Below are 242,428 nucleotides of genomic sequence, written 5' to 3'. Positions count from 1 at the left end.
TAAAACACTCTGGAGCGTGCTATTATTGGAAAATAGTCAAGAGTTACTGTTACACACTCCAGAGTGGATTATTGTTCAATACCATGTGTTTATGCAAGTTTTTTTTCCTTTTATTCCATAGTAATTTGCAGACAATTTAAAAGTTTCATTTATTAAAGAATGACATCATACTTTTTTTGTTTGTAGTTGCATTTAAAATTGTGTACCATTCACAAAATCAAGTTAGTTCCTGTTAGCACTTACATTATAACAGATATAATCAGGAAACAACCATTTCCTTACTTTCTCTTGAAGTTAATAAGACAAAAGATGCAGCCTGTTACTGACAAACTGCAAAACACAACATCTTTTGCAGCTTTACCTCTGACTGCTGACACTGGACACTCCTTCCATATATTCCAGAATCATACAGTTTTTTTCTGTTATATAGCAACACATTTTTAAAAAATGCTTGTATTATTAGTGAAATTAAGCTGGGTTTTCTTCTCATTCCTCTATATAATGTGTATAAATTGAAACAGAATGTCATTTCTTCAGGACTGTGATGCAGCGTATAACGATATAGCAGCACAGCACACAGGAAAACATAGTGTAAATACACAACTGTCTGAGACAAGTGCAAAAATATATATTACATACACAGGATAATAAATATAGTGCATGCTAACTAGACAGGACAGTATTTATTGGAAGAACCAGTGCAAACTATTTTCTTTAAAATGTGGCTCTACCCTGTCATGCAATTAGACACTGTCATAAAATAATAAGTTAAATTGCTTCAATTAATATTATTTAGTATTAATATTATTTAATTTTTAAAATATTTTTTACAGACAGCAGTACTGAGCGACTATTATAGAAACTTTATCAACATCTTATGACCAAACAAATTTGAGGATTGAACAATGCTGTAGTATAAAACATTTTTTTTAAAATCTTTATAAATAAATAAAATAAATAAATAAAGTAAATAAATTCTTTTTCTTTTAAATCTTTAAATACTGACTCACACCTAATGTGAACATGAAGTCTAACTAAGCATCAATTATGTTGCATCAGATGATAAGCATTCAACCACTTTCCCATTCATTTTCACATCTTTAAAATATATTATTTAATATATGCGTATTTAAAATAAGAGTGACAGTTATGAGTGTAAATAAGATAGTTACTATACCATGCCTTCATGTGTTCACCACCGTTAATGTGTGATTGTGGGAATGAGTGAAGAAGTATCAAAAAGTCCAGCTTACACCAGATTTTCTTCTCATTTTCACTGTCATCTTCAAAGGGCCTTTGGGAAAACCCCATCAGCCATGTAGCTATAGAAATTCAAAAGATGTATGACGTCACCAGGTAGTGTAATTTATGCAAAAAAAAAAAAAATAATAAGTTGCATCCCTATCCTCACCGTATATTTCTGGACTTATATTTTATGATGGAAAATAGAAAATGAGAGCAAAAATTGAAATAAAAAAATTAGAGCTGAAGCTTGTATTGTAATGTGCAATTCAAGTGCAGTGAGATGTGTCTGTAAACAGCTTGTGTGAAACTCTCAACTCTAAACCTCAGGAAAGTGATAACCACAGTTCTCAATAAAATGAGGGAGGGAAAAAGTGAGGCAACCACAAAACTGTTAATAATGTAAACACCTTTTTCTCTGCTGTAGACTACTGATTTGGTGAATTGAAATATACTGTTATGACAAAATGAATCCCTGCACTTTTCATGCCTGACTTTTTATTTTCCTGTTTTTATATGCTCAAAGCTCTGTTTCCTAAAAAATGCTTTCTCAAAAAAATATATATATATCTGGCTTATCATATTCTCTTATCAGCTTTATATTTTCTTACATATTATAAATATAATTATACATTTTTTCCCCTGGTGTGTGCAAGCTTAAGATCTTGGGTAATTCCCAGGGAAAAATTTGTTCTTTTTTTTTCACTCATACAAATACCTTTAAAGATGTTATGGCTAATAATTACTCATAGCGAGTTTTCAAAGGAAGTAAATATCATCTTGCTTTTATCAGTATTTGACTAATCATGCATCTAGTGGTTACTGACATCCTTATATGTTCTTTGCTTGAACAAACTTTGCAAATTGATAACATGAAAATTATTCACATTCTGGTTAAAGCATTTTTTAAGGTTTGTCTTATTGTTAACTTATTAATACTTTTCACTGTAATAATGAATTTCTGTTCTTTGCATATATGAATGTAGAATGATTTGTTAAGAATAAAATCAGCCTAGAATCACTTCATTAACCAAACTAATAACAGAAACAATCAATGATTAACTATCCTATGAAAAGCAGTTCATTTCCATTTGCATATTTAGATCTTTATCAATGAAGGAGAACAATTCATGTTTGAGTGCCTATTTTATAGAGCCAAATACTCTTATACTATAAATCATAATAAAGAGATTTAATCTCAAAAGCTCATTAACTGTTTTTTTCACCAGTGAAACATTATCATGCATTATTATTGTATTTTAAGAGAGAGAGAGAGAGAGAGGGAGAAGGACAGAGTACACATTAGGTATGCTCTTGTCCTGTAGTGGTTTACTACAGGACAACACTGTGCACAGAGTGTAAGCAGGGACTCTGGCAAAAATAGCTATGAGAGCATAACTAAAAGGGAGAGCCAGAAGGTAACACAGGTATGGGGGCACCCTGGGACATAAAATGGCCAGAACTCTCTATGTCCATAAACCTTCCAGATCTGCACCTTTAGCTAAGAGAAAAGCTACCAACAAAAGGCTTGACTAAGCGAATTGACTTAAACGTGTGACTGACTGAATGTATCTGAGTCCCAAACACTAATTGGAAGGCTGGTCCATAACTCTGGTGCTTTGTAAGAAAAAGCTCTGCCCCTGCTGTAGCTTTCATTATTCTAGGTGCTAATCTTTTGATCGAAGCAAGCCTGGCAGATCATAAAAGAACAAACATTCATTCAGGTACTGTGTTGCAAGACCATTCATATATATCAGCTTTATAGGTCACTGGACGTATTTTATAATCAGTGCGAAATTTTACTGGGAGCAAGTGCAGTGTGGATAAGATAGGGGTGAAGTGATCAAATCATCTGGGTCTAGTAAGGACTCTGGATTAATTTCTGGACTATATGGAGCTTGTTCAAGCACCTACTGGAACATCCAGATAGCAGTGTGTTACAGTAGTCTAACCTACAGGTAACAGAAGATTAATTAGTTTTCTGCATAGTAGTAACAGTATGTAGTAACAGTATGTTTCTTATCTTTGCAATTTTCTGACATGAAAAAGTGCTGTCCAATAGCATTATCTATATGAGCTTCAAATGAGGGACTGGAGTTGATAATCACACCAAGTTCTCCCACTGTTGCTGGTGTAACTGAAAGGCCATCCATGGTTACTACATAATCAGAAAGCTTAATTCTAGCTGCCTGTGGTCTCCACCGTCAGAATTAGGTAGAAGGAAGTTACACAGCTTCCAGTGTCTAATGTTCTTTACACATTCTACAACTTTATTAAGCTGGTGCCTGTCATCTGACTTTGCTGAAACATATAGCCTTGTGTCATCAGCATAGCAGTGGAAGCTAATACCATGTTTAGGAATGATTGCACCCAGAGGTAGCATATATAAAGAAAAGAGCAGTGGGCCTAGAACAGAGCCGTGTGGAACACCAAAAATTTAGTATGCATAGAGGAGTCATGATTTGCATCTACTAACTGATAGCAATCAGTCAAATAAGACGTGAGCCAGGAGAGAGACATACCCTTAACTCCAAAACATTTTCTAGTCTATCTAAAAGAATAATATGATCTATGGTATCAAAAGCTGCACTAAACACAAACTAATACAGAGTAAAAACCTCAAATGTAATAACAAGAAATTGAAATATAAAATAAAAAATAAAGAAAATGAATCAGTTAAGGTTTTAAAAATGAGTGCAATGCAAATATGCAGCAGAAATAATTTGCTATGAGCTTAAAGGTAGGCACAAAATTTTTTTTTAACATGGATTTAAAAATAGCTAAATATTGGACATCCCTAAGATCTTCTGGGAGCTGGTTCCAATATTGTCTAGCATAAAAGTAAACTGCTGCTTCATCACTGCTTTAAAAAAGACCTAACAAACATCTGTTCAGAAAAATGTTCTTTCAGCAAATGAAGAAATAAACATTTATCCAAAAATAAGATGCCTCCTTGTAGTAGTTGCAAAAAGCCCTTATAACACATAGAGTTGGTTATGTGGTCTATTGACCCCAATTCTGTAACGGAAAAACAGCATCAGTTCTCACTTTGAAGTCAAGCTAGTCTACATACTACAAAGCATTAGCTTCAGATAAACATATTTTGAGGTTGTTTTGATAAAGCAGACATTTAAAATCACAAATCACCTGCTGTAACTCATATCTAAACTCTTTAATGGTTTAACACACACATGTGATTGGGTGCAAGATCAGGCCTACAGTCTTAAAGAAAGGTTCATCCAAAGCCCTTGGATAGCTGGCTAAAAAGGTTCTACTTGAATCCCTCTCTGATAGGGAAATCCTCTGTTGTAGGGGTCTGCATCAAACCTTTAAGGATTCTTCTAGAGGGACAAGCCGAGATGTTTGAGAAGAGGTTCATACAAATCATGAGTCACTGAATTTGAATAATCAAAACAGCAGAATCGATAATTCATATGACTATAAGACATTTTCCATTTAACTAATTCACAATTTTCCATTTAACTAATCAGATCATCAAATAAGCATGTGTTAGCAAGTGTTAGTTATGTTTTAGTTATGCTGTCATATAGTCTTGTAGTCCCTGCTTACGCACAACGTACATCCTCTTATGGTACAAGAGAATACCTTGTAGCTTATAATATGTTCTCACTCTTTACCCCACCCACCCTCTCTCTCTCTCTCTCTCTCTCTCTCTCTCTCTCTGATACCTGACCCTAACTCCTTCTGCCCTCCGGACCTGCCTGACCCATCCTGCTCTACTTCTGCTTGGAGCTTCCCTCACCTGAGAATCACGCACTGCTGCTGAGGATGGCCCTGCATGGATAGCCTAAATATTTGCTGCTGATAGTACCACAGGGATACCCTAAAGATTGCTGTGGATGGTCTCACTCGTATAGCCTAATGGTTACACTTCTGAAAACAGTTAAAGTCTCATTCCTTATTCCATGGATAACATCACTTGGGCACTATAGATTTAAAGCTAAAAGCTCTAATAAATTTTTAAAAAAAAAGATGCTTGTATGGATGTTTCTTTCAAAACACTCAATAGTACTGTTTGACATTATAGCACATAGTTGTGGAAGAATAATGACTCATAATCACAGTATCTGGTACCGCTCAGAAGAGGATATGTGTCCTTTTGAGTCTGGTTCCTCTTAAGGTTTCTTCCTCATCTCATCTCAAGGGTTTTTTTTTTTGCTACTGTTTCTTCTGGCTTGCTCAATCAGGATCTAAATCTACATCTGGATTTCTGATAGATTGCTTTCTGACAAAGCCCACTGGTAAAAGTGCTATATAAATAAAATTGAATTGAAATTTAAATCAATCAGCAATTGACAGTTCTTATAAGAATTTAGGATGCTGATTCATTCTGGATATTTTGACAATCATCTGTAAAGAACAATTAAAACACTCTACATGTGACTTAAAATAATGTTCTCTCTAATAAAAGTAATATTTTGGCATTTTAATTACAACCTGTGGATGAGTTATAGAAAATAATTCACCTAGAATGTACAATAAGAACTTTGGAAAAATCACCAAAGTTCGTCAGCAGACTGTTTTTTATTTGAAAAGTGGTCTATTATTTAATATGTACATTACTTTCTTTAAGGACAAAAAACGTTCTCTGTAACATAATTAATTGACATACAAATGCAGAAGATTTGTTTTTCCATGACACTTTAGATATGAAAAAATAAATAAATAAATAAATGTTTGTGTGTGTGTGTGTGTGTGTGTGTGTGTGTGTATGCTCGATCAAGACAATGATCCAAAAACATTTACATACACTGAGGAAGGGAGTTGCAAACTTTTGAAGTGATATTTTAATTTGGGTGACTTCAGATATATGAACAACTAATTGAATTTACATATTATCTAAGCCTTCTTGTCATTAATACAGTAAATACCCCAATACATGATACGTTTCTTTGGTCATTTGGGACAGCATGTTTGGTAATTTGGGACACATTGTATTTGGTCATTTGGGACAAATACTGTATTTGGTCATTTGGGACACATACGGTATTTGGTCATTTGGGACACATATTGTATTTGGTCATTTGGGACAGCATGTTTGGTCATTTGGGACAAATACTCTATTTGGTCATTTGGGACAGCATGTTTGGTCATTTGGGACACATACTGTATTTGGTCATTTGGGACACATACTGTATTTGGTCATTTGGGACAGCATGTTTGGTCATTTGGGACAAATACTGTATTTGGTCATTTGGGACAGCATGTTTGGTCATTTGGGACAAATACTGTATTTGGTCATTTGGGACACATACTGTATTTGGTCATTTGGGACAAATACTCTGTTTGGTCATTTGGGACACATACTATATTTGGTCATTTGGGACAGCATGTTTGGTCATTTGGGACACATACTGTATTTGGTCATTTGGAATACATACTGTATTTGGTAATTTGGGACAGCATGTTTGGTCATTTGGGACAAATACTGTATTTGGTCATTTGGGACACATACTGTATTTGGTAGTTTGGGACACATACTATATTTGGTCATTTGGGACAAATACTGTATTTGGTAGTTTGGGACACATACTATATTTGGTCATTTGGGACAGCATGTTTGGTCATTTGGGACAAATACTGTATTTGGTCATTTGGGACACATACTGTATTTGGTCATTTGAGACACATACTGCGTTTGGTAATTTGGGACAAATATGGTATTTGGTCATTTGGGACAGCATGTTTGGTTATTTGGGACACACACTGTATTTGGTCATTTGAGACACACACTGTATTTGGTCATTTGAGACACGTACTGTATTTGGTCATTTGGGACACATACTGTATTTGGTTATTTAACGTTGGGGTAATTTGTGTATTTTCATTGGTTAAAAACAGAAAATAAATGTGCGTGTCAATGTACCTGACGCCCCAGTATACCTGTTAACATTTTAACATACTACCTGACAATTTTTGTTACTTGTGGTAATGAAGTCATATTTTTTTTCTCGAAATATGAATACTTTGTTTCTCGAATATTGCAAAGAGAGAGAGAGAGAGAGAGAGAGAGAGAGCTAGAAGCTCGCGCCGCTGTTGCTATGGTTACAGCACGGCGACGCGTTGTATACTTTCAGCGCAGCTCAGGGAGACACCGGAAGTGTCCACGGCTTAAATTCAGTCTCTGACTGCTGGAAAAAACCAACATGACCTAAAACCAATCAAACCTAAAACATAAACTCAGAGAGTGAAGTGAGCAGTGAATCTAGCTGAGTGAGCTAACTAACTAGTCGAAAAGAGAATTAACGGAATACCTTGATATCTTTATACAGAGGTTCTAAAGTTTGTGTAAGTTAATCCTGCTGGTGTAAATGTGTGTATGACTGTATAGGCGGATGTATATATGAATGTATATCTGTATGCATGCTTGTATATATTTATACATGTATATATGTATGTATGCATGTACATGTGTACATACGGTATGTGTGTATGTCTGTGTGCATGTATGTGTTAAATAAGGGTTGAAATATGACAACGAGAGTGCTCCAGGCTTTTGACACCTTGGACAATCACTCCAAGAGTGTGCTGGATAGACTTGCAAAGGTAATATAACTCTGGCAGTAATCCACTGTAGTTTATTATAGTTTTATTACGATCCTTGTGCTATGATAGTTTCCATGGTTTGCAAACATTGTTTTTCTTTTGTGCCAAAAAGCATTTTTTTGCAGTATTTATAGCATTATATGTGTATGAACAAGTTAAAATAGTGTAAATACATTAAAAATCTCATCCTTCCTTTCAGAAAAATCACCAGCTGACACAAATGTCAACACAGTGCTTTGCCTATGGTAGGCCTGATACAGGACTGGGTCTTCGAGGTGAATTTAGTGCCAGGAAAAAGCCCAAAGCAAACAAGGAAATTGTCAGTGATGAACATGATCGTCTTTATAAACGACTAAGGTAAGGTTTAACACAGATGACCTGGATACTGAACCACTGAGGGGTAGCACACATCAGAACTCAATCCTGATTATGGTGATCAGACTTTGGACTGGTCTAACATACGATTCCCATTAACATTACTGTCACCATACTAGGAAAAAAACCTTAGCATTCTACCAATCTGAACTGAACAGGAAGTGCCAGGAATCACTTTTTTCAGGCTGGTGTATCCCCTTTAGGAAGTCTTTAGCTGTGGCAGCCAGCCTGAAAGGCAGTTCCCGCAGCAAATCAGTCGAAGCTGGCAGTAGCAGAGTTATCATACATCCTGAAAAACATACAACTAATGTTAAGTCATCAACAGGACACTCCATGTGCGGAGGTAAGATGTGCCCTTAGCTAAGGAATGGATGACTGAAAAGAGTTAAAATTATGGAACTACTGATCAAAGCGGAGTCGAAGTGCAAAGTTTTTTTTTTAATTTCTTAAAAAATATGACACAGAGACTAGTTTATACTCTATATTAGATGTTGTATGTTTTTAAACAGAATGCGGGGCCATTATTTGGATTGACAGTTTAGTACTTTAGAACTTTATTTCTATATTAATAATATTTTTTTTTTACCTTGTAAACACCTTTAGGAAACAATAACAAAGTAAGAGAGCATTAATGTCACATAATATCTATGAATATGTATGAATATTAATAATATTCTGTAAAATAAACAGCATTTGGATTAAAAAAAGTCTGGTCTTTGAGCCCAAAATATTTTATATCCAGCATATTTTATGCCAAATATATTGTCCCATAAGTTGGTGTTACGTCTGTTGTAGTTATGTTTTTGTTTCAGTTAAATATTCATTAAAATGAAGTAGTCAGTGAAATGATACATCTAATTAAGCTCAACAAATGTGGTTTTGCAGTGCACTTTTGACTCTACTTGTTTGCCCCATGTATGTTGCTCTTTTTTAAAGGCACAGAAGAGGTAGGAATAAGTTTCTTGATCATGCCGAAGAAGCCACAGACTCCTCAGTCCTGCAGTCGATCTCCACGCAGAATGACGTGGTCGAAAGAGGTGCTGAGAAACTAAATAATTCAGTCTCTTCTCATGCATTCTTAATTCTGCTCTTTACAGTACTATTTATGCAGAATAACAAATCCTATAGAAAGGTTTCTTTTTTTATTCTCATCAAAGCACATACTCACGGGTCATTTTACTAGGTTAACCAGCCCCACAGATAAACCAGCCCTACTAGAGGACCACTACTGACCAGATATTACATATACAGAGTAGAGGAGAGCTGACAAAAGTTTTCATAGCAGCAAATGGGCTGCAGTCAGTAATTATATACCTATAATCATATAAATGACGCTTTGCTCATACTGCTTTGCAATAGAGTATAGTATTTACTGTATTGTTTGTTGAATCATTCATAGTTTATCGTATACTTCATTGTCTTTTATAGCTTGTATATAATGGAATGAAAATGTCATTTCTTCAGGACAATGGTGCAACACATAGTGCAGTATCATAGTACAAAGGACTAAATAAAGTGCAAATACAAGCCAGTGTGAGATGATACAATAAATACTCAGGACAATAAATACACAACAGTGCACAAGTACTAGACAGGACAACAGAACAATATTGCATAGAAGCAACCAGGGCAAACTATTGCCTGTAATTTATGACTCTACCCTATCATGCATCTGGGTAGAAAAAAGATGGAGAATGTATAGCAGCATGATCAGTAAGTGTCTTTTGACATTAAAAAATGTCTTGTATCTCATATTATCATCTTGTCTGTCACTGTATTATGTGCAGTGTAGCACTTTGATTCTAGAGGAATTATATTTTGTTCCTAACATTACATCTGTCTGTGATGAGTGGAACAACAACAAGGCTGACTTGACTTGATCTGACTTTATGTCAGGTGTGGCGTGTAATTAATGCACATGAAATGGATTACATACTGTTATCTTTTTTCCACAAGTTGCCTTTGGAGCAGAAAATAAAAGTAGACAGATTAAGTAGACATTGCCAAATCTAAATGCAAGTTACAGAAAAGGACAGATGACAGCACAGTAAGTTTAGTGCATTTGGTTTGAATGAAAGGGTTACAACCTTTCTGTTGACTGTGGTTGGTATTCAGAGGAAACATGGCATGAACCCAGAAATGACAAAGAACCCAGAACATAGAAATCATGCATGCAACTGCCTGTTTGCCATTAAGTGTCTGTGTAATAGTTTGTCAAACACTATTTGTATTATGCCATTAATGAAACATTGTGATATAATGCCTTGCTCAAACCTAATATTTTATTTGTTGAGCAATTTTTAGATATTAGATGATAGTCTCACATCTAATATCATGATCAGGCATCACTGTGTATACCTTATAACGTGTGTGTGTGGTAAAGTGTGTATACCTTATAACGTGTGTGTGTACCTTTGGAACAGTGTAATCTGCTCACTTTTTTCTTGTCTGTTGAAAGACATTGCGTGTTATGTTCATGTTAGATAGTTACAGAAAATATTCTTCAAATATTTAGAAATATATTTAATATGTATAAACTTTGATGGGAGGACCAGCAATATGCATTAGCTAAATGTATCATTCGCTTTCAGGTTGAGAAGGTTCCCTCTTTGCATGAACTAACCAAGGTGAACAGGAGCAAGGCCTTAGTAGGCATCAGTCTCGGAGACACAGACACTTGTCACTGGTGCTCCACCTCAGTTCATAGTGGTATGACTGAAATATGAAATATGGTCTAAGCAATTCACTTTATCTAACTGACCTCCTAACATGGTTTATGTGTATGTTTTCCAGAAGTGGATGCATTTAAATCACCAGTGCCTGATGGATCGATAAATACTCAGCAACTTCAAGAGAGCACTGATAATATTAGTACTGGCACCAGTGTACCTCACAACAAGTAATTTTATCCCTTTAAGAAATGTTCAAAAAAGAATCAATATTGATTGAATATCAGAGCTCAGTCCTCTCTCTGTTTTTTTTTTTTAAAAATAGGACTGAAAAGGAAGTCTGCGCTGAGCCTGTTCCTCTTAGTTTTGATGATTTACTTAAGAGGAAAGATGTGAAAGTGCTCGCTCCTCGCCTTCATAAAGGCTTCCTGGTAAGCACCTTCTGTATGAAGTTCTTTACTAAATCCTGCTCAAACAATAAAGCACATTTTTTTTAATAGTCACGTGGAATAAATTGTGAAAAGGAAAAATGAAAATGTACTATTTTATGTAAAATGTATCTATTTTGCAAATTATCCACAAAGAAATATTCCAAGAGGTTAACACTGAAGTGTGGCATATCCTACGACCAGATAACAAACCAAAACCAAGTGAAAATAGTACAGTAAGAACCAAAAGCAAGAAGTCAGAGTTTTGTCATAAACCTTCTGTCTCCAGACCTGATCTGTGATGTGGCAGAGTAGAGAGGATAAATATTACAGCTGAGAGGACCTACAAATATAAAGGCAGTTATAAAGGCAAAAAGAGTGGGCACTCACCAGCCTATTTAATATGAGCCACTTTAATTTGAGTATTTCATAAACTGCTGATCTTCAGAGATTTTCACTTAAAATAATCTCTAGCTTTTACACAGAATGGTGCAAAAAAAAAAAAAACATCCAGTGACTTCTGCAGGCAGAAATGCCCTGTTGATGAGAGAGATCAGAGGAGAATGACCAGACTGGTTCGAGCTGACAGGAAATCTACAGTAACTCAAATAACCACTCTTTACAACAGTGGTGAGCAGAAAAGCATCTCAGAAAGCACAACACGTCAGAACCTTCAGGTAGATGGGATACAGCCGCAAAACACCACATCAGGTTCCACTCCTGTCAGCCAAGAACAAGAATCTTAGTTTGAGCTCAATCCTACATTCCTGTGTCAGTAAGAGAGGAAGGATACATAGCTAACTGTGTACAAGGGCTTCATTTATAAAAACATGCATGAAAAAATAGTCCTAGGGGTTAGTGATTAGTGATTAGTCCTGGCGCTTTATTGATAAAAATGACCCAAAATAGTGAGTCATAAGCCACTCATAACTGTGGGTGAAAAAGTCTTATCAGTCTTGGAAAATGCTCTCTGAGTAAAGCACCGTTGGCAAAGTCTGCCCACATATACAGTAAAATCAATACTTTAATTGTGATTGTTAGACCAGTGAGCTGAAAGTCACATACCACATTTTGGAAAGATAAGATAAAGGTGCTTTCACACTTGGTGGTTCTTCTCAACCACCAGCGGAAAAAAAAAATGTACATTTTCAGAAAGGCACCAAGTGATATCAAGTCATTTTCTTTTAATCTCCTGACCAATCAGCTTGCAAACTGTGGTGCAAGCAAGAAAAACAAGCATGGCAGTGAAAAGATTAGTTACTGAGGAGATTTACGACATGTCAGTATTTCAGCGTTGCTATAACAGTGGATCTATTTTTTGGGAAATTATATGAGGTCACACTTTAACTGCGGCTTGATTACGCTTGACGTTCTGCCTCCAAAGCTATTATTACTGATAAGCCTATCATAGATAGCAAACTGGGCTAGTTAGCTGCTATCTGTAATTCTAGCTAGGACTTGTATGAGTGTTGTTATGATGTATGTGTACGAGTGTTGGCGTGAATGTGCGTATTAGCATATCAGTGTATCAGTATAAACTGGTTTGCACACATACATATCTGTAAAAACATTTTCAGGTTAGTTTCCTGTTTCAATCCAGATCTATGCATGAAGGAATGAATTGTATGAACATTTTTTAAATGAGGTTCCTGATTTCTGTCAACTGTAGCATGTGTTGTAAGGTTTTCTTCCGTTACACCACATAATTATGCCATGAAATTGTTTCAAAAGGTTGATATCTAGCAACAGAATTCTTTAGGTTAAGTATTTCATGCTGAATATCTTTGTTTTTTAAATGTCCCAGGCTCAACAGAAAGCCAGTGAAACGTACCCTGTGGTGTACTGCACTCAGCAGCGTCAGTATGAGCCTTTCAGCAGCCCAGGCTTCCACTCTCTGGCTCCTGCACCACAGATCAGAAAGAGGAACCTGCGCTCAGCTATCATTCTCTACACAGAGTCTGTGCAGGCAAAGTACATGATTCACAGTATGAGGGAAAGACAGACAGGTGAAGACCTTCGCAGTCACAGACCATACACCCAGCCCGAGCTCAAGGTGAAGAGGACAGGAGGTAATTGTGTCAACGTGCGTGTGCTCACCGCTGATGGGAAGGTGATCAGATCTCCAGATCTCACCCAACTTCCTCTCCATTATCATGATGAAACCTCTTCAGTATGTGCGTCTACATCCACCAACAAAATCTCGCTCATACCTAAACAGAATGTTTTATCTCCTTGTGTTGGCACTGTGACTAATGAAATGAACCCCAATCAAACCTGTGACTCTGGAAAAATCTCTCCAGCCTGCTGTAAACCATTGCCTGCTTCCCCGAGGAGAGGGTTAAGCAGCAGTGCTCACAATTCAACTTCACAATCTTGGTGGAGCAGCTCAAAAAACAAAGCAGATTTTCTGTCAATCTCCAGACCACTAAAGTGCAGTCAAAATGGCATGGACGTCATAGTCAGAGAGAAACAGCTTCATAATGGAGACTGGCACAAGGAAGCAAAAGAGCCATACAAAAACGCTATGGCCGAAGTTACGGATTATGATAGGTTTAGTGTGCAGGACATGAGCTTCTCCAGACGGAGCAGTGCAAACACGATGCCATCACCCCAAGAGACTGTGCTCATCGATGTGATCTCTACCTGCTCGACTACTGACAGCGAGAAAACTCACAAGCGCAATGCTTCCTCATGCCAACCAGAGACAATAAACATTCCAACTGCTGACTATCTGGATTAAAGCATCTTTCATAACTTTCCTGCATTTAAGACCTCTACTTTGCATTTAAATAATCGATTGTGTCATACTGCAAAAATAAACAAGAAATGCCATATTTCAGGTTACACCACAGCGCTGGTGAATTCTTGACTCACATTAAGTTTCTATAACAGCACAGCTCAGGAAGTAGTAAGGCAAATCACAGGTTTATATTAAAGCATACAAACAGCGACAAAGACCTCTTAAAAATCAAAGACTAATAATAAACTGATTAAAAACCATGTTGTTATTTAATAAAGAAAAAAACATGTAATCATTGATAGGTTGAAGTTTTCTGTGAGGAGATGTTTATTTAACATTTCTGGAAGGAGTCTCCAGTGTCAGTGCTTTGTAACAGTCTTTAGCTGTGTAAGGTTTCTGCAACAGGAAAATCTCCAGGAGAAAGGACGTTGCATTTTGTAGTAACAAGCTGCCTTTAAAAAATAAATAAATAAATAAATAAATAAATAAATAAATAAATCTAATTAACTTCAAGACAAAGTGAGGGAACGAGTGCTTACAGCTAAGGAAAGTGATTACAAGAACTAACTTTTTTCAGACATTCCACAACATTGTAACTATAAAGGGATAAAAAACATACAACATAATTATAAAAGGATAAAAACATACAATGTCACTATAAAGGGATAAAAAAAACATACAACACAACTATAAAGGGATAAAAACATACAATGTAACTATAAAGCGATGAAAAAGTATGAGGTGGTTAATAAATAAATAAGTAAAAATGATCATTGTTGGCAAATCGTGTGGTCTAAGAGGAATAAACCCTTCAGTTGGTGCTGTTATTGGAAATTAATCACCACCCTGTGTCTGATTATTTCCGTATAACAGCACGCCCCTAAGTGTTTTATTCCTAACTTATTTAAAGAAATACCCTAGATATCCTTTAATTCCCAGCATAGAAAATAACAAGTGATATTTTATGCATAAACATACAACCTGCATTCAGTAACTGTGTCCCAGCACCTATATCGCAGTTAAATCTAATAAACTGTGAAAAATAAATAACTGCTATTTTTGCCTCATACTCTATCCGCTAGGTGGCGACAGAGTGCACCATCTATTTCGGTATCATGTGGCCGAATCTCAAATGTCTCCCTAACTTTCTGTCTAAGTGCACTACTTATGGTACAATACAATCCTTCCTGCACCCTACGTAGTGCACTGCTTGTGAGGGCCGTTTTTAGACGCAGCCTATTGCTTGGTCGTCACGTGACATGCAGGGTTAGGGCGGGGGAGAACATGGCGGAAGTTGAGAGACGTCAGCGCGGAGAGAAAGAGGAGCAGCGCGCGGAGTAACGGGATGTGAAGAGGGAGAGAGGGAGAGAGAGAGAGAGAGACTCCGGGATGGCGGACGAAACCCTGACGCTGTTAATCAAGCTGCTCGCCGCGGCTTTTTACGGCGTCAGTTCTTTCCTCATAGTTGTGATCAACAAAAGCGTGCTGACTAACTACAGGTAAGAAGACGGAAATTTAGCTCGGGTGCGAGTGGGAGAGGGAGAGGGAGTGGGAGGAACTTTTAGGTTGCATCCAAATTCTCATAATAGTGCACTTAATGTTATGGCAATATAATCCACCATCTGTAGCAGCGCCACCGGATTTGGACGTGGCCCGAGTTGTAACTTTGATTTAATTGGCGACAGAGTGTCAGAGGTGCAGCTTGGCATCGTGGCACTCTCCTTTTAAAAAAAAAAAAAAAAAAAAAAAAAAAAAAAAAAAAAAAAAACTTTATGAAATGAAGTGTGACACGTTTCTGGAGCCAACACACAAATACAGCACATCTCTAATGTACAAAAGCTCATTCATGCTCCTGCTGAGATTGAGCAAAAATCACACTGCAGTGTTATTTATTACAAATCCATGGATCAGAGGTTCCTGATCCTGCCCCTGCATGCCCCCTGTATGCCCCCTGCATGCCCCCTGTATGCCCCTTCCTGGCCCTGCATGCCCCTGCATGTCCTGCTGCATGCCCCTTCCTGGCCCTGCATGCCCTGCCCTGCATGCCCCCTGTATGCCCCTTCCTAGCCCTGCATGCCCCCTGCATAGTGCCTTCACACCCACTTCAGCTCAGGAAGTGCTGTTAATGAGCTGATTAGTTAAATCAGGTGTTTTGGGAAGAACAGAGAAAACACTACAATGTGCAGGACAGGGGTTCTCCAGAGCCAGGGTTGGGAAGCTGTGATATAAGTGTTGAAGCACTTAATAAAGCACGATCCTCCAGGGGAATCGTTTAACCCAGAGGAAAACTTCTTCACTTAAAGACTTCTTTCTCTTTGACATCTTAGGCAACATGATACAAACTGTACATCTCTCCAAATATACAGTACTGCGAAGTCTTGGGTACTGTATTTATTTTTTTTTTTGTACAAATTTTGTTAGAGATGTTTTAGATTTGATGACTTCTGCATTAGAGTCAGTCCAAAAAGATTGTAGATTTCCAAGTATTACTTTTCCAACAAAAATTTAATACAGAAAAATGTTTGTATATCAGTAAAGAAAGCAGCATATTACATAAGAGACCACTTTTCAGACAGAATATCAGAATGAAAGCTGCTGGGTTTTGCTGCAAAAATAAGTAAAACTGCACACACTGTACCTGAGATGACTGTTTTTTTTTCTTAAGCAAAGTGTCGTTGCACCAGGTATTGACTTTATTCAGTTTATTACTGTTTACTGCACTTTATTTTTTTTATGTAGAAACATTTCATTTCATTATTTCTGAAGGCATCTTTGCTCTACAGCATGTGACTAAGACCACTGCACATTACTGTGTATTAGCATGCGTGTAGTAAACTTGATAGTATGTTTGAATGAACTTGGCAGAACAGTGTGTGACTTTGTTTGAGAAGCTCATGAGGAGACGTATGTGAGATTTCTGGGGCGCTTTGTTTCAGGAGTGAAAGCTGAGCTACAGGAGACTTGAACAGAAGACTCCTTTTTATTTCCATCTGATCACATTGCTTTCTGGAAACTCTACAGATAATAAGATCATCTCTTTTTAGGTTTTTCACCTGATAGTAATTTAAATATAGAAGAATAGACATCACAGTAAATCTTCACCTGTTGATAGGTGATATATAAGTGTAAGCAAATGTACATTTATTTATGCAAATGAGGCCTTGTCTAGTTAAATATACATACTTTTGCTTTATACATAATAAAAATCAAAAATCTTGAAGAATGTCACTTTGTGAAGATACTTTCAATGTTATTTATTTATTTATTTTTCAATTTTTCGGTAAAAAATGTAACACAAATCCAACAATAATCATAATTTTGAGAAATTTGTCTGTAATGTCCTTTTAATTAGGAAAAGGAATGAATGTAGAATTTCATGAATACAGGTCATCCTGAAATGAAAGTTTTTGAGAAGAACTGTTTTAAAAATACAATTTGGTTTATTTGGTTTACACTTTATTTAGAGTGGTTTATAAAGATTTTAAAGGAAATTGATATGTATATCAGTAGTGATACAAACTGACATATATCATGAAACTAGGTTTTCAGGCATATAGAACATGATGTCATTGTGCTGAGTAGGCGGGGCTTAAGCCTTCAAAGTTGCTAAGTTTCAAATAATACAATGGTCCTGAGTGTACAAAAACAGTGAATCAAACATTTCGTTACTACAGTTTAAGAAAAGACATGTTATAGATGCAATATATCCAAAAATATGAAAAATCTTTACATAACCAAAATTGTCATTTCTACCTGCAGTGCCTTTTCTTAAAATAGTACTGTCATTTACAGGTTTCCTTCATCCATATGTCTCGGCATCGGGCAGGTAAGACACGTTTCCTCTGTAGCTCTTTTCCCCGTTGTTGCTGCTGTAGTGAAACGTCCTCAGCGTTGCTTTGTTAATGACAGATGTTGGCCACAGTCTTGGTGCTGTGGGCTGGAAAGGCTCTGCGGGTGATTACTTTCCCTGGCTGGGAGCTTAACATCCTCAGTAAGGTGAGCACACATCTCACACACACACACACACACACACACACACACAAGGTGCTTGTTCACACCGTCTAAACACTCAGGGATAACATAAGGGATAATGGTCAGGCTTCAGTTTTCACTTCTAAAACTGAAAGAACACAAGTTTTCTTTTCTCCTTCACCATGTTACAGTGAAGTTCAGTGTCATGTGTTATTGGGCTCAAAAGCACGATGGTGCTGATGCTGGTATTTGCATGAAATTTAACTAAAGGACTAGTTAGAGCGGTTGTGAAGCCTAAATCCGACTGCACCAAGGCAGGCAGTTAAGAGCATTGTGGGTAATGTAGGAAACTGCTAACCAAAGTGAAAACAGACCGAAAGAAGACCAGACTGAAAGAAGTTTAAATAAAAAAAAAAAAATAATTTAAGAATTTCATTACAAATAAAATAAATAAATAAATGCTTAATATTGTTCACGGGGACTTTTACCCAGTTCATTAAAGAGATTTATTAGATATCTGAGATATTGATATTGAGAGCAGTCACTTCATTTGATGGCAAGTCAGTCATGTTAATCTTTTCTTGGTGTAAGAAAGGCTGCATTCAGAGTGGTGTAGTAGAGATTATATGAAAAGCAAAGAATGAATAATAAATAATAAAATATCAATAAAAGATAGTCCAAAAATAAATATGCGTATTATAAGACACAAAATATCAGTTTTTGTCAAACATATCGTCTAAAACATTGTCAGTATTTATCACATTGCTGTTATTAGGTGAAAGAGAGAGAGAGTGGCTGTGAGGAAATGTGGCATGCTGAGCAAAAACAAAAAAAGAAAAATAGAAAACCTCTAAATAGTGAGATAGTGTTCTTAGCCAAAAATAGATTGTGGTTTTGTTTAGTTTCCCTTAGCAATGCCATGACCTTCTGTGTGTTTGATTGCTGTCATGCATGATAAATTTATGAACATGCCAGGAGTGACAGCCGAGGTGACAGTGTAACGTGTTTATAACAGTAGCAGATTACACAGACAAGGGGCTTCCAGTGTAGCGTGTCCCCTACGCCAACAAACTGAGGTTATTTTAATAAGATTTTGGGGAAGTGTAGATGGAGAGAGTTGTGACATTTTTGTGAAATCACAGCCTGACACAAAAGAGATGAAAACCACTGAAGTACAAAACTTTTTGGGGATTAAAAAACAAATGGGTAGATGCTAATAGTCGGAAATGCGATTTATTCTGTATTTTGAAGTAGGGCTGCACGATATTGAAGAAAAATGTGGTGTGTGATAACTTGTTAAATAACATGATATGCAGTATGATAAGGCTATAAGTGTGTAAAATCAGTTTAAATTATATCTATATATATTTATATTAGGGCTGTCGATTTAATGCATTAATTTAGTGCAATTAATTATGGAAAAAATAACACGTTAAAATGTTGCTTAGTGACGAGCATGATGCAAGGTGATGACCAAACTCTGCTTGGCCCTCTGAAGGGAAATTTTTAATTTCGAATTGCGTCCTCCGATACAACATACAAACCACCTTCAAGAAGTATGTTAGTTTCGAAAATAAATCAGCTGTATGACACTGAAAAAAGATGTCAAACAAAAGAGGACATATTAGCTCAAGCTAAATATCTTGCCCTGCCTGGAGATCACTGGGCCTCGGTGGGTAATCACAACTATCTAAGTGTTACTACACGCTTCATAGACCTTGACTGGTAACTTCAGTCCTTCGCATTAACGGTACTGAAGACAGTCACAGACAGTGGCTGAGGAGTGGGACATTCAAGATAAGGTGACCACCATCGGAACAGACGGCGCTCGAAACATGGTTGCTGCAGCTAGAAAACTTCCATTTGATCACATGCTTTGTGTCGCTCACTCATTGCAGAGGACCATCACTGTTTGCCTCGCTGACAGTGGGTTTGTTGATGCATTGACAAAGTGTCGCAAAATTGTAGGACATTTTAAGCACAGTTCGGCGAATACAGAGGAACTACATCAGCAGCAAACAGCACTCGGACAATAGAGAGAGTAGCTCATACAGGATGTTTAAACGAGGTGAAACTCGTCGCTCGCAATGATCAGCCGTCTCTTACGGAACCAAGAGGCTGTTAAGGCTACTTTAGTTCAACAGAAACACAAATTAGTCATGCTGACCGCAGCTGAGTGGGACAAACTGCCCAAGCTGCAGATCCTTCTTGAACCGTGCAGGTAAGCCCGCCACACACCCACGCCCTCAATTACATTAGTGTCACGTGTCCTATTTTTATTGCATGTTTCATTGTTCGTTTGCTGATTCAATTTTATTTGCACAGTGTAACACAATATACTTTTGCTTTCAAAGTAGCTTCATGGAAAATCATGCCGTAATGTCTTAAAGCTCTTATTGAGCAAGGCAGAGGCATAAAAACTCCATAAAATGTTTAAAAATTCTACAAAATGTAAAGCATTCTGAATCTCTCTTTATAAACTGATGCTAAATAAATAAGCTTGCCTTGCCTAAATTACATACTGGTGTCAGTTTAATGCAAGAGAGAACTTTTATTTATGTGCCTGAACTCCTTGGGGGTGAGGCTTGGGTGCACTCAGCCATCTTTGCCATATAATGAAGGTCTCTGATGAGGTATGTGGTAAGGTTCAAGACTGCCTTCAAGAAAGACCTTACTGAAAGGCAAGCTGACATGAACAATGAATGGCTGAGGCTGGCTTCAGCTCTTGACCCACGTTTTAAGGACTTGAAGTGCCTACCAAGAGGAGAGAGAGAAGAAGTGTGGTCCAGCCTTGAGAAGATGCTAGAAGAAGCAGGACCCAGCACAGATACTTCACAACCCTGTGAAGAACATGAGCCAGCAAAGAAGAGGAGAATCCTCCTGCTGAGTTCAGACTCAGAATCAGAGGAGGAAAATGGGCTTAGCAACACTCTACATCACTATAAAGCTGAGGCCAGTATTGCGATGGATGAGTGTCCTCTGCAGAGGTGGTCAACTCATGCAGGGGCCCATGTTAAACTGTCTTCCTTAGCTCGCAAATATCTGGCCACTCCTGCAACCTCTGTACCATGCGACAGACTCCTCTCACTGGCAGGCAACATTGTCCGAAAGAAGAGGGCAGCTTTACACTCACAAAATGTAAACAAGTTAGTTTGTCTTAGCAACTGCTTGAACGAGAAGTAAGAAGAATTGAGGTCATTTTAGCTGTGTTTCTCTTATGACCATTGTAGCCTAAGGGACAGGCTTATGTTCAGTAATAATAAAAAAACCTATGGCCACATTGTAACTTAAAAGTTTCTGTGTAATAAATTCTATGTTGAACCAAACACAATAATGACTTTAAATGATCTTTTGGGGGGTAATTTCTCAGGCAGAATTGATGTGTGATTAATTGTGATTAATTCGATTAATTAATCGGTGCACATGTAATTAATTCGATTAAAAATTTTAATCGATTGACAGCCCTAATTTATATATTTAAATACTGAAAATGACATAATCGACATATATGTTTCATGTCCTTTTGAGGAAAAGGAAGCATTCTAGGAAGCTATCTGTGTCATGCCAAATCTTTGACTTTTCGTATCTTTTGGCAGTATTAAAATCATTCGGTTATCGCAAGCCCTTGCGATATGCATATTGCGATATTTACATTTGCAATATTTCGATAATTTCAATATATTGTGCAGCTATATTTTGAAGTCAGTGGTGGGATAGTCATCTGATCATACGCTGTGAATAATCATGACTGGAACTGGAACAACCCCACTGGCATGGCATGTATTATTTCAGACATTTACAGACTAAGAACCTCTCTGTTAATATTGTACTCCTGGGCGATTCTTGATATTAATGAACCAAACTGATTTTTTTTTTCTGTTTCAGACCTTTCCTCTACCTCTTCTATATGTTGGCAATCAAGTAACCGGACTGTTTGGAACAAAAAGACTGAAGTATGATTTTTACACCACAAACACACCCTAAAGCTGTGTTCACATTATGATTTTTAATAAGAGTGTGAACACACAAATCCAGTCTTTTAAAATCATATTAGAGCCACATCCCCATGTGGTGTTAGATAAGATCCTCAATATCTCCTCAAAGCTTGTTCAGCTGCTTTGTTTATCATTTCCCAGTCCAAAAAATTGCAGTATTATGACGTTGTTGTTGTTCATGACACACGTGAATCATGCATGTTGACTGGTGCACATGGGGGTCGTTTCAGGGCAGAGGCCTGTTCACACTTACAAACCCAAGGGTGAGCTGTTAAGGCAAAAAGCAGGCAAAAAAAAAAAAATCTGAATTAACAGTAAGGCTTTGTAATGTAAATGTTACTGTGAGAATCTAGACTCTGTTACCTATTGTGTTGTGTATTGTAGCATCCTGGATTTAATTACTGATTACATTTTACTTCTCCGTCTCCAGTTTGCCAATGTTTACAGTGTTGAGGAGGTTCTCCATTCTCTTCACAATGCTTGCTGAGGGCTTTTTGTTAAAGTGAGTGAATAAGCACCATGATAATAAACAGTGAATAACTGTAGCAGTACTGTTTCAGCAAAGATGTCATGTATGTGTTCTCCCTGTGACGACGATGATCATGATCATGTTTTTTTTTGTTTTGTTTTTTTAGGAAGACATTCTCATGGCCCGTTCAACTCACTGTATTCACAATGATCTTTGGGGCTTTTGTGGCTGCAAGGTAAATCTTTCAGCTGAGCTGAAATAATTACATTATGCATTACTATTGGGAAAATATAAAAATAATTACAGTGTGATAAATGAACAGCCCATTACTGTCTTTGGTGGAGGCGGTTTTACAGGCGGCAGAGCATGGGAGAGATGGCTTTGGCTACTTTGGCTAATGCACATATAAAGGCACAGAAAAGCATGTCATATTGTAACCTCATCAAGATATCATTAGGCAATATCAGTCTATTGGCAGCCTTAAAAAAAACTTAGAGTTTTGTCTTTGTGGTAGCCAAATTTCACACCGAAAATGTGGAACTAACCATTAAATAAAAACCGTTAATTGAGTTAAAATAATTCTAAGAAAATATGAAACATTTCTTAGCAAAAATATATTAAAATAGAATAGAAAAATAACAGTGAGGGTTGGGATATTTTTGATGTATTTAAGCTTTTCTTATCACTCTATACTGCCATTCCAGTATATTGTCATTTCCTAATTAATGTTATAAATATAAAGTTAATCATAAAAATATGATATAAAGATATTGAGGTTATATTGTTGTGTTATTAGCTAGTTAGTGTGCCACAAAACGTACATGAACTATACTGGTTAGTTTTCGGTACTGTCAGTTGCAAAATCTGGAAAACAAGATGTAAAATGTTCATTAATCAGTGTAACATACCTGCTGATGTTGTTTTCAGACAAATTGTAAATCACTTAAAGACTCAAAACTGAAGATAGTATATAAAAAAGAAAAAAAAACAGTTCCCATGGACATACTTAATTTATTTATTTTTTATGATTTTTTCTATTAATAATGGCTGTAAATATTTCTGAAGTTTAATTAATGTTACATAATACTTCAGTAAATGTGTCTGTAAATACTGAACCTGTATTTTGATGCTTATGATAATGTATTATAGTGCTGACATGGTAACTTATGGTAACTTATGTACCGTTGACAATCTTTGTATTTGTGTACGAATGTGAACTTCTGTATTGATGCCTGTGTGTGCTACTGACAATTGTAATATATTTTGAAATATTCTCAGATGCTTTCAGGGTTTTTAGTACTGTGCGTCACTGCCGTTTTAATGTTCTGAGTATACTTAACTGTGGCTCTGAGCTTTAATTAATGCCGCTGTGTGTCCCACTTCTGTTTTGTCCAGTGCCGACTTGTCCTTTGACCTGCAGGGCTATGTATTCATCTTAATGAATGACGTCTTAACTGCTGCTAATGGAGCCTTTGTAAAACAGAAGCTGGACTCTAAGGTAAGATGGGGTCAATGCCCTGGAGAAACGGTGTTCACTACTTGAACACAGGCTGCTACAGAAAAGCTCAAGTTTACTTAGATTTTTGTTTCATGCTTAATATAAGGGAGATTTTGCGAGAACTTTATTTTAAATAGGATTATTTGCTTGAACAAATTACATACTTAAAATTGCTACTATGTTCTAATCTGGACTGTTTCTGTCATGTAGAACATTTTCACATTCTATCTGTTTTCTATTTTATGTTAAAAATTCTGAATAAACAATAGTTCAGGGTTACATTTAGTGCTACCTAATGGTAGCTAGCTACACATTTATTATTTCTTATAATAAGCTACACACTGTGTAACACAGTCATCAATTATATACAGTACACTGTACTTATCATCTTGAATAGTACATGAGTATGTGATTTTGGACAACTCATACGTACCACAGCACTGGTGAATTCTTGAATCTGATTGGTCGGCAGGTGTTAATTTTCCCTAACAGCAGCTCTGACAGTATTCTCTAACAGCACCCCGCCAAGTGCTTTATTCTTTACTTTTAACTTCTAAGTTAACAGCCTTAGAGTGAAGTATGGTATGTTACTGAGTCTAATGATATTACAGTATTACAGCAATATCTACAAGCTTCTGTTGTCATGAGAAACATCAGAGGTGTGATGGCAGTGGACTTTAAGACCACTCGTGTCCTGAGTTTACTAATGAGGTGCTTTTGGTCATCTTGACAGTTTGAGTACTCGGAAGAGAAAGTTAAGTACTTGAAATCCTGATATTTGAGGTTTGGGGAGCTGGTGTGTAGATTGTTGGTTTTTCCCAGACAACTTTTGCTTTTTAGTATTTGGCGGATAAATGTCTAGTTTGGCTCTATTCTTTGTTTTCATTCATTTAAACATAAAGCTTTATAAAGTTGTGTACTGTACTAGTAGTAGAGTTAAAAGCACAGTGAAACTGTAACATCGCCTTTTACATGCTCAGTCAAATGGACTAAATTTTAAATTTTAATTCTAATAAACTTGTCTTTCTAATAAACATCATTTAATCATATACAGTGGAAGATTTACACATGATCAGAAAGCATAACAATGAAGATCAGGGCTTTCATTGATCAAAGCGTGTGTTCTAAAATTGTGCGTAATAACCTCCAGTATGCATATTGGCCTTTACTACACACGTACACACAGCTGTACTTAATGGATGTTGATAAACGTCACACATTCTAAATAGCTCTGCTTGTGCAGGCCACAATCATTTGCATAAAAAACCCTTGCGTGAACCCTTGCATGAAAATCCCTCATTATTGTAGTCTTTTCAGAAATTTAATGTATTTCAGCATCAGCCATTTGGCTTATAGTTGTTCGGGAAATGCCAGACCAGTCTCCAGTTTCTCAATACAAAGTATCCGTGGCTAAAAACCCTAGAATAGAGATCAGCTAACGCGATCCTCTTTGCACAAAGCTGCGTGTGCCAAATCTTTAAGCAAGGCATAATCACAGTCAATCATTAGATGTGCCAAATGATTTTACTGTACAGTTCATCTGGGTTACCTGCATTGAAATCAGTAATTAAGCTGTCATGATATGATTGACAGTAAATGGGATGGCAGCTTGTCATAATCGATTTGCCCATGATTATACTTTTATACCAATAGAGGTTATTGCATATGCATGGACAGGAGTGTGCATAAATATATGCACATCCTCATGCGAAAGAACTTGATAAATCATATTCTATGCTGTAGAAACTTTCACGATTAATTCACCAAACTATACACATGGTTCATAAATGAGGGGTGGTCTTCTATATGAAGCCTGTACCTTCATATCGAGTATGAAGTTGCAACTACTCCAATACCAATACTCAGTGTCAGGATATGTGTTGTCGGAGCAGCTAAAAATGACATCAAAAATGTATTTTATTCATAGATCCAAAAGGTTACTGCTTCACTCCAACCTTTTATCTGGAGTGTAGTGTTTTGGATTGAATTGCTACCCAGTGAGATTAATTTTCAACTTTTAATGTTGTAAAGTATGACGTTTTTATACAGTTAGATACTAACGTTAGAGATTTCGAGATAAGATGCAGCTTAGATAATAAGAAAGAGACATGATCAGAAGGGTTTGTGTTTTATTGTGGATAGAAAATTGATCTGTAAGTCAGATGTCCTGCACTGTGTATTTTTAGTTTGGGAGTGTCAGAAAAAGAGACTGAGATGTGAGGAATGCATTCATGACATCTGCACGCTGGAATGTACCATAAATAACTCCGTCTGTTTCCCTGTCTCAGGAGCTGGGAAAGTATGGTCTACTCTATTACAACGCTTTATTTATGATCCTGCCTACACTCCTTTTGGCACACGTAACTGGAGACATGGACAAGGTAAGCAGGCTGTAATATAGAGCGAACATTGAGACATGTGGGACAGTTGGTATAAATCGTTTAAAGGTCAAATTATAGAATAATTTCTCTGGAAGGACTTAGAACCTGAAATGACTGTTTGATGGACATCCATCAACAATCCCTCATCACCAGAGCTATCTGGCAGCTTCAGTCAGACCATCTGCTCCCCTGCTTAGAGGTCACATATTCAGAGTTTTCTTTCTCAGAGCCGCTTTAGTTTTACATTTACTGATAGTCAGAAGTTCCCTTCAGGATTGTTTTGTTTGCCATGAAGGGCAAAAACTACATTGCAGAGAGATTTTATTCCGTTTAACTTTTCACCTTGAGTGCATATTTCACGACTGGCTGCTCCATTTCAGGACTCAAATCATGATAAATACCCCATGAATGGCTCATTTTATGCAGCGCTGTGTGTTCACAGCAAGGCCTCAGTTTATTCAGCACACTTTCCCCTCAGAGGAGCACGAGCTGCTCATACACAAAGCCACCATTATACCCACTCGGATAAACAGAGCGAATATAGTGGCTCATGGAGATGTGCATGAAATTAATGCAAGGTATTTTGCAATATATATTAAAATCATGGTAAGGCTTTACATTAAGATTTCCTTAACATTATTTAGTTGATGTTAATAAACCACCAACTTCCGCATTAATAAACTGCAGGTAATTTTAACAAAGGAATAAAATATATTGACACAGATATTTATACAAAACATATATTAAAATGTTAATTAAATACACTCTCTTTGACTAATGTTTATTCAGTCCATGACCAAACATAAATCCATGTAAATTAGCAAAACTTAAATTACAGCTTGTTTGTAAAAACATAATGAGCTCATAGATGTTAACTTACTGAATATTGGAACATACTTTTAAGCCTCGCACTGCAAAAAATGACATCAAGTGAAAATATCTTGACTATAGTCATATTTATCTAGTATTTCCTAATACAGTTTACAATAAACTAAATATAAGATTATTAAACCTATTCCTAGACATTTGTTACCAACTTCAAGCTTGAAATAGTCTTGTTCTATTGGCAGATAATTTTGCTAATTTTAATCACTTATTTCTAGAAAGAAGCAAAAATATCTGGCAACAGACTAAGAAAATATAAAGCTTGACATTAGTAAAAAATGTCTAGAAATAAGTTTAATAATCTTTCTTATATTTGGTTTATAGTAATCAGATAATTGGAAATACTGGATTAATTTGACTATATTCAAGATATTTTCACTTGCTAAGATGTCGTTTTTTTCTGAATTTGATCATTTAACAACTACAAACGTGTTCATTAAGGTCTTGTTTATGTCAGTCATCGTGTGCTTAATTTTACTCATGGAGGATGCGAAAATCCAGTGATTAGTGCAGGTGTTGATTATTTGACTTATTTGATACATTATTACATTGTTAATATTACTTATGGTGTATTAATGCTGATGTTCATAGTTTGTTCATATTAACTAATGTGTTAAATAATGTCAGATAAGGGAAGCTTAATGCAAAGCTCTTCTTCTTCTTCTTAATAATAATAATAATAATAATAATAAAGCCTTGTAAAGCTTCTGTAAGCATTGCAGTAAATAAATATTTTTTTTGTAATTTATTGACCTCTTTGTAGCATATTGCATTGAATTTTATTCACATTACAGCAGGAAGAGCCAGTTTTATCCACACCCGACCCGCAGGTTTTATTCCATCCAAGCAGGGACACGCAGTACAATAGTAGTATCAGGTTTGCTTCTGAAGCAGCAGCGGCCATTTGAGGATGAGATTCTTTATCTGCATTACATCAGTGTTTTTTTTCCTCTACCGTGTTGTTGAGAAAGTTTTGCTTTTACAGTTTTTGGTGGTGCCCAAACACAGAAGTGCAAATTAATTCCAAGAACTCTTTCAATTCTTGGCTTTAGATAATGTCTTTATTAATAGCTGCTTTTCTCTTATTCACTGTCCTCTAATCTCTTGTCATAATGTGTTGAAGTTTACTGAAGAAGGCTTGTGTGTACATCAACTATTGGTTTTTATATCTAGTGCAAGGGGTTAAAAAAATCTTAATTTGTCTAAAACTATTTTCCCCACAAATTCAAGGCTTTAAGTATTAAATTGTCTCTTCTTTGAATTTTAATACAGCCTGATATTTTTAGTCTGTTAATCAGGTGTCAATTTTTTTGTATGTTATTGAATCTGGTTTTAAAATATTTGCCATCACATCACACAGTACTCACTCGCAACCCAACGGAGGTGTGCATTAAACTGAAGCTAATGTTCTCTGCTGCTGAGCTAACATACACAGTAATGCTGACATGGGAAATATAAATTCAACCCAAAGCAGCAGAAGAACAGAAAATACTCTCCCTGATTAAAGCCTTTCTGCCATTTTTTTTCTTCAGTAATTCTTCTCTGTAGAGTTTACAGAGTACTCTGTACTGTTGTAGTTTTACATTTTCCCTGCTGTAAAATACACATAACTAGACAATTTCCCTTACATATGAGCTGTTATTACATGTTTTGATATTTAAAAGGTGTTAAATTTACCCTTAGGAAAGCAGTGGACACCCTGAAAGTGACCATTTTTCTCTCTCTCTTCTCTCCAGGCCCTGGAATACGAGGGCTGGTCAGATGCGCTCTTTGTGGGACAGTTCGTCATGTCTTGCATAATGGGGTAAATTAATATAAACAAATAATGATTGCTAAAACATGCAGTTTTATAAACATGATGTGTAATGCTTCTGTGATTGTGGTTTGTAGGTTTATCTTGATGTACTCCACCGTGCTCTGCACTCAGTACAACTCAGCATTAACGACTACCATAGTTGGCTGCCTGAAAGTAAGCGTGTTTTATTTATTTGGGTGACATGATAGATTCTGTGTCTTGTCATTCATTGCTTTTTTTGTGTGTGTTTACAGAATATATTAGTGACTTATATTGGAATGGTGTTTGGAGGGGATTATATTTTCTCCTGGACTAACTTCATAGGTCTGAATATCAGGTATGTTATTAAACTTTATCAACAGTTTCTGTCGTCCTGATAGAAAAGATTTCAACTGTGCCAGTGTGCTAATTGTGTGTATGTGTGTATCCTTGTTTCCTCAGTATTGCTGGTAGTCTGGTGTACTCGTACATAACGTTCACGGAGGAACAGAGCAGCAAACAGGGCGAGAGCATCAACAAGCTGGAGGTGAAGGGGAAAGTGGCTGTATGAGCAGCGCTTCAGCTCAAAGCATCGAGGAAACCGTATCATTTAGTGTTTTAACTTCGGGTGACCCAGAATGTGAAGAGCAACCACGTCAGGGCCGATGTACAAACATCACCTATGAACTGAACATGAAAAGACACGTCAAGCTGCCAAGTGTGTTATGATGTCATTGCAAAAGAAAGACGACTTTGGAGGTGTTGATTATTTATCCTCCAGCTTGAGCTCTCAGAGTTTAATTTTTTTTAACATATGTTTATGGGAGATCTAGACTGTATTTTGAAACGATCCTGGCATGTTTCTTTTTTTTTTGGGTACTCTCAACTTGAATTTCTATATTTTCTTATCAAACTAAACAATATGAATTGTCATTTATATGGCAATATTATGCCATTTTTGTTTTTGTTTCCATGAATGTGCCATATTCTTGCTATTTTATGTTAGCATTTTATGTTAGTAGAGGCTTATTATGTTACGTTTTATGTTGTTGTTTTTCTCAGTATTAGAAATGTCTGTGTAGACATTCCACCTGCTAGGATCATGTAGTAACTTGTTTTTGTGCTCTGCTGTGCTGTTTTTCTTCTAAAGTGAACAATCCGATACTTGCACTTTAAACAGGTCACAGGTACTTTTTTTGTAATGAACAATGAGGAAACGTTTACTGTAGGTTAGTGAAAACTTAACAAAGATTTTCCATTGTTTTTAAAACTGCATTTAGGTGATGAGAGGAAAAAGAGAAGATGTATGTCCTACGTACATCAGCGTTAATATCATTGGTACTTTTTGACCGAGTCAAAATGTGAAGACAAGTTCAGTCAGTGCTATCTAGATGTTATACATCTGGAATCCTCTGTAATTTGGCTGTATCCAGTCCATATATTTTTGCCTGCATGCAAGACACATAGACATTAAAACATTTATCACACAGTTGAATTTTTTTTCTCAGATTTCAAGCTTAAGGAAGTTATAGCTATAGATGTCTTTGTTCATTTTGTGTTCCTTTTTGGTTATTTTTAAAGATCCTCACAGTGCACTGAAAGCATTGAGACATGGACACAGCTTGTATTTACCCTTTGTATTTATCCATTAGACATTATTTGTATGTTTTCTTTTTTACTGCTTTTTTTATTTTGTTCATATCAACAAGAGCTCAGTGATTGTAGCAGTGCAGAACTGAGCTTGCATGTATGTTATTAAAATACCTCAGTTTTCCACTGGTTGGATTTAGTCTTTCTTCTCCAGACAGATGAATTCTTTTGCTGTTTGATTAATTATGGAGTAACAAATGTGACAAAAATATAATACTTTAGTCATATGGAGTATTCTGCCTAGTGTGTACTTCAGGAACTGGTGCTGGTGTACTGTATATGTTAATTTGTTCATTTGTTTTGCCATTTCATGTAAAGACAGTAAGGACATGTCCAATATGAAATGCATCATCTCCTACTGCTGATGTATTTTTTTCTCCAGATCCACTTTTTACAGTGTTGCCTGATAATTTGTGGTCCAATAATTTCAGGTCCAGTGTTACCTGTTAGTTTGAGATCTGATCATTTCATGTATGATGCAAACTGTTGAGTAATTTGGTCCAATCTAACAGTTTTCGTCCTAATCATCTACGTCCCATGGTATTTGTTCATTACAGGCCTAATAATTTTACATTCAGGGGATGCAGTTGGATTTGTGGGATTATTTTCTATTTTTTCCATCATTTTGTTAAAAGATTCATGATTTAATCATTTAAGATCAATTCAGTTAATGTGATTTCTGTAACTGTTCACTCATGATTTACACTTGGGTCATTATGTTCTGTCCTTGCTCATGTTTTTCTCCTCTGTTAGCTTTGGGCATTATCTACAGTCAGGTCCATAAGTATATGGACAGTGAAACAAAATTTCTGTAATTGTGCCTCTGTACACTACCACAATGGATTTGAAATGAAGCAATCCAGATGTGATTGAAGTGTAGACTTTCAGCTTTAATTCAAGGGGTTTAACAAAAATACTGCATTAACCATTTATGAATTACAGCCAGTCTGTACATAGTCCCTCCATTTTTTCAAAAGCAATTAGACAATTGACAGATAAGCAGTTTCATGGCCAGGTGTGGCCTGTTTCCTCATTATTTCATGACAAATTAAAGAGATAAAAGGTCTGGAGTTGATTCCAAGAATTGAATTTGCATTTGGTAGCTGTTCATGGGAACTCTCAATATACAGTCCACAGATGTGTCGATGCAAGTGAAGGAGATCATCATTAGGCTGAAAAAACAAAAAATGAAAGGCTAAAATGGATGATGGCAGAATTCTTTCCAGAAAAACACCTTCACAACATCTAGCCAGGTTAAGAATACTCTGAAGGAGGTATGCGTATCATTGTCAAGGTCTACAATCAAGAGAGACAACTACATTAATGTAACACAGATGGTTTACCTCAAGATGCAAACCACTGGTAACAATCAAAAACAGAAAAGCCAAATTATACTTTGCTAGAAAACATCTAAAAAGCTTGTACCAGAATGAAGAGAAGAGCATGGAGAAGGAAAGGAAGGGTTCACAATCTAAAGGAACATGTGGAGGCAGTGTTATGGCATGAGCATGTATGGCTGCCAGTGGAACTGGGTCACTGGTATTCATTGATGATGTGACTGCCGATAAAAGTAGCAGGATGAATTCTGAAGTGTATAGAGCTATACTTCTTACTCAGTCAAATGCTGCAAAACTGCACTTCACAATACAGATGGATAATTACCCAAAGCATACTGTGAAAGCAACCCAAGAGCTTCTTAAGGCAAAGAAATGGAATGTTCTTGAATAGCTGAGTCACCTGACCTCAACCAAATTGAGCATACTTTTCACTTACTGAAGAAAAGACTGAAGGCAGAAAGACCCACAAACAGCAGTAACTAAAGGTGGCTGCAGTAAAGGCCTGGCAAAGCATCCCAGGAGAGGAAACTCAGCATTTGGTGATGTCTATGGGTTCCAGACTTCAGGCAGTCATTGACTGCAAAGGATTTGCCTCCAAGTATTAAAAACAATCCTTATATTTATGACCGTTAGTTTGTCCAATTACTTCTGTGTCTGTGAAAATGGAGGGACTCTCTAAAAGATAACTGTAAATCCTAAAAGGTTAATGCAATATTTTTGTTAAACCCCTTGAATTAAATCTGAAAGTCTACACTTCAATCACATCTTGATTCAAATCAATTGTTGTGGTTTACAGAGGCAAAATTAGAAAAATTGTGTCACTGTCCAAATACTTATGGACCCGAATGCAAATGGTCTTCTTGCACGAACATATCAGTATAAATGCTGTGTCCAATTTTTATTTAGACTATAGAACGCCCAGGTTGTCTTCGTGCATGCAATAAATCATCTCTTTTGGCTCTTGGTCTCCTGGTTCTTCAGTCATCTTACTTCTGATGAACTGCAGTATTATGATGGTCATCCAGAAAGATTTATAATGATCCTGAGTGTGGATCTGAGTGGAGTGAATGAGGGTGTCATATCCAGGGTGTATTCCTTCTTCCTACCCAGTGCTCTCAGGATTGGTGCCAGATCCACTGTGACCAGGATAAAGTGCTTCCTGAAGATGGAGGAACAAATGACTAATTTTATTGTTCGTGTTAGCTATTAATTTGAACATCAATAAATTAATCCAACGTCACCTGTTAATTTCTAACCTATGTCCAATGTTACTTGTAAATTTCAGGTCTAGTGTTAACCATCTTTATTATTATCTTTATTATTACTATTATTATTATTATTATTATTATTATTACTACTACTACTACTAATAATAATAATAATTATTATTATTAAAGTTTACAGGTAATTATTGTACTAAATGTCAATCTGGGTTTGGTCTCTGTAAATCACAGCCTAGTTTCTGAAGAACGTGTGTTACAATATAATACATGACAAGACGTTTACCGCAGGTTTAAACAACAGAAGATACAAAGCACCATTTCTTTTGTTATGAATGAGTGTTGGTTTTGTTCAGAAGCATTTATTAGTCTTTTTTTATTATTATTATTTTATTTTGTTGACGCGGACTTTTATATTGAATAATTAGTCTATCCCGCGCGCTGCTGCTGCTTTCACAGGTTCACACAATAATCAATAATGGCGGAGGTAAGAAAGAAATCACGCTTATAAATAAACACTTACAAAGCAAATAGACCTACAAAACTGCCGGTTCTCAGTGATTCACAACAGCAAGGGCTTTCTGAGTTGTTTGTTTATCTCTGAGTTAATATACTTCCACTTCTAATGCAAGCGTACTCAGTTGGTTAGCTTTCCTAGCAAACTTTTCCCCCTAGTTAGCCAGGTAGCGCTTATAAAACACTATCACTACTACTGTACTAAATAGTACGCTGAAGTAGTGCTAACAGTGAACGCTAACGGGTGCGCGTGCACGAGTATAGAATACTATCTGTTAGATTAGTATGCAGCGTTAGGTTTAAAAAAACCCGCTAATACTGAATAAGAGAGCTAGGGTTACCTGGCTAACTGTAGATAGCGGGCAAATGAGCAGGTTGTGTCGAACCTGTTGCAGTGGATATGTAATTTAATTCACTCTCATTTTAATGTAATTTATTTAGCTGTAAATAATAGTTTTAAAGCTAAAAACCATGAGCGTTAGGATGTTCTCTGCATGCTTGGATGTGGCTAGCGTTAGCCGCTAGCTTCGGTTACTGTAACCGTAGCCATGCAAAATATTACACAGAAAATTAAACACCGGTTAAGAAAATGAATCAGTGTTATCTAGCTGGTTATGTCTGAAAGCAAATTAGAATTTGTGTTAGTGGATTATTTCTGATTGTGATTCCGCTTCAGGTCACTAGTCAGTGTTGATGCATGAAATACATGGCGTCTGTTTACAGTCACAGCTAGTTTATTCTCAGGATTGAATCCCAAACGTTTTCATGTTGCACATGGAGTTATTTCATTTCTCCCTATGTAGTGCACTAAGAGCCATTTGGGATTAGACCGCATTCTAATCTAGTCTAATCTAATCTAAGCAATCTTCTCCGCTATCTGAAAGCTAAACGTGCCTTATTCATAATAACGACATCAGACCATTTCCCTGGTTTGGATATATTATAATTTACAGACACACAGTCGTTATACTGATATAAAACCTTCTCTAGAGAGCAGGTTGAACGTTGGACTTTAATTATGCTCGTGTTTAAAATATAAAACGTCCACCTTCAGCTGCCGAAACCCGGGATCGAACCAGGGACCTTTAGATCTTCAGTCTAACGCTCTCCCAACTGAGCTATTTCGGCGCTATAGAGCAGTGTGTTGATAAACAACATGCTCAGTCATTCATTAGTCCTGCAGCTGAGGTAAATATTCTCTTTCACTGCATTATATTCAGCGTGCCATGTTTCTGATCAGCGTTGGGGTTGAAGGTCTGAAAGATTCATGCTTTAATTGGGCAATTTCAGACGTGATTTGCATTTTTGCGTTCATTAGAATAATTATAACATTGTTTTGCAAGCCACATAAGCAGGTCGGAGGGTTTTTATTTTTATAATTTTTTTTTGTAGCACCTACACTGTGTGTGTTGGAAGCACACAATTGTGTAGGATGTATTTAGGTGCTGTGCAATTACTGTTAAAGGTGCAGTAGTTGATTTTTTTTTAATTCCTTTCTTGTAAAAATAACCTAGTAGATATGTAGAACATGAAAAACAAGCAATGGATTAAGCTGTGGCCTTAGTAAAAGTGAGAACTGTCGCTGAGAACTGTAGATCCTGTTGGCGAAGCTTCATGACTATTGGTGGAAATCATTCCAATGTCAAACTCACCTAACTGATAGAAACCTATAATTTTCGGTAAAAAAAAAAAAAGACTAATCTTACCTAACACACCTATAAGGGGCCTAAACCTGCTCCACCGTGACAGTGTCCTTGTGCACAAACCGAGGTTCATGTATAAGAACTCGAGTGTCCTGCACTGAGCCCTGACCTCAAGCCCACTGATGAACTTTGGGATGAACTGGAACACTGACTGAACCCCAGACCTCCTCACCCAACATCAGCGCGTGACCTCACTAATGCTCTTGTGGCTGAATGAGCACAAATCCCCACAGACACGTTCCAAACTCTAGTGGAAAGCCTTCCCAGAAGAGTGGAGGTTATTTTTACGGGGGACTTGGGGTTTAAGTAAATCTGGAATGGGATGTTCAACAAATGGGTGTGATGGTCACGTGTACACATACTTTTACCATATAGTGTAGCATAGTGTATTACGTATGGATAATGTTTATGATGTAAAAATGTTTATGATTTAAAATGTATTGAATTACCAGATGAAATGCGTCTGTCACCACCCCGAAGTTGAGTATTTTCCCAATAACACCTTGAATTGTTTTATTCCTCTTACACCACTGCCCCTTTATTTATGATATAATACCCTTGATTTATGACATTTATGCTTTTATGTTACATCATTCTAAATTACATTTGACAGCAAAGAAAAAAAACTTTATTTCCTTCTTCAAATTTTTTTTTGTGTGTAAAGGCACTGATCTAGATGCTTTTTAAAAATACTGTCTCCTTCCACTCAAGAAAAATCTAGCAACCTCTGAACAGGTAATTAGCGTAATCTGAATTGCACATGCAGAAAATTGACTTGAGCATGCGCTTAACCCATCATTGAGGATGTGTAACTTTCCCCATGTTAATATCAAGTAGCTAACTAATAAAGTAGTACTAATAAAGTGAGTATTAACAAAGTGAGTGATTGGCACCACCTAGTGCACGGGAATGTATCTCAATGTTGTTTAAATGGGGCCTCACATTTAATAATGCAGATTACTGAAAGACACATTATCTGTGCTTTATCAGCAATTTGTTTAGAGGTTATAGCTAAAGTGCTGCTTCTTTTTCTGTGAAAGGAAAAATAACGTTTTTGGGTTTATGCTTTTCCAGCTCTCCATAAGTGGAGCAAATACCAAAGGTAACGATCAACAATCCATATTATTTACAATAATCAGCCAAATAATTTTATACTACTTCATTAAGATTTTAAAGTCACAGTCATGTAGTCCTACTAAAGTCCATGTTTTACCTTGATGACTAAATTCACTTCTGTTTTGAATGATCTAATAATAAACACTTTAATTCATTACTAATTAGGCTAAATAATTAGTAACAGATAGATATTTTATATGGTATGTCATCCAAAACCAGAAAGCGTCCTGTTGAACCTGGCTGTGTTTCAGGCGTGGAGGATGAGGATAGGGATTTCGAGCCCACTGCAGACATGCTGGTCCATGACTTTGACGATGAGCAGACGATGGAGGAAGAGGAGATGCTGCAAGGAGAGACCAACTTCAGCGCTGAGATAGATGACCTCACTCGAGTGAGTTACAGCTTTTAATAGATGTGACTCTGAATCTGATTGTAATGTAGACTCTTTGTGTTTGACTGGTTCTGCAGTTTTGAGCGGGAAATATGACCATGAACCTTGAAGGGTGGATCTTCTGTAATGCTTAAAGAAAGTTACAGTGATTAGACCAGGATTAAGGGGTTATTTATGCTTTTTTTTTTTTTTTAAATTAACTTTAACTGGATGGCTATTGCTCTTAGAATGGCTGTAGTCATTTCACACTTCTGAGCCACTCATATATTTCAATAGATATTTCAACAACCTGTTTTTTTTTTTTTTTTTTTGCTGTTTCTGGGACTGTGACGAGTCATTCTGCTGCTTAAATATATTTTAACGCTTCTCTATTATAAATCAACACAACTTAAAGCCCTAAATCAGAAATGAGATTTAGAGTAAAATAAAACAAGTGTGTGTCTACTCAGTAAATATAAATCACATGTTTATTACTTCAGCATTACTTCAGTAATGTTAAAGTTTAACATTTGTTAGTGTAAACTAATGCAGCAAATAATGTTAGTCAAGGGAACCTTAATGTAAAGTGTTCCCCATATGTAATAATCCTACAAGTTTTTTATATGAAATCATTCTCATCTGAGTATTTGCCTTCCTCCTGTATGTACATCGTTTGTTTCAGGAAGGAGAGATGCCCCTTCATGAGCTCTTAAAAATGTATGGGTACGGTGCAGCAGACTCGGCAGATTCGGAGGATGAAGGACCTGAAGAACAGGATGTTTCAGAGAACGATCAGAGCAGAAGTGCCCATGGGAACACAAACAAGGTTAATAAAAATAAATAAAAAATGGAAAAACAGAACCTAATGAAGCATTTTGACGTCATGTACCAATGTGAAGGTTGTCACTAGTTTTCCTCTTCTGTGTGCTTGCTTATGTAAGGAGGACAGAGAGGACGAGGACCAGAGATCGTCCAGCGAGGAGTCTCCTGACCACAGCAGGACACACGGCACCGCTCAGCTCCTCTGCTCTGAACCATGCAGCTACTCTGATGGTATGTTTAGTTCAGTTCATTTGATTTCCTGAAGTAAATACACATCAGGCTTCTATCTAACGCTATACTGTTTAAATGGCCATTTTTGACTCATAGCTGATGCTGACGAATCTGAGGATGAAGATTATATTCCATCTGAAGAGTGGAAGAAGGTAAACTTCCTAAACTTATAACTGAATATTAAGTATAATCACGCAGATTAATTACGATTTTTTTTTTTGGATAAACAGGAAGTGAAGGTTGGGCCAATGTACCAGGCTGAGACACCGACTGAGCTGTGCAAATATAAAGACAATGAAAAAGGTAAGGGACAAATACTAAATTGAACAGTTAGAATCATGAGAGACTGTTTAGAGTAACTGCATGATTTTCATCTTAGCAAGTAAAACCTGCTGAATATGGACAGTAATATTCATCTCAAGAAGGAAAGGAACCTCGAGTCCAGTGTCTTAGACTGTTCAACCATTCTGACATTCATTTTGAGATTATTTAGAAATTACTATGTGGCTATATAACGTGTATCTAAACATTTTTACCTCGTTTTTATTAATCTTATCAAGTGAAAATACAAGACAGCCATTTTATTATAATCTATTACGTAAGAACAGAGCAGCGTGTTTCATAGCGTTTTATTACTCTTATACCACAGCAGTTTGCCAACAATTACATTTTTTAAAATTAATTAAACAATGTCATGTCATACTTTTTATCACTTTATAGATAAGTTGTTGTGGAATGTCCACAAAACAAGTTAGTTCCTGTCATGTACATTATATATAAGACTGACAATGTAACTTGGCACTACTGATAAATCAGAAACCACAAAGCCTTCCACCCTGAAGACATTTCCTTGTTGGAAAACATTACAGCTTTATCTCATATCTTTATCTCATAAACATATCACTGCCTGTTACAAAGTGCTGACACTGGAGACTCCTTGCAGTAATGTTAAATACATGTTTTCTCTCAGAAAGCATCACAATATCAACAGCTACGCAAAAATCCATCCACCATACAAGTGCCTGTGAATGAGCTGTTCCTATAGAAACGTTAGCATATCTAATTTAAAATTTAATTTTAAATTTAACGTTTCATTTAAAATTTGATTATATTCAGGATACTTTTACTTGCTAAGACATTATTTTTTGCAGTGTACTTTTCGATCACAGAACTTTCCTATCGCTTTGTGCACTTTTTGCAATCCTAGTATACGAGAACGAGGATCAGCTTCTGTGGAATCCAGAGTTGCTGCCAGAAAACGAGGTGGTTGATTTTTTAGCTGAAGCTTCCAAGCGAGTCGGAGAGCAGACTGGAGCGGACGCTGTCCCTGAGATGCCTCTAATCAAAGACAACGAGGAGGTGACTCAATGTCAGATGTTCTACTCATATGAGGAAGCTGTCCATCCCAATGCTCTGCTGCTGAAACCATTGATTACTGTCTGTATTACAGGCTCTCTATGAGTTGATAAAATGCAATTTTAATAAAGAAGAAGCTTTAAAAAGACTGAAGCTTAACCCCAAGCCTGTTAAAGGTAAGTGTCTAATGTTCTTACTTTCATGTCTGTGGAACTGAAGTAGTTATGGTTTAAGACATTAAGCAGGACAGCTATATTAGAGTGTCACTGTTTCCACTGTGTTTGTTATTGTGTATTAAGTGACTGGGAGCAGTGATGTACTCAGGAAGCATTATACACAGGAGTTTATTAATGACTCTCTTTCACTTCAGATCAGCTGCCAGTGTGGACTGAGGAGGAAAGACATGAATTTGTGCAAGGGGATGAAGTTTATGGAACTGATTTTAACTCTGTGCAAGCTGATAAGGTGAATTTGTAAAGCTTTCTATAGTTGGGATACAATAGTGTAAATTCAGAGTGGAATGTTGACACAGTGGATGGTGCTGACGCTTCACAGCTCCAGAGGCCCCAGTTTTTTTATTGTTACTGCTCAATATAGTAAATATTTTGATACATACATATATAGTTAAATAAAGTAACTATTAAATATTTTAAATGCAATATTTTCTGTTTATAAAAATGCTTGTGATAACTAGGTACCTAAGACCTCTGCACAGTACTGTATTTTGACAGAAAATTTTGGTTTAGATTATAAGAACAGTTAACTTTGTTAGGTAATTAGTTTTGCAGTAAAACAGTTTATTAAATGCAGTTACAATTTCAATTAATAAAAAAACTTATGTACATGTCTGAACCTGACAGTGAGTTCGAGACAATTATAGTTGTGCCTCTTGTTTCAGATACTATATTAAACCAGTCCAGAAGAGTACTAGATCTGTTAGCTGAATTTTATATATTAAAGATTGAGCTGTTATTATTTCTGTGTACAATAGATAAAACTCTGGAGGAGAAAACCTGATCTTCATCCTGGTGTCACGTAAGTCACCCTTCTGTAATGTACATAAAATACATTTCCTTTTCAATGCAATAATTTTATTTTATATATTTATAGTATATATTTCACCCACAAACAAAATTACTATAGTACTTGTTAAACTGGCAACTTTATTAAGATAAAGCAAAATAGAACTCTTTTAGCTGCAGTAAAAATATAAATACAATATTTTACAAATATTTATTCATTTCCTTTTGGCTAGTAAACTAATTTATTTATTAATGAAATTTTATGCTAATGAAATGGGTCCTTTGGCTTTTGCTAAGCTTCTCTGAGCTATAATTATTTTTGGTATTCTTGGTGCCTTTAGCATAGAAAATTGTCCAATCTTCGTATAAGTCCCACAAATACAAGTGTGCCAGTTTTTATATGCTAATTTAGAACAAACAGTATTTTATTTATTTCCATCTTTTGCACATATAAGCACATTTGATTTGCATAAATACAAAAATGGACTCAGCTAAAGAGTGTGATGATGAGTGTGGCTATCAGTCACTGTTTAATAAAATTGCTTTTCACCGCTAATGTCCAGACTGTACAATTGGCATTGTGTTGTGTGACATTTGTGTGACGTGTGTGTGTGTGTGACGTGTGTGTGTTCAGGGACTCCACAGAGCAGATGTTGGCTGAGAAGGAGAGCACGGAGGGCAGCCGAGCAGCCACTGCTCCTACAGGAGCTTCCAACTGCAGCAGCCGCCAGTTAGATAGTGAAGCCAGCAGCACAACACACAATGGTTAGGCTGCTGATCTTTTCTTATACCACAGTGCTATTAAATTCTTGATTCTGATTGGTCAGAAGGTGTTGATTAACTTTCTATAGCAGCAGCTCTGACAGTAGTGCTGGCTGCAAGGCAAATCACAGGTTTTTGTATATTAATGCACTCATTCTGATGCATTATTGTTTCTATAGTAACAAATTACACTGGAACTGGTAAGGCAGACGCTCCACATAATCTAATTTAACAAAGTTATTGTAGAAATTGTAGAATCACTGAAAAAGTATAATCACTGATATGGTAAAGTCTTCTGTAAGGAGACATGTATTTAACATTTATGGAAGGAGTCTCCAGTGTCAGCACTTTGTAATATTCAGCAAAATTTCTACCACGGCAGTGTTTTCAGGGCAGAGGACTTTGTTCTTTCCTGTTTCTCTGTAACAAGCAGCTTTTTCGTCTTATTAACCTCTGACAGGCTGGTGAGGGTAGTATAGGAACAACAAGTAAAAAGTATGACATCTTGTTCTTTAAATATTAATAACAAATTGCTGTGGTATAAGAGGAATGAAACACTTCTGGTTATGCTGTTATATGAAAATAATCATCTTCAGAGTGGCAATAGTAACTCTGCTTCATGTTGCTCCACATCACACCACCTTGTCATTGATTATTTTATAATAGCGTGACCCATTTTATTTGTTATATACTACACAAATAATGCAAAATAACTCGCCTAGGACACTACTTTCACATGTGGGATATTTAAACTGTTTGAATTCAGTCACAGTCAACAATTTGCACAGTAAAAAATCAAGTCAAATTCATACAGAAACAGCGCTGCAGAAACTATATGTAGCAATAGTCTTGAGCGGCAAGGTGCTTTCTTTCCTATTTGTCTCTTTTGCCAAGTGAAATTTATACTTTTGATTTGTTTTCTATTTGATTCGGTTTCAAACTGCACAGATTTAACCTGTGAGAAACACTCCATAATTGAAATGCTAGGTTTCACTTGAAAGCAGACTGAGAACATCTCTCTCTCTCTTTCATATGTTCACACAGTGGGTGAAAATGCACCAGGTTTCCATTTAAACAGACTTAATACTGCATCTGTGCCCCATTCAGAGGATTAAACAGAGCTGCTTAACATGAACATCTTTGACTAATCAGAGTTTTTTTTTGTGTCCGTACTACAGGTGCAGCTTCCCGTCCTGTCGATCCCACATCCTCATGTTGCTCGGATCGTACCACATCAGACACACAGGTTCATTCCAGCCCTGATCCCAACATCAGCAGCTCAAACACAGACACAGTTAGACGACAGAGAGAGGATGAGGAGGATTCAGAGAGACCGGTGAAGAAGCCGAAGACTGAGGTGGAGCTTCTCACGGCTGCAGCAGTTTAACGTCTTCAGAGGCAGAAGTTGCAGACACATTTAGCTGCATTTCAGGGATTTATTTGAAGAAATCAATGCTCTTGGATGCTATTCCGACCTAATTCATACCCCAAAGCAACATACTTTAAGCAGCCCAAAGTTTCATGTAAGCTGTCTTTGTAATGATTGTGTAGCTCTGTGTAGGATCAGGATACCAGATAACAGAGGAACACAATTTTAAGTAAAATTCATTTCATATTTATAAATCAAATCTAGACAAATAGGAAAATTCCTATCGGTGATAGTGGCCAGTGATCTCAAACAGCTTTAACAGAGATATTTAATATCTAATTCCTTTTATTGTTCTTGCATAATACAGTATTTTTAAGTTCTTTAAGTTACAGTCTGTAAACAAACGAAAACCCCTTTACCCAAAATCTGACACTTCTACTACAAGCTATTTGACGCTGTACCTTTTTCCACATGAAGAGCTAGTTAAAGAGTGAGAGTTAATTGGGGAACTTCCTTTTTCATATTATTCCAAAAAAAGTTCTTTGTAAGAAAATTTGTGCTTATTTTTGTATTTGATAGCTATTTATATTTTGTATACGGTTCTGGTTGAGCACATGCTTCATGGGGAAATGTAAGACTGAATATTTATTTCTAATGTACTCTATGTATCTGTGTAAAACTATTACACTATTGTTTCAGCCTTACACTGTCTTCTAAAGTTTATACACCGATTCCATGATGTCTGAAGGATCTTATTTGATAGATTGTTCTGTTTTTACAATATGTTGTTAGTGGTATAAAATATTTGACCATAGTGCTACTAAAAATGCCCACTAAATTGTTTTCTTTTTTTTTTTACTTTTCCACATTTGTCACATTTCATGCTTGGACATTTTTTAAAAAATAAAGTTCTTAATTATTTCTCTGTAAGCAGAAGTATTTTGTCTCCTAGATTTAATCGAGTAAACAGTGTGCATCAGCTGAATATTTTAAATCCTGACCCTGTGAACACATAACACATTTTCTAATGGATTTGCTCTACATTCACTGTGTTACAGCAGAAAGGTATGTATTGTTTTACATAGGCAGCTATAGGAAAAACACATTTTGTGTCTGGGTCATTAGGTTTTCATTGGAAGTAGGTTCAACAATCAGACAAAGGAGATTTTTTAAAAATCATGTTCTACATATATTCATGTTTTACAAGTTATTTGTATAAGGAAGAAATAAAAGAAAAATGAATATTGCACCTTTAACATGCTTCAGAGTGCATTTCAGTGCTGTAGCTACAGCATGAAAGAAAATATGGCTGTATGCACATACAGATCCTGCTTCATTGCATTACTGAAATGATTTAAAGTGTTTATCCTCAGGACAAATTTACCTGGAAAACAAGCTTCTTTTGTGTCTCACAGCTGTGTTACTTAGCCTCCAGATTTAATAATAATAAAAATATAATAATAATAATAATAAGGAGAAGAAGAAGGAAGAATGAACCTGATATCTGCAGTCTTTGGGTAAAATGTTGAGTAACCACCAGGTGTCAGTGTTACACTCCAAAAAGCAAAACTCCAGAAAAAGATGGCGGCCCTACAGTTTCAACAACAGTAATTTAAAGTATGTTTCATGTGTAACTGATGGCTCAGTCAAAACCTGATTAAATGTGAACACAGACACGTACCTCAAGGGCGGCTCATATCAGTGAGCTAGAGGGAGCTAAGCCCCCGTCTTTCAAAGACTAAAAAAATAAATATAAGGTTTCATTTTCAGTATCCGCATCACCTTATTCACGGTTAACACCAATTTAATGAGTATTTTGTTTTTTGCATAACCAAGTGCAACAGCACCACCAGCGGTCGTAAGAAAAACACACTGAACCACATGAAGCGAGGCTGTGGGCTAACAGTAAACAGCTCAGCACTGTAGGTTCACACAGCCAATCAGAGACAGTCATGTCAGGTGATTACACAGAGTGACACAGCGTTTTACTCTCCACTGGGCTAATATGTTTCAGCCAGCTTCAGTGATGTTTCCATTACACGCCATGAGTAGGAGTGTTACAGACTCAGTCGCTGGTGTAATGAAGTGAACACTACAATGTGTTTGGAGAAACTGAAAATAGATAAACTGAGCACATGTTGCTTAATCATAGTACAAATTAGACAAAAAGACCGACAACAGAACCACGAGTTTAGTGTCTTTTAGTTTACAGATTTTCTGTTTATCATGTTAGCTATTCAGAAGAAATGCAGCATGATCCCAGTAGAGCATTATGAGCTGCAAACATGCTCAAAAATGTATAAATCACTAATGTAGCTTCCCATCTGCCTTTATGTGTGTATGTGTAATAATTTTCCCCATTTTTTTTAACATTTACAAACATCCAGTGACTAACAGATTATTATTATTATTATTATTATTATTATTATTATTATTATTACTGAGACTTCAGGATATAATGTATTGGTCAACCCTAATAGCTGAATTGTCGAGCTATTGATAGCTTAGGCCTTCCATCTAATATCACCACCAGCTACTGATGTACATACACAAATGCATTACATTACACTTTAAAACACTCCTTTCTGAATTGTTAACACTGCCTCAAGCTTGAATCCATCATTATGAATTAATTCTTATTCAAATAACTGCTGATTCCTGTAGTGAGTTAATAGCACGAGGTACTGCGCAGGTACTGTCATTTCCATTAAGTTTTCTGTTCTGTTATTATACGCCATTTAACAAACAGCTTTTTGTGAAGTTCCTAGGTAGCTTTAGTTATTAGTTTAAATAAAACTGTGTTAAACTATAGGTTCGTTTGTAATACCTGTTTGACTTGCACAGTTATATCACCTGTGTATTGCTTTGCTTTAATCAGTCTGTACAAGATTTCACAGAGGTTTTTTTGTGATTGTTGAGGCCAAAAATGCTCAATTTTGCTGCATTTTTTTTTTTTTTACTTGCGATGCAACTTGCAGAGTTTTTTGTGCTTTTTTGCAGAAAACTACTTCAATTGGCAAAATTGCAATTGCACAAAATTGTTTTGCACTGTCTTTTGCAGTGATGTTTGTTGGAAAGTGAGACCTTTCAGTTGTACTCATGTTTGACACACGTGAATCGAAGAGGACTTTGGCTGAATAACACGTTTTTAATGATGTCACATGATGTATCTTGGCCCAAATCTGTGGAAAATCTGCAGTAATTTTGAAAAATTGAAAGCTTCTCCGAATACTGCAGAGTTTGCTTGATTTTGCGTTAATTTCTGCGATTGCCAAGTTGCAAAATCCTGGAGGGACTGTTTAATATTTGACATTAGCTGTGTGCTAATGTTACCTGGTTAAATTTTCCTCAGTAGCTAGTCACCAGACTGCAAACATCACATTAAGTAAGCAAATCTAATGCGTGAACATAATACAGTCTTGTGCTGTATTATGCAGCTAGCAACCCTGTGCAATCATTGTGGGGAAAAAAAGCTGGCACATGTGAATGCCATTGCATAATTTTCATTCTGATGAAAAATTTGTTTCCAATCAGCACCCCATTTAAACTTGTAAGAGTAATCAAAGAAATTCTGTTCCAGATCAGCTTTTCTCAGTCCTTGCCCCAAAGTACCTTCATCTCATATTTCATATTTGAAATATTCAACTCATCGGCTAACTAACAAGTGGTGTTGACAACTTTTTTCCAGAGGAAATTAAATAATGAATGCATAAAAAGTCACTAGAATTCGTTGTAGACTAATTTGCATCTTCACTGAATCATCACGCTCATGTGCATATCAAAAATTATACGAAGAAATTTTTCTAAAGACGCATTTACAAAATAGAGTCAAATTCCCTACTTATATATTCACAAAATACTATAATATCTATCAAGAACATAGACAAAAAAGTAGCAGTGGTAGTAAGTAGTTGGGAAAAAGACATGAAGGAAATGGTTAAGGATGGAAAAACTCGCCTTATTTGCTTTTACTGTAACACCCTGGTGGTTAGTTGAGTGAACATGCTCCCTCAACTCATAACCAGCCGCTGTGATGTGAGCTGGAGAGCCGTGTTGAGTGCTCAAAAACTAAATCCCTAGATTTATTTCTAAAAAAGTTGCTAAATCTAGCAACAACGTTACTAAATTAGCAACACTGCTAACAAGCCTATACTAAGTTGAGCTAGATGAGTTAGAAAAACAAAATGTGCAGTTACTCCAGGACCAAGACTGAGAAACACTGCTCTAGATTACAGAAACCTAAATCCTGGTGGGAAAAAAGTGTTGATAACATTCTGTTTTAGCAGGTCATGTTCAGGACTGAAGTTAGCAAACTTAGACAAAGACTAGATGTAAAAATCTGTTGCAATGTTCTAAGTTAAAAGCCTTTCAGAAACCAGTACAGAAGTGTCAGCACCTCTGAAAAGCAAACACACACTGAGTAATGAAGGTCTTACTTCATTATCTATATGGCATGACACGTTGTAATGTAGAGGAGGGATGAATAATAGAAAATGGCTTATGCTTGTGTAGATTATCAGGCAACAAGGTAAACAGATTTATATTATGACTTGAATAATTGGAGTAACTGACTTCTTAACGCCAAGCAGTGAAAGGTTGTGTGTAAACAGAGTGCTCCCCAGCGCTTTAAAAATTTCTAACAGCATTTAACTCTTAAAAGCGTTACACCACCTACATCTCACCAATGCTCTCTCACTGTAACAACTGTGGATGTGTCCTCGGGGGGATCTAAATGTCACCCATCAGGCTGAAACGAACGAATTACAACAGGGAACATGGGTAACCTTAAAATATTCCATCCTGCTCAAAGGCCATGGACAAAAGGAAAGTGCTATTGCAATATGACAATGCACAAATGCATGCATGAATGCACTGGTGAATGACACTCTGTCCTGGTGGGATGGATGTGTGATGACATTAAGTCCCCTGGGAGCACTAAAGGGCATGTGGTTACTGTGCAGAAAGGGGGTTGAGGGCAATTTATGTCCTAAAACTACTTAAACCTACAGTAAAGTAACAGATGGCCAGATCCTTATTTGACAATGTTCCTTAAATATATCCCCAATGTTTAACATAAGCATGAAACTGACATTTTAATCATAACATAACAAAAATTATCTCACCTATATACCCATGTACAGTGGGTTTAGAATGTATTCGGACCTTCACAATTTATTGTATTATCCAGTACTTTCAGGGACCATAAATGTCCTTCAGTGACACAGTCAAAGCTCAGACTTGAACCCCATAGAATATCTGTAGAGAGACATGAGGATAGCAGTTCACAAACACTCCACATTGTAAAGACTTACCCAAGAAGACTTTACCCTGACTGATTTTACCCTAGTGCTTGATGTCTATATTGTGGTAAACAAAAACCTTTATTTAAGGAACATGGCATAACTCTTTGTGCTGGATTATTATTTGATTTCATTATAAATAACATCTCTAAAATGTCATAATCTCTTGAGCATAAATATGACATATGCTAAATGATGTATAGATATATACTTTCAGACTTACCTCCTAAACTCCCAGGAATCATCAGCATTCTCTTACATTCTCATGACTACAAACTTGTCCTATTACTTATTTTTATTGCCCTATTACTAATTACTGAATAATTTATAGTAGTTACTGAATAGCATGCTTTAAAATAATAAGCCTGGACACTTCAGCTACAGTGCATTCAGAAAATATTCAGACCCCTTCATTGTTTTTTTTTTTTTTCACATTTTGTTATATAGCAGCCTTACGCTAAAATGCCTTAAATTATTTTTTTCCACATCAGTCTACACTCCATACCCCATAATGACAAAGCAAAAAGAGATTTGTGATAACTGCAAATTTATTAAAAAGAAATAAACTGAAATATCACATTGACATAAGTGTTCAGACCCTTTGCTATGACACTTGATATTTAGCTCAGGTACATCCCATTTCTCTGGATCATCTTTGAGATGTTTCGACAGTTTGATTGGAGTCCACCCGTGGCAAATTCAATTGATTGGACATTTGATTGGGATTTGGAAAGGCACACACCTGTCTATAAAAGGTCTAACAGCTGAAAATGCATATCAGAGCAAAAACCAAGCCATGAGGTCAAAGGAACTGCCTGCAGAGCTCAGAAACAGGATTGTTTCAAGGCACAGATCAGGGGAAGGCTACAAAAAAAAATTCTGCTGCATTGAAGGCTCCCAAGAGCACAGTGTCCTCCATAATTCTTAAACGGAAGAAGTTTGGAACATTCAGGGCTCTTCCTAGAGCTGGCCCCCTGGCCAAACTGAGCAATCTGGTTGAGCTCCAGAGATCATGTGTGGAGATGGGAGAAACTTGCAGAAGGCAGAGTGGTCAGACAGAAGCAAAAATGCACCTAAAGGATTCTCAGACTGTGAGAAACGAGATTCTCTGGCCTGATGAAACAAAGATTGAACTGTCTGTCATGTATGGAGGAAACTAGGCACTGCTCATAACCTGCATAACACCATCCCAAAGGTGAAGCATGGTGGTTGTAGCATCATACTGTGGGGGTGTTTTTCAGTAGCAGGGACTGGGGCACTGGTCAGGGTAGAAGGAAGGCTAAACACAACAAAATACAGAGATGTACTTAAAGAAAACCTGTTCCAGAGTGCTCAGGACCTCAGACTGGGCCAAAGGTTCACCTTCCAACAGGACAATGACCCTAAACACACAGCCAAGACAATGCAAGAGTGGTTTAGGGACAACTCTGTGAATGTCCTTGAGTGGTCCAGCCAGATCCTGGACTTGAGCCCAGATCTCTCTCTCTGGAGAGATCTGAGAATGGCTGAAAATGGTCCCTATCCAATCTAACAGAGCTTGAGAGGATCTGCAGACAAGAATGGCAGAAAATCCCCAAATCCAGCTTGTCACATCATACCCAAAAAGACTTGAGGCTGTAATCACTGCCAAAGGTGCTTCAACCAAGTACTGAGTTAGGGGTCTGAATACTTAGGTCAGTGTGATATTTCAGTTTTTTCTTTTTAATAAATTTGCAAAGTTATCACAAATCTGGTTTTTGCATTGTCATTATGTGGTATGGAGTGTAGATTTATGGGGGAAAAATAATTTAAAGCATTTTAGCATAAGGCTGCAACATAACAAATTGTGAAAAAATGAAGGATTCCGAATATTTTCTGAATGCACTGTAGTTCAGAAAGTCAGAGTATATTATGTCTTACTTAGGCAATATGCCTATTAAGTTCCACTCTCACTACAATGTCCTGCTAATGAATCTCTTTTGAAAACTTTGCTTGAAGCTCTGAATGGTTTAAAGCTCTTAATGGTTTAGTGCTGTTGTACTGTGCTGATCTCCTAAAGCAGTATAGCCCATCACAAGCACTGTGCTCAGCTGAGGCAGGGTTACTTTTTCGAGGTTCATCATTACTTGCAGCTCAGACAATGAAAGATACTTTTCTTACATCACCCCTGGACTTGAACAGTGTTCCAGAGAATGTAAGGAACATTATGATTTTTAAAAAAAAAAATTTTAAACTAGTTGAATATATACATATTTAACCTAGTCTAATTCCAGTTATTGGGACCTTTTAAAACTAAATATTCTAGTTATGCTACACAGTTATTATTAAATATTTAGAGTTGATTATTGTAGAATTAATTACTGTGCTTTATTTAAAAAATTGTTTAAGCTAACAAATGTAAAGCACATTGAGATTTTGATCTAAAATGAAACCATGTAATGCAAATAATTATTAGCCTTTATTGTCAGGCCTCTCATCATTCTTTTTTCACCATATTACTATTCTTCTAGTACTATTCTATTACTATATTACTACTTTTGTGCTGCTCTGTGATGTATACAGTCATCCATGTACCTCCATATCACTACTTGGCACTACATTGTACATTGCATACACAGGATGCGGGGAAATGTATTAAACAAATTTGCACGTAATTTGAATTATGCAAATTGTGTTTTATACATTACCCCACATCCTGTGTGCAACTGACAACTTGATGTTGTCTTGTATGCTGGTTTTGTATGCACATTATGTTAGCTGTAGGAGCATAACTCTTAGAGCACAAGAATTTTGTTGCTTTTGTGTGCTCTGTATTCTGAAAGCATATGGCAATAAAGATGATTTGATGTGACTATTTTGTAGTAGTAGTAGTAGTAGTATTTTTAGCATTATTGGTATTAGTATTATGCTAAATGGCACTGCTGAAATTGCATTGTGTCAGTAGAGTGGTATTATTAGTTTCCATTTTGAACAATGCCAGGCTATATAAAATGACATGAGCACATGACCCTGTCTCATCATGCTCACTGTAATGAGAAAGAGAGGTGAGAGGCTTGACAACAAAGGAGACTCGCCTCCTCATAAATGCCATGGCAACCCTATGAATATCATACACGCTGAACGTCTCAGCTGCTGACGGAGCGGGAGAGAGAGGGAGAGGGAGGGAGAGGGAGAGAGAGAGAGAGAGAGAGAGAGAGACCACTAGGGTTTTACTGCTCATTCAGCATACACACACAGAACAGAGACATTAAGCAAATTAGAGTGGTGTGCAGCAGGAGATTTTCCTGTCAATGCCAGACAAAGAGCCACCATCATCACGAGAGATCCAGACACAACACACCGGGGGGCTCACAGCCAGTCACACGATTACACACATGCTCAACCAATAAACTGTCTTCCCAACCGATAATTTGGTTTCTACACAAATGGGCTATTGTAATTTCCTCAAAACGTTAGACTCAATCAGAATTATTCAGGAGATCAGACAAGCTGAACTACTGACCCCGATCAGATCTGACCAGCCTAATGCTCAATGACAAAAAGACACAGACAAAATTTGATTTTTTTAAAACAATTTAATATATCAATATATAGAGATATTTATCAACAGCTCGTTTTTCATAGAAACGTGAGTGAGACCATTTTGGCATACAGTACAGATATCCCATGTAAGTACAGTGTTGCTAGGTTAACCCCAAATACCCTACACCCCACAAAACCCTACACACAGGAGGAAGGAATAAAAAGAGGAAATAACATTAATGAAAAATATACACAAACAAGGCACCAATAAATTAAACTCATAATCCTCTCTTTCAACACATAATCTATTATATAGAATTAAATACACAATCAATGCCTACTTCTGCAATGATTTACTGTTAAGAGACTAATTAAATTATAATAAACAGCAAATAAAAAGAAAAAAAAAACACTTTGGCTGATTAATTTTTAGTTACAATCAAGTAGTAAAGAAATCCAGTGCTTTCACTGTACAGATAAATTCAGATATGGTCTACACTCTTTCATCTGCTTCCAGGAAACTAATATAGACATCTTTTTACAGAAATGTTTAAAACATTATCAAAAGTTCTGCCGTATGAAAAGATATTTACAAATCTTGATTCGAGCCCAGTGGACAGCCCACCCACCCCCTTGTCCCTTCCCCTATGTAATCATTTACACAGTGCAGAAGGCTTCTCAAAAAGTTTGTGCAACAAACAGTGTAGAAAATGTTTTTAGGAACACGTTAAAGAAACGGTTCCCTGAGAGAAAATATCTGCTTCCTGATACTGTACATCAAGATTGGAAAAAAAAAAAAAAAAAAAAAAAAGAGATGAGTCTGGACATTTGTTCAAGTAGTACATGATCTCACAAGGAAAATCAAAATGGAGTTCATTATATTCACAGATCACAAAAGACCAAGGGTGAGAGGGAGCCAGCGTACAGGCAAGTCAGCAGTACTGCTTTGTAGGAGGGATCAGTAGGGGGCGCTCTGCTCTCAGAGTGCACAGCCGTGAGGAAGGAGTGCCGTACGTTTCCACGTCAGCTTCCGGCTCGTTCTTCCACTTCCACTTCCACTCATGTGTTTTCCACATGAGGGAAAAGATAGCCCTTTCAAAAACAGCCGTTCGAGGATGAGTGAAAAGTGAGGACGGGTTAAAAACTGATGTTAGTGGTGAGAGATGTGATGAGATGATATGAAGAGAGAGGAAGGAGCAGCACGGTGCAACCCTGCACTGCACTGCAGGAAGGCAGGGATTACCTTTAGATATGCATAGAGTAAGAATACAGAAAGCACGGATGTCTACTGAGAGGTTGGGGATTAGTCAACATCTAAATGCTTGGTGTAGTTCTTAATACAGCCAAACAATAAATAAGTATTCGTCTACCACATGCCACATACTTACTGAACTCAAATCCAAGTATCCCTTTAAACGAAGACGAGTGACCTCTAATGCAGCACCTGATAAACCCAATGATGTAGTAATGCAGTAAAGGCTACGTACAAAATGTGCAGAGCTCTCATCTCTAAATATTAAAAACCACCACAAATCACTAGGTATACATAGAAAAAACACCAGCATGTCCAGACCTAATCTGGAGAAAGACAAGTAATAAAATTACCCTGTATTGCTTGTGTAAGATTCGTAAAAATCTTAGAAGTACATCGTTCTAATCATTAGACATATTGTCAAAAAATGTATTGGAAGTATGATTCAGGAAGAGTGAGGAGAAGTCCATAAAGCCTACATGTTAAAAAAAAAAAAAAAATCACCACCACTTCATTGCTTTCAGTGTTAAAACCTCTGCAGTGCAAACAAAAACTTGACATGAAGCACAGCTCTGGGCGAGTTCTGTGTGAGTTCTGTGCGAGTACAGAACCACGTCTCGTTCTGTATCATGTACATAAGATTGACCAGTGGAGCATTTTTCACTACTGCAACAGTTCTTATGTAAAAATAGTGTGAAATTCTAGTCTCACATGTGGACACGGGGTCTCACATTTAAGGAAACATACAGCACAAAACACATCTTGATGTAGCCACAAAATGTCTGAAATTAATGTTTAATTTACTGAATAAGCTGTACAAGCTCTACATTACACTAAGCCACTTGTTTCTCACACTTTGCTTCCATGTCATGAAATAAAATGCATTATCAAATCTAAATGCCTACCAGCACTTCTGATTCAACACCAGCAGCAAAATATTACCTCTCAGCAGTTACACCACAATTACCTCTCAGCAGTTACGCCACAATTAAAAGCGTTTTTTTTTTTCTTCAGAATATCATAGTCAAATTGTGTCAGATTTTCCACGGTTCTTACTTGCTGATTAGCCGTTGTGGTCCCTCTTACAAAAAAAAGGTCCTTGAGGTCTCTATCCAAGTTGAATTATGCAAGAAATGTTTAGCTACTGCAGTGATAAATAAAATAAAGATGGGATTCCACACTAAGACTATAAAAGACATTTTATAGAGCCGTACTAACTAACTAGCCTACTAGCTAGGTTCGGCTACTCCAACTACAATCCTGCTAGTTACTCCAGTTACAATCCTACTAGTTACTCCAGTTACAATCCTACTAGCCAGCTAGCTTATCTAATAAAAAACAGCCTGTTTTTGCTAGTCAGGTTATTTAAAAGCAGCTTAGATTTAGAAAATGTCTACTCTTTTTTTTAATGTTTAACAAAAAATGCCAACTTATTTCAAAAGAAAGGAAGTAAGATAGTTGATTGATGCCATGTGATATTCATGTAAGCAGTAGTTTTCAGCTAATGGAACAGTATCATGAGAGGGTGTCTGTCATGGTCACGGTTATGGTTATGCCATTTCCATTTTTCACAATCCTACTAGAGCAGGATTTGGGATTAATCACAGTACAAAGTGGGGGGTATTGTCAGGAAAAAGATCTTCTTCAGTTCATCTCCTCTGAGATTTTTGATGGATTGCTGGTCTATGTTTTAGGTTTATACCTCATACTAGTGTGTGACATCCCAAGTCACTCCCATGTATGTGAATTTCAACAACTGGCATCAGTCACTTGGGCAGTTAGCAAAAATTCCTCTTGTAATGAAACCTGGATCATCTCCTGACCTCATGCTGTTTTTTTTTCTCATGCGCTTCTTGTCTTAAATCTCTGACGTCAAAAACTGTTATACAAAAATAAATCTGAATTGAATATAGAGCTATTTCTGTATGTACAACTCGTGATCCTGGGTCATGCAGGGACGAGTGTTACAGAAATAAACGAGCGCTCATTAATCTAGTAATCTGGACTCATTAATCTGGACCCGGATATGTGCAGGAAGCCCACGTGCTCAGATCAACTCAACATTTTCTACTGCCATGTCCACCAACGATCTCATGAATATTTGATAGTGCACTGTGATCTACAATTAATCTCTCAGACATTAACAGTCAACGTGGTTAACTGTGCCATCTTCAGTAGGTTATATACAACAGATACTGGAGGAATCAGCTCTCTCAAATCTGATTTCAGCAGGAAAGATCTCAAAATCAGACATTCAAGGTTTTTTTTTGTTTCAAAATTAAAAAAAAAAAAAAAAGAAATTAGACGTTCAAAAAAGATCTGGTCTAAAACCAGATCATAAAAAAAAAGATATTACAAATTGTTATAACAATAAATAAACAATAAATATTACAAAAATCTCATATTTCTCCTCAATAAAATCAGCAGGATTTTCCAGGTGTTGCAATATAAAGAATATTTTATACATACATACATACATACATACACACACACATATATATATGTATGTATGTATATAAACAGAATAAAGCCTGTATGGTCTGGAGCCTACATGTACTTCCAGGTCGACTCTGTTCACACTGAAATGTCTTTCAGTGGCCATGAATTCAGTGGTAGAAATAATTAAGAAATAATTAAAATATGCCAATATATTATTCAAAATAATTTTATTGAATTTATTGTGTGCCAGGAATTACAAAAATAAAACAAAAAGCTCTTTGCTTGTTTTCCCATTTTCATTTTGGAACAAGAAAGGAATTCACGGTCGTATGTGGTTTTAAATCTGATTACTGGGCATGTAACTCAGATTTCATTTGTTTTTATATGTCAGTGATCTAAGACAAGCACAGCATGAATGAAATCCAGCATGAAGTCAGGTCAGGACATGACCTTATCTAACATGGCATACCTCCATCCTGTTCAGTTTTATTTTTTTTCCCCTCTCAGCTGCTCTGTATATGTTCATATATTGTATATGTTTACTCACTGGACATTATGTAAAACCTAATACACCACAAATTCTCAGTTCATAGCTGGCTAACTAGCTAACTTTCCCCTGAGCTTCACTACTCAGGGAAAGCAAGCTGACATCGTGACTATAACAAGCGACGCAGAATGAAGAAACAAAACCTACATTGTCTGAAGAAAAAACCGATATATTTCTGCTATGAATCACACAAAGAGCACAAAAAAAGTCAACGAACAACAGGTAAAAATCATACACTCTCAGAAAAAACTTTTCCTTGTCACTGGGTTGGTATCTTTAAGGGTACTTTTAATATGTTAGCCTGTCTTTTAGCTAGAAAGGTGTATATAGTATACCTTTAATGCTTTACAGTTTTTTAATGTGTTTTTCTAAAAACTAATTATGCTCCATTTATGTGCCTTAAAAGACTAAATCCATGTTTCCAAGCATAAGACACATACTAAAGGTACAAAAGATTTCTCACTGAGCAAGGACGTGGAAGTGGTGGTGCTGAGAGTCATTTTCATAAAGTGCTGCAACTGTTAATAATAATAATAATAATAATAATAATAATAATATAGATAAAGAAACAAAAAAAAAATGCTTAAAAACCTTTATAATTGAGTGTTTAGCGTAGTTTTTGGGTTTGTATGGCGTAAATAGAATTAAGCAATATCACACGAGCAAGAGTGCAGTTATACTGAATATCAGCACGGCTGTGATTTGGCTGTAGGCACAAGTGCGCAGGCTGAGTGCCGCAGCTAATCACAGTTCTGCAATATTGCTTTTATACAACAGTTTTATAAACAAGTAATTAATATTGAGTAAGTGACATTTCAGACACAACATGGCCAAATGTTCTGTTTAGTTCTACTCCGCTCGCGGAAATAGACCCCAAAGAAGCCACACTCACTTTTTAGCACATCGGCTAGCTGGCTAACTAGCTCACAATTATTTGTACATTCTCATTAAAGGTTCTTCCCTTAAAATTGGCATCCCTTCTCTACTTTTCATCTTCAACTGATCAGCTTTCATATTTTAAGACAAAAATTATATTTATGAAAAATGCATCGTTTGCCGTGTCCACTGATGATGGCGCTAACACTACTGTAGTAACCGTTTCGAACTAGGAAGTGGAATTTTATGTAGTGAACACAGACGAGCGGAGTGATACACACAGTGAAATGTCCCAGTGCGGTTATAGGAAACATAAGCACTTTTGGAACACCACTTGACCAATCAAATTAATAGACTGGAACTAACTGTTGTCTAATCCTTTTCACACCAAAGTGATTTTTCCAATGATTTTTAAATTTATTAATGCACCACACATTGCACTTTTTAATTGTTTATAGTTACATTCAATGTTATGGAAAGTCCAAAAAGAGTACTTTGCACTTTCTAGTTTCTCTGTAACATGACAAGCTGCATTTTTGGTCTCATTAACTTAAAGATAGAGAGAGAAAGAGAGGGAATGACCGTATATACCTGCTATAATGTAAGAGATAACAAGAAGTAACTCCTATGCTTCGAAACTTACTGACTTTTACAAAATTTTACATTTACTGACTTTTCCATAAATGTTAAATAAACGTCTCCAAACAGAAAACTTCACCATATCAACGATTATATGCTTTTCTTTGTTATGGTTTTAATCCATTTATCATTAGGCTTAGATTATGTAATCAAGTCACACAAGTCCCTGTGAATGAGCTGTTACAGGAACAGTAATATATTAGAACAAGCACATTTATATAAACCTATCATTTACGATAGAGTTGTAAATATTCACACCTGTGCTGTTATAGAAGATTAATCAACTTCTGATTCAAGAATTTAACCAAGCTGTGGTATAATATATTGTATTATAAGCAACACATATGATTGACTATTGGGTGTGATGTCATAGCACTTGCCACATGTATGTTGCTTGAATTCCAACACCCCCAAGTAAAACACATTCCCACGCCCCTGCAATTGAGGCAACCATCCCAGCAACAAGGAACGCTAAATGATCTGAGAGTGTACACCAAAGTGGAGAGCAGCATAAACCTCAGGAGCAGGAACAGGAAAGTGTACATTTGTCAGTGTACGTTGATGACGATGCGACCGGTAAGAACGCAGGAGAGACAGGCTTTTGGACATGGAAGCCCTGTTGTTGGTGTTCTAAAGACACATATACAATTTCAACCTCAAATCCTAAAATCCTCAGATCCCTAAAACTCTCCGTTACCTAGGGAAGACATCTCAATACAGCTGATGTGGTGCTAGAAGACTGCTGCAAGGAATGACATGACCATTTATGTCTTATTTACTGTTTTTTTAATACAGCATAATTCCTTTCTTATTTCATCTAAGTCCTGCCTGCAGACATCAAATAATATACTGTAGTGTTGCATCAGAAATTTACAGTGTGTAAGGATCAATTATTTCCACAAAAAATCTTCATCTTAAAATGGTCCAGTGCTAACAAAGCAGATCAGTCACTGTCTCTCTCTCTCACACACACACACCACACCCACACCAACCCACAGACGCACACACACAAACACACACACACAGACCCACAGACACACACACACTCCTGCCCCTGCAGCCCACACACTTTGCAAGTTTACACCAGTAATATAATGACTCAGCATCTACTTAATGAAGCAGCGTTCTATAAAGTTAGTCATTATTAAAGGGGAACGATTACTAGGGTTCCTGCTGGAGATGCAGTAATAAAGAGTAGAGCTAAAAGACATACAGGTTAGTGTTAGTATCTCATCAATGAGAGGAACTACACAGCTTCTAAAGCAAAATTCCTGTGTGTCACATAGCACTTGCACCACAGACAGCGAGTGTGTGTGTGTGTGTGTGTATGTGTGTGTCCTGCTCTCTCTGTGCCTCGCTGTGCAGTGCTGCAGTCTCCCCACCAGACCAAGGGCCCCAAACAAGTGGATGGATGGACACAGGGATGGAGAGAGGGAGGGGAGGAGAAAACAACCTCAGGGTAATCCGTCATCTTCCACACTGAGCGCCACGCGCTGCACAGAGCACATAAAAAAACAAACAGAAAACACATTTACATACACCGCTGGAGGGAAGGAGGGAGGAAGGAAGAAAGGAAGGAAGGAAGAAAGAAATAATAAGAAATGAACTAACTAAATAATTACACTAACTAACAAATCAATTAATAAATAAAATATAGCAAGAAAGAAAGACAGAAAGAAATTAACTAATTAAATAGATAATTACACAAACAAATGAGTAAACAAATAAATGAACCAATTAATTAGATGATTACACAAACATACAAACAAACAAATAAATAATGGAAGATGGAATTACAGAAAGAAAGAAAGAAAGAAAGAAGAAAGAAATGACCTAAAAGAAGAAGAAAAAAACAAATAAACAAGTAAGATGGTCAGAAAGTTGATGAAAGTTAAAGAAAGACAGAGAGAGAGAGAGAGAGAGAGAGAAAGAGAGAGAGAAAGAGAGCGAGCCTCAGACTGCTCTGTACAGAGCATTAGCAGATGATCAGCCTGACATTTCATGTCTATTTGCTCTGTTCTTCAAGTGTGAAATTCTGAATGCAGGTATGAGAGAGTTACAAATCCACACACAGTGATGTACGCAAAGACACTAAAGAACGTTACATGTGACTCCTCAAAAAGATTGTCCCATCATATAAAGTGCTAATTACTCATCCCTAACTCAGCTGTAGTGAATAAATAATACAACTCAAGGGCACTGCGTGGTCACTACTTCCTACCTATTAAACATCAAACAAGACACATCATGTGCGTTTCCAGGGCAGGAACCTTCTCAGGAACCCTCAAACATTTTCGAAAAAGCAGAAACTTTGGCTGCATTGCCACTGAACAAACCAGAGCTGATATTAGTATATCCTGTACTGAACATCTCTGATTAGTTAAACACAGAAAGACTAAACACCTTTCTAGCCATTTTTAAAAATCTGTCTTTAGCTGGATTTGGATTTTCACTTCATTATTTTATTCGCTGAGATTTTTTAAAAAACCAGGCGATTATTTGTGATAATCTTAAGAAAATAGCAAGGCAAAAGTCTGGTGTGACAAATATTTCATTATTTATAAAACCAAAATGAGACAACAGATCTGTTTTGTTTTCTATTAGCTCATGTTTTTTTGTGGTTTCACATGAATAAACTTGACACAATACAAACTGAATCACTACTGGAGACCGATTTCTTTTTCGCACCTCCTGTTTGTTCTCTCCATTTAAATGAATCGGCACATTTGGTTGGACCACTGCTTAAGGCTTACTGTATAACAAAGTGCCGCAGCATGACCGGTAAAGTGGAACATTGAAAACCGCCTGTTTTTAAACAAGTGCCAAATGAAAAATGCAGCTGGATTGAATTTTGTGCATTTTTTTAAAGGCAAAACTGACTCAAATGTTTAAAGGGAAGTGAAAAAAATATTTGTACAACTAATCAAAACCATAAAAAGACAAAACACATTTTCAAAGTCCTTTTCTCATTCAGCAGAGTATCAGAAGTTCCTCAGAAGGTTCCAGAACCTCAGTGGAAACATGCCTATAAACCAACTGAAACTGAATGTGATGCCTCTATGGATGAATATGGAAACTTCAATTCACTTCTAACAAATATTATATGGAATAAAACGTATGTGGTGAAGTGGGAATAGGAAATATCATGACTGATATGTGGTGGATAAAGGATGGGTTCAGCTTGTGTGAAACGTGAGAGTGTGTACTTTTAGTACTGCAGCATCGTCTCCTCTAACATCAGAGCATACCTCGCTTGGCCCTAATCTCATTTAACCCACAGTGAAGCGCTTTTCTGGCTTCACTTTGTGCTGGCCAGCATGGGCGCCCCCGAGTACCAGTGAGCGGCCGGGTCAGGGATGCCGCCCGCTAAAGGGAGAGCTAAGAACGGCTGCCTGACGCTTCCACTCACGGCTGGGTAGATGTGGCCGATCTGTTCGCTGTGGCCAATGTGGATCTCATCGTCGTCTTCCTCGGTGGTCTTGCGGTACACTGGGTTGTCGAAGTTCATGCTCTTGGTGTTGCGCCGCCTCCAGTTGCGCCAGACCAGGTAGCCTCCGGTGCACGCCAGGGTGAGGACCACTGTGGCAAGGATAGGAACTGCATGCGTTTAACACACAGCCGACACACGGCGAGGTCGTTAACACAGCTAGAGGACATGGGCCAGCGCTTCATGACACACAAACACAGTCCAGAGCAACAGCAGCTCGGCACATCTGGCTCAAACTTTTGGGCTTAAAATGCTGATATGGGTGAAAATATTTAGATAATTAGAATGATTAAAACCATTAAATTAGCAGTGGAGTTATTGAAACTACAGATAGATCTAATAATTAATAATGGAAATATAATATTAATACCTAACTACAAAGAGTATTGGCACCCATGGCTTTGGTTGTTTTGATTGCTGCAAGGCCAACAAAGTCATCAATTCTCTGAGATACAGACAAGTGACAAGGCCACAGCATGAAGTGTAAAAAAAAAAAGGTTTAGGTCAGTTTTTGAATAGAATGTTATTAATGGAATAGGTGGTTACATAACAAGCACTCGTTTAGTCAACTCTTTGTGACCATCAGGAGTTAAGGCTGAATTAACACTGTGTGTTAATTGTGTAACACCGCCATTGCCACTGGTTTTCGTAATAGTGTTTGAATTGTACAAACCTCTCATACAGTCTTCAAACCTACTGAAATGTCTTCTAGATTAGTGAATACTTTTAAATGTAATGTCAGAGTTTTTGATTGACACACAGCTCGTTAGTGTGTTTACCATCACTGCGCATGAAATCGATAAATATTATCGTTGTTATATTGAACTATTAACATCAGTAATAGTATACATATAATTAAAAATAATAACTATTATTAGGATGTCAGCATTTGGATACAATTATGAGCCTATACAGCAAATACCCAAAGAGTTTGAAACAAAAACAGTGTATCAGAGCCAGTGGTGCCAGACAGACATGCACATTCACTAGGGCTTTGTGGAGCAGCAAGGGAATGCAGCCATATCTATAATGACTAATAAATACATTCATAACATGTTATGACACATTCATAAGACATTATACACATTGTTATAATTATTATTGAAAATGCATTACACTTTATTGCTATGTTTATTATGCATTATTAATGCACTTTATTATTAATGTCTTTTAAAACAATGCCTACAGCCCACAATATTGTATACTCACAAGCCCAAAACCATAAGGTATAATATATAGTTCGAGGACTAAATAATTTTTATAGCCTAATATTTTAAACAGTTATGAACAGAATATTTCCTGATGTCATGCATTACTTAATATGACTTAATATCTAAGATCATGATGCACTATGCAAACTGGGACTGAATTTCTTTGGCATTAGTATTCATCATGCCTTATGGACAATTCATAAGGCATAATAAATATTGCTAAGGTGTAATCCATTTTCATTAATAATTATAATCCTGTGTATGATTTTATATGAATGCATTATAATAGATTGTACATGTTTTCACAGTTCATTATAAATATCTTATAGAAATATCTTAAGTTAACCATTTATAATGCACCATTTAGAGTATACGCATGCCTTATAGTCATATACTGATTTATTATAAATGGAAAATCACCAGATCATGCGAATCACACAGAAAAGCAAGAGATCCTGCAGGCGTGAAGGAGAATCTCATGCAGAAGGAAGCGTAGTGCTCGAGTAAACGTGAAGGCTTACCTATAGGGATGACCACACCCAGAACTGCCACAGTGATGTTGTTCGCTAGGAGGAAGTGTCCACCCGCAGCTGCAGGCAGAGACAGAGAGAGTGTGTGTATGTGTGTGTCAGGGTGCGGCATGACAAGTGTTATTTTACTATCCCCTCATTCAGCATACGTTTATGTAAAAGGCACATGATTTCACATTGTCATGGCAAGTAGAGCAAATGAGTGGTAAGTGCAGGTCATGTGATCAACATGTACACTCTGTAATTATATATATATAGCTTTGCCTACTATATAGGTGTACAGTAACGTACACATTTTTTCAGCCATCCTCTAACCCCACCACCACAAGACCATTGCTGAGCAGATATTACTTAGGAGGTGGATCATGTGCTCATGGATCATGAAACATAATCCTTGCCATGAGCCAGCCATTTGCTTTTTTTATTTTGTGTATTATCATGCACATAATAAGACCATTCTTTTTTTTTCCTCACTTCCATTCTTTTCTCCTGAGCATAAGGCACTGAAATAAACCCAATCTCAATCTCACAATTAGCGCATTTAGCTAAAGTGCAATTAGTGTCAGGTAATAAAGCCTGAGCCCAGAGATTAGGAGAACCATAGGGGATGGCACAGGAATACAGATAGGGTCTGGTCTTTCTGGTATGTGCTCGGCAAATCAAAATGACGAGTAAAAGATACAGCGACATTAAAGGCATGGAAGAGATTACTTGAAGAATATTCAGGATGGCACACTCGAGCTAGTCTTCACTGCAACGAGAGCTGATTGCAGAGAGCTACACTAGTTACTGAGCACATGCAATTTGCAACATAATAAACCGTGTTACGGACAATCTGCAAATAAATAATTAGATTATTTTGGAAGCCACACAAAGTGGAGTTACTGTTGTTACTTGAAGTTGATTATTTTCCAATAATATAATGCTGCAGAGTGTTTTATACTTTCTATACCACAGCAATTTGCTAGCACAAAATTTTTCTCAATTAAATAACAGCTCGTAGTACAGTTTATAGTTATGTTTAATACTGTGGAGAGTCCGGGAAACTAGTTAGCTCCTGTTATCATTATTATTATTATTATTATTATTATTATTATTATTGCAGCTATAAACAATAGGATCATCCCCAGGCTATCTTTTTTCCTGTACAGATAAATATATATACAGTTTTACAGAGTTTTAATTAAATACTGATATGAATGTCCTGCAAACACAAAATATAAAACCAATTTCACAGCAGTAATATTAAGTCATAAATCTGAGATACTGAGACAATTTCAAGACATTTTTATAAAATGATGATTTCATCTTATGCAAATTCCTCCAATTTAATAAATGCCCTTTTATGGTATTTATAAAGCAATTATTCTTTCTAAAGTGGCTTTCAAACACACCAAGCTGCATATAAGCAATCATTAAAGCAAACATGCAAAACAGACATATTGTGTTATTTTACTCATATGAAAGTTGTTACCGTTAGTAAATCAGCACCTCAGACTTGATATAACAGAACATTTTTAACAGTTGTTGTTGATGATAAGAACCAGGAATAAGAGTGAGAACTGCTAGTGCACAGCTTATTTGAACAAAGCCACGTCTTACTCTCTTTGCTGTGCTCTATCAGGATGCTCCCTGTCCTAACAGATTCTTTCTCTTCTGGTTTTTCTCTGAACGACATTAGGGGAAAGCTGCATTACAGCACCTCTCATGACTGCTCAGAGTCATTAGGAAACGGGGCAAAAAGGCAAGAGATCAAGTTGGCAGCCGTTTCTAAAGCATTCGTCATTTAGCTCAGAGGTGCAATTCAGTTTCTCTGTAAAGGAGCATTCAGCAGCTTGGCTATTTTACATTTAGACAGTGATAAAATATCCAGGTGTGCCATATTTCTGGTTTGACTGGTAGGCTGGCTTTCTCAGGCTTTAGCTGAGAGACTGAGAGGGTAAAAATAGACCTGGAACAGTAATGTGCTGAGTGGAGCTGTAAAAATGTGTAACTAGTACACAGCTTTCATCAGACTTTAGGGGATATCACCATGATAAACACTAAAACAACACTAAAAAATGCATTGTGGGCAAGATCTGCACACACTACAGGTTCTTCAATTCGTGGGTAGTAACTAGGTAGTAACTTTTAGCTAGGTTAAATTGATTATTGCAATTTATATCACAAGGTTTTGTGTAATCTTCTATAACAGCTCTCTGTAACAACAGGGATTTTGAATGGCAGGGAAAAAACAAAATGTCTAATCATTAAAACCTTCTGTAAGTAGACATTTTGGAATGAGTCTCCAGTGTCAGGGCTTTGTAACAGGCAAGGTAAAGCTTTCACTTTAGGTTTTTGACCATGGGAAAGTTAAGGATGGAGGACTTTGCTTTTTCTTGGTAAAACGACAAGCTGTATTTTTTTTCTTTTGTCTTAATAACAAGTGAAAATGAGGGAATGATTGTTTATAGCAGCTATAATGTAAGTGACAACAGGAGCAAACTTGTCCCATGGAAACATAATTTAAGAGTATAAACAGTGTTAGGACTCCAGGGGTCGTGATCCTTTTTGTAATGTGAAGGAATAACTGGCTGCTCTGCCCTCCCGCAGTGTGTGTTTGTGTGTGTTCTCTGAATTACATGCTGACATGATGATTGGCTTGATGATTGGCTACTAGCAGGGGTAGCTGACTATATAAGGAAGTCTGTGACAGGAAATTTGTCAATTTTTCCCATTTACAGTAGCTAAGGATTAAGGTCTGATACTGCATTTTCTTTTCTTTTGGTCTGTAATAGTTTCCCTACAATTTAAGTTAGATTGCTTTTGTTTATTATTTCCTTTCCTCCCCTCTAAAATGTTACTGTTATGTAAATAAACTCTACTATTGTGGGGAAAGCTGTTGTTTGTCGAGTTCTGGAAACTGGGAGAGCACTGCTATTTCCTTTTGTTATGTTATGGCCTGAACCTTAGACCAAGCCGTAACAACAAATATGATGTGTCATTCTTTAATTAGTAAAAAAAAAAAAATAAAATTGTAGGGGAAATTGCTCTGGTATAAGAGAAATACAACACTTCAGTAAGTGCTGTTATAGGAAAATAATCAACTTCAGGGTGGTAACAGTAGTTTGTAGTTTTGCTCAACCACTGTATCTGAAACTGAAACTGTATTTGAAAATCTTTACTACTGTCTCATTTTATCAGTATACCAATCACAGCTAATGTGAATTCATATTTACTATGATATACCATGAGACCTTTTATTTTAACACTGTATAAATCCACTGTTGACAGATTCTCCAAGGCACTGCATAAGACATGCCACTCCTGCATCTTAATCCCAATGAGTGAGGCATTTCTTGTTGTTATGGGTGCTGGCGTTATTGTAGCTGGACAGGCCCACTTACTGCAGCGTGCAGAGGGATGAGAGGGAAGAGGAGAGAACAGGGCCTGGGGCAGTGTTCATCAGTCAAGCCTGGCTGCTTCTCTCCTCCACTGCCTGCTCTAATTCAGCAGAGAGTGAGCACTGCTACCCAGGGCTAGGACCACAGCCTAATCCATCACTCTCAAGTGGCCTAGTGCTGCACAGCAAGCAAATTCTCCTATACACATTAACTTCTGCTGTGGGGAAGGCAGCATGGTCATGAGCTTGATCTCATTTCCATATCCAAAGTACAACAGAAGTCAGGGGTTTGTCAAACTTGAGGCAAGATCTTCATGGAAAATGAGGGCAGATGAAGTCGTCTGAGCAGACTGAGAGGCGGACCAAATAAAGGCAGACAAACAGGCACACATGTACCAACGTATTTGATCTTACAAGCACCATCTGTCATGTATTGCTGATGCTCTGTTTAAAAGGTTTTATGTCATGCTGTTGCACTGAGAAAAAAAATACTCAAGTGCATTGGTGGGGTTGGCTCTAGTTTCCTCCCACCTGCCAAAACCATGCTGGTAGGTGGATTGGCGACTCTAAATTGCCACTAGGTGTGAATAAGTGCTCCAGGGACTGTTCCTGGGATAGGCTCCAGATCTTCATCACCCCAAATAAGAAACTCTTCAACTGGGAAATTTATGGCCATGTGCTTATCTTGAGGCATGCACAGTGGTTTCTCATGGTTGAGCTCGTTCGATACTCCGCCCATGTCACTCTGGTCCAGTGTTATCTTCCAAACATTGTTGAATGACAATATCTCTATTACAAAGTAATGTCAATAAGCTGCAACCCTGCATGGATCCTGACGAGGAATGTACTGCTATTACAGCATGAAAAACAGCAGCCATTGCTGGAATTTTAAATCACGATATATAAAACAACTATACTAATTCTAATTCTAATAATAACAACAATTATGGGAGTTATTAAATATGAAAGTGGCGATAATTTTAAAATGAGTGTTTGGAAAAGAATTGTTTTAAAATATATCTAAACAGCATCCCTATATATATCAGTGAAATTTAATGCCAAACTGTTATTTCGAAATTAGATTTTTTTAAACGATAAATGCTGCAGTAACATTATATAAGTACACCCAGAATACAGTATATCATTGGAACCACAATTCAGTATTCGGTTAATCTTTAAAAAAAAAAACAAAAAAACAAACAAACAAAAAAAAAACCCACCAAACCAAACCAATATTCCCACAGATTTAAACACACACCTCGTCTACACCACACCTCATTTTTGCTTATTTTCATGCAGGATGCCAATAATTCTGTAGCTCTACTTGTTGCTGTGTTAACGTATACAGTTATAAAAGTACTGACATATGATATAGCTGTAATACTGAGCCCTGCACCTCATGCACACACACACTGAAGTCACTCACCACGGTGTGAGAGGTTGCTGTCCCCGCTGTTTGGTCTGTCTTTTTGAGAGACGGTGGTAGATCTGGGTGTTTGGCTGCTGTCTGTTGCATTCTGGGTGGAGATAGGATGTTGCCGGTGTGGGGTGGTGCTGCTCTGAGTGCTGCTTTTCATGGAAGATGGTGATGGAGTTGAATACACGGTGGTGGAAGGTGGTGTGGTTAACAGAGATAAAGCTGTGGTGCTGTGTGTTGTAGAAGGAGCGGTCGTGCTTGAAGCAGTTGTTGCAGTTGGAGTTGATGACGTCGTACTGGTGGTAGTTGTCGATGTTGGAGTGGTCGATGGTGGTGAGGAAGGTGTAGAAGCCTCTGCTGTTGTAGTCATAGAGGGTGTAGTTGTTGTAGTCTTGGGCTTTGGTACTGGATTGGGAGAGAGAGAATGAAGGGAGAGAAAGGAGCCATAGTGCATTAACATTTTCAAAAGTGCCATAATTAATGGTAATGTTTCTGCAATGTTCTGAAAATGTTTTTGCTCTCACAACATTGCATTAACAATCCTACAATGTCAAATATGGTGGGCTTTATTGATGCTTTGGAGCTATTCTGTGGCTGGTGTTTGAGGCTAGCTACCAATTTTAGGTTTTAGGTTAGCAGATAATTTGTGAACACAAAAGCATGAAGTGTCATTCAGTAATAAATTAAAACTTGCAGTTGTCAGCAAACTGCTGTGGTATAAGAGGAATATAGCACTTCAGGACATACGGTCAGTGGAAAACAATTCACTTCTTTGTGGTAACAGTAAGCCCATTTCACGTCAGGCCAAATCACACCACCCCATCATTGATTATGCATTACTCATTACACAGCATAACATGTTATAACATAATTCATTTCATGCATCAAGGTTCCATCATTCGGTGTGGTTTATTGAGCAGCCATGACTTGTGGTCTTACCTGTGACACAGCGGCGCATGTCTGGGCCGAGCTCAGCGTCATCAGGACAGGCGCACGTGTATTTGGGTGAGTGCTCTGTGATCTGTGGAGCTCTCAGACACAGGTACTCACAGCCTCCGTTGGGCAAACTCCCCATATTACAGCTGTCTGGAGCTGAGAGAGAAAAGCGCACAGCGTGAACTGAAGTGCATTAGCAGAGGGAACTCTGCTGAGGAGTGTGTGCGTTAACATGTGCATGTTTAAACATCATCATTACAGGGCAGGGGTCTGTGTTAAACTCAAGGGCTACCATTAACATAACACTGTGATTAAAGTCTGGCACTGGCACTAGTGCAGCAATACAGTTCAGCCAATAATGTCCTTGGCAATCTGTCAGAGAGAGGAATGACCTTGTTTAAAAACGTCAACAACAATTGCACTTTCGTCTGGGAACATGGATACAGTCGAGTTTGATTGCTTTCAAAGTGGTTATATAGCATCAGAGAGAGAGAGAGAGAGAGAGAGAGAGGGAGAGGGAGTGAGAGAGAGCAGAATCCTCACAAAGTGCAATAAAGGTGGTTTCATATTATACACACATCAGTGTTCTTTTTACATGTAATCCATTGGGAACTGTTGGGAACTGGCTGCAAGGAGAATGGAATGTGGCAGGACAAAAAAATTAGCCTTCTTAATGGTTGACACCTTGAATCAAAAATATTTCTTTGGTAGTATCCCAACTAAAATAACAACTTGGCTATATTTTAAAAACTTGATTGGTAGCATTTTCTACCCAGTAATCCACGTTGCACATAATGTTTTGATGAGTTTCTAATAAAAAAAATAAAACAAAACAAAAGCTCCATGTTTCCAACCTGTTCTGCCTAAGAATAATCAACCCAGGGTCAGTGCATGATTCAGAGAGATTTAAAAAATATCATGTGCACTAATCTGCCAGATACAACAGTGTTATCACCAAAGCAGGGTCTTTATATTTAACAAAGAGTGGAATTCAATGCCAACCTTGTCAACGGGGATGCCTCCACTGCCAACAATCTAGTCCTTGTTCTTACTAATTTTTATGCCTGAAATACCCTTAAAACATACCCTTCAAACAGGAAGAAAGCTATTGAAGAAAGACATTTGACCTTGCTGTGACCTTCATCCTGTTTGGATCGATTCTAAAATCTAATCATCTGCTGGTTATAATGACAATTCCATATAAATCCTACAAACATTCAACCACTCATTCTTGAGATATCACATTAATGAGAATCTCAGATAGATGTATGGACAGATGGATGCATGGACAAGCCAAAAACATAATGCCTCCACCATCTAGTGGCATAAAAACTAAAACTACAATAAGTTAATAAATCACAAACTACAATTCATTAAAAATATAACAAAATAAAAATGAGAAATGTTGCCTTTAAATGCAGCCAAAATAATTTCCATTTTCCATTTGAATTTATCAAATTTATACAAAAAAAAAAAAAAACATACTACATAGTGTAGATACAAAAACAGCTCCACAACTTTCAAACTGTTCCCGTGACTAACACTAAAACATAAACTACTTAGAGATGGCACCAATCCGATACCCAGGCTTGGTTTCGAGCTGATATCAGATAAAAATGTTGGATCGGATATCTGAGAAAAAAAGAATGACTTTGAGCCTACCTTGAATCAAATGGAAAAACTTGAAATTGGAATTGTAAAAAATGGAAACTGGATTTGTAAAAACTGGAAATTTTACATATAAACAGACTTTTTATTTTTTATTAAAAGCAAACTTTTTTAAAACAGATTTTTATTATATTTATACTTTATTATATTTATTATAGTCTCACTGTAAGTGATTTTGTGTGAAAGTTACAGTTTTGTGTAAGTAATTTTTTAAGGGCTTCAGTTAAAAAACTAAATTTAAAGCTTAGTAGTGCACTGCAATGGACTGGCATTCCATCCAGGCTGCATTCCCGCTTCACTCCCGGTCTTCCCGAAATGGCTGGGATCCACTACAACCCTGACCAGGATAAAGAGCTTACTAAAGTTCAATAAATTAACAACAAAAAAAATCCTAAAATAAAAACTAATAGGAATCAACAAAATCACACCAAAATGAAAAACCAAACCAAAATAAAAGATGAAAATAATATTAATAAAAAGTCAAAAGTATAGTTAGTGTAACTTAAAAGTGTGAAATAAAGAGAATAATGATGAAAGGACCAGGGAGACAGTGGAAACCTAAAAGGACTGAAATTCAGTGTACTTCACAGCAACTCCCCCATTGCTCCCAAGAGAAGAAAAGGAATTTAAGGATGATCTTATTTCCGAGCCAAGCTCCCTCAGCTCTGAGCACTGTGTGCTTTCTTATTGAGTAATATTTCACTAAAGCTACTGTCACACAGCGCCTCATGAGGGTTCCCTTCTGTGAATATTACACCCTGTTCTCCAGGAAATACGCTGAGCCAAATCACATCTCCATTCGTTCACACTTCTTCACTTAGCTTAAGTGCGTTTTCCAGCTTTTGTTAGCACCTCCAGTACTTTTAAAACAGTTATTTATCTTTTAACACTACCATTCATTTATCAAAGTGAGAAGGCTGCAAATGTTTTTCTCTTTCTGTCTCACTCTATCCTGTAAATCTGTAACCCTAAAATGGGTTTCTTTCAAAATGTTTAAAGGTAGCATAAATGAAGAACACAGGACAGGGAAACTAAATGAGTCAGTTCTGAATGTTAATGATCATTGTTTATTGGTTTGGTTGCTGAGTTTTGCGTCTGACCTTTGGGCTGCCGGAGCTCATGGAACACCACCACGTCCAGCGGGCTGTTCAGGTGCTGCGCCAGCATGGATATATCGTGGCCTGTTAGCTGGTTCACACTGTAGATAGCCTCATCCTCCAGATCTGTCCAATATACTCGGTCCTGCAGAAAAAAATACTTAGTGCTGGACAAGCAGGAAAAACCAACAGCTGAATTTTAGACCATTCAAATAATCTTACAATTCATGTTTTTTGGCCCAAGAAACTACTAGAAACAGAATGTCTACTCCTCATTACCAATGCCAGGATTTATGAATCACTTTTCTGCCTTCTACATAGTATTGATGGATTGTTTTGACCTTCATTATGACCACTTGTTGTAGTGCTCCTGGCTGCAGCTTAGTAGGTCACATGACCATAACATGTCTGTAGGCTATACCTGTGCCAGGAACTCAGTGAAGTTCCTAAAAGCCATGGAAACATCACTACTATCACTCCAGTCACTTGCTACAACTACAACAGTAGATACCGAGTTATTCACACTTGTCTAAATTTCTTTCTGTACTTCTAGTTCACTGTGCAAAATAATAGACTGTGCTGGATCAAGTTCTATTTTATAATCATCTGAATAATAAGGGTGGAAGCTGTGTTGTTAAATTTGCAGTGATTAATCTGATATAATTAAGGCAAGGACTATTCAAGCAGCAGTGTATTTGCAATATATTGAACTCCTATTAGATGTTTAGTTGAATGCTCAATGGGTCACTTAAAAAAAAAAATCAACTTAAGTACCTACATAAGCCAACTCTGAATATAGAGAACTTTCATTGCATAAACACTGACATAACTTTTGAATTTAAGTGGCTGACTCTGAATACAGATCTTTGTTACTATCAGCTCATTACTCATTAGGAATTTCCTAAGAAAAAACATCATGCTGCTCTTCAGGAAAGTGGTGATGAAATTGAGACTGTTTATCAGCTCCCAGAGTGTTACTCTGCATTTTCAGTATATCAGTGTCACTATAATGTATATTAGTCATTATAAGCATCACTTTGATCCTCAAGGGCTCAACAGTGGCAGCTTGGTAGTGCTGGGGCTTGAATCCTCGACCTTCTGATCAGTAACCCAGAGCTTAAACCGCTGAGCCACCACTGCCCCTAAAGTGTTGCGTGGAGAATACGGGCAACACTTTAGACCTTGAGCAAGGACCTTAACCCTCTCTGCTCCAGGGGTGCCGTATCATGGCTGACCCTGTACTCTGACCCCAGCTTCCTAACAAGCTGGGATATGTGAAGAAAAGAATTTCCCTGTGCTATAATATCTATGTGACAATTAAAGACTTCTTCTTCTTCAAAAGTACATTACAAAAGATACAAATGGGCATAATGAGAGAATGAGGAATGAGAGATGGTGAAAATATGAGATAGAAAGACAATGAAAGACTTATCAGATCTTTTGGATAATGCAGGTTTTTCATCAGCCTAATTAAAGCTAACACCGCTATCTCTGGCATCTACAAGGGCCTGCCAACACACACACTTTGAGAAACAACACCTCCTCTGCTATCCTTCTATCTCTCTGTCTCACCTTCACTTCTAAGAAACCATTTCAGCCTTTCCAGCAATACCACAAAGCCATGGACACAGATGGGTTGGTTGCTATGACTACCAGATGCTCACACCATTTTGGTTTAACAGATTTGAAAGTAGGTGAGTACAGATAAAAACGAATACCTCACACGCAGGCTGCTAGTTTTAAGCATCGTGTTTGGAAAGGTCAGCCCTGTGGCTCCCTGCAGAGCTTCAGCAGATCCTCACTTAGTGCTGGATGAGAAGAACTCAGGCAGTGCTCTTTTGAAATGCCGTCCTGCTCTGCCACTGAGAGGAAAATTACACTCTCATGCTCCTCATGACTGGTGGAGTACCCTTTTCTAGTAAAGCAAGTTTGCAATTAAAAACTTGCAGTGTCATTGCAGGAATTAGGTCTTTCAGATCTTTCCCTTGTATAAAGTTTATACCTTAAAATCAGTTCCATAGGTCCTTTATTAATTATAAGTTCTTTACCATGTTCGAGATGTCCTTATCTATAATCACACTAGCAGAACATTACACTGCATTAAACTTTGGTAAAATGTGACATGGGAATTTGCAGCATTGACCAATAGCACAACTGATTTGGCTGTACTGACCTCTAAAGCACAGGTTCTTCATTTTGCAAAACAGAGAAAGCTATACTTTTAGCAGTGTTCAGCCATAACTTTAACATAACTCACAATACAATTATAAATTATTCAAAAAAAGGTGGCACAGTATGTCATCAATCTGGTAGCTAATATCATTCCAGTGAGGAACTGCCTTTTATTTTTCTGTTTTTTACTAGTAATAGCTGTCGAGCTAGCTAACTTACTAGCAACTCATTTGGATTTGTTGACTGTGAGTAGCATTTATGCCACATACTCACGGGGTCTCTAGTTCAATCCTGAACTTGGGTTACTGTATGTGTGGAGTTGCATATGTTCTTCCTTTGTCCGTGTCCTCCGGGTTCTCCGGTTTTCCCTCCCACCTCCCAAAAATATGCTAGTAGGTGGAATGGCTACTCCTAGGTGTGTAAGAGTGTGTCAGTGTGTGTGCATGCTACACGCCATCAAGGGTGTATCCATGTCTTGCGCAACGTTTCTGGAATAGGCTTCAGTACCACCCTGACTCTATTAATGTTCCTTAATGCTCATTAACAGGCTAATCATCTTGTTAACCTCACTACAAGCCAACATCGTTTTTAAAGCAAACTTTTGTAACCTGTTGCCTTTTCAGATGTCAGAAGCAATTTGGGAATTGGGAGGAAATAAAAACTTTACCCACAGAGTTCGGTGTTTGAGGAACAATTGAGGGAATTTGTTCAGCTCTTCGTAGTAGGAACGATTCTGGTCTTTAGCCACTTTTCATTCATCATTTTGAGTTCATGTTATTGCTCATGCTAATTAAATGAACGTTTGAGAACTAAAAGAGCTTTTGTGTATCATCCAAAACAGCACGCTAAATTATTAAAAACAGTGAAGTACCCTACTGTATTGAATAATAGTATGTGGTTTTGGAAGTAGGCACCATGTCATGTGCCAATCACAGTGAGTTATTCAAATGAATTTCTCGCCTCATGTTGCTAAAGCTCATAATTAAAAACTACCAAAAATATTTTACCTCTGTTGCTACAAAATACAAAACATTCCATATGTGGAATGCCACAGCTTGCACCGGCACTCACCAGCTTGGGTAATAAAACTAATCATCAACTGAAGCCCTCCTGTAGGAGTGGTGTACAATATGAGCGTCTGGCATACACAAGCATTCTCTCAGCAGAAAACAACAGAAATATGACAAAGAAAAAGAATTACAAAAAGCAACCAAAAAAAACCCAAAAACAAACAAACAACCCCCACCCCCAAAAAAAAAACAGAAAAATGAAAGAAAGAAAGATAAATATATAATAGAAAAATAAAGAAATAATTAAAACCATTTCATGGTGTTCAAACAAACAAATAAAAAGGAATTGCAACAAACCCAGAAAAAAAACAGAAAATGGAAAAAAGATAAATAGTAATAAATGAATGAATGAATGAATGAATGAATAAATAAATAAATATACAAAAACTGGCCAAAAAAGAAATATGTATATAATAGAAAATATAAAGCGATCAAACTGAAAAAGACACAAACACGACAAAGTAGCAGAGAAACGCAATAAAAAAAATCAAATAAATAAATAAATAAATAAATAAATAAAACCTAAATATGTGGAAAAAGCAAAGCAGTGCATTTTTGTGGAATCAGTGAAGGCTTTCTCCTCCTTGGTTTCATCTGCATACAGCTACAGAAGGAATCAGAAGCAAGAAACCATGATGGAACTGCTGGAGAACTTCCACAGGGAAGTGGAGAAGTTTAGCAGTAGTTTAGAAGCAGCCTGGAGAGTTGTGCAGCAGCCTGGCACCTCATTTCTCAAATACACAGGACAAAAGTTAAAGAAAGAGAGAGAAAGCCATTGTTTCCTCTTTGTGGGGTTTGGCTCCTGGGTGTGTTGAGTTAGCTCATTGACTGGCCTGTAGGAGGCAGAAGCTGATGTATGGTTTGGAGCTGCTGCCTTCCTCACGGCTCTTCTAGAGTTGCCTGCTTGTGAAGGATTTTTAATTCGGTTTGTGTTTTTAGCTACTGCCAGCAAACTTGGGCCATTTATCTACTCTCCCAGTGAGCAACACTTCTAACCACAGCAGGGGTGTGTGTGTGTGTGTGTGTGTGTGTGTGTCTATGCGGGTGTTTTGTATTTGATCTTCATTTACTGAAGCTACAATAAGAAGTAAGAAATGGTAACAAAACTAGCAAACCTTCCCTCTGGAAAGGTACAGATTAAATCCCTTATATCATATACACTATTCCTTCAATGCTTCAACCCTAAGGGTACATTTTCACACTTTTCTTCTGTTCCACTTACAGTCTGTCTCACATATCTGCCATGGTTATATCTCAGAGATACAGTAACTGTGCTGTGTGTGCCTCAGTAGTGAGTGTGTCAGCCTCAATAATCTCCATGCCTGTAAAACACGTGCAGCTCAGCTTCATCCGAAAGAGCTACAGGTCCACATCCCTGTTACCAACTGTACTGAAAACAGAACATTCCGCAGCTTATAACATTTCAACTGAAAGACTGGCACACAAAAAGATATATTCCATCTATCTCTTAATATGTCTGCATAGCTTTCAGTGGCACTCACCAGCTTGTGTGATAAAACTGATCATCAACTAAAGACACCTGTAGGAGTGGTGTGTAATATGAGCGTCTGGCATACACAAGCATTCTCTCATCAGAAAACAACAGAAATATTACAACAAAAAAGAATGATAAAAAAGAATGACAAAAAAACAGAAAAAAGAAATAAATAATATAAAAATAAAGAAATAATTAAAACCATTTCATAAAACAAACAAATAAAATGGAATTAAAACAACCCAGAAAAAAACAGAAAATGGAAAAAAGAAAGTAATAAATGAATGATACAATCAAAAGTAATAAAAGAATGACAAAATAAAAGAATGACAAAAAGAGAAAGAAAGAAAAATAAATTATGAAAGATAAATAAATTAATTAAACAAATTCATAAAACAAACAAATAAAAAGGAATTACAAAAAACAGAAAATGGAAAAAAGAAAAAAACAATAAATAAATAGATAAAGAATGAAAGAAAGAAAGAAACACTGAATAAAAAGAAATATATATATATATATATATATATATATATATATATATATATATATATATATAATAAAAAATGTAAAGAAAACTAAAAAACTGAAAAAGACACAAACAGGACCAAAAAAGTAATAAATAAATAAAACAGAAAAATCAGAAAATGAAAGAAAGAACTAAAATGGTAAACAGAAAAGAAAGAAACACGTAATAGTAAGAATAGCAAGGAAAGAAAACAAAACAGAAAAAAGACACAAATAGAACGAAAATAAAGAAAGAGAAAGAAAGAAATGTGAATTACAAAATCAGAAAGAAAGAAAGAAAGAAAGAAAGAAAGAAACGGTACATACTGATCCGGTGTGTATAATGATTTTGCTATGAAAGTACACGGCTTACCTCGAACAGCGTGAGGGCGAACGGATGGCCCAGGTGCTCTGTAGACGAGAGCAGAATCCTGCGATTATCTCCGTTCAGGTCCACGCTGGAGATGAGGTGGAGTTTGGAGTCTACCCAGTACAGACGTCTGCTGGACAAATCTGCTGACAAAATTCAGCCGGTGTTACGGATACATTCAATTCAGATCCTGATAAAGGCAGAAATTCATTCTAATACCAAAGTGTTGAAATGCTCCGGGTGATATATTACGATCATTAAGTTATGGCAGACCAAATGGCAAGTGAAAAAACTACACACACATGCACATGCAATGAAACAAGACAAAAGAACTTCTATCTAATTTTCCTTAATAAATTTTTTTCTACATACACTGCACCACTTAAAGCCACACACTGCAATATATTTCACTGTCTCTTGCTTTTTTGGACTCTGCAATTACAGCAGAATTTTAAAGTATTACTGAATTCTACAACAGAATCCCTGATATGTTCTCCATGTCAGATTATACCATGAAGATCCTCTAAAGATAGACTTGCAATTAAAAAAAATGACCTACAATTAAAAAAATTTTCTGCTTACATCTTAAATCACTGTGATGAGGGATCATGCAGAAAATGGAGTTGCATAAACACATACGTTCTTCAAAGTCAGCCTGAGGTAATAAGGACATATTATTCTGTCCATTAGCATATTTTATTTCACCATTGCCACTACGGTATTTGCAGCTGTCCTGTGAGTCTCACGTCATCCTGTTTCGTCTTCCTATTGGTGGCTTTTAGACGAGCGTCATGGCAGCACTCAACCTCTGATTGAGCTGTTGAAAGTTTTTGGTCACAGTGGCACTAAATCAGCTGTGGTTTAGTGAGCTGCTCACATTATACATTGTAAACTAATTTCAACTCATGACCAAAGAATTCTTTTACGATGCAGAATTTCAGGCATAAGCAAAATTGGCCTGTAAACTGTATACCAGCCATTAAGTAGTCTGAAAACTGCTGAAAATATTGATAGATATTGTTTATGTAATTGCATTTGGTTTAGCCTAAACTGGTGGGAAAAAGTGACAAGAAAAGTGCCGGGCTGAGAAGCTTCAATCCTGCTCTCAATTGTTAACATCCCTTTCTTCGTCACTCTTGCATCTCAGGCTTTGTGTCAGTTATTGTTTTTCTCCTCACTCTTTGCATTCATGTCTCTCTCTCTTTCTTAAAAATAGACATTGCAGCAAAGCATAATATGTTAAGAAAGGGATTAACAAAAACAAAAACAATCCCTTTTTAATGTTTCATGTCTTGTTTTACTTCTCATCTTCCTTTTATCACTGTGTCTCCAGGTATTTGTCAGAATTTCAATTCACTTACATTAACTGCATGTCTGAGAAATAAAAATGAAGACAAAGTTCAGCTTGTTCATGCACCAGCACCTTTTTACCTAAAGTAATCCCATTAGGCCATTCAATCTGCTCGGAGACCAGCACTTGGCGGTCCACACCATTCAGCCCAGCCTTCTCAATTTTCGCCTGCATGCCCCAGTCTGACCAGTACATGAACCTGATGAGAAAAGTCAAAAAATACAAGGAAGAAAGTATAATCATCATGTTTTTACCTCTCAAAGTTGGTATTGGCCAATTATATTTATTGGCAGTTACGTTCAGCAAAAAGTCAATTGTTGCTGATTATCCTGTAAATTATATATGCTGGAACTGTAAAAATAAATGTTCTGTGAACAGGTCTATAAAACACCTCACGAATTTAATGCACGATATAGCTTCAGCTCATGCAGCTTGTAGAATCTGACCTACCCCCTTATGAGACTATGGTTTTTATAAGTCATTCACTTACCTTTGTAAAGAACGCTCTCAAGATTACTACTCAACATTTTATCATATCAGGCATCTGATGTTTCCATAAGAAGTTTTATTTTTTTCAAAAGTAATAACAAATCTGCTTAAATCTAGAAAAGGGTCAGGTTAAATATATTTCATACCACAACACTGATGAATGCTCAATTCTGATGAATGCTGGTAAAAAGTTTCAATAAATATTCCATAAGAGCAGCTGTGTCAAAAATTCTGGCTGCACGTAAAAATCACAGGCTTATATTAATGCACTCATTCTAATATGTTACCGTTTCTATAGTAACAATTACACAAGGACTAGTATCAGGACACTCCACATAAACAGATTTTAAAAATGTGTTATTATTTAACAAAGAAAATGTAGAATTGCTCACAAGGTGAAGCTTTCTATTAGAAGAAATTTATTTATGGAAGGAGTCTCCAGTGTCAGCACTTTGTAACAATCAGTTATGCAATAACCAGCTGCATATTAACATCAGGAAAAACTCTTTATAGATGCTGAAATGTAAATGATAATCTTTTTCTCCATCACTATCTTTTCATCAGTGATATTTCATCATCCGATCATAACTAATTTATCCACTGTGCACTTGCAAGTACCCTTTTGAACACCAAATAGAGAAATGTGACACACTGTGGTCAAAATGCTGACTGAATGTGCACTATTTGGGACAAGGCATAGCCCATTTTTTGCAACATACAACTTGTCAACCCACTCTACCATGTCCATCAATGAGAAACAGAAAAAGGACCACTGCTGACTAGGTATTATTTGGGTGATAGCTTGTTCTCAGCACTGACACTGTGGTATAAGTCAGGCACAGCAGGGTTGCTGAGGTTTTAAAACATCCTCACTGCTGCTGAGGATGGTCCCATATGGACAGCCTAAAGATACACTTAGAAACTATGAAGATGGCTTTGGTCTTCAATTAATACGAACAGTTTTGATATGATGGCTTAGGACTACAATTGCCATGAATAGTTCTGCATTCAAGTGATCAGTGAACAGCTTCAAAATAGACTTCATGTGAAAACTATAATGAATTTCCCAGTTACACATTTCCAATTGCACTTTTTGACTACACAGCACACAGTTATAGAAAGGAATTATTTATAATCACACTATCTGATGTCATCCAGATGAGGATTGGTTCCCTTTTGAGTCTGGTTCCTCTCAAGGTTTCTTCCTCATTTCGTCTCAAGGAGTTTATCCTTGCCACCTTCACTTCTGGCTTGCTCATTAGGGATCAATTTATAAATTTAAAATTTATATCAGGAATTTATATATTTCTATAAAGCTGCTTTGTGACAATGTCCACTGTTAAAAGCGCTATACAAATAAAAATTGAACTGAATTGAATTGGATCTTAGTTCCATGTCTGGATTGAAAGAGTCCCTCAAGAAAGAAAGAAAAAAAAATCAAGAGGTCAGAAACTAGAACTGCTGAAAGGCTAGAGCACTATAAATATAGTTATATTCTCTGTAAAAGTACAAGGAGGGCCAACAAGGTAGGCACTTTGTCCACAGGCAGCAATCAGTTCTCATGTAGACATGCTCTCTAGGGCTCATTAGCATCCATTTGCTGTACTTCAATAATTTGGTCGAAAGAGGCTCGGGGGGATGGATAGAGACATCATAATGGAGAAAGGGAGTGATTGAGAGTTCTAAAGCCTGGGTGAACATTAGCTATGCTATGCATTGTAAGGCTGGCATGGTTTGGATCCAGAGCATACTATGATGAAACATTTCAATTCAATTCAATTTTATTTAGTGCTTTTAACAATGGGCACTGTCACAAAACAGCTTTACAGAAATCCAGATATAAATTTTAAATTGATCCCACGTGAGCAAACCAGAGGTGATGGTGGCAAGGAAAAACTCCCTGAGATCACATGAGGAAGAAACCTTGAGAGGAACCAGACTCAAAAGGGAACTCATCCTCATCTGAGAGACACCGGATAGTGCGATTATAAATAATTTCTTTTCTATAACTGTTTACTACAGAGACAAGTGTGTTGAAAGGAATTTGAGTATGAACATTTCTATCATGGTGTGTGTGGTCTCTTCCAGGATGACCATGCCCCAAATCCACAGGACACAAGGGCTCACTAAATGATTTGATGAGGATGAAAATGATGTTAATCATATGCTATGGCCATTACAGTCACCAGATCTCAAACCTAGGAGAGACTGTGGAATGATATCACTATCATCAAAACACCAACTGAGGGAATATCTTTTGGAAGAATGGTGTTCATCACTCCAGTATAGTTCCAGAGATCTGCAGAATCTATGCTGAGGCACAGTGAAGCTCTTCTGGTGGCTTGTGGGGACCCAAAACCTTACTAAGTTGCCTTATATTGTTTTTTGCTTTAATATGTCACCCATTTGTATACGAGTGGTGAAAAAGAGAAATTCAGTAAAATTTTTTTGACACATTTACCGACCTATACTGCACTAATAACGTTTTCATCAGTGAATAGGATTTATGTACGGAAAAAGTTTCACTCTGCTCTCACCCTTGTCTGGGATCAAGAGCAATCGCCCTTGGTTCACTCAGCTCACTGTCAACCAACACTTTTCTCTTTCTGCCATCAGCAGTGGCAACGGAGATGGTTTTGTGTCCGGAGTCAGTCCAGTAGATGTTATTATGGACCCAATCCACAGCTATGCCTTCTGGAGAATGTAGTGCTGAATCGATGAGCGTGACCTGCTCAGATGAGTTACTGGCTTTGTTGATATACGCGCTGGAAAATAACACACACACACACACACACGCACGCACACACGTTAGTCTATATATACAACCTACAGGTCTAGATGACACCAGTACAAGTTGCATAGTACTGCTGCCAAACTGCATCATGAATGAGTATTTGATAAAACACTCTTGCCAGCTGTTATTTTTATTCATATACAGGGATTAAAACAATACAGCATCTGCATACTTTTGAAATAACGATGATGGGACAATAATTTTACCTACCATCCAAATCTGTTCATTTGACATCTATGGGATAACTTTTGACAGCACTGTAAAGGAATGATGAGCTACATGCATGCTTATGATCATTAGAAAGCAACTCACTGTTACTCCACGAGTGGGGTGGGACTTTACAACCTGGTAATGTTCCATCTGTGGTGAACACGTATTTCACAGATGCTGCTCTACATTGGGTGCCAGTTCTCAAATGACCCTGTCTCTCCTTATCGGGTACTAAGGCTGCAAGCCTCTCTTTTTAAACAAGCCATATCTTGAATCACAAGCTAAGAGCACTATTATTTGGAGAAAGTGTTCTGTCCCCATTTCCACCTTTTGGTGACACACAAAAATAAACACAAGGAAAATAAAGTGTCTGTTAGTGGAGAAGAGTATACTTTAATGGGGGCATTTCAAACAGATTATCCTGTGGTATGGGGTGTATATAAGCCAGTCTTAACCTTTCAAATCTATTAATCATCCAATCCAGGCCACTGTGATTTGAAATTTGAAAAAAAAAAAAAAAAGTTAAAAGTTAAACATGCTTAACATTCATGACTCTACATCTGGTCATGTGGGGAGGACACCAACTGCCTCATGTGAAAGTACTCTCTTGATCACGCACAAAAGCCAAGCTAAACTGTCCATGTTTTTCTTTTTTTATTTGAAGTTACATTTGTTCATGGGAAATTCAGCAAGCTCACAGGTTCTGGGATCATTGGTTAGGACTTCATGATTCATGACCATAATTGCATTGTCTTAAAAGACAAATCTTGTAGTCTGGAGGGGTCTTTAGGGGATATCTGGGATCTCTTACTCTCTTACATTTTCAGCACAGGGTTAATATTATATTAATCTTGTAGTGTGACCCAGGCGTAAACTTGATGTGCAGCAACATAAGCTAAATTCATATATATATCTATGCACAGTATGGATACTGATATACATCAAATGGCCAAAAGTTTGTGGACAAAGTGAGGTCAATGAAGACATGGTTTTCCCTGGCCTGCACAGAGCCCTGACCTCAACCCCACTGAAAACCTTTGGGATCAATTGAAATAACGACTTCACCCCAGGCCTCCTCACCAGACATAAGTGCCTGACCTCTCTAATGCTCTTGTGCCTGAATGGACAAATCCCCACAGTCACGCTCCAAAATCTAGTGGAAAGCTTTCCCAGAAGAATGGAGGTTATCATAACAGCAAAGGGAGGGGGGACTAAATCTGGAATGGGATGTGCAAAAAGCACATTTGGGTGTGATGTTCTGGTGTCCGCGAACTTTTGGCCATATGGTGTATGTGCGTAAATTACGTCTGAGTTTGTTCAAGGATTTGACAAAGATGAATTGGATGGAGAGGAGCAGCAGATTGTCTCCCTAATTGCTTGTGCTACTGTTTGCTTGAGACTTCTTGACTGAAATGTCACATCTCATCGACCCAAAATGATGCTAATCAGGATTAATTAGAGTAACCGCAACCTCACCATGGCCTATAAATCATCAGCATGCAAGGCTGACCATTCAGTACCCACTCCTAAAATAGCATTAAAACTTTCAACAAGTACCAGAACAAGTAACAGAGCATGCCAAGATTTTAACAAATATGCTTTTAGGAAATGTTTATTTTCCAGTCAGCAAATGTAACCAAAGCAAAGTCACAAAATGACATATGAGGCAGTATTTGCATTTAGCTGGCAAATAGCTTGTTTATATTGCTGGCCTTATTAACTATCACACATCACACTGTTTGCTAAGTATCTCTATTAACTTACTCTGTGCTGTTGCTCAGTAAGCACCACTTACCACTCATTCTCACTGCTGGGTAGAGTTCTACCTCAGAGAGTAATCCACAGCCCCAGAGAGCATGTGGCTAAGTGCTGCTAGGGTGGTTGAGTGATTGCCCTTGCCATACCACCCCACTAGATTGGGGTCTTCCTCAGCACTATCTGCACAGAGTATTCCACATCTTCCTTTGTCTGACCACCTAGTGGGTTGAGGCCACATACTGCTAGAATGGCTGAGTGGTTTTCCCTTACCATATGCTGTTCAGTGTTTAGTCTGGACCTCTTCATGGATGCCAAGTAAACACATTGCCAACTGTGGTTCTCTCTGGTGGAGCTGGACAGCATGCTTGAACAGGATGCACTGGCCCACAATTGGTCTCACCATCTTCTATACACCTTCCTTCCTCTACCACTGATTGCAGAGAATTCAGCAACTAGGCAACAGAGACCTGTTCATAGCCCAAAATGGCTGGCAAGACCCTGGTTTCCACTGCTGCTTTTGCTAGCTCAGAACCTTAAGGTCCTAAATTGACCTCTGACCTGTCCAAACTCCAGCTCCACTGAAGCGTCTTCCTTACGTGCCTACGCAGAGTAAGAAAACCGCATGCTCTGGGGATAAGTTTGCAGTACATATTTTGGTTGAATCCAGGATTTCAGCCCAAGGTTATATCTCCCAATTTTGTAAATTTATCAAGTGTCCTTGCACTATAAAGTACATTCCTTGTTGCGCCAGGTACTATTTAGACAATGGCATTCAATCCTTAGACCAACTCTTCATCTCTCATGGAGGTAGGACATTAGGGGCTCTTGTCTAAACTGAGACTGGCGCACTGGTTGGTGGATGTCATTACAGCGGCTTACAGGCAGTCTGGCCACACAGACCCTCCTGTTACAGGACATTCCTGGTAAAGAAGTAATATCCGTGAAACTAAATACTAAATGTCTGGTGGCTGTAAATGAATTTTTCTGAGTATGCGAACTTTTGCACTCAACTATATATTCAGTTTAATTACATTTTTTAATTTCTTAAAATTCATTTTAAACAGAAGCAATACTCATAATAGTTCAACAGCCTCCCTGTTCTCAGATTCCAATCAGCCACCCATATTGGCCAAATGCTAGTTATAGCTTTGGCCATTTCTGATGACAGTCTGTTACTTAACCTCAGACTCTTTCAGGAGAATGGCTCCTAACAGTGTAATTCTTATGCAAAGCTGTCAGCTATGTGACCTAATAATACATGTTCCACTCTTCTATTCATTTCAGATGAAAACGGCAAAATGTTACTTATATGCATAAATACACACACACTGAACTATTCCAGAGCTGATGAATATTATTCAGCAGAACTCCACTAATTAGGATGCCCAGCTGAGTGGGAGGAGAGACGTAGAGATGAGGGAGGCAGGAGAAGCCTGAGAGAATGTGAGAGACTGGCACCTTACCACACACTCCAAATTCTAGCCAATTACCATATACCAGGTCATACATATATAATGTGAAGAGACTTCAGCCTCAGCAATCAGCAGCCAAATGCCCTGCTTTAGGCTTATCATGGTGATTAAGCTTAATTGCAAGCAATTACAGCACTGTTAACATCAGACAACCGTCAAGCTGTTCATCAGCAGACAGCCAGCGGTGAGCATATGTGAAAATGAACATGTATAAGAGATGCCTTAATTTTCCAAAGGACTACTACTTTCTCTAAACTTGTTCCTTGCAGTCCTTGCAATTTTTACACAGATCTGTGATCCATTATCATATTCTGTTCATGGTGTACCTGAAAATCTTGCGATGGAAAAGGTCACACCAGTACATCTTGTTTGTGGTGACGTCCACGTCCAATGCCACAGCGTTTTTTAGGGTGGGCGCCACCTGCGTGTAGTCCCTTCTCACCAGGTCAATCCGCCGGATCTCATGCCGGTTGGTGAAAATCAGGTATGGACTTTGTCCTGTGTGGAAGACCACAGAGCACACTGGATGTGAGAATGGAGATGGAGAATGTGAAAATGAAGCTTGTTAGGTTTCAGAGTTATTTCAACAGTAACTGAGATCCTTTAACTTGAATACAAATTGCTCTAACATGAATACAATCTCCATATAAGTCTCTGAGCTTTTGCATACACGCATACCCAGATCTTTTAGTACAGCTTTACTGGTGGTACCTGTACCCTTTTCTATTAACAAGGTGACCATTTCCATTTGACCATTTGCTGTTCCATGAGAGTTTTATTGCAAATAAGTCAGGTCTGACCCAGCAAAATCAGTTCTAGGACCATAGGCACACAGTGAACTTGCATTACATTTCTAGGTCATTAAATTGCATTAAATTGACAAAATGCTTGTTTGTGTGTGTGTGCATGTGTGTGTGTGTGTGTGTGTGTGTGTGTGTGTATGGCACACAGCTGTAGTGTCTTGAGGCAATTAGCCTGCAGTGTGTGTCAGTACATGTGTGTCCACCTCCGGAAAAGCTAAATCAGTGTAGCTTGGTGACTCAGTCCTGCCACCAGACAGCAACAGTAATTCCACTAAATTCACATTAACTATACCCTGAACTCACACTCTCTGAACTCAGTTTCAGAAAGGGACACACACATTTTGTGCATTCTCCTTTCCTGGTTCTGTATCAACCATTAACTTTGTCCCTAATGATCATTCTAAATCTGCATTATTAGACGGTCTTTCATTACTTCCAAGGACATGTTCCTCATTTCTTGTGCTCTCTGTGTGTTATGACAAATCCCAAACTCCGCCCATGCTTTATAACTGTCACTAAGAAGGTCAAGCTTCTGACAAAAGAAGGCTGGTTACACTGAGTTAGCAGAAAAGATTTCAAACCGATGCTGACATTTGAAACCTCAGGAGGAAACATAAACAATGTTACATGCTAAATCACCTCAGCAAATAAGGATTGTGGCAAAATGAAAAAGAAAAACAGAACATATGTGAATTCTCTCAGCTTCAGCTGAACTAGCTAACATAACTTTTAACTGATATAGTTACTGTATAGCTAATTTAGGAAAAGTATTATTAAAGGTTAGTCTTAGCCAAACAATTCTTAATACTGGTTTTATGCTAACAGTGACAAAGATAAGCTAGCTAGCTCACATTTAGCATGCCAGCTAATTTTAGGGTGTTTTGAACAAAAACTACTCCTGTAAAATACTGCAGTCTCAACACAACAAAGGTAGGTGGCATGCCAAACCTTAGCTATCTAACCCTTTTAAGTGATAGAGGTACTGTATAGCTCACACAAGAAAATCATCACTGCTGTTGGTTTGGATGGTTTGGTACAGATGGATCTGCAAAGACAAGCTGGCTAGCTAACATTTAGCATGCTAGCTATTTTTGAGGTGTTGACTAATTTGTAGTGATTTTGTGCATTTTGTGCTCGTGAAATGTAAAAGGCTGTAACACATAATTGAACAATAACTCTTCCCTTTTTCATTTTTTCTTTTCTTTTTTTTTGTGTGCCTGGCTTACACAACATCTTATCAAACTTGAAGAAATAACAGTAACTAATAGCCAGAGATCCTTTACATACAGTATGAAATGTCTGTAGTTAGAGCATTGTTAATGCCTGTAATTAGCCACAAAAGTTTTAGTGGTATAGAACCCCAACCAAACCTGGATATTCGAAGATTGGAAAAATATTGCCTAAACTTTTTCCAATCTTAAACTGTTTTGGTGAATGTGTGCCCACTGTAGATTCAGATTCCTGTTCTCGGTGGACAGGAGTGGAACCTGATGTGGTCTTCTGCTGTTGTAGCCCATCCACCTCAAGGTTCAGAGTACTGTGTGTTCTGAGATGCTTTTCTACTCACCATGGCTGTAAAGAATGGCTATTTAGTTGCTGTCAGCTCAAAGCAGTCTGGCCATTCTCCTCTGCCTACAGAACTGCTGCTCACTGGATATTTTTTTTTTTTGCACCATTATGTATAAACTCTAGAGACGGTTGTGTGTGAAAATCCCAGGAGAGCTGCAGTTTCTGAAACACTCCAACCAGCTCATCTGATACCAACAATCATGCCACATTTTTCCCCATTCTGATGTTTGATATGAACATTAACTGAAGCTCTTGACCTGTATTTGCATGACTATGCACTGTGCTGATTGGATAATTGCATGAATGAGTAGGTGTACAGGTGTTGCTATTAAAGTGGCCAGTGAGTGTAGGTCTAAAATGCTGGTGTGTCTGATAATGTGTTAAAAGCTGGATCTAGGTAAAAGCGGATAGCAATGGTTGCTAGGCAGAAGCAGTGATTGGACAGGAAAGAAAATAAGGAGGTTTGGGAAGCATGTGACAATTGCCAAAGGTAGAACAAGTGAGGAAGAATGAAAGAGGAAGAGGAAGTAAGAGGCTGTGTGACAGAAAATGACAGCGAGCAATATAAATCCTGATAGAAACAGACAGATGGTGAGAGATTTACAGCAGGTGCAGCATGATGGTGAAAGAACGTGTAGAGCATTCAGGTCTGACAGTGATGGAAAAAGATGAGCAAGGCTGATAGATGGGATCTTATAATCACTCCTCATTCTTTCTTCTTCCCTTCCTCACTCCCTAGCAAACTGTTAATATCTCAGCCTGTGATCTCACTAAAGCCAAGCTGCATTGGCTGGCTCTCAGAGTCTCCAGCGAGTGGCCCTCAAGCCACAACTCAGATTGTGAGACCCTGCTGTAATAGAGGGGACTTGTGGGAGAAGAAACATTTCATTCTACTTCTTCTAAGTCCCTCATGGGCCACTGCACTGCAAGCAAATATTTTCATTTTCAGCCCGAGTTCAGGATTCAATCATTTCCCCCATCTGCTGGATTTGCTGTCATCAATATGAACAGCCTCATCTAAGATGTACGACGTGGCAAGGAGAGACTGAAAGAGATAGAGGAGAGAAAGGGGGAGAGGGGGTTGAGGCAAATCCCTCAAACTTGTGCTGAGACGAGATGAGGATGATAAAACTGTAACATCATTGATGCAGCATCTTCACTATTAAATGGACTGCATTAGATCAGTAAGCGGTCTCCATCATTCACTTAATGTGCTCTTAATGTGATTTATCACTCAGTGTTTGCTCATCTCTATGTCTCAGTGCTAGAGTGATCTCATTCCTCTGTTTTCTGACTCCATCATGTCAATAGCTGGAGCTTGGACTAACAGAGCATGTGAAAGGGGCGGACCAGGGGGCGGAGCATTCGTAATTAAATCACAACACAGCACATAATTTAATTTTTTATCACTCCATGATGATGCCCAAAATTTTTCTTCCCTCACTCCTTTCATTTTCTATCTCTTCATTATCAAAGGAAAGTAATGATACTCTTGATGAAACCCTGAAAGGTCAGAGCAGAAATGATGAACATGTTGTGAGGAATTGTACTGGAATGGATCAAGCACTTGGAAGTGGAGAGGTGGAGATCAGCATGTTCATGATGAGACAACCACTGAGCAAAGTTTAACCTCTCTCAAGTCTGCTCACACACTCTGAGTGCTAATCTTTCAGTCTCATTCTGAGGACTATGATATATTTGTTGGAGAGCAAAGAAGAATTTGTGAATTCCATGAAGCTCTTTATCTGTCCCTTCTGACAGATAGAGGAAATGACTCAATTTCCTGAAGATCATTAGTTAAACATTGGCTGCTGGTGGGAAAGGTGGCATGGTGGTGCAGTGTGTAGTATTTTCAGATCCTGAGCTGTCTTTAGTGTCTTTCACATATTCTCCCAATGTTTATGTAGGTTTCCTTCAGATTGTCTGGTTTCCTCCAACCTCCCAAAAACATACGGATTGTGTGGATTGCCTACACTAAATTGCCCCTAAGTGTGATTGAGTGTATGAATGTGTGTTCGTGATGGACTGTTGTCTCATCCAGGGTGAATCCTCCGGCCTTGCGCCCACTGCTCTTTCTGGATCCACTGCCACCCTGAACAGCATGCATGAATGCTAGTGGTAATAAAGTGTGCTGGAAATAGTTTGTAGGTTCCTCTGAAGGCAGCATGTGAAAGACATGTTCTGTGGACATCTTTATTTAGACTGGATGAGAAGAGGTCAATTATGGAAAAACTGACAATAACATGATGTGTGTGAGGGAGAGAATGAGACAGAGAGAGAGAGAGAGAGAGAGAGAGAGATAGAGAGAGAGAGAGAAAAAGAATACAATGCCATGACTACAGGCTGTATCCTTCCAGTGGCCATGAATTTCCTCATCTGCTCATTAAAACCAATTTACAAGTTTAAGTTCAGGCTTGCAGCACGCACTAACAGCACACTTCCTTTCTTTAATGAGGATGTAGAAGGCCAGCGTGGCCACATGTACAGAGCTTCATGCGTCCCAGTGGACAGCGACACCACAGAGACTCCTCCCATCAATACAGCTTATTAAAGATATGAGCACCAGCTCGACTGGCTTTCTGCTACAGGAGAGAAAACAGCTACCAGAAGAGACACTCAAGCACCTTATTACGATACAAGGCTTCATTTGCAACGCTGCCTCTTACCATGACACTTTCATTAACTGCAATGTAACTCATTAATGTCACTAATATTGAGCTGCAATTTGTTAAACTTGTAGCTTTAAAGCTTTAAAAACATGAATAATTGTAAAGACTCTTGGCTTCTGTGAAGATCAAGAGAGAGCACAAAGCACAGAGATAAATGATGATCATTATGGAGCTCCCTGAAGAACACACATCTAGATTGAGGACCATCAGAAGATGCCACTGTAATCTTGTAAACATGTTCTACTCACTCAAGACCTTATTTTAAAGTAACCCTGTGCTCATTATTTTTAAAGTGTTTTTAATGGATAACTTACATTTGAACTTTAGCAATGAACTTTGTTTTTTGGCTCTAGGCTACTGATCAGAAGACTCTTAGGTCCTTGAGTCTTCTGACAGACTTCCACATACACTCTCAGAAAAAAAAAATTAAACCTTTCCTTGTCTCTGGGGTGGTAGCCTCAAGTGGAAATGTGAATAGCATGGAAATGGAAATGTGAATAGCATACTTTTAAAATTATTTAAGGTACATAATTAGACCTTAGGGTCTAGTCTTGTACTGCTTTATCCTGGTCAGTGTCATGGTGGATCCAGAGTCTATCCATGAGGAGGAAATACACCCTGAATAGGACACTGGTATAAAGCACATACCCATTCACACCAAGGGCCAATTTAGTGTACCTACCAGTGTGTTCTTGTGGGGTGGGAGGAAACCGGAGAACCTGTAGTAAATCCACGCAGACACGTGGAGAAAATGACAGTAACCCAAGTTCAGGATCAAACATTTACATTTATGGCATTTTGGCAGACACCCTTATCCAGAGCGACTTACATTTACAACTGGGAAGTTGAGGGTTAAGGGCCTTGTTCAAGGGCCCAGCAGTGGTGCTGCTGGGGTTTGAACTCATGCGCTTTTGATCAGTAGTCCAACATCTTGACCACTGAGCTACCACAGCCAGCAAACAAGGCTGACGTGGTAACAGTGGCAGAAGGATAAAGATTACGTATTCAGACTGCAGATTCATGTGGAGAATCTCATTCCAATTCAATTTATATGCAATGAAAAGGGAAAATATAATTCCACATATATATTTTTAAGCTTGATATCCAAGGCTCTTCCGATCTTTTTAAAATGATAACCAACTGTAAACAAGCTTATGCAGTGATTGCATACTGTTTCTTATAATGAACTGCTCTCTGCTCTCTGCTCTCGCTCTTGATGTCAAGAGTCATATTGGCATCCAAAGGTCATATTTGCAGTTGCTGTTGTGTCTGTAAAATGGGTTTTGGAAACCAGGCTGGGATGCCTTGTGCATCAAAGCATGAGTCTCTTATCTTTACTTCGCCTCTGCAGAGAATGCTTCTGAAAAGGGCATGGATGAGAGACCTAATTCATTTCACATTATTAAAGAGATATCTATAATGAGAAGAGCATTGAACTTATTTTATAGAGTTCCCATGCAGAGCTTAGGAATAGAGGTAGTGTGGGTGGATGGATGAATGGTTGGATGGATGGCTGGACTAAAAAACTATTTTTGCTAAGTGCTGGTAGTAACTATGAGAGCTGATTTAGAGAGTTTTTAACAACAATATATCTGTAAAATGTGGTGAGTGACAGGATGCAAGTGTGTGATTGCTTTGGTGTTGCTTTTCTTTGGAGAATTCCAAGAATAATAGTCATAATCGGCAGGAGAATCTAACCACAGTAGATGTCGGCTTTCAAGTGGTTTCATGGATTGCTGGCTAATGTGGTCTTATACTTAGTTGTTTGTACAAATTGGAATGTCAGGATGTTTTTTTTCCAAACATGTATCTCATGAGTCATCAGGTTATCCTTCTGCTCCTGAACTCTCCACAATTGTCTTGTTAACATCAGGTCTTCCATAGGGCTTTACACATACTGTAAAATTACTGCCTACTCAAAATCTCAACTGTTGCATCTAAGCATTTAAGACCTGCCTGTCTCCTGTGATTTGCAAACATTACATCAATTTAGGGATAGCTCGCCACCGTTCATACATTCATAGTGTCTCTTGCCAAAACTTTGAGTCAACATTGCCATCAACGGTCACATTTCCTCTATCTGGTCATCATTCACTCGAAGCAGCAAAGTCCTCCACTGACTAAAATACACGTCTTTAAACACCACTCCTGACCTAGTTTCACAATGATTCTTGGATTCAGTCTCAGCCAAAATAGCTCTTTTTCACACACGATCTGTAGCAAATAAACTTTATGCGATTTCTTCATTTTGGATTTTCTTGTTGTGACTGAGACTTTGAACACTTCTGCTAACACTCTTGTTAAATTCTCTCTCAGTGACTAAGTTTTTAGTGCTCTCAGGACCACAGGCTGAGGTGGAGCTTTAACAATAATTTTTAAAGTACTGTTTTAAATGCAGACTGTTGACTGTAAGAGAGTACTCAAGGTTGAAGTGGAGATGTCTAGCCCTGTGCTAGTGTACAGATCATCTGAATCCACTCCAGAATTCTCACAATTTCTGCCTGGTGTACCTACCTCTGATAAAGCTTTGATCCATGGTGATTTCAACTTTCAAATATGCTCTCCATCCAAGCCTCTGTTTTTTTTTTTTGTGACTTATTTGTTTAGTTTGTCTTAGTTTTTTACTTATCTTACACATGATATTGGACACCTGATCTTAGTTTATCATGTGATTTAACTGTGTAAAAATGAGATATCTGAGATATCTGCTTGTCTGACATCTTGCTAAATGTCATTATCTGTCTAAATCATTAATAAGGAATTATTTACTTGTATATACCACATTTCCAATTCTCTATTATTACTTTGATTCAGGCCTGGATGTCATGGACATCATGTTTTATTGAGCAGATACTGACACTTGGATGAGAATATTACTAACATCTGGATAAAATGCATCTCAGACCTTCTGATGTGGTTTGAATCTGATTTAAATCTATTTTAAATATATGCAGGGCTGGCTTAATTCCACTGACCTGCTAAAACAAGGTTCCTTATTGGGACAGCTCTAATGGTTTGCCAATATATACCTGATACACAAGATTACAAAAATTGTGCTTTGAGAATAGCCAAAACAGGAAAGCAGCATTATTAAAAAAAAAACAAAAACAAAAACAAACAAACAAACAAACAAACAAACAAAAAAAACCCAAAAACCCCCAAAAAACAAAAAAACAAAACAAAACAAAACAAAAATAACACCCTTGCAAGAGGTAGAATGATAAATGAAATGTCTTCCAAAGACAGGAAATATTCTCTATGCTGTTTAGCCTGAGGCTGAGTGTTTTCTAGCTCACTGTGGCACAATATGCATAATGACAGAGTCCCTCCAGCTGTCATCCCCCACTGAGAGAGACAAAGTGGAAGCTCTGGAATTTTCTGCCATCTTGACAGCTCAGTGAAAAAGCAAGATTATCTTCATCAAGGCAATATTACCCTCACAATCACTATGCAGACCACATTGTATTTACACAGTTTTAAATGAAATAAGCTGCTCGGTTAATAATAACCTCTCCCTATATTACATTTGCTTCCGTAAGAAAGCACTGAGGCTTGGCTGTGTGATTGCACGTGCCATGTCTTGACTATGCTAACTTATTTCTTCCTGGGGGTAATAAAGTCTCATTTGCCGGTGAGTGCAGTAATCAATGAGATCACACTGTTTAAAGCTAAGTGGAGCCAATTACTGTATCCACTTCCTCATTATTAGTGATGCTTGCAGTTACTTCATGGGATATAAGAATGATGACTTGCTCGTTATGGATTTTTACCCCCTCTCCTACTTGAGCTATATAATGAACAGGTAGCTCCTAGAGCATTCATTAGACTTGGCATTTGTATATTAAAGACTAAATTAGAAAATAGCAGAAACTCATGTAGCCCTGGGGTAATAGAGCATTTAGTCACCTATTGTAATATATTTCCAAATAATTAAAAATATAGCTCATAAGTGCATTTTCCTCCACTGCATTTTATATATGTGTTTTCAATTGTAGTATAAATTAAATGTATAGTTTAAATATATTTTTAATATATTGTTAATTGTATTGTAATATACTGTATGTATCCTCCATTTTTGATATTTATTTCCTCAAAGAGTTCCCCTCAGAGGGCCAAACGTTTTGGGCTGTAGATTTGTTTCCCATTCAAGAATGTATGTGTGATTACCACATAAATGTCTGTGTAGAACATGTTTTTGTAAAATACTTTAATTAATTCTGTGGTCAAGGTTGTCTGTCGATTAAGCTCTAAATCTTTAAACTTTATCCTTTCAAAGATGGAAGTACTTCTTTCTAAAAGATGAATTTGTGGTAATACATAGCTCAAAGTATCCATCAAAGTAATACAGGTTTCTCCAATTGCTCGAGTTTCTTGCTCTACCATTTCCTTTCTTTTCTCTGAAAGCCCAAATTCTTTTTATTGCATTGTGGGAAATGTAGGAAACCGTTGTTGATTAAAGATGTTTAAACCAAAAACTTAGAATTTCACTAGTAAATAAATCTCGGATGCCACTGAAGATCACATATTAATTATAAACATTGATATGTAAGTTGTTCCGGGTGGATTTTTATATAGTTATATAGTTAAATATATCAAATCTGAAGTTGGTTTGAATGCCTTACCAACAGCCTTGCACGTGTTGGAAACTGGATCCATTTCGTAACCCTCATAGCATTCACACTTGTAGTCACCTTTGTAGTTGATGCAAATTTGACTGCAGGTGTCTGGGTTCTCACATTCGTCTATGTCTGGAGGAGAAACAAATCAGATAAATATGAAGTACAGAAGAAGCAAAGAGTGACTGTATTGTCATCTTGTGACAGTTTCTATATTCACTTGCATCGGCTGCAAGAGGCTAGCAATTCAAGCCACATACCTGTGGTTGTAACATAAATGTATGGCCTGGGAAAACCCTTTACATGGTAAAATTTTGACATTGAAGTTTCTGAAAACTACACACTTTCCTGAAGTGAAATATGTGTTTTATTCGTATCTCAATCATCACGAGTTCTAGCATTTTAAAGGCTGGTTAACAACAAATGTGAAAATTACATTTAAAAATATAATTCCAACTGAGGCTCTGGAGCATCGAGGACATTTCGACATTGATTAAGCTTTTTGCTATTGTATGTAACTATGTAATAACTTGATCAAAACGTGACAGTCACTGTGTGAGGAAATCACACTTAGCTAGCAAGGTTTTAGACATCTCTAGGCTCACTGACTGTTTCTACCACTACACTCCTTATCCAACAACATTTTTTCAGAAAGATAGTCTAGGCATGATTCAAAAGTAAGTTGACAAAAACTGCCACATTGGTTTGGTAATAATAAGTATATTAATGTTTTATTAAGCATGTTATAGACAGAAAAAAAAAAAATAAATTGGCCAAAACCCTAAGAATATTTTTTGGGCTGTTTGCCATAATTTAGACAGAATAACATCTGACAGGTATTACCAGGGCCTCAGACATATGCAATATGATTGAGAGACCACATTAAGATTTAATACACTCTGTACATGCCCTGAAAAACAACAGTATCTCATCACTGGTTCAATAAAGTTATATTATTTTGTGTTAGAAATGTGCTAAACACTAAAACAACATCAGTGAAATTAAGAGGAATCTTTACCTCCACAAGTCCTCTGATCCAGCAGTGTGTAACCTGAGGGACAATCGCACTCGTAGCCTATCCGCCGGTCCCTGCATATGTGAGAGCAGCCGCCATTGTTATTGGCACATTCATTGAGGCCTATGATGAAAAAAAGACAGCAGTGGGAGTAAAAAGGTCAGTAAATCCAGCAGGGATTAGACGCTGTTTGAAACGTGCCCCTGGCATCCTGACAAGAACTGACGAGAACTGGTGATTCATTTCCCTTTTTCTCAGCGGAGTCTGAGGCTGATGGGAGAATGATGAGCTGAGTAAAATCTCCCCTGCTTGCCCTTGCATGGCTGTGGAAAGGCAAGAGACTTATCCTAAATGCCGAAAAATGGCGACAGGATAATGTGGCTGATTGTAGTAAAAGTAGTGGGTAATGGTATGCAGAATACATGTGAGCAATCTTAGGCACTCATCAGGAAGCTTTTTTATACTCATGCTACATTCACAGCGGGGAGGAAGAGATATGCTGTAAGCATAACACAAAAATTATTCAATTTCTAATTGCTTTGAAACCACAATACATTCCACTTCCTGCAGTGGAAATGCTAAGCACGCACATTATCATAAATTGCTCAAGAAGCTTTCACAATCAGCAGAGATGTACACAGTAATTAGCCTACCTCATGTCAGCATACGGATGACTGAGTGCAGAGTAGTGAAATAAATTAAGACACATGGTTGTGAGTATGTACTATGGGTGTAACACAATTACACTATCTGAATCTGTTTAGTGCTCTAAACATCCGTATCTTTAAATCAATGTGGGAGTGGCCTAAACCTGAATTAAAAAAAAAAGTAAATACAATTGGAGACCCTTACCACCATGACCCTGGTCCACTGGAAAAATCTCAGAGATAGAAATGCCAACACTGTCAGTATTGTCTGAAAAATCTGACTCAACCTCAGCTACATCACTTGAGTCCATAATTGGTCTCACTCACCTATTTTTGCTTGTATCTAACCATGATATTTTCTAACGTTTTGTAAGGAATTTAGCTGGTTCTATTTCCCAAAATATAAACTAGTAGCCTCTTTTAAACTACCACAACTCTGACTAGCACTTATTCAGGATGCATGACATTTTTATTGCGTCCCAGTCCTGATGAACACCTCTCATCTCAACATGTCCACTGAACAGTCCACTGCCTTATCTGTATCTGTTTAAACCTCATCATCAGTTCATTCTGAGTAATGTATCACATTTGGTTACATGTAATTTTCATGGTACATATGGAGAACTTTTTTTTTTTTTTTTTTTTTTACATATACTTGTGGTCAGTAGGTTAGCAGAACTAAATTAAAAACATCATTGCCTCCTAAAGCCTATAACTACACTTATGAGAGGCAAACATTCTTCCAAATCTATGGAGGGACAGAAGGAGGAAGAAAATGGAGACATTAGTGCTGTCCAAAATTGTGACTGTGATACCAATGATACAGGATACTGAGGTATGAAGGATTAAAAAAATAGCATAATTAACAATTAGCAAGCATATTAAACAAACAATAAAACACAGTTTATATAAAAATTAGAAGGACAAACAGTTTGAGATTTTTAACCCTCCATTACTATTACTATTTGTAATGTGGGAACATTTTTCCAGACCATTTTAATCATCTCATCAAGATACCTTCTATCTCCACCTATTAAGATTTGCAATATCATATTGCTGGTTGCTTTCAGGCTAGGAAATGATCTCCACCTCAAGCTAGAACAAATCTCCTCACTTCTTCCCCTTTTTTTCTTAAAAGATAACATACTACATATGCATATTCAGTTTCTTAGTAACTGCTTCTTGAATTGAAATGGTCTTAGTGAGATTGGTTTTAGTGAGATTGACAACTTACAACTTGTTCATTTAATCAGTCACTTATTCAAAACCATGCAAATTCTTAAAATCTGTCCCAAAACCTGAATTAAACTAAAGTCATGACTACAATTGCGTACACCATAACATTTACAAAGTAACGTCATACAAATGTGTTTTTAACGAAGCAGTATTTAAAAAAAAAACAAAACATGCAGTTCTCTAAAGCCTTGGCTTGAAAAACATGATTAAACATTAAATCTAACATATGCATAATGTCCAACTCTGAATCGGTGGAAAAAAAAGGTTAAAAGTAACTCATTCTGAGGGAAAGATGTGGACCTGATTGTGCTGCTCAAAGTCCTTAAATGTAAAGAGCAATTAAAACACAATGACAAGGCAATTTAATTACATTGAGGAATGATAATGAACCTTATGTTTGCTGCCAGGTTTTATGTTACTGAATACATTTATTGGTCCTTGTATTTAAAAATGTAGTTTTATAACTAAGTATGCATCGACACTGATACCCGTAATGTGTGTCAGTCTGATACATGCTCATTTACTCTTACTCATAAAAATGCTCTGACACCAACATCAGCTATGTGATGTAAGCCTAGTGTACAGTGTCACACTAATGAACAGACAACACAAAACGACAGCGATCTGTACATCTATCATAATTCATGATCAAAGCAAAGCAGACTGCTACTGTGGAGGAGGAACTACACTATCTTCCTACAATACAAGTAACCTAAACATCTTATGGTGTTTAAACATTATGTTTAATAGAGAGCATGAGGATGGCAGACGTGGGCAGGCAGACAAGTATCAGAGAGTGTGGTCATTGAAGATGAGCTGAAGGTGCTATGAAGTGCATGTACACAAACATATTCACAAGCTTGGAACAGTGGTAGCTCAGTGGTTAAGGCATTGGCCTACTGATCAGAAGGTTGTGAGTTCAAATCCCAGCACTCCCGAGCTACTACAGGTGAGCCCATAAGCAAGGCCCTTGACCCTGACAGCAGTAGAAATGAGATAACTCTAAAACTAGAGTGAAACTAGTCCTTTCATGTCTGTATGTTGCTCTGAATAAAGATGTCTGCCAAATGCCACGGTGTACACATGAGTCATAGTGCAATTAACGGCACCTTGCATTCATCTTTAATGACCATGCTTGCTAGTACTGCTCTCTAGATACCGTTTAAATACCATAACAAGTTAAAAATAAGTTCATTGCTAGCATCACATGGCAGTAACAAACATAAACAGAGCAAAATAAATTTTGCCCTGATGGCCCTGATTATTTAATTCTAAGTAGGTTAATCATTTTGATATCGGTACAGATGAGCACCAAAAAAATTGTACATGTTCTGGAAGAAAAAAAAAAAAAAAAAATGTATCGCTGCATCCCAAATTGTAACATCCAGAAATGTGGTACATTTATGTCTAGAATTTTTCATTACGAGTATCTTGTGCATTAAGGATGACGGAAGCTATATATAAAGCTAAGAGCAGTGTGAGATGTCACACATGATGATTAAAGGGACATGTTCATGAATATGCTGAAGGTGACGTGTTTTGTTCATACGCTCTGGACAAGCTGGAGTTGCCTAGCGTGCACTTGAAGCTAGCGGGGCGTGGCAGTGAAGCAGGTGCTCCATCTAATCTCATTTGCAGGGTGGAGAGAGCAGAGCGGCCGCCTCAGGGAAATTAACACCAGCTTCAACAGCAGCCGCTCCCCTTTATATGTTTTGCATTAAAGATTCATACCGAAGATAAGCCACCAGAGAGAACGAGTGAGCGAGCGAGAGAGAGAGAGAGAAAGCACTGTGTGCGCAGGAACATTTACAAACACAAGCTGGCATTTTGGAAATGTCATATATCCTCAATTAACATCCTGCTGCAGTCGGGTAGAGAACACACAGAGGATATTGTATTATAGGGGAAACGTTATCATGGTGCAGTCACAGGGGCAGGTGTGGGCTCACATCTGATATATATGAAGTCAGTTCTCTGTTAATATGGCTGCTTTGATAGATGAAGGCTAGTGTGTAAAATGTGCAGTGATGGAGAGCAGAGTGGATAAATCAATCATGGAGCATCTTTCTACTTGAACTTCGAACTGAACAAGTCAATAGGAATGAGGAAAAAAATCAATTCTTAAATGTATCATGATTCTTTAATGACTCTGTATTGATGCACTGAACATCATATTCAAACTTTTTATTTTAAATGTCAACAGTACTAAACATTTCTATCGTAAAAAGTAACACAATAAGCTGAGCCTGAATAATTATTTTAAAAGTTGAATCCAAATTTTAATTGCTTAAAAGCTTTAGTATTAAAATGTATTCAAATTACCTGTGGAGTGATCTCATTTATATAAACAGAGGGAACATTAGCAGTAGCGCTTTGTATTGTGTAAAAGCAATGAATCTATGAGGAAGCGATATCATGCCTTTATATCAAACATTATGTTTTTATATATTTACCCACAACAGTGTTTTCCTGCAACTTATATTTAGTAAAGTTTTACATTTCCTCTGCTACAAGAAAAATCCACTATCTTCAACACAGGCCAAATCCCAGATGCCACAAAGGACACACCTTTATTCAGAGGACTTTTGGTATTTTAAGGGACACAGGGATCGTTTAGTTTAACTGTAATATAAATTCCATGGACCCCCTTAGTGCAGATTTATTTTATGGACATAATCCAACTTCAAATATTAGGCTCATTATTTAAAATGTGTACAATAATATTTTTATAATTATTGGAGATCTTTATTCCTGAACCTTCCACAGACAGAACCCACAAGTTGATATTATTTATAGGCATATTGTTTTTGAGTTATGGAGGTTTGATTAAACTCATTTAATTCAAGCTACCATCAAACAGTCTAATAACACTATAAGAACTCAATTGTAAATGTAAAAATTTTGTGTTGTGATTTTAAGAACCATTGTTTTTAGACAAAATGCATGTTTAAATATGTATTTCTGTACAATGTGTTTTTTTTACTTTAGAATATGTAAAAATGAATATGAAAATCAGTATTTGAACATCGACCTTTACTTTGACAGCCCTAAGGGAAATAGATTAGAATAGAATATTTCATGATGGATGAAAAGAAAAGGGGGGAAAAACTTTGCATTACGTTACCCTACTTGAAAATCTAATCAAAGTCAACAGTCAACAATCACTAATGAAAATATGTGCATTAATATGTGTATGTGGTGATACATACCACACTGCTTCATAGGCTCGTCTGACCAGTCCTTACAGTCCTTGACGTTGTCACACACCCTGTTGCTGTCAATACACTCTCCGTTATTACACATGAACTTCAGCGGCCCGTCACATTTAGTAGCTATAAGAAAACACAACAAACTCCTCTAAGATTTCTTTTTCTCTCAAATACAAACATTGACATACCTGACCAGTCACTCTGATAGATTTAATATCTGTTGTCATGAACACACACTAACTAACACACACTTTTTATACTTTTGTTTACAGGCAGGAGTGGGCAAGGTAGATCATATTTATAGCATGATGTGTACTAGTCAAAATGTGTATACTGTATATAAAGATATACCTTTTTAAGGAAATGAGATCATTTTCTTCAATTTGGGCATTTCTCAGTTGATCAATGATATTTGATTCTAACTGCAAATTAGTTTTTTTTATGCAATCACAATTCAGGAGGATTTATTTGAACATGATTTCTGTGGGTCTAAGCACAAAATCAGAAATCAGAGCTCAGAACATATAGCACTGCATAAACATGACCTCTCTGCAGTAACTGGTTAAGCAATCATGCTATTTAATGCTTAGCCTCACTTCTACACATCAGAACACTTTCAGGTAGGTCAGTGATGTGTTTTCTAGACTGCATCTGAGCTCTGAAAAAGATTTCGTACTTGTTTCAAATAAGTGTGAAGTTGCTCTCGGGAAAAAACAGAGTATGAAAAAAGAGGAAAAGTGGAAAAATGAGACATACTCTTGTTGATACAGCCTGCTTCATCACTGAAGTCTGGACAATCGTGCACACGGTTACACTGCTTAGTGCCGTGAATGCAGGAGCCATCGCCACACTGAAACTGATCCGGCCTGCAGGTAAGCAGAGCTGAGAGCCCACACACACACACACACACACACACACACACACACACACACACACACACACACACAAGTTAATAACTTAGGGTGTTACTCATAATTACAGCATAGCAGTTGGTTTTGTCTTTTCTACTGCAGTAAGGTCAAATACGAAGTGCACTTCAATTCCAAAGCAATCCCTCACTCGCACCTGCACTAAACCCCCCAAAGCCTCACGCTACCACCAGTCGCTCTCTGTCTAAATGCCTTTGGCGAACAGGGATATACACAAATAGGTGCGTGCTGTGATTTTTGCTGTTTGAGTGAGATGTTGTTTTTCTCATTCGTCTTTTTTAAAGCGTATTTAATTATTCATGCCGTGCGTCTCAGTAGTGCGGAAGTGGCAGGAGATAAACTGGTGATCAATTTCAGCAAAACAGAGAAAATTATTCCATGCTGGATGTTGCTCATTTCAACAGAGAAGGACACACACATGCACACACTCACACACATACACACACATGCTTGTCTTACTATACTTGTGAGGACCTTCCATTGACATAATTATTAATACAGCTAATTAATGTTCTACCTAAACCTCAATCTAACCCTAACCTCAGAAACAATAAGGAGACTGTTTGGCTCTTTAATTTATGTTTTTTAAATAAAAGCTGGAGTTTATGCAAAAAAGCCATTCAAGTTCTTCCACTCCTTCCACAACCTTAGCACACCATGTCTCCATGGATCTCACTTTGTGCACGGGGGCATTGTCATGCTGGAACAGGTTTGGGCCTCTTTGTTCCACTGAAGAGAAATTGTAATGCTACAGCATACAAACACATTCTATACAACTGTGTGCTTCCAAATTTGTGGGAACAGTTTGGGGAAGAACCTCATATGGGTGTGACGGTCAACATACTTTATATTAGTGTACAAACATTCACAATATATAAATGGATTTTATAGAAATATTCCAACAGACACCAGATATTAAAGGAAAAATCCAGCATTTTTCAACTTAGTCTCTATTCACTATATCTGTACTGTGCATTTGTCAAGACATTTTGACATTTTTTTCTGTGACAAAAAAACAAAAACAAACAAACAAAAAAAACCCAGAAAACCTAACTACTCAAAATCATTCATAATTGAAGCCTGGGACAGTATCTAAAAGTTAAAAAATTACAACTAGTGCACCTAACACAAATTCAAAACTACAATCACTACATGCTACCTGAGGCTTTTGTGATGTTCATGTATGACCAGGAGAAAACTGAGACACTCTGGGTTTGTTTTGAGCTACGCTGATTATGGTGGTAACATAAACACAAATTGTTCCCTGTGAAAAAGTAGTTCCCTTCTCTGAAAAGATGAATTATACAGAATTTAGAGATGTGATTAAAAGTGTTACATAAACATTAGACTTCAATGCATAACACTTTAAGGATATTAAAGTAAACCTTACTGCCAGACTGTTTACAAACTCATTTGAATTTTTTCTGTCTATTTTCACTCTAATTAGCTGAATGTGTAGACAAGCTTTAGGTTCATCATTCTTTCTGGAAAAACATATGCAGGTGTCTTAAATTGGAAATGAAAAGCATGAAGTATTGCACAAGAAGAGACTCTCCAATTCAAGAGGCCTCCTTTGTACCCCAATACACACAGGGTTACCACACACACACACACACACACACACACACACACACACAGTTACTTAGCAACAAGCAAGGCACTAGTGAATGGCACCACACTGATTTCCTCTTTACACCAAATGACTCGGGTTTACATGGCTCAGACACTAAGATGCATGTCAAAGGGGCCTAGTCTGGAACGCAGAAACACACACACACACACACACACACACACACACACATGTACGTACCCACACACAAGTATTTAATATTGTGTGATCTGTTACTTTTAGCTAAACTCCTACAGCGTTTTTAAACACCTATAACACAGTGCTACTGAATCCTCAATTCTGATTGGTCAGATGGTGTTTATTAATTTTCTATAACAGCAGCTCTCACAGTAGTTCCAGCTGCAAGACAAAATCAGGTTTATATTAATGTGCTTGTTCTAATAAGGTAACATTTCTCTAGTAACATAATAACATTGTTATTGACGTGTTACAATCCCTATATTTATACATAACTTCACTATTTACATTCGTCTTTGAAACAAATTTCAACCGTTTGCATTTATCAGAATGTCTTTAAAACAATGAAAACTGTATAAAAAAAATCTAGTTTGTAAAATTGTTTTTACTTCAATAAGTAGAGAGAAATATCTATGCAAACAGATGAATTTAGCATCACGGAGTGATTTACTGCAGACTGGAGTTCATTTCGGGGACAACATTTGGGTGAGCAAATTAATACAAATGCAGGGACTCCATTTATTCTGTCAAACTATTTAATACCGTAGTATTCACCTCGTTACTGAACACAGAGGGTTTACATGATACGGGATCTTCTGGTTTCCTTCCCAACTCGTTTCCTTCCCTCATTGTTTCCATCCCTACTCGTTTCCTTCCCTACTCATTTCCTTCCCTACTCATTTCCTTCCCTCATTGTTTCCATCCCTACTCGTTTCCATCCCTACTCGTTTCCATCCCTACTCGTTTCCATCCCTACTCGTTTCCTTCCCTCCTTATCTTTCTCCATTTTTCTTTCCCTCCTTCCCACATTGTTTCCTTCTTCCCTCTCTCCTTGTTTCCTTCCCTCTTTCCCATGGTTTGTTTCTCTTCTCATTTCCTTCCACCCTTCCCTCTCTCTGTGTTTTCTTCCCTCCTTCCCTCTCTCCTTCTTTCCTTCCTTCCTTGATTCCTTTTACCCTTCCTTCCAGTCTTCCCTCTCTTCTAGTTTCCTTCCCTATTTGTTTCCTTTCATCTTTTTTCTTTGTTTCATCCCTTCTTTACTTTCGCCTTGTTTGCAGTGCTAGTTCTTCTACGTTGGCTTTGTGTGTCGCAGCCCTGATGCTGATTGCATCTGTACTTACGACAGTTTGTCTCATCGGACTTGTCCTTGCAGTCTGGGTCCCCGTCACATTTCCAGTTGAGATGCACGCACTCTCCGCTGCCACACTGGAACTCTCCAGCCAGGCAGCTTGGCTTCTGCGGCTCGTTCCTGCTGGTACAGCGCTCCACCGACTCGTCTGATTTATCTCTGCAGTCAGGGTCGCCGTCGCAGCTCCACAGAGCTGGGATACACTCAGAGTTGTTACAGCGGAACTCCTGAGGGCTGCATGTGCTGGCTGTGCTTGAAGTGCACTTCTCTTCATCGCTGTTATCTCCACAGTCATCATCACCATCACAGATGAAGCTGGGGGCCACACACATGCCGTTCCGGCACTGGAACTCTTTCGGCGGACAAACCTTCGCATCTGAGAAGGAGGAGAAATCATAATGCGCTGTTAGAGCTGAGTGAACACATGATACAAAACATATGGGCTAACTGTTGATGTCTACAGAGATACAAAGAGGAAAAATGACAGAAAAACATACAATGTATAGCCTAACCAACACATCAATAGACTAACTGACCATATAATGAATTAATAGAGATTTGACCAAATGAAAACTTTTTGGTTTTGGGAAAATGATTATCTTCTCTATGGTGATAGTCATTAAATAGACCTGTCATGAGTACATGTTCATGTTTAAGAGGGTTACTAAATAACTCTGAGCTGTAAAGCTGTTTGGTTTTACACTTCATCTTGTACAGCTTTGATAAAAGGATTTATCGCTAGACTCAAGCATGTGTGTACACGCTGTGGGAAATTTGCAAATCTTAAAGGGGGGGATGTATGTATCTAAGTGAAGAGGCTATATTAATATGCAAATCATGTTAAAGTGTGTGTATCTATGTGTGTACACTGACAATAAAGTCAAGCTTTGATAAAAAGGCTTAATCGGGATCATTTGCAAAGGGTATCTCTCTAAACTCATTCACCCTTATGAAAATGGCATTATCAAGCTGCCATGCTAGTCTCATGCTAGTCTCAGTAGGATTTGTAGTGTCAATTTTCCTTTATAGATCCTTTCACAGATTCACTCCAACACTTCAAACCATTAAGATTAACAATAAAATTAGCGTATTTAGGTGATTTCATTTTCATCAAGTCAATTAGCAAACAAGGGTCCTTAAGTGCTTAACATGGAAGATATGAACATCCAAAATAACAAAAATAGATATTTTCAGTGCTCAAGCGGTATGAAAATATCACAGATAAGGATACTGATTATAATATTTTTAAGATTTTTAATACTCATAACAGGTAATATTGGTTAATAAGTCATATTTTGATATATTTTTAAACAATTTTTAAGTTTATAAATTAAGCAAATTTTAGTTTTTACTGATAGAATCACTCACAACACTTGTAATTAAATGTATGATTAAAATCAACTTACTAGCATAAATTTTAAAAAAAAGTTTAGCAAAAATTAATCAAAGGCTTGGTTTTTCAGATGTGTAACAGAGCTGAATGAATGAATTGTTTGTTTGTTTGTTTGTGTTTGTGTGTTTGTCTGGAGTGTGCTTATATGGGTGAGCTGGTAATTGAGTCCAGGTGTGTGTGTGTTCATTAGTCTGGTGATGTGCTCTGGCTGATGGGTATTGTAGTTCAGTACCGTTACCGGCGCTACAATGACAACTGCACATTTACTGTACAGCCTGAGTAGCGTGGAGGACTAAACTTTGAAAAAATTTGTAATAAAAATATTTTAAGAAGCTGGAATGATTCTGCTTTCCTAATTCTTTACAATTTCAAGTTATAGACTTGTAAAAAACATCAACCTCTTTGTTGGAAGCAGAAAATTCTGGACACTCCAGCTCAATAATCTGTGACTTCACGTTACCAAAAAAAAAATAAAAAAAATAAATAAATAAAAAGGACCACAAACAATGTCCGCTAAAGTAGTTAGGAGTGTAACGACAGGATTTACTACATCAATTAAATATTTCCTTCATATTCTAGTAATGAGTGCAAAATATATAGTATTCCTAAGGAATAAAACAAGCAGGCATGCTATTATAGGAAAATAACTAATGGATGGATACTATGAAGTGAAGTTACTGATATCAACCCAAAGTTGATTATTTTCATATTATACCACAGCCTGATTGAATGCTCAAATCTGATTGGTCATAAGGTGTGCATTATCGGTTGCAAGTGCTCTCAGTCTCAGTTATGTTTTCCATTTTCTCTATAAAATGACAGGCTGCACTTTGTGCGTGTGTGTGTGTGTGTGTGTGTGTGTGTGTGTGTGAGTGAGAGAGAGAGAGAGAGAGAGAGAGAGAGACTGTTCATCACAGCTATACTGTAGGTGGGAACAGGATGTAACTTGTCTCTTGGACCTTCCACAATATTAAATCTAATTCTAAACCGGCTTGTGCCTCGTGCCACATCATTATTGCTGCATCCTCGTGCCGTGCTGCATTATTTTTGTACGACAGCAAGGCCTGTTGTGTTATACCTTACTTACATTACATAACAGAGTGTTTTTCCTCTCATACAACAGCATTTGAACAATAATTTTACATTTTTTAATTATGTAAAAAAAATTATGTTAAAAATTATGTTTAAAATAACCATTTATAGTTAGATTTAATGTTTGCGGACATCCACAAGACAAATTATTTCCTGTTATCACTTACCTTATAGCAGATATAATTCCTCACCAACTGTCTCTCTTTTTTTTCTTTCATGAAGATAGTAAGACAAAAAACAGCAGCTTGTCATTTTACTGTAAAAGTACCAACTCCTCTGTCCTGAAGACTTTCCAGTGGTTTCCAGTTTATTATTAAACTTACTTCATGTGTATTACTTTATACTGTATGTCCACCATACAAATCCCTGTGTATGAGCTCTTACTATGGAAACGATAATGTCTTAAAACAAGTGTAGTAATATATACCTGTGATTTAAATTACAACCAGTCCTACAATCAGGGCTGAGGTTAGAGAAAACTAAGCAACACCTTTTGACCAATCAGAGCATTCAACAGTGGTGTAGTTACTAAAAACATTGGTATCATTATCAATATTATTATTGGTATTTTTATTTAAACTGTATTTTGTCTCTGAATTATAGAGGATTCCAGAATTGACATGAAGGAAAAAGAATGAAAAAACACCCACAAGGATTTGTGTGAAAATTTCAAAGCACGTCACCCCTAATCTCAAACTGCTCTACAGTGTGTCAGGCCTATGAATGCAATTTTTATAGAGTACAAAATTATACACACACACACACACACACACACACATATATATATATATATATATATACATATATGTATTTTATATATATATTATATACATATATATAATTTTGTTCAGGCCTCACTCCTGAGTCATACATCACCTACAGTGCCCTTTCTTTGCCAAGGTGTAAAGATCGACTTACAAACCAAGCTGGGATAAAGGCTCATAATCTTTCCTGCAAATTCGACACGAGGCTGTCAGTGGGTGAATAAGATGCTGAACTGATGTATGCTACACCATTCCTCTGCCTGCAAGGGCACATCAAACATGGAGTGTTTTTAATGGGATTGTCAGAGCGTGTGGACGCAGATTGTTTACGCTGACCAATATTTATTTCCCGAAGGCCTGCAGAGCATGAGCAGACCACAGAGATGAAATAACCATTGAGAGAAATTCGCCAGACCTTCAGGTCCATTGGAGAACGTCAGTATGCAGTCTATATGATGCTATATGATTTATTATTTATTATTTATTTCTGTTATTATTGTACTGCTGTAGACTGCCTAAGCCTCACAAAAAGCATTTCAATGTGCATTGTCACTGACACTTGTATATATGACAAATAAACTTGAAACTTGAACTATCTGCTAAAAAGGTCAGGGCCAATGTAGAGAATCAGAAGAGTAGAAAGTAACAAAAAGGAGGGGAATTAAACCTTATTGACTTATTCAGGCAGATGCTGTTTAATCCAAAGCAGCAGACAGGTAACAGATAAAGCCTTAGATTAGCAAGATCATAGTAACCTTGGACCACACACACACACACACACACACACACACACACACGATCGAGAGCTCAACCATATGTGAGGTATGTGCTGTGAATAGCACATCCTGTGAATCCTGCTTTCTCAGCCTTGTAGCTTTTAAAGCGTAATACTGAATAAGACGCTGTGCTTTAGCAGAAGTTGCTGGCATGGAGAGATATCTGGTAATATTTTTATCTGCTGTTCAGTAAATTATTTATTAAATATACAACCAAATATTCCATTAAGAGAATGGAACAAAATAGGAATAGGAAAGAAAACAAATATATAACATATGTAAGAATACATTTTTGTTGCCAAGACACCTTTCAATAAATAAGGTGTCTCACTATTCAAAAATTTCTAATCTGAGCTTTACAGTACCCAAAAATAAAAACATTTAGATATTTAAATGGTTTACTCATCTTGCATGGCTAATGCATGCGTGCATCTGTGGTGCAGCATGAGCAACAGTTCAAAGAGATGCTGTTGGTTGGCTTCATGTGTCTTGGGGGAAGCACATGCTAGCCTTCACCCTCCCTAATTGGTAGCTGTTGTTTGATATGGGAGAGCAGGTGACCAAATTGGGGTGAAAAGCATGAACCAGAAGATGTCAAACTATGGCTTGGTAACATACGAAAAATAGAACAAAAAACTGACACACAGAAGATATACAGTATGTAAACCTTCCCCAAACTGTTGCCACAAAGTTAGAAGCACACAATTGTATAGAATGTCTTTGTATGTTGTAGAATTACAATTTCCCTTCACTGGAACTAAGGAGCGCAAACATGTTTCAGCATGACAATGCCCCTGTGCACAAAGCAAGCCCCGTGAAGATATGGTTTACCAAGGGTGGAGTGGAAGAACTCGAGTGGCCTGCACAGAGCCCTGTCCTCTTAACCTTTCAGATGGACTGGAACACATTTACATTTATGGCATTTGGCAGACGCCCTTATCCAGAATGACTTACTCAAGTGCTTTGAAGAGTATAAATACATATTGGTCACTAGGTCATGTACTAAGAATACCATCAGTCTAAAAACTCTGCGGGGGAGGTAATATAGCAAGGAAAGCACAACATATTTTTATTTTTACATTAAAGTGCTAATTTAAGGTAGGTCTTTAGACATTGTTTGAAGACTGCCGTTGACTCAGCTGTTTGGATATCTAAGGGGAGTTCATTCCACCACCTAGGTGCCAGAACAGAGAAGAGTCTTGATGCATGCCTTCCTTGTACCCTGACCACAGGTGCACCAACTGACCAACTGCACCTCAGGCCTCCTCGCATGACATCAGTGCCTGACCTCCCAAATCCCCACAGCTACATTCCAAAATCTAGTGAAAAGCCCTCACAGAACAGCAAAGAGAGGACTAAATCTGGAATGGGATGCTCAAAAAGCACATATGGGTGTGATAGTCAAGGGTCCACAAACTTTTGGGCATATAGTGTACGAAGGCAAACTAATGAACCAAACCAAACACAGAATAAATGAACACAATCAGCAACAGACCAGTGGCAGGACATGGGTGGAGAAAGGACTAAAACAGACCAGTGGCATGACATGGGTGGAGAAAGGACTAAAACAGACCAGAGGCAGGATATGTAGAACTAAGAACAAAACACTTTACACGTACACAGTGCTTGCCGTGCTGGAAACCGTGGCAAGCAGCTAGTTTAGAGGCAGTTAACTAGCCGGATAGCTGGTTGGGATGGGAGGAGGATATAGGGAAGTTTGCATAATTATTTATATTCAAAATAATGGAATTTATATTCAAAGTAAGGGTGTAGAATAGAAATGTTCCTATGCCACTAGCTTCTTGAGCATTCATAATAATAATAATAATAATAATACCTTTATTTCCGTGTGTATCATATCACCACCACAACACAAAACAGAGTTTCAGGGTACAGTGGGTAATGCTACACTGCACAGCTCCCCTGTGGTACACAAGCAGCAAGTTAATAGAGCGTTTAAGAACACACAGGCATTACGCTTACATCATTATAGTTACGAGCTATAGAGATGTACTTCTCTCCAGGGGATCTGGTGTGAGGTGAGGACACAGAGACTGTAGCTATGATGTAGAGAACAAACATCACATTGTAAGTGAAGCAGCTTAACACCGCTAAGCTTTTTGAGTGGGCAGTGTCTGAGCCTAGCACAGAGACACAGGCTTCACTGGCACAAAGCCAAAGAAGGAGGCAGAGGAAGGTTATCTGGGTTACAGCACTCACTGCAGTGCCCAAAAAACAGGCTCATGTTCACATCACTGCCTATAAACATTGTATAGAAATGAGTGAATTGGATATGTGGATTTTGTCTCAAATGATTTTAAAAACTCCAGAGCAATGCTGTCTCAGTTACTGAAAGACAGGAAGTTCAAACCCCATTGAGGAATGCCTTTAACAAGGCAATCTAATGCTGTGCTTTCTGTTGAAATGTTATAACATTCAGTATCTCACTTGTCGAAAGGTATCGATCAGGAGAGGGCTATAAAGAATTTCCAAAACATTAGATATACCATGGAACACTGTGAAGGAAAAAGTGGAGAAAATGGGGTACCACAGTGACATCACCAAGAACAGGACGTTCATCCAGAAGAACAAGACAAAACCTTACCAGGGAGGCTGCCAAGAGACCTACATTAAAGCAGCTGCAGGAATATCTGACAAGTACTAATTACTCTCTGAATGTAACAACAATCTCTCATATTCTTTACATGTCTGGGCTATGGCGTGGGGTGGCTTGACAGAAGCCCTTTCTCACAAAAAAAACATCTAAGCCAAACTAAATCACCCAAACCATGTGGCAAAATGTGTTAGGATCTGATGAGACCAGTTCCAAAAGGCATAATAATTCCCTAATTCCAAAAGGAATGTTTGGTGCAAAAAAAAAAAAAAACACCAAAAGAACATGTTTCTGTACGCACTGTGAAACATGGTGGTGGCAGCATCACGCTTTATTGCTGCTTTGGCAATAAGAACTGGGGCTTTTTATCAAGGTGGGGCTTTTTTTTTAAGTGGAGGAAATCATTAATAGCTACAAATACCAGTTGATTTTAGTGCAAAACCTTCAGGCGTCCGCTAGTGAGGTGAAGATGAAAAGGAATTTCACATTTCAGCATGACAATGACCCAAAGCATATAATCAAATCAACAAAGAAATGGCTTAACCAGAAGAAGATCAATGTTTTCGAATGGCCGAGTCAGAGCCCAGACCTGAATCCAATTAAAAATCTGTGGGGAGACCTGAAGTGGGCTGTGCACAGGAGATGCCCTCGCAATTTGATGGATCTAGAATGTTTTTGAAAGAAAGTGTGCCACGCTGTGCCAAGTCAATATTAATACTGCCAAATCAATATTGCCGAGTCAAGATGTGCCAAACTGATAGACACTTACCCAGAAGACTGAGCGGTGTAATAAAATCAAAAGCTGCTTCAACAAAGTATTCGTTTAGGGGTGTGCACACTTATGCAACTAGGTTACTGTAATTTTTTTATTTTTCCAATTTTTCCCTAAAATGTTTCTGATTGTTTTTCACATTATTTTTATATGTTGTAATTTCACATCGAGGGTTCATTTTTTACATCACAAAAACCTGCCATTTTAACAAGGATGTGTAGAATTTTTATATCCATTGTACCACAGTGATTTGCCAAGAATTCCAAGGTTCAATTTATTAATGAACAAAACATTGCATATTTTAACAGTTTATATATTAATGTTGTGGAACTTCCAAGATACAGGTTAGCTCCTGTTATCACTTACGTTATTACAACAATAAACATCATTCCCTCACCAGCCTCTCCTTCTCTCTCTGTCTCTCTGTCTCTCTCTCTCTCTCTCTCTCTCTCTCACAAAACACGGCTTGTCATTTTACCGAGAACCCAGAAAACATAAACTCCTCTGTCTTGAAGACTTTCCCATGCTGGGAATCTTTGCAAAGCACTGTGACTGTCACAGAGAAGCTGACAGAAATGCTTTCCATAAATGTTAAATGTCTCTTAATAAACACAACATCAACATTTTCACAATGTGTTACTTCTTTAAAAATGCCACACAAGTCCCTGTGTATGTTCATTCATTCATTCATTCATTCATTCATTCATTTAATGCCATGTCAGCATCAGTGGCTATTTTCAGGGCAAGATCAAGGTAGGTAAAAGAGGACATTCCGTAAATTCTTACAGTATTAGTCCCTGTGTATGAGCTGTTACTATAGAAACAACAATGTATTAGAAAGAGTGCATTAATATTAACCTATCATTCATATTACAGCCGGAACTATTGTCCGAGCAGTGCTGTTATGCAAAAATAATGTTCACCTTCTGACCGATCGGATTCAAGAATTCAACCACACTGTGGTTTGAAGAAGGTTAAGCCTGGCCTAAAGTGATGGTCACTCCCCATTTTCCCTAATCAACAGTGTAAGTATTGTTAACATTAATAAATTAATTGCCCAATTGGAAACTAAAGGCAATAAAATTATTTGATTAGTAGTTTTTTGCTCTCTTGGCCAAGCTTTTGCTTCTAGACGTGTGGTAACTAGGCTGTTCACTTCAGATTTATAAAGAACTGGCTCTCAGACACTAAAGATCGAATCACCTGTTTCATTCCTTATTACAAGTTACTTATTTTTTAAAAAAAGATTTGATAACATTAAGATTACTTTAATGAACATATTCAACATAGAGGATGTAATGAGCTGTATCCTCAAAGATTATGGAAAGTCTGTCTTTAAAAGTACAGCAGAAACTATCCATCGAACCTTGAAGTCCTTTATGTTCTTTGGGAGAATGATCATTTAAAAAAATCTTTTATACACAAAAAAATCCACACAATTTGCATCAATATCTTCAAATTTAAGGAAGGAAATGTAATGATCTTTATTGCGTCTGCAGCATACTGTCTCTCACCTGGAGAATAGCTGGAGACAGTCTGATTTATGGTACTTTATTGCCAATGTGTATGACTCAGTGTGTGTAATGTGCAATGTTTCTTGCTACGCTACAGAAAATGACTGGCTAGAAATTACAAAAGGGCAAACATTCCAACTAAGTAACAATTATGTTGCATTTTAAGATTGTCCCTAAATTGCACATGATATTTTTCATGCTGCGTACATTCGACTAACACAAGACTGACCTGTGTAATGAGTGTGGGACTTACATGTGCTCTATTTAGGAAAATAATTTGCTCAGAGATATAAAGTCACTACCAACACACCACTACCTCTGGAGCTGTTTGAACTTGGTTCATCTATGAATAATTTCACATTCAGTCTAGACAAGCTAATTAAAGGTCTCTTGAAAGCTGTAAGAAAATGTTTTCTGGATAACAGGGGAGCAGGCAGACCTCTGACAATTACACACACAATGGTAAAGCCCATTGTTAATTTTCTTTCAAAAGCCTGGGCGATTTGCAGGAAAATGAGATCAACATATTGGATGGAGTTGGAGGCTTTTTTCTGGGTCAGCGTGTCTCTGGTATATCTTTACAGTTACATTTCTACACACACAAAAAAAAAAGTTTTGTGCTAGAATCCAATGAACACTTTAGCTTTTTGTAAAAATATTCCTAAATAAATAATAAATTTAAAATATATAAATTTAAAAGAAAAAAAGATTTCTTCATCTCAGAAATCAGCTGCCTCATGTATCAGTCCAACAGTCATTTTGTATGTCAAGAATATTGCTATATTTTGCTCAAAATCAAAACAATATTTTCTATCATTTTGGTTAATATTTTTGACATGAATGGTGAAAATATTTGTTTTATAAACACAGTAGAAGCGTTATTTTTAAATTCCATGTATATTGTTTTACGCTTCTTTGACATTCTATTTACTTTAAGTGATATTTTGAAAGTCAAAATTCATATGACATGCAATTTTAAGTAGTAAAAACATCTAAAGAATCTGGATGTTTTATAAAATAACGCAGGAAAGGGTTAAGTGCCTCCACTCAGACAGAATGGCTCTGAGCTTAATAAATTGGTAAGTACCTGTGCTTTAGTAATTCCTTCCAAACCTTCTAATAATTTGTCCAAATCCCCTTTTTTGTACAAAGCTGAATTTTTTAATTCATCATTTCAGTTTTGTCATGAAATCAAACTCAACACTGTGTCCAGGTAAGATGTCACCACAAAGCCACCACTTTCACAATTTGTAACTATATTTGGAACAAGATCGGTGACTCAGCAAAAAGTGTGCCGTTTATCATGCCGGTCTTAAGAAATTCTTCTAAAATGAACTGGATACTCTTGTTTAAGAGTAATAACTTTCCATTTACACTTCCATCTAAGCCATTTGACAGAAGCTTTTCTAGAAAATCATTTGGTGAAGTGTTTCTTTGTCTAATTGGATGAACATGTCCTTATGCATTTGCAGATAACCTAAAGCACCATCAACGGTGAAGCATGAAGTGAATAATAAAATAACTAAATAATACATTAGAGTTTTTTCCCCCTTTTTTATGCATAAGGCTTATTGAATAGATGGGCTTTCAGTCTTCATTTGAAAACATCTAAGGAATCAGCTCTTTGAATAGCCGTTCATGTGTCCATCTGTGGCATAAGCTTTAGGGTTTTAATTTCGCCGTGGGCAATGTGGGCAAGCCAGTGGCCTCAATTTAAGGAGACTGAAGACAGATTGTGGTATTCTGGATCAGCTGAAAGGACCTAAAGGCACATACTTTGTATTTTAAGAGGCAAAGTATATTTGTCCCATCTAATCCCTTTCTGAGCTTTTACTCTGTATAACTTAAATGTGTCTCTTAAAGTAGAGTGATATGTTTTTTTTTTTTTAAACCCAGAATCTATTTCCTTCTGATAGGGTGATAAATGTCCTCTGATGTTCTCTGAGGGAATATTTATAGAAAATGGCTTTTTTTTTGCCTGATGTTCTAGTTATTTTAAATACATGACTACATTACACAGCTTTTTCTACTGAAATAATCCAAATGAGTCAGTGATACATTCTTAATTTTACATATGATTTAAATGGTAACCTGGTAATTTTGTAACTCTTTGTAGTAATGATGATCATCAGTCAGAAAGGAATCTGTGAGCAAGTTTTTTAACCAATATTAATGAAGAAGAAAAACTTGCTAACAAACTAAAACCCTGTTAATCCCACGAGGAAGCTAAGCGACCCTACGCAAACAGGATCTGTGGAAGAAATGCGACTGACGTCTGGGCTGTTCAGGGGCTGAATGCCACCTCTGTACAACAAATTCATTTATAGCATGGCAGTTGGGAAAGAGTCGTCCCCAGCCAGCTTGGCGGATGTTTACAGAAGGACAAGGCCATTTTTGCAGCCCTTTAAAGAGCAGCTAGGAGTTTACAGAGAGCTGCAGCACTGCCTGTGGGGGACTTAGCAAATAGCAGCATAGATCAAAGGGAAATATCAGGCCAATGTGAGGAAATAGAGAAAGTTCAGCAAGTCATACACATGTGCGTGCAAGCGCGCGCACACACACACACACACACGGAGAGAAAGAGTTAGGTAAGAGGTCTTAATCCCAACAATAAGGCAGTTCATGCAAGTTGCAGCCTAACTATATCAGAACTAGAGGTGTAAACACTTATTACTAAACACACAAGTAGGTGAGGAACATACCATTTTTACATTTTGTTCATGCTTTGCTGGTGGAGGTTTTAAAAAAAGCCAAAAATACAGAATACTCTATGCTTCAATTATTTCTTTTTCCGGCTTAAGCATTTCCGTGGTGCACAAGTGAGCATGGTGATCACTAAATATAAATCAGCACTGAATATATGATAACTAAATAACAACACAGACATGTGGTTTTAAAACAGTAATCCAGTCAGGGACCCCCTGGATATACATCACTGACCCCTTTGTGCACCACGGCCCAATAGTATTCGCACAAATTTTATTTGTGTGTCTGAAATAAAGCCGGTTTCCCCTGAAATCCCTGAAGCTCGCAGCAAAGCAATCTTCATACACTATATAGCCAAAAGAATATGGACACCTGACCATCACACTCATATGTGGTTCGCCAAACTGTATAAAGGCACAACAGTATAAAATAACTTTGTATGCTTAGCTTCACGTTTTCCCGGTTCCAGCATGACAATGCCCCGTGCACAAAGCGAGCTCCATGAAGACAGGGTGTGTTAAGGTTGGAGTGGAAGAGCGTGAGTGTCCTGCACAGAGCCCTGACCTCAACCGCACTGAACACTTTTGTGATGAACTGGAATGCAGGCTGAGATCCAGGCCTCCTCACCCAACATCAGTACCTGATCCCCACAGCCACTCTTCAAAATCTAGTGGAAAGCCTTCCCAGAGCAGTGGAGGCTGTTATAACACGAAAGGCAGAGCAACTTTTGAATAGGATATTCAACAAGCACATATGATGGTCAGGTATCCACAGACTTTTAGCCATCTAGTGTATTTTCTTAGTATTGCTCATGATCATTATCAGGATGGTCAACAAACACACAGGGGTCCCTAATTTTTTTCAAATTTTATGGTGAAAACCACACTACCATTACCAAAGATATTTATTATTGGGTTTGGGACTGGTCACTTGAATTAAATGGGTTTAATCCAAAACTCAGTAGGTCAAAAGCAAGAGGGGCTACAAATAACGTCAGTTTGAATCTTGGGGTCTGTTAGTAGATCTTTCAGGAATAAAATAAAAAGCACTAGGACTTTAATAAATAGCCAGAATATTTTTTGTGCACATTTAAATAAATAAACAAGCCTGATATTTGAATAGATTATGGTCATAAAATAAAATTGTACTGAGGGGGTCAGTGTAATTTATTTTACAGTTAAAGGAGTAACTGACTGCAAAAACTTTGCCTTATCCACATGTACACACACACAAGCATAGGATTTGATTAAAAACTGTGTTTACCCAGAAGGTGTGTACATTATATAATGGTACATTAGACAGTAGACGGAGAGAAAATGGAAATGTGTGTGTGAAGGTAATGTACAGAGATCTTCACATTAGAAATTCATTCCAATTAGAAATGTGTTCAGCCTGATTGAGGCACATTCTGCAGAGATGACCAATCAAGGCAATAATTTCCATTTTACACGGTTGTTTGAAAACAGCTTCATAGCTCAGGATAATCAGATTCTGCATGGGTTATAATCCTGTCTATCCTAATATCACCAAATTAATTGACAAGAGAGCTAAAGCGTACCTAACAACGGACCTTAGCCTTGCTGCTAAACTGTGGGAGGATAGAAGAAGATAGAAGAAGATAAAGAGCATGTAACATGTAACGAGCATGGTGCTCTCGCAACACTCGCATGTGCTAACAGATGGGAGTGCAGCAGTCTCAGAGACTGAATCTATCACACCCACCCACTCACTTACAAGCAGAAGATACAAATAAGCTACATTTTGCCATCACACACACACACACAGTGAGTAGGATAGATCCTTCTAATGCATAATATGGGTGTACATATTCCAATTAACTGTTTTTAAAAAAAAAACAGTAGTTGCAGTTTTGGCGAGTGTGCGTGTAGCAGATATATTCTCAGCATTTTTATGACTAAAAGTGGCACAAATGTAGAATGAAAATGATTTCGTAATATGATTAGATTTCATGTCAATATGTTAGTAATAAAATAAAAATGTCTCCATAATAAATTGAGTGAATTTGTTATTTAAATTTGTTATACATTTTGGAAATAATTATATACAATTAATATTCCTTCAGCATATATCATTGACCAAACACAAAAAATAATTACATTAAATATGATGATGATGAGGATGATGATGATGTTATTGTTGATTCTGTGGTACTTAGTTAGTAATAGGCTGATGTAGCTTATTTATTTATCATTTATCTAAGAATTAAAATGGTTTGGGTTATATGTGAGTTCATACAGGTATGTTGGAGCTGTATAATTACTATAATGATGTATAATAACTAATAATATCCTTAAAATATTTATGCCACAGCATGATTAAGCAGGGGATTTTGTGCTTTCCAGTTTATGGGGAAAAAGGTCAAGCTGCATGTTTTCTCTTGTTAGCTTCAAGAGAGAGAAAAAGAGTGTGATGGGTTGATTGTCCTTCCTACTCTAGTATGAAATCTTGGTAGAACTTGCCTCCTTACTTACTTCTGAGCCTCGTATTAAGATACTAAGTGAAAATGCGTTTATCTCTTTATATTGCCCATTTTTTCTCGGATGACTCTGAAATTCTGACCCACACTTTTATAATTTCTCATCTTACTGTAAATTCTTTTTCATTTGCATTCAGCCTAAAAGCTTACAACAGCTTCAGTATACACACAACTCAGCCACCGGATATTTCACAGACTAAAATATCAGCTACATCTCTCTGATTCTCTATCACATATAGTGTCTCCTTGTTTTTAGTGCGCAATACAAATTCCTCTCCTGACCTTTACCTGGCCCTGCTCCCTCGTACCTCCTCCATCCTTACACCCCTGTACAGACTCTAAGGTGCTGATCCTGGACTCCTAGGCAGGCCATTTGTGTTTCACACCTACACTTTGGAAAGCATGACCTCAGTCCAGGACAGTTCTTCTTCTATATCCTCTTTTTAAAACTGAAAACTCTCCTTTTCTCTTAACACCGTAACTTCGTTGCACCTTTGTCTAAAAAGATTTACAAAATGTTCTGCGTGCAGCAAGCGGCCCCTTGTTTTGAGACTGAATTTTTAACACAGGATATGCTAGCTGCTTTTTAATAATGCAAGCATACAGGAAAGGTAAAGTGATATCTGAAAATCAATTATTCATGTCTAGCTTCTGGGGTAGTGTTTAATGATAGCCATGCCAGTTTGACTCAGATAAGGAGTTACGAGATGTCACAAAGTGCTAATAATACATATCACACCACAGCCATTCAACTGTTTTTGATGTTTGTTAGTGCAGGTTGCCAGACTTATGCCATGACCCTGATTACATGGTCCATTGGTAACATAATAACATAATGAAGCTTATTTTGTCCAGAAATGCAGATGGGATCAGTGTACAACATTGTGCTGAAAATGTTTCAACCACTACATATTTCAACCACTGAAATAAGATTCCTGTGGTCATTTTTATGTGGGTTTAGTTTGTGTACAGATTTACATTTCTGTAATTCAGTATTCAGTATATCCCATAATGATGCTTATCGGACAGGCTAGAAACAAGAGAACAAACGTAGACATGTGTTCTCCTTAATACTTGTTAACGTTTTTAATGTTACCTTCCATCTGGAACATTACTCCCAACATCACCTCCAATGCCAATGTTTTTTGTGTGATAGGTGTAAATTGAAAAATGTTTGATGTACGGTGTGATGTATTGTTAATAATGACTGGAGCATTATTCAGCCAGTTCTGCTATTATAGGTATTTACAACCTTCATCTTAAATTATACATCACTGGGCAGTCATACAAGCTATTACAGCTGTACAATAATGATAATGGAACTCTCTAGAACAGACGTCAAGGATCAGGAAATCAATTATCATGTGGGTGCTTTGTAACTGCTATGAGGTGAGTGCTGTTATTATTTAATACAAATGTATAGGGAGGAGAGGTGGGTTCAATTCCTTAAATGATTCCATTGGAGGCTGGGTACATTTGTGAGATCTCTCTCTCTCTCTCTCTCTCTCTCTCTCTCTCACACACACACACACACACACACACAGTTTGTTTCTATTACAGCTGGCCCAGATTAGTTAAATACACGAGTATTTGTTATTCATGTTGGTATACATAGGCAATGAAAAATTGGTTTCTTCACCCTATGTAGTGCACTATGTTTGAACTGCAAGCCATTTGGGATTCAGCCAAATGCAAATAACATCTAGTATGACTGTTATGTCAGCTAAATCATGCACAGCTTTCCAGTATAATGACAACTACTGATACTGATCAAAGACGACACAAGTGTGTCAGATTGTATCCCTGAATGCTAGAATATTTAATGCAAAAATATGGTGTACAAAATGCCAGGGTGTATAGGGTGAGTGATGGGCGCTGGGGGCTGGGGGGATTGTAGGTATAAAAACCGGTACATTTTCAATAGTTCTTTTACAAATCACTGACATATGGTAGAAACTGTAGTGGTATGAGGTTTTACAGAAACCTGGTTACTGTAAAACCTCGTATATACACACACTCCAGTTTTTACCACAACACACATGTCCATGCTGGCCCATTAAATATTCCTGGCTTTTTCTCTGCAGAAAAAGTGCCTCTTTACCCTGAAAAGTGTGTTTCAGTGGCATCACTAATAAATATAGCAAACTGATGTTAACATTATACTTGTTTAATGTCAGCTAAGTCAACCATATTAAGATACATTTTATTTCACATTAATAAACTCAGAACATTCTCCTTTTTCCTTGACAGAAATCAAGGCCACCATGTCAGTACATCTTTCAAGTAGGAAAATCAAGAGTGGAAGACAGCTTACTTATTGTATGTGAGATGAAGGTAAGGGGGCGGGGTTTCCATAATGTCAGTTAATAATGAAGAGTTCAAAACACCTGCACAACTGTCAATCATTCTAGATTCAAGTGTCCATAACCTCATCTACTTCACCTTCAAAAGACTGCATATTTCTGAGTGATAATACATAGCAGTGTACTCTGATGTTAAAATGCAGAGCTCTTACATGTAATGCGTAAAGGTTGGCAGGTCTGCTTATGTATTGTTCCGTCTGATCCAGTAACATGATCTTATTATTTGTTCAGACTCATGTTATAGACTTTCTGTTTGTGCCATTAAAAAAAGTTGCAAAAATCACTTGCGTTATTTCAAATGCATGGAAATGCACTTCAGTTCATTTGCACTATCACTGATATTATATTAATATTACTGGATATATAAAGTATACCTAAAATTATGAGCAATTACTAAACGCAAATATCATTGTTTTTAAGAGTGGTTTTGAGAACATTTATTCATGTATTCGTTTGGAAACACCAACACGTATTCAAAGGTGATAAAATATGTTTCGGTCCAGCACTATTTTCTATAAATCAGCACATTTTGATTTATAGAAAACAGATTGGGAAGTAAAGAGTAAATGACTAAGACTGACAAACCCTATTTGCCCTGTTTCCCTAGTTCTCTAGGTTCTCTCTTGCTCAAACCATTAAAAAGTGGAGATGCACTAAAGATAGCCTGGTATTTCATCTCACCAGCAGTATCAAAGGCAGACGTTCAAAAGCCCAGAAAGATCTGGAAGAATTGGTGGTGATGTTCCAATCAGACTCATGTGTGGGAGTACAACATGGCTCCACGGCCTCCTTATTTGTCACTGTGCTTTATAAAAAACAGTGGTTTCTCCAGTTGGAACCAAAACACCACTCATGTTATAAATACAGTCTCAGAACATTTTGTACATATCCTATAAATATCTCCTCTCTATAATTTGCCATCATGACTCCACTTTCCCATCTCCTCACCAGCAGCACAGTGTTCCTCATCCGCTCCATTTTCACAATCTGTCTCTCCGTCACAGCGCCAGGACAGAGACACACATTTGTTTGTGTTGCCACCACAGTCAAACTTCTCAGGTGGACATGTCTGCCGACCTGAAAGAAAAAAAAAGAACCACAAGTAGTGAGCACTGGAAATAAACTGACATTCCAAAGTCCAGGCTAATAAACTTTCTGTTTACTGTACTGTTCTTGTTAACACATCCTTACCTCAGGTCAAAAATGTGTACTGCATGATCCTATACTGTAGGTCTGATTCACTCGTAGAGGTTTCATCATAAGATTAAAAAAAAAAAATCAGACATTATGGATTATACAACAGAACTACAACTCAGAAGTTCAGAAGACACCTGTCTCTTCTCAGAATTTCTCCTCATTTTCTCTTCATGAGATTTTCTTGCCAAAAGCGCATTTTCCAGTCAGCGGCCTCCAGCGGTACTCCACACATATCCGGAGCTTTCTTTAAGCATTAATGGTTGAGTTTGTTTCATGTAGATTTAATATACAGTGCCATCCCTAATTATTGACACTCTTCATAAAAAATGATTCTATAAAATACAGATTACACATAATAATTCTAAATTTCTACTAAAGTCAATGAGAACCTATTTATGCTTGCTCACTCAAAAATTAATGTGCCAAAATTATTTACATCCCTCAGGAATATTTTAAATAAATTGCCATTCTTAAAAATAAATAAAATTGGGAATTGTATTATAATTAATTTGCTATTAGTGCATAGGAACTTGGACTTTTTGGAAGTGTTCTCTTTAACCATGACTTTTTTCCCAGGAGTACGTAAAAGAAATGGTCGTTGATGTGCACAAATCATGTAACAGACATAAAACTACATAAGCAGTTACAATACCATTAAACACAATTTGTCCCATAACAAACATTTCATGTCTGAAACTGTTCGAAATTTGCCAGGAATTAGACCCATGAGCACACTGTTCCCCCACACCGAGGAGGATGGTAAGAGAGGGAAAAAAGAGACCTATTTGATAATCCTAGTGGTTGCCAAGTTTCAAAATCAACTGTAAAAATCCACTTTTACATCAAGCTGTTTGGAAGAATAGCAAGAAAGAAACTCTTCCTGAGAGCATCTCACAAAACGCAGCATCGCACACTCACCAAGTGTCATGAACTACAACTGGCATCATGTTTTATGATCAGATGAGACTTTATGGTCATGCACATCACCATCAGCATCAGCATGTTTGATAACAAAAGGAAAAGGAAAGTCCCATTGTAAAGTATGGAAGTGGATCAATGATGCTTTGGGATTGTTTTGTAGCTAGTGGTTCAGATGCTCTTGTGAAAATTGCAATTTTAGACGTGCATCTCTGTGCTTCTTTTTTAGCAGAGCAGTTTTGCGTGAGATGTAGGAACAGAGATGATTGCAGTACAGTTCATTGCTTGTTGTTCTCTGTGTAACTGTTGTTCCTGCTGCTTTCAGGTCATCCTGCAACTCTTTAAGACACTATTGCTTTCTCTCATACCTTCCTTATCATTAGTCTGAGAGTGAAATCTTGCATGGTGCACCTGACCGGGTACGATTAGTTGTGGTTCTATGAACTTTCCATCTGCATATTATAGAAACAGTTGTACTGACAGGGATGTTAAAAGTCTTTACAATGGCTCTGTAGCTTTTTACATTCGAGTGTTATTTAATAATGCTTTCCCTGAGAACTTCTCCTTCACCTTCATCACAACTGTTACTTGTTGCGTGAAATCTTCCCAACCAATGGGAACGTCTTTTTTCCCCTATCAATTTTGTTTTTTAAACATATATTTGTTGTTCATATTTATAAGTACAAAGTCAAAAGACAGTATGTGTGTAAATGTGAAGTGGATATATGCACAGGAAATATATTACATAACCAAAACAATAGTGCCTGAATACTTTTTGCTCCTCACTGCGTTAGTATGTGCATTAACTCTCCTTATCCCATGAATTTTGCCTGTTCCTACATGTATGAAATTAAACATAGTGCATGTCTGTGATTTTTTTTACCCCCAGTCCCAATGCATACTTCTACTTTACTGCTTTATGTGGATAAAAAAAAAAATACTCCTCAGCGTAGAAGGAAGAGATACATATGTAACTGCGAACATCTTTACAGATCATTTCCCAGGAAACACATTATGCTGCATACAAGAATAAAGGCTTATGGACAGGACTAATGAGCTAGTGTCAGCTACATCCTCTTTTTTCTTTTTCTATCACACAGTGAAGCTCATTCTCTCTTCAATTTGTCCTCAGGGAAAGAAATAAGTTATGAAAGCAGGAGGTTCTGTTAGATTACCATATTTATCCAATAACACAAATCACTGTCATACTGATGGAACATTGTTCATGGGGTTTGGTGAAATGAAATCCAAGAGATGTGCATGGATAAGCTCAAAGAAATCCCCCAGACATAAAAAAAAAAAAAAAAAAGTGTTTATAGAAAATGAATATGAACTATAACCTGTGGTAGCTAGTATTGATATGTTTAAAACCAAAAAGTCACAAGCCCTAAAATGCCTGCAGACCAGCAAGGCCAATAAAATGTAAAATATTAAAGGTACACTTGCCCTGATTACTACTAGTTAAAAATATGACAATTGAAATTAATATCAGGCCACATGACAAACTGCAAATTTGCTAAACAACTCATTTTTGACTTACGATGGTTCTAAAAGTGTATAAAATGACATATATGTGTAACAGATTAGGCAAATTTAACACTTTCTCAGGTAACATTACAGTGCTGTTAATAATACATACACATTTCTTCAGTCAGCAAACTGAGATTTCTGTATGCAATATCTAAGCCAAATATGGCAATTTAGAGTTGTTGTGAAATAATAGTTGCTGTTGTAAGGTTGTTGTGTTGTGGTTATCATGCAGATAACAGGCTAGTGTTTTGCATAATTATAACACATCATTTGTAGCTGCAGGCTGCCATCTGTTTCATTTTGTTGCATTGAAAATTTGTCAAAACCTAACTGTTTTATTCAGATAATTGATAATAAAGCATATTTTTACTAAATGCAGTGAAACTAATAGGAGATGTACAGTATGTAGTCTATAACTACTGATAAGTTTGAGGAAGCAATGTGTCCTGGTGTGAAAGAAGTAAAGTTTGTGTAGTTCTTGTGAAGGTCAGTGCTGCTCTGAGTAGCAGCCAAAAAGCTTAGAGTGGATTTCTCTTTACCAGAATCCTGACAGTTACACATACAATCTAGCAAGACAGAGTCTGATGTATTGATCGACAGCTTCCGCGAGAACTATTCTGATTGAAAGATAGAGCCTACAAAGCAGATTCAGGGTCAACAAGACTTTGAGTGTGATTCTTATCAGTTCTGAAGGTTATTATGTCACCTGGAATAACTCAGGCTTATACTCTTTCTTGTGCATACTCAGAAGCTAGTATTGAAATTTTTTAAATTGAAAAGTCACAAACCCTAAAATGCCTGCAGATGAGCAAGGCCAATAAAATGTAAAATATTAAAGGTATACTTGCCCTGATTACTGCTAGTTAAAAATATGACAATTGAAATTAAAGTAGATTTGTCTAATTTCTTTAAAACTGCATTCAAATGTTACTCCAGTGGTTAATGAGCCTATAATTTTATACTGATATAGACAGAGCAAAGCTTAATGGTAGTGAAAGTGAAAACTGTACCAGAGTAACAAGAAAACAATATCATAATTTTTTATCTACTTACTATCAGTAAAGAAAATCTTTACACTCTTTGTAACAACCTGACAACTTTACCAGAGGCCAACTGTGAAATAGCTTCATATTCATTCACTATATATGCTTACTACATGGAGTGTATGATTCATTTTATACTATTACCATTGTAGAACATAAAAGTGTAGTAAATGTCTGCATTAAGTGACTTACATTGGGTGAATTCAAATAAATACAAAAAGTACTCATCATTCATTCATTTCCAATTATCCTCGTCAGGACTGTGGTGGTTCTGGAGCCTATCCCAGGAATACTGGGTGCGAGGCAGGAATATATCCTGGATGGGACACCAGTCCATCACAGGGCACCATGCACACATTCATTCACACCTAGAGGCAATTTATCATAGCCACTCCACCTACTAGCGAGTTTTCGGGAGATGGGAGGAAACCAGAGAACCCAGAGGAAACCCAAGGGAGAAAATGAAAAACTCCACACAGAAAGGAACTCCAGAGAACTGGGGACACTGGAGCTGTGAGGACGCAACAATACCTGCTCTGCCACCATGCCACCCCATACAATTCATTTTTATTTATTTACTGACTTCTTACTTTACTCAATTTTTTACTCTACCATGGATCCATGCAACATTCCGACATCTCTAACACACAAGTAAAGCAAATCTGACATAGCTCCATATTCTCCCTATATGCCTATTACATAGCACTTTTGATTAGTTTTATAGTAGAATATATGTGGTCAGCAAAAGTTTAGGAATTGTACATTAATTGACTTGTATTGGATGAGGTGGCGACGGAGCGAGGTGGTTACAGCTCAAGGGTTCAAAGTTTAATCCTGAGCTCAGGTTACTCTCTGTGTGTGTTCTCCCCATGTCCATGTGGGTTTCCTCTGGGTTTCCTCCCACCTACCAAAAACATGCCAGTAGGTGGACTGGCTAAGACAAATTGAGTGTGTGAATGTATGTGTGCATGGTGCCCTTTGACGGACTGGAATCCCATTCAGGATGTATTCCCGCTTCACACCCAGTGTCCCTGGGATAGGGTCCGGGTCCACCGTGACCCTTACTAGAATAAAGCAGTTACAGAAGAGTGCAACAACAAGTACGAATGAGATCTTAAATTATTTGAAGGTGGATGTTTTATCTCAAATAATTCAAATAATATTCAAATAGTGTAATTAATTCCAACAATACTAACATCACTTTTTGAGCCTTTTTATCATTTAAATTTTAACTTGACTTTAACTTGACCCAAAAAAACAGCACTTCAGGTATCTAGGGTTCTGTAAAGGATGAATATTTGATATGCCTTGACAGCAGCTTAGAAGCAACAGACAACAGAACTGGAAGCAAACAAACAAAGAGGCCAATAAAGTGGCCGGTTCTGTACACAAGTGTCCATTGATGTATACTTTGGGAAATCTCCATCATCAACTGTTGTCTGGCTCTATTGATCCAGACACTTGTTCTAGTGAACTAAGGGTCAGAGTTTGTTTTCTGATTTCAACACAATAGTGTAGGATTGTCTGTAATGGCCCTGATGTCTATACAGAAACATAATTTCTGTGTCCCTCTACTGAGAGAGCAGAGCTGCTTCTGGCATTCTGGCCACGTTTCTCCAGCAGGACTGGGCTGTGCTAAGATGGGGAAAATAGACACCCTTGCAGTATGCTAATGCACTGCTGATGAACTACCTTGCTAATGCTGTTCTCCTGACAGAGAAAGAGAAAGAAAGAGAGAGAGAGAGAGAGAGAGAGAGAGAGAGACATAGCATTTAGCATATGCTTTACTTAGCTACAGCTAGCAGTGAACTGTGATTGATTGAAGTTGTACAGCTTTGCTAGTAATGAGTAATGCTATGATAATCAAACTGAGCGCCAGCTTGGATAAACAATGAGGCAGAGGAATAAGAAGCATTAAGTCACTGTCATGTATGTGAGAAATGAAACATGTAGACGATCTATGATCATAAGGAACGATATAAATTGGAGGCTATGCTGATACCTATGATTGACCATTTAATTGTTTTTTTAGTTAAAGATGGATAATTGTTCAAGAATAACACACACACATACACACACAAATCATATAAAATTTGGATGGCATTACTTTAACTGGAAATAATGGGTACAAATGATGAAAAACTACACAGTACACAAAGGCTGTTAAAATGCACTGAAATTTAAATGATACTATAATTACTTAAACGATTTATTATCTGAATGCATTAGAATGTTAATGGGACTATAATTGCTACTGCAGCAGACAGAAAAAAACAAGTCCTACGCCCACCTAACACCAAGAAAGTGGCTTAAAACTGTTATTTAATGTAATAGGATTTTATTTTCAATAAAAGTTAATATGCAACCAAGCAACCCATTCATGTCATCGCTGCTTCAATAAACTAATTTAAAAAAACTTGTCTACAACAGAAATTCTACAATATGGCTAAAAAGTGTTTTTTTTTTTAACCTTGATTTTTTACTTTACATTTTTCTTATATATGTGAGTTGTGTGATAAGCACAAGGTAATAATAATGCATGTATTTATAATATTGAACATTGGGGAGGTCACAATACTAAAATTCTGACCAATACCAGGTGTAGTATCATAATTCTCCATACTTAAACAATACCCAAAATAAATAAATCAGAATGTACTGTACATGCTTTTTATAAATACAAAGTTCTTAAGATACATAAACAAGTAAGTAATTAAACAATTAGTCGAACAATATGTTATATATAATAATGTCATATTTTAAAGTCACAGTTATTTGTGTTCAGATACTTTCCCTGTGCTCATGTATTCAGGTAGTTTATTTGTGTTTAGGTAGTTTATTTGTGTGCAGGTCATTTGTGTAGTTAAAGTGTTTATCAATGTTCACTTAAGTTTATTTGTGCTCAGGTAAGTTATCTGTGTGCATGGAGTTTGGGTATTCAAGTAGTTTTACAATGTTCAAATAAGTTTATTTATACGTTTATTTATCTGTGTACAGGGTAGTGTGTGTGTTCAAGTAGTTTATCTATGCTTTGGTAGTTTAATAGTGCTCGGAGAGTTTATGTGTATCCCTGTAGTTTATCTTTGTTTGTGTAGCTGATCATTGTCCAGGTAGTTTATGCATATTCCAGCAATTTGTCTGTATTCAACTAGTTTATTTGGGTTCACACAGTTTGTCTTTGTATTTGGATAGGAGATCTGTGTTCACAGAGTTTAACTGTGTGCGAGTAGTTTCTGTTCCAGCCATTTATTTATGTTCATGTAGCTTATCTGTATTCAGGTAGTTTATTTGTGTTTGTTGAGATCGCTCACTGCTGCAGGGGGTGTTCTCACATGGACGGCCTGAAGATCTTTGGGATTGCTGGGTATGGTGCCACTTGGGGGCTGTGGAGATGGCTTGGGGATCTCATATGGGGAGTTGTACTGTGATGGCTTGGGACGGTGATTGCTGTGGTGGCTTTGGGGCTGCAGTTGCCGCGAGCAGTTTTGCACTCAAGTCTCTATCAGTGGACAGTGACAGGTTCACCAAACTAGACTTCATGTGAAAACTGCAGTGAATTTACTGGTTGCACAATTGCACTATTTGTCCACGTAGTATACAGTTATAGAAGGGATTTATTTATAATCGCACTATCCATTTACACCCAGATGAGGATAGGTTCCCTTTTGAGTCTGGTTCCTCTCAAGGTTTTTCTTCATATCGTCTCAGGGAGTTTTTCCTTACCACCGTCACCTCTGGCTTGCTCATTAGGGAAATATTCACATATTTACAATTTATTTTGATTTACTTTTATTTGAATGTATTTAATTCTGTAAAGCCTCTTTGTGACAATGTCCATTGCTAAAAGCGCTATACAAATAGAAATGAATTGAATTGAATTGAATTTGTGTAGTTTATCTGTGTGCAGGTTTGTCTGTTCAGGTAGTTTATCTGTCTTCAGGTTGTTCATGTGTGCTCAGGCAGTTTATTTGTGTTCACATACTTTATTTGTGTGCACATAGTTTTTTTTTGTTCAAGTAGTTTATCTGTGTTCATGTAGCTTATCTGTAGTAGTTCCTGTGTATTCAGGTAGTTTATCCGTGTTCACATATGTTATCTGTGTGCAGGAAGTTTGTGTGTTCAAGTATTTTATCTGTGTTTAAGTCAATTTATTTGTGTTCAGGTAGTTTATTTGCCTTAATCTAACTGACAAAAATGCTGAAGTTACATTCTGTTTGTTGAGATATAAATATATGGTTGAGGAACCTGAAGAAATAAAATATCACAGTCACCTCAAATAACTGTGACTGGCCTAAGCTTAGAGGCACTGTGTTCCAAATGAAACCTACAAAGGTACTCAAAGCACGGTTCATGTTGTTTGAGAGGAATTTAAGGCAACATGGCAATAGAGATAAAGGGAGAGAGAAGTAATAAATAAAGCATATTGTTGTTAGAGAAATCACAGCATGCAGTGGTGTATTAGATGCTTCTGTTTTATTCATTAATATGAGATTCATTGGGTGATTTAATCCACTCATTTTGCATAAGAGCTACTGCAAACACAGCTAGTTTAAAATAAGAGTGTATGAAAGTCAAACACTGTGGATTTATAATATAAAAACATCCCCCCCAATATTACAACAAAAATAAAAATAAAAAAAAAAAAAAAAAGGAAATATGGAAATAAGCAGCAACAGAGTTAATTATCCAGCAGACATTTTATTGTCGGGATTGAGACCCTCACTGAGCTGTTCAGTATCAGATCCTCAGAGCTCACTGTGGGGGGCAGAACGAGAACAAAGAGGCGCGTGGCTGTGTGTTAATGCAGAGGTGAAGTACAGTTAGCGAGTCACGTGACACACATGAGGGGCTGCTAGTGGCTAATATGCTGACGCAACACAAATCCCACACCAGCACTCACATGCTTGATTTACAGCCTCATTAGACTTAGAGAGAGAGAGAGAGAGAGGGAGGGAGAGGTCAGAATATGGTCATAATGAGGGTAGTATGATTTCAAGGCAGAGACTGGGAGGAAGCTGAGCTAATAGCCTACTAATATAAATACTTTACACACTGATCACACGTAAATAATCAGGCTAATAAGCAACTTGTAGCTTGGGGAGGAGAATCCTGTAATAAGTCCACAGACTCATTCCACAACACAATCAGTTTGATGCAGAATTTAAAAACATAAATTCCACAAAAATAACATGGTATCCACAACTAAAAAGGAGAGGTGCAATTTTTTGTGTTTCACTAATTAAAAATTGGTTCACAAATACGTTTGGAATGCACAAACACACTCGCCTCTTATTTATCTGTGGAATAGGCTGTGCTTGTTCGTGCATAATAATAATAATAATAATAATAATAATAATAATAATAATAAGTTTAATTTATGTAGCACCTTTCTCATACCCAAGGTCGCTGTACAACACGAAAACACATAGAATACACAGTGCAATGAGAGAAGGAGCTGGGGAGGAAAAAAACACATCAATTGGAATGAGAAGAAGATGAAAGTGTTGAGAAAAAAGTAAGGTTTTAAGTTGGTCCTTGAAGGTGGAAAGTGAAGAACAGCGTTGAAGAAACTGAAGTCAAGAGTTCCACAGGTTGGATTGCTTCGTGTGTGTTGATGCAGCACATAGCATGAAGTTGAGCCATCTTCTGAAACATTTCTCACACAAACTCGTGCAAATCAATGCACTAATGTGTGTTTTTTTCCACTGGATGTGCGTCAGGTTGCGAGACAACTTTTTGCTAACTTCCACGCTACTCCGACCAAATCAGAGCAGAAATATGCTCAATTACTCAGCTTAAGCTCTAAGAGGTTGGGTTGCCAGGTCCCTTGTTTTTTTAAGCAAATTGGTGAAGGATGTTGTTGTTGTTGTTGTTGTTGTTGTTATTATTATTATTATTATTATTATTATTAGGATCATTACATCTCCAAACTATTTAAAATATTCTTACATTTATTTTTACTACACAATATATATTTATATTAAAGTAGGTATAAAAGCATTTAAGACATTTTTATTTTTACAGAATGATTCAAAAAGTTTCATTCAACTATTGCTTTGAATTTGTGTGTTTATCATTTTCGCCACAAGCTGTTTTTTTTCTCAAAAGAGAATTATGGTTAAGAACGGAGAAAGAATGAGTCATTATGAAATGTTTTCATTTTATATGCTATTCACTAAAACCAACTGAAATCTGACTGTGAAGATTCTGTGCAGTAAAGGACAGAGTTTAAGTCGAAATTGCTGTTATGAGCACATATTGAACGATACCAGTTTTTTTTGTCTAGAAAGAAAAATGCCTGCACTTCAGACCATTAATCTAACAGACATTATTTGCAAGTCTAACAGATTCACTTTGATTATGTATTATTGTCTCTCACATTATGTTCATAAGCACAAAACTCTAAATGTCTCTAGTGTATGTCACATAGAGTCATGATTCCTCAAGGCTAACTTTCTCTGTACACATCATTAAAATGCTACAATAAATGCTGTGAGACACTGCTGCTTTCTGTATTGTGAAATTCTGAGTCACTCGACACTCACACTCTATTCCGGTTCGTGCCAAAGGCCATTTTGTAAGAAAATGAGTCTTGTATTTTGATGTCAGTATGGCAGTTGAAGTGATGTCTCAAATGAATCAAAATCTCATTTGAAAGTGTGCGGGCTAAAGAGTCGCTTGTTTATCATACAGAAATGTAGTACATGAGAGCACATCCTCATGTATCTTATGACTGGATATTGCTCTTAGGGAAATAAATATGAGATGCATCATGATCCACAAAAAGCACTGAGTCACACTGATCAGAGTTGGAATGCTCTTCCTTAACAGATTTATACTGTATATGGCCTCTCTTCTTTCTAAGCCCAACTTAAAACACATCTCTACACCTACAAGACTTCTTCCTCTTAACAAATTATGCCATCTTCATTATCTCCATCTCAAAATATAGTCCTTCTCTATTTTATGGTCTGTTGTTTAGTAGCTCTAACTGTTGACAAACTAATCACTACTAACAAAAATTAAGAAAACGGCACACACAACTTACGTTTGGTCTCTTCACGATCAAGGTTAAGGTCAGCTCTGTGTGTGTGTTGACTCTACCTCTCACTGAAACATAAAGGCCTATAAATGTGCTTCATTGTGAACCACACACAGGTGTGATCATTCACTTATTACTCATTTATTCTCTGCAGTGACTCCTCCAACTTACAGTCAGTGCTGTAAAAAAATGAAGAGATCTGTCATAAAACAAGCTAATTACTGTTAATTAAAAGTCTCAAATAATAACTGCCTTTGCCTGATAAACACAATGCACCCACTCAGATCTGGTAGCTGTGTACTGAAATGAATAGGATAAGCTATGCTGAACCTGAACCATACCATTCAATTATTATAACAATGTTATTGTAAAGTTAATGTAAAGGATACATAAAAATAAATCAAGTCCTAGATATAAATGCTGCAAAAATGCTCTCTTGTAAATTGCACCAGATGTCATTAAAAAAATGTGTTGCCATTTGTTTCATGCAAGTAACAATCAGGTTGAAGGTGAAGGAGCTTCCTAAGCTTATCAGGGAAAACATTAAACAACACTCTACAGAGCCATAGGAAAGACCTTAAACATCCCTGTAATTAAAATTATTTTGTTAATATGCAGGTGGAAAGTTCACGGAACAACAACTAATCATACCCGGTAAGATGCACCATGCAAGATTTCATAAAAAACTCTCAGACTAATGATAAGGAAGGTAAGAGAGAAAGCAGCAGTCACTTGAAAAGAGTGACCTTTCAGGTTGTCTGCTATGAACAAATCAACTGCACTGCAATCATCTCTGTTCCTACTTTTCCTGCAAAGAAGCAGAGATACACATCTAAAAGCATTTAGACAAATTAGATCTCTTTTAGAACAATATACTTGGGTCAGGTGAAAAAATTAAAACTCTTTGGCAATAATTCAGTTCATCATGTTTGGAGAAAGATGGGCTGTGTGTATGATCCCACCACAGTGAACCACAGTGAAGTATGGAGGTGAGAGCATCATGATACAGAGATGCTTCTCTGTAAATGGTACTGTGGCATTACACGTTATTAAAGAAAACATGAATGGAGCGATACACTGGGACATATTAGAGTAGAATTTCATCTCATCAGCCAAGAAACCTAGGAAATCTGGGAAGAAGATGGAAGACAACTCGTGAAGGACTTGTATGGCCTAGCCAATCTCCTGACATACTGCAAATCCCACTGAAAATCTATGGAAGATTTGAAAATTGCGAGTCCATCAGAGAGACCCTTGTAACTTGTGGGAATTGAAGATGATTTGCTAAGAGGAATGAGCCACATTTGAACTACAATGCTGTAAATATGTATTCAGTTGTTACTGTAGATGTCTCGAAGCTCTAATTGACAACAACAGCTTTGCAGCAAAGTGCTAATGTTAGTAATGTGTGGTTTCTGAATACTTTTTCCCCCTATCAATTACATTTTGGAACATTGTTTATGTTTATGAATATATACTGTTTTGTTCATATTTATAAGTACAAGTACAAAGACATTGTGTGTGTAAATTTGCAGTGGTTATATGCACTGGAAGTATATTACATAATAAAAGCCTCGGAATACTTATTTCCCCTTACTGTATACGTAAGCAGTGAATTGCACACACACATAATCTTATTGGCAGATAAAAGCATATGATTGACTGCATTATGTATATCTGGCTTCAATTCATTTCATCACTAGAAGTAAGCACATGCTTTGTAGCCTGTAATCTGCTGCAATCCTCTTCACTGTGATATTTTAATAAGAGCCGTCATCTGTTTGAAATCCTCAGAGGGTGACGACACAGAGCAAAGACTTGTGTAATGATGAAAGCATGAAAGCAGCCACTTTTTTCAGCAGGCTAATTTAGTACATGAGACACACTGCGATTTCCAGCCTTGTTAGGCTAAACCATTCAATTTGGGGGGGGGGGGGGGGGGGGGGGGGGGGGGGGGGGGGGGGGTCGAGTAACAATGACACTGCTATGAATTATAAATAAGGGTTTTGTGTGGTTAGTGGCAAAGTCTGAAGAAGCTCTCTTCTAATGTGATTAAAAATTCTCTATTCATTGCCACTGTCACAGCTTCACGCAAAAATTAGTGAAATACATTTGCAAAAATCATCTTACATCTTAGTTTAGATATTTTGTTTGGTTTTCATTACATTGTTATTAACTCTACAACATTTATCTAAGTCAGTGTTATTTGGTTGTAGTAGCTAGCTATGATCTGCTTTTAGCTCAAAGGTATATTTCTATATTAATGCTAGTTGTTTTAACTGTAATATTTGAATACAATAGTTTTAACTTCGATCCAGACAACTCCATAATGATTTGTACCCCTCAAGAGACTTTGTAAAGAGGACTGTATAAAATACATAGTACACAATAATTCACTTTTTACTGAAATAATTTGATAAATTATCTATCTTTCATAGTATTTGCTTCAGATGCCTGGAATAACTTTATAAAACTTACAAACCTTCAAAGAATTTATGCGGCTTTAAATGCAAGGGCAATCGTAATAAAGAAATTATAAACCCCCCTTTTCACTGTTTGCTGCTCTTTACAGTAATTTGTGGTATTTAAATGTTCAATTTCATTATTTTTTAAAGCATTCTCCCTTACACAATTGCTTTAGAGTTTTTCACAGTACTGTACAGCACTGTGCAAAAGTCTTAGGCACCCTATTTTTTTTAGTACAAACCTTTTTGTATTATTATTGTGATTTTTATTTTATGACTTCTACATTATTGATTCTGTACAAAAACATTTTAGAATTCCAAACATTAGTTTTCCAGCACAAAATTAAATGTTACAGAAAAATGTTTGTATGTCAGTAAAGAAAGCAGCATCTTACATAAGAGACATGTTTCAGACAAAAAACATAATGAAGGCTGCTGGGTTTTGCTGCAGAAATAAGAAGCAAGTGTGACATTCAAAGTCTCCAGAAGAACTGTGGCTGGTTCTTTAAGATGCTCAGTAACACTTACAGCTCATTTCCTTATAAAACTGCACAAATTGTACCTGAAACTACTGTTTTTTATTTTAAGCAAAGGATCCTCACACCAAATATTGACTTTGTTTCATTTATTACTGTTTACAGCTCTTTATAGTATTTTTTTAAAATGTAGAAACATTTAGTTTCATTATTTTTGAAGGCATCTTTGCTCTACAGAATTTCTTTGCATGTGCCTAAGACTTTTGCACAGTACTGTATGTTGAAAATATGATACCCCTGGCCAAATACTGTTGATTTTTGAAATGAAAAGAAGTACACAAAACCTCTGCAGCAAATTATTTAAAAAAAGTTAATGCACAGTTACTTTACATTTGATGAACTTAAAAAAGTAATTATGGCATGTGTAAAAGTTTGGACAGCCTTCCTGTTGTAAAGTCTCCAAACCAAATGAACTTGTTAGGCCTTAATCGACTCATTAGGACTCGTTACTTAGGTCAAGAATTGTTATTAGGAATTGTCATCAGAGCATAATAAATTCTCTGACCCTTCAAACCTTGTGCTAATCCTCAACAACCACGGACTCTTCTAAGCAACTGCCTGAGGATCTGAAAATGCATCTAATTAATGCCTAGAAAAGCAGCGGTTATAAAAAGATATCAAAGTGCTTCCACCTTACAGTTTCCACTGTCTGAAATGTTATTACTAAATGGCAGCTGAAGAGAACTGTGCAAGTCAAGGCAAGATCTAGAAGACCAAGAAAACGCTCAGATAAACCTGCCAGTATGATGTCCATTAAGGCAAAGCAAAATCCTCAAATGACACTAAGGGCTTGCAGGAAGGCTTAGCTGACACAGGAGTGGTGGTGCACTAGTCTACTGTGCAGCACTGTTTGCACAAACATGATCTGCATGGAAGAGTCATCAGAAGGAAACCTCACCTGTGACCTCATCATAAGAGTCAATGTTTAAAGTATGTGAAACAATATCTAGATAAGTCAAAGACATTTTGGAAACAAGTGCTCTGTGGAGCTCTCTGGCCACAATCACCAAGGGTATGTTGGTAGAAAGCATGGGGGTGGATCTACTATGCTTCGGGGTTGTGTGGCAGCCAGTGGCACAGAAAACATTGCACAGCTAGATGGAAGAATATGATTTAAAATCTATACTTAAATAAAATCCACATCCACCTGTAGCAATTCCTCATTGTACAATGTCAGCAGGTTTTGACAAATATAGACAAATATAAGTTATCGTAAAGCTAAAAAAATATTTTTCTATATGAATTAACTCATTATGTCTGGAATGTGGCACAATAACACACAAAAAACACATAACACTGTTTTTTCTTTCAGCACCTGCATTCTGCTGCTTTTAGGATGTTTCTCCACTCATCTCCAGACCCCTGTGTCTTTGCACACCAAGATAACTGAAAATATTCTATAGTGTAGAACCATTTTTCAGAGTTATTATATAAAAAGAATCATCATGCTAGAAATGCAGGCACATAACAAAATATTCACATGACATCATTTACAGCCACATTTTTTTTTTTCATCAAACGCTATATCTCGTGCAATACCCATTTAAAGTCATGGAGAAGTGGGTAAAATCAATAAGAATTGCTTAAAAAGCTTTCTTGGACAAGATACAGATGTTTAATACAGCCTTTCCTTCCATTATGCATTCAGAGATGTCTATACAAAACTAGGATCAATCCAGGGATAAGCTCATATTAAAGCCCCCTGAGGCTTAGAAAAGTTCCTTTTGTATGTGTATGTTCAATTGTCTTTTTTTTTTTAAAGACTTCTAGAGGTGACATTAAATGTTCATTGAGATGCCAGTTAAATTATTCATGATCTGTATCCACAAAGCCACACTAAATCGATTAAACCCCATTAACACATATATGCGCACACACGGACACACCAAGGCCACTTCTGTGTCTTGACTCTAACGGAAACCCCGAACACTGAGGAAGGATAAACAGAGTGGACGAGAATGTGTGTTTCCAGGCCATTTGCCAATTAACTCACCCTCCAAGGAACAGAGACCTTTAACATTAGAGCATTGGCAGCTCATTCCCAACATGCTGAGCACTTCATAGCAAGTGTGAGAGCCACTCATCAAGAAAAAGCAACAATGAAAAATCACATAAATCAATTTGTGATCGGTCACTTTGTAGGAGTATAATTACCGTCCATCTGATGCTCGGCCCCTTTATTCTGTCCATCAGTGGAAAGGGACATCCATAGAGCAAGCACTGAGCAGGTATTAGTTGCTGGTGGATCTTTCTCAGCAGAACAATGAAAGTGTGTGTGCTGTGGGTACGAGTGTATCAAATGCTGCAGTGTTGTTTGGGTTTTAGACACTCTATTCATACCTCACACTGTTCACACTAGCAAACAAAAAAAATGTCAGGTGACCAACCATTCTATATGTGCATGCGTGACACTGAGCTGCAACTTCAGCGACAGCACAACAACTAAAATTTGCATTAAGATATTCTCAATTCTATGCAAATTAGGTATGACATGATAAAGTGATAAATCCAAATGACTGGCTCAAATGATTCCTTGGAGCACTCGTATGCCGTTTGCGGTCCAATGTTCCCCACTCAACATTAGTTCCTACCTGCAATTATTTCCCATTTACTGTCTGATAAGCAAAAATGAAAGAAAAACTTCTAACCATTGCTTCCTCTTTTCCTGTCATATTCAATATTTTACTAAATGCATATAGAGACATTTTGAAGAAAAATACAGCTTGGAAGGAGGTACCAGAGGTCACTGGTGCCTCTAGTGAGTGTACTAAGCCAGCACACAAAGCTAGATTACAAAGCCTAGTGCATAACCTGTAAAATAAATAACCAATTTTCACACTGATTAGTGCATTATTTAATTTGCTGTAACTAGTTAGTTTGAAAAACTATATAGCTACTACTTATTAAACCATGACCACAGCAGTAAGAAGTCATCATTTTGAGGAACTTTCTCAAAATTTGAAATACTAACCCATAATTTAGATAAACCTATTCATTGGTTAGACTGCGTAAATTGTATTTAAATTTTTCTCTGACTGACAGAAATAGGATCCAATATGTAACAAATTACCTGAAGTTCAGTTGTAGTAAGTTGCCCACACAATTACTATTCCCAAACTGACTTTTAAGCATACGATAACGAATTTGTATATTCTGCATTTTTAGGTAGAAATGTTCCAAATTGGATATTCATTAAGGCAAAGACACAGAACACACGATACAGGCTATTTTGCTCATGTGACAGATGCAATCCTCCCTTGACCCTGTTAGTAAATCAGTTTGCATCTTTCTGGGGGTACTGTAAAGTTTGTACACACACACACACACACACACACACACACACACACACACACACACACACACACACACAATCAGTGCCAAGTGTACAATGCAAGCCAAAGAAAGCATGTAAAGCTACAAATAGATATCAGAGATCTTCCATGTCTCAACCAATGACATGCAAAATCTATACTAACCTCAGTTTTGCTTTCCTCACCGCTCTCATTCTGCTTTACATCTCTGACATGTACACGTATTTGTACAGAATTTGTACACTTCTCCGCTTAGCGCTAGTTACAAGAGAAGAAAGAGCCAGGGAAAAATGGTGTGCTCAGAAATCCAGCCGTGCATAGTGGGAAAGCTTTTGTAGTCAGCAAATGAACTCTGGTGTTTATACTCAGTGAGCAAAGTCAGCTCTGATAGGAGTGAAATTAAAATGCCTACATTGGCGACGTTGCTAAGAAGCAAATCAGGCCACGCCGAGGGTCCAAACTGTACACCAGGACAGAAGAGGACAACTGGGCAAGAGGGCTGGCACAGGCAGCGCAGAGAGTGCGGCCACATGGGAAATTACTTTAGGGAATTGCCACCTGAAGCATGAAATTGAACCCATCCGGCGCATCTGACTGGATCCAGCCCTAATATTAAAATAATTAAGTAGCAAAACTACTCTGAAGGTGCATATAATAGCTCTGGCTTTTGTTTCCTGACTCAGTAGAAATTACAGCAATGTGAACTTGGCTTTCTGTTCTCAATTACTAATAAGCCAAATATGAACAATAAACACAAGAAAACATTGTGCAGACACTTTAAAAATGTAACTGCATGGGCTTGTAATAAAGGTCTCACATGAAAAGAATCATCGAGACAGAGGCATGATGGGAAAGGAGATGGTGGGAAGGAAGAAAGAGAGATAGGGACATTTAAGAGGCAGGATATATGCTTTCTTTTAATGTTCATAAAATGTTAAACTAGCATTTTTCCATAGAAGTCCTAAGAGATATCAAAAGCTTTTTTACACTTGACCAATCTTTCATTCATTATTTATTCATCTCCAGTAAGTGCTTTACTGTGGTCAGGGACACAGTGGTTCTGGAGCCCATCCCAAGAACTCTGTAGGCTAAGCACAAATACATCCTGTATGGGTTACCAGTCATCACAGGGCCCTGACAATATTTTTGTCTTTCAGTAATGCTCAGTATTTTGTCCCGTATCCTCCTCCCAAACTTTCTTTATATTCTTATTACTGCTGATGTCATCAGCTGCCCTCATCTTAGTATCTCTGCACAGTACTGTGGAACAAATAATACTCGTGGTGACGGAGTGGTAGAACATCTGCAGCAGATGTTAAAATACCAGAGCCTCCATAAAAAAGGCAAGTCTACTCTGACCTCCTTTGTTTAGCATCACAGAGGTCAGTCACTTTAGAAATAGTTTTAAGTTATTTTACACAATTCACAATCACAAGTGTCACAGAAATGGTTATCATTCTACACACAGCACCATTAGTAAATGGTTCTTATTCTATATCGATATTGTCTCTCTTGAGTGCACTGCTGCTATGATTAATAAAGCTAAACCAGTTCAAGTATTGACATGGTGAGGGATTGCATTGCATTGTTAAGTATCTCTTTAACAAATGCCCAAAATAATCCACCCTGTGTGGCAGCATGGTGGCCCAGAGGGTAGTGTTGCCCCTTCACCTCTTCCGGGTCGATACTGAGCTCAGGTTACTGTCTGTGTGGAGGTTCTCTGCATGTTCTCCTTGTGGGTTTCCTATGAGTTTTTCCGTTTCCTCCCACCACCCAGAAACATGCATGCAGATTATGCTAAATTGTGTGTATGAGTGTGTGAATGTGCGTGTATAATTGTACAGCTTATACTGTATGTGTAAAGATAAACAGTACATTACAACTCATAATAATTGGAAATTAGAAATAATAAAAAAAATACTTTTTTGCACTGGGAAATACATGATCAATACATTATAGAAAATGCATCACTAGGAATTCATTCACTGACTTCTTTGTACGTTGTATAAAATTGTCAATTCTGGTCCACATTGGCTTCTGCAACTATTTTCACTTTCAAAATAGCTCCTTATCTCCACAGCCATGGAAAGAGAACAAACTCTGAAAAAAAGTCTGTCAATATTTTAATATATTTGGGACCAACTGAAATATAATTTGACAAAGACAAATGTTTGACTTTTCAAGGTCAGCAATGTCTCCTATCATTGAAAATTAAGTTTCCATGGTGAGATATTAAAAATGAACTTTTTTCATTTCTTTAATTTTTCTGTTAATATTCTCTAACAGCATTTCATTCTCATATTCAGTAATTATTAGTCCTGAGATGGCATTTCTCTTGGCTTTTCTTTAATCTGTTTGCAGGAGCCTCTCGTGCAAATCCATCGAATGCTTACAAGGAAAATCAATTCAATCAGAGGAATTTTTAGCTGACTGAGGAGCAGTGATGGAGACAGCCACGTTACGGAGGTTTACTCAGATGGAGGAGGAGTGTTAATTACAAAGTAATCAAAGCAGAATGATAGAAGAGGCAGAGAAACATGTGATTAGTGTTTTAGAGAATCTTTGTGGAGAGACTCACACTGACCTGACCCTGATTGAAGATAACAAGAAACAAGAAAGTGAGGTATTATAAATAGGATAGAATCCCAATGGCTTTATGTACACTTTCTAAATGTACAAATAAGCAAGAGTTTTGCTGTCAGCATGAGAGAGGGTTGACCTCTCGGCAAACGTAAACATATTTACTCTCAGGTCCATATTTGCTCTAAAGTGGCTTGTCTTGTGATACTATGACATAATCATAGTCTACATTAATGCACTATTGACAGACAACATGAAATGACACCTAAACAAGATCTGAACATACATCATGATTAATTTTAATACATTTATTTGGTAATGGCAAGAAATCAAACCACTGCAATATCAATATATTGCATTATAAGAATATAATATACTAATATGGAAAGATTGTTTGACCTAGATTGTTCCTTAAATGATTAAATAAAAAAACACTCCTCACCGCTCCTATATCCTCCTTACATCCATCTGACATGCACAAGCAGATTAGAAAAACAATCATGACTTTTTTGTATATTTCCTCATCCTACCGAAATCAATATTTGGTTACGCCCCTGCCAGCACAACACACGATGGGTTTCTGAATGGTTTTTAGATGTGAGTGTGACTTACATCAAGTGCAGCACGCAGGCTTGGATTTTAAACTGCATTTCAGACCGTGGTCAAGCCAGCCGCTGAAGAAACCAGAGTGCACGTACATATACAGTAGTTTACAGTAACTACCCTTCTGATGGCTGTGCTATGTACATGCTGTGAAATCTGGAATGTGAAAATGTTAAGCGGTAGTGTACTATATGCTGTTTCAGTATAAGTAAGCATACTCTGAGATAGTTAGGTTCCCACTCGCAAACTTCGTGCTCTGAATGCTACTAGTTCTAGTGTTGCCTCCTAAGAAGCGGTAGAGCACATAATGAATATTCAACCAGGATTTTGTATTGCAATATTCAAAATAATGAAATTCTGTCTCATGACAAATAAATACATGTGTGCGTTATCTCTTTCATAACAAGTGCTTAAACACAGGAAACAAACAGAGCTTAATAAAAAGTTTCATGATGCTGCTGATGCCTCTGATTGCTCAAAACTAAGTTGTTTTACTAATTTTGGTAGCAGTATTGGTATCATAATATAATATATATATATATATATATATATATATATATATATATATATATATATATATATATATATATATATATATATATATAATAGCACACTAACCTAAAAATTGTATTAACATCAATCTGAAATTTGACATTTCATACTTACCACACAGTTACTGTACACACTTTATTATAATAAATTATAATTATTTATAAAAATAATTATAAAAATGATAAAATAATTATAATTATAAAAATTAGTCACAATTTGTAAGAAAATCTTATTAAAATATTATTGGAATCTTATTGGAAAACTATCCGAGAGGGACCTGTTGTCCTGCCACATCTATCAAGAAACACTTATGCATCTACACAAGCTACTTACATTACATGTAACAGTGAAAACATCCTCAGTAATTACACTACAGTTGTACACTGATCAGCCATAAGATTAAAACCACCTGCCTAATATTCTGTCCATCCCCCTTGTGCCACCAAAACAGCTTTGACCCATCAAGGTATGGACTCCACAAGGCCTCTGAAGGTGTGCTGTGGGGGTATCTGGAACCAAGACGTTAGCAGCAGATCATTTAAGTCCTGTAAGTTGCGAGGAGGGGCCTCCATGGATCGGACTTGTTTGTCCAGCACATCCAACAGATGCTGGATCAGATTGAGATCTGGGGAATTTGGAGGCCAAGTCAACACCTTCAACTCTTTGTCATGTTCCTCAAACCATTCCTGATCAATTTTTGCAGTGCGGCAGGGCGCATTATCCTGCTCAAAGAGGCCACTTGCATTAGTAGCTCTTCTCTGGGATCGGATTCAGTAGCTCTTCTGTGGGATCGGACCAGACGGGCTAGCTGCTTTCCCATTTTTCCTGCTTCCAACACATCAAATTTGAGAACTGATGGTTCCTAATATATCCCACCCCTTAACAGGTGCCACTGTAAAGAGATATTCAATCATATTCATGTCACCCATCAGGTGTTTTTATGTTATGGCTGATCGGTGTATAGTGTAACTGTAACTACACAGTTATTAAAGAACTAAAGTGGGACCGAGAGTTCATTTTAGGAGGCTTTGAATTATTTGTGTGCTTTGATAGGCAATGGATGGAGACAGTTATTCATTTACTCAGTTTACTGATTCAGTTGCTTTATTAGCATTGCCTTCATTTCACATGGCACCATGACAGCTTAACTGATAAGAACATGCAGGTAGAAAGCTAGGTGAATTTAGAAATTAACTAAATTTTTAAATTGTTGCTCAATTACTAAGATAGGGTTTCGGTGCAGATAGACACTGGTGTATAAATGTATATACATACACGCATACATACATATATACATACACACACACACACACACACACACATATATTTATATATATATATATAAATCTCTGTTGCAAGTTGATAAAAGTGAGCAAATGTAAATAGTGCTGACCCCCCATCAGCAGCAATTCATCAACAGTGCTAGGGCTAGAAAAGCGGTGCTCCTGCAATGTAAGTATAGAACATTGCATGGTGTATTGGTGTGTTTTGTACATATTTCTTATGGCACAGAACTCGCAGAGAGGAGTGAAAATAAGTCAAGATTGGTGTTTGTATAAAACTGACTCCTACTTCACCATATATTAGCTGTAGGATGTAATTATTTCAGTTATAATTATCATTCCTTTTATTGCATAAACATGTGAGGCAGAACTACTCCACATTACCACACAAACTACTACACTAAAATTATTTAAATAATGTGCTAAAAATGCTGCTCATGGTCAAAAGGAGGCCAAGTAAGTTGGAAAGAAGCTGGAAAGAAGTCACTTCAGTTTCTGTGTCTAGAGAAAAAGTGAGAGTTGAAAAGCAGATGGTTTATATCTGATTGCTCCTTTTGTTAGACATGAGGTCACTTATACCAGTGATTCTCAAAGTGGGGACTGGGGACTCCTAGGGGTCCATGAAGCATAGACAGAGAATTTATAAGGTTTGTTTAATTGATGGTTTAATCCAAACCTCAAAAACCCAAACACAAGTAGGCCTATAAAAAAAATGTCAAATTAGGCCTTGTTCTGTTGGTGGAAAGTTCAGGGAAAAAAATGCTCTTTGCCTCCAGTGAATACCCAAAATATCATTGTACATATTTAAATAAGGAGCTTAACATTTAAATATTTGGATTATGTTAATAATAAATCTGTGCTGAGGGGGACAGTGGAATTTATTGTATAGTTGAAAGAGTACCTGGATGCAAAAAGTACAAGAACCCCTGACCTATACCAAATATAATACTGGCCAAAGACACATTGAGCAGGAAAAAAGAAATTCATTAACCTCTTAGTTTAAAAATACCTTCTTTTTTTTTGCAGATGATTGCAGATTCACAGATGCTATACGTAAGAAGCTAATTATGAAAATACATTGACAAGGGCTTTAAGATATATATGTATAAACTTTCAAAACATGATTCATATGACGCTGATGAAATTATAACCTCCGTACTGGTGTGTATACTGATGTAATATATATCAGGAGAATCAGAGGGCACTGTGATTCACTGACGTTTTCTTCAGTTGAAGAGATAGGATGAAATGAAATGAAATGTGACATGGCTATTTGGACATTCAAGAGTAAATGTCTCAATAATTGCATGTATGTAACCACCTCCATTTTGTAGTTATATGACTGTACACCACAGATGCCTCTAAAACCCTGCTTGTGAGACTACAATTTCATTATTCATAATCACGCTGACATATGACCTAGACGAGCCGCTGGTTTTGTATAAAGTCATGAACGCACGCCACTGTTTACTACTTTTTAATGCAACAATAATGACTGTGCTGCCATCTCCATTGATCAAGACCTCGACAGCAAACAGCACAGTCGCTGAGCTGAGGTCATTTTTCACCATTACTGACCTGCTGAGCACAGTGTACGAGTGTCCCATAGCGCCACAGCACCATTAGCAAAGAACAAGAAACATTTGGAGTGGATTTTGTGAAAATTATCAACCAGATCTTTTGAATGGAAGAAGAACTTACATGAGAGAGCATTAAAGAATCTGCTGAAAACCCAGCACGAGAAAAGCCAAAAGCAGTTTTCAAAAGCAATCCAAAGGAAATGGAAGTAAGATTGAGGAATGTTTGGCAAATTGGCACACATGCACATGCACACACACACATACACACACATGAACTATTCTGTGAGGAAGCACAAAAATGGTTCCTAATAAAGTGGATTTCTACATGATGTTTACATGAATTTAGTAAATGGATTTTTAAAATGACTGAACTTTACATTAGGAACCATGTTATCAGTCCATAAAAAAGATATAGTCTTACATGTTACATTATTATTTTTTTTAATATTCTGGGAAAGCACAGAGTAATTTTAAACTCTTCCCCTGACTCAAATTGAAAAGCTTGTATTTGTTAATAAACTGTCTTAAACAGTCTCCTTATACAGTTCAGGTTTGTTTGCAGGATAACTCTGGGTATCAGAGATGTTAATTTCTAATGCACTGTGTGAGTTAGTTCTTTGTTCAGCATGTGTAGCGAGTTTCTCCTTGTTCAGCAAGCTTCTCCTTGTAAATAAAAAATTGACAGGCTGACACGCTTGAAAAACTGAAAGTAAAATAACAGTCAAGAAAAGAAAATTGCTATTTATTACATGAATGTTTTTTTTTTCCTAGTACATAAATAGTGTTTACTCACTGGTACATGATTTACAGTTAAACCTACACTAAAACATGGGGATTTACGCACATTAAATATTAGGACAGAGCGGCAGTAAAAATCTCGATACACATATACACTAGGTTCAATCCAGCTATATAAACATTCTTAAGACATAATGCGATCATGGTTAAATCATTTGGAATCAATCATAAGAAAACCGTGTATGGCTCAGATAGCAAACATGGACAATTTTAAATATATATAAATCCTACAGTGATCATTTCTAAGCTGAAATGTCTCTAAATTCCATTGTTTGGGGTTCCTTTGTATAATACTCCCTATATAGAAGAGTTTCTTTCAGAATTACTAGAGTGTTCCTATTTGCTCATTTTCTTGCCGAACACCAATAGCAGGGTCATCACGTTGTGACTGTGTCCTCATGTGGTCTCCGCTATGTCATGTCTGTCCCTTCTATTCTTGTTGAAAAGTAGAGGTCGTGAACTTAAGACACTAATTTCAGTGCTCTATTCTTTGTTTCTTGCTACTTTTGGTTTTGTTATTTTGCATCATCAAATGAGTATGCGCTGAAGCACACTTTGGGTGACAGTAATATGAGTGTTCGAGTTATTGCTATTCTCACCATGGTGGACATAGTGACATGGATTCAGCATGTACAGCGTGGGCTTTATACTTTTATAGTTTTATGATTTCATAAAATAGTAAATTGTTATGGATTTTTGAACTTTTTATTTCAGGACAGGGTGGCAAGCTGTTTATTCTGCCAAGCAGAGATAGAGTTGGATGATAGACAATGATCAATACCCAAATTGTTTGGGACTGGGGCATCATTGACAAGCATTTACAGAGCCTTGCCCAACTTCCAGTATAATGCCAGTAGTGATGCTTGAAGCATGCAGTCTATGTAAATACTGCTGACTACTCATTATCCTTCCTCTGACGATGCACGGTTGCAGCAGGGAGTGACATGAATATCAGACACAGTTGCAGAGCCCTCTAAGAAAAAACAGGTAAGCTTTACTTTGCTGCGTTGTTATGGCAGGAACACAATTTGGCAGAAGGCTCAGCTGCTCAGCTCCCTTGAATGTATGTGAGCGCATTTACAATAGTGGCAGTTCCGCAGACTGAGATGCCTTGCTGATGAGAGAGCTGTTGAAGCACCTCAAGGTCTGATGTGTTTTGTGTTCTGAGATGCGTTTCTGCTCACCATGGCTATAAAGAGGGGTGATTTGAGTTACTGTAGCCTTCCAGTCTGCTTGACTTCGTTTTTTTTTTTTTTTTTTTTTTGGAGCATTCTTTGTAAACTCTAGATGCTATTGTGCGTCAAAATCCCAGAAGATCAGCAGTTTCTGAAATACTCAACCATGCCAAGTTCAAAGTCACTGAGATCATATTTTTTCCACATTCTGATGATTGATGTGAACATTAATGAAGTTCTTGACCTGTATCTGCATGAATTTATGCATTGCATTGCTGCCACATGATTAGATAATTGCATGAATGTGTAGGAATAGCAGTGTATGGTAAGTGTAACATTTAAATGAATAATTCCTATCCCAATGTTATGGGTAAACAATAAGGGCGAACAATATATAACAAAAATATACTGATGTTTTGGTTTAGAGTCAGATTTTATAAAGTTTATGTTAAATTCAGTGCCAAAGTAAACATTAAATCAGATTCTAAAGGGTTTTGCACAAATCCTAATTATAGTTTTAAATATGCTTACTACTCTCTATTCCTCAGTCAACTATAAGATATATTTATACTGCAACTACAATGTCTGATTGAAGGTCCACGTATGATAGCATTAGTTGTACATGCTCTGACACACATCACTTACTGCAGGTAGATTCATCCTCGTCAGATCCATCTAGACATTCAGGCTCTCCGTCACACTTCCAGCGAGCTGGCACACACTGTCCGTTCTTACAGGTAAAGTCTGCCGAAGAGCATGTGGTCTTCACTGCACCAAAAAATAAATAAATAAATAAATAAATGGATTTCATTTTATTATAAAAAAGCTAATTATTTTACTATAGTCAGCTCATATTCACATTAGATATACAGTATGTCCTACTTTCCATAAAACTCTCTGCACATACTTTCAACCCTCTAAAACTGGAACATTTCACAAATTGCGAAAACTCTCAATCAATCAATTGTGAAAACTCTCATTCAATCCCACTGACAATAGCTGCTCTGGAGTACAAAAGAGAAAGGAAACATAAGCAGCAAAAGCTATATCCTTGCCTCCTGCTTGATTTCCAAATTAGAAATGACAAATTAAATGTGCCTTAATGTGCCTTTACTAGCATCTCCTCTCCTGTTAGGTCCTTTACCTTGAGAAAAGGCCTTCGTCGAACTGAATGATTGCTCCTTTGAGACTCATTATAGCAGCATAGGTATACATTATAGTGGGTCCATAAAGAATACAGGGTGGTTGTGAGTATGTGAGTGTGTATGTGTCTGGGAATGTATGTAGTGATAAAAAAAAAAACAACTGGGAGCCCATGAAATTTATAGCAATTTAAAAGAGCCCAAGTAAGGGCAGATTGACTGGCTAGTCACTCAACAGATTGGACCGTCGAGAAGAACATCAGTCTGTAAAGTACAAAAATTTATACCTGTTTGAAACGGTCCATCAAGTATGGAGTCAAAAGCTGTTCATTAAAAATCAGTAACAAATGAAATGTGTTTCAGAGCTTTTTACACCTGCCCCTTAGTGTTATGGATGCCAATATGAGAATATATCTAGGAATACAAAAAAAAAAAAAAAAATAGTTTTAGAGATATTCTAGTTTTGTTTTATATTCTACTTCATCACTTCCAGAAAAATGCTGAAAATTTTTTGATGATTTATCCTAGTACTAGTACTAGTTTTGTGTTCATCCAATTAAAGGCTCTCTAGAATGTATATGCATATTCCCCAGTGGGGGTGCGTCTTGCTCTACGGTAGCAGTCAGTGCGTTTTTGGAGTTTTACGTCTTCCTGCACACTATCCAACCATCCATGGGTTTCCAACCATCCCTTGGTTGAGAAAAAACTGGATGGATTTTCTTCATTTTGAAGAGGACGGAATTTGTGCAAGTTCACAGTTATGTGACTTTTTGGAGGAGTGTTTTTCCAACTTGGGACTATTCAATGCTAGATTGTCATTCTCCCTCAGACTGACTGAGAACACATTTCCATCTTTATGCAACATCAGTGCTTCGCTAACAGTAAGAGTAAGTAATATCATTCTATCTACCATTCCTGCTGATGACCCTGCGGCTCTCTGTCACCATTGGTGCCCCTGATGGTTGATCTTGGCTCAAATGTACAAAATAACTCCAAAAAACTATTGAATCTCAGAGTCCATGATATCATCCTTGTTAAAGTTGACAGGCATGGGTGAAGGCGGTGGTGTCAAGTTTAAATTGAAAGGGAATGTGGCATATCTTGAACGCTGTTGGTTGTTGTGTAAATCAGTCAAGTACTGCAGCACTACCATCACTATGACTTATACACACGACATTAAATGGCTGCTTTTAAGCCAATCCATCAAATGAGAAGATAAAAACCAGAAAATAGAATAAACACTGTCAAACCTTATGTGCGATAAAGACTTTAATAGAAAGGAAAAGCAATTTCTTCTTTGGAACAGTGCTCAAATCCATGTCCATGAAGATCCCAACTGCCCAAGATCATTTCATTGAAGCCCTTTCTGTCTTCTGTACCTACTCAACCACAAAAGCAGAGACTTTAGCACTTCTCTTCCTTATCTCCCTCTAAAACCAGCACTGCAGGGCTACGGGTTCAGTTCCTCTCCAGATTACAAAATGAGGTGGTCAGCTAGCGGCAAGCCCCTGTTAATTACCAAAGATCCTTCACCAGCCTTATCTCAAGGACAAAGCCTAACGTGACTGCTCCAGACTGCTACCTTCTACACTTTTCTGCTAGATTACACAGGGTATCCAAAAGTCTCCATACATAGGGGACTATGTGTGGAAGGCACCACATCGGTTGTGCCTTTGTCAGTGGATGTTTGTGGACGTCCACTTCTCGGTTGGTCCACAACACTTCCAGTCTTTTTGAATTTGTTGTTAAGTTTGGCAACAGTGTAGTGTGTGATGTGCTTGCCATGTTTCTTGTTAAAGACTATCGCAACCTTGCGACAGCTTCCCGATCCAGCCATGAGAATGATTTCATTACCTTCTTCTTTTGTTTGTCTTAAATGTTATCCGAAAAAATTTATAATATAAACTAAGTATGAAAAATTTGGGAAGACATTTTGCTAAAAATTGTTAATTTGCTCTTTGTATGGAGACTTTTGGGACACCATGTATTGCTCTTAAGAAAAGGCTTTGAGATTGCAAAAGGTGTTTTAATTATCCAGAACAGCAGAAAATGTGGCCTGAAGCATAGCCAGATGCTGCTGATTTTAGAGAGTACATGCAGGATGACAGGACTGATGGGGGCTGCTTATGTTGAGGGTTTTACAAAATGCCAGCCGGCAGAATTGTTGATTTGAGTAAATTTCCCCCGGTGCTGAGGCACAGCTTGCTTCAGAGGCATTGTGTTTAGCATCAGCATTCCAGCTGAGGCACTGATTATGACGTACTGGGTGTCTTACCATCCCAGACAAACCAGCCCATTCAAAAAACCATTCAAAGAACAAAATTCAGGGAAAACATGCATATATTCCTTTGATAAACATGATCCCTGGAGTGTAGAGCAATGTGTGTGCATTTCTCAGATAAAATGCTGTCACATTCAAAAGGCTAGCTGCCCTTTCAACGACTGTGGTGGACCAAACCATCACTGGGACCAAGAAGTACGCTGTATTACCAAAGGTTTGTGGACACCTGACTCTAACACCTATATGTGCTTGTTGAACATCCCATTCCAGATTTAGTCCCCCTTTATTAAGATAATAACCTCCACTCTTCTGGGAAGACTTTCCACTAGATTTTGGAACGTGGCTGCGGGGATTTGTCTATTCAGCCACAAGAGCATTAGTGAGGTCGAGCACTGAAGTTGGGCGTGGAGGCCTGAGGTGCAGTGGGCTTTCCAGTTCATCCCAAAGGTGTTCACTGGGGTCTCTTCACCACAGACATGGTAATGAGGAGGTATACTGTATCTATAGAGCAACTAAATGTCTTTTCTTTCATATGGTAAAGTATGCCTGTTCTTGTCCATTACAGATAGATACTTGACTGGAATCACTATATGAAGAGATCTTTTAGATGATGCTTCATTTTGTTTTCATTACAGTATCCAGGCCTTCTCTTTCTTTCAACTCTAACCTCAACTCGTTGTCTTCATAGAGCTACATGCTTGGAAGAAGGGTTCTTCAAGAGTTCCTTCAAGATGATTAGTGATCCTGACTTTCTAAATGTTCTCGGGGTCTACATAAGACATAAAAGGTTCTTCCAAAGGGTCAAACCACAAAACACTTTATGGAGCTAAGGGACCTTTTTATTTTTGAATCTCCTTTAGGATCCATCATGCAACGTAAAACCTAGGACTCCAAAGAGCAAAGTGATCATAGGATTATGTCGAGGGATTGACTGATTTTCACAAAAGCCAAGGGAGTTCCATATATGCTAAACCCAAAAAAGTCTCTGAGAACTCATTTCCTTCATTCATTTTCAGTAACAGTCACGGTGGATGCAGAGGTCATCCTGGGGACACTAGGTGTGAGGCGGGAATATACCCTAAATGGGATGCCAGTCCATTTCAGGGCATCATGCACACACAATCACACACTCTCACACATACACACACCCTACAGCCACAACTAGGGGCAATTTAGAGGAAACCCACATGGATACGAGGACAGCATGTGTGAAAACTCCACACAGACAGTAACAGTAAGCTCCGGATCAAACCAGGGCCTCTAGAGCTGTGAGGCAGCAACAGTACCTGCTATACCACCATGCTGCCCTTCAGAAGTTTTTAGATTGCATTCCCACAGTCATGATATATAGCAGTACCATCCAAACTTTTAAAAATATTTTCAGCTATGTTGTTCATCTTCATCTCCAAGTTTTGGTAGAAATGTGTTTGACTGACAGTCAGAAATGCTATTCCTACTAGCTGTAAGACTCCATGGGCTGCTCCTCACATGCACACAGCAGCTGATTAAAAAGTGATCAGAGGTCAGCAATGTGCTCTTACAGGGGAAATGCAGCTCTGACTGACTGACTAACTGACTGACTGGGCCTTATCTAGTTCTGAGAGCTCTTTTGAGATAAGATGAGACCAGCCATTACAGAATAAGGCAATCCCAAAAGCACTCATGCAGACACCCAAGAGGTGCTTTTCTCTCTCTCTCTCTCTCTCTCTCTCTCTCTCTCCTTCCACTACCAGTAAAGCCTCACCTCCCCCTCTCTACTGAATGATATAGTTAAAGCTAAAGCTCAAGGGCAAAACATATAAACTCTTACCTGCACCCTAAAACACACCCCCACACACACACACAAACCCACACACTGCAATGTTCCTTGCATTCACTGCTTGTTGCTAAGATTTACTGCCTCCACTGTGGTGTGTGACATATTTTGCTGCAGTGGGGATCAGGAACTGCAGAGTTGTGTTGCCTCTGTGCTCTCAGTGATTTCTGTAGAGCTATTTTTTTTATTTTATTTATTTATTTATTTGCATTTTTGTATCTGTATCTATGTGAGAGAAGTGGAGAGACTGAAAGAGGAACAGACAGAAGGAGAATGTGAACTGGTTTAAATCAGGGCAGAACTGGATTTCTTGGAGATAAAATACGCTACATGAATAGCTAGAATAGGAAAAGTATAGGCGTCTGCATTCATTTCTAAATTCTATCAGTGTGTGTCTGTGTGTGATGTGAGTGTGCATGTGTGGGAAGCACTGCCCACGAACTGGGTGTAGTTGTGAAGATATGGATGAGCTAAGGCAGAGAGTAGGAAGAGCAATCAATATAGGATTACAGTTACATATGTTTTATGGAAATACAATCTAGATGGTTTTACACATCCTTAGGCAGACTGACTGGTTTTACCTCCGTGATTTTTAACCTGGCTCCTTACACAACATGAACTTTAAAGAAGATAAGATAGGAAAGATAAAAAAATAAAAAGAAATAGTGTTATCTTCTTAAATTTTAAAAACCCAATTTTGGTCCAATTCCATTTTTTTTTGGTCTTTTTTGGCTGCTTGTCAGAATTCAACCACAGTGTCGACATCTAACAGGTTTTCCCAGACTTTCACACACATATGCTGTGCCACAAACCATTCTGGCAGCAGTGCAAAATGCTCTTAATATCCTTTTAAATATCCATAAAGATCTATATAAGTCAATACAACCCAATTACTCCCTGGCCAGCTTTTTATCTTCATTTTAAAGCATGAATTTCAGTAACTTCTATTTCAGGAATCTGTAATAGTGCGAGGTCAAATTAGTGTCATCATGGTTGCCATGATGCTGATTTTGTACCACAAGACTGTTACTCACTGAGGTGTTCATGTGAAAAAATTTGGAGCATGCCTGCTCCATTATCGTTCATACTACACATAATGTCATAAACATAAATTCAGGATACTGCCCTCTGCAACCACACCACTGTATGTGCAGCAATTCTTTAATGGCAGTTTAGTTCAACTGTATTTAAAAATGTCTAACAGTTGGCAAATATCTACGCTGGTTCATTTATACTCTTATATAATCCGCCCACTACTAGAATATAGTATCAAAAGTCAAAGCTTCTCCTTTAGGAAACACCATGGAAACTGAAATGATGAGCTGGCCATTATGCAGTGGTATGGGCTATCAATGATCTGTTCCAATATTAGACCACTGTGTGCCTGCAAAGTAAGGACAAAAGAAGAAAGTTTATGATGTGTATAAACGGTAAAAAAAAAAAAAAAAAAAAAAAAATGCAGGAAATGTATATGGAAGCTAGACAGATGAAGTACTTTGTGGAATTACTCTATGGATTACTGGATGGAAAAAAACAACGAAAAACAATACAGGTATATCCGCTTGTCTCCATGCGGATTTTCTGTAACCTCATTATCCTCTTGAGCTGTTCTTTTTGTTTACTCACCTCTAACAGTTTAGAGTATCCTTCTGAAAGCAATAAGATGATCCCCAAACAAACCCACAAATCTTCTTCTGTAGCTTAAAACAATGTTCTAAAATGCTAAGAATAAAATAACAGAATGTCCACTAAAGATCAAGGATTAACTTGGCACAGCTCAGTGAAGAAATATATTTTTACTACTAGCTTCTTATGGTGACTGACATTAATAAAAGCAACACCAGTGCCTGCCATGTCTGAGACCAGGGTTAGATAAAAAAGGCAAAAAAGCAGACCACGATAGCTTAAAGCTACTGAATGGGAACAAAGGACAAAAACAGCCAAATGCTGCTATTAGACCTTTTTATCTCCCTCTGTCAAAGTTCTCCTCTCCTCACACAGTCACAAAGACAGCCAGGAGCAGCACAAATACAACAGCGCTGTGATCTTTACTGCGTAAATTTATGCTGGTTATGAACTCTGATCGTATTCTGCCCAACAGCACAGCTGCCATCTTTACTTTAAAAAGAGGCTGTCCATAGTCAACTTGGGCAACATCACAACCATCCAGTTCCTTTTTTTTTTTTTTTTTTTTTTTTTTTTTTTAAAATGCTGTTTACTCAAGGGCCATAATGTCAGTTATGGAAAAGAATTTCGTTATTGTATTTTGTTTCAGAATGTCGAGTGTGCAATTAAACAGACTGTGTCCAAGTTTCATCTAGGACAACATTAAGGTTAACAGGTTCCTCTAATAAAGGAGCTTTCGAACAGTGAGTTGGAGTGCTGCAGCAGATGATGTGGAGGCGTGAGACTGTTGTTCAAAAAAAGAAGTCTTCAAGTCAAGTAGAATTTTGTCAAACCATTCATATATACCTGATATTGTTCATCCAGGACAATGAAGCAACACTTTGGGCTTGTTTCAAGTAGGAGCTGAGGAGACAGCATAGTTTTGAGCCTTATCATTAAGGTACCTTCAGCCAGATAACAGCGGGGTCAAGAGTACATGGTAGAAGGGATCATCCAAAATTCCATTCAATTCAATTCATTACAGAAGTCTGGATGTACTGTAGATTTAGATCTCTTATGGACAAGCCAGAGGTGACAGTGGCTGAGAAATACTCCCTGAGACAAAATGAAGAAGAAACCTTGAGTGGAACCAGACTTGATGGGCAACACAGCTGTTCTGGTTGTCACCGGATAATGGGATTATAAATCATTACAGTATACATGTGCAGAAGACAAACAGTTCTAAGCTTGTTGAAAGGATAAGTAGATTGTGATTAAGAATCCTGGGTTGAGCACAGTCTTGATGATTACAGCCGCAGTTCTTAGGTAAGAGTCTACAGTCCAGGTCAGACTATCCACTGAAGAAAGGGTGAGACTTTGTCATAAACTGTTTTTGGGAAATGAAAACCTTTACGGTGCAAAATGTAGGTGGTTTTGCAGATGCAGCATGTATAGTAAGTGTCCTTGATGATAAGGATATTCTCTCCACTGAACGGTCTTTGTGCATTCCATAACACACAGTAATGTTGCTCAGACAACATCACTGTTCATCATCCCACTGTAGAGCAAAAGATTGGGGAAGGGAGAGGTCTCCATGGGAAATTGAGATGATGCTGGGCATTTCTGGTGAAAGAAGTGGTGTTCAGGGGCCACATGATATCCGGAATGATTTGCACACCAAGGAACTTCGAGGTCTTGACTGTTTCCAGGGTAGAGCCATTGGTAAAAGATCATCTCATGTATTTGCTTTTTCCCCCATCAAGCATCAGAAGGTTGTTTTTATACCTGGCATGATATGGTTCATTCTGTGTTTTGCCCAGTCAGCAGAGTGAACTGCAGTGGACTGAGCATACAGCCCTGAGGGGCACCGCTGTTCAGAGTGGTGACATTCGAGATGGAACAGCAAACTCGGATTAACTGAAGGCTCTCAGTCAGAAAGTCCACCTGTACTTACAGAGAAAGGTGTTCTCATGAACAGCATTATTACATTATTGTCCTGTTTATCCAGGTAGGTCATGGGTAGGTGAAGGACAATGAATTTGGAAGGGGGTCTAGTAAGAACAGTCAAGGTTATATGCATCATTGCTAGCCTCTCAATGCACTCCATGGTGTGTCACTGAGGTTAGAAATGTTTTAACTTTTCAGCACTAGTATAATGGTAGCTATCTTGAACATACTATGTACAAAAGCTTGTTGTGTAATGTTCACATTCAGAATGGATATGTGCACTGGAATTCTACCTACAGATGCTATTTTATCATTTTCTCCTCAAGATGTTGTCCCAAGACAAAATGTTGTCTTAAGAAGTTGCTGCCTCCAAAACTGGTAAAAGAAAGGCAGAGGATTGAAAGTTCCCTAATGTTCAGTTATTAGAACAAGTCTTCTTGGTTTAAAAGACACTATAGTGGATAAAATATGGAAAAGCAGGTTTGTCTTTCAGGAATGTACTTTGTTTTAGCAGCGCATTCTAGTGGACTGGATGTGAGAAAACAATAAAGTCATCTCATTCACACTCTTATTAGAGATAAGATACATACATATACGCAGTCACTCTAACTTAGATTCACAGCTGTGAGACATCGATTCCTCTGCTTTAAGTAATGCTCTGCTACACAACAATACCACTACAATCCCCTTACACACACACACACACACCCTCTATGGTCCTGTGGTCTCTGTCCCCTTGACAGGTCACAGTCTAATCACATCAATCAAGCTTCTTTTATTCCTTGCCCAGTACCAGTCAATATTTCTCTCCAGGTGTTTTAACAATTGTTTGGAAGACTGCATCATTATCCCAGGTTTCTTTTCGCAGACACATTCCTGCCAAACTGCAGATCAATCACACTATTTTATACATCCTGTGTGAGGAATCTTTGAAAAATTGGAGGTGACAAGCGTAGCCATTTATTTGTTCATTCATTCAAACTCAGTAACCACTTTATTCCGGTCAGGGTTATGGTGGATCCAGAGCCTATCCCAGGTGGGAATACATCCTGGATGGGACACCACACATTTGCATGCTCATACACGATCTACCTAATAGCATGTTTTGGAGAGGCGAGAGGAACCTGAAGGATCTGGACAAAACTCACTCAGACATGGGGAGAATATGTGAAACTCTCAGTAACCCTAGTTCAGGATTGAATCCTGAACCTGTGAGACGGCAGCACTACCCGCTGTGCCACCCTGCGCCACCCTGCCACCGTAAAGTTTAGTGAGCTAATGTATTATTTATTTAATTAAAACTTCTTTACTTTTGCCTTTCAGTTGAAGCTGCTAGCTTTATAAACAAAAATAATTTACATTTTTTGTAATTGTTACTCGCATTTCAATGCCTTCTATGCTCCACATATTGTGAAGGCTCCATATTTTGTTGGCTCTGCAAACCACAGCATGCTTTTATCCCACCACTTTGAAACCTTAATGTGAAAAGTATAAATTTATCTAAAAGTTCAAATCTATTTTCCACTGCCCAGTCCCAGTAGCAGACAGCTTTCACACTTTGTTTAGTCTATACCCCAGACCACTGCTTTCAGGTGTACCAGAAATTGATGGACTGCCCCTGAGTTCGAAAGCAGCTTGCACACCCAGTCTCAGAGGCAGACAGCTTTCACACTTTGTGCCGTCTATACCACAGTACACTGAAAGCAAGCCCTATAACTTTCAGTTTTATCAGAAATTGTCCCGGGGTTCAAAATCAGCTTTCACACTTGACAAAACAACACTCCCCTTCCTCCCTTGCTCTTTTTGCCCCTAGTATTCATTTGTGTCTGAGTGATGTAAGTGATCTGCTTGTTATTACTTCTGCCCCATTAGGCGTGGGTTGTTAAGAGAGTGTGTGTGAGGGAGTAAGAAATTAAAGTATAGTAATAAAAGGTTTTGGAAGATGTTGTTTTGGTCTGACTACCCACAGCGATGAGGCCACAGGGATGCATCCTCTTGTCATATGTAACTGTATAATGAAGGGTTTTGGCAGGAGGCAATTGCCCATTGGACACACTTGGCCATACAAATGCTCAGGCAAACCCACCTATATTACAGAAGGCTGGATGGCCTGCTGAGATACAGACAACCTCTAGTGAGTACAGCATAATAATATCACGTCTGCGATCTCTGACATTCAGTCTCCAAAACAACAGAGAAGATGGACAAATACTACCTTAATGATACTTCACAAAAGCTACACTTCATTTAAAGTGCCCCTGAAATCAAAATTGCTGTTTCAAAGCCTTTTGTATCTGTGCCTTAGTGTTATGGATATCAACACAACAGTACATCTAGAAGAGAAATACACAAAAAAAAAAGGTTTTGAGGATGTTCTCATTTCAATGTTATAATTCATCCATTCTGAGAAAATAAACAATCTCTTGTACAAATATACCTCACCCACAACCCACCCACCTAAATATGTGTGTGTGTGTATGTGTGTATCTGTTCTCCATATTTAGCTAGTTCACCCAACTACTGTTAAATTTGTTAAGGCTGGGGTGTGTCATATGCTTAACACTACTGGCTGTTGTGTAAATCCCCCAAGCACTTCAACAAGCCATTTCAAAAAGAAATATGTCAGCGTATGGAATCATACCATGTCTCTCAAGCAGTTTCATGGGGACTTCGTCCTGTGATTGACCAACTACCCCCCATATCGGTTACATGCATTGAAACTCAACCGTGGCTTTCGATCTGACTTGCAATACTCAGGGCTGATTATGAACCTGCAGTGATTGATGTGCGCAGCAGGGCTTTACACGGCAGTTATAAAACAACATGTCTACTGCAAGACTGCATGCTGATAAACTACCTCCAATCTCAGTGTGGGTCCTGTGTATATATGCCATGTGTGTGCTTTCTTGCCTAACATCAGCTTCTGTGCCCAGTCATATTCTATCATCACAGTGGGTGCTCAACCGCAGGACAGGCTGCCATACAATACAAGTGGTAGGGTACTGCGGAGAGCCAGGACAAAGCAGAAACACACTGAAGGAATAATCATTTGAAATCCTGACGGCCAGCATGGCTCCTAAACAAAGACCATGTCACAAGGGCAATTAACAATTTGTCATTGTTTTGTTAATTTAATGGCACTATTAAAGTATAGTATCATGGCAGATTTATGTTTATTTAAACTGATTTGTACAAGCAATCAAATATATATTTTATACAGTATACTATAGCAAACTATAATGTGTTTTAGGTTTGTGGTACTAGCACCTCAGACTACCCCACCTTTTGGTTGCTGATTTGACAAATCTCTTGCCTGATTTTGATTTTTTTTTTAAAAAAGTAATGACACTAATGTAGCAAAAGGGCCCTACAGAAAACAGTATATAAGATTTATTTCCTTAGGTATGCTTCTAAATCATGTTAGGAGTACACTCTTTGCATAGTCTCAATACATTCTTTGCATATTTTTCAATTTCAATTCAATTTTATTTGTTTAGCATTTTGAAAAATAGAAATTGTCACAAAGCTACTTTCCAAATATCCAGATATAGATTTATATCTATAATGAACTGCCAGGGGCAACAGTGTAGGGATGTAACCGAAAATGAATTTGTTATTCGGATTGAACAGATGCATCCTAAACAAAAACACAAATACAGAGACAAAGAGTAGTGGAAAAGAGAAAGAGAAAACAAAACGTTGCACGAGCACAAGGTTTTTACTTCACTATAGTGCCTTAAAGGATGGCTTGCAGATGGTTGTGCGGAGGGTTGTGAGGTTTCTTCAAGATTCCCATCCCACCTCAAAAGCCTCACAAAAAGACTAGAGCCTAGCACAAAAAGGTAGATGCATTTTTCTTCTTTTTCAGTCTTTTCACGGGAAACAAGTTAACAGTGGTGCACGTTTGTGATCTGCAGTATCTAAATACAGTTCATGGCTATTAAAATGCAGAACCTCGCAACCTTGAGAGAAATTAGACTTAAAAGGAAACCGGATAGTGAGATTATAAATCATTACACTATACTGGTGTAGAAAGACAAATAGTATGGAATGTGTTTAAAGGATGTTCAGTATGAGTGTATTGTGAATAAGTGTTCTGGAATGAGCACAGGACAGACTTCATGATTACAGCAGCAGTTCTTAGAAGGCACAAACTTACAAAATTTACAGCATTATCAAATGGAAAAAAAAAGCCAGATGTAAAAAAGGAAAATGACAGAACTTCTGTGTAGGTGAAGTTTGGAAAATGATTGCTTTCACCTCAAATAAATCAGTGTTCTTTGCATTTTAGATTCAGGGAGTAAGAAAATAAAAAAAGCATAAAAATCTCACACAGGACTATGTTTCTTTTGTGCCTCCACAAACATCCTGTTTGTTTCTTTCTCACTCTGCACTTCTGCTCATATCCTTTTTTTTCATTGTTTTTTTTTTTTTCCATTACATCTATGCAAACTGCAAGTCCTGGCTCAGGGAAACGTTTGGGAATTAGATTCATGTAGTCAATAAATGTTGCAGGGTTTTTTCTTTTACCTCTGACCTGTCTTTTTTCCCTTTCATCCTTTCACTTTCATCCTCTCTCTTTATGCATCAAGTCAAAGTATGTTTGTCTTAGTCTTGCAGAGGCAGCAGTCGTCCTGCATATCCATCATCCTTTAGTAACCTCAGTCAACCCATGCACAAACACCCTACACAAACACAGAGATGCACATACAACGGAAAGCATACACATTCTGACAGTGAAGGATGATGAGCCTTGATTAAACATGGTGTATCAGTGCATTTGTTCAACCCTAAAAGAAATTCTAATTCAGAGGGTGTGCAGACATACACTTGGCATGCCCCATTCCCAACACACACACACACACACACACACACACACACACACACACACACACACAGATTGTTATGTTCTCACGCAGTCGATTTCTCGGCTGCCCTTTGCCTGTGCGCAGAGCACATTTTAGACTCTCACATTAGATCTATGATCAGCAGTAACACACCTAGGGAAGCATAATATTAACATACTACTTTAGATTTTTGGGAAGTAAATGAGTCTTGTTCTAATGACATCAATTTATCAATGCATGTTGGTGATCAGCATTCACAACACTCTCCATCATCATACAGGTGCTCCATTAGCAGGGTGTTAGAGAAAACTAGCATACACAAACATCTACTCTTTATAAACTCATGATTTTTCATCTAAACCCTGTTATGCTCTTATAAAGATCATTATGCTCAGAACCACTAATTGCTTTACTGCAAAGAAGACACATCTTCAGGTTGAAAAAGAGACAAAATTAAAAACCGGACGTTTTTGTTGATGGGTGTGAATCACACAGCTTTGACAAGGGCTGCTACATTAACTGAGACACTTCTCAGAATATGTCTGGTTTATTTTTCCACAATCACATGCTCAAACCAGTTTGGCATTTGTAATGTCTATGAAAAATGCTTTAGTAAAAAAGAGAACGTCTGAAATGTTTTATCATCTATGATCGTGAGACAGATTGGTTAAGCTATAAAGCAGTGATTATGGTGGACTTCCATCTCACTATTTTTCTTTGACAAAGTGGAGCAAAAATCAATTATGGGCAATTCTGACAATTTTAAAAGGAACACAGTGGTATCAAAGGTAGCCAGTGACACATGTGACATTAAGAACATGTCAACCAAACACTCATTGGCTCATGTTCGTGATGTACAGAAATTCAAAGACTTAAAGGAAAACTCCACCCTGAAACACAAACGGACACATGAAATGAGTTTTGATCGAAATACTTGTGATGTGTTTAGAGATTCTGGTGATAGTTTGGTGGTTGGCGTCGTATTTTTGTTATTCCTGTGAGATGTTAGTGGTTGTATGCTTTCTTTATCATTGCTGTCTGTATCACCCTTACAATGGCAATCAACAGGGGAAATAAATCTCAAAGGGATAATGGTCAGTAGAAGTAGGAGAGATTATAAAAGCTCAACTCTAAGTTCCAGAATGCAATGCAGCCATGCAACACACTGAGTTATGGCAGAGACAAGATAATGAGGAAGATGGTGATGATGGCAGAGACAAGATAATGAGGAAGATGGTGATGATGGCAGAGACAAGATAATGAGGAAGATGGTGATGATGGCAGCATTTGGATGAAAGTCAAAGCTTTGGAGTGTACAGATGAGGATGTGAGAACTGGACAGACTAAAGGAATAAAGCGCGGCTGCATCGCTCTGTTTTAGGTAGAGATGAAGCGAGGGCTAATTCCCACTGGTGCCACAATCAGCGGGTAGTTGAATGGCATTGTGGGTAATGTAGGAAACTGTTAGCCAAAGTGAAAGGTGGAAAGTTCACATGGATGCTAGATGAAATTGATGTGACTGCTTTTCCATCCTGCATTCTTTTACTTTTACTTGCATTCAGTGTGACCACTTGAATTTTGGGGGATTTTATTTGCTACTCTTCAATCCATTGTTCCCTTTTTTCCCCAAGATCCCCAGGCTACATGTGATGTTCTTTTGGCACAGCTTGTGTACAGAGCTGGAAGAACATCTTTAATTTCAGGAGGATAAACTGTCTTGCTGAGAACTACCCAGCAGGTAAAGCTTTCTAATAACATTCCTTATGAAGTCTGAGTTCATTTTCCTCAAAACTGACTGATATTCATACAGATAAGGTTTTGAAAGACCACAGGGAATGTGTATATCTATCTTAAAGATGAGTATGGCTCATCTTTCTCTAACCACAAAATGACCGGGAGTTACCTCCTATTGTGCAGGACGATTTAAACCAGCGTGGGTATGAGCAGGCTTGCCCAGTGCAAGTCTATTCACTTCCTCTCGCCTTGAATGCTTTCCAGTCACCTAAGCGTATCCAGGACTACCCCTCCGATTAGAATACAAATGACCACCCCCTTCCAGAGCTCCATGATTGCCACTATGTCACACCTCCCTCTGCTCACTCACTTCTCCTCCATTGTGTGCAAGAGGAGACTGACATGGAGGTAAACATGGTCCTGGGCCTCCGAAATGCACGGCAGAGCTCCTGAGGGGAAGGACTTCTAAAACTCCATGTGCACGTTTTTTCTGGGAGAACAGGAGGAGACGTGTCCAGCACTGTTTAATTCTGTGGGGAACTTTGAAAGCGCAAGCAGCAGGAAGCTCTTTTGACATGACAAGACAAGGCACAGGATATAACCTACCACTAGGGTGAAGGAAAGTGGTCGAAACAAAGGGCATCTCTTCATTGGGCGATGCAAAGCTTTCAGAGGTCTAAACCCCAAAAAGAAATTGGTAATCAGTCATCTGCTGACTTCTACTTCCTCAGTGAAGTTTGATGAAAGACGGACAAAATGTATGCAGGTACTGAGCAGAGAGATGCTAAAATATATTATACTCCAGAACAGATACACATTATGCCCTCTCTTAAAGGTGCATCAGTTAAGATTAGTCAAGACCAGAACTCTGGCAGTTAAGTAGGTGAAGTACAACAACAGTGGAATGATGAACCTGCCTCCCAGTCCCACCCATGTACATAAAGCAGGCCTCTAGAATCTATGGAATTCAATTAGATGGCTGATGGTGTTAGCATGTTAGTCTGACCATTGGTTTTGCCCACTTGGCCATTCAACTACCTGAAAGCCAAGTTAGAACACTATAAACACATATTTGGTGCATACTAATTTGAGAGAATGGTCAAGAGTGTCTTTGCGGCGCTGTTTTTTTTTTGTAATGAGCTCTCGTGAGTTTTTCAGCTGGTTGTCGCTACCAGTGTTAGCTGCATGGGTTCTAGCATTAAATACATTTCTAAGAGGTTAGTTCATCCAAACCATTACCTTACCAGGCTCTACCAAAAAATTCATTACTTTATACAGATTATGTGTACATACATGTCCAGGAGGAACACTGCAAATTTCAAGTCCAACTTCATCCTCTTCACCACTAATAGATTTCCCCATCTTGGAAAGCACTACCAATGTTACCCATGTCTGCTTGCAGGATTCCACCATGGTTTCCTTGTCAAACAGACTGAGGCAGGGGCAGAGTAAAGAGGCATTGACTGACAGGAAGCCCATGTAAACACAGACAAGCAATCTGGGCCAGACTGCAGTTTTCTCAGCCAATACACTTGCGCTGAAGACATTACTTAAACAATTATTTTTCATGTTCTACATATTTTCCAGGTTATTTTTGCTAGTAAGAAAAAAACAGACTATTACACCTTTATGATATGGCACTCCCCAGGTGTCCAGTATGTGTCCTGCCAAATTGGCATACACCTCCATCAAAGGTGTCCAGCACTCTGTCTGATCAGTGCCTGGGCCCCTGGCAGGCGAGTGAGACCTTTTAAATATTTCAGCTGTCTGGCCTTCTTTGCCCCGTTCAGCCAGCTGTACATGCTGCTAAAATGCTGCTCAGAAATAAATGAATACCCCAATGATTTTCCAGCCTAATCTCTATCTTCCACTTCTGTAACATATTCATGATTACCACAATCGATAATCTCGACACGATTCCTTGCAATGAGAAAAGAACAGAAAAACCTATTTGCTAAAAAAAACATATGTAGAATGGAAGTCTCAGAGCAGTTGTCGGAGCATCAATAAACATTTACACAAAACATATTCATGAATTCTTCACTCAAGGATATTACTTTTAGTTTTGTTGATTTCACAGATGATTTTATTCCTTGCAATTGTAAGAAAATACAGTTCAACCAAGAGAAGGGTCCGCTTATTCTCATCTGTTCATCTTATTAGCCTCTGCTATGTGTGAGCGTGTGTCCATTCTAATAAAAATTAAATCTATTAAAATGTTGTCATGGTAGACAGACGACAGACAAAAAATCTTTCATCATTTGTCTAATTGTATCAATAGAGCTGTAGAAAGTCACAATACCAAAAAATTATAAACGTAGCACAAGGTAACTTCTTTTAAATCTTTTAAATCTTGTGACCTTGTTTCCACGGCAACCATTCCAAACCTAGGGTTGGTCCTAGAGACCTTAAACTCCAGGAGAACGTCTGTTTAGTCGACATTTTTACTAGTGAGAATCTGACTGCAAGTCCAGGCCTCTACAACATCTCCAAAACAGCCCAGGTGCTGTCTTAACAAGATTATACAGGTTTAGCCATTATAACAGTGTTAGACATTAAAACAAACAGGAGGGATTAATGATATGACAATATGACATCAAGCTCATGATACACTTTGGATGAGATTCAAGCCAGGTTTATTAGCAACGTGCAATGAGTATATTGTAATTCTTACTTGTTTCAGCTTCCCCAGTTACTACAGACAATACAGGACATAGGACATAGGACACAGGACACAGGACACAAGACACAGCGCAACATGTAGTGCAAATAAGCAATATGAAAAGCAGTACAAGTCAAAATAATTTTAAAAAAAAAGCTAATTCATTTAAATATTATTTCAGTATTATTCTGAAAAGCAGCATAATGAGCTTTTCTGAGTATTTCAGGTAAGGGTAAGGTGTTGGTGCTTTCATAGTTACACAGTATCGAGTAACTAATCTGGCATTTCTCTAGGTAAATATTTACACTTTTTTGTAATTGTTGAATTTCACAAGGCCTCACAGCTCCAGGGTTTGGTCCAGAGCTCAAGTTACAGTGTGTGTGCAGTTTCACACGTTCTCCTCACAGGTTCCCTCCAGCTTCTCCTTTTTCCTCCCTCCTACCAAAAGATGCCAGTAGGTGAACTGACACCACTAAACTGCCCCCAGTGTGTGAGTGTGTGTGCATGGTGGTGTCCAATCCAGCGTGTATTCGTGCCTCACTCCTGGAGTTCAGGATATATTATCTTATCTAAGTACTTTAAGATAACATAACATAACATAGCATAAAATATCTTTTTTGTCACTGTACAAGTGACAGTGAGATATCTTTATTGTCACTATACTGAAAAACTGAAAATGAATGAACGTTTGTTTAGTTGCTGCTTTGAGTAAAACTAAATATATATTCTCTCCCTCTCTCTCTCTCTCTCTCTCTCTCTCTCTCTCTCTCTCTCTCTCTCTCTCTCTCACACACACACACACACACACACACACACACACACACACACACACACACACACTTGTCTATCTGTATGAAGACCTTCCATAATTATTAATGCAGCTAATTAATCTGTTAATAAAATATCTGTTAATAATATTAATTGCACAAGTTTCTGTAAGTTATTCCATGATGAGGTGATATAACTAAAAGCTGTCTTACTGAAGTCTCATCAAAGGAATATCAGAATGAATGTGTTTATAAGAATGAAGATTGTATGGTATACTTTTTTTGTCAATTTTAATGAACTTAATTCATTTACAAAATGAGTTATGGTGAAAGCTTTTCCAGGAGTTTACATTTCTGGCCACAACTTACATAAAGCAGTAGAGAAAACATGAAAAATGAGTCAGGTTGATTCACAGTGGTGGGTTTTCTATGATACTGGATTACTGGGAATATTCAAGTCAACACCATGGCCATGTAGAAAATGCATGCACCGTATCACTATCATCTTCAAACCCTGTGCCTTTTTTTAATCCCACCTTATATGGCTGTGCTAAATTAGTGAAGCATGAAGGATTGAAAGGTTTGACCTAAAGAGAAGGTTTTGAATGATATTGTATTGGCCTTGTTGAAAACATATGCACTATATCACTAAACCACTTAAACATCTAAAATCACAAAACATCTTAAAACTTCCCTCAGTGACATTCCTATAGAATATATCTGCTTTCATTAGTATTCTTCAGAGCAAACACTGCTCCCCATCTGGCCCCAAAGTGAAAAGTTCGCACAAAAGCAGGCTGGCTTTCAAAGGTGGTCCAAAAAAAACCCTGATGTGAACTTCAGAAAGCCAGGCACTATATACACCATGCAGTGTATGGATTCAATTTATTGACTCTTGATGCATCTGGCTTCTGAAAGAATTACAGTCCCTTCTACGTTCAGGTTTTTCTGTGAAACATTAATCAGACAGCTGACTAATGTGAGGGTGTTTAAAGTGCTATTGCTGTTTCACTTAATGTCAAGACAATAAAGTGGAGAAATAAAACACTGGTGGTAGAGATCAGAAAACACAGAGAGATAAGGATGAGCAGACACACTGATGAGAAAACTATGCTATTCACATGTAGCTCCTTCACACCGCTCACATGGGAACGCTCAGTGTCTGTGCTTTCCCCCGACACCCCGTGAATAAAAACGAGGGGTTTTGGAGTGACACGTTCACGGCACATTTGGTTCCTGCACTTCGATCTTTACCCCCCGTCGATGCTGTTGCATCTTGTGTTTAAGAGCCTCTTTTCTCACTCGCTGACGGAGACGGCTGGCTTAAGTGAAGGTTTGGAAAGACTTTAGTGTACTGCGGGAATAATTTACAGTCACGCCACACTTAATTCCGCTCAGAGTAGCCAAAGACACTCAGCTCAGCTCAGTGTGAGAAAAAGCTAAATTATTGAGACTTCTCTGAGAAGTTACAGAGACAATGATGTGTGTAGGAATACACCAATCAGCTATAATAGTAAAAGTACCTGCCTAATGTTGGGTAGATCCCCTTGTGCCACCAAGACAGCTCTGATCTGTCAAGACTTGGACTCCACAAGACCTGAAGGTGTGCTGTGGTATCTGGCACCAAGACGTTAATAGCAGATCCTTTAAGTCCTGTAAGTTGCAAGGTGCGGCTTCCATGGATTGGACTTGTTTGTCCAGCACATCCTGCAGATTGGATTGAGATCTGAGGAATTTGGAGGCCAAGTCAATACCTTGAACTGTTTGTCATGTTCCTCAAACCATTGCTGATCAATTTTTGCAGTGTGGCAGGGCGCATTATCCTGCTGAAAGAGGCCTTTGGCATTACGGAATACCGTTGCCATGAAGGAGTGTACTTGGTCTACCACAATGTTTAAGTAGGTGGTATGTGTCAAACATCCACATGAATGCCAGGATCAAAGGTTTCCCAGCAGAACATTGCTCAGAGCATCACACTGCCTCCGCTGGCTTGTCTTCTTCCCATAATGCATAATGGTGCCATCTCTTCCCCAGGTAAGCGACGCACAATCACCTGGCCGTCCACATGATGTAAAAGAACATGTGATTCATCGGACCAGACCACCTTCTTCCATTGCTCCAAGGTCCAGCTCTGATGCTCTATATAGCCCCGTACACAGCAAGCTGCGATGCACTGTGTGTTCTGACACCTTTCTATCATAGCCAGCATGAACTTTTTCAGCAATTTGTGCTTCAGTAGCTCTTCTGTGGGATCAGACCAGACGGGGTAGCCTTCGCTCCCCACACGCATTAATGAGGTGCCCATGACCCTGTCGCTGGTTCACCAGATGTCCTTCCTTGGATCACTTTTGGTAGGTACTAACCACTGCATACTGGGAACAACCACAAGACCTGCCGTGATAGATATGCTCTGACCCAGTCTTCCAGCCATCATAATTTGGCCCTTGTTGCTCAGATCCTTACTTTGTTCTTTTTTGGCTTTAAACGTTATGGCTGATTGCTGTATGTGCATATATATATATATGCTCAGAAAACTCTTTCAATCATTGGTTAATGAATTGGTTAGTGTGTGTGTGTGTGTGTGTGTGTAGAAATCACAAAAATAGCCTGAGCACTGAGAAATGGGGCCAGTAATAAATAAATGATTAGATAATTATATAAATAGACAGTTTATTTTTTCTCTTTTGTTTGTCAGGTCAAATATACAGAACACGGGGACACTGCGATCCGTGGCCGGGAGCCCAAGAGAACAAAATTGGTTTTCAGGGAGGGAGGGGCATACTCTCTCTGCTCTCCCTCCTATATCAATCACAGGGAGACTAGTCACTGTGCGTCTGTGAGCTCATGCATGCAGAAGGTGGCAGATAGCGCTCTCCTTAGAGTGTGTTATGCTGCCCCTAACATTGCATGAGCAGCGGTTCGAAAAGATGCGAACGGCTGGCTTCACATGCCTCGAGGGAAGCATGTGATATCCTTCTCCCTCCCTGGCTGGGAGGAAAAATTAAAGAATTTAAAAATTCCAGAACATGTGGTATTTCTGCACTGCTACAACTCGGTCCAGAAATCCAAAATAACTGCATGTTTGGTTCACTTCCTGCAGTCGGGCTGATTCAGAGTTGAATCGCTTTCTCTCTGCAATCGTTTTGTTATTTGGCATGATTGCTGCGTTTTCAACTGCGTAAAATGAAAACACATCAGGGTTGGATTCAAATGGACTAAACTCTGCAAAGCCCTTAGGCCTCACGCTCCTAGGTTATTTTCATTTTTTAACATGTATCTGCTAATAAATTACTGACCTTGACCACACCATCTCAACTGCATCAGAACCTAGTTCAGCAAAAATCAATTATTCTTCCAATATCAACATCACATGAAAACCATCAGTTATAAAGCGAAGGAGTTAACGAGAAAATAATACAAATTTCAAAGGTTAAGCAGGCAAGAAAGCAACCTGCGTTGCTAATCTGGGAACTTCACTTTGTCAAGGAAAACTAATGAGATACATTCTTTTTCTAATGTGAGCTTTAAAAAAAAGCAGTCAGGCATGAAATATTTCACTTTACTCTACAGCACACTGCCCTTCTGGCATATGGATTCTGGCATTTCTGTCTAAGCAGTCTGAATATTAAAAAAAAAAAAAAAAAAAAAGAAAATCATAAAAACAGACCATCCCAGTTGGATTCAAGCCACATGTCTATGTGAATTGGATTTCTGGACTCATGATGTGATTTGATCATTCAAATCTGATTTCAAGTTGTTGTTTTTTTTATTTAGCCTGTGGTGCTTCCTGATGTCAGCAATTTGTTGCAAGACCATCAACATGGATGTAAACACACTGAGATAGGTCAGAGAAGCCTGGGGCAACAAAAGATGTGTTCTCTTTCCTGTCTTTGTTTAAAACCTGGTTTCATCAATGCTGTCTGTGCTGAATATACTCAGAGCTGTGACTGTTTTTAAGTAAAATATAATCCACAGTGAAACCTCTCTGCTGGTGGATAGCTATCTAATTTCTATAGTCCATTTGTTACTTCATTCGTTCTTCATCTTCAATAAGCGCTTTATCTTGGTGAGGGTCACGTGGATCCAGAGCCTATTCCTGGAAAACCTGATGTGAAGCACAAATACACTCTGGATGAGAAACCAGTCCAGCACAGGACAATTTAGAGTAACCAGTCCATGTATCTGCATGTTTTTTGGGAGGTGGAAGGAAACCAGAGGACCCGGAGGAAGCCCATACGGACATGGGCAGAACATGTAAAACTCAACACAGACAGTAACCTGAGCTCAGGATCGACCCAGGGACCCTGGAGCTGTGAGGCAGCAATTCTCGCTTCATCATCACCATGCCACTATAACAATGTGAGCAAATTCAGTTACAGTCTGATCAAACAACTCACTTCTTTCACTGTATCTGCAATGAGGACACTCAGACCCCATTGGTCAGTTTATGCATCAACATTATTTACAGATAGAGATTAGCCACTGATTTCACAAATCACTTTAGAAGAATGAAACATATTTTAGCCATGTTAAACCACTGTTAAGCATCTGTCTTTCCAAGCCACATTTAAATTTGACAGTCAAACCCATCCCAATACGTTATCATAATCAATCATTATCAGTGTTACCATAGTTTGCACCTTCAAGAAAATTAAAAATGGGATCAGAATTTTTTGTAACCATGGCTTGCATGAAATAACGGAAAATGAGGGCCAACACAGGTGAAGCTGATGAAAGTAGTGACCTCATTTGCATATTACCATGTCCGATTTAAAACCTGGATAGCTGAATTCAGATCTATAGCTGGATAACTGGTATTTAACTACAAGTGTAAATGCATGTGGCTAACCTCCTGGTGTGTAAACAAAGCATTTTACATACTGGCATGTTAAGTCTAGCAAATCCGCTTTTCCTCCTTTTTCTTCTACCTTTTTTCATTGTTTCAAGCTAACAGTCCCAAGATATGACTAAAGCCAGTTTCACACTGTGCGATTCTGATTATTATGATTATTACTTTTCACACTGTATGAGATGATCCCAATAAGAATTGTGTAACAGACTGTGTGATAACATGTGTTCATGTCAGATTAAAAGATGATGATAGCTACTATGTTCTGCCATACTGGGTGCGCAGCGACGCAGCACAGGTTTGTAGCTCAATAGTTTCATGTTGTCATAATAGCAAATAAACTCTAAGAACAGAGTGTTTATGTGTTAAATAGCTAGCTACAGACCTGATAGCCGTAATTCATCCTCTGTTTCCTTCCATGTCACATCCCTTTTAGTCCTGACATAATATATATGAAGTGATATGATATAAATGATTATAACATGATATAGTCTGCTGCTACAATTTAACACGCTGCTCTTCTTTTAAATCTCATATGTTTTGTTTATGTTTTGTGCCATTGCCACTACCGTGTTTGTAACTGTTTGTACCTCAGTTTTGTATAATCATATACCGTCCTCCTATTGGTGGATTTTAGACTTTAGATTTTAATCAAAATTCTGACACTGCCAGAACTTTGTCTTCAGCTGTCTTTGGATGCAGTTGTACTACATCAGCCACTGAAGATGAAAAGACCACAGATCTCAACTCAAGATTATCCTTTACAATGTACGACTGTGCAATATTGCAATATTGAAACATAGCAATATTGGGCTGAATATCTTTTCACACTGTGCAATTCTGCTGAAAGATACCATCAGAGAAGTCAACCTACTAGAACATAAGCGGTAAAATTACAAAACACGCTTGCACACACATGCACATTCGTTCTCGATCATGACCACCTAAGAGCTTGTAAGATGTAGTCACAAACTGTGGGTCTCCACCACTCCAGTCAATGCTATACAAACTATTAGCAATTGTGGTTGTTTGGGGGAAAAACAAAGCTGTACGATTCAGTCAGGTCAGGTTAGATTAGCTCTACTTCCTTACTCCTCTTCAGTTACACATACCACTGCTACATGTATATTTTATTTCCTATGACATGTCTCCTAAGAGTTTGTTAGAGAATGCACAAGCAAACTTCCTACAAAGGAAATATGAGAAAGTGCAAATCTGCAATACTGTCATTGAAAACCAAATAAAAGTGATAAACAAACAGACACTACCAGTATAGAGTCATCATAGTGTCAATATCAGGGCTCCTGGTATATTCAGCAGTGTCACTGTGTTCCTTTGTCTGCTCCACAGCACTGACATTTCTCACCAATGATCCCCAGTCAGCCGTGGAAACAATCCCTGTCTTGCTTTTTATTCAAGACTAGAGCTTATGGGTCTTAATTGTACTACTCTCATTCAAATGGAGTGAGAGAGTGGGAAAAAAACGCAGTCTGAAAAAAAAAATGGAATTTTGATTTAATGAAAAGGAGCATAATCCCAGCGCACTGGAGAAAATGCTTTAAGAGCGAACATTATGCTGGCCCATGCCTAAGAGGATTAAACACTGTTAGATAGAAAGGACAGACAGAGAGAGAGAGAGAGAGAGAGAGAGAGAGAGAATAAGATGGAAGTAGAAAGGTGAACAGGTCAGAAAAGAAAATGGAATTCATATGCACTATCTGGTCAATAAAGGCATACATGGTAATTTACTACTGGGAATGCATCAACAACATTTATTTCAGATTTAAAGTATGAGTTTTTTGGTACTTGTTGATACTGATACCAAAATGACATAACCTACTCAGTGTTAATTAATCAGTGGCATCATGGAACATTTTACGCAGCTGACTCAGTTCATTAAAAATGAGTGCTAGGTGATATGAATCACACCTTGACTCCTGATCCAAGTGTAGTGACAAGCGAGGGGAAAGGAAGTCGCTGTCTCTCAGTGCTCAGTGCTCGCTGAACTGAAGTGCTCTCACAGTTTCTCTGTACGCTCGCCTCACTGCTCTACTCTCCTGAATTTATTTGCGTGTGCAATTCATGGCAGCTTGCGCTCATTTTAATGAACTACACTCACCCATCACAGAGCACAGTTTGCAGGCTACTTGTCTATTTGCCATTGTTAATCATGAAATACCTACAGATCACTGTCGATTTGTGTTGGCTGTTCGTTAGAGCGACAGCATTCACTAGACTTAGTATCAGGGAGTATCAGATGTTGGTATCGAAGCATTTTTATGAGTATGAGTAAACTAATATCCAATACCAGTATGAATGTATCCCTAGTTACAAGTACTGATATGATGTAAACATCAATTTACTCTAGCTTTCCTAACATTGGGCAATAAATATAAATATAATAAATATATTGTGATACAGCATACAAAATATATATCACAATTTTGTTAGGTGTAACAATTGGACAAACTGGATTGTAGCATCGATTTTAAATGGCAGCAACTGAAATGAATCAAGGCAACAATCATAAACTGATATTATTGATTATAATTGACTATAAATCAAAAAATAATTCCGATTTTTAAAGTGATGTATCAATAGGCTAGCAAGTTGATTTGCGTGTAATTCTGATACTTAAAATAGTCCTTCTCAATGTCATCCTTGAATTAACAATACACCAGATTCTAAAGAAAAACTTGGTGATATATCGATCGGAGGCTACTAAATCGAATCATACTGCATCATACAGTATCAGATTCAGTGATATCATCAAATATCAAATGGTTGTCTTAAGAATCAAAATGCATCATATTGTAACAGATTCAGTACTATCTAAATGAAACTGCATCCTTTTGTGTGGAAGCCTGACGTTTACAACCCTAATATTTAGTTTTGCTTTTTTTCCAAATAACACTTTATTTGGAGAGTTCATTGTAGACACTCTATGAACTGTCAACAAACCATCTACATCCTGTCAGGTGACTGTCATCAACTAGTCTATCAGCAAATTCTAAACAGTATGTGACAACAACAATAAACTGTTGATACATTTTATTCATTTATATTTACATTTAATGTTGTGGAATGTGAAATAAGCTAGTTCCTGTTATGTTACCTGCAACTCATCTTTTCCTGCAATTCTACCACCTGCACATTGGATCCAATCCCTTACACAATGCTCCAGACCATCTCTCAAGATCTCCTCCCCTTCATCACCACCACCATCAATGGCTTCATAATATCTAGTCATGTACCAACTGCATTCAAGGGAGCAAGAGTTATTCCCATCCTGAACAAACCCACTCTGGATCCCTCTGACATCAGCAACTACTGACCGGTATCACTTCTTTCTTTTCTACATGCTGAAAGAAAGCTACATGCTGCTAGATCAGCCAAACTGTTATCAGTCCTCATCCTCCTTGATCTTTCAGCAGCGTTTGAGACAGTGAACCACAAGACTCTTGTCCACTCTCATGAGTCTAGGAATTCGTGGTGCAGCATGGCAATAATTTGCTTCCTACCTGGAAGGTCAGTCATATCAGGTGACATGGAGGGGATCCACATCGGCTCCCCGCAAACTCTCTACTGGTGTCCCACAAGGCTCAGTACTTGGTCCTCTTCTGTTCTCCCTCTATACTCGATCTCTTGGTGTGGTCATATGATCACATGGGTTTTCATATCACTGCTATGCGGCTGACACTCAACTCAGCTCATCCCTGCTGCTCATCCCAGGTGATTCCTCCTCATATCAGGATCTTGCAATCTCCCTGGACAACTCTCTGATATCACCTTGATCTCCCACTGCATGCAACCTTGGGGTAACCATGGACAACCAACTGTCCTTTTCCTCTCACACGCTCATGTCGATTTCTCCTTTATAACATCAGACTGATTCGTCCATTTCTTTCCACACAGGCCACTCAGGTGTTTGTTCAGTCCTTTCATTTGGAGACTTGACTACTATAACTCGCTCCTGGCAGGTCTGGCTCTGAGCACCATTCGACCTTTGCAACTGATCCAGAATGCAGCTGCACGACTGGTTTTCAACCTTCCTAAGTTCTCCCACACAACCCCATTGCTACGCTCCCTCCACTGGCTTCCTGTAGCTGCCCGCATCAGATTTAAAACACTGATGCTCGCCTACAAAGCCAAAAACAGACCAGCACCCACTTATCTCAAAGCACTTATCACATCCCGCGCTGCACCACGCTCCCTCCAATCCTCTAGCAATGCTCAACTGGTCCCACCATCTCTCAGGGTACAAGGAAGACATGCATCAAGACTATTCTCTGTTCTGGCACCTAGGTGGTGGAATGAACTTCCCCTAGATGTCCGAACAGCTGAGTCACTGGCAGTCTTCAAACAACGTCTAAAGACTTACCTTTTCCTAAAATACTTAAATTGGCACTTTAAAAACAACAAAAAAACCAACTTTGTATTGTCTGAGTGCTTGTTACTATATTATCTCCCCAACAGAGTTTTTGGACTGATGGTATTCTTAGTTTTTGACCTATTGAACCAGTATCAGAATGTATTTATTGATAGAGACTTCAAAGCACTTTTGTAAGTTGCTCTGGATAAGAGTGTCTGCCAAATGCCATAAAGGTAAGTGTAAAATGTAAATGTTATCACATGCAAGAACATGCAGTATTGCTGTGCATTGAGGTAATTTGTGTGTGCATTGAGGTAATTGATGCATTTCAAATACTGTACTCTAAATGATTCATTAGCACCCTAAACCATGTTTCAAACTTTAAAAAGTGAAGGCCACGTGGAGAAAAGGCCTGAGAGACCCTTTGTCTTTCTTCAGACATGAAAGGTAATGGCATAGAAGGCTGCTGCTTATTGAGTATGTCTGGGAATCACAAGGTCACATCTACCCTTAAAGTCTAAGAGCAATTACCTACGGTCCCTGAAAACCAAAGAAGAGAAAAATCCAGAATGAGGTGAAACGGACAGCAGGAAGGAGCAATGAGGAAGAAGCGCAAAGAAAGAGACGCATTAGTATAATGGCTTAAACAGTGGGTCGAAGGAGCCAAAACAGCTAATATAAATGAGGCAATAAATAAAAGAGGACGGGTGAGTGAAAAGTGTGAAGAATCACATACAGGCTGATCGCTGACTGACTTGATAATTGTTCACGCCACTGAAAACTCTCTCATTGTGCAGAAGGCCATTGTAGCGCCATTGTGTGCCCTTTGGACACAGGAGACAGCTAAAGGATTGAACCCCAAGATTAATGTCCTTCCTTGTGTCCACTACACACTCCATAAAAACCTCCCCTTCACTTAAGCGCACTGTTTAACGCTCTTTCTCTTTGGCATGGTGTTTAGTGAGGTTTCTGTGTCATTATCAAAGCCAGCCTGTATCCCTACTCCAATAAATGATCATTATGGTTACAATATTATGAACTAAATCAAGTTTTTATTTTGCAACATCTTCTTCGAATCATTTATTGTGGCCATAATTACACCATGACTAAGGAATCAGTCTAATGAATTCAATTACCGAGTAATGATTCAAAACATGAAATCTCTCCTCATAATCTCAGCCAATAAACAATAAAAGCCACTTAATTCCTTTAAAAATTGTTGTTGTTAGTCCTCTTTTCAAATCGAGATTGTGAATTTTCTAAAAAGTTTCTAAAACCACAGCCATTGTGTTTGCCTTTACTCTCTTCTAAGTGATGTTCATTTTGCTCCCCTGACTCAATCATTTAGTGAGCACAGCCAAATGCACAAGTCACCCCTGTGCCTGTGCCAAGAACTGGTCCATTTCCTCGATTCTACCACTGACATTCTCATTCTCCCTGGCCTATTTGGATTCTTCTTGAACTAATGTGGCCAATCTCATCTAAAAAAAAATCAAATCATTCGAAAGTACTCAGCAGTGATCCTGAAAGGTATTAATGATATGCTTACACTGATATAGAACCAACCCATAGCTGTTTATCTAACACTGCTCATTTCATAAGACTTTAGTAAGCCTGGAAAATGGACTTTAATTTCAACAAAGTCCCATTCCTTTACGAAGGTTAGCTAAAGTTAGCTATATAAGTGCAGACTTGTATTTTCAGCCATTTTAGCCTAGATTTCAGTTTGATTACTGAAGTGTTAATGTTGCTTTCAAGCCTGAGTGTGGTCTACAAAACCGATTGCTGGTCCTCTTGGAAACTGGTCTGGGGCTCGCTTCAACCAAACCGTAGCACAGCCTGCATCAGATGTGGAAGCTGTCCATGCTCAGTCCCGTGTAACGTGATTGCTTCAGCCTGTCATGTTACGTAGTTTCGTGATGCTGCGGTAAGGGGCGTTATTGTTACTGGTCTATAAAACCAGACTTTCACAGGACTGGAGCACAATAATTATTTCACCTTTGTAGTGCGACTGCAAAAAATGCATATCTGCATGGCTAAAAATCTTCTTACCCAGGGATTAGTTATCAAGGCTCCCTAGCTCAAAGATTAGGTTGAATTTGCTGTTAGTTTGTCAAGCGTCTCATGCAACCGTTTTCTTGCCCTCCATGTTTTCTTCTCCAAAAAACAACCAATCCCAGAAATTTTTTTGTTTGAAATTAAATGCATTTAGAAACAGGGATTAATTAAATACATATTTAATTTGGAAACATGCAGATTTGGCTAGCTATGAATGATCTATGTTTTTAAATGCATCTTGATGACGTAGAACGGTTTTAAGTCTTGCAGTAACAATGCTTATGCTTTGTACGGTGTGCCTCCCTGTGTGGTGAGTGAAGCACAAAACGCTCATCACCTGTAGGCACTCTAACACACTTGGAGAAAAGAGCTATCTATCCTCTTGAGAATGTCAGTATTTTTTAGTACATTTACAAACTCCGACTGGAAGCAGCTGATGTTACAATTTTGTCAAAATTGGTAAAATTCATTAAATTAATTAAAAAAATAATTAGTATAAATGTACGATTAAACTTTATGTTAGCAAATCTAAATATTGTGATGCATATAATTGATATTTTTGATATCATATCATATAGTACCATCCACCCTTAATTATTATATAGTATATATTAATATACAGTATAATTTATGTAGTCCATACTTTACTTTTAAAATTTTGTGTATTTTTTATTTAAAAACAGAAATACACTGCCTATTCACTTTGGCTTCTACATATCAGCGAATACAAAATACCATTAAGTACCAAGGCAGTTAAGCGCCAACTAGGTTCTATTAAAAAATGTATAAATAAAGTGGATGAAGCTGTACATAAAATGAGCAAAGAGATGAAATCTATAATTTGTGAAGGGGAAAAGGGCCTAAAGCTGAAAACTACACACAAGGGGAGTGGAGTGGGGTTTAATTTACTGCATGACAAAGCAGTTTCTGTAATTCACACAGCTCATGTACTCACAAGGACAAAGCAGCTTTATTACACACATGGCTGAAAGTGTGTTCTAACAGTTATAAAGCACAGAGTCGCTGCTCGTGCGACTAAAGGCAACGATAAAGATGTAGAGGTGCAGGCTGCAAGTGAAATGATTTCCAATAAAAACAACAATATAAATTGCCGTAAAGAATGTTTTAATCTAACTCATATTAAAATATATATTATCAGTTATTGTGCTGTCTCTGGAGTCTTTATGGATTCTGTGTGACTGTGAAACTATCTGTAATGTCATTATTTGTGCTGTGATCATGAAATGATCTGTTTTTTTTTCTCCGGTTCGATCCTGTGCTAGGGTAACTGTCTGTATGGAGTTTTGCATGTTCTGCCCGTGTCCACATGGGTTCCTTCTGAGCTTTGCACAATTTGCATATTTTTCTACAATGTGTAATGTAATTTTTCTTTTATTCTTTTCTTTCTTTCATTTTCCATCTCTTTTTCTTTTCTTCCTCTCATTGGGGTGTAAGAGAGCAAAAATCATACAGTCCTAAAAACTGTAAATTTATATGATGCTAAAAAAAACCCTTATTGTCTTCAGAACAAGGGGTTGTTGGTGGTATTTTTTTATGTACTTCCAGTATTATTTAATAGCCTGTTTATTCTTATTCCAACATTAAACTAAGCGATTGGCCCAGTTTCTACATTAAAAACTACATTGAACATTAAAAAATAATTAATGTTAAACATATAAAACATTTATATTCCAAAACTTTCTTTCAGGGCATTTCACAAGGTGAAATTAAATTTAGTAAAATCCAAACAGATGGCCTGAGTCGGTGGAACGGATCTTGCTAAGTGGTAAACATAACACAGATTACCCACTTGCAGCAAACAATTCTCAAGTCTCTAAGCCAACAGAATGGTGTAACTTTGTGGCTATGCTGATATAAAGATTAAACTTGTCTTTATTGCAATACATGTCCTTCTTTCCAAAGCCAAGAATTATACAAGGAATAGCTACAAATCAATGTATAGGTCTTTCTGTAAACATACTCTAACATGAGCACCATGTCATATTTTAATGATCTGAACTGATTTAAAAGGCAGTTTAAATTTTAAATAACCCACCAAAACATAAGAATACTTCAGATATTTGCTTGGCGTGTGGTATTCTTGCTCCAAGAGCAGAAATATAAATATAATTCTGGAGAACACTTCTTTCTCCTCATACCTCTAGACATCACATCGTCATGTCTCCTCCATGATGAGACAGCCTACAGGGAAGATCCTTACAAACTTTATCACAGTGTGGTCCCACGACTGCACAGTGTGTGAGCAGAAGGCACTACATCAGGTAGTGAAAACTGCCCAACACATCATTGGAACACAGTTGCCCAACATTTCAGACATTTATCAAAAACGTTGCTTGAGGAGAGTGAGAGGTATTATCAAGGACACCTCCCAACCCCACCATGGACTGTTTGTACGTCTCCCATCGGGAAAGCACTACAGAAGTCTGTTGTTGCACAAAAAGACTCATGAACAGCTTTTTCCCTTCAGCTGTACTAACGATGAACTCAGCTTCCAAACGTTAACTGCCAACCTCCACCTAATAACTCACAGACAACATACTATACTGTATTGTACATTACTGCTATTATCCGCAATTACTTGTAAGTACTTGCACTTTACTACAATTATCTGTCATTATTACAATTATTTATACTGTTATTTGCACATTATTGCTATTTGCACATCTGCATTTTATCCACTGTATGTATCCACTGCATCATATTGCATGCATCATGCTGTTTACCTCTATCTGTACATTGTTTATCTCAACTTATTGCATCATAATGCTTATTTATTTCATGTAACTTAATTTCCATTTGCATTACTGGTATGAGATATGCTGTTTACCTTTGCGTGTACACTGTTATCTTAACTTATTGCACCATAACCTTATTATCTCATTTAACTTATTTGCTATTTGCCCCACTGGTCAGATGCTAACTCCATTTCGTTGTCTCTGTGCTCATACCCTGACAATGACAATAAAGTTGAACCTAACCTAACCTGAACCTAAATCTGCTGTGTACCTGTGGTAATGCTGACGGTTCAGAGTCAAGCGAGCAGGATATTGAAAGCAGAGATCACACAGACCTCTCACTGCCACACACACACACACACACACACACACACACACACACACACACACACACACACACACACACAGGATTCAAACACGTTGGGCAGCATCTAATGAGAACTGTCAGTGGAAAAGTGAAACAAAGATCTTTAGTTCAGTACTGTCACCCCTGTGATCTACTACTGCTGCTGGAGAGATAGGCCACATTTAGAGGAAAAGATTTATCTTATATGCTGCACATAAGTAAAAGATATCATCTGGCCAACAGTAGCAAGTCATATTTCATGGTTTATCTCACTATAAAACATTGTGCAGTTTCTTAAACTCAAAATTATACCACAGCACTGTTGAATGCTTGATTCTGATTGGTCTGAAGGTGTTAATTCATTTTCTTTAACAGCAGCTGGGACAGTAGCTGTATGTGCAAGGTTTATATGAATGCGGTTGTTCTTATACATTATTGTTTCTATAGTAACAGCTTACACAGGGACTGGTATGGTGGATATTCCATAAAAAAACAGGTTAAAAAAAACATGTGTGATGGCTGATGGTGAAGGTGAAGGTGAAGTTCTCTGTGAGGAGATGTCTATTTGGCCCATTTGGAAGGAGTCTCCAGTGTCAGAAGTAAATCTGTAACTTTAAATTTTCCACAAACGGAAAGTCGAGAGTGAAGTGAATGACTGTTTATAGCCAGTGTTTATAATGTGGTACCACAAACTGAATTATTTCATGGACATTTCACATTAAATGTAACTATAAACAGATAAACAGTACAGTGTGTCGTTCTTAAAAAAAGTAAAAAATTGTAAACATTGGCAAATTGCTGTGCTTTGCAGTGCTTTGTAACAGTCAGTAAGTTTTCTGCCACAGGAAAGTCTTCAGGACAGATGAGTTTTTCTGCTATCCGTAAGCTGGGTCTTTTTGTCTTAAAGTAAATATAGAGAAAAAAAGTGAGGCTGGTGAGGGAGCAACTGTTTATTGCTGCTATAATGCAAGTGATAACAGGAACTAGCTTGCATTGTGGGCATTCCATAGTATTGAACGGCTATTAAGTGTGATGTTCATTAATAAATTAGAAATTGTAATTGCACAAGGACTGACCCTGAAAGTACAATTTGTGAACACTAACTCCGACTCTTAAGGCTTGCTGAAGATTTACACAGCTAATTGCACTTGGAGATTACTGGAGGCCAAGACTGAGAGGGTCAGATGGGGAGAGTGGGTCAGAGAATAAGGCACTTTGTGTAGGAGAATGCCAGTAGAAACTCTAATGACTAAAGGGAGCTGAGAGCGTGCTGCTAAACACACTACAATTCTAAAACACTTCAGCCTAGCCCAATTTACTTGCATTGAAATGAAACTGAAGTCATTATCACTGCACACTGGGCTTTGCAAATCATTGTGCAAATCTTTACCACTCTAACGTACACTTTAAACCTAAATTCTCTATGAACTTGAGCTGTAGTTGTAAGCAAACAAAAGAGTGAAGAACAAAGTTATCCCTCAAAGCATCTTCTGTATGAAAAAAAAAACCAACCTAGCAGCCCATGGGGTATACGTTTGAAGATGTTATTTTCTTTCTTTTAAAAGAAATCTGAGGTGTTATTCTTCTATAATTCATGTCAGCCTGGGTTTGCTCTTTGGAGTTTGCGTTTGATGATCACTGAGGATTTAATATTTATTGACAGTTTGTGAATATCTTCTCTCAGTAGATGACTAGCTGCAATTCCTTCATGGCCGAGTCCTCTGTAGGGTGCTGTGTGTGTGTGCTTACTGATATCCCCCAGCAGTCAGTGTTTCACAGTTATGCTACGCTTTTAATGTTGATGTAAATACAACATTTGCATGTTCTAAAAAAAAAAGGTTCTTAAAAAAAAAAAAAAAGCTAGCTGTAATCATTTTGTACTCTTTTCCTGATCAGTGCAGAGTGGGGGGTTATAAAGGTTTAGAAATGACAGAATTTGCTTATTGAGCTTTTTCAACAACAGTGTGATGTGGCTTGACTATGAGCCCACTTTTTTATTGTTAAACAAGTATCTTCACACTATCTTTTTATTTGTTTTATTTACAGAATAACTTGCATACTAAAATTTAGTCCATACATACTATATAGATAATATATAGATAATATATTTCCATTGTTGTATTTCAAAGAATAGCAAGTAAAAAGGTAAAGTCGATCACAAAGTGCCCAACACATAACCCTTCCTGCTTGCTGTCAATCAAAATGACAGCAACAATACTGTTTACAAAACAGTAAAAATAATAACCCTTGTCTCAGTAGCTGTCTTTGTGGACTAATTAGAAGATTATCATTGTTACTTTCTGTGAAATATTACACTTTGATCAGTGTTTGGGAGGAACTCAAAGTCATGCATCAATAGTATACTTTCAGACTGAAAGCCGCGGCTTTCAAGTAGAACATGGCCTTTGGCAAACCCGAAATCTATGATTCATTATTTCAGTCTTTCATCCTTAGAAAGCAGAGCAGTTTTTTACAGAACCTTTATAATAGTGAAATGTAATGATCAAACAAAGAAATTAATTCAGGCACAAAAGGCTTACATATTTGATTTATCTACACTAAGAAATAACACATAATTTTAGATCAATAAGTATTTCAGTGTCATACAAATATTTTTTAAATTATTTACTATTATTTATTCAATGTATTGTATTTTATAAAAAGGTCTGATGTAGATACACTAAAAAATAGTTCCTCTGTTCTACACTGAGCCAAGGTTTCCCAAAAAAGGTACAGTAAGACATCTTTATTAACCTTTATGTAACTATTTATCCAATAGTGTGAGAATGAATCCTGAATTACACTCTGAGATTAAAAAATACGTACAAAATGTTCTATCGAGAATCATAAAGTCTTTCCCTTGTCCCACTGGGAGAATCTGTAAGTGACAAATAAAACACAACAGTGAGTGGTGTGACATGACGCAACTCGATATGGAGTTACTGTGGTATTAATTTGTCTTAACTATAAACTAATTATTAATTAATTAGCAATTATTTTCCTGACAAAAGCAAAATCCCAAGTCTTTTATTCGATTTTCAATTTATGCTTGTTAACAGTTTATAATTTATTAATTTATTATTATTATTTATTATTATTATTTATAGTTTATTTAATGTTAGCTCCTGTTGTCACTTATGTTACAGCAGCTCTAAACAGTTGTTCCCTCACCAGCTCCTTTTATTTCTCTCTTGAAGGTAATGACAAGAAAAAAGGAGCTTGTCATGTTACCAAGAAACTGCATAGCTCAAGAGATAGCTCAAACAGATACAAGGTCATTCTTCTAGAAACATTCTAATTAAAATTAGATTTAACATTATCAATCTATGGTATGATCTAATTGTTGACACTGTAATCAGTCCCAAGGTGACAGCGAGGCGGTGAAATTGTCTGAACGAGTTTAATTGATGTACAGCAACTAAAACAGCTTGAAATCTGTAAGGTGCTGTCTGATCAAAGTAATGCAAACCAGCAAAAAGGAAAGAATTCATTTTTGTGCTGCTTTATGTACCTTCAGGCAACATTAATGGATCACATGCTTCCAGTATATCTTATTAAACACTAAGCTAATCATGCCTGATTGTAGAACTTTGTGAAGGCAGACATGGTGAGGAACAGGAAGATGGCTGGAGTCGAACAATGATAACACCAACATTTCACAACTCACTGCTATATCTACAAAAACCCGGCGCTGTGATGCATCCTGGAGAGGAAAGAGATGTTGAAATATTAGGCAGCTGTTCAGTTTGACATCAGACAAACGGAAAAAAGTTGAGAAATGACAGCCAGGGCTAAGGCTAAGTTTGCTCATCTGGATGCTAATGGCTTATTGATTGAGAGGTGCTTTACTAAAAGCAGAGCCATGGAGAACTAGGTGCTCAGCTAAGATTAGCTTAGCAGACGGCTGCGAACACCGATGTTCTTTCCAATCCATTATGTAGGGAGCCGATCCACACCATTCCGTAAATGGCTTAAACCAGCAGTGCACAGCTGTAGTCCCAGGTCCAGCTTGGTGACAGTTTGGTCATTTCACTTGCTGAAGTTGTGTTTGAGTGAATAAATCACCAGTTCACTAGACTCCAGGTTGAAATCTGTATGTTTCAGTAAACAATTAGCACTTCTTAGAAGGGTATGGATTTATTTACACAGAACATTTCTTTCTTCTACTATCTGTTAGTAATGTGTGTGTGTGTATGTCTTTGTGTCGCCAGGGGTGTCTCCATGTCTGTGTGTCCCCCACTGTCTCCCTATCTGTCTGCTGGCCTTGGTGTCTGTCTGTGTCTCTCTCTTTGTGGCTGTGTTTCAGTCTTTCTGTATTCATGACTGTCTCCATGTCTCCGAGTGTGTGTCTTTGTGTGTACATCTGTTTTTGTGTGTCTGTCTCTGTGTCCGCCTGTGTGTCTGTGTGTCTTTCTTTTTGTTTGTCTTTGTGTGTCTGTGTCTGCCTGTCTGTCAGCCTGTCTGTGTGTGTTCATCTGTCTGTGTCTGTCTGCCTGTGTGTCTCTCTGTCTGTCAGTCTGGTCTTGGCCTTCAATCAGGCACTTTTTCCAGTAAAAGTCCAGCTGGAGACTCCATATTGTGAGAGAATACATAGACTAAAATCTTTCTCTAGTTTTAACAAAAGTAGTTTAGTTATCTGTGTCGCAATTCTGGAGAACTACCAACACGCCATAGTTAAACAGGATGCACAAAGAGAACACTATTATTAACTGCCAAATAACTGCCGTAATGGGCAGTCATCAGCGCAGCAGACAGAAAGTCGTTCATGGTGGCATGCTGATTTAACCCGGATCCCAATATTATAGCTTCTCATTTTCTCAGTTAATGGCCAGACACTGGCACCTTCAAGTCCTCCTGATGCATCCTTGGCTTCATTTTATTGAGTGTGACTGATTGCCTCGCTCTTATAAATCACAACACATTTATAAAATGGCACTATGTGAATCCGGTTTGTAATTAATGTGTTTGATGCTGTAGGAATAGCAAATCCAGGTACAGCTTATTTGAGATGGAGGAGTCTATTTTCGATTTCTGTTCAGAAGTATAAACGCAGACAATGCCAACTATTCATTTCTAGTTTGCGTGGATAGAATAGTCTGACGTGGTCATAATTCTAACTGTCCAATATCATCATCTGTTTCAATATACAAATACATATACACAGTTTAAATAGTTTACTATTTTATTATAACTGTGAAGATGATTTTCTTTCTGTATGAAGGGATATGCAGTCAAAGGCAAACATCTGTATCCAGAATGTATTTTGAGTAGAGAAAGAAAGATGTACGCTCTATTTTAAAATTTTAACATCACAATTAAGAGGATTCAAAGCTGATATGAAAGAGCTTGGCAGGCAAAGAATTATAATAATAATTAATTAATATTAAACAACTGACAATTTTTGTTACTTGTAATAATGAAAATCTGTGAAATACAACAGCTATTACATACATGCCATTTTGTTCTAAATACTGTACATTTTGCACCTGACTAACCAAGTTTATTATAAAACACAGGCTTATTTTATTTTCCTCATTACATGCTGCTATCTTACATCATCTACAGTAGGGATACAAGCAAATATGTATACATTATTCGGAATGAATATACAACGTGACAACGAGGTCAGAGCAGGTTGGCCAAACTCTTTCGAAAGGAAGGTTATGGTAAGTCAAATAATCACACGTTACAACTGTGGTGAGCAGAAGAGCATCTCAGAATGCGCAGTACATTAAGGCGGATGAGTTATAACAGCGGTGTTCCACTCCTGTCAGCCAAGAAGAGTAATCTGAGACTACAGATTCCACCCCTAATCTTCAGTCTAAACAAACACCAATTTAAATAATCTGAAAAAAATCATCAGATTTGACACTGTATTTAGTATCAAGTCATGAATAAGGTGTATTTGTGATGTACAGTGGAGAAACAGACAATCTGACTGTAGGAAGAAACTTTTGATCAGAAACTAACTCAGACCCAGAGCCAGGACTTTAATCCTATTACGCTCATATGAAAACATTCACTGAACATCTGCAAACAAACGTGCATCAGAACACCCACAGTGATAAAGCATGTAAATCTGCATAAGCACGCCACAGCTATGGAAACCGGCCTGAGAGGAAATGAACAGACAAGATATTATCCAGTATCTCTATCCAATAGCAAATTGCTTGTGTACACATTTTATCACCTCTCTATGGTTTTCTGAAGGTGTGTGTGTGTGTGTGTGTGTGTGTGTGTGTGTGAGAGAGAGAGAGAGCTGCCAGGCTAGTGTGAGCTTCCTGTAGGCTGTCATTTGCACAGTGATTACAGCACAGTGATAGAGGAGGAGGAGGAAGAGGAGGAGGCGGGGGGATTGGTTCGAGGGGTACGCCAATCTGTTCACAATTCGCTGCCAATGATAAGAGGACAGAGAAATAAATCTTGCTACAACTGACTTGTACTCATGCACAATTATGCCAAGAGAATTTCACAATTACAAAACAACACAAAACAGGATCGTATAATAAACCAGATGATCTGAAAATTCAATTAAAGCAGTAATCTAGCATTTTTTTGGGCCTGTAATCAGGTATAATGAAAGTCTAAGGGCAGTTGTTGGAAGATAATAGACATTTATGGGAAATTCAAATGTATTTGTACATTTAGCTCTTTATATTTTTACTTTTCAGACTACTTTATCATAGAGAAGGATAAGAAGCCCAGAAGTGTTCCAATTTTCACCTAATCAAGCATGGACACACCAAAACCTCCGTCAAAATGTAGTGGAGATTGTAGGGTCAAAATCATTACGAAGACATAAGATCATTAATCTTTTCTCCTCCTGACTTATAAACGAGTACGGAGAGAGCCTGGCTAAATCGCCCACATTAAGATTAAAGTTAATGATCACTTTAGATTTAAACATTTGACTCAAATATCCATGTGTGAAGAATGCAGGGTGGCACTAGCAAACTTTCTTAATATATAGGTGTATTGTTAATCCTCCTGTTTCTAATTAGAGAGTGGACAGAGGACAAATGATTTAAAAACCATTTAGTAACAAACCAAAAAACAATTTAGCAAAAAAACTTAGTAACCTTAGCTCCTAGCCTTCAGAGCACACTGGAAGTACAAAAAATAAAAGAGATCTGTTTTACACTGAGTGTACAGCAAAGTAAAAGGCTCACTCACTCATTGAGGAAACTTACATTAAAAGCAACCACAGGTGGGAAGCTTAGCCATTATGTGACTATTATGTGGCAAATTCTCCAACCTGATTGGTCAGAAGGTGTGCATTATTTTTGTATAACCGCACGGTTCGGACAGTAGTTTCGGCTGTAACATGAACGATAGGTTATTATTAATGGGCTCATTCTAATATGTTATTGTTTCTATAGTAATAAGTCATAAACAGTAAAATATCCAAGTGGTTTTTTTTTTGGTTAAATATCTAAGTGTTTTTTGGTTAAATATATAAGTGTTTTTTTGGTAGGAGATATTTATTTAATATTTATGGAAGCAGTCTTGGTTGTTAGCGGCTTTGTAACAGTCATGGTGCTTTGCAAAGATTTTCAGAACAGAGGAGTCTTCAGGACAGAGGAGTTTACACTTTCCGGTTTCTCTGCAAAATGATAGGCTGCATTTTTGGGGAGAGAGAGAGAGACAGAGACAGAGACAGAGAGAGAGAGAGCGAGAGAGAGAGAGTGACCTGATAAAAGGTAAGAAGACAGTGTTAGCTATCTGTTACACTCCAGCTGTATATGAAACCAAACGGAGCTGCCTTTGCTGCCTTGCTGCCATCGTTGTCTCATGAGTCAGTGTCTCAGAAAGCAGCACTTCAATATCTACAAACGTTCAAGTAATGGTTTGATTAAAATCTCTGGCGTCCCATCTGGGGTAAATTCTTGTGGAACGCCCCCAAGACAAGTTAGTTCATTCACTTGTAACAGCTATAAACAATCGTTCCGTCATCAGCTTTTATTTCCTCTCGAAATTAACCAAGAAGGCTTTTCTGTTGCAAAAAACAAGTACAGCTTTACCTCTGACAATGGAGACTCCTTTGATAAATGCTTAATAAACTTGACATAATGACAATTATATATGTTTCTTAATCTGTTTATTTTTGTATATCCTCCATACAAATCCTTGTGTATGTTTTTACTACAGAAATGATAAAGAATTAGAATTAAACCACTTGAAATCACTTGAATTATAGCTGGAACTACTGTCATATATGTCATGTAAACTGCATATATGACTGCTCCTCCATCACATGCGCCAGTAAAGAACAGCTAGTTTTCAGATACTTGTGTTTTAATGAATTCGTTCCTAAGATTGTGTCCTGAAAATTCTCACATTGCAGCGTTTTGGACAATTGCCCTCCTCAGTTAACTTGCTGCTTTCTCACCATAGAGATTAAAGTTAATAACACAACAGATCTTGGCTGCTTTAGTCTGGGCATTGTGTAATATAAAGAAGCCATCTGTCACAGCAGGGAAGCATGAGGAAGCACAATGAAGTGCTCCAGGGACAGCGGTGCTGGAATGTCCAAATCAAACGGGAGAGCAGCTCAGAAATGGAAAGGTAAAAGGCGAGGAACTTTTCCAGCAGAAGGATGTGTAGCGATAGATCTGTGCACAATTCATCTTATTTTAATTGTGATCACAATTTTTGGCTGATTTGACTAATTTAAACAGAGAGAGCTATGCTGAAGTTAAATTTTAAAATCTTTATTAACTCTGGCACAAATTTCTAGCTTCATATTTATTTAATTTTACAATTTTTCAGACTTTGTTTCCAAACAACAGAGACAAAACAGATTTTATTCAGTGATACAAGCAATACTAAACACCACACTACAATAGCAAGCAAGAAATCAAGCAAGTAAGTAAGCAAGCGAGAAAGAAAGAAACAAAGCAAAGCTGAGAAAGACACATCACCCAAGACTTGTAGCTGTAATTGCAGGGGGTTCTACCATGCTTTTATTTGGGGTACTCATGGGAGGAAATCTCTAATTATGCCATGATTCAATTTGACTGCGTTTTTAATTCAGGATCCAATTATAAATAGATTCTTTCACAATTTCTATATTCCTTTTTTTAGTACAGCCACTTGCTTCTTTTAAAACTGAAAACGATAAAGATAATGCTTTTCCAATAAACTTGTCACAACAAATTTTACTCAAAGCCAAACAAAACCTGCATTTGTACATTTAAGATCTGTTAAAAGTTTAGCCGTAAGACTATCAAGACTATTTATGACCATGTGATAAACATTTAGTCTCTCAAAATGTATTATTTTGAATGTACTGATAAAGTATTATTTAAACAATCCCACTGTTACTCTGAATAACTGCATTTAATTTATGGCATTAATTTGCTATCAATTTAATAATCACATATAAACAATAAGGGATGTGTCCTAAAAGTGAAATTAGGCCACAGGTAATTACTTCATTCCTGAAAGGCCTTTATCCAAGGCACTCTGTAAATACAACACAATTAAGCTATACCTCATGTAGTGAGCATAATAAGTAAATCTGAAGCCATTTGGGATTTGGACACAAATGAATTATTCATACATGACGTCAGGTTAAAACGGTCGGATATTCACATGGACCCCAGTTTGCCTAAGAAATAGAAGCTAAATATCATAGACAAGAAGACATGGGTGTATAAATAAAAACAAAACTGAAAATAAAAAAATTCACTTGTGTTAAACGTATATTGCCTTAAAATTCACTTTGCATTTATGTGACACAGTGTAGCACTTTTTCTAATGATAGTTTGAGCTCAAACTTAAACACTGTTTTTGTAGCACCATTTCAATTATAGAGAGAATAACACCACTGAGTCTCTTCCTGTACTGTCTAACATGGCTGGAGACACTTGTAGAGGAAATCTTGGTCCATCTACATGAAAAACTTGTAAACATTGAACTCCTTTATAGTCTTACATTTGATCGTGTGGACTTTCCTCTTCAATTAGACCACAGTAGTGATGTAGCTGAATAGAAATACCCTTTTTTATTGAACAGATAACATGTTCTAAACAGATACAAATACTGATATGAAAACGAGGTGCACTGTTCGTTTTGCCAGAAAGGTTCACAGGGCATCTGGTTGAAACCAGAACTGTGTATCGTGACCAGTATGCAACAGAAAAGTTGCACACGCAAGAGGTTTTAACTTCCTGTGTTTACTTCCATGCGGTGATGAACAAGCAGTCAGATATGAAGCTTGTGGGGCAAAGAAAGAATACATTAACATGAACACACTGTCTTCATTCATTCATCTTTAGTAACTGCCTGGTCAGAGTTGCTGTGGTTTAGGTTACTAGTTTGTTTATAATTTGGGTAAAAGAACCAAATTCATTAGAAAATATTGTGAGAGAAAAACTGTGAGAGTTGGATTAAAAAAAAGTCCCCTGCAATTCTCACTGTGAGACCAATTATGGACTGGAGTGATGTAGCTGAGGTGGAGAAAGTGTCAGAATACACATATAATGTGTGAATACACACACAGTTGCTGACATTTCTACTTCTGTTTTTTTTCCTCCAGAATTAATAAAAAAAAAAAGTACATAAAAAAACCTTCTGGTTTAGGCCATTATAGTAATATTGTTCACTTCATGCTTAAATCCTAATACAGATATTTGGAGCTGTAAACAGATATTTGGAGCACTACATCCCTACACCACAGGTTTCCAGTACTGTTCAAATACACAAAGTGAGATGCCCATTGCAAAATACTGATTTTATGTTTCATTAACCATTTCTCTATTGACTTGGAAGTGCATTATGTTTGTCTCATCATCTAGTTAAACTCTATTGCAGAGTCTGAACCTCCTGGCAGAGGCAAACAAGTTTTAGCAAAATTCAAGATGCCATCAAACTTCACCAGACACAAAAGAGCCCAGAACCGTCCATATTTATCTGTGGCTATCAGGTGCTTTTCCCTATATGCAGTGCACTTTTGTCTGATTATTATGTTTTGATGCAGAATCGTTCAATTAAAAAAAAAAAAAAAAACCTCTATGCTTTAAAGAGTTGATTATTTTCCCTGACAACATAATGTCAGAATAAAACATTTTCCTATAAAACTATATACAGTACAGTATTTTAAGACATAAACCTCACTGCAGAGCACAAATCACAAAAGGAACAGCGAGGCACCTCCATGGGGCACTGTATCACCAGGTGCCCACATTACTACTTCAAAACACAGACAACAAAGCGGAGTGAAAAAGAGACAGTCTTAAGCCCAAAAATGTCTTTCACTCCTTAAAAGCCGGAGAGGTCGAAACACAGTCTGTGCTAGTAAAAGAAGTTCACGGTTATGAATACATGGTGATGCAAATGTAGAAGGGTTGCATCTATTTGTTGACACTGAGGACACTGGAGAGGTCGAGAGAGAGAATGCACACCGTCACTCACTCGCTAACAGAGAAGACAGAAGGGTTCAGAGTAAGGAGAACTGCTGTGTGTCCTTCTCGTGTGTGACATTTTTCATGAAATGTCATAAGAAAGGGGAACATGCTGTGCATCTCTGGCCACACACACTCCCTGTGCCTACCACAGAATTGTTAAAAAAAAACACACACAAAACAATCCATACCAAAGTCATATATAAAACATGAATATCAGTGTTACTATGGCATGTCCATCAGTTTTCATGTTGGAAATTGGTATGTGGAAGTGCACAGATATGAAATTACAAACAGTTAACTACAACATTAAAATGCTCCATGAGTTATGGGTGAAGCATTTGAGACTGAGACTAAATGACTACCAGGCCTGAGACACAGCTTTCCCACTACAGCTATTTTTCCAATATCATACTGATTATCTCTAATATCTCTTTTTTTTCTGCTGTAAAACACACACAAGTCAAGATAATTATTTAGGAAGTAGAAATTGATCCTTATGGGACATTTAGCACATAAAAAAGCTAATTGTAACAGATTAATAAGACAATGGAAAAGTCAATTAAACAAAATAAACACTAGACAGAGGTGCGCTTTGTTAAAAATGGGTCATTGTGCACAGTTTAGTCAGCCCCATGCTTTTGTTTAAATTGCTAAAGTGCAGACATGCCAAAGGAAGTGATTTCTGATCGTTGGAACCTTGGAGACCTTAAGCCCCCATGAGGAAGAAAACTAATCCAAAGGCAATTAGTACTCACACTAAAAGGCTTACAGGAAAATTGCGTCACCACATGGTTCACCAATGCTTCCTCCCAACAACACTGACCCTTTATTGCTACCATCCATGAAATCTGTTCTGCCATGTATTGTGATCACCACAAGGCTGTTTGCTTAACAGTAAACTCTTTATCCCTTTATGGGTTTTTTTATTATATATATATATATTTCTTTAAGGGAGTCTTACAAGCCTTGCATTGCACACTCAGTCACATCCAGTCCCAAGAAAAGAATGCCTGAGCAGATCTTCAGCTTGGAAAGACCTCTTCATACATGCAGCTGAGATGTGAAAACTGCTGAGAGGCAGCTAAGCAGCTCACATCCTCAAGAAGGTCTCCAAGACTTGAGACTGCCGGATGGACAGGAAGAACCTGCAATAAGTAGCGGTCACACTGGATTATCACTTCATTATTTTCTTATTATAGCCAGTCCTAATGTGATTTGGTTTTGGATGGAACTTAGTGGTAAAGTTGGATAGCACTTTGTCTTTCTGAAACTTTGTCCTGGGGTTTATACAGTTAGTGTGTGGCATCCTGGGAAATCACATGGCCAAATTCTGACATTCTCTACTACGTCTACAGTATGTATGTTTCACTACAGCATATACTGTAGCTATCCAACAACCTGATAAAGCATGACATTTCGCTTAGATAGCAAGGTTTTTGACATCTTTACGCAGACTGATTGTTTTTTGTTTTTCACAATAACCAAACACACCTGGGATCCATTTTAGATGCTTTTAGATGTTTCATCATCACTATTTCTTTTATCTTGCATCCTGTTATATTAGAAGCAATAAATCACAACTGTCAATTATATCCATCTCAACTAGGTAGGAATATCTCGTAGGAACCAAAACCGTCAATGGGAAAATTAAATGTCCTGAGTGTGTCTGTGTTTGCAACAATCTCTAGTCACCGAGTGCAAACACAGGGTGAAGTCTGCATAACGAAAAATTAACCGCTACCATAAGATCTTCCTTTACCACATCCCTATATTGCTTCCTATGTAAAGTAGATGTTTTTTTAAACATCGATAATGAGTGGAGACTTTACCTTCTCTAAAATTATTACACCCTCATGTGTCTACAGTTAAAGCAAGGAGATGAAGAGTACCCAATCATTTGAGCTCCATCACCCGCACACATCTCTGTATTTTACACAGCGTTTCTCTAACATTTATTCCAAATGCTGGTGGAGAGGTGCTGCAAATGCAGATCTCAAACACCTGATGAAAGAAGTGAAGTGTTTATTTCTCCAAGGAATTTAAATCTATAAAGTCCATACTGCTATAAAACCTATAAAATCTAGCTACAGTCCACACACACTGCTGTCTAAACACTCCAGTCTCACAGTAAGAGGCAGGACATGCTGTGAGAACATGTCAGCCTGGCGATTAATATGCTGGCTTAAGCGCATTAGAAAGCAGATGATTCAGACTCTCTCTCAATCACACGCGCACGCACACACACAGATTTCATCCATTAGGCATATTAATGCACAATGTGTGTGTGTGTGTGTGTGTGTGTGTGTGTGTGTGTGTGTGTGTGTGTGTGTGTGTAGTGAGCATGCATAGTGAATAGGAAGCATTCTGGGATCTGTCCTAACTGTGTAAAATTTAGCTAAAAAGAATCAGCAAACATACTGATAGCAGATACATGAAAAAAATTAACTTGAAACATAACAGTTGAGAATATTATGATCTTACCTTCCTGTGATTTTATTTGTTTACAAAGAAGACACATTTCACCTTCCTTCCATGATTGTTAATTTTAATTGCTGATCTTACTTCCATAAAATTATAGCCTTATCCATATTACTACTAAATCTAAACCCTCCGTTCACACTAGGAAGCGACGAGTTACTTGTCGCACGTGTATTTTGTCTCTTGTGGGTGTGCAATGTTAAGGGTTTTCTAAGTTCTAATGAGAAACGGTAGTGGCTATATATAGTTTCTAAAGCTAACTAGTTAAACAGAAATGAAATAATGTAGTAATCAGTCTGACAATGGGTTGTTGATTTACATGTTGCATGCTAAGCTTCATACTAGCTTCATCGGTTAACTGTGCTACCTACTTAAACTCACAAGAAGCACTAGTAAGCCCTGCTACTTCCCTCCAAGCTTTATTTTACTTCATAATATCATTATACATATTTAATGAGAGGTCATATGAGAGGATAAGGTGAAATTACAGTTACAAGAACAGTAAATGGGAGTTAATTGCAGATAAGAAATAAAGTTTTGAGTGGGGAACTAAAGAAATGTCGGACCACATGCACACCATAGGACTGGTCCGAGGAATCATAAAATGCACCAGTATATATGTGTGTGTGTGTGTGTGTGCTGCATTACATTACTCTACCAGCACAGTTAATTGGTGGGTGGTATTCTGGTGGCATTAGGCAAGCAGCAGGTGGGTGAAGAGAGTTCCAACTCTATGACAGCTGATGAAGTCCCATGAAATGGCATTTCCTCAGAAAGGACGATGTTCTACCAGCTTCCTGTAGCGTGAACGCAGGGAAGAGTGACCACCTCCTGGCCACACACAGACACACACACACACACACGCCACAAACCCGTCCTTTCTCTCTCATCTCTCACCTTGGAGAAACATGCTGTGGCAAGGAACGTGGGTTTGGCATAGCCATCGCCATGGAGAAGGTGACCCTGAGGTCACGATGATGCTGAGAGCGAGGCGTGAACTGGAGAAGGAATAAAGCTGGCAGAGCTGCTGGTGCTGTCAACATCGCAAGCTCAGCCAGATCACTCAGGAGAAAGAAAGCACAAGGCTGCCAAGCGAAGTCAAGACAAAGAGCTGTTTATGCATGGCACTAGAAAGATCAAAATAACTCCAGAACTAAAGACTTCAGCCACAAGCTGATGCACGTGCAGGAAGAATTTCTTCCTTGGCTAATAAAAAAAAAAAAAAAAAAAAAAAGAGAGATTGCATCTGCTATATGTGAAAGAATTTTGGATGTGCATGTGTGTGGACAGGTCTTACCCAATTTTTGGATATCTGAATATTGCTTAGTGAAGAGTTTCTACCTGGGAACTTTTCCCAAAACTATTACAGTATAGTTCCTCCAGAGAGATGAACCCTTTATAAAGAACCCTTTCAGGTGCTAGATGGAACTTCAGGTTGTAGTGCTTATGATACGAGTAGTCGGTTATGTAATATTAGAACTATATTCACTGAGCAGTGTGTGTAACATCAAGAAACTGCCTCAAGCACGGTCATGCAAAATGCGAAGAACACTAAAGTTACATTCACAAGGAATTTTTGGCATCCATCGAAAAAAATCTCTGGCTACACGGTGTTGGTTTGTTGTAGGGGGAGATGGATTTTAGGTGAAATACCTCCGCATGTGAGAGCACTTCAGCTTGGCAAGCACAGAGACATACGCTCTTAACCAACCTGCTTTCTTCTGGAAATACAAATCTTGATCTAGATTTATAAGACTTCCCAAGATGGCACAAATGGCATGCTAATGATCTGAAAATAAATTTAAGTTTAATGTCAGCTACAACTACATCCAGATTTGATGATAATATTATATGTGTTGTTACGTAGCTAACGTGAACAGGTAAGGCTATCATTTTTTTACTCACATGCTTATATAAAAGAATGAAAATTCCTCCTGTAGATAACCACTTACACAGTCCAACCTTGGAGGCGTGAACTACGTGCTGATAATTTTAATAATCTAAGAGCGCTACCCAGAAAAATCAATGTAAGTATCTGCATACCCTGACTCTGAAGACAAGGAACGTTCTTGTGTAAGTATTGATGTAACTTTTGAACTTAAGCCGCTGTGTTTAAGTGCCTTTGTGTTTAAGTGACCAATTTGACCCAATTTGTCTCCGCCATCTTGGCAATTCTTATATGAATCAAATCAAGGGCTGTGTTTCCATAAAAAAGGAGGTTGGTTAAGAAGAATCAATACCAGCAATGTGCACATGCATCTTATTGTACAGCAGTTATGTACTGCTGCCGATTTTCCAATGTAGGGAATAGTGAGTAGGAGACCAGTTCCAACGTGGCACTTCCTCAGCATTGGTGTGAATCACTAAAGTCCCATTCCTAACCTTCTCCTACTGGACAAATGGTTAGGTCAGCTATGTAAACTCTGGTTAACTTTAACAAACAAAAAAAGTTACTTTACACATCGGTGTTGGTGTGGGTTATCCATTAACACATCAATCTCAAAAATTCAAAGGCAACAGGTGGGTTTTTGACAGAAAAGTGCCTGTGAAAGCAGCATGAGTCAGAGATCATGTTTATTGTCAATGCCAGTGCTTGTAACAAAATGAAGTATCATTTTCTGTAAGTAAGAATAGACCAAGAACCCCTTGAGCCTCACAAATGCTTTAGTATTTAAATTTCTGGGAAAACACTTACAACTTTTCTAGCATCAGTGCTATCTTATGAATAAGTGAATATAGCAACAAATATAAGGCCCAGATGAATTGATTTCCCAGTGAGAGCGAGCAGTTCAAATCACTTTGCACGGCACTATATTTATAAAATCCTGAATTTTTAATCACGATCACAGCAGGCCTAAATTAGATCTCATTAAGCCCTAATCAGACTGGCAAAATTGCCAAACCAGAGTACATCTCTATCATTACAGGAACATCTCACTTTCCTGGATGACCTCCAGAGACCCAGAATTATTTCAGCAAGATGAATTAGAAACAAGTGCTTATGGATACTGGTAATTTATAGCAAGTGATGTGTGATGCTGTGTCTGGTGTGTTTCCTGGCAGGTGTGTAATAAAGGAAAACAGCTTAAGAGCTGCTTATATTGTGATGTCAGTCAGATGAATAGCAAAACAACAAGAACTAGAACTGAGAATCAGGGGAATTATAAAGGAAAAAATACTAACAAGTACTGTAGATTTAATTAAAAAGATCTGCTTGTCCTTAGTCTTGGGGTCATAGTTCAAAAATCATGGAAACACAAAGCCACGTCCTTGATTGGTCAATACCTGTGAAAATGTCGTATCGGCTCGACTGACCTGTCACACATTGTGAATTCAATGCGCGACACATGGCAAAGCCTTTGTCCTTAGCTTATATAAAGCAATAAAAAGCTACAGCTCTCTACTAAAAGGTAATCTGGCCTTAAATTGAATGTTAGGACAATACACACATTACAGATCAAAATGTGTTCAAGAAAAGCACAGAGAAAAGAAGGAAAGCATGAAATGAATTTTGACCTGCAGGTTGGTCAGTTTAAAACTAGACAGAGCTGTTGTCTGGCTGGACACGATGTGCTCCTGGGTGGCCACTGACACTTTAACTGGAGCATGGCTTTTCAGTTTATGGCTCTGAAGAATTGAAAATCAGAAAGCCACACTGCCAGCTCTCTCTCTCTCTCTCTCTCTCCCTCACACACACACATACACACACACACACACACAAAACTGTTACACGATTGCAGGGCAGTGTTGGAGAGAGCGCTGGCACAGGCAATTGAAGATTTCTTTCCACAAGCACCAGAGGCTATCAAATATCTATAATGTGAAAACATGGTCATAAATGGTAGGTTACAGACATGAAATTGAACTTGTGTGGCTTAACAGTAGATGCACAATTGGCCCTGTGTGGACACAGGATATTGGAACATCCATACTACACATCACTGTCGAGAGTGAATGGGAGTAAACTCACATGGGCAATATCAGGGAGATGAGTATCAATCAAATAGCTTTTGCTATAATAATAAAAAAAGATCTCACTATTTGATCTCAGCTTCTATGAATTTTAGGACAAAACTGTATAAAAATACCTTCTGGCCAGTCATAATCAAGAATTCAACAGCACTGTGTTAAAATAGTAATGAATTCTGACAGTGTGAGAACTGCTAAACTGCTCAATCCCAAAAGACCACTACACTGCACTACACTAGCAGCACTAACACTTCCTTGCTCTAATAGAAGCTGGCCTTCAGCGGTGTGTGTTAATGAGAAGAGATAAATGTGCAGACACAGGCCAGGACCTTCGGCTCCAACACACCAGACACGGAGCGTCAATTATGAATGTGGACAGCTTGAGGCATGTCGTTGGAGGAAAATCCGGTAGCTTGTTCTGAACATATCCAGCGGGACAGATATGCCTGAAGGTGGCTGGAGAGTTTATAGTGTCACCTTTCTTTTCTTTTCTTTTCTTTTTTTTTAAATGCCAGAAATACACTAAAAAAGGCTAAAATACATGAATTGTTGTCCCATGCTGTCGTCAGTTTTATGAATTTGGCACAATTGAGGTTAATTAATAGCAATTCTCACACACAGTGTTCCAATAATAACTAATTGTTGTAATAACATTCAACAAATTAATGGCTAACAATTATCTGTTTCATTTGCATTTTAGGTATATGTACACATGTCCATTCATGCAATTATCCAAATCATGTGCAGCACAATATATAAAATCATGCAGATGTAGGTCAAGAGCTTCAAACATCAGAAAGGGGATAAATGTGATCTCGGTGACTTTGACCGTGGCAGGGTTGTTGGTGCCAGACACACTGGTTTCAGTATTAAACTGCTGATTTTCACACACACACACACACACACACACACACACACACACACACACACACACACACACACACACACACACAGTCTCTAGAGTTTACAGAGAATTGTGTGAAAAACAAACAAACAAAAAAAACATCCAGGTGTCAGGGGCAGCTCCTGCTGATGAGAGAGATCAGAGGAGAATGGCTAGACTGGTTTGAGCTAACAGAATGGCTACAGTAACTCAAATATCCACTCTTTACAACCGTGGTGAGCAGAAAAGCATCTCTGAATGCGTGATATGCTGAGCTTTGAGGCGGATGGACTACAACAGCAGAAAACCACCACAGGTTCCACTCCTGTCAGCCAAGAACATGGTCTGGTCGCCAGTACAAGAGTACAAGGTGATCTGGAAAATAATAGTAGTTAGCCACAGAAGCTTCTAATGTTAGCAGGCAAAATAGTTTGAAATAAAGTTTGGTTATTATATAGAAAGTAAAATACAGAGTAATCTTTACAGATGTGTGCGCACACTGTCCATATGAACTAAAATCCCAGAGATACACCTGTAATAGTAACATTATCACCTAAACTAATCCAGTCCAAATAGGGCTTTATTTTATTCAGATGGCAAATATGTCAGAGATGGGACTGAGGCTGGACGTATACAGCACTGTGCAAAAGTCTTAGGCACCCTATTTTTTAGTACAAACTTTGTTATAGATTTTTATTTTATGATTTCTACATGATTGATTCTGTACAAAAACATTTTAGAATTCCAAACATTAGTTTTCCAGCACGAAATTAAATGTTCCAGAAAAACGGGTGGATGTCAGTAAAGAAAGCAGCATATTACATAAGAGACACTTTTCAGGCAAAACAAACAATGAAGGCTGCTGGGTTTTGCTGCAAAAATAAGAAGCAAGTGTGACAGTCAAAGTCTCCAGAAGAACTGTGGCTGCTTCTGCAAGATGCTCAGTAACACTTACAGCTCATTTCCTTACAAAACTGCACACATTGTACCTGAGACTACTTTTTTTTTTTTTTTAAAAAGCGAAGGATCATCACACCAATTATGACTTTGTTTCATTTATTACTGTTTACTGCTCTTTATAGTATTTTTTTTAATGTATAAACATTTAGTTTCATTATTTTTGAAGGCATCTTTGCTCTACAGCATTTCTTTGCATGTGCCTAAGACTTTTGCACAGTACATAAGTTCACAAAATTCTTCATGACACACATTAAATACATGCAAATAGCTAATTTAGCTCTGGATTGGATTTTCAGCAGAAAACACTGCAGTCTGCACGGGACACACTCATCACGCACAGTGAGCCGAGCCTAACGTGAAGGGGCCCAAACAGAATCAGGATTTAATGAGACATAAGAGAAAGAAATGAAATTCAAAGAGAGAAGCAAAAAAGGTGCAAGATGCACATCTGGTGAGCTGCACAAGAATGCAAATACTGAAATTAGATTCATCTCTTTTTGATACTGTGTGCCATGGCAAAACTCTGCCTGCACATCACCTGGCATTGCTCTCACCATCTGCTGCCAAATGCTGAAGGAAGCACGTGAGCGTGTGCGCCAGAATACGCAGCCGAGAATTTTAAAGCTGCTATTAATATGCAGTGCTCTACAGGGTGAATCAGAGAAGCCTATCATGACAACACTGAATGAAATTGAAAGAAGCCACACCTTTTTTGTATACATGACATATATACATATACATAAACATGCACCTGCATGAATTTCTAGTCCTGAGGCTACAATAGATCAGGGAAAATTTGCATCTGAAGCTGCAGACAGCAAAAAAGCCACACATATACTCATGCACTGCTGAAGGTGTGTGTGTGTGTGTGTGTGTGTGTGTGTGTGTGTGTGTGTGTGTGCGCGTGTTTCTGTTGCCATACTGGACTGAAGCCAGCTCATTTAGATTCTTTGCAATTATCAATAATTAAACCCAGACTGACTAAACCGCGTCCCAGCCGAGGGAACATGCTAATACTTGCCCGACGTCTGTAAGGGACCAGACAAAGAAAGAAAAGGGCCTATTTGACCCTAATTACTACAAAACTGGGATTATAGCGGATTACATTTTGGACATGGAACAGGACTCTTTTGTCGAGTCCAGATTAGTGTTGGGCAATATGATGAAATGCTATCAAGATCGTGATATAATTACACATCATAATACACTTTACTGAGTATAGTCTATATCAGAGGTATTTAACAAAAAATTTAACTAAAAATTTTTTTGGTTTGCTTAGTAAAAAGTTAAGACTTTTTTATTATTATTTTTCCCCATTTTTATCCAATTTGTTTCTTTTCCAATTCCCACCAACAAGCTAGCTCTTCCCTTTCACACAACCTCTAACATTTAGGGCGGTTGAAGCCTAGCAGAAGCTTCCTCTGTTGCACAGGACAGTGTAACACACTTATTCTTGAATGTGCTATCTACCCTCTTCTGCATACATGAGCTCGCGGACACCCACGATTGGCTAGTCTCGCTGACAGGAGAGAGAGAGAGAGTAACACCATCTCTTCCACCCAGAGAGCATAGCCAGTGAGGACTCCAGGCCACAGGTGCCTGTGGCATTTGTAATATTCGAACTTACAATCTCCCAATGATAGATCTAAACAATGTGAACAAAATCAAATCATATTGTCCTCACTTCTTTCGATTAGTATGAATTTTTCAGGATATCTGTTGTGCACAGGAAGCACAGCTGTGTGTCCTGCTATGGGGGGAAAGGTGTGAAGAAGACACTAATGCCACGCTACACTTCCCAATGCCATGAGAAGTGCCAGGGATCCAGATGTTCTCTGCTGCACTGCTCCGCTGCACTGAATGCAGCATGGAACCGGGTTTAGGATGGATGAGTAGAGATTACAGCTCCTTTTCAATCAGCATGCCACACACACACATACACACTACTACATGCAGTGAAGGCTGATTAAACCAATTGTATGCATCATTGGAGCGCTCCCTCTCTCACTGAGCGACAGATGGGTTGGAGTGGAAAGGAGGAGTGGAGCAAGAGACGATGAGACTTCAGGAAAGAGGAGCAGAAAGAATGGGCAGTGCAAAAGAAGCAGCCAGACACATGAGCCAAAGGACCAGTTCACCCCAAGCACAGAGCTCTTCAGCTCACAGCCATGGAGACAGGAGTCCAAAACAACACACACACACACACACACACACACACACACACACAATCAAATCATGCATCAAACAGATGGAGCTACACATGGTCTGGATCAGACCTTTCCAGGTTGGAAGCATAGACCACAAACAGGTGTGAGCGGGTGAATGCCTCTCTCTCGCTCGCTCGCTCGCTCTCTCTTGCTCGCTCGCTCTCTCTCTCTCTCTCTCTCTCTCTCATTCTCACACACACACACACACACACACACACACACACACACACACACACACACACACATACATACAAAATAATCCTAGTTGATTTTACTCCAGCTTCCTGAATGAAGTGCCACCCTGAAGTGCATGTAGTGTTTTTCTGTTGCTCACGTCCTCCCCGTGTGCCCCCTCTCCTCCTGTCTAAAACACACCAGTTGGCTTTGCTGCTGAAGAAAGAGATGGAGAAAGAGTTGTGTATCTGGGTCACTAGAGGCCATGCATCACAAGTCTGCCACCAACAAAAGAGGGAGCAGATTGTTTCCTCTTTTTTCTCTCTTTACCTCTGTTTCTTTCCCTTTGGTGTGTATGGAAATGAGTTATTTTGTCTAATTGTCTAAAAAAACAAACAAAAAAAGTACCATAGTTATCCCATGCTTACTATGATATGCCTGTCATATGTTTTATTATTAATATGTAATATTTTCATTATTAAATGTTTCAAACAAAACTCTTTACTAAGTCTTTAATAACATGATGCTTGGTCTTCTGGTTTCCTCCAACCTCTCAAACACATGGCATGGCAATAGATGGATTGGCTATGCCTAAAACTGCCCCAGTGAATGAGTGTGTGAATGTTTGTGTATATGGACCAGCATACAGTGTGTGTCTCCACTTCACAACTAGTGGTTAAGCTCCAGATCCACAGTGACCCTGACCAGGATAAAGCACTTCCTGAAGATGAACAAACAAATGAAATGATGAATGACAAACTTTGGAAGCAGATGAGCTGATGTTAAAGTTTTGTACTTTAACAAATATTATGATCATATCGCCCACTGCTAGCGAAGATTTTAAAATATTGTTGATTTGAAAGTATTGTGCCTGCAGTGTTTATATTGAGATGTTGATCAAAAACACTGTGATCCCAAGGTGAATGTACTTAAAAATTACAATTCGGTGCGGATCTTCAGCAGAGGCATTGCAAAAGATTGTGAGGAATAACCGATGATGAAGGGAAAAGTGCAGGACGGCCCACATCATGGTGACCCTCATCACTCCTCTGTGCCTCTGTCCTCCCACTCCTCTGTTATACAGTGAACATCATCATGCCCTGTGTACCAAGCTGTTTAAAATAACTCTGCCTGAGAGAACACGCTTGCTTTCTACACACACACGCACACACACACGCACGCACACACACACGCACGCACACACACACGCACACACACACACACGCACGCACACACGCACGCACACACGCACGCACACACACATACACCCCTGCAGTGTACGCGAGCAACCTATTTCACCTGCTCCCTCAAACACCTATCATCCCTCGGCACTCTCTTTCTGCTCACCTGCTTTCTTTCAGTCCAGCTTTTCACTCACATGGTGACAGACAAAGACGGTACAGAGTGAAAACAAAGAGTGTGCCTGTAGGTGTTTAACATTACTGTAATGTTCAAGTAGATGTCTAAATTGAAATCCAATTACTTTCTCATTACCTTCCCTCTTAAGTGAGCTCATTACGACACACGCCTGCTTCAACCTGTTTTCTCCACCCTCCCACTCCTTCTCTCTCTCTCTCTCTCTCTCTCTCCCCCCCTACTCATGGTCTCAAAGGGCTAATTAGTACAACATAAATATCCCACTACACTAATACAGTACATGAACACAAACACATGCATATTTCTTTTATTTTTTACTTAAAGTCATTAAAACTATCACTGTATCATAAATTATGTGCTTGTGTAATCGCTGCAATATGGTTTACTCTATTGCTCATTATATGGTTTATTTATTATTTATATATTTATTTTGTCTTTATTTATTTTATATATTGACTTTGCACTAATTCTGTCTGTGATGAGAGTAATGACAGTAAAGCCGATTTGACTTATGACTCTTGACTCGATTCTTCATTCAAACACTGGATTTTTTATTGGACAGTTGAAACTTGAATTGAGATCCACTTGAGAAGAGACTTGACTCTTGACTCAACGCCTGACTTGAATCTTCTCTAGGCAGAAGAAACTTGAGACTTGACACTCAACTTTTAACTTGATAATTGAGACTCAACTTGAGACTCTACTCTTGACTCTTGACTCAACTTTTTACTTGACACTTGAGTCTCGACTTCTGACTTGACTAAACATAAAGAATAACAAAGTTAACAGTTCAAGTATTCTATTATGAATCTGAAAGGAAACCATTTGTTGTAGGGTTCCACAAAGAACCGTTTAATGGTTTTCCCTGAACAACAAGCTGGAGAGCCCTTTAGAGAGCGACATTTCACATTTTGTGGATACTTTGTGTTACGTGAATTATACACTTACTATGACTGTCAACAGATTTCACTATTAATTAGTTATAATATTTGCATATTTAAAAGCGAAACGCTACAACACAATAGTTCAAATCCTGTGTTCTACATTTAGTTAATTAAAATGTTTTCTTAAAAACATATTTTTTCTACTTCATGTAGGAAAAGGCGTTCATCAGGTGTGGCAGATAAACAAATAATGACTAATCTTTTAAAGAGTTCACTGCAGCAAAAGTAAACGAGCGAATGGTGGTACAGGAAGTCTCCTGAGTGCATTTGTTTAATTCTTGCTAATTTTCTGATCAATGACTTGTGGTTAAGACCATAAAAAGTTTAATATTTGCCATTTTGGGCTTGGCCCATTTTTTTGCCCAGGAGTATATAATTGATAAATCTTTGCTCAATAAAATATATCTCTGGTGCAAAACAAATCCATCACACTGAAATATTCTATTCTACAGCCATGACCATGTAGTTTCAATCAATACAACACACATCTTTGCACCACTTTACCTTATTTTATCCACCAAACTGCCTCTGCCGATCTACCTGCCTGTGTGTGTGATTCTGCGAGTAGCCTGAGTGCAGAGATAGTGTTTTTGTTGTCACTGGAAAGTGTGCATCTGTGTTTGTGGTCTAGTGATAATTACAATCAGCCCGAAGGGTCTCATTAGCAGCTAGCTTAGTCTGTGCATGTTGACAGTGGAGTTAGTCCTGGAAGTCGGAGAAATAATAGTGCAGCAGGCCATGGCATTGACTCTCTGGCCCTACAGATGTGTGTTCTCAGTCACGGCCCATCGACACCACGACTCCACAAATTCAGAATCAATGGCCTTTTTAAGCTCAACAGTGAAACACAAGCCTGGACGCTTTAAGCTCCACATCCTCCTGGGTTTTCAAGTGACACTGAATGTGTAATTTTTAATCATTAGCCAACAATGGAATATGAAAAGCCTTAAAATAATTTATTAATGCAGAAGAAAATGCAGAAGAAGGTTAGTTTACCATAACAACCACATTTTTGTTCATTAATCATGTCAACAGCACTGTTGACGTCTCGAATCTGATTAGTCGGGAGGTGTTTCCTATAACTGCATGGCTCTGACGTTACTGCCAGCCACAAGGTTTTTACTAATATGTTACTTAATAACATAAGGAGATGTTTGTTTAATATTTATGGAAGGAGCTTCCAGGGTCAGTGCTTTGTAACAGTCAGTAAATCCACCACAAGAGAGTCATTCCACATACACAGTTTCTTGTGTACATGACAAGCTGCAGTTTTTGTTTATTGTTTGTTTGTATTGTCTTATTCACGAGAGAAAAAGAGGCTGGTGAGGGTACTAACTCTTTTTCTGGATATTCCACAACATTAAATGTACATTATACACAGATAAAAACGCATGATGTCATACTTGAATTTATAAAAACGTATACATATCTATGGTTTCAGAGAAATAAACACTTTGCAGTATTGCTGATATTGTTTAATCGTCAACTTCCATGTGGTAACAGATCACACCACCTTGTTGTTGATTGTTTTCTTATAACAACAAGCCTCGTCCTGGATACTGGACATGATGGGAGTATCCCATCTCTCAAAAGACATCTTTTTTTTTTTAAATGGAGTCATTTGTATTTAACATTGTGTTAATAAATTTGACGCAAATACCAGATTTTTTTTTTATTGGTACCTGTAAATAACTCAACTGCTGTCTTGTTAGGGATCTCACACTTCTAAAAGCAACTATTATCACACCGTGGCAGTCTTAAGTCTTTCTACAGACTCATTCAGTTCTTTTTCACTCGCACAAATCCCGACGAGAAACCCGTGAATTCAGAGTGCCGCTGACAGTTTAATACTGCAGGAAATGAAGGCATTCGCTGACCCTTTATTACTTTACCTCACCCCTGCCTCAACTATTCATTTGGACACATTAGCTGGCGCCTGGCTCTCTCCATCACTCTCCGTCTCCACAGAATCCACTGACTAAAGGTGAAATGAGGGATGTGTCACATTTCTTCAAACCACTTTACTTCTGCTGCCTCATTGCCCCCAATTTCATTCACACGTCAGCCTGACACAAATCTTACAAAAACCATGAAATAAACTTTAAACGACTCTGTTTGTAGCTCAAGCAATCATTATGCAATTAAAGGAATTTCAGTGCGCCTTGATTAAGTCTAACCTTTAGGGTTAAATGCTGATGCCACTGATAAACTCCAGCACTTTTGCACCAGACGGTGCGACTCGGCAAATTACTCTCTTCAAAGTGGTCGCTTTCTCCACGAGCTGCATCCAAGTGCTGAATTTGGCTTCCCTTCTTGCCCAGGTACTATGCAAGCCAAGCGGTGACATACGAGTGGAGCTAAAAATAGTGCAGAATATCGATTGATCAAACATAGTCATCACAGACTCGTCCTGATGAATGTCTCTAGCTGGAGTCATTTCTCTACCGGCACAAAAATAGTAGTAGTGTATATTTCTTTCTTTCTTCAGGTCTTTTATTCTTGCAGATTGAAGTGGCAATTTTAAGAGCAATTTTAAACCGCAATTTAATGTTTTATATGAACATATTATAAAGTGTAATAAAATGGAGCCGAAAGCCCTAACTAGCGCCCTCATGCATACTGTAGGGTGACATTTGAGATTCAGCCACAGAAAATGCACGCTCCTCCCCTTTTTTAAAAATGTAATTTGATTAAATTAATTTGTTTGATTAAAATGTAATGAAAAATGAATAGTAATGACTAAAATATTCTCAGACTTGGCTGTGTTTTGGTGCCTGGGCAGCCTGAAAATTTGCTCCTCTTTATTTCCACTAAAGTATTACTTGTGTGTGTGTGCGCACACGTGTGCGTGGGTGGGTGAATAAAGCTCTGTTCAGATCGGATTAGTTCATCAGGGGAACATTTTTTTACAAGATAAAAATCTTGCATCCGGACAGAAGTAAAATTTCCACAGCAGGAGTGAGTTTCTAGCAGGCTGTATTTTTTACAAAACCTGGATGTTTGCGTCACACAGTCATATAATCACGCTCCATTCACAACATGGCACCCAAGCGGGCGAAGAGGCACTGGAGTAGAGAAGAGACACTGGCTCTTATTTCAGTTCGGAGAGAAAAGAAGTTCCAGGGACAATTTGAAAATACAATAAAACAATAACCAGAGAGTATGAGAAGCATCTAGTTTTCATTTTGTGACGTGCCATACACATGCTACAAGACTGAATACAGCAAGTAGAAGCAGTTTAAACATGTTTTATTCTAACGTGAGGTGACATCTGCATAGCAAATCACGGACACGTGCATCTGTACGAGACTAAAATCATCAGACGACTGCTGAGTTTGGGAGGGGAAAAAAGAAAAAGAAAAAGAAAAAAAAACAGTAGGTAATTTGGCCTGTAATTTTCTTAGAGGAGGATGGAGAAAAACAGCACCATTGCCAATCCAGAGACAAATAAAAATCACAGAAGAGCACCTGAAATTAAAGAAGAAATTGCTCCAGGATCCCATGTATATTTAATCTCATCTGAATAGGGTTTATACATGCTTTCATTTCCAGTTATTTGTGTTATTTCTTTCTTTTGTTCTGTTTCTTTTGTCAAGTTTTGTTTTACTCACCACTCGGTAACCAGAGAAATTCATCTAACTTTGACAGGGAAACAGATACACGTGCTCAGCCAGGATACGCATAGTCCTGGGGTCGGGTATGTTGCTAACGTACTGTTTGGTGGAGAAATGCTAAAACTGGCAGCTTGGTCAGCTGTAGAGGTTCCAATAGCAGGACATATCTTTTCCCAAACTGCCTCTACAACACACACACACACACTTCACTGGCCTTACTATCCTTGTAAAGATCTTTCATTGACTTGTATTATTGTAGCTACATAATGCTGCATTTTTTTTTTTTTTCGTGAAGACCAAATATCCTCAAAATCTGTAAATTCTCATATTTTTAGACATCCTAACAAAAGGCTAAACACACACACACAGGCTGTTAGAACAAATTTGTTCAAATAGTATTTGATTATATTTTTTATTATTTAAGAATAAATGTCAACATCAATGTACAAGTTACTGTGTTTTCTAAACTGTTTGACTAAATGACCTTAGCACGGAACTGGGTCTGAATAAACTGCACGTCATTTATGGCATGCTATATTTCCACATTTTTCAATTATGTAGTAATTTTTAGGTCTAATTAGGTCCAAAATGAACAAAATATTACTCATAAGTAGTATAATTTCCAACAGACAGTTATTGGAGCCATTCTTTTTCTGTGGCTGAATCTCAAATGGTGTTCTATTATGCACATAGTGCACTATATAAGATCTAGCATGCCAATATATTTTACCCTATGTAGTGAGCGTATATGGTGAATAGGAAGCCATTTGAGAGTGTGTGTTGGAGGAGATCTTGGCTTGCCAACAGAATGTGAAATATCAGCAAAAAAAAACTACTGTGCATCAATAAATACAAATCAATCCGATAGAGTACAGTGTGTAATAAAATTATGACATGGATATATATATATATATATATATATATATATATATATATATATATATATATATATTTTTTTTTTTTTTTTGCATACAAAAGCAACATTTTTCACTTATATGAGACATGGTATATGAGATACAAACACATAGTGTAGAGCTAATGCTAATATTCAATCTGCTTGGGTAAATGACTTATTAATATATAAATAAAAATAGCAAATCCAGTTTGAAAAGAATTTCACAGCTTTATCACAGACATACTATTGTTATCCATAATCCAAGTTATGGTTGCTGATTCCCTCTGTGACTAGTTAAAGCCCTTGTCACACATCAAACACTTGCTCTCCTCCCACTTCCTCTCATCCCACATGCACTCAAACCCAGCACACACACCACTCAGGTATTAGGTAAGTGCCTGGGATTGATCTCATTATAAATCACTGACTGTACAGATCTCAGAGTGCAGGGTTTCTGCTAAGCTCAGTGCAAAGAGGAATCCAATAAGTGGTTTGTAAGCCTGTGCATTAATTTTAGCTAATTTAGTGTGCCATGCTTCTTAATATCGCTCAGTGTGCAGGGTTAAAACACAGCAATAGGGACCCATATAATAATTTACATGTAAATCTGCTGTAGCATGTGAAAACAACTCTGGGCTTTTGAAGGAAGAGTCTGAACAAGTATTCAGGGAAGTAACTGAATATGAAGACATTATTCAAACTGAACAGATAATGTGTTCTAAACGAATACAGATACAGATACTACTAGGAGGCACACTATTCAGGTGTGAGCATGAAAGTAAAAAAGCAGAAAAGTCACACACTGACATGCTTTCTTAAAAAAAACAAAAAACAAAAAAAAAAACGAATAGTGTGCCAGACATGAAGCTCGCGGGACAGAGAAAGACCTCACTACACAATGCATCTACAGCATTTACTTATGACGTGCTGACAGTGCTGGCATTTTTACCTCCGGGCTTTTTTCCAGTGTCTTCCAGCATTTCTAGCGCAATAGCTGTACGGTTTATATTTAATAAACCAAAACATGCTTCTGCCACCAACAAGTCTAGTCCTTCTTTTTACTACTTTGCATGCCTTGAGTAACCCATTTAACCACTTATTTTTATTATGCCTCTGCCACCAAGTGGTGGAAGAATCATGTTTTTAGGTTGTCTGTCTCTCCGCCCGTCCGTCCGTCTGTCCGTCCGTCCATCCGTCTGAGATTCTCATTAACGTGATAACTCAAGAACAAATGGTTAAAAGTTTGTAGGATTTATATGGAATTACTGTGACCAGTAGATGCACTTTTGATTTGATTTGATTTTGAAATTGATTCAAACAGGGTCAAGGTCAGAGCAAGGTCAAATGTCTGAAACAGTTCTTCTTCAATAGCCTCCTTCTTGTTTGAAGTATATTTTAAGGGTATTTCTGGCATGCATATTGGTAACAAGAAGGAATAGACTTCTTGGTGGTGGAGGCATCCCCATCAATGCCTTTGACTTCAGGTTCTACTTCTTTACATATTGCAATAACACAAATTTCCTACTGATGGATGGATCGACCAACAGATGGACTGACGGCAAACGTCTTAAATAGCCAGAAAATAGACCTTAGGTTCCTGAACACTAAGGCGCAAGTAACATCTCTATATGACAATCAGGAGGGAAGCTATTGATGAAAAACTATTTCAGACATTTGAACTTGCTGTGACTTTAACCCTGTCTGGAACAATTTCAAAATCTATTCAGTTCATTTGTTGGTTACACTGATTATTCTTTTTAAATCCTACAAACATTCAACCACTCATTCTTGAGATATGGTGAGACTCTTGGGCAGACACACGGACAACCAGAAAACATAATGCCTTCCCCACCTTCTAGTTTAGGCCACGCCCAGTTTAGCTTTAAATCCTAGCACAAATACAGATATGAATTTTTGGAGCACTAACCAGACACAGATATAGATACAGAACACAGTTATACTGCTACCTTGTGGTCAAATAACAGGCCCATACTTGACATTTCAAAACAATCATCTAAATATTCAGTTTTTGACTCCAGGTTGCAACTTAACATGCCATACATGTCAGTACCCAACATGAATTTCCTGGAAAATAAATAAAGAAATAAAATGTTGAAGAAAATCAGCCTGCATTTCTGCATCTACTCTAGTGGATAGATAAAAGAGGTCCCTTTAACAGGATGAGCAAACTCATTTTCTTAAATTAATATCACAAAAATCATTCACAAGTAGATGCTCATGCTCTGTGTTTCAACTGCTTCCCAAACACAGCCTCGTCTTCTGTCAGCTCTCTTTCACACTGTGCTCTCCTTACTCATCTCTTTCCTGCACTACAGCTTAAACACACACACACTACAGCAAGCACTGCAGCGTCGTCCTCTGACTATACAGCGGCCGGGTGTGACTCAAAGTTAACAGTTCGAATCATTTCTACAATTAAATCAGCCCAGGGGAAAAACAGCAGAACTAGAGAAAATGCATAAGCGATAATAAAATTCCTGAGCGTCTAACAGGAATGTATTTTGCAATCTTTAATATTTATGAACAGCAGAGGAAGCAGGAGGGAAAATAATTAATTAGACTAAGTGTGATGAATTTTAATTAGTACTGAATCTCTCGCTCATTTGCTAAATCTACATGTTTGCCCATAAAAGAACAAAAATGTAGATGCAGAATAAAATGACAATTAGTTAACCCCAAGAGGTGCATTTCTCAAGGCCAAGCTCAACAAATGCTTAAGAATAAAACATGTTTTCAGCCGTACTATGTGTCTGTGAATCATTAGTATTGACTTTAGAAGTGAATGTGAGCGAAATAACAACTGTTACCAAATAGGTGATGATACTTGGATAAAAAATTCTTTTAATGGTACTTACAAACTGATGGAACATCACATCCTACCCGTGACCACAGTTACTCCTTTTCTTCTGAGCTGTAGTCACTTACTGCTTTTATCACAGGAGAAACAACACCATAGCTCTATTTATGACACTGTTCATTTGTAAAACATCCAACTGAACACTGTAATTCCATATTTGGATAAAATCTATTCAGGCGTACAAACATGATAGAACAGGGTTCTTCAAATCTGGCCCTCGAGGTCCACTGTCCTGCAGAGTTTAGCTCCAACCCTAATCAAACACACCCGAACTAGCTAACCAAGGTCTTCAGGATTACTAGAAAGTTACAGGCAGGTGATTTTAGATATTGGAGCTAAACTCTGCAGATTTGAAGAACCCTGTGATAGATCATGCTTCATGCTTCAGTGTTGCCAATATCAAATGTAGTAACATTCTAAACCTCATTGACAAGCATAAGATGTTGTATATCAATCATAAACATAAGTACATCTGTTCATTTCTCACAATGCATTAACAAAGTAGTCTTTTCCCCAGATTTCTACTAGCCCTAGCTCAGTAACCAGTGGAATCTCAAACTCAAAATTTTTACAGCAGAATGTTACTATAGAGGACTTATTTCTTTGAAAATTTCAGGTTTGTATGTGGTTCCCCACCAGAAATATTCAACCCGAAATTGAGGGGAATTTTACAAACTGCACTTTCTCGCAAATAAGAGAAGTCTCAAACCTGAAATGTTCTACATGCACACTATACTTACCTACGTACCCCCTAAAAAAATTACATGGCTGTCATGGTTAAATCAAGAAAAAAAAAAAAAAAAAAATGGTGGTTTTGCAATGCTATTTCATAAAGGTAATCACTCAAAGAAAAAAAAGAAAAATGAAAAATGGTCAAGCAACCTGTATTGTATCACTTGAGATGGAATGACCCATTGGTGTTTACAGCAGGGTCGGCGAGGGACACAGTTCATTTTCAGCATAGTCCAATTCATAAAGGTAGAAACTGAAGTGTGCGTGTACATGTGGTTTTATGGCAACCACCAGGCACTTTCGCCCCTTGTCTCTTTTAGTTAAGATGTAGACAACAGAAAAATTTAATGTACAAAAATTTAATTTCATTCCTCCTGTTCTAGTAAAAGGATGTTACAGCAATTAATAAGAAAGTGTGCATGTAAATGTACAGTGTCTACATCTTGACTACAACAAATGAGTGCAAATTCTGCTCCAACTAGCACAACTGTCAATCATTACAGATTCATATGTTGATTGGCTCATCAGCTGTCTTAATTGGGGACAGGAAGGGGGGGGTGGACTGCTCTTTTTCTGCGTATTTTTGAGTGAAATCAGAGCATACGCTGATGTTAAAATGTGGAGCTGTGTGTTGAGTTTCACGCATGTTAGATCTGATGAGTGTTATTCCACTGCCATCTTGGATTCACATTATTTTCCTCTCCAAGGTACTTTCCTTAAAGAGAAGGTAACTGCTACCAGACACAAACATGCCTCTTTCACATCCCGTGTCCTTTCCGCTTCAGGGAATAGCCCAACTATCTATCTACAGTGGAAATATACTGTATGCTTTATTAATATATATTCATATATTACATATTGTATATTTATTGAGCTTGCCACAATATAGCAACTTCTAGTCTCAGGGAATATAAAGACAATTTCATCTAAGTGCAAGTTTGCTGAAGCTTATTTTACAAACACAACCATTCTTGTTTCAATCCAGACTATTGTTTAGAAACAGAGTGTGTTTAATTCTCCCAGCAGAATTTTGGGATATACGAACTGATAAACGTTTTTTTTTATTAGACTAGGAATAATTAAGTGGATACCCACACATTCACATTCCAAACCACAAACACACACACACACACACAAACACAAACATGTTTGCTTCGTTTCATTGCCTGACAGCTCCTAGGAAACCTTTGTGTCTTTGTTTATACACCTCACTAGCCATTTCAGGGGGACTGGTGGGGGGAGTCTCCAGACTCCAGACACAATGAGGTGGAAAGCATACTAGATGAATAAAGACAGAAAGGGATGGAGTGATTAGTTATTCCTCCAGTTACCTTTCAGCATCGCTGTACTCTTCTTTATAAGTAGTGGTGTTCGGTCAACAGGTACAAATATAACACACTAGATAATCTGTCAGCTGGTAGGGATTTTCAAACACTGTTTCTATGATGGTTGAGAAAACTAATGGATTTGTCTTGCGCCTTCATAATAAGAACCTAGCCTGGTTTATGGCAGACAATTTCCTGATTCTTCACTCTCTTACCCTTACTGTCTACAAATTTGGAGAAAAAAAAAAGTGCTAGAAATTTTGGCTGCAATGCCCATCCCTGTTTGGGAGACTCCGCACTCATGCTGAATGAGGTTGTCTCCTGTCTTTCTCTCTCACTCACACACACACACACACACACACACACACACACACACACACAGCCAGCTTCTACAGTGTAGCAATAACAGGCATTTCCATGTGTAGTTATTAGCACACGTGCCAGACAGAGCTCGACCCGACCCCACTCACTCCAGCAGGACTCACCGAGCTCAGCAGGAAATCCGCTCTGTAATACACTCTGTAATTTGCTCAGTGGGCCGTGGAGCAATACACAGTGTAATACTCACATATGACCCATCTCACAAGCAGCATTTGCCTATTATAGAGTTTATTTTATGTCATTTTAAACGAAGTAAGACAATAAACTGTAATAAGCTGACATGCAGCAACATAATCACTGTGAGGTTTTTCAAAAAATGGTGCCTTTTAGAACATTTATTACACTGAGACAGAATACTGCATTTAGTGAATCCTGATTTACAGTTGGTTCAGCGGCTGCAATGTCAAGCCATACCCTAGCTAGCCAACAATTTGATCAAAGCATAACACGCAATTTTTTAAGGAAATCACACTTAACCAGCAAGGTTTAAGTCATCATTAGATAGACTCTCTGTTTTCACTACCATGTTTGTCAAACTGGCTTCTTACCCAGAGTGATTTTACAGGAAGATGGTCTAGGCAAGTATCAAAAGGAAATAAAAACATTTCTTTTCATTTTTCATGAAATATACTTATGCTTACTTCAAGATGAGGTGCCAAAGTATGTTATAGGCAGACATTTTTGGCCAAAACTTGTATGCCAGAATTCAGCTATTAATCATTTTTCATTATTAACTAGTTAGCTTAGCCTGCAGGTCTCTGACTACCAAGTCATCATCTTTAGCTGACAAGACAAAATGAACTCATATATAGGTTTTTTTTTTCTTTTTTTTTCTTAAAAAAAAAAAAAAGGTCTCTATTTTAAAAGGAAAAACAGCAAATTAGACAAGAACACCAAACTCTGTGTTAGGAATCATCCATCCAAGAGAATTTAGCCATTGAAAGAATCACATTTTCGAATTAAGAGCGACTTTTTTTTAATGTTCTAAAAAACACTTTGAAAGTGACTCCAAAATAACATTGTGCTCCATAATGAATACAGCGTGGTTTTGAACATACTGCTAAGTAACCCAATGACCACTACTCTTTATGACTCCTCCACTGGCAGCCACTTAACTCCATCTCAGGATATTAACTCGAGCCATGCTCTTCGACTAGTTAGGCAGCATGTTTCCTAGTGTGCAGCACAGCAAGAAGACAGAGACATGATAAAGAGGAGTGGAGGATGAGTGAGGGAAAGCAGGGAGAGAGAGAGAAGCAGAGAGATAGAAAGTGCAAGAGCTGAATCATTGCAGGGCTCTAAGATATTCTTCATTGCTCTGGCTGCTGTCCCAAAATCTGCCTCAGTGTTACGGCATGCACACACACACACACACACACACACACACACACACACACACACACAGAGAGACAAAGACACACCCCCACCCACATGGTGAAGCCTAGTGAGAAAAATCAAAGGCTGCTAAATGGTGCTTACGGATTGTATGCAGGATTCTGTGCCAGTAACAAAGACATCAGAGATGGATGAACTGGCCTGCTTATCCGATGCAAATGCACCCGCAACACACACACACACACACACACACACAGAACAGTTCTTGCCATGGTGCTTTTCAGGGTGAATGACAGATTCAAGATGAATCGTGTATTTTTTTATAATTCGTGAATTTGTTGTGGTTATTGTTTGATCAATAATTCTGCAAAAGGAAATATGAAACAGAACAAACACACAATTTTAAGGCCAGGTTTGTGAACCTATTAAAAATCTGACCAGCTTCAGTACTCAGCACCTGCGCCTCATTTCAGCAAATCAACAAGTGTTGCATAATACATCAGTTCTCGGTGCAGCCAGGGACCCCCTCTTAACTCAAACAATTTCACCAACCCCATCAGTACAGATTTATTTTACCAACAAAATCCAACTAGGCACATTATTTAAATGTAATATGTAACATTTTATATATTTATTAGAGACACAGAGCCAAATTTTTATTCCCAAACTTTCCATTCATAGAGCACATTTTTAGATTCATGTAGACATTATTGAAAGTCCAACAAGGTTTGGATTAAACCCATTCAATTCAAGGTACCAGAAACAGGCTAATAACTATAAGAACTCAATAATAATAATAATAATAATAATAATAATAATAATAATAATAATAACTTGGGGGGTTGTGATTTACACTGTTGTACCAAAATCTAAACCAGAAAAAAATAAAATGCAGACTCTCTGACTATGCTTCACGGGCCACTGGGGGTCCCAGACCCCACTTTGACAAGCACCTGCATAATATCTTGATTCTGCTTTAGAACCAATACAAATTAACAAAATCAATAACAACAAGCAAAAAAAACTTGAGGAAATAGTGGGACATATAACCATGGCTGCACCAATTAATCAACAAACTTGATAAAATTCAAGAATTAAAAACAGTTGCTAGTTAAGTTCTTCATCGATTAGGTGGTCTATGTTATGAAGCAGTGAACCTATCAATTGGCTTATAAGTAGTTATACTATTTTTTGACCCAGTAGCACTCAGAAACACTACAACATTTCATTTTCTTTACGTACACAATAGACAACATATTTTTAATATATTTTATATGGCAAATCATCAAGTCGTCATTCTGTTTCGGTTCACATCAAAGGTGCTGGGAGTCTAACCCTGTTTCGGTTAGCGAGACAGCCAGTAGATATTAACCTTTATTTTAAATTTGTTTGATCGGAATTGAACAAATCAGGGCTTGAAATGAAGGTAAAACCCTCTGCTAGCAAATGAGACCATTGGTCTGTTGGTCACACTGACATAACATATGGAATACCATTAGTCTGGGTACAACCTAGTCAGTATAAAGTAATATTTCCACGCCATTACAGATTAGCTGATAAAGGACATTAATATTGTATTGTAGTTAGTGACCTGTTACTTAATTCAGCCTTGTTAAGAGTTACATTGTAGTATTGTTTTATTACAATGCTGGAAAGAAATATTTTTTAATAAAATTATTTGGTATTTAGTATATTCGAAAAATACTAAAAAAAAAAAAAGCTACTAAAAGACATACAATCATAAACATGCACAGATTAAGATAAAGCTAAAAACACCCACACACAATGAAATACACACACACTAAATCGGTTATACACTGCACTGGGAACTCGGGCCTCACACTAATCTTGCGTGGAGACGGGTCTATTGAAATAGTGTCGGCGTGCTTGCAAACAGGAGGGATGCCTTCACAAACAAGACAATAAAGAAAGGAGGGAGTGGAGGAGAGGAAGCAGGGGGCCCTCAGAACACAGAGAGAGAGAGAGAGAGAGAGAGAGCAACTTGCTGAGGAAAAAGCAAGCGAGTGAAAGGGAAGGAGATGCACTGAGGAAACAGCAGGCCTCAATCAAACCATCCAAATCTCATCTCAGAGCAGCTTGAGTTCAGCGTTCAGCTCTTCCTCGTTCCTCTTCTTATTAGTGAATATAGCAACACTGTACTTCGATTCAGTGCTCAGAACCAGAAGGAACTTTTTCTTTATTTTTCTATCCTCAGAGATCAGCGCTGCCTCTTTCTCCATTTTCTCCGGGCCCCCTGCTTCCGCCGTCCTTTGTGAGAGTCCTGACACTACCTCAATAGCTTCATCTCCACGCAGGATTAGCTGGCATTACTGACAATGATTCTGAGTGTGTGTGTGTGTGTGTGTGTGTGTGTGAGAAAGAGAGAGTGTGTGTCTGACTGTACACAAGTACAATGCTGATAATGATGTTAATTACAATACATCATAACCATATGGATAATGTTACTTCATTTGTAGTATGTACATCCCTTTACTCACTTCTTCAGATTAAACAAAAGGAAATGTGTATTTCTATATTGCAGTATCGTGGTTTTAATGGTTTGCTGAGAATGAAAATAATGTAAATTTTACTCTATGACCTGCACAGTCAGCAGGTCACAACCCAAATGAACACCAGTGGGAGATTTTGGAGCGACAGGTTGAGCCAGGTTTACACTGTCTGATGTTCACATACTAAAATCGCACATCATAAAAGCATTCTTTGGTTGTGAGTTGAGATTGGCCGTCTTAGAACGGCCAAAGACAGTTGACAGTTGAGTGTAACCTCTGGTAACCTCACGTGTTAAAGCAAACAGGAGGATGACATAAGATTATCCAAAACTCAAAATACAGAGTGAATTGTTCATGTCTGAGCAAGTAATTATTTAAAATACTGACTTGGTCATGTTAATTAATATAGCATTACCAGTCTACAGGCCTGGCTCCTTGGTCAGCGAGTTGCAAATCTACCATGCATGCTAATGGACAGATAAATATTATTACCCCATGCTCACACTGAAGAATTAGTATTCCAGGTTGTCCTCTTTTACCCAGCCATGAACGACTCCAATCTTTCTCTCTAGGCAAAATGAACTTCTTGAGGTTATTTCTGTTTATGCAACTCCATTTTCTCATCCTGATCACGCTGATTGAGAACAAACAGAATGGTGTAATTTTCTATAATTGCAGATCTATTGTTAGAGGATCTTCATCGTATAATCTGACATGGAGAACACGTTACTGCACAGTATGTTACAAAAATTAGAGAAACTTTTATTGGGAAAATCTCAAAAAGATTGCCGAAATCACATCGTGTAAAACAGGGTTTAAGAGATATTGTGTACAGTAGAGTCGTATAGCTGCTTATTTTGGCTTGACACCTTAATAAGACACTTTTATTTTATCACAGATATTTTTTTTTCCCATTCAATTTGGCACCTTTCTATACATATGAGCATGTCTTTGATCTAAAATCATTTTGTATGTCATTTGGCAACCAAACTGCTTACATTTTGCTGAAAGTTTACATAAGGTCATCAAATTTTTTTCTCCATGAACTTTTTTCTCCAAGAACAATGTGAATTGTCTCTCTGCTTTTCCTCTTCTCCAGGAAATACAATTGTGAAGTCGTTCCGCTCCCCGAACCGAAAAGCCAGGGCTGCCACTTAAAGCAAAGTAATACTCTCTGCAATAAGGCAGAGTGTGATTTTCCCACCAGTCACAGAGGACTTGAGCTAAGCCCTGCTGAAAGGACGGTGAGAACGAATGAGAGGAACGTTATAGAGTCTTCAGTCATTCAGTGACTTCACAATAATAACACCCTTCACACACACATACACTACAATGTCTGTTAGGTAAGTATTAGCCATGAATAAAACATTAAGTACCATGAGGCGGAAATTGCAGAAATTCCACAAAGCGACAGACAGGCTTGAGAAATGGATTATGCGTTAAAAAAATAATAAGAAGAAGAATCAGTATAAGCTACGTTGCTAATCTGAGGAGGGATTATTTGTTGATACTGCACTAGGGCACAGGAGCAGATCAAACAGCACAGGGATTAACTTCAGCAGAGCTGTGCTGTCATGTGTTGTGTTTCTGACAGGTTTACAGGTCTATATGAACACACACACACATACACACACACACACACACACACAAAGCCTTGAAAACATCTCTATTGCTGGTGTGCTGTCTGAGAGTGAGCAAAGAAACCCTGCCTACATTGATAAGAGAAAGGAGAAATGAAATAAAATAAAATGGAGGGTTTTTTTATCAGGAGCTTTGTCATATGAGTAGGGAGTGTGCTGAAAGCTGTTTGTGTGTGTGTGTGTGTGTGTGTGTGTGTGTGTGTGTGTGTGTGTGTGTGTGTGGTGGGAGCAAGGGGTGTTTGATTATGGTTCCATCGATTAATTTCAGTCGTTGCCTGAACATCTGACAGTTCTGACCTTGTGTGGGCATTTGGATGATCCAAAAAAAAACTGTTTTCTTTTAATTTTTAAAAAGCCTCAACTTTAATTTATAAATTGAAAGAGATTAAAAAGTTTCCTTTTGGTTAGTGAGGCTAAGGTTAGGTTGTTGGGTACCAAAACATTAATTATCTGTATTAATAATTATGTCAGTGGAAGGGCTTAAGAAGGATAGTAAGACAAACGTGTGTGTGTGTGTGTGTGTGTGTGTGTGTGTGTGTGTGTGTGTGCGCGCAATGCATCCCACCCTGTCCTGCAGCACCAAGACTCCAGCTCATCTAGAAGAAGAATAAACTATAAAACATGTGAAATCACACAACCTCACACACTCCTCCACTGTTTTCCTCTTTCCTCCACACACACACACACATACACACTACATAAATCTTAATTATAATAAAATCACCATAACTGTCAAATAAAAATCAATAGCCAGCCAGAGAGGCTGCCACATGCTCCCAAAAATGGATGGATTTATCTGAGGGTGTGTCTGTGCATCACACCTCTGAGTGTGCCAGAAGAGGAGGCAAGTACAAACATTATACTTCCTACTGAAGCTCTCAGCGTTTAAAGTGTGTGTGGTGTGTGTACTGAATACACACTGAGGTTATGACCATACCTAATACTTAAGGAATAAAACCCTTGGGGGCGTGATGTCATAGGAACAACGCGGGTGACGTTATAGCAACCACACTGAAGTTTGTACTTTGCACTTTTATTTGTACAGAGTTGCATTGAATTTTGTAGAACATCTGCGAAACAAACTAGTTCCTGTTATCACTTGCATTACAACAGCTATAAATCTTTAAAGATATAGCCTTTATCATTGACTGTTACCAAGGACTGACACTGGAGACTCCTTCCTCTCTGTTAGTTATTACTATAGAAATGATATCATTAGTATGAGCGCATTAATATAAATCTTCTAGATAAAGTACTTTCAGGGCTGTTACAGAAAATTAATCAGCACTTTCGGGGGCTGAATAATTAAGAAGTTGATTAAATGAGATTTTTTTTTTTTTTTTTTTACCATGTATGGTTATCTGAGGGCATTTCTTCATGAAAATGAGTGTGGCCATTTAGAATGTGTGAGATTTATCAATGGCCATTGCTTACAGCTGTGCGTGCACACGTGTGAAAAATTCCAATGTTCTTGTGTGTACGGGCTGCTCTTCCACACAAATTTGTTTTGTTTCTACTTGTTTTACACACGCTTTGATAAATGAGACCCAAGGACTTGAGTGTCTGTGTTAGCACTGGTCTAAACAATATCAAAAGCCTTATAGTTCAATATGTTCTTTGACTTTTACAACCTTCATAATTGCATTTCCAGTTTGTTGTAGCAGATGCTTTAATGGAACATTAAAGTCTTCTGGTGAATAATTTAATTAACAAATGGCATGCAATCCAAAAAATATCACTATGAGGGTAAATGGTTTAGACCATGTATAGACCAGCTGGTCACTAGAATAACGACTGACAGCTTCAGTAATGTTTTACTAGTCAACTAGCAAACAATGAGCAGCTAAACCAGCTCCAGATCAGCACTAACTAGGATTCTTTAGAAAGCTAAGGTTAAGGTAAAACAAAACAATTACATTACAGACAACTGGCTGTCTGTGAAAAAGTAACCACACTCCACATTTTTTCCACATTGTGTACTTGTGGCCAAAAACAAAACTCATACAAGCCAGATCAGATTATCAGAGGTGTTGCACTATGGAGGTTCTAAAAGACTGTAAGATTTTGCTGATTCAGCTACAGACTTCAAGTTGATGCCAGGGCACCAAAAAACATGCTGTCATGGCTTGACGACATCCTACAATCAATACCATGTTTTTACTTTGTTAGTTCATGTCCTTAGTTTGCCTGTTCACAATTCATTTGTGCTGATCATTTCAAAGACAAAATTCTTCTTTGTCCACAATCAGGGCAGTTTCTGAACATTTGGGGGCCCTAAGTGGCCCAAAATATTTCCTTATAGCACCTGAAAAATGACCAATAAGACTATTATGACTACTAAAACTAGGCTATTAAGTTACTCAGCATGGTGAAAGCATAGTTTGAACTCAGGAATATCATTTCTGAGTTCTGCAAGTGATTGATGTTTCAACCAGCTGAGTGGTGATTAACTCTAACAGGCTTGGGGCTCCAGAGTGGCGCGACAGAAAAGCATCCGCCTTATTCTCTGGAGATCGAGAGCTCAAATCCCGGTGATGCAATCCATGGCCGGGCATCCAAGAGAGCAAAATTGGCCGTGCTCTCTCTGTGGAAGGGATGGCATACGGACAGCATACTCTCTCTGCCCTATCAATCACAGCTACACTAGCCAATCACGGGTGTCTGTGAGCTCATGCATATGGAAGGGGTCGGTTAATGCTTTCCTCCGAGTGTGTAATGCATTATCAGGATCAGAATCATTTTATTCACCGTGTACATTTACATTGTATTTTTCTTGATGATTGGTCAGAACTTGATACATTCAACACACACAGCTCAGACAACACAACACAATTACCATCCTAATATACAAATATTGCACTTAATATACAAATATTGCACCTTAAGCAGAAATGGTAGGCTCAGTTGAGAAGCAATTAAAAAAAGATGCCGCTGCCGGCTTCACGTGTCTTAAATGTCAGACTAAATTAGAGTGAAATATAAGCAAAAATAATAAATAAGTAAATAGATAAATAAATAAATAAATAAATAAGTAAATTCAACAGGCTACTGTTGTTATAGCTAGTAGTAATGAGCTAGCAACTTAAAGTTGGCCTAACACTTCTCTAGGTACTAGCTAGCTAGCCAGCTACAAACCTTTTTACATTTCAGTTACATTAGAAAGTGGAAGCAAGAAGGAGGACACACTGACATAATCCAATTAATCCAATTCCATATGCAATCCACTTAACATGGCCACACTCCTAGGATGAACTTTTCATCTTTTTCCCCCCCATCACCACCTCCTGTATTAAAGGATTTCATTCATTTTCACCTCCTTAAGTGCTGGTGATGATATTGTGGGAGGTGAGTAGTCTTCCAAAATCCACAAGGTTTTGGAACGCCAACTTTTCATAAGTCTATCAAATCCTTGAATATCTCACATTTCTCTCACATTTTCTGTAAGATACTTAAGTAAAACATGCATGTCATGCTTATCTTACAAACCGTTTTTAATCTCCTTTCTATTCTGTAATCCTAAGCTGTAGTTTTCCAAGCACAAAATATCTACCTGTGGAATATGAATGTCCAGAACAAACGTGTAGATGAAATAATCTGTAAATGTTTTTGGTTTGAAGCTGAAAATCTCTTCAACACACAGCGGTGGTTAGAGGGTGCGATGAGACGATTCTCATCAGTCTAAAAGACAGAGGCTCTATATTAAAGAGGTGAAACTGAGATTGAGGGTAATATGTTGCCAAATCAGAGTTGGATACAACTCTAACTGCCATTTCTGATCAAATACACACAGCTATGCGAACATACCCACACATACACACACGCAAACACAGTGACAACTTCATTACGTGACTATAGTCCAAAACACTGCATCTGCTTACATTTACACTTCCCAAAGGATATAACCTGCACACACATGCACACACACATGCACAAGCATGCACATGCATGCATACATGCACACACACACATCCTCACACAGCTGTGTTTTATTATAGAGTAACGAAAGTAGAAAACAGCCAAAGACAAAAGAGTGGATTGCCACAAATATAGACCATTAAAGGTGCAGTTTATAAGTTTTGGAGCCCTCTCCTGCTTACAAGAGGAACTGCAATAGCAATAAAACATTTTTGAGCCTTCTCTGATGAAAATGCATGCCTCCTTAAAAAAAAAAAAAAAAAAAGGTAAGCAGAATAATATTGCAGATTTTAAAGGAATTTATGACATGAGATAATCATTATAGCTCTAGAAATACTTTCACACATTGCAAATGGCACCTTTAATCGTTATCATTCAAAAAAAAAAAAAGATTCCTCCATTGTGTATATGTGCGAGTGTGTGTGGGTGTAATACAAGAGCTATGCACTCACAATGTAATAGGTACATGATGATACATGACACAAACAGCGGAGGCTCGTGATAGCTCTGACCCTGCGTGTTAAAATAAAAATGAGGTTTCTAACAGCTCCTGGTCTTCTACAGCACACTGGGTCTGTGATACACATGCCTCCTGTCATTAATTTTAATGAATTCAAAAAAACTTTCTCCTGCATAAAGGAAGCTGATTAGGTGTCTGGCCTCTGACCTTGTAAGACGTGTCCTATTTGACTGCTTGTGTGAGATGGAGAGGGTGTGTGTGTGTGTGTGTGTGTGTGTGTGTGTGTGTGTGTGTGTGTGTTTGTGTTGGGGGGGGGGGGGGGGGGGGGTGTCTCCATTTTATTTATGCTGAGAATGTCTGAAGCGAAAGAAATCTGCTGTGATGCCTTATCTCGAGGATGAGCATCTCCAGCTCCAACACAATCTTTCTTCTGTGCCACAAACATGATCATATATTAAGACTGCAAAATCTAAGTAAGGAGTAAAAACATAACATATGCTGTTATTAAAAAAACAATCAAAAAACCATGAAAAATTATGACGACTTCATGTCAGGCCACATCACACTACCCAGAAGATGATTATTTTTCTATAGCAGCACACCCCTTGTGTTTTATTCCTCTTATACCACAGCAATTTGACAGTGATTATGTTTTTAATTAACAAAAAATGACACACCATACTTTTTTCTGTCTATAGTTACATTTAATTTTGTGCAGCGTCCACAAGGAACGAGTTAGTTCCAGTTATAACCTACGTTTTTGCAGCTATAGACAGTCGTTCCCTCACCAGCGTCTCTTTTTTTACTCTCTCAAAGTTAATAAGACAAAGAATGCAGCTTGTAATGTTACCTTGAAGCACACAAAATCTGCTGCTCTCTTTCCAAAAATCCTAAATAAATGTCTCTACACAGACACCATATGTGACACCATATGTTTTACCAACAATTATACATGTTTTAAATGTTTATGTGGAATGTCTGCCATAAGTCCTGTGAATTAACCTATAACCTGCTATAGTAGCAATAGCGTATTAGAACGAGCACATTAATGTAAACCTGAGATTTGAATTACAGCTGGACCTACTCTCAGAGCTGCTGTTATTGAAAATTAATCAACACCTTCTGACCAATTCGAATCAAGAATTCAATAATTCTGTGGCATAAACTTTGTTAATCATACTCACCTTGTTAGCTTCAAAATACTGGTACCATATTACATCAAAGGTTCTAGATATGGGTGGGCAAAATTAAAGAAATAACGCTATTGCGATATCTGAAGGCACTTTCATGGTAAGCAATACGTGTCCTGCTAACAAATATCCAACAATAGAGTGGCGCCATTTTTTATGCAAGTTCAGACAGACACACGGTTAGAACGTGTAAAGGGCAAGAAACCGAGAAGCTTGGAATCTGGCGATATGCCTCAGCTGTGAGGATGGGAATGTTCAAATAATGTATATAAAAAGGAAAAGCAAGCAAAATGAAAGAAAAAAAACTTCCGAACAGTTACTTGTTATAATGAGTACCATTAGAGTTACAAAAGGCTTGACGCCTGATGATGTCAATAGCCAAATCTACTCAGAAAAGTGTAGCATTATGTTAATATATCACTATATCCATATCATACCTTCATATCGTTCACAATTCTATATACGCTCTCTGTTCTGAAGTGTACTAAAAATAATATAATTTGGCATTAGTGTGAGCAACAATATAATAATTTCAGCCAAATGAATGTGGTCCATTGTTTAACCATGACCATGTGTTTACTGGGTAAGCACATTTGTGCAGCTCTATTTTAAAAGTCTGTGACAGCTTTCTGTTCAAGAGGCTACAAACCATGAAGTCACACTACCAAAAAAACCCTGAATTTCTTCAGATGCTGCCTTCAGACACAAAGCTGCGTAAACAGAGTGTGGCAAAAGAGTGCAATAGAGAAAGGAAGGCAGAAAGAAAGAGGGACTGTGTGTGTGCGTGCGTGTGTGAGACGTTGCTACAGCCGTCTCTATGGGCAACCAGAGAAGAACCCTCCACCTCCCCGAGCACAAAGCGCTAAACACGATCCTTGAGGAATTATTTTAATTCCACATGTCTGCCTGAATCCACGGGAAACCGGGAACAGACCCTACTCACATCCTGTCTGCTGAAGATACGGTATTAAGAAAGACAAGCTGACACACAGCAGAGCCAGTGCCAGCAGAGAGCCAGGTGCTGAGCTGGAAGAGCAGCCAGGCTGGGAATGCTACCTCGCTGGAATACCCACACACAGACTCCTCTGGGCTGGGCTTGAGTTGTGTGTTGTTTTAAAGCTCACAGAGGGAGGGGAGGAACAGGAGGAGCGCTGGCTGCTGGCATGACGCGAGTCACAGCGCCAGTGGACAATCAAGCTACAAGCAGTAATGCCAGTCATAATTAATGCCCACTGTGCCGCCTGCGCCCTTTAACTTCTGTCTGCATGTTATGGAAATTGAGTGTTTTCAGATTGTGCTTAGAGGCTGCACATGCAAACTCTTTCCTCACTTTTACTGAGAGTATTAAAGAAGCAGCCCTCTGCTGTCTGCAGCATGAATCGCAGTTGCATTGAAATCATTGATGCCCCCACTTTGTATGCATAGTCAGTTGTCTTTTATGGTGTAAGGAGCAGAATTACGCAAGAACTAATTCCTGGACCACAAAATGTAAACAGACACCTGAAACAAAGAAACGTGCCTAATCCATCGCATGACAATATTGTAGATTGTGGTGTATTAGAAATTCTATCCTTTTTACAGGCTTAGAAACACTTTGAAACACTACACACTGCACCTTTAACAAGTAATAAAAAATATAAGTTCTATGTATCATCTACAGCAAAGAAACTGCTTAGAAACTGCACATGAAAAATAAAATACATTTTTTTTAAATAAAAAGTTTTAAATATGTATTATAAAGTGTTGATTGTGCCCTTCTTCCACATGTCCTCTGGCTTTCCAGCCTTAACCACCAACAGTAAATGATGCCCACTCCTACTTCTGAGCGCCACTTCCTGGAAAAGCCCGCAAATCTGGAGCTTTGACCCTGGTATAATCTCACATGGTCCAAACTTGACTATGACTTTAACCGAGGCTTTAAACTTTAAACACTGTACATGTATAAAACTGTTGGTCTTTGGTGACAGCTGACACTGCACAACTGGATCCATCCATCCTACCATTTGGAAGCGCATACTACGTTTCTGTCTACTAGCTAGAATGAGAGATTGACCCAGCAGGACACACCAAAACACTCCTAATGGTGATAGGTGGAACCTTTTTACAACTACTTCTCCAAGTATACAACATATATAGAGTGCAGAGAGAATTGGAAGAAAGCTGTGTCTCAAACCAATTCAGAAAATTAATTAATTAATAAAAGAAATCAGGTTTAAAAACAGGCTCAAATTGTACAGTGTACACCTGACTGGGTTGCCAGATTGCAAGTGTTTACCCCTCATCCCCACGCAATTCACTGTAAAGCTCCCAAACACTATTATATACAACAGAGTTTCCCAAATATTTTACAGCCAGGGACCCAATTAACTGTGAAAAAAAAAATCTACATACTCCCTCAGTACAGTTGTGTATTATGAACATTAACTACAATACTAATTTTAAATATTAGACTCATTAACTAAAATGTGTTCAATAATATCCTGGGTATTTATTGGAGCCTTAGAGGCTTTAAATTTCTGAACCCTTCCCCTCACAGAGCACATTATTTAGCAAAATTGTCATTAGATTCATGTTGACTTGTTTTTGGGTAATTATGGTTTGGATTAAACTCTTTCAATTCACGTGAACAGTGCATTCAGGTGCGCTGTTGCTCTTTCTCCTGCCAGTAGCTCGTGCAGAAACTCAGATGTTACGTGTCCTGTGTGGAACGGCCGATGTCTTAATGCAACGTTTATAAGCAGGTTACTCATTTCGGTATTGTTACCAGAAAAGTAAGTACCAGAAAAACATGTACTCATACACAGTCTGAAAAAACGCTATTGATGTGTCCCTACTAATAACGATAACTTTGATAATTGGTTGTGATTTCCACCACTTTAAAAAATAAAAATCAGAATTCCAATTAATACAGTATAAAGTTCTGCACAGAACTAACATTTAAAGAACTCCCATAAAGTGCAGCACATGGGATTCAGTCACACTGTCCAGCCTGAACAGACGATTACGTTCATGCTTTCTGGCTCTGTTCTTACATACAGGAAATTCTGGTCGGAGTTCATGGGCAAGTGATCTAAGATGTCCCAATATAGCACTACTCAGTGATATCTCCACAGATATGCAGTGCCTGAACATCTTAAATCTTTCATATTAATAACACTAACTAATGCCAAAAGGACTATATTAGTTAACTGGAATCTACAGAACACTGGCTTAAAATCATTCTTAGTTCATTTTTCATTTCTTCTCATTAAATCAATTGCTTTAATCAAGCTTCTGCACTTTAATTTCAACTTTTTGCTGTTTATATATTTGTATTTCTCTTTTATCCTTTAATATGCTTTGTTTTAATTTTGTTTGCATTTATGTAAAGCACTCTGAATTGCCTTTGTGTATGAATAAATAAACTTAATTAAACTTGTCTTGCCTGGCTTTGCCTTAATTCAATAGGAAATCATTAAAAAATCCTGGTCACGTTTCTTTGCTTTTTTTTTTTTTTTTTTTTAAATATATAAATAATAGCTTGAGAGCTGGCCACTCCATCTACACTCAACCACTGAAGCATAAGTTCATATTTTGGCATGTTTTTCTCCTTTTGTATTAATTTACTTTTTAAAAAAAAAAAAAAAAATTCTCATCATGAAATGAAAAGTTGCTTTTTTTGTATATAATGCTGTGACGACTAGATATGTAGTTTATTGCTTTTGCAATATGGGAAGAAAAGAAAAGAAGAGAGGAATAATATAAGGATGATAAGTAAATAAGTGATAACTATATTTATCTGAATGTCTTCTAAAATAATAATAATAATAATAATAATAATAAATCCCTGCCTCCTCTGGATATGCTTTAAGGACCCCTGGAGGTCTCCGGACCCCATTATGAGAACCATGGATATGCAGTACATAAACTACTGTAGCCTATGTATAAAACGCCTGAGCAACGAGGGGAAAACGAGTCAATCTGGCAACCCGGAGTCGGTGGAGTCTCTCACTCACGGCAGTGCTCCTCGTCGCTGTTGTCCGAGCAGTCGTCGTCGTCGTCGCATCGCCACGGTGTGGGAATACACCTGCCGTTTCTACACCGGAACTGGCCCGTTTCACAAGCTGTCTCACTCCCTGGAAAGAAAGCCACCATTTCCAAAATAAATAAATAAATAAAACAAAACAAACACACACAGGAATAAAAACAAGCCGGGTTAGGCTACCTCAGTATCTACACAGTCACATTTACCTGGCCGTGCTGGCGTTTTGTTTCCCAAATAATGATGCGCTCATAATGCGCAGACAGGTCGGTGTTTCCAAATAAACACACAACTATATTAACATTATATACACACACAACTATATTAACAATAAACACACACTATATTAACAGTCCACTTTTCTTTCCTGGAGTTTATTTTAAGGGTTAAAATGGCTATTAGCTACAAAGAAACCTAATACAAACGTTTATTACAGGAAGCGCGAGCGAGCAGCACGTGAAGCCACAACACTGACAGTCGGCTTTATTGATTTACTTTCTTAATTTCTACACCGACATTTCTGCTTTCAGAACATCACTATCTCTATTAGAGAGCGGTAATACAAGCAGTAAGCGAGCAGGAGCCTCTCTCTCTCTCTCTCTCTCTCTCTCTCTCTCTCATATTCAGCATTATGACAGCCTAATTTCCGTTGTAAACACCCACCTTTAGAGTAGAAAGTCTCCATGAGGAACACGTGTAAAAGCAGTAGTTTTCCTAGTCCTGTCCGCATGCTTCACGCTGGAGGCTCTGCACTCATATGAGACGGAAACACGCAGCCCTGCTCTCCGCTTCCCAGTTCCTCCTCCACTGTGCTTCACCTCGCCGGACTCGCCGCCGCTCCACTACCCATTTGAATGGGCGACGTCACGGACGGTGGGCGGAGTCACGGCAGCACGCGCGTGCTCCTGTTAGAGGTGTTCACGATGTAATTCATCACCTAAAAATATCGAAAAATATCACGGTTTCACGGTATCATTGTATGAACTGAAAATGAAAGTGCAAAATTTATCGTGAAATATTAATACATAATACACTCCTGGGCAAAAAAAAAATATGAGTCCAAATATTAAGCTTTTAATGGTCTTAACAACAAATCATTAGTCAGCAAATTACCAAGAATTAAGCCAATGCCCTCCTGAAAGCATATGCTACCATGCTACAGCAGACAAGTAACACACCAACTCTGGTGAGGGATTTAACAGAGTGACCTCTACTCCAGAATGTGAAGTAAGAAAACTGCAAGCCCACAGCTCCTTAAAATATCTTTGTTTGTTGAAAATTAAGGAAGAAACATTTATGAGTATAATAAATGTCACGTCACGTAATCATCAAGCAAATGTTTGAAAATGTAGATAGAAATTCTTTAGTACCATGTAATCACATCAGTCTGAATCTAAAATACAGACCTTTATTTTATTTTAATATTTATTTGAAATGTGTGCGCAAATGTGTGTGTGTGTGTGTGTGTGTGTGTGTGCATGGCGCCCTGTGATGGAGGGGCATCCATCCAGGGTGTATTCTCATAGTTTCAGGGATAAGCTCTGGATCCACTGCAAAAACGACTGGGATAAAAGATACTGAATATGAATTAATGAATTATTTAATTTTATTTTATTTAACGTATGTGTTTGTTTCATTGTCAGTAACCTTTATCCCAGTCAGGGAGGTAGTGAATCCAGAGCTTATCCCTGGAACACTGGCACAATATGGGAATACACCCTGGATGGGATGCCAGTCCATCACAGGGCACCATGTACACACACATTCACATATTCCTTCACACTTAGGGGTAATATAGAGTAGACAATCCACCTACTGGCATGTTTTTTGGGAGCTGGGAGGAAACCAGAGAACCCAGAAGAAAAAGCCACGTGGACAAAGGGAGAACATAAAGTGATAAAGTGTTTACTGATGATGAATAAATCAATACAGATGGGGAAGACAGACTATGCTGACTAATGCTGATGCTTTGCATTCTTTAGGTCGAGATGAAGGAGTGGCTGAATACCACTGGCACCACTTTCAAAAGGTTGTCAAACAGCATTGTGGGTAATGTAGGAAACTGTCAAGGAGAGAAGTTTAAACTTTAAAATGTCATGTCAGAATTTCATTAAAAAAAAGTCTTGGATGGAATTGAAGATTGCATCTTAATTATAAGGATTAATATGCAAGTCATTAAGGGAGGATTTGTGCTATAACAATAAGACATTTAATTAACCCAAATAGATTGGACAGGGATGTTGTAACATAGTTGGCCCCCAGCTTACTAAAACTCTCTATATCCATGAATCCATGTTCTGTTATTCCTCCAACTCCAACTCAAGTTTCTAGACCATCTAGAAGAATATCGATCTATGGTATAAAAAGAGATTAAGTAAAGACATTAAGCAAAGGGCCAGTAGTAGTTCATTTACTACTGTAACAAGCACTGTTTCCGTTTCAGTAACATAATGAGGCATAAACAATGACTGAATATCTAAAATTGTTGTATAAAGTATAAGCTTATATCATTTGCTTTTTTGTCTCTCAACTAGAAACGTGGAAAGACTTTCTCAGCTGTTTCTATGCCATTTATTGTGTTTGCATTGATTGGGCAACAACAGATGGAATTTCCTGACACTTCCTGGTTCCTGGTACTTGCTTGCCTGTAAAAGATCTAGTCACACCCATTCTCTCTCTTCCTCTTACTTTGCACCAAGCCCAGCATTAGCAGAACATTGAGACACCAGAGCTAGTGTCTTTCTTTTTCATCTTCTAAGAAAATAATTTGTCTCATTTGAATTTGGTGCAATATTGAAACAATATTTATAACACATATATTTGGTGTTACATATAGCAAGTCACATACAACAAACATTTTCCTCTATACAGCTTTAATTCAGATTTATGAACTGTTCCTCTTAGATGTCCTCTTGTTCATTTTAAAATCATTTAATATTAGCACTGCTTGTACACACACACACACACCCAAACACACCCACCCACCCACACACACACACACAAATCTTTTAATATACATTACCCAGTTGCTTTAATAGGACCACCTGTACATCTGCTCATTCATGCAATTTAGCCAATCAGCCAATCATGTGGCAGCAGCAGAATGCATAAAATAAGGTCAAGAGCTTCAGTTAACATTCGCATCAAACATTAGAATGAGGAAAAATTGTAATCTCAGTGAATTTGACCGTAGCATGGCCAGACAGGCTGGTTTGAAGATTGGGAAAATGTCACCTGGTCCATTTTCTGTGCCCACTGTAGCCTCAGATTCTTGTTCTTGGAACCTGACGTGGCCTTCTACTGTTTGATGTGTTGTGCAATCTGAGATGCTTTTCTGCTTACTATGGTTGTAAAGAGTGATTACATATTTGACTTCCTTCCTGTAAGCTCGAACCAGTTTCACACACAAATGTCTCTAGAGTTTACAAAGAATGGCGTGAAGAACCAAAAAAACCATCCAGTAAGCTGGCAGAAATGCCTGGTTGTTGAGAGAGTTCAGAGGCGAATGGCCAGACTAGTTCTAGGAGGCAGGAATTCTACAGTAGCTCCTGTAAGCCAGGAACAGGAATCTGAAGTTACAGTGGGCACAGATTTACCAAAACTAGACAGTTGGGTATTGGGTATACACCAGAAGATTTTTTTTTTCAATCTTCAACAGTCCAGGCTCAGTTTCAATAGCAAATGAAATAAAGAAACATGATCTACCTAAACTCCAACATTGTGAACCAATTCTTTAGCCTTCTGACTTTCCTGGTTCAAGCCATAAATGAAGGGAGCTTATATTTTGATAAAATTAATACATTGGTTAAACCTTTTGAGTGAGTTTAGGCCTTTTGCAAATGAAACAGTGTGTGCGGGTGCAAAGTGTACATTAATGTGGTGCTTGCATTTTTATAAACCGTGCTTAAGCAGTGAAAAAAATCGACGTATGGTGTGTAGAAGCCAACACTAGCTCATTAGGAAGCAATGCTAGCTAGGATAATAAGCTAAATAGAGAAGAGATAGAGTTAGCATTTCCTAGCTAGGTAATACATTTCAAAATAAACATGGTGGAGAATGTATATTTAGGACCATCCACCCCTAGAAATGCTAAGAGAGGCACTAGGTGGATTCATGAGGGGTGGTAAAGTAAAATGATGATGACTATATATAGCTGCTTTCTATCCCTGGAGATGCTTCCCCATGTGATGTCCCCGGAGAACCATCTGACAGGGCATGAAACCTTTGTCTACTTCTCAAAATCCACCTATTTTTATCACCTACTGCTCTTATTACTAACCTGACTTATGAAGTATTCAACCATTTCTCTCCATGGAGGCCACTCAGGTTGTTTGTCATCTCAAGATTGTAGTACTGCAGTTCACTTCTGGCAGGTCTTCCCCTGTGTACCATCAGACCCATGTAACTGATCCAGAATCCAGCTGCACTTTTCAATCTCCCCAAGTTCTCCCACATCACCCCGTTGCTATGTTCCTTCCACTGGCTTCCTGTAGCTCATCATATCAGATTTAAAGACTGATGCTTACCTATAAAGCCAAAAACAGACCCCCACCTTCTAGAAGGCACTGACTACCACATTCTCTTCAAACCCCAAACATGGCTTGATATGACATCCATCAAGACACAAGGCAGAAATGCATCAAGACTCTTCCTTGTCCTGGGAATGAACTCAAACATGTGTACGTTCTCTGTTTTCCTAGCTAATTTTTCTAACCCTAATTCAGGATTCTGAGATACACTGCTTGTACTATATTCTATGTTGCAGCAGGTAAGATTAGATTCCTCATAATGTTAAAAACCTTCCACTCAGCCAATCAGTCTGGACGGTGCAAAAGTACCCACCTATTACTCGTCACCCACTGCAACCTCTTTTCTGAGATCGTCTGTGATTTAATGCTGCCACTCATGCAGGATGATGACTGTCATATTTCAGATCAGTGGCTCAGTGAATTGAAGGTTAGCTAAATGAAGGGTAAAATAACATGAAGGGTGTTTCCCCAGAGGAAATCGGTCAAAATCCATTAATAGTAATGTGTGAGCATATAGTGGAACATACACCCTGTAAATAAGCATAGCCACATTCTTATTCCTACAAAATGTAGTGTGTGTTTAAGTGTAAAACTGTTTTTTTCTAACCTCCATTAAACCTCCTTTTGCCTTTATTTTAATTTTCGGGGGTTGCAACCGGAAAAAAGGAAAACAGTTGGTCATAGCAATACCAAGCTTTGATGGAAATTAATGAACGAATCAGTAAAACATTATAAAAACTCTGTTGAGCTGTTAAAAATGTACATGTTTCCAGAACTCCAAAAATATGCAAAGATTAACCAGACTTGCTTCTCACACTGGGTAACACTCAACAAGTTTAATTTAGAATTACAAGCCATAACATTCTGATTACAGTTTTTTTCCCCAATCATTCCCCCGAACACTAACCTCATTCTGAAAACTCGAAGTACAATTCCCTAACCTGTAAAAGTATTCCTCATGACATAAACTGCCTAAACAATGACACAATAAATGCCATTTTAATCAAAACTGAACAGACTGAATATGTAGTGCTGCTGACAATTCAAACACAAACATGTCTCACACAAAATAGAGAATAAGAAAGGTGTTTATTTCAGTATAAAAAAAAATCCATGCATTGACAAATGACACAAGGGCAAGTCTGGTTACAATAATGGAAACAATGTCAAAATGCAATTTCTTCATGTAGCGATTCCAGTCAGGTAATAATTTATAAAGAACAAGATGATGCAGCGATACTTCACCTTGCAGGGCACAGAGTGAAAAACCTTATTGAATTTTGCAGTCTCTTTTGGGAATGCACAGCAGTGATGTCCTTACAGCTATTGCCTCCAATAAAGACATATACATTACCTTTGAGGAAAGGAGAATAGGGCAGTAGGAATTTAAAGAATTGTTGATAAACTCTATGTTCAGTACTGTGTATGCACATGTACTGTGTATGCACTTAGTACTCCTACACCTGTTTTAATTCCTGAACATCCATATTACACACTATATGGCCAAAAGAATGTGGACACCTGACCATCACACCCATACGTGGCTCTTCCCCAAACTGCTGCCACAAATTTGGAAGCACACAATTGTATAGAATGTGTTTGTATGCTGTGGCATTAAGATTTCTCTTCACTGGAGCTAAGAGGCCCAGACCTGATCCAGCATGACAATGCTCCTGTGCACAAATCGAGCTCCATGAAGACATGATTTGCCAAGATTGGAGTGGAACAACTAGAGTGGCCTGCACAGAGCCCTGCCCTCAACCCCGCTGAACACCTTTGGGATGAACTGGAACGCCGAGTGCTCCCCAGGCCTCCATGTCTGACATAAGTGCCTGACCTCACTAATGCTCTTGTGGCTGAATGAGCACAAATCCCCACAGCTACACTCCAAAATCTAAAGCCTTCCTAGAAGAGTGGAGGTTATTATAACAACAAAGGGAGACTAAATGTGGAATGGGATGCTCAACAAGCACACATGGGTGTGATGGTCAGATGTCCACAAACATTTGGCCATATAGTGTAGATGTAACAAATGACCAGTTTAAAACCTCATGCCATACTATTAGCCATGGCTGTTTCAATGGTATTCAGTATCAGAGTGGAAATTAGGTGAAATATTCAGATGTCTTCACCATTTCTTCTCTCCTTCGGTCCTCTGTGAACCTCCCTGACCAAACAACAATGCATGGAAACACCTAATGATCATTACCCAATTGATGTGGAGTTTTGATGCACTATTTGAGAATGATGATAGTGTCTGTAATGAGACTAATCCATGTAAGCAATTAAGAAGAACTATAACAGCATGTACAGCATGCTTTGTACTGAGTGAAGACAAAGGCCACCTTAATGAATTGTAACAACTATAATCTCTCTAGATTACTGCAGAACAGCTTATAATAAGTTTACTAAGTGCCAGCCAAAGGGGAGCTTAATGGTGCTGGATATCTTTGGTATTTGAGGTAGACCTGCAATTATTATGTATTCTTATAGTTTAATAAAATGAAAAAGAAAATTTATAACTGTACATTAATTTTAGGCAATATAATCTTTTATGTCATTGCCATTGTGGTTGCAGACTTTGAAACAATTTGCATGACTGAAGGCTGACATTAGGGGCACGGCTGGAGTTTAAACCTTTTTAAATTCCTTTCATATGAAATCAAACATAGTCCAAACACATTTCCCTTGCCCATTCAAATTTGTGCTATTTTTTCCACTTTTCCCCCAATTTGTTCTTACCAGTTCCCACCCACTAGCCAACTCTCCCCTCTCAGCTACCGACTGGGGAGTTTGAAGGCTAACACAGACTTCCTCTGAGACATATGAAGCCAACCAACCGCATGTTGTCGAACTGCTGCTCATGCATCACAAGGCAGTGTAACACACTTGGAGGAAAGTGCTGTCCACCTTCTTCCACATACATGAGCCCACAGATTCCTATGATTGGCCAGTGTCGCTGTGATTGACAGAGGACAGAGTATATCATCCCTCCTACCCAGAGAGCATGTCCTATTTTGCTCACTTGACTCCCGGCCACAAATGGCTATGGCATCATCAGGATTTGAACTTGAATTGTTGGCTAAACCTGATTTTTCATCATTTTTGTCTGTTTTCTAGAGTGAGTATAAGTATGAGTATGTTATGCAGCAATACCTCGCAGCCTAGCATGAATACACACACTTGAGACACTGCTGGTTTTAGTCTCAGGTGTTTAGACATAAAATGAGAATGTGGAGGTGAGTTCTGAGGTGATTCATTTCAGAAGAATGAAATCTGTAGCAGAAGTGTGTATTGGTGAAGCACTTGTGCTCCAGTGTCAGTAGGCTGGAGCATAGTCATTGTCTGTCAAATCTTGAAAGGAAGAGAGAGAATTAGAGGGCGGGTGAAGTATAGTATCTCCATTATCTCAGCTACTTTGTCTCACCCCGAATGAACCTGGGAAGGTATCTTTGTCCTCCAGATGTAGGTAGACACATCTGGAACAACAGGTGATGTTGTTTGGAGAGCTGTCCAGCATGTTTGTATGGTCGCTAGCCATGGTGCTGATCCTGAACCAGTGGTATTTCAGGTGTTGCTTTTTGTTACTTCTTTACCTTAATTAGTACTGTATATGTGTCCAAACATAAAGTATGACTAGCATTGTCTGGAACTTTGGAACATTTTATTCTGCCATTGCTCATAAGTGTCTGATCTAATACCACCAGAAGTGGAGCATTTCGATTTTTGTCATTGGTCTTGTTTCTTATCTGTAGCATCAAATGCAATTTCACCCTTCAGTTTCCTGCAGTCCAAATTAAATTCTGAAAGATCCTGTTGTCTCAGCCAGCTGCTCCTGCTCTGTTTGTTTTGCCCTCCTCCGGGTATCAATATTCAACCAGGCTCACTCGCCAGTTAAGGCTCAAGACAATGGCAATAGTAAGAGGACATTCTGGTCTACTTACAGGATGTATGTAAATACAGTAAAAGGGAATTATTTATGGGTTTAACAGTTTGTGCTGCAGCTTTGGGGCTTTTTACCTACAAACCCTAAGGGATTAACATGTTTGTATGGAAGTCAGATGCCATGAAGAGATCAAAATCTCTCTCTCTCTCTCTCTCTCTCTCACATACACACACACACACACACACACAACACACACACCACTTAACCTGTAGACTCTCTCTATTCTTCAGGTACCGTCCCCATCATCACAATAATACATCCTAATAATCAGCTCATCTAAATGCAAATCACAAGGAGAAGAAGATTTCCTCAGCATATTGAATATAATTTCACATCACACACCTGACTGTGATTCCTCAGGGTTTAACTGTTTAGTGCACATAACTCAAATACTAATATTGGGCTGGGAGCCAGTAAATTTTTATCTAAATATTTTAGAAGCTGAGAGTGAAAATGAGGGGAATATTTGCAGGGTGAAAATCTCTATAATATCTCAAAGGAAGAATTTGAGCAACACTGCATTATTCCAAAACATTAAAAGCAGTATTCAGAGCTGTTACTTGTACATAGTGAGGTGTTAATACAGAAAAAGTGAGCATTGATATTCAGGTCTCAGGCATAACTATGGATTTACATGCTACTCAGTCAGGAAATGCACACAGGACGATCCTGACCTTGAACTTAAGTCTGTTTTCCTTGCTAAATATCAGCTCAAGAGAGGAGCAGTAGGAAGTCCAAGTCCCATGCCACTGCCTGACAGATGTAAACATAATATGTTTTGCTGAAATATATGTTAAAAAATAATGGAATATCATTTGATGCCAACATTAAATGCATAAATATGATACTATAAATTAATTAATTTGATCATACCTGTAATGTCTGATTCATATATCATATTATACACCAATCAGCTATAACATTAAAACTACCTGCCTAATATTGGGTCCCCTTGTGCCATCAAAACAGCTCTGACCCATCGAGGCATGGACTCCACAAGACCTCTGAAGGTGTACTGTGGTATCTGGCACCAAGACATTAGCACCAGATCCTTTAAGTACAGTAAAATACAAGGTGGGGCCTCCATAGATCGGACTTGTTTGTCCAGCACATTCCACAGATGCTCGATCGGATTGAGATCGGGGGAATTTGGAGGCCAAGTCAACACCTTCAACTCTTTGTCATGTTCCTCAAACCATTCCTGAACAATTTTTGCAGTGTGGCAGGGCGCATTATCCTGCTGAAAGAGGCCACTGGCATTAGGGAATACTGTTACCATGAAGGGGTGTACTTGGTCTGCAACAGTGGGTAGGTGGTACGTGTCAAAATAGCATCCACATGAATGCCAGGACCCAAAGTTTCCCAGCAGAACATTGCCCAGAGCATCACACTGCCTCCGTCAGCTCGCCTGCTTCCCATAGTTCATCCTTGTGCCAACTCTTCCCCAGGTAAGCGACGCACATTCACCCGGCTGTCCACATGATGTAAAAGAAAACGTGATTCATCAGACCAGGCCAGCTTCATCCATTGCTCCATGATCCAGTTCTGATAACCCTGTCCTCAGTTCAATGGTTGTCCATCCTTGAACCCCTTTTGGTAGGTACTAACCACTGCATACTGGGAACACCCCACAAGACCTGCCGTTTTGGAGATGCTCTGACCCAATCATCTAGCCATCACAATTTGGCCCTTGTCAAAGTCATTCAGATTCTTACACTTGTCCATTTTTCCTGCTTCCAACACATCAACATCAAGAACTGACTGTTCACTTGCTGTCTAATACGTCCCACCCCTTGACACCCCTTGGCTGATCGGTGTACATATTTTTATTTATTTTGTAAGTAGCCTTTGCTTTAATTTTAAATCATATTGCAGTTGATACTGCAGCAAAGAAAAAAAGACCAGAACTACTTCTTCAGTCAGCATTTTCTATCGTTCATTTTTTTTAAGGTAAATGCTTGCATTTAAAGGAGATAACTGAGATATCTTGGACACTTCTACTCAAGAAAAATCTGGCAACCTCAGAAGCATGAAATACATGCAGGTAATTTTAATAATCTGAATGGGCTGCTTAGAAAATCAATTTAAGCAAATGCTGCATAAACTGAGTCTGAATAAAATGCTGCATAAAAATTGATTGAATTGATGAAGTTAGCAGCTCTCAATTCGGTGTAGATAGTGTGGATTTTTTTTACTTAATAGTGCTACTTATTGTTATCTTTTTTGTTCTTTTGTAAATTGTTTGGATCTGATGTCAACTGCATTTAGAGAAAGCCAAAAAAAAAAAAAAATCCTGTCTAGATCTTTGATGAAATGCTCTGATTTATCAGTGTCCCCATTTCACAAAGCTTCACCAGGAACTGATTAGAAGGAGGCATGGTTCCTCACAGGAATAATGGTTCGCCTAGTATTATGGTGAAACCAAAGCAGATAGGAATATTGCAGGCAGAAATCCAAGATAATGATATCTACACCATCATGTAATGAAGGGAATGTGGTGAAAACAGTTAATGCCTTAAATTCCCAGGACCTAGACTGACAATCCTCACCCTCATAACTCCAAACTTTTCCTTATAATTGTATTGTGGTTACTGAATAATTCATAGCAATCTCTGCATGATATCACTGAGAATGAATAGCTCAACAATAATCCAGGGGTTTAAGGGGGTTACACAGGAAATCCAAACAAGATGCGCTCATTGTTGTTCATTTTTCAGCACTCAGTGGTTTGGTGAGCAATAACAGAAACACAATTACACTCCAGTACAGGATGTTTGTCATGATCAAGTCATGCTATAAAGCTTTAATCAGTTGGTTGGGTTGAATTACAGTAAGGATCAGGGGGCGTTTTTAATCTGCGGTTGTGTGAAATCGTTTTTGAACAAGCTGCTTTAGAGGAAAATGGAGGAGTGTATATCCTGTGGACACATACCTCTGTTGTTGTGCACACTATCATGAACACACAATTATTTCAAATGCTCCTTGCCCTTTGTACTTAGAGGAAAACAATACCAAGCACTGAGCTCCTTCAGCAAGGCTTAATAAAGCAGTCATGCATTGAAACTGAAATAAGGCATTGGGCCTTTTTTTAGAAATGGCTGTGGTGGAGGCTAATAAGGCCAGTGAGGTTTGTCTGACCCTGACTGCTCACCGAGGTACAGTAAATCATTTTACAGTGCGGAGAAATGAAGCAATTTCCTGCAGCATTGGTGAGGAAGGGAGAAGGAGGGAAGGATCCTGACTCAGCATCATCTAAAATAGTGCGTAAAGTGAGTAACTTGCAGGAGAACTGAATGATATGGAAAGATGGCATGGTTACAGAAGTAAAAATGGATATGACTGTCAGTGAATAAGGAAAAGATGCTAAAAAAAGTGGGCAAGAAAGACAGGAATAAAAATGTCACACAGGAGGGAAAAGAAGACGGAGATTTTCACTTCACATATCCCTGCGAAGTATCCCTTCCATTGTACGAAAGATTACCAAACACCTTAGAACCAGAGAGAAGAGCTTTGTGAGAGATTAGTCTGTAATCCTGCTTTAGTCCCATGGCAAGATGACCAACACATGACACAGACTGAGGATCAAGAGACAGAAAATGAGGTCACGAGAGACTTGGCATAGAGATCTTTTGGATATGGAAGTACATAAATAATAGATAATGAGCATGAAGAGAAGATAATATTACACAACAACAACAACAACAACAACGGGTGATGGTAAAAAAAAAAAAAAGTTTGCACTATTTTAACCACTTAAACATCAGGCTTATTTTTCATTTATACACTATATTGCCAAAAGTTTTGGGACGTCTGCCTTTACATGCACATGAACTTTAATGACATCCCATTCTTAATCCGTAGAGTTTAATATGGAGTTGGCCCACACTTTGCAGCTATAACAGTTTCAACTCTACTGGGAAGTTCCTCCACACTAAACTCACTCATCCATGTCTTTATGGGCCTTGCTTTGTGCACTGGTGCGCAGTCATGTTGGAACAGGAAGAGGCCATCCCCAAACTGTTCCCACAAAGTTGGGAGCATGAAATTGTCCAAAATGTCTTGGTATGCTTAAGCATTAAGAGTTCCTTTCACTGGAACTAAGGGGCCAAGCCCAACCCCTGAAAAACAACCCCACACCATAATCCCCCTCCACCAAACTTTACACTTGGCACAATGCAGTCAGGCAAGTACCGTTCTCCTGGCAACCGCCAAACCCAGACTCGTCCATCAGATTGCCAGACAGAGAAGCGTGATTCGTCACTCCAGAGAACGCGTCTCCACTGCTCTAGAGTCCAGTGGCGGCGTG

At 37.9% G+C, this 242,428-nt stretch overlaps 4 protein-coding genes and 1 non-coding gene across 14 annotated transcripts; 3 read left to right on the top strand and 2 right to left on the bottom strand.

Annotated features, from left to right (window-relative positions):
* Positions 1–7,261: 7,261 nt before the first annotated feature.
* LOC113538489 (uncharacterized) lies at positions 7,262–14,122 on the top strand. The gene is made up of 9 exons (XM_026933600.3): positions 7,262–7,551; positions 7,726–7,809; positions 8,009–8,166; positions 8,388–8,527; positions 9,121–9,221; positions 10,776–10,893; positions 10,978–11,083; positions 11,179–11,284; positions 13,086–14,122. The coding sequence occupies exons 2-9, from the start codon at positions 7,735–7,737 to the stop codon at positions 14,019–14,021; spliced, it is 1,740 nt and encodes a 579-aa protein (XP_026789401.2). The 5' UTR covers positions 7,262–7,551; positions 7,726–7,734; the 3' UTR covers positions 14,022–14,122.
* Positions 14,123–15,296: 1,174 nt separating this feature from the next.
* On the top strand, positions 15,297–30,784 carry slc35d1a (solute carrier family 35 member D1a). The gene is made up of 12 exons (XM_026933637.3): positions 15,297–15,520; positions 17,814–17,847; positions 17,931–18,017; positions 21,879–21,946; positions 22,419–22,490; positions 22,624–22,692; positions 23,853–23,955; positions 26,244–26,336; positions 28,958–29,025; positions 29,112–29,190; positions 29,271–29,353; positions 29,458–30,784. Exons 1-12 carry the CDS (start codon positions 15,411–15,413, stop codon positions 29,564–29,566), a joined length of 975 nt encoding a protein of 324 aa, XP_026789438.1. The 5' UTR covers positions 15,297–15,410; the 3' UTR covers positions 29,567–30,784.
* A 2,802-nt stretch (positions 30,785–33,586) lies between these two features.
* On the top strand, positions 33,587–43,399 carry mier1a (mesoderm induction early response 1a, transcriptional regulator). 3 transcript variants are annotated; one of them, XM_053232106.1, is made up of 14 exons: positions 33,666–33,689; positions 36,133–36,156; positions 36,496–36,523; positions 36,789–36,928; positions 37,590–37,733; positions 37,852–37,960; positions 38,057–38,112; positions 38,191–38,263; positions 39,168–39,319; positions 39,411–39,492; positions 39,687–39,781; positions 40,308–40,351; positions 40,973–41,103; positions 42,279–43,399. In XM_053232106.1, the coding sequence occupies exons 1-14, from the start codon at positions 33,681–33,683 to the stop codon at positions 42,485–42,487; spliced, it is 1,296 nt and encodes a 431-aa protein (XP_053088081.1). In that variant the 5' UTR covers positions 33,666–33,680; the 3' UTR covers positions 42,488–43,399. The 3 variants fall into 3 exon arrangements, with proteins under 3 accessions (XP_026789453.3, XP_053088081.1, XP_053088080.1); XM_053232105.1 differs by having other exon boundaries at positions 37,849–37,960; XM_026933652.3 differs by lacking the exon at positions 36,133–36,156 and having other exon boundaries at positions 33,587–33,689; positions 37,849–37,960.
* trnaf-gaa (transfer RNA phenylalanine (anticodon GAA)) lies at positions 34,774–34,846 on the bottom strand. Its single transcript has one exon. It is a non-coding gene; the product is annotated as a tRNA-Phe (tRNA).
* A 7,925-nt stretch (positions 43,400–51,324) lies between the features above and the next one.
* On the bottom strand, positions 51,325–230,506 carry lrp8 (low density lipoprotein receptor-related protein 8, apolipoprotein e receptor). 8 transcript variants are annotated; one of them, XM_026933514.3, is made up of 19 exons: positions 230,311–230,505; positions 229,622–229,741; positions 147,815–147,937; positions 121,505–121,633; positions 104,058–104,441; positions 100,957–101,082; positions 100,201–100,323; positions 95,112–95,231; positions 94,100–94,225; positions 84,763–84,934; positions 80,740–80,967; positions 77,794–77,912; positions 76,366–76,505; positions 70,755–70,896; positions 67,990–68,142; positions 67,060–67,455; positions 62,243–62,311; positions 60,433–60,620; positions 51,325–58,516 (listed from the first exon to the last, which is right to left on the bottom strand). In XM_026933514.3, exons 1-19 carry the CDS (start codon positions 230,375–230,377, stop codon positions 58,478–58,480), a joined length of 2,964 nt encoding a protein of 987 aa, XP_026789315.3. In that variant the 5' UTR covers positions 230,378–230,505; the 3' UTR covers positions 51,325–58,477. The 8 variants fall into 8 exon arrangements, with proteins under 8 accessions (XP_026789315.3, XP_026789316.3, XP_053098273.1 ...); XM_026933515.3 differs by having other exon boundaries at positions 60,433–60,602; XM_053242298.1 differs by lacking the exon at positions 60,433–60,620 and having other exon boundaries at positions 230,311–230,504.
* Positions 230,507–242,428: the final 11,922 nt, after the last annotated feature.

This window comes from Pangasianodon hypophthalmus, chromosome 2 (assembly GCF_027358585.1).
Source record: "Pangasianodon hypophthalmus isolate fPanHyp1 chromosome 2, fPanHyp1.pri, whole genome shotgun sequence".
Taxonomy (NCBI): Eukaryota; Metazoa; Chordata; class Actinopteri; order Siluriformes; family Pangasiidae; genus Pangasianodon; species Pangasianodon hypophthalmus.
Note: the sequence above shows the minus strand (reverse complement) of the source record. Positions and strands in the feature narration are given on the sequence as shown.

Excerpts from the sequence above, each read along its gene's own strand:
- LOC113538489 (XM_026933600.3), top strand. The coding sequence starts at position 7,735 with ATGACAACGAGAGTGCTCCAGGCTTTTGACACCTTGGACAATCACTCC. Across the intron at positions 9,222-10,775 it reads GAATGACGTGGTCGAAAGAG|GTTGAGAAGGTTCCCTCTTT; the intron begins GTGCTGAGAAAC and ends ATTCGCTTTCAG. Across the intron at positions 11,084-11,178 it reads ACCAGTGTACCTCACAACAA|GACTGAAAAGGAAGTCTGCG; the intron begins GTAATTTTATCC and ends TTTTAAAAATAG.
- mier1a (XM_053232105.1), top strand. Across the intron at positions 38,113-38,190 it reads CATCTGAAGAGTGGAAGAAG|GAAGTGAAGGTTGGGCCAAT; the intron begins GTAAACTTCCTA and ends TTGGATAAACAG. Across the intron at positions 39,320-39,410 it reads TAATCAAAGACAACGAGGAG|GCTCTCTATGAGTTGATAAA; the intron begins GTGACTCAATGT and ends TCTGTATTACAG.
- lrp8 (XM_026933511.3), bottom strand. The coding sequence starts at position 230,377 with ATGCGGACAGGACTAGGAAAACTACTGCTTTTACACGTGTTCCTCATG. Across the intron at positions 80,968-84,762 it reads TTCCATCGCAAGATTTTCAG|CGCGTATATCAACAAAGCCA; the intron begins GTACACCATGAA and ends GTTATTTTCCAG. Across the intron at positions 70,897-76,365 it reads TCGCCCTCACGCTGTTCGAG|GACCGAGTATATTGGACAGA; the intron begins GTAAGCCGTGTA and ends TTTTTTCTGCAG.
- slc35d1a (XM_026933637.3), top strand. The coding sequence starts at position 15,411 with ATGGCGGACGAAACCCTGACGCTGTTAATCAAGCTGCTCGCCGCGGCT. Across the intron at positions 22,491-22,623 it reads GCTGAGGGCTTTTTGTTAAA|GAAGACATTCTCATGGCCCG; the intron begins GTGAGTGAATAA and ends TTGTTTTTTTAG. Across the intron at positions 26,337-28,957 it reads TAACTGGAGACATGGACAAG|GCCCTGGAATACGAGGGCTG; the intron begins GTAAGCAGGCTG and ends TCTTCTCTCCAG.